Below are 288358 nucleotides of genomic sequence, written 5' to 3'. Positions count from 1 at the left end.
AGATATGGTTACAAGGAAATAATAGGAGAGGTTCCCTAGTGGGCTAAGCCGGTATGACGGCTTGGTGGACAATGGGAAGTGGGTGTGGACTGAGAAGCGCGGGAAAGACAAAAGTGAGTCACTACACAGTTGATAATTATATTATTTGAAATGCTAATCCTTTGCACATGAACGCTCACTCATTCGGGAACAATTGCAATCAATATATATTTACGCTCAGTGTGTCGTCGTGATCTCTGTTGGAATCGTCCGTCTTTCTGTTGCAAAGTTCATCCAAGCGTCTCTCTGCTTCCCAGGAGTCTTTCGTGGTTAGGATGGATACTTCAGAGTACCATTAGGAAATGTTCTTATAGAATAGACGTTTTCAGCGGTTGTCTGTCTTCGCATCTCAGGTTCACATAATTTCTAGCTGCAGACTAGTAATTAGTATCTAAGATTTGCTCTTATTCTGTCGGGATCGAACTTCTTACGGATCATTGGGATGCTACCGTCCCACCTGGCCAACATCCGGTGAAATTGCAGAGCGCCAAATTCAAATGACAGAAATCGTAATAATAAACATTCATGAAAATACAAGTGTCATACATCATTTAAAAGCTTAACTTCTTGTTAATCCAGCCACGTTGTCAAATTTCAAAAAGGCTTTATGGTGAAAGCACACCATGTGATTATCTGAGGACAGCGCCCCGCACACAAAAGCATTACATAAATTTTCCAACGAAGCAGATGCATCACGAAAGTCAGAAATAGCAAGAAAATAAATCACTTACCTTTGAAGATATTCATCTGGGCGCAATCACAAGGGTACCAGCTACATAACAAATGGTCCTTTTGTTCGATAAAGTCCTTCTTTATATCCCAAAAAAGTAAGTTTCAATGGCGCGCTTGACTCAGTAATCCACCGGTTCCCTCTTTCAAAATGCATACAAAATGAATCCCGTAGGTTACCAAGTCAAACAACGTTCCTAATCAATCCTCAGGTACCCTGTTATGTAAATAAACAATCAAATTTAAGACAGAGCGTACCGGAGACCATTATCGGAGATAAATAATGGGCCTGAGTAACAGGCAGTTTACTTTGGGCACCTCATTCATCCAAACTTCCGAATACTGCCCCCTAGCCCAAAGAAGTTAAACTTTAAAGGGAATACAAATCTCTCACATTAACGGTTTAAAATCACATTACATAATTTCACAAATAGTTTAATCTTTACTCATTCATTTTATACAATAATTAGACTCAAACCTCATAACAGAGGCTCCTGTATAAACAGAGTTATGGTAATGTGGCTGTATTGTCTTTCACAAACATGAAACAAAACGGACCCGGGTCGTAGCTGGCTTCTCCACCGACCGTTTACACATTCTCCAAAACATGGATATTGTTCAGTTCTCAAGTTCTATGATGTAGAAGAAGTTCCTTTGTTCTCTCTATGTGTCATTTTCTCCATGGCCAGGAGGAGAGAGTCTCTTCCAGGAATTTACAACCTGAGATAACAGAACCTGGGTGTAGGAGGGAGAGAGGGGAAAGCCACTCGCTATACCGAAAGAGGGCCACGTCGTGACACCTATGTAGATATTCCATAAAAGATCGGCAGTTTCCAGCTACAATACCAATGTCTACACTGTATTTCTGATCAATTTGATGTTATTTTAATGGACAAAAAAAAATGCTTTTCTTTCAAAAACATGGACATTTCTAAATGACCCCAAACTTTTGAACAGTAGTATATACATTTTATTTACGGAAATATCAAATTTTCATAAGTATTCAGACCCTTTACTCAGTACTTTGTTGAAGCACCTTTGGCAGTGATTACAACCTCGAGTCTTCTTGAGTTTGACGCTCGAGCTTGGCACACCTCTATTTGGAGAGTTTCTCCCATTCTTTTCTGTCACGAGAATTTCCAATCCCAATGATAATAACAATCAATCAATAGCTCTGACCAATTCCCGAGGTTTGTAAGACCATGGGTATAATAATAATTAGTCAAAGACTCAGTTTATACAAAAGGTCAGTTCAGTTTATTCAGAGAACGTTCTAAAGTCAAGAATACAAAACAATTAATTTCATACTGACTTCTCACGCTCACACATTCACACAACCATACGCACACACATACACTACCCAGCCGACAGAGATTAGTGACCTTGTCCTTGAGACGTACTCCCCGTTCTCTCCCAAATCTCTAGTCAGGTCGGCACCAAGCTCAGACAGTCTGTGTTTAAAATACCATAAAGACATATTGTCTTTACCCTAATTCTGACTAGGACTACACATTTATTGATTATGATTTTATACATTCTAATCAATTCCATACAATTATATGTTTCAGGGCGGAATATTCTAATCATTCAATTAACAGATAATTCTCAACTATCATTTTCTGAAGAGCCTCTCAAGCTCTGTCAGGTTGGATGGGGAGCGTTGCTGCATAGCTATTTTCAGGTCTCTCCAGAGATGATCGACTGGGTTCAAGTCCGGGCTCTGGCTGGGCCACTCAAGGACATTGACTTGTCCCGAAGCCACTCCTACGTTGTCTTGGCTGTGTGCTTAGGGTCGTTGTCCTGTTGGAAGGTGAACCTTCGCCCCAGTCTGACAGTCTGAGGTCCTGAGCACTGTGGAGCAGGTTTTCATCAAGGATCTCTCTTTACTGTGCTCCGTTCATCTTTGCCTTGATCCTGACTAGTCTCCCAGTCCCTGCCGCTGAAAAACATCCCCACAGCATGATGCTGCCACCACCTTGCTTCACCGTAGGGATGGTGCCAGGTTTGACGCTTGGCATTCAGGCCAAAGAGTTTAATTTTGGCTTCATCAGACCAGAGAATCTTGTTTCTCATAGTCTGAGAGTCTTTAGGTGCCTTTTGGAAAACTCCAAGAGGGCTGTAATCTGCCTTTTACTAAGGAGTGACTTCTGTATGGCCACTACCATAAAAGCCTGATTGGTGGAGTTCTGCAGAGATGGTTGTCCTTCTGGAAGGTTCTCCCATCTCCACAGAGGAACTCTAGAGCTCTGTCAGAGTGACCATGGGTTCTTGGTCACCTCCCTGACCAAGGCACTTCTCCACTGATTGCTCAGTTTGGCTGGGCAGTCTTGGTGGTTCCAAACTTATTCCTTTTAATAATTATAGCGGCCACTGTGTTCTTGGGGACCTTCAATGCTGCAGAAATGTTGATCTTACCCTTCCCCAGATCTGTGCTCCGACACAATCCTGTCTCGGAGCTCTACGGACAATTATTTCGACCTCATGGCTTGGTTTTTACTCTGACATGCACTGTCAACTATGTGACCTTATGTAGACAGGTGTGTGCCTTTCCAATCAATGTCCAATCAATTGAATATACCACAGTTGGACTCCAATCAAGTTGTAGAAACATCTCAAGGATGATCAATGCAAAAAGGATGCACCTGAGCACAATTTCGGGTCTCATATCAAAGGGTCGGAAAACTTATGTAAATAAGGTATTTCATTTTTTTGGTTTTAATACATTTACAAAAATGGCAAACCTGTTTTTGCTTTGTCATTATGTGGTATTGTGTGTAGATTGCTGAGAATATTTTTTATTTAATCCATTTTAGATTAAGGCTGTAACGTAACAAAATGTGGAAAAAGTCAAGGGGTCTGAATACTTTCCGAAGGCACTGTATAGTGTATTACAGGATGTTTTGTTTCCCTGGAAATAATCCGAATTAATGTAAACATTAGTTTTGAAAACATAGCTTGTCAAAAAAAGTTGTATCTTGGCACAACTTACCATTGGCTCTACTTACCCCATGGCCATTGGCTCAACTTACCAAGGCAAACATTTTGACAATATTAGCCCACACAGCTACAAGGATGCACTTTCATACTAGGTTTAGGATGAAGCTTATAGAGACACCTACTGATGTATAGAACAATCTTAAAATGATCTACTTTTGTTTATATACAAGTAAAACAATCTCTAAAGGCCTTTGCAGTCTGTACATCAGATTCAGTCTTTTACAATTATCATGTCACACTGTGCAAGGTTACCAAATTAAAATCTTGATATCAACCTGGCCAGATTGTACAATTTGCGTCAGTTCTGTCGTCACATTCTGTGATTGGCTTGATAGGCCACGTCAGCCGATGTAGGCCACGTCAACTGCAGCGGTGTATTTGATCTGCGCATGTGCCAGCACCAGCAGCGTAAGCCTCACTCTATGCTTATGCATGAGTGAAGTGAGTTTGGATAAACTGAAAGTATGCATCTTAGAAATAGTCTTCACATACAAACTTGATATATCCGAACTCAGAATCAAATAGGCTTCCACAAACATGATCGCTGTGGAAGAAAACATATTTAGATTGCTGATGTTGTGCATTTATCAAAATCCCATCCGGTAGACTGATTTCATATGTGTCATGTAAACAAGGTTATTATGGAAATCGTTCTTCTTGCACAGCAACGTTTAAATTGAACTGTTATATTAACCTGACTGTTCACAATAATCATGCTATTGTCTGCATACTCAGTGCTGGCCATCGCCTCGTAACACCAGCCACACACTACACAATAAAGGCAAAACAATTCTAACACTGCTAAAACTTTGTTAGAGCCAACGTCCACACGTAGCGGTACTTAATCGGCAGACCTAGGCCCTGTCACACTGAACAAGCCAAGACGTCCGACAATCGTTTACAACCTAAGAATTTGTATGGGACGGCAAAAACGTTGCATAAGACGGCTAAAATCGTACAGTCTGCAAAGACCTTAAAATAATTAATTAATCCGTTTTTTTACCCAACCTGTTTACCACTTATTCCATGTGGTTTCTTCCTTCTTAGATTCCATGAAATGATGACCTCTTCATAAATATTTTGTCAAATTATTAAGTTTGTGTATGGTTTCCTAGAAACAGGAGTGGTACAACTTACCCCTTTGGCTCAACTTACCCCACTCTCCCCTATGATTATTTTGTAGGCTACACACTATAGAGTGCTCAGCAGGTCAGAGTGAACTGATTGGTCAGATAGACTAGTCTAACAGTTGGCCTTAAAAAAAAAAAAATATGGGTAGATGGACAGAAATTCAAATCAAAGTCATGGCTATGCATACGGATTACTGAAATTCACTCCTCTGAGATGCATGTAAGATGAATCAATCATTATTACCAGCTTCACCTCGTTTTGATCAATGCAGTACATGTGGAATACCAACAGCTCAAAAAAAGTATTTTGGGAAGAGCTGGATGACAAAAGGAGGGATGAGAGAAACTTTTGCTAAATATAGTGGCATCACGCAATCTTAAGTCATTCCTGAATTCATATCCAGAAATGCACATGGATTTGTTTTCGGGGAAGATGTGATCATCAATGTAAAATCTGTGTCTTCTTTCCAGCTTGATTCAATTTCAGCCTGACATCACTCTTGACATCACTCGCACCCAATCAGGTGCGAGTTCAGCTTTGCATTTCTGACGGGATGGCTATAGGCATTTGAAATTGCGTTAACACAAACATGTATGTATGTACTGTATAATGAAGATAAAAGAGTTAGTATATGGCCTGGCCGCTAACTAACTTGTTTCCTCGCGCTCTCTTGGTCTGGTGTGCACACTGCATTACCTCTCCACTGAGAGCTGCTCCTGTTCCCTTTATCTTATCGGCTCAGAGCGCTTGGCGGCCTAGGGGGCTGCTGAGGCCCAGCGTCTGTTACACTGTGCACTCTTAGAAAAAAGAGTTACAAAAAGCTTCTTAGGCTATCCCCAAAGGAGAACCCTTTTTGGTTTCAGGTAGAACTCTTTTAATGCTATGGGGAAAGGGTTCTACATAGAACCCAATTGGGTTTTACCTGGAACCAAAATGGGTTCCTCAAAGGGTTCTCCTATGGGGACAGCCGGATACACTTTTTAGGTTCTAGTTATTGTTATTGTCAAGTTATTGTCACATACATCGGATAAGTGCAGTTTTACAGGGTCACCCATAGTAGTACAGCACCCCTGGAGCAAATTATACAGTTAAGGCCCTTGCTCAAGGGCACATCAACAGAATTTTCACCTTGTCAGCTCAGATATTTGAACCAGCAGCACTTTTAGTTACGGGCCCAACGCTCTAACCGCTAGGCTACCTGCCACCCTGTAATTTAGTAAGAGAATGGGAAAACAACCAATAACTGTTTATCAGTGGGAAAACATCCCCATTAATTCCTGCTAGTCATTAGCAACTCAATGCATTATATTTGTTAAACATCTAATACAGATCAAGATCAAGTTCCTGCTCCCCATCTTGTAGGAAAACAATAAAACATTTAAAAACGACTTCAAAAGGGTCTGAACAAAGCCAAAACTCCCAATGATAGGCAATTCCTCTGACATTAATTATATCTTGTGAAATTTTGATACAGCATGAGAAATAGCGTTTTTGCTTTCAACATTTCTGTCTAGTAGTTTGCATTCTCCATCAAACTGATACAGAACACAGCCTATCATAGAGGTATGTTGTGAAGCCAGATGTGGATATTGAGAACAAGCCACCTGGGTTAATTTTTCAATGCAAGATTCAGCCGAATTGGCCATAGGCTACGCCAAGTACTCAATTCACTGAGACGCATAGCCATGACAAATGATGCATGAGCAGTTGCATTTTGAGAGCTATGTGGACTGTCTCCATGTTCAATGAATCATTTTACACTCCTGTGTTTTCTTTCGCTCATTTCTGATGATTACTTTAAGCTGTTATTTGAGGATGAAAGGTCTCTGAGCATTTGTTTTTCTGTAATGTCATAGAAATTGGTTCATTACCCGCAGAGTCAGATATGTGGGCACTCTTTTAATCCTTCTTTTGCCATAGATTAAAAATACACTTTTAAAGTGGCAACAAACCAGGATGTCTGTTGACACTGCTTGTAGCTAGGAATGGTCCACCCACACAGTCAGTGTGGTGAAGAAGGCGCAACAGCCATTCTTCAACATCAGGAGGGTGAATAAATTTGGCTAGGCCCCTAAGACCCTCCGAAACTTTTACAGATGCACAATTGAGAGCCTCCTGTCGAGATGTATCACCGCCTGGTATGGCAACTGCACCACCTGCAACCGCAGAGCTCTCCAGAGGGTGGTACGATCTGCCCAGCACATCACTGGGGGCACACTGCCTGCCCTCCAGGACACCTACAGCACCCGATGTCACAGGAAGGCCAAAAAGATCATCAAGAACAACAACCACCCGAGCCACGGCCTGTTCACCCCGCTATCAGTACAGGTGCATCAAAGCTGGGACCGAGTGACTGAAAAACAGCTTCTAAATAGCCATCACTAGCCGGCTACCACCGACCACTCAACCCTGCACCTTGGAGGCTGCTGCCCTATATACATAGACATGGAATCACTAGCCACTTTAACAACGGAACACCGGTCAGTTTAGTAATGTTAATATACTGATTTACTCATCTCATACACCACCGGTCAAAAGTTTTATGACACCTACTCATTCAAGGGTTTTTCTTTATTTGTACTATTTTCTACATTGTAGAATAATAGTGAAGACAACCAAATTGAGATGGTTTGGGATGAGTCGGACCGCAGAGTGAAGGAAAATCAGCCAACAAGTGCTCAACATATGTGGGGACTCCTTCAAGACTGTTGGAAAAATATTCCAGGTGATGCTGGTTGAGAGAACGCCAAGTGTGCAAAGCTGTCATCAAGGCAAAGGGTGGCTATTTTTTTGGTTACTACATGATTTCATATGTGTTGTCTCATAGTTTTGATGAGGTCGGGGATTGTGGAGGCCAGGTCATCTGATGCAGCACTCCATCACTCTCCTTGGTAAAATATTTTTTCAAGTTTATTTATATTTATATAGCCCTTCTTACATCAGCTGATATATCAAATTGCTGTACAGAAACCCAGCCTAAAACCCCAAACAGCAAGCAATACAGGTGTAGAAGCACGGTGGCTAGGAAAAGCTCCCTAGAAAGGCCAAAACCTAGGAAGAAACCTAGAGAGGAACCAGGCTATGAGGGGTGGCCAGTCTACTTCTGGCTGTGCTGGGTGGAGATTATAACAGAACATGGCCAAGATGTTCAAATGTTCATAAATGACCAGCATGGTCAAATAATAATAATCACAGTAGCTGTCGAGGGTGCAACAAGTCAGCACCTCAGGAGTAAATGTCAGTTGGCTTTTCATAGCCGATCATTGAGAGTATCTCTACTACTCCTGCTGTCTCTAGAGTGTTGAAAACAGCAGGTCTGGGACAGGTAGCACGTCAGGTGAATAGGTCAGGGTTCCATAGCCGCAGGCAGAACAGTTGAAACTGGAGCAGCAGCACGGCCAAGTGGCCTGGGTACAGCAAGGAGTCATCATGCCAGGTAGTCCTGAGACATGGTCCTAGGGCTCAGGTCCTCCGAGAGAGAGAAAGAAAGAAAGAGAGAAAGAGAGAATTAGAGAGAGCATACTTAAATTCACACAGGACACCGGATAAGACAGGAGAAATACTCCAGATATAACAGACTGACCCTAGCCCCCAGACACATAAACTACTGCAGCATAAATACTGGAGGCTGAGACAGGAGGGGTCAGGAGACACTGTGGCCCCATCCGATGATACCCCCGAACAGGGCCAAACAGGCAGGATATAACCCCACCCACTTTGCCAAGGCACAGCCCCCACACCACTAGAGGGATATCTTCAACCACCAACTTACCATCCTGAGACAAGGCCGAGTATAGCCCACAAAGATCTCCGCCACGGCACAACCCAAAGGGGGGGTGCCAACCCAGACAGGAAGACCACGTCAGTGACTCAACCCACTCAAGTGACGCACCACTCCTAGGGACGGCATGGAAGAGCAGCAGTAAGCCAGTGAAAATAGCCCTTACACAGCCTGGAGGTGTGTTGGGTTATTGTCCTGTTGAAAAACAAATTGATAGTCTCACTAAGCCCAAATCAGATGGGATGGCGTATCGCTGCAGAATGCTGTGGTAGCCATGCTATTTAAGTGTGCCTTGAATTCTAAATAAATCACAGACAGTGTCACCAGCAAAGCACCCCCCATACCATAACACCTTCTCCTCCATGATTTACGGTGGGAAATACACATGCCGAGATCATCCGTTCACCCACACAGCGTTTCACAAAGACACGGCGGTTGGAACCAAAAATCTCCAATTTGGACTCCAGACCAAAGGACAAATTTCCACCGGTCTAATGTCCATTGCTCGTGTTTCTTGGCCCAAACAAGTCTCTTCTTCTTATTGGTGTACTTTAGTAGTCGTTTCTTTCCAGCAATTCGACCATGAAGGCCTGATTCACACAGTCTCACCTGAACAGTTGATGTTGAGATGTGTCTGTTACTTGAACTCTGTGAAGCATTTATTTGGGCTGCAATTTCTGAGGCTGGTAACTCCAACGAACTTATCCTCTGCAGCAGAGGTAACTCTGGGTCTTCCATTTCTGTGGCGATGGATTTTGCGACTGCACTTGAAGAAACATTCAAAGTTCTTGAATTTTTGTCTTAAAGTGTCTTAAAGTGATGATGGACTGTCGTTTCTCTCTGCTTATTTGAGCAGTTCTTGCCATAATATGGACTTGGTCTTTTACCAAATAGGGCTATCTTCTGTATACCCCCCTACCTTGTCACAACACAACTGATTTGCTCAAACGCATTAAGAGGGAAAGAAATTCCACAAATTAACTTTTAAGAAGACACACGTGTTAATTGAAATGCATTCTAGCTGACTATCTCATGAAGCTGATTGAGAGAATGACAAGAGTGTGCAAGTTGTCATCAAGGCAAAGGGTGGCTATTTGAAGAATCACAAATATAAAATATATTTTGATTTGTTTAACACTTTTTTGGTTACTACATGATTCCATATGTGTTATTTCATAGTTTTGATGTCTTCACTATTATTCTACAATGTAGAAAATAGTAAAAATAAAGAACAGCTCTTGAATGAGTAGGTGTTCTAAAACTTTTGACCTGGGTGTGTATGTATATACTGTATTCTATTCTACTGTGTTTTAGTCAATGTGTCACGCCCTGGCCATAGAGAGGCTTTTATTCTCTATTTTGGTTAGGCCAGGGTGTGACTAGGGTGGGTGTTCTAGTTTCTTTATTTCTATGTTTTCTGTTTCTATGTTTTGGCCGGGTATGGTTCTCAATCAGGGACAGCTGTCTATCGTTGTCTCTGATTGGGAAACATACTTAGGCAGCCTTTTTTCCTTTTGTATTTGGTGGGTAGTTGTCTGTGTTAGTGGCCTGTATAGCCCTAGTCAGCTTCACGTTTGTTTTGTTGTTTCTTGTTTTTGTTGGCGACATTCATAAATAAAAAGAAATGTACGCTCACCACGCTGCACCTTGGTCCGGTCATTTCCACCCTGACGACGATCGTGACACAATGTCACTCCAACATTGCTCGTCCTAATATTTATATATTTCTTTATTCCATTATTTAACTTTTAGATTTGTGTGTTGTGAATTGTTAGATACTTCTGAACTGTTGGAGCTAGGAACACAAGCATTTCGCTACACCCGCAATAACATCTGCTAAATATGTGTATGTAATTTGATTTGGAGACAGATCTGCTTTCCTTTCCCTTCCACCTTCATCTACCCCTAATTGGTATAGCACATGACATTTCAAAGGAGATAATTACTATCAAGGTTGGACAAGGTTATAGTTTAAGCATTTATCAGGCATGATCTGTGTGGTCACTTTGTGGACCTATGAATTTAAAGATGAAAGAATTTGCTCTGTAACTCTGCTTTTACTCCCTCAAAAGTAAGGACTACACTCTAACTGGGTAAGGCCTGGAAAACAATAGGTTCACCTCCCTTACATAAAACTACAGACCCAGCTTGTGTAACCTCACTGTGCTTGAACAATATCTACAGTGTCTTGATTCAAGTAATGCATTACCCAGAACAAATTGATTACAGCAGACAAACTTGGCCGGGAGAGAAAAAAACATAAAACACTGAGAAAAGGCATCAGATGTTTTCAACAAACAGGCCATTCCTGCTAGTCAGAAATGCACTGCTCTTCATATTTTAATTGAATTACCTCTCCTGTCATGTTTGGATCCAGGAAAGTGTTAAGTGTCTCATTGTATTCCCCAAGCACTGTGATTCATAAACGGCTGAGTGTGGGCTCGTTTGGATTGACAGCTCTCTGGTATTCGAAGGAAAAACATCCTGGCACTTCATCATCTTACCTCATACAATAAAGATCCCATACAATAAAACAAGATGGAGCTTTTTGATGAATAGAGGAATAGTGATAATAATTGTTTGCAGATGCAATGGAAGTCATTGGGAAAATGCACTCATGTTAAACTGTACTGTAAGAGAGACAGTGGAAGCTATTGACAAACTTCAAAGAGAGAGATGGGAGAATAGAAAGACAATGTCTTCAATGTTCCTCAATGTGTGCCATTTTTGGCCATCCATAAATTCTGTAAAGTCTAAAATAAGAGGTTATGAATTTGATGTCAACGTTGTACAATACCCAAGTCAGTGATGCATTGTAGTTTGTCAGGGTATCACTGTTCACCTAACACAACTGACTCACCTTTTGGCAAGTCTCTCTGTCAGCAATACCATCCAAGCAGACATATTAAGGGTAGAATGAATAACGTATGACTAGGCCACTAGTCATCCACCTGGACTTGCCTGAGCTCAATCCACAAGGTCTGTGTAATATTTCAAAAGGCTTTGACAGTGTGTAATTCAGGGAAAGTACAATTGGAGAACTACCGAAGTGGAACCCAGTGAACTGGTGCACTGCAAACTACCACAGAGCAACATATTGTGTTGCACATGATTAAACACATGAATATGCAAGAATGAACCACAGTTAGAGGTGTAGAGGCAGACATGTCTTTTTTACCAGAATAGAACAGTAATAATAGAGTTTTAACTAAAGAGTTGTTTGGAAAGCCAATCCTTTCTCTAAAGATACTTTGTCAACCCAAAGACCGCCTGCCAACACAGGTGTTAAATGATACCTGACATACACATTCATTAGAATTCACAAACATTCATTACTCATTATATAAGTATATAGAATAGAATGCCTTTTACATTAAAATCTCATAATGCTCTGTCATAATAGTTTATGTGATAAGAATGAAAGGTTTATGAGCACTAATGACTGCTGTGATTATGTGAACTGTAAGTACTGTATATCCATCAAAGTAAGGTGTTGGTGACCCTCAACAGTATTCCCTCGCAATGAAACTCACACATAGACCATGCCTGAAGAATATGCGTGATGGCTATTCCAAGCCAATCAAATGCCATTATTGTCCTTTAATGTGGTGATTGGCCAATACACTTTAAATCATGATTAAGTTGTACAGGGTGGGGCAAATGGTGATGCAACAAGGCAAGGCCCTGGGGCAGCACTGACACCTCAAGGTCCTTTTAAGACTTAAGGAGTGCACATGCACACCCTTGACAGGTCTTCCTCTTAAAGTGACACCCCCCTTGTACAAGCTGTCCTCCCTCCCTCTCTGATAAGGCCTCCACTTTGTCTTGCTCGTTGACATAATTATTTTGGCTTGGCCCGGCGCTGTGCTCTCCATGCCTTCTCCCTTACTCATGCTGTTATCGAGGCGCTTGAGGGCTGCTTTTAGTCTGGCCTAATCAGTGCCTTCAGCCTCTCTGGACTGATCTGCCAAGAGTGCTGAGCACCGACAGGGAGTGGCGGCCTGATACAAAGAGAAGGGCTGTTGGCTGACAGACGACTGCACACGGCTCAGGGTCAGAGACAAGACGGCTCAGTGCAGAACATTGTCTGTTAAAGTCTGTCCAAAGCAAACTAACTTTATGCACCGCAGCCGTTTCAGTCATTCTCTTACATTGCTCTGCTCAAGTTCCTTGGTCATGGTATCTCTGTAATTCAACGGCTACTCTCTGTTTGATGGGCTATGTGAAAGGGGTTTTGGGCATGTCTTATCTAATACACTAGATGAGTAGATATAGACATTGGAAATGTAACATACTCAGTCACAACATAAAAGATATGTCCCTGAACTTTTGCCCTGACTTATTTATCGTTCTTTCTCACCTCAAAGGTTTTCTAAATTAAAATGGCTACACTACACCTATAAAGAGAGGAGAATGTCAACTATAAAACAGTATGGTATATTTTCCTAAAAAGCAGACAGACATGCTTGACTTGTGGTGCCTATTTTTTCACTACTCATTCTCGACCACAGGGGGGCTCTACTTCACATCTGCTGATCCTCACACCTTCTGTCAAACTCAGACCATGTCCATCGCCCCATCTTTACAGACTGAGCGACAAAATTGCATGTCTACCATACATTTGACCAATTGTGTGGAAAGAAACTAAAATGGCAAGTTAAAAATCTCTATATAACATTATTATTTTTGAGTGACTGGCTAGACAAATGATTGATGTACAGTATGGAGTGGTTCTCTCATCAAGGGGTTTGGGGTGTGTGACTACCTATCAAACTATGTGTATTTGAGCTTATTTTTTAAGGAAATAGTAGGCATAGAGGAGCCTCCCTTTCAGGAGTGGTTATTCTACAGACCTGGCCGGGAAAACAACATAAAATCATTTCTGTGAAACAATGGCGTGGCAGGCACGTGTGTGTAGCCTTTGTGCTCAGACAGACGGAGATCAAACTGTTGGCGAGGAGGTGAAGGGTTTGATGGGCCTTGGCAAGCCTCCACGCCCTGTAGGCTTAGGATACCACGTCTGGGAGACTGCTCTTCCTCATGTGGTTTTGGAGTGTCCTTGTAAAATGTGGAGTATTTATTAATACAATCCAAAGACCTAAACCTTAAATATTGTAATTGCCTTGAGATGACGGAAGGGACTGTAAATTCTGAAATGCAGCTCCAGGGGTAAAGACTAATCCAGTCTGGTCTATAGTGGGCTGTGTATGGCAGTGGAGGCTGCTGAGGGGAGGATGGCTCATAGTAATGGCTGGAACGGAGCGAATGGAATGGCATCAAACACGTGGAAACCATGTGTTTGATGTTGTTGATACCTTTCCACTTATTCCGCTCCAGCCATTACCACGTGCCCGTCCTCCCCAATTAAGGTGCCACCAACCTCCTGGGTATGGTGATATTCTTCTAATTGTAACATTTACTGTATGGTGACCATCACTTACAGGGCACATTCTGAATGAATCATGGGGGTTAATACACCAGAATCTGTTAATTCGCTGATACAATCCTTGAGCTCAAATGCACCCCCAAAAGTGGACTAAAGGGACCCACTAAATGGACTTACCCACAAATTATCCATAGCATTAGAATTCTTTGTTACCCCCTCTGTCATGTTGCAATACTGTATTTACAGTACTATGACCCCAACTGAACCTTCACATTCAAAATGTGCAATCTAAGTGATAAGACAACATTTGAAAGTGAGATTGATTATTATAGCGTTGAAATAATTCAATTAAAGGTAATTAAATGTATTTTATGAGGACTTAACAATGTCTTACGAATGACAGACCTAATTGAACGGTAATTTCAGAGGCCTGATGAGGCTTGGTAATAACAGTCATCTGGATGTTATCCAGATCCTTAGTGTAAGTCATTGCCATTTTTAATCTCCCCATAAAGATTTGACTGCGGGGTAAAGGAGAAATAATTGTTTTGGAACAACTTCCGTATTCCACTTTTTGGAGAAATTAGCCTAGCTAAACCTCTACAGCAGAAAGATACAGCTAATTTTACCGTTAAAACATTACAGAATGTTTAAGAACTTTTCTTGTGCTGTAATTAATGTGGCTTGTGACAGCAGCCACACTTTAAATATTGTTAAAAATAAATCGGACTATAGTTATTATTATTCTTTACAATGCTACTCCTCTTACACCGTTTAAGCTAGAAATGCCATTTAAACTTTAAAATGTGTAGACTGGTCTGAAATGGTGTGCTTGCATACAACTTTTTGATCTATTTTATACTTTTTAACGATAAAACTTTTTGTCAACAACAGTAACTCTTGAACCGTTAAATCTAGAGACACCAAATCAACGTTCACAAGTTCAGGGTATCCTAACTGATAAAATGCAACTGTGTTCGTTGTCCATAGCTTATGTCTGCCCATACCATAACCCCACCGCTACCATGGGGCATTCCGTTCTGTTTGTTGACATCAGCAAACTGTTCACCCACACGACGCCATACACGTGGTCTGCAGTTGTGAGGCCAGTTGGACATGCTACCAAATTCTCTAAAATTATGTTGGTGGCAGCTTATGGAAAAGAAATGAACATAAAATGATCTGATAACAGCTCTGGTGGACATACCTGCAGGCAGCATGCAATTGCATGCTCCCTCAAAACTTGACACATCTGTGGCATTGTGTTGTGTGACAAAACTGCACATTTAGAGTGGCCTTTTGTTGTCCCCAGCACAAGGTGCACCTGTCCACTGCCACAAAAATATCTTTAAAGAGCTGAAGTCACACAATTTTTATTCATGGGCAATTACCATTTAGTTTTGTTTGTTGTGGGTATTGAGTTATTTTTCACAAGGATGTTAATTAGGAAAATCCTCCAGAATAGGCCTATGCAAGCAGAGAAACTGAAATTGGCCTATTTTCTGCCGTCAGCATTTATTTTCTGTTGATGGGACATTATTAGTGCATATTAACTGAATTATCAACGGTATGATTGTTAGTGTACCAGTAATTCAAAATACTCTATAAAGGGAAGGATCCAAAACCAAGCACTGTTCCCAAAACGCCAACAGCAAAACAGTGACCTAAATTTGAGGTTACCTAGTCAAATACTGTAATGCAAGGCTATCATAGTGACCCCTGATATATAAGCCCTAAAAGGAACGTTTAGGCCATGGGAATGGGTCCATGTCAAAAACATGTAAATTACTGTAATAATAGTGATATAAAAATGTGAAAAGCCAGTGAGAGAAAATGCCAGACATAAATGAAAGTATTTCCCAAGAGTTGGGAAACTTCCCCTGGCAGTAGGATTAAAAAATCTCCTGTTGTTGAGTGGCTATAAGGCAGACTAAGACTGGCATATGGTCTATGCTGCTGGAGTGGGGTAGTCTGGACTTGAAAAAGTGCTCTTTGCTTAGAAGCTGCAGTAAGGTACTTAATTCTTACCCAGAAATGATTTGATATTGAGATAGAAATGGCTCCATTGGTCTTTGGTAACCGGATGAGAGGCGCTCTTTGGAGATGGGGATGGATACTTGAACAAGCGAAATTAAGTATGCAGGTATGTGAATAGTGAAAAATGAAAAAGCATGCGGGCAAAGCACTCTCAGCAGACCTTTATTCATATGCTACTTGGCTAATGACCAGGATAAAAAGACACACCTATGCGATGCTGCTAAACCAGCCTTGATTAAGGGGAGGGTAGGCTATGCTTGGTTTTTAATCATAGGAGATTCATAGGAGATTCACCGGCACAAAAGGCACATCTCTCTTCCTTGGTCACTGTGGGTAATGGCTGGATAGGCTGAGCTTCCGCTCTCAAATTCCATGCCATTATCAACTGTGTTACCATTAAGACCTGCTTTTTGTGGGTCTTAAAACTTCCTTTTAGCGCTGCATTAAATTGTCACTTTTGCGCTTGTTTTTAAGGACACACCTCAAATATTGCCACAATTCCCACCTCAGCGGAAGTGAGCTGATGTTAGTCAGGTAAATTGCCGAACCTGGTGTTAGGGCCGGAAAATGCCAGTGCGCCACTTTTTACATGACGAAATTGCAAACTAATGTGCATTTGACACTTGCACTTCCTTAGTGCCAGCCAAAAATAGAGCCCCAAGACTTAAACACTTGATACCAGGGCCATTGGCCAATAATGGAATTAATGGCCGTCAGATCAGGCTGTGTGATAGAAGCTAAAGTAGGGATTTAGACATGAGACAAGAAGATTTACTACACTAAGCTCTATCAAACTAACACAAAACTACAAGCATGATAAAGCTTCAGTTTGTTGAACTGATGCCTCATTAATACAAAGGACGGAGATATCTTCTGAGATAAGAGAAGGAAGCAGAAATCACCCTTGATGCATATTTGGTCTCAAGATGGGATACTGTGGGATATTATTACTGTCCACTGAGGGAATGTAAGAAGAAATGCCAGAGACCTGATGAAATGTAAGATTGTATCAGAGCGTGACAGCATCATGTGCATTTCTCAGTGATTTTGGTAAGAAAATAACCCTAAAGCCGGCGTGTATTTACAATTTGCTTTGCGTTATAAAAGTATGATTTACTATATTAGAAGTGCAGATTGTCACACCAGTCTTATTGGCAGACAAGCGCAGGAATAATGATGTATAACCCTGATATGTTGGTGTTGGTTTTCAATAATAAAACTCTATGGCAACAAACATACAAATCCTCCACATCTTTTCCCATGAAACCATGTTGGAATTTATGGGTCTTTATGTGACCTACACATGGTGTTTTAAAAGTGTCCAAGCAAAATGCTTGTGGCCACACGTTGCAGCTCTTCAGTCTGGAGCAAAGGATTTGAGTGTGTTGGAGTACAGTACAGGGCAGCCGGTGCTCTGTACAGTCAGAAACCAGGGCTGTGTTTGTTAGGATTATGTTTCAGTAACATTTCACATTCAGAAGGGGACCTAACCCAAGAGACACCTAAATTAGAATGACTCTTTACTTTGGCACATGAGGGGTCTCCGCACTCTAAAAATTAGGGTTTCAACAAGGGTTCTTCTAAGATCCTCAAAGTTCTTTGAAGATCCTTAGGGTTCTTGGCACTGGAAATTGCCCACAAAAGGTTTTTCCAAGAACCCTTTAGGCGGTGGGGTTCATGGATGAACCTCCTTAGTTGGTGGGGGTTCTTGCAGGAACATAACATTTGGAATCGAATTTGAAAGGACAGCAGGTGCAGGCACTTAACTGAAAAATGTATGTAATCCTTAATTTAAGATAAGGTTTGTCCCTTGTATGATCTAAATTAATATTGTTTCATTATAATACCATCTATCTTTTCATATTTGTGCAAATCTTTCTAAAACAGAAAATGGACACAATTCAACGAATATCAATCAACAAAGAGGTAAGAATATGTATGCTATAAGAATATGTTGAAGGCTAGCTGTATTGCGTGCTGATAACTGAACTGCTCACTTTTGTGTCTGTGTCTGCAGGTATACAGATGAGGAGGCATACAAAGGTATGTCAATTGGTATTGGTATGTTATGCAGATCACATGTACCATCCTCCTCCCTTACATATTCAATGAAAATCCCATAGGCCTCTAAATTATGGAAGGTATGTGTATGAAAACCATTATCAAAACTGTTTTTTCATCCACATTTACCAGAAAAACCAAGGTATGAATACTGTCGTGTGCACGTTTTGTTAATCATCTGTATAACTACTATTTTTTGAGATTCACAGACTTTCCCCTCCCTACACCTCTGATGAATATAACAGGAAACCTGTTCAATCACCATGCTCTGCTAAATCATTCTGGCTATGGATACAGAGAACATCAACACATTAACATCAACACGTCAGAGGATATACCCAATGGACTTGAGGCTCTGCTGGGAGCTTACCTCATATTTGGATTTTTTATTCTGCTTTGCCCCATAAGTTTTTTCAAAAGGTTTTATCTGAGGATCAATTGAATGAATAACTTATAGGGGTTTCCCCACAGTTTCATTTTGAAGAACCCCTAAAGGATACTCCAGGGAACTTTTATTTTTAGAGTACTGTATACTAATATTAATTAGGAAATTAAGAGCCAGGCGCTCCAAAGAAAATGAAGAAAAAAGCATTGAAAACAAAGTTTATTAAATTGAATAAAAGTGGAGCACTGCTGTGGCAGTCCATAATCAATCTACAGGAGTCTGGAATGAAACGGGGTTCACCCCTAAATCAACTCTCTAAGGCTGTATCCCAAATGGTACCCTATTCCCTATGTAGTGCACTACTTTTGACCAAGGACCTATGGGGCCCTGGTCAAAAGTATTGCATTACATAGGGAACAGGGTGCAATTTGGCAATGCAACCTAAAGCTTCATGGTCTTGAGAACTGCGAGACGGAGTGATTTGGATGGTCTTTTGAGCCAAAAAGCCTGAATGATGTGAGACTGCATTACCACATTTTTTTTCTTCAGTTGAGCAGCTAAATTGCGCTATATACTACATGGAAAGATAAATGAGTCTGTAAACGTGATTTAAAACATGCCCAAGCTGTTTTTCAGTCTCTCGGTCCCAGCTTTGATGCACCTGAACTGACCTCACCTTCGGGATGGTAGCGGGGTGAACAGGCCGTGGCTCGGGTGGTTGATGTCCTTGATGATCTTTTTGGCCTTCTTGTGACATCGGGTGATGTATGTGTCCTGGAGGGCAGGCAGTGTGCCCCCGGTGATGCGTTGGGCAGAACGCTTCACCCTCTGGAGAGCCCTGCGGTTGCGGCAGTGCAGTTGCCGTACCAGGCGGTGATACAGCCGGCAGGATGCTCTCAATTGTGCACCTGTAAAAGTTTGAGGGTCTTAGGGGCCAAGCCCAATTTCTTCAGCATCCTGATGTTGAAGACGCACTGTTGCGCCTTCTTCACCACACTGTCTGTGTGGTTGGACCATTTCAGATCGTCAGTGATGTGTACGCCGAGGAACTTGAAGCTTTTCACCTTCTCCACTGTGGTCCCGTCGATGTGGATAGGGGCGTGCTCTCTCTGCTGTTTCCTGAAGTCCACGATCAGCTCCTTTGTTTTGTTGACCACTCCGCCAGAGCCCTCACCTCCTCCCTGTAGGCTCTCGTCATTGTTGGTAATCAGGCCTACAACTGTTGCGTCATCTGTAACTTTATGATTGAGTTGGAGGATCAGCGAAGTGGAGGTGTTGTTTCCTATCTTCACGACCTGGGGGCGGCCCATCAGGAAGTCTAGGACCCAGTGGCACAGGGCGGGGTTCAGACCCAGGGCCCCGAGCTTAATGATAAGCTTGGAGGGTACTATGGTGTTGAAGGCTCAGCTATAGTCAATAAACAGCATTCTTACATAGGTATTCCTCTTGTCCAGATGGGCAGTGTGCAGTGCGATGGCGAATGCATCGTCTTTGGATCTATTGGGCGGTATGCAAATTAAGTGGGTCAGGGTGTCAGATAAGGTAGAGGTGATATGATTCTTAACTAGCCTCTCGAAACACTTCATTATGACAGAAGTTATTGCTACGGACGATAGTCATTTACTTCAGTTACCTTTGCTTTCTTGGGTACAGGAACAATGGTGGACATCTTGAAGCAAGTGGGGACAGCAGACTGGGATAGGGAGAGATTGAATATGTCCGTAAACACTCCAACCAGCTGGTCTACGCATGCCCTGAGGACGCGGCTAGGGATGCCGTCTGGGCCGGCAGCCTTGCGAGGGTTAACACGTTTAAATGTCTTACTCACGAACGTGCAAAGATGTCATCAAGGCAAAGGGTGGCTATTTGAAGAATCTTCAAATATAAAATTCATTTGATTGTTTAACACTTTTTTGGTTAATACATGATTCCATATGTGTTATTTCATAGTTACGATGTCTTCACTAATATTCTACAATGTATAAAATGCTTAAATAAAGAAAAATGAGTAGGTGTTCTAAAACTTTTGACTGGTAGTATATATATATCTGTATATATATATACATACACACACACACGTGATAAGGCCACACAGAGGGCCAGAGATAATTACAGACAACTGATAAACTGATGTACTGTACTCAAAAAAGGCCTCTAGATGTAATCTGATAACAATTCCAGATATTCCTTGAAAGTTAGCAAAATGATGGTAGTTTAGTGGTAAACTTAGAAATCTTTGAGTAACATGCAACCCTACTGTAGCAAAGACATATTAATGAATAGTTTTCATTTCCCTCCTCTGTTTTCCCATGTGTCTCCTGATGGCCAGAGAATTCTTTAGATATTAAAAGATGACTGGGGCAGAAGATGTTTTCCCACAATTCATTTCTGTAATTGTGAGAGAATTATTTATTTTTGTATCAATTATTTAACCATGGAAGTCATATAGAGATTTACATCACCTTTTCAGTTGAGCCCTGGATGCAGTGCATTTGTACTGCATCCAACAAGCCATCTAAATTAAAGGAAATGATTTAACAAATCCTCAAAAGCGCATGGAGAACAACCATACAGAATTTCTATATTTTTCAGTAAAAACATGTCACAATGGACTCCCATTAGAGCACTATAACATTCAGGAGAGTAATGTTAAGTGAAAACGGATTGCCAAAACATGCCAAAGTTTTTCTCAGACAAACACGAATAGGCTGAGAATGTGAGGCTGTGCTGACACATTCCCGCTGACTCCGAGCATGAGGCAGCCACAGGGCGGACGTGATTTGTTTTCGATGTCATGCTTTCTTAACAACGACTAGACTTTTGATTTCAAGTGAAACTTAATCTTGGCAAAATCAAATCGTTTGGACCTTGACCGATGTCTTTCTACAGGGTGTGTGTGAATGTGTATGAGAGGTGCGTGAGAGTGTGTGTTGTCATAGAGATAGAGCTAAAAAAAAAGTGAACAGATATGAGAATTGATGTGCACAATGTTCTTCTGATCGGTGGTCCAAAATAGTAATGATGACTATGACCTTAGCATCCAACATGAAGTGAAACGAATGCATTTCATTGAAACATCCCTGGCTTCAGCATCTATAATGACAGTTATGACATCTTGCCTCTTTCCTTCCAACTTTCAAAAGTGGATGTGGAAATGTTTGTGTGCATTAGACATGCAAATGTATACACATTAGAACTACAGCTTCGTCTTCTGACGGACAGGTGAAGTACGGCCAGGAAAGTCATTATCATATCTTAGCAGGATGTCATCGATAGATGTAATTGATAATATTCAAGGTCTTCTTCAGTTGTTGATTATACCGTACATTTGGAAAGTATTCAGACCCTTTCACTTTTTCCACATTTTGTGAAGTTACAGTCTTATTCTAAAATGGATTAAATCGTTTTTTCCCCTCATCAATCTACACAGAATACCCCAAATCAAATCAAAACAAATTCTATTTGTCACTTGCGCCGAATACTACAGGTGTAGACGTTACAGTTAATTGCTTACTTACAAGCCCTTAACCAACAATGCTTTAAGAAGTTTTAAGTAAAAAATAGATAAGTAAATAATTGAAAATAAAAGTAACAAATAATTAAACAGCAGCAGTAAAATAACAATAGCAAGGCTATATACAGGGGGTACCGGTACAGAGTCAATGTCCGGGGGCACCGGTTAGTCGAGGTAATTGAGGGAATACGTACATGTAGGTAGAGTTAAAGTGATTATGCACAGATAATAAACAGAGAGTAGCAACAGCGTAAAAGAGGGGGTCTGGGTAGCGCTTTGATTAGCTGTTCAGGAGTATTATGGCTTGTGGGTAGAAGCTGTTTAGAAGCCTCTTGGACCTAGACTTGGTGCTCCGGTACCGCTTGCTGTTGCGGTAGCAGAGAGAACAATCCATGACTAGGGTGGCTGGAGTCTTCCTCTGACACCGCCTGGGATAGATGTCCTGGATGGCAGGAAGCTGGGCCCCAGTGATGTATTGGGCCATACGCACTACCCTCTGCAGTGCCTTGCGGTCGGAGGCCAAGCAGTTGCCATACCAGTGATGCAGCCAGTCAGGATGCTCTCGATGGTGCAACTGTAGAACCTTTTGAGGATCTGAGGACCCATGCCAAATCCTTTTTGCATGAAAAAAGCAAAAACGGTTTTTTGACATTTTTGCTAATGCAATTACAGCCTCGCATCTTCTTGGGTGTGACAATACAAGCTTGGCACACCTGTATTTGGGAAGTTTCTCCCATTGTTCTCTGCAGATCCTTTTAAACTGTGTCCGGTTGGATGGGGAGCGTCGCTGCACAGCTATTCTCTGGCCTCTTAATTCAGACCATTCCAACTCCTGCTGTTTTTCTCCCAAACGTGTAGCAAACTTTTCCACATTTCCAAGCCAGTTCTTAGAGGGCACTGGCTCGGTCCAGAGAACAATACGAAGGACCTCGTCTCCAGTTGTTTAAACTTAAAACACAGTGATCTCTGAAGGAGCAGAAACCCTGAGAACATCCAGCATCTGGAATGCATGTGAGATGTGTCAGTCACATCTACAGAGAAAATGGACTGAAGTAAATTTAAACAAAAATCTGAGAATTAAGTCAAAGTTGGAGGCAGAAAGGTAGCCAGAATGGGATGCCGAGACTTCATTAAAAGGAATGGATTAAGCTATAAAGATGTAGAAATGCCCCCTGCAACTTTTGTCCAATGTGTCATACTTGGTAAGCTCTGTTACTATCCTAATTTACCAGTGAATTGAACCTGGAGTGGGGTTTTATAGGCTACATCGATTCAAACAAGCCTAAGTGTGATCTAAATATAATTTCACCTGTATGACATAAGACTCAAAGCCACAGCTAGTCAGTGTACAATCATACCATACAAGTTACCCTACCATAACTTATCATCTCATCACTCATCATAATGTCATCACTATCTCTCAACAACCAGCCTCTGTTACATCTCATGAGGCTATTCCCACCAGTTCTTTCCAGTCTTCAATTGTTTTTGATCATGAATGGCCTGAATTACACAGGCCATCCTTACTCCAGATCCTAGGAGCTACTCGGATGCCAGAAACTCAAACACCCACTGTTCCTCTAACCTAATTAAGGCATTCAACATCTTAAGGAATACAACCTCCCAAGTCCTTACAATAGACATTTGACTATAAATATTTGGCTATAACGTGCTGTTATGCTCTAAAAACACCTGCACTAGGGTACACAGCTACACATGTCCACAGATGGAAGCCACAGCTGAGTCTGACGTTACCATGTCATACTTACTTAGGGGGTTTCCTGCTATATCTGTAGTCTGATACCTTTAGACCACAGATAGGCACAGGGAGGTTGAATTGTCTCTATAAACTGTACAGAGAGAACCATCTAAATTCCTCCAACATTCTGGAAACTAGCCATGCAGATTTTTGTCCAGATTTCCTTTTAGCTAGCTACGGTGCAGGCAATCTGGTTATTGTGTCTAGCAGGATATTATTTTCAATGTATCTGGTTCTTGTAATGGGTAAATGGGTAAATATATAAAAACATAATAAATTCATCATTCCCACCTGCATTATCCAATTCAATCTCATTTCTAGCATACCAAATTGTTGAGTAAGTAAGAAGTAAGTAAGAAGTAAGTAAGTAAGAAGTAAGACAGACTGACAATGCTGTAATGCTGGCCTACACAGTACATTAGAGACAAAGTTGTTTCTAGAGGGAGAAGTCAAGTGCATGTATGTAAAGCAAGTAATTTTATCCATGTTCGGTTCTGTGAAAACACAGGTTTTTTTCTGGATCACTAAGGGGCTTAGGTGGTGGGCGTGGCAGGGGGCTCGGTCAGCCCGCAGCTGAATTCTAGAGAACATTTTAGAGGCCCCAAGTTTGGCGTTGTTTTGGGATTTTTAAATTCTCCCTGACCGTCTAGCCTTTATTTTGGTAATTGTTAGTTCTAATAGATTATATTATTGAAAAATATAAAAGGTCCATTATCTTTTCTACATACAATATATATGGATTTAGCCATCTAAGTTGACACTGAAAGCGTTTTTTTACCATCCCGAAAATGTATTTAAAAATACAAAATACAAAAACTGTTTGAACTGTTGAAACCATTTAAAACCATGATGCTAAAGCAACCCTGCTTTCTAATTAAATGTGAACAAATGACATAGGATGCATAACACGACAGCCTGGGTATTTTCACATGACCTCTGGCATACCAGAAAATCTATCAATCCTCTCAAAACGATGAAAAGTTCCCATGAAAATCTCAAAGTCAAAGGCAACCAAAAAAGAAGCAGACAGAACAGCACAGCATTGCAGAGCCTGCGCAAAATTCAACAGCGCTGGAGTGTGTCATGTCTGTCTTGAAATTGGCATTCCGACAGGATCCATCATTGTCTTAATTACGTCGGAGACTAACATTCCCACAGAGGAGCTGTTACTATGACCCTTAAGACATGTTTTGCAGATAAGAACATATGAGTGACAGGATAACTCCCAGACTGGGATACAGAGCATCTTAAATGACAGTTCATAGACAGGTATACTGTTTCACTCACTCGGAGAAGGACTGAACGGACTACATGTTGAAGGAGGACAGTATAGTAACTCTGGGAGCAACACACCCACACCGCCAGAATGATGGCCTAGTTTAAAAAATATTAAAAGTTCACACATTTGACCACAGTAATAACCGGAAGTCCATTAAGATAGATCCAGAGTGATCCCACGGATATTACTTTGAATTGATAATAAAAATATGACCAGAAGATGAGAATATTCAGTTGAAACCTAGCCTACCCAGATATCTCAAATATCCTGTCAGACTATGGTGGCCCCAGAAAACCACTGCAGTTCTGATGGGATTCATTAAGACAACAGAGGAAGCATGTTTGTCAAACAGTGATATGTACAGAACATTTACATTTTAGTAATTTAGCAGACGCTCTTATCCAGAGCGACTTAAATGAGCAATTAGGGTTAGGTGCCTTGCTCAAGGGCACATCGACAGATATTTCTCCTAGTCAGCTCAGGGATTCGAAACCAGCGACTTCTCGATTACTGGCCAACGCTCTTAAGCGCTAGGCTACCTGCCACCCACAACACAGACACAATTGTTTATTTAATTATATAGGATCTGTGAACGCAATGTGATGTATGCTACCCAGGCCTGGCAGAGGGTAGGTAGGGTGCATCAGACTTCAGAGATCAGACCAAATAACATTTCAACCAACAGTAGGCCACATCTTTCCCTAATAAATTTTATTTTGCCATGATATAATGGAAAATGAGAGGCTTCATAAGAAATCAAGCATGCCGTTGTAGCTAAGATTAGTGATTTAAAGCACAAAGACTATAAATAGGATGCTACAGAACTGTGACTGTAGACACATTCTTTCATGATTGGCATCAACCCCTTTCTCTACCTCATCTTGACCAGATGTAGCTGATTATCAACATCCAGATGAGTGCAACTAGTTTGAAGCCTTGTGATTTAGACATCCTTTCTGTTTGTCAGTTTTTCAGTTGAATGAGTTCAAGGGAATTGTAAATGGCTTTTGACTCGATCACATTCATAGAACCTGTTCTCTCTCTCTTTGTGCATACATCAACACTGTTATTGTAGACCCATTCATACAACCAGGTACCTTAAAGCAGGGTTTCCCAAACTCGAACCTGGGCTCCCTAGGAGGTCAGACTGCCATAAATTAAGCTCTTATCTTACTTGCAACACATTCTGATAGACATACTGTGGGATTCGAAACCAGCGACCAGCGAATCATTGTGTTTCCCCTAAAAGAGTAATGATTCTTCCTTGCTCTGGCGACCTATGACTGTTGGTTCAGCTGTAGTATTGTAGTGAGAGGCTCTTTAGGGGTGTTGAGCTATGATAAATGACGAATATACATTTCAATTACAGAGTGTCAACATGTTGACCATCCATTCCACTCCTTAAATGTAGGCCTAACATTTGTGATGGGAATTTAGGGCTTGGTGGGTCACACTGTCTGACTCTGACCTGACCTCTCTTTAGACTATTCATTACGCCATTTGCCACAAGAGGGAAGAATAATCAGTTAATACTTGGTTAAATACATTTGAGAAACAATTTTAGGATGGAATGAAATGTTCCTTTTGGTGTTTAGTAGATACTTCCTTTCATCAAAGTGGTATGAGTAGTCTCACTCGAAAAAAAGTTTTTTGTTTGATAGCCTAATAATTGTACGTTTTGGTCCCTTAATGAGGTTAGAACATGTGTCGGAATGGGTCTTTTCTGGTCTGTGCACTGTTCTAATATAAAATAGCTTCTTTCAACATGGCCTCCTCATCAATGTGCTGTTCCATCTCGTCCTTAGGCCCTCGCCTGCGGCTTCTCAGAAGGATCCCCGATCTGCATCCCCTTTTCCGGCGTCTTTTCTTCATGCAAAAGACGTGGATCTGGGCCTGTTCCAGTGAAAGCAGGATATCCTTCTCGTCGGACTTGTTAAAGGAAAAAGTTTATTTCAGGCCGTGGTGAGTAATCGCTGTTCTGATGTCCAGAAGTTATTTTCGGTCATAAGAGACGGTAGCAGCAACATTATGTACACAATAAGTTGAAAAATAAGTTACACAAAACGCAAAAAAATAACAACATTTCACAATTGGTTGGGAGAATGTAAAACAACAGCCATGTTCTTCGGCGCCATCTTTATTTAGGTCATCAGCCTGATTATAAAAAATGTCCCATGAAATATCATCAATCAACATCTTAAAGAGCTCACAATTACTTTTGTTAAATACTCTACATTTAATGCTATTAACTATTCCCATCTATTATTTTCCAGCTGCCGAAGAGAAGCGGACAATTGGAAAGTGGTCACAAATGTCAGTATCCAGTATACATGTATTAACCACATTATTCAAAGAATTTGTCAAATATATTATCAATAAGGGTGTCAGATGAACTGGTCACTCTTGTAGGCTTATAGATGAGGGGAAACATAAAGCTGGAGTATAAAGGACTACAAAAATAAGATGTCAGTGAGTGGTTCTCACTTTTAAATAAATGTATGTTGTAATCACCCAATAGAAAACAAATGTTATCTTCATTATTAATCAAATCCAAGGTTGATGCAAGGATATCAATGAAACTACCAATGTCAGACTCGGGTGGCCGATAGATGCATCCAATTACCACTTTTTTTACAACCAAAAAATGAACAGGAGGGAATTTGTATGAAAAGAGAATCAACATCAATGTTATCAGATGTGAGTGCGAGGTCCTCTCTTACAAAGAATTTAAAACGTTTTTGAACAAAAATGGACACTCCCACTCTTGATGTTCTACAGTGGTGAACAACATTATAAGGAGACATCTTCAAATCAAATCAAATCAAGTTTATTTTATATAGCCCTTCGTACATCAGCTAATATCTCGAAGTGCTGTACAGAAACCCAGTCTAAAACCCCAAACAGCAAGCAATGCAGGTGTAGAAGCACGGTGGCTAGGAAAAACTCCCTAGAAACGCCAAAACCTAGGAAGAAACCTAGAGAGGAACCAGGCTATGAGGGGTGGCCAGTCCTCTTCTGGCTGTGCCGGGTGGAGATTATAACAGAACATGGCCAAGATGTTCAAATGTTCATAAATGACCAGCATGGTCAAATAATAATCAGGAGTAAATGTCAGTTGGCTTTTCATAGCCGATCATTAAGAGTATCTCTACCGCTCCTGCGGTCTCTAGAGAGTTGAAAACAGCAGGTCTGGGACAGGTAGCACGTCCGGTGGACAGGTCAGGGTTCCATAGCCGCAGGCAGAACAGTTGAAACTGGAACAGCAGCAAGGCCAGGTGGACTGGGGACAGCAAGGAGTCATCATGCCCGGTAGTCCTGATGCATGGTCCTAGGGCTCAGGTCCTCCGAGAGAGAGAAAGAAAGAGAGAAGGAGAGAATTAGAGAGAGCATACTTAAATTCACACAGGACACCGGATAAGACAGGAGAAGTACTCCAGATATAACCAACTGACCCTAGCCCCCCGACACATAAACTACTGCAGCATAAATACTGGAGGCTGAGACAGGAGAGGTCAGGAGACTATCACATAAGTGATAGACTTATCTTCAGTCAACCATGTTTCTGAAAAGGTAACAAATAAGCTTTTCTTGGGATTAGATAAACTGCTATATAGGTTGTTAAATTGCTCAACATTACAGTATTCACAAGTGATAGACTTATTTCTGGTCAATTTCAGAACAGTCGGAATCATCCAGAGAGTGGAACGGAAACATAGAAGTGCATGCCTCACATGTCCAATACAACCATACATTTGTGTTAGGTTGGTCAATAGTGGTGCACTTCCTATGGAATGCACATTGACACCGTCCACATAACATAACTGAAGACCTCAGAGGGTTATGACATTTAGAGCAATGTGTGTTTTTGGTCATGAGGTTAAGTGAAACACATGAACAAATTTTAGTAAATATGTGTGTGTATGTGTGGATGTGTGTCCGTGTGTGTCAAATCAGTGGACTATAGCGGAGTCACTTGCCATAGGCCTACGAGAAGGGGGGTGAACAACCAGGTGATCATACTTCAGGTATGCGATGTTGCCTTTTTCATTCTTCAATTAGTCGTGGCAGCAGTTCCTTTCTTTTGAAGCTTATCTTTTTGGAGAAGTCTTCATTGATGAAGATTTTGGTTTCCTTCAGACACTTGGCTGAATGTCCTCCTTGTTTTTGAGCGTGAGCAGTTTCACCACTATAGATCTGGGCCGTCCATCGCGGAAGAACGTGACATTCCTATGCGCCCTCTCCATCTCGATGAGTTTAGTATCCAATTTGAGTTGATCTGCCAGGAGTTTCTTGGCCCTCACTTCTGTGTCATGCCAAGTTTTAGTCTTTACGTCCTCGATTCCATCGATTAAAATGTTATTGTGTCTCAATTGGTTTTCGAGGTAGTCTCCTTTGCAAGTGTTGTTTGGAAATCCTCAGACATGGTTTTGAATTTGGTCTTGCTGGTGACATTTGCGCCCTTTAGCTCCTCCACCTCTGACTACGTAAACTCCAAACTGTGTATAAATTCTCTTACATCCTTAAACAAGATAAACAAGATAGAACTGCCAAAGGGGGCGGTGTTGCAATCTACTGCAGAGATAGCCTGCAGAGTTCTGTCTTACTATCCAGGTCTGTACCCAAACCATTCGAGCTTCTACTTTTAAAAATCCACTTTTCCAGAAACAAGTCTCTCACCGTTGCCGCCTGCTATAGACCACCCTCTGCCCCCAGCTGTGCCCTGGACACCATATGTGAACTGATTGCCCCCCATCTATCTTCAGAGCTAGTGCTGCTAGGTGACCTAAACGAGGACATGCTTAACACCCAGGCCATCCTACAATCTAAGCTTGATGCCCTCAATCTCTCACAAATTATCAACAAACCCACCAGGTACGACCCCAAATCCGTAAACACGGGCACCCTCATAGATATCATCCTAACCAACTTGCCCTCCAAATACACCTCTGCTGTTTTCAACCAAGATCTCAGCGATCACTGCATCATTGCCTGCATCGGTAACGGGTCTGCGGTCAAACGAACACCCCTCATCACTATCAAACGCTCCCTAAAACACTTCAGCGAGCAGGCCTTCCTAATCGACCTGGCCCGGGTATCCTGGAAGGATATTGACCTCATCCCGTCAGTAGAGGATGCCTGGTCATTCTTTAAAAGTGCCTTTCTCACCATCTTAAATAAGCATGCCCCTTTCAAAAAAAATGTAGAACCAGGAACAGATATAGCCCTTGGTTCTCTCCAGACCTGACTGCCCTTGACCAGCACAAAAACATCCTGTGGCGTTCTGCATTAGCATCGAATAGCCCCTGTGATATGCAACTTTTCAGCACAAACTCAAAAAAGTTCTGGGACACTGTAAAGTCCATGGAGAATAAGAGCACCTCCTCCCAGCTGCCCACTGCACTGAGGCTAGGAAACACTGTCACCACCGATAAATCCACTATAATTGAGATTTTCAATAAGCATTTTTCTACGGCTGGCCATGCTTTCCACCAGGCTACCCCTACCCCAGTCAACAGCCCTGCACTCCCCATTTCTCCTTCACCCAAATCCAGATAGCTGATGTTCTTAAAGAACTGCAAAACCTGGACCCCTACAAATCAGCCGGACTAAACAATCTGGACCCTCTCTTTTTTAAATTATCTGCCGAAATTGTTGCTACCCCTATTACTAGCCTGTTCAACCTCTCTTTCGTATCGTCTGAGATTCCCAAAGATTGGAAAGCTGCCGCAGTCATCCCCCTCTTCAAAGGAGGAGACACTCTTGACCCAAATTGCTACAGACCTATATCTATTCTACCCTGCCTTTCTAAAGTCTTCGAAAGCAAAGTCAACAAACAGATTACCGACCATTTCGAATCCCACCGTACCTTCTCCGCTATGCAATCTGCTTTCAGAGCTTGTCATGGGTGCACCTCAGCCATGCTCAAGATCCTAAACGATATCATAACCGCCATCGATAAGAGACATTACTGTGCAGCCGTATTCATCGACCTGGCCAAGGCTTTCGACTCTGTCAATCACCACATTCTTATCGGCAGACTCAACAGCCTTGGTTTATCAAATGACTGCCTCACCTGGTTAACCAACTACTTCTCTGATAGAGTTCAGTGTGTCAAATTGGAGGGCCTATTGTCCGGACCTCTTGCAGTCTCTATGGGGGTGCCACAGGGTTCAATTCTCGGGCCGACTATCTTCTCTGTATACATCAATGATGTCGCTCTCACTGCTGGTGATTCTCTGATCCACCTCTACGCAGACGACACCATTCTGTATACTTCTGGCCCTTCTTTGGACACTGTGTTGACTAACCTCCAGACAAGCTTCAATGCCAAACAACTCTCCTTCCGTGGTCTCCAACTGCTCTTAAATGCAAGTAAAACTAAGTGCATGCTCTTCAACCGATCACTGCCCGCACCTGCACCTGCCCAAGTTCTGACTTAGAATATGTGGACAACTACAAATACCTAGGTGTCTGGCTAGACTGTAAACTCTCCTTCCAGACTCACATTAAGCATCTCCAATCCAAAATTAAATCTAAAATCGGCTTCCTATTTCACAACAAAGCATCCTTCACTCATCCTGCCAAACATACCCTCGTAAAACTGACCATCCTACCGATCCTCGACTTCGGCCATGTCATCTATAAAATAGCCTCCAACACTCTACTCAACAAATTGGATGCAGTTTATCACAGTGCCATCCGTTTTGTCACCAAAGCCCCATATTTTACCCACCACTGCGACCTGTACGCTCTCGTTGGCTGGCCATCGCTTCATACTCGTCGCCAAACCCACTGGCTCCAGGTCATCTACAAGTCTCTGCTAGGTAAAGCCCCACCTTATCTCAGCTCATTGGTCACCATAGCAGCACCCACCCGTAGCACGCGCTCCAGCAGGTATATCTCACTGGTCACCCCCAAAGTCAATTCCTCCTTTGGCCGCCTTTCCTTCCAGTTCTCTGCTGCCAATGACTGGAACAAACTGCAAAAATCAATGAAGCTGGAGACCCATATCTCCCTCACTAGCTTTAAGCACCAGCTGTCAGAGCAGCTCACATATCACTGCACCTGTACATAGCCCATCTGTAAACAGCCCATCCAACTACCTCATCCCCATACTGTATTTATTTATTTATCTTGCTCCTTTGCACCCCAGTATCTCTACTTGCACATTAATCTTCTGCACATCTACCATTCCAGTGTCTAATTGCTATATTGTAATTACTTCGCCACCATGGCCTATTTATTGCCTTACCTCCCTTATCTTACCTCATTTGCACTCACTGTAAATAGATTTTTCTTTTTTCTACTGTATTATTGACTGTATGTTTGTTTATTCCATGTGTAACTCTGTGTTGTTGTATGCATCGAACTGCTGGGCTTTATCTTGGCCAGGTCGCAGTTGTAAATGAGAACTTGTTCTCAATTAGCCTAGCTGGTTAAATAAAGGTGAAATTAAAATAAAATTAAAATAAAATAAACAGATCATCAACCATTCTGTTGGTAGAATCCGTAAAGAGTTGCAGGAAGGACTTAAAGTTATTTTCCTGCAGATCTATTAGATCTTTATAGAACAATTTTGATTGATCCAGTAGTTCATGGAGTGTAGTGCTTGATACGTATTCCGCTTCCGCATTGAGCTTTGCAGTATTTTTCTGTCTAGTATTATCCATGGTACAAGCTTGTTGTGAGCTAAAATTAGTTTTCAAACACAACCCACACACCCCGACTCACCGAATACAAGCTCCGCCAGTGAAATGGCAAACACACACAAGCAACACAGACTTGATCACACATGCACCAGTACAATAAACAGAGAGAAGGCAGGCAATACTCACTGTATTGATCCTGGCTGCACTTTAATAAACGAGCGGGAGATCACCAACTTGCAAGATAGCGCTGTGGATACTGTCGTGGAAATATTGAATCAAATATTTCTCAGATACCGGAGCTTGCAATTCCATGGAAGAACTGATCTCTCCATTTTCAGTACTCTGCTTTTATACAGTTTTACTCTTACTCATTGTCACTCCACTTTTATGTAAATGATTAATACCTTCTAGCCTTGGCCACCCTAATCTTGCTGCCTTTCTTATTGGCTCAGACATTAGGGCATATATTCTATTGGTGGCGTGACACACAGACATGAACACTCCCACTGTCTAATGGTTCCTATAACTGATTAGCTAATGTTCCTCTCCAAAGGTCTTCACAAGTTCAGGCCGATGTTGTCTATGTATGATTAACCCATGTGCATGTCCAGTAGCCTTCACAAGATCAGATATAACCCAGACCAGTCACGTCTGTGTTGATCTACCTTGCCTCATCCACACGGATTCTGCTTACGTTCTGTTATTTACACGTCTAATGTTTAAGTCGATGTTGATCCAGCTTTGTACATTCACATGGGCTCCGCCTTCATTCTGCTTACACATGTCTAATATTTAACCTTATATCGATTCTACTTTCTACTTCAAAGAAAACAGTACGCGTACTGAAAATCACCAGATGACTGGAAATTCTCTAACAATACAAGCAACATGTGGGGCAGTAATCCAAAACACTGGTCGACGATGCTTGGGAGAGACAGTGGTAGGAGCATTCGCTTATCCACAGAATGAGCAGCGTGAACGATTTATCACTCTTATATGTGACCTGCTCAATTGTGATTGCATAATGATGGCATTTGTTATCAGAAATAATAAGGATCGTCTTATTATGGTTGTGTAGGTATGGTTGTGCTTTCACTCCCACAAGTGTACACGCAAAAGTAATGCAACAGTCATGCAAACCAGGCCCAAATTGTGTGTTGTAATGACATGGTTAATAATTTAGGTGGGGACTGGTGATGCTGATGTCAGCCTGTGGTATTAGTGCATGAACTCTGCAGTTAAAGTTCCTTTCACATAATCAGGGGACCACATTAGATTATTGGAGTACATGTTTATGTAGTTTAAATAGTTTACATGCCGAAGCTTAATGTTAAGGAGTGGTAGAGCTTTGGACCTGAAGTTAGTATGCTCCCAAGTGAGTGGATGTTATTTGACCTTGAATGTGGTAATCAAGAATTAGGGCTTATACATTTCTCAACAAACCATTTGTGTATGGACCTCATTTTCTGCACTGGGGGTTTTGTCATGCTGATACAGGAAAGGGCCTTCCACGAACTGTTGCCACTAGGTTAGAAGCACAGAATAGTCTAGAACTAAGGGGAACTAAGGGGCCTAGCTCGAAAACATGAAAAACAGCCCCAGACCATTATTCCCCCTCCACCAAACTTTACAGTTGGCACAATGCATCAACAATGCAGGTTTGTGTGTGGCAGGTAGTGTTCTCCTGGCATCCGCCAAACCCAGATTTGTCCGTCGGACTGCCAGACGGTGAAGCATGATTCATCACTCCAGAGAATGCGTTTCCACTGCTCCAGAGTCCAATGGCGGCGAGCTTTACACCACTCCAGCCAACATTTGGCATTGCGGATGGCGATCTCAGGTTTGTGTGTGGCTGCTCGGCCATGGAAACCCATTTCATGAAGCTCCAGACGAATAGTTATTGAGCTGACGTTGCTTCCAGAGGCAGTTTGGAACTCGGTAGTGAGTGTTGCAACTGAGGATAGATTATTTTTTTCAGCACTCGGTTGTCCCGTTCTGTGAGCTTCTGTGGCCATAACACTTCGCAGCTGAGCTGTTGTTGCTCCTAGACGTTTCCACTTCCCAATAACAGCACTTAGAGTTGACTGGGGCAGCTCTAGCAGGGCAGACATTTGACAAACTGACTTGTTGGAAAGGTAGCATCCTATGCCACATTGAAAGTCACTGAGCTCTTCAGCAAGGCCATTCTACTGCCAATGTGTGTCTATGGAGATTGCATGGCTGTGTGCTTGATTTTATACACCTGTCAGCAACGGGTTTGGCTGAAATAGCCGAATCCACTAATTTCAATGGGCGTCAACATACTTTTGTATATGTAGTGTATTAAAGTTACATATTTTGATCCGCCTGCTCGAGACAAATTCAGTAATTGCTTTGCAATGTCAGTGCCGTGAAGCAGTCAAGCTCAGTAAATGTTTTTTCTAATGACCGCCCCTTTGACGCAATGTTGCAGTGAAGTGATATAAATGCATGTAATGATGCAGCTGATCACCAGAGGGAGGCAAATGCATGTATATTTGACAGAGGACGTTGACATGGTCCTCGGAAAGTCTGGATGTTTGTCTTCTGACTTAAATAAATATGGGGAATCAACAAAATAAGTCACGTAAACATATATTTTTTTAAGTAATTCTACTGTCAGTTTAATTGTACACTCCCCTGTTTGATGCTACAGAGCCCTGTAAGGCTTATATAAATATCTTCTGTGAATCCATAAATGCAGACACATTTTGAAAATGTATCTAAAATATCCATATTTATTTTTGGGTCCTTTATGCAGCATAGGTACACTGGCAATGGTGGGCTGTGGAAGCAGAGTGCTTGTGGCGAATGGTCTTGTCCCGTTTGTGGTTTATGGCCAGCTCTGGTGTAGGGCTCGTAGACCTTAACCACCAACTGTTTGGACCTCTTGCAGAAGATTTACTGGTACTACACGTCTCCTGGAAAGACAAAGTTGTTGTGTTACCATTTTAAAAATGTTTGTGGAAGGGACGTAGCGCAACAGGCCTTTGTTGGTAAAGGTGTCAACCGATTGGGACTTGTGTGTTAAGAGACAGACTAATGTATTGTTTAGGGACAATGAGGGACATTGGGAGCTGCTTTTGAAGGAAAGATCATTCAACATCTGGGGGGCGGCAGAAGGTGTGAAAAGTCTTAGGAGGGCAGTTCTTACACAGTATGTATTGCTGTGTATGGGAGATTGAGGGAAAATTGGCACCTTTCAATCGTTCTCATACACAATACATTTACTGTCTCTAAGCACAACCCCCTTCCTCATCTCAAATATCTATCTGTAAACCTCCCGCAGCCCAATGACTTTGACAGATCATTCTTGTCAATAGTAGCAGGGGATTTTTGTAGATGTGTCTTTGTCTTGTGTTTTGGGAATCTGCAGAGAGAAGAATGAGGTGATCATGTCATTACTGTTGTCTTGATTTTATACCTTTCATACCTTATTCCACAACATTTTATACCTTGTCCCACAATCTTGTTGTGCTCCATAATCGAGAGATATGTCCCCTTCCTCGTGCCACCGCTTTGGGATATTTTTTAGCAGGGCCTGTGGAATGACTCCAGATACCTTTCTCTTTGTAAAACTCAGGTTAAGAAGGGGCATACTAAATTGATAACATGGTCTGGAAGGTACTCTGTCATCCTCACGCTACATCTAACCACCTGTAACCCCATAACACAAACACTACCCAATTGATGTTTATGCCATGCATACTGTAAATTGAACTATTTTAGCTTGTAAATATGTTTGCCAACTTACCTTCACCTTGTGCAGAGCTTGGGGATGGAAACACATGCTGGTGGAATCAGATTGTGTATCACCTACAACAAAAGTTGAAAAACATACGCACATCCAGGTATTTTTTATTTTTTTTTATTTTTTTTTACAAGTGCTGGAGTTGTAGGTAAATTCATGAAAAATGTAAATTAAAATGCTGCACACTGCTGCTCATTCTCCCAGGTGATTGTATTACAACAACATTTCGACCCTTCAGTCATCAGGCATCCATATCCCAGATGGAAGGTCCTATATATATGGAGTACTCAGTGACATCACTCCCTGAAACAGGAGGTAAAAATAACATAACTTCACAATATCAACATTCAATGTATCAAAATATATGACTATACGGAAGGAATGTGATCAATATTTACAGTAATATACAGTACCAGTCAAAAGTTTGGACACACCTACTCATTCAAGGGTTTTTCAATATTTTTTTATATTTTCTACATTGTAGAATAATAGTGAATACATCAAAACTATGAAATAACACATGTGGAATCATGTAGTAACCCAAAAAGTGTTAAACAAATCAAAATATATTTGAAATCTGAGATTCTTCAAAGTAGCCACCCTTTGCCTTGATGACAGCTTTGCACACACTTGGTGTTCTAAAACTTTTGACCGGTAGTGTACTGTACAGGTGAAGTCGGAAGTTTACATATACTTAGGTTGGAGTCATTAAAACTCGTTTTTCAACCAGTCCACAAATGTCTTGTTAACAAACTATAGTTTTGGCAAGTCGGTTAGGACATCTACTTTCTGCATGAAACAAGTAATTTTTCCAACAATTGTTAACAGACAGATTATTTCACTTATAATTCACTGTATCACAATTCCAGTGGGTCAGAAGGTTACATACACCAAGTCGACTGTGCCTTTAAAACAGCTTGGAAAATTCCAGAAAATTATGTGACGGCTTAAGAAGCTTCTGATAGGCTAATTGAGTCAATTGGAGGTGTACCTGTGGATGTATTTCAAGTCCTACCTTCAAACTCAGTGCCTCTTTTCTTGACATCATGGGAAAATCAAAAGAAATCAGCCAAGACCTCAGAAAACAATTGTAGACCTCCACAAGTATGGTTCATCCTTGGGAGCAATTTCCAAACGCCTGAAGGTACCACGTTCATCTGTACAAACAATAGTATGCAAGTATAAACACCATGGGACCACGCAGCCATCATACCGCTCAGGAAGGAGACGCGTTCTGTCTCCTAGAGATGAATGTACTGTGGTGCGAAAAGTGCAAAGCATTCACAGAACAACAGCAAAGGACCTTGTGAAGATGCTGGATGCTGGTACAAAAGTATCTATATCCACAGAAAAACGAGTCCTATATCGACATAACCTGAAAGGCCGCTCAGCAAGGAAGCAGCCACTGCTCCAAAACCGCCATAAAGCCAGACAACGGTTTGTAACTGCACATGAAAGATCGTACTTTTTGGAGAAATGTCCTCTGGTCTGTTGAAACAGAAATAGAACTGTTTGGCCATAATGACCATCGTTATGTTTGGAGGAAAAAGGGGGAGTCTTGCAAGCCGAAGAACACTATCCAATCCGTGAAGCACGGGGGTGGCAGCATCATGCTGTGGGGGTGCTTTGTTGCAGGAGGGACTGGTGCACTTCACAAAATAGATGGCATCATGAGGCAGGAAAATTACGTGGATATATTGAAGCAACATCTCAAGACATCAGTCAGGAAGTTAAAGCTTGGTCGCAAATGGATCTTCCAAACGAACAATGACCCAAAGCATACTTCCAAAGTTGTGGCAAATGGCTTAAGGACAATAAAGTCAAGGTATTGGAGTGGCCATCACAAAGCCCTGACCTCATGCCCATAGAAAATGTGTGGGCAGAACTGAAAAAGCGTGTGCGAGCAAGGAGGCCTACAAACCTGACTCAGTTACACCAGCTCTGTCAGAAGGAATGGGCCAAAATTCACCCAACGTATTGTGGGTAGCTTGTGGAAGGCTACCTGAAACATTTGACCCAAGTTAAACAATTTAAAGGAAATGCTACCAAATACTAATTGAGTGTATGTAAACTTCTGACCCACTGGGAATGTGATGAAGGAAATAAAAGCTGAAATAAATAATTCTCTGTACTATTATTCTGACATTTCACATTCTTAAAATATAGTGGTGATCCTAACTGACCAAAACAGAGAATTTTTACTTGGATTAAATGTCAGAAATTGTGAAAAACTGAGTTTAAATGTATTTGGCTAAGGTGTATGTAAACTTCCAACTTCAACTGTATTATGTGACACATATCAATGCTAAAATAACATGGGGCTAATAAGGTGGGGCTCTGCTGGGCTAAAGCAGGGAATTAGACATGAGACAAGATCAAGAAGATGTACTACACTAAGATCTATCAAACTAACACAACAAGCATGATAAAGCTTCAGTTTGTTATACTGAGGCCTTGTAAATACAAAGGAGGGAGGTATATTCTGAGATAAGAGAAGGAAGCTGAAAACATCTGATGAAATGTAAGATCGTATCAGCGAGTGACAATATCATGTGCATTTCTCAGTGATTTTTGTAAGAAAATACCAATTTACAATTTGTTTTGCGTTATAAAAGTATAATTTACTACAGTAGAAGTGCAGATTGTCACACCACAGTCTTTCCAGTGCTGGAACAATGATTTATAACCCTGATATGTTGGTTTTCAATAATAAAACTATGGCAGCGAACGTAAAAATTCTCCACATCTTTTTCCCATGAAACCGTGTTGGAATTTATGGGTCTTGGTGTTTTAAAGGTGTCCAAGCAAAATCCTTGTGGGCACAGGTCCCAGCTCTTACTGCAACTTGTCTTTAAGCGAAACTTGACTTTTCAACCCTGTTAACCTTGCTGCTATTAACTCTCAAGACAGCAGCTATACCACCATGCATCTTTCTGTTAACTTTATTCTGAAGCAAAGCTGGTTTTGACCTGATCAATCCCTGGATGGATTGCCTAGGCTAGCCTAAAAAGTTAGTTAATAATTAGTTAGTTCTCATCAGCCTCTTTTCCACAGAATACAGTAAGATCTTCTTATGCTCATCCTATGTCTTCTACTTCCAGGCTTTGTAGAGTTAACCCAAGCAGCTCTTCATGTGATAGTAATCCACTCTCTACTGGAAACCCCCAGTCCGTATCAAAGACCTCCTGGATACATCTTACTTCCCATGATGAATGAGTCGTTGATAATGCAAGATTCAATACAAAATATGGGATTTGTGTTTCTGCTCAATGGGAGCCACGCCACATAAGGTGAGGGATGGGGCCAGGCTGGAGATAATGAATCCCTCTTAAAATTCATAGACATAGCTATAGATGCAGGGACTGAGAAGCAGCCAAGACCTAGGTATTCTCACAACTCAACATTAGATTCTTCAGAAGAGCCTTGACACAAAGTTGGTGCCAGACTGACACAAGTGTCAACGTTTGACATGCTCCTCAGAGAGACAGTTGTGGACATTGTCCTGTGTTACAAAGATCTGTAAGATTATATAGGTATTGATCTGCCTCCGGAAACTGAGCTCCAGAGTGACCATTTCCCACAATTCAGAGTCCCAAGGTTACTGAAAGAGGAAATCCCACTCCAGCTGCTGTTTCCAAGTGTCAGTTGATTCATTTTGCAGACCCAACATGGTACTGCTATCACTGCATGCACTTTCTGCAGGTCACTACAGTCTCCTCAGATCAGTTCGTACTGAGCTGTTTGCCTTTCACTGAGCTGATTATTCAATGAACCAGATCAATCAGTTTGGTTTAAAATTATTATTTGGGTTCCTGAATGTTATTTCATTAATTGCAGATTAAATATAAGGGTTAAATGGTTTACAATATGATATCACCCTTTACTATTGTTCCAGTTAAGATTATATTATATTTGTTGGGAGCGAATGTAGGAAACATCTGCTGCCGACATAGCTTTAAGTTATTTAATCGCTGTAATTCTTATGAAATAGCATCCTCATGGCAGTACTGTACTCTGTTAGACAAGTTTGTCTTTAGAAAATTCACAATTAAATGTCAATACAATTTACAAAAGGAAATATATTAAGTGGAATTTTATTTAGGTGGGGTTTGAGCTACATTCTAAAATTGTATTTGTTATATATCACAAAAATAACAGTTTGTGAATGAAATGAATGACAATTAATTATGTAATGATTACCTAGACTCCTGTTGATTTTGTCAATGTGTAATAAAAAAAAGTATCCTATGAGTATTCCCAGCTGTCACGCCCTGACCTTAGAGAGCTTTTTATGTCTCTATTTTGGGTTTGGTCAGGGTGTGATTTGGGTGGGCATTCAATGTTCTATTTTCTATGTTTTTGTATTTCTTTGTTTTGGCCGGGTATGGTTCTCAATCAGGGACAGCTGTCTATCGTTGTCTCTGATTTGGAACCATACTTAGGTAGCCCTTTTCCCTCCTTTCTGTGTGGGAAGTTGTCTTTGTTTGTGGCACTATAGCCCTTAAGCTTCACGGTCGTTTTTTGTATTTATTGTTTTATTGGCGTCATTCTGCGCTTTGGTCTACTTCCTCCAGCATCGGCCGTGACAACAGCAAGGATCATACTGGTGTGTTCTAATCCATTTCCCTTGATTGTAAAACAAATGATGCCGAGCAATTTAAATAATCTGGAACTGAAAAAAATACCTAACATTTTTGGGCCATATTTCTACTACAGGCTACGATTACCGTAACCTTGGGCCTTTGCTGATGCACATCTAATTTCTTCCCAGACTATATATAGAATAAACAATTCTACAAATCAGACAGACTGTTGGACATGTCAACATATCACACTTTGTTGATTAGTCAGTGGTTAATAAAATAAGCATGACAAAGTATGCAATAAAATAAAACATCAGATTCCTCAAGATTTGATGAGTTATTCCCAAGAGTCTGATCCACTGCTCCGGTTTCGACACTTCAATCAATGTATTTATCTAAAATCATTAATGTCTGTCATCATTATTTGCAGTGGTGTTTAACAATAAAGTGCTTTCTAATGACCTTCAATAAATGGCTTGGAGCACTGTCTTAGAATCACATTTTAACATCACTGTTAGTTATTCCACTAATTAACTAATTAACTAACTTTCCCGGTGTTGTGCGAAAAACACTTAAATGGAGACATAATTGGATATTTCTCTGTCAGTGTTGACTATACAAAACAAATCAAATAATTTGATTCAATAATTATTTGAGGGTAAAACATATGTGACTGTTTTATATGTGACTGTTGACTTTGCACATGAGCAGCAAATTACTTTCATATGGACGCAATGTTTTGCCACATGCCGTCAGAGCGGAATTCCATGACAACGTCATAGTCATTCATCTGGGAAAGACTTCCCATAAACTCCACGGAAGACACTATCAGCCTGGAATGACCTGCATCTGCAAACAAACACTAACAACCATAAGAATGTTATCAAACATTTCAATCAAGTATAGAATTAGATAAGAGATTCTTAGAAGAAAGAGCATACTCTTTCAATCTCAAACCAACTATAAAATGTTCCTTTCTCCTTTTAATGAATGGATTCTCTAATAATCTCTGAAGTTGTAATGTTTCATTAACATTGGCTTTGCTCTCTTCCTCATTCAGGCTAATTCCCAATCACATCTAAATATGCTTCCCATGATAATGTGAGTCAGAAACCCTCTGTATATTTTAAAAACAGTCCGTGACATCCACAAACAAATAAATATAACGCAACATTGAAAAGATTTTTGGACAAGTGCAGGTAACATGATATCTCATAGTGTCTGCCCATATATCACATAAAGCGGACTTCAGGGAAGCAGGTCCACCTGAGTTCTTCAGTGATGCATGAATCACTAAGTGCCTGTTTAAATACCAGACAAGGGTTCAATAACTTACAATGATGAAGCTAGTAAAGTTAAAGTCATAGCTCATGAAGAGGACAGAGGGCAAGTCTCAGGAGGACTGAGCTACTGTTCCTATCCCCTTAAGTGTTGTGACCCATAGGCTTAAATCCTGTCAGCATATGAATAAGGTGGCTGTAGCCAAGGAGGGTGAAGTAAGGGGAAGTTACTAAAGTTGCCTCCCGTTCTTGTTTATTAGGCTCAAGTTCAGGAAAATGTGTTTCCAAGTGCACCAGGTCGGCCATTACACAAGACTAACAAATAGGAGTGCCGATATACGTTTCCCGTTAGAACTATGAGCTTGCAGAGGAAGGCTGTTCAGGGCTCAGGGAGCCAGGCCTAGGGGATCTCAGTCAGACACAATGTGCTTCCAAACAATAACTTACAATAAAACTCAAAACAACAACTGTCTCAATACTAAATCAGAGTGTTGCTCTGGGGACCAATAATACTAAAGCATTGTGCTAGCATGGCTGGAGTCTGAGGCAGACAAGCGTGTGAGAAATGATTCCCGACAAAGGATGATTGGCTAAGTCCAGGTCAAAGACACACTTCAGTCTTTTCAACAGCAGGATACAGTGTACTATGGTCCTGTAGATAAAGGCATTTTTTTAAATGAATGCTGTCTTTTCACTGCAATACATCATTTTGAAATCAACAACACTATCTCCCTCCAGTCACATACAACCACATTTGATATATAAGCACCAGGTGTAAAAGGTGTAGAACACTCTGGATTCTTCTGCATAATAGGCTGCCACTGTGATGCTCTCTAGACAGATATTCATTTATTTGTATCAACCTAATTCAGGGCAGATTGCTGAAAATGGTTTGCAGATAGAACATGACTCAAAAATTGACTTCATCATTTTTGAAGCTTTTTGTCTCTTCTGAAACACCAAATCAATAAAAGCCAGGAAGAGATGCTGGCACAACTGCTACCTAACTTTGTAACTGTTTGATGACACAGTATCAGGCAGCTAATATGTTTCTGTGATTATCTACAACATTTATTAAGTGATTAAAAGCAGAAAACTCTGAAAAATGTTATACCCAGATGAATCGCTGAAATGCCATGCTCTCATCCTTTTGAACTCAAATACACTTACACAAAAAGCTGAATATGTAGTCATCTGAGCCCTCAGCTAAAGTATAAATTCTTCATATTCCCACTCACAGTACACAGATTCAAAGTGTAAGCTTTGTCCATGTCAACTGTTATTCAGGACAAAAAGGCTATTCAAATGAAAATAATTCAATTTGTGGCTCAACCCCTTTGCTTGTTAGATCCAAGTTGCTTTGTTGATCAATTGCTTGTCCAGAAAACATGCACTTATTGAAATCTTGTTATTAACAAAACGGAATAACAATGTCTCCAACCACATAAGATATTATTCTCCGTAGACATTGAGACATTCTGCATTCACAAGCAAAATAACATTTTCGCAAGATGTTTCCCTCATGGCTAAGAGAACTGGGATGGCCTGATTTGGTTCATAACCTGCAACAACAAGTGACATCAGTGTCTGTCTTTTTGCTTAGAGAATGTTGGAGCTAGGGACACGTATGCAGTCATGGCTGAAACCAGACAGGGACAAATCGGAGAGGAAGGCAGAGGGGAACGGGGAGGAGGACAATTCCCCCCCCATAGAGGCCTTTTAATGTACCAACACATTACCTCGTCCAAACCACATTAAGTCTCTGGGTGGTGCACATTCCTGGGACATGCTTTTCTGGTGACAACACCGGCATCATGACAGCACATCCTGGGACACCCAAGTAGATCAGTAGACCAAGGTTCGCCAGTCTTGTGTCAACTGGCTTGATTCAATTAGGCAGTCTATATAACTTTTTGGGCCAGAAAATTATACTAACCTAACCTGATTCAATTGCTCTAGTCTGCAACCCTTACAACCCTCATATTATAACCCAGGCAGTGACACGACATGCAGATGAGGCAATGTGTTTGACCAATGTGTCACAGAGGAACCGTAAAAACTTATCTGGAGAGGAAAACAGCCTTTTATACGCATCGTTGCAGCCTTCCCCTGGCAAGAATGACTGAAACGATTCCCTAGAATTCCAGAACTCTGACCTCCTTTCTGGAGGCAGATTTATGAGACTTGAGAGGGCATGTTAGGGGATACTGTACCCCAACAGAACATGGAAAAATGAGGTCAAACAAGAATTTTCTCCACCCAAAAGTCAACACTAAGTACAACCTCAGAGTTCTAGGCTGACCGCCAACTGAATGAAAAGTATCAAACCAGAACCTTTATTAAATGCAAAAACAGATCTAAAAAGAATGAGTACCATATAAGAAGTGCAGGCCCTCTAATGCACACCCTTTATTGATCAATGTCATGTCCCACACTGTTGTCCTGGAAATGTCATGCACAAGACAGGTGAAATAGATCAGGGCTTGTCTCCACCCCCTACCAGGTGTCTCCCATTTGTCTCCTATCCCCTGTGTATTTATACCAGTGTTTTCTATTTGTCTGTTGCCAGTTCATCTTGTCCCGTCAAGTCTTACCAGTGCGATTTCCGTTTTTGAGTCTGTCTAGTTGTCACGGCTGTTGAAGGAAGTGGACCAAGGTGCAGCGTTGTGAGCGTACATTTTATTTTATTAGTAGATGATGACGCCGACAAAACAATAAACAATACAAACCGTGAAGCTTAAGGCTATGTGCCACAAACAAAGTCAACTTCCCACACTGAAAGAGGGAAAAAGGGCTACCTAAGTATGGTTCCCAATCAGAGACAACGATAGACAGCTGTCCCTGATTGAGAATCATACCCGGCCAAAACATAGAAATACAAAATCATAGAAAACAAAAACATAGAATGCCCACCCCAAATCACACCCTGACCAAACCAAATAGAGACATAAAAAGGCTCTCTAAGGTCAGGGCGTGACACTAGTTGCTGTTTTCTAGTCTTCTGACCATTCTGCCTTCCCTGAGCCTTCCTTCCGTTCTGTACCTCATTGATTCTGCCCTGGATTACTGACCTCTGCCTGCCCTCCCCTTGTATAATAAATATTATGAGAACTGTACTATCTGCCTCCTGTGTCTGCATCTGGGTCATATCCTGAGTCGTGATAGGAAATGCAATCTGCTGATAATCAGAGCTTGTTTAAGACAAATTGAGCACTCAATACAAAGAGTCTGTATCCAATCCACTACTGAGATGTGCATCCATGGGAAAACATCTGCCCTGAAATGACAGCAAAGAAGTGAGACTAAGAAAAATGAAAGAGATAAACTATGCACCATTCATCTGTCAAACCTCAGCATGTTCCCTGTCAAACCCACCAAGTGGAAGACAAGAGCCAGGTCGGGCTACACAACGTGTCTGCCATTTCATTGAGGAGTCAAAACACCATAGCCATTTCCTCATCAGCCAGGCCGCCTGTGATGCTTTGCTCACAGGCATTTCACTACACCCACAATAACATCTGCTAAATATGTGTATGTAACCAATAAAATTAGATTTGATTTTGATTTAAAAGAAAAACACTCCCCTGTCGATCTGTTGGATACCTGTCGGTATGCCACGAGACATGATCTACAGGAGAGATTGCTCCCAGGCAAAACAGACCCTGAGCAGGAGCTGGGCGTGAGGCCCTTTTTCATTCCTCCACATAATCTTATTTTTGGCCTTGGGACATCGACCGGTTAATTCTTCATTCACACATCTGACCTGTTGTCTGAGCGTTATGGAAAATGTGTGGAGCGTTTAATAAGCTCAGACAGAGACGGTAGACAGATTTGGACGCCATGAAAATCCTCAGCAGTTACAAAGGACCTTTAAATCTTTGTATGACTGTCACGCCCTGGCCTTAGTTATCTTTGTTTTCTTTATTATTTTAGTTGGGTCAGGATGTGACATGGGGAATGTATGTGTTTTTGGTTTGTCTAGGGGTTTTGTACGTTTAATGGGTCAGTGTCTTGTCTAGGTGTTTGTATGTCTATGGCTGCCTAGATTGGTTCTCAATTAGAGGCAGCTGTGGTTCATTGTCTCTGATTAAGAGCCATATTTAAGGCAGCCATAGGCATTTGGGTTTTGTGGGTAATTGTCTATGTAGAACGTTTGTAGTTTGTATTGCACTTACGTTTGTAGCTTCACGGTCGTTTGTTGTTTTGTTTTGTTATAGTGTTCGTTTCGTGTTTCTCTTGTCTCTAATAAAAAGAGCATGTATTTTTCACACGCTGCGCCTTGGTCCACTCAATATCCTCAAGATGATCGTGACAGAATTACCCACCGTAACGGGACCAAGCAGCGTGTTAAGCAGCAGCAGGAGCAGCGCATAAAGGATTCGTGGACTTGGGAGGAGATACTGGAAGGTAAGGGACCTTGGGCTCAACCGGGAGAATATCGCCTCCCTCGTGAAGAGCTGGAGGCAGCTAAAGCCGAGAGGAGGCGATATGAGGAGGCAGCACGGAAGCAAGGCTGGAAGCCCGAGAGTCAAACCCAAACATTTCTTGGGGGGGGCTACAAGGGAGTGTGGCGAAGTCAGGTAGGAGACCTGCGCCAAATCCCCGAGCTTACCGTGGAGCGCGAGAGTACGGGCAGACACCGTGTTACGCAGTAGAGCGCACGGTGTCTCCTGTACGTGTGCATAGCCCGGTGCGGGTTATTCCACCTCCCCGCACTGGCAGGGCTAGATTGGGCATTGAGCCAGGTGCCATGAAGCCGGCCCAACGCATCTGGCCTCCAGTGCGTCTCCTCGGGCCGGCATACATGGCACCAGCCTTACGCATGGTGTCCCCGGTTCGCCTACACAGCCCAGTGCGGGTTATTCCACCTCCCCGCACTGGTCGGGCTACGGGGAGCATACAACCAGGTAAGGTTGGGCAGGCTCAGTGCTCAAGGGAGCCAGTACCCCTGCACGGTCCGGTATTTCCGGCGCCACCTCCCCGCCCCAGCCCAGTACCACCAGTGCCTACACCACGCACCAGGCTTCCAGTGCGCCTCAGCAGGTCAGAGTCGGCCGTCTGCTCAACGCCGTCTGCACTGCTCGTCTGCCCAGCGCCGTCTGCACTGCCCGCCTGCCCAGCGCCATCTGAGCCATCCGCCTGCCCAGCGCCATCTGAGCCATCCGTCTGCCCAGCGCCATCTGAGCCATCCGTCTGCCCAGCGCCATCTGAGCCATCCGTCTGCCCAGCGCCATCTGAGCCATCCGTCTGCCCAGCGCCATCTGAGCCATCCGTCTGCCCAGCGCCATCTGAGCCATCCGTCTGCCCAGCGCCATCTGAGCCATCCGTCTGCCCAGCGCCATCTGAGCCATCCGTCTGCCCAGCGCCATCTGAGCCATCCGTCTGCCCAGCGCCATCTGAGCCATCCGTCTGCCCAGCGCCATTAGAGCCGCCCGTCTGTGCCGAGCCATTAGAGCCGCCCGTCTGTCCCGAGCCATTAGACTCGCCAGCCAGCCATGAGCAGCCAGAGTCGCCAGCCAGCCATGAGCAGCCAGAGTCGCCAGCCAGCCATGAGCAGCCAGAGTCGCCAGCCAGCCATGAGCAGCCAGAGTCGCCAGCCAGCCATGAGCAGCCAGAGTCGCCAGCCAGCCATGAGCAGCCAGAGTCGCCAGCCAGCCATGAGCAGCCAGAGTCGCCAGCCAGCCATGAGCAGCCAGAGTCGCCAGCCAGCCATGAGCAGCCAGAGTCGCCAGCCAGCCATGAGCAGCCAGCCATGAGCAGCCAGAGTCGCCAACCAGCCAGGATCTTCCAGAGTCGCCAGTCAGCCAGGATCTACCAGAGCCACCAAAGCGGGTATTGACAATGGTGGAGTGGGGGCCACGTCCCGCACCCGAGCCGCCGCCATAAGAAGGCCCACCCCGGACCCTCCCCTTCTGTGTCAGGTTTTGCGGCCGGAGTCCGCACCTTTGGGGGGGGGGGGGGGGGGTACTGTCACGCCCTGGCCTTAGTTATCTTTGTTTTCTTTATTATTTTAGTTAGGTCAGGATGTGACATGGGGAATGTATGTGTTTTTGGTTTGTCTAGGGGTTTTGTACGTTTAATGGGTCAGTGTCTTGTCTAGGTGTTTGTATGTCTATGGCTGCCTAGATTGGTTCTCAATTAGAGGCAGCTGTGGTTCATTGTCTCTGATTGAGAGCCATATTTAAGGCAGCCATAGGCATTTGGGTTTTGTGGGTAATTGTCTATGTAGAACGTTTGTAGTTTGTATTGCACTTACGTTTGTAGCTTCACGGTCGTTTGTTGTTTTGTTATAGTGTTCGTTTCGTGTTTCTCTTGTCTCTAATAAAAAGAGCATGTACTTTTCACACGCTGCGCCTTGGTCCACTCAATATCCTCAAGACGATCGTGACAATGACTTGCGTCATTCTGCATTCTCTCAAAGGAGAGAGAGATAATGTTCATGAAAAGAAATCAACACTGTTTAATAAACTAGTTTTATGGAAGCTTTTCATTGAACCTCTTGGTACAATTGCAAACTATGCTGCCTTTGTTTGAGGATAGGCCCGGATTGATTTATAACTGGTATTATGGCTGATATATTTACTTTTAGGGAGTGGTGCTGAAGATGTAGCCTATTCATTACATTAATAGATCACTACAGACTGTTGCTGATCCCCCATGACCAGACGTCATCTATGGTGATTACCAAGTTATTTATGCTCCTGTGCTTCTGGAAGGCTTGCCAAGTTGCAATGATGATGATGTCATTAGCTATAGCGCTAAAGAGTTGCAGACGTATCCCTGGGTAAATTTTCCTGCGAACGGACATAAAAGAACCCAGGAAAATGTTATAAATCTCTCCCTTTAGAAAAAAGTTAAAAGCAACTTGTAAACACAATGTTTGGAAATGTGTGAAACAAATAAGAGCTATAGTTACAACTGAAATGACATTATTTGGTACGTTATCAAAACTGTCCATGACTAAATTGAATAGGAGCATGGAATCATTACGGCACAATGTAACACAGAGTGATATATCACGGATATACAGTACAGTATATCAAAGAGACATATTTATGGAGTCTAATTAATTTTTGGGGTTGTGTAATAACACTAATAGGTCACAGGCCTATGTTCTGAGATTGATGTGATCAAATACTTGAACGTGTAGGCTAGGTCTCACAAAATCTGTTTCTTTGCCAGTTTCACTGACAAAGATAAAGCCTACTCCTGGACTCTGGTTGCTCCTGGACACTATGCTACTTTAAGTATCAGAAAGGGTCCTATGATGGATGTGTATGACCATGTAAACACCACAGGACTGCTTATGTGTTCATAAGTGAAAACATAGTGTGTAATAAAAGGTTTTGTTATAACTATGCAAATAATATTTTTTATAATATATGATTATTATCATGTAGATCTGATATGTATTGTTAAACTACAGTGAGCAGGCCAGATCAAGCCACCAGAGATACCTTTGAACTCCCTCTGCTAGTTCCACAGCCTTCAATGAGCGGATAGATTTGCCATTAGGTAATGATGTCTGCTTCCAGAGCTCTTTGTTAAAAAGTCATTAAAACTAAAACAGGAAATTCTGAATGTTACTTACTGCCAGCAGAGGAGAGAGAGAGAGAGAGAGAGAGAGAGAGAGAGAGAGAGAGCTTCCCACCTCCAATCCCAATAGCTTGAGCACTTCCAAAGCAAATCTCCTTCTGAAAACTTGAGGGTTTTGGAAATACTGAGACCACAAACACTCTTTGTGGTAAAAAAAATAAAAAAAATAAATACAAATATAAAACTGAACAGGCCAGAAGAGGAGGCGACTCTAGGAGGTTAGAGCATTGTTCTGACCTCACATTCAAAGAAATGCATCAGAAAAGTCAAAGCAGTCGTTTTGGAACAAAGCTCATCGTCATCTATCTCACTTTGTGGTTACTTTCATAATCGTAGTTATTATTTCTTCCACACACTTGTGCTGTGCATTCTGGAGTTGAAGAAATCTGAATTTGACTGTGCCTATATGAGTATCTGATCTAAAAGGGGGAAGACACTAAAGCATAATGTAATTCAAAGTAAATTCTCACTATAAATATATTACTACATAACATGAACCAATTTTTACACTTCAAAACTTGTCCCATGAGGTAAAGCATAGGACTTGTCTTATGCATCTCACTTGACTGGACCCAAACAGTTCAATGTTTATTTTTCATAACAGGTAATATCAATTTTCCAGGTGACATTCATTGGACAAACGTGAAGTCCAGTCAGTAATGAGGCGTAGAATACTTATTTTTCTGGAAAATTGGGAATTACATGGGGTTTATCCAATACATACACGAGGGCAGCTGCACGGCACTCCAGCTGCAATGCATCAGCAGACGACCACAGGCTATTGAGCAATTACCTCTCAATAGATGATCCTCACCTGTAGTTATGCTCTTAAAACTCCACAGCAGAGATGGGCATTGCCAAGCAGGTTGTGGAGGGATACATGGTCTGTTGGGCGTTCCTTGTAACTGGGAAATCCATGTGTGAATAAGTTGCTGCTGAAGGAACTGATTCATTGTTGGAACATGGGAGGTGAGAGGACTTTCATAGAAAATAATAATTTAAAGCATGTAAGGACTGAACTAAAATAAAAACCAGCAGACCAGGTAGCTAAGGAAGAGCAAGTTTGAAGCTGGTTAGGTTATTAGTAACAGAACTGTATCAATAAATATCAACACATTTTCTTAGCCTTATAATACATTTTGGAACTGGGAAAAAAACTTGTTTTGAGATCTTGATGCCAATCTCAACTCCTTTCAGTCATGTAATAAAATCTCCAAAAGCACTGTGTGGCAATGTCTGCAGTTAGTCGCCCTATCTGATGAAGACAAAAATACAGTCGTGAAATATTTTGTCACCAGCACTCTCGCAACTCTGACAGCCATTTCTTGGGGAGGTGATAACAGTCATCTTGCGAACCATGGCGCAAAGAAAACAGAAAGAAAGGATTGGGAAAGTGCAAAGACAGCCAAGAGACATTTGGACTCAGGACATGTGTGGGGGGGCAAGGGACTTCAGCAATGACCATTTTTTCACACCTCTTGATAGATAGTAGTCCAGATTTTCCTGTGCTCTTGTTGAGTACTTATTGTATCAGCAGTTTTCACAGCTGTCACTGTTTGTAGGCAAGATCTGGAGACATCCGTTGAGTGCAGAAACTTAAGATTGGAATGAAACTAATTATATCATTTCATGTAAATCCTGGTGCAGTATATATTTCTTATTTGAATTAATTCACTCTATTTATACCTCGTCCCCTCAATATATTGCTGCCAAATCCATAGAAATCGGTTTAGAAAATAAGCCAGAGAAAGGCTATTCAGAGGAATGATAGCATCTCTGCAAACGTCTATAAAATCAAGACAACATCCCTCAGGGAGTAGTCATTAGGCTTCATAATTTTTTTTTTACAAATAAATACTTGCAATGACTCACCCAATGTTACACTAATATATTTTTTCAACAATGGATTGTTTTCTCCATAGAGGCCTGGCCCATAAGCTTACCTCTGCTCCTTGCCTGCTTAGTCATTTCAACCACAAACCACAATCCCCACAAAAGGGAGAGAATGATGCATCTCTTCAGCTGCTTAGCAAACAACAAGAGTGATGGAGAAAACCAAGTTCAGCAAAGGACAGATCCGACTAGCCACCTGAAGTTTGGACACATGTTATCAGTAGACTACTTAGATTAAACTTAGAAATACACTCAGTGGTTTGTTTATTAGGTAGACCCATCTAGTACACCCTTTGTTTCCAGAACAGCCAGAATTATTTTGGGGTATGGATTCTATAAGGTGTTGGAAATGTTCATTGCTCAATTGGTATCAAGGGACCTAACGTGCACTGGGAAAATATTCACCACACCGGTACACCACCGCCACCAGCATGTAGCGTTAACACCAGGCAGGATGGGTCCATGGACTCAAACCACTTAAGCCAAATCCTGACTGCCATCAGCATGACGCAACAGGAACAGGGATTTGTTGGACCAGGCAATGTTTTTCCACTCCCCAATTGTCCAGTGTTGGTGATCGCGTGTCCGCTTCCTCTTGTTTTTAGCTGATAGAAGTGGAACCCGGTGTGGTCCGAGATGTCGTTCTGCACACCACTGTTGTACTGCACAATTACATGTCTGTTTGTGGCCCGCCTGTTAGCTTGCAAGATTCTTGCCGTTCTCCTTCGACCTCTCTCGTTAACGAGCTGTTTTCACCCGCAGGACTGCCGCTGTTTTGTTTTTCACATCATTCTCGGTAAACACTGTCATGTGTGAAAAGCCCAGGAGGGTGGACGTTTCTGAGATACTGGATCCAGCGCCCCTCTTACCAATGATCATACCATGCTGAAAGTCACTTAGGTCACTAGTATTTGTTGAATGGCGCCGACAGAGAGGGTTGCCGTGCATCTAGCTCTTAGGAAACTTTGCAGTATTTCATTTTTTAAGTGTTATTTCCTACATTATTAGCCCAGAAAATGTTTTGTGTTATTACATACAGCCGGGAAGAACTATTGGATATCAGAGCGGAGGTAACTCACCAGCATTACCAGCATTACGACCAGGAATATGACTTCCCCGAATCGGATCCTTAGTTCGTACCACCCAGGGCAATTGAACTGATTTCAGAGGCCGACCCAAAACACCACCGGCAGAGTAGAGGTACTCGGAGTGGTCTTTTAGTCCGACTCAGGAGGCGCGCACACCACCCACCCCTTCCAAATATTACTCACTAATGTTCAGTCTCTGGATAATAAAGTTGACGAGCTCAGGTCAAGGATTTCCTTCCAGAGAGACATCAGGGATTGTAACATACTCTGTTTCATGAAAACATGGCTCTCTCGGGATATATTGTCTGAGTCCGTACAGCCAGTTGGGTTCTCAGTTCATCACGCAGACAGGAATAAATGTCTCTCTGGGAAGAAGAAGGGCGGGGGTGTATGTTTCATGGTTAACTACTCATGGTGTGATTGTGATAACATACAGAAACTCAAGTCCTTTTGTTCACCTGACATAGAATACATCACAATAAAATGCCAACCGTATTACCTCCTAAGAGAATTCTCTTCGGTCATAGTCACAGCCGTGTATATTCCCCCTCAAGCCGATACCACGACGGCTCTCAAAGAATTTCATTGGACTTTATGCAAACTGAAAACACATATCCTGAGACCGCATTTATTGTTCTGGGGATTTTAACAAAGCAAATTTGAGGAAAATGCTGCCGAAGTTCTATCAACACATTGACTGTAGTCCTCACGCTGCTAAAACACTCGACCACTGTTACTCCAACTTCCGGGATGCCTACAAGGCCATCCCCCGCCCTCCCTTTGGCAAATCTGATCATGAATCCGTTTTGCTCCTCCCTTCCTATAGGCAGAAACTCTAACAGGAAGTACCCGTGCCAAGGACTATTCTATGCTGGTCTGACCGATCCAAATCCACGCTTGAAGATTGTTTTGATCACGCGGACTGGGATATGTTCCGCGTAGCCTTCGAGAATAATATCGACGAATACACTGATACGGTGACTGAGTTCATCAGGAAGTGTATAGGAGATGTTGTACCCACAGTGACTATTAAAACCTACCCAAACCAGAAACCGTGGATAGATGGCAGCATTTGTGCAAAACTGAAAGCGTGAAATATCGCATTTAACCATGCCAAGGTGACTGGGAATATGGCCGAACACAAACAGTGTAGTTATTCCCTCCGTAAGGCAATCAAACAGGCAAAACGTCAGTATAGAGACAAAGTGGAGTCACAATTCAACGGCTCAGACACGAGACATATGTGGCAGGGTCTACAGACAATCACATGGCAGGGTCTACAGACAAAGGGAAAACCAGCCACGTCGCGGACATGTCATGTCATGTCATGTCCACAGCCCCCGCTGGTCATCAGGTGCTGCCTGCTATAGAGATTGAGACCACACTAGGGCTTTGGCGGTCACAAAATGTTGTCAGATGGTGATTGTCTAGCAAATAACTGTCGGTCTCACGGTAATTGACCGTTAATTAACATAAACAAATGTAGCATCTCCTGGCTTCCACACAAAGCCTACAAGCCACTGATGTAGACTTTTGGAACAGCTACATTTTAAAAAGTCTAATAAATCCATGTAATATAGCCTACACCTTCACAATAAATCCAATATTTATTTTAGACAGGTCTAAAGAAGCATGATATGAAGAAAATGTAGTCTATTTCAGAAGAACAGAATAACATACTCTTTATGTTAGGTTTGGCTATGCCAAATGGCTGTGGGCTACACTAGTTAATTTAGCAGACAAGATTTGTTTAGAATTCCGTGCCATTATTTTATATTATTTCATAGTTTGAAGAATACAGTTGAACAAAGCTGAATAAAATAGAAAGGATATTTTCTCCAAACGATTTGAGGGAGTGCGCACATGCGGCTATTCTGTGTTGAGCGGTTCACAAAGAAATAGGTCCTCCTATATGCTTAATTTAGAGTTATTAATGTAACTCTAGTTGTTCTATAAACGTTGGGCTATATGTTTAGATTTTTAATACATTGTAAGGCTGCATGATCAAAAATCTAATCAAATCAAACTTATTTGCCACATACGCCAAATACAACAAGTGTAGACTTTACAGTGAAATGCTTACTTACAAGCCCTTAACCAACAGTGCAGTTCAAGAAGAAGAAAATATTTGCCAAGTAGGCTAAAATAAAAGTAATAATAAAAAGTAACACAATAAGAATGACAAAAACCACGCTATATACAGGGGGCACCGGTACCAAGTCAGTGTGCAGAGGTACAGGCGAGGTGAGGTAATCTGCACATGTAGGTGTGGGTGAAGTGACTATGCATAGGTAACAAACAAACAGTGAGTAGCAGCAGTGTAGAAGGGGGGGTCAATGTAAATTGTTCGGTGGCGATTTTTATGAATTGTTCAGCAGTCTTATGGCTTGGGGGTAGAAGCTGTTGAGGAGCCTTTTGGTCCTAGACTTGCTGCTCCGGTACCGCTTGCCGTGCAGTAGCAGAGAAAACAGTCTATAACTTGGGTGACTGGAGTCTCTGACAATTTTATGGCCTTTCCCCTGACACCGCCTATTATATAGGTCCTGGATGGCAGGAAGCTTGGCCCCAGTGATGTACAGGGTCGTTCACACTACCCTCTGCAGTTTCCATACCAGGCGGTGATGCATCCGGTCAGGATGCTCTCGATGGTGCTCTGTAGATCCTTTTGAGGATCTGGTGACCCATGCCAAATCTTTTCAGTCTCCTGAGGGGGAAAAGGTTTTGCTGTGCCCTCTTCACGACTGTCTTGGTATGTTTGGACCATAATAGTTTGTTGTGGACACCGAGGAACTTGAAACTCTCAACCCGCTCCACTACAGCCCTGTCGATGTTAATGGGGGCATGTTCGGCCCTCCTTTTCCTGTAGTCCACGATCAGCTCCTTTGTCTTGTTCACATTGAGGGAGAGGTTGTTGTCCTGGCACCACACTGCTTGTTCTCTGACCTCCTCCCTATAGGCCGTCACATCGTTGTAGGTGATCAGGCCTACCACTGTTGTGTCATCAGCAAACTTAATGATGGTGTTGGAGTCGTGTTTGGCCACGCAGTCGTGGGTGAACAGGGAATACAGGAGGGGGCTAAGTACACACCCTTGTGGGGCAGTGTTAAGGACCAGCATGTTGTTGGCAGATGTGTTGTTGCCTACTCTTACCACTTGGGGTCGGCCCGTCAGGAAGTGCAGGATCCAGTTGCAGAGGGAGGTGTTTAGTCCCAGGATCCTTAGCTTAGTGATGAGCTTCGTGGGCATTATGGTGTTGAACACTGAGCTGTAGTCAATGAACAGCATTCTCACAAAGGTGTTCCTTTTGTCCAGGTAAGATAGGTCAGTGTGGAGTGCGATTGAGATTGTGTCATCTGTGGATCTGTTGGGGCGGTATGCAAATTGGAGTGGGTCTAGGGTGTCCGGGAGGATGCTGTTGATGTGAGCCATGACCAGCCTTTCAAAACACTTCATGGCTACCGACGTGAGTGCCACGGGGCGGAAATCATTCAGGCAGGTTACCTTCGCTTCCTTGGGCACAGGGACAATGGTGGTCTGCTTGAAACATGTAGGTATTACAGACTTAGTCAGGGAGAGGTTGAAAATATCAGTGAAGACACTTGACAGTTGGTCCACGCATGCTTTGACTACACGTCCTGGTGATCCGTCTGGCCCAGCGGCTTTGTGAATGTTGACCTGTTTAAAGGTTTTGTTCACATTGGCTACCTAGAGCGTTATCACACAGTCATCCAGAACAGCTGGTGCTCTCGTGCATACTTCAGTGTTGCTTGCCTCGAAGTGAGCATAAAAGGCATTTAGCTCAAATGGTAGGCTCGAGTCACTGGGCAGCTCGTGTCTGGGTTTCCCTTTGTAGTCCGTAATAGTTTTCAAGCCCTGCCACATCTGACTAGCGTCAGAGCCGGTGTCATTTTTCAGCCTTGGGTGAATTTTGACTTGTTCTATTGTCCAGCCTATAGATAGCAGAGCGAATTTACGAAAGCACCCGAATGTCCATTGAGAAAGCACAACGACTATACCATTTAGCTAAGCTTAGAATGACGAGAATAATCAAGTCAATAAACGTTGGGTAGTTAGATAGACTTTAGTTAAAATACTGGCAAGTTTGATGTTTAAAACCTGTTGGGGCTACAGGTGCCGCTAGCGGCACTCCTCCCACATTCCATTGAAAAGGCAGAGTGGCAAATTCAAAAAAAAAAAAATGAAATATTTAACTTTCACACATTAACAAGTCCAATACAGCATTTGAAAGATAAACATCTTGTCAATCCAGCCAACATGTCCGATTTTTTAAATGTTTTACAGAGAAAACACCACATATATTTATGTTAGGTCACCACCAAATAAAAAAAGACAGAAAGACATTTTTCACAGCACAAGTAGGCTGCATTTAGCATGCACAAGCCAACCTAACTAACCTAGAACCAACCTAAATAACCTAGAAAAAACTACCTCAGATGACAGTCCTATAACATGTTACACAATAAATCTATGTTTTGTTCAAAAAAAGTGCATATTTTAGCTATAAATCAGTTTTACATTACTGCTACCATCATAGCTACAGTCAGAAATCGCACGGGAGTAGCCAGAGTAAATACAGACACCAACTACCTAATTACACATCATAAATCATTTCAGACAAATATATGGTGGATAGCTAATGAAAGACAAATATCTTGTGAATACAGACAATATTTCCGATTGTTGAAGTGTTTTACAGCGAAAACACCACATATATTTATGTTAGTTCACCACCAAATACAAAAGACAGACAGACAGTTTTTCACAGCAACGGTAGCATGCAAGTAGCTAACCTAACTAACCTAGAACCAACCTAAATAACCTAGAAAAAACTCCCTCAGATGACAGTCCTATAACATGTTACACAATAAATCTATGTTTTGTTCGAAAAATGTGCATATTTTAGCTATAAATCAGTTTTACATTACTGCTATCATCATAGCCACCATCACAGCTACAGTCAGAAATCGCACGGCAGTAGCCAGAGAAAATACAGACACCAACGTCAACTACTAATTACACATCATATAACATTTCAGAACAATATATGGTGGATAGCTAATGAAAGAATAAGATCTTGTGAACAGAGCCAATATTTCCGATTTTTGAAGTGTTTTACAGCGAAAACACAATATATCGTTATATTAGCTTACTACAATAGCTAGCACACAGCAGCATTGCTTCTAGTCAAACGGTAGCATAGCACAGTTCGACAGATATATATGAAAAAGCATCCCAAATTGGGTCCTTATCTTTGTGGATCTTCCATCGGAATGTTCTCCAAGGGGTCCTTTGTTCAGAACCGACTTTATTTGGATCCATAACGAACGATTTCCCTCAGAATTAGCAAGCAACATTAGCTAGCATTGCTAGCCTCTCGTTCTAGAACCAATTCTTGCGTCGCATCACGTCTAAAGTCCAGAATAAATTTCAATAATATAATTAAACTATATTGAAAAAACATACTTTAAGATGATATTGTGACATGTATCAAAGAAAATCGAAGCCAGAGATCATATTCACCTTTAAAAAGGTTCTTCAATGAGCCGAGTACAGGTCAGACTTCGCGCCCAGAAAATAAATAAAAGTGCGCACGTCTCAGTCAAAGACATTGTGTTCAGTCCCTGGTCGAGATAATCAACTGATTTTTTCTCTCACTTCCGCATTACACACAGGCGAAGGCGTATGACGTGTTTCTACAGTCATAAGTGACATGCCCTTTTATAGACAAGCTCCTGAAGAGAGAGTTCGATTTTGGAAATCTCAGTTCCGGTTAGGAAATGGTCTGTAAAAGGAGTTCTGTTTCACTTAGAGAAATAATTCAAACGTTTTTAGAAACTAGAGACTGTTTTCTATCCAATAGTAATATTAATATGCATATTGTACGAGCAAGAATTGAGTACGAGGCCGTTTAAAAATCTTACGATTTTCTCCAAAAGTGAAAACAGCACCCCCTTGTCCTTAACAGGATAACTACTAACGTTAGGTAGCTAGCTAACATACCAGTACATACTGCTGTAATGATATGCTATGTGGTTCGTAAGGACAGCGTAGCTAACAAATTGTCAGCCAACATAACGTGTAAGGTAACTTATTTGAAAAGTCATTACTTTGAGTAGCAAGCTACTCCTTGGTCGTTAGGGAAAATCTGGTCTGTGATAGGAGTTTTTTTTTTCACACCTAGCTCGGCTATTAGACAATTCTTCAGTAAAGGTTGAATAGTCTATTGTTCAGCTATTAGCCCTCCTCCCCAACTTGCAACAAATTGCTGTTCCCATCTCATTCCTTTCCCTCTTCCACACGTCATCATTCTGCTCCTGAGTGGTTCGCTTGTGGGCGTGCTGGCAGGATATGGCAGCATCTTCGGTTGTGCGTCAAGAATTCTGCGGACACCTACGAAGATGGCATCTCAAGTAAGCAGCACTGGGCTGTATTGACATGTCCTAAAAATGACATCTGCTGCTTTAGTTTGAACGGTCATATCTCAGTTATTGTTTTCATATCTATAAAAAATAAGCTGTTTTCTTAACTTTCAGAGAGTGAGCTGACCAAGGGGTCGAAAATGTAGATATTGCCAGATGTTCACTGTCCGAGGAACAGGCAGTGGAAGATTTATTGCTGGCAAAAGTGTCCATAACCAGAGGTAATTAAACTGTTCTGTGTTCTTTTTCTCCATCTCTGCCTGTCTTGTTGTACATGCAACCTGTCTCACATGCATTCATTAAAAAACCCTTAAGATGTCAGCTGCTAGTTTTCAGATTTACACCACATAAACACAGCCATTTTCACTGGACTATCTGTTGCTGCCAAGTCATGATTTCCCTGGGGGTTATCTTGCAATAACCAAGTGGTGAGACACATAGCCCTCTATATTTAAATGTTTCAGGTACACTCCGATAGGTGTCTGCGTCACATACAGTATCTTCTATTGACAGTATCTTCTATTGTTTGTCCTCGTGTGTCTGTTTTTCAGCATAAAGTACTCTGTAGACGTCACGCCCTGACCTTAGAGAGCTTTTTATGTCTCTATTTTGGTTTGGTCAGGGTGTGATTTGGGTGGGCATTCTATGTTCATTTTTCTATGTGCTGTATTTCTTTGCTTTGGCCGGGTATGGTTCTCAATCAGGGACAGCTGTCTATCGTTGTCTCTGATTGGGAACCATACTTAGGTAGCATTTTCCCACCTGTGTTTTGTAGGTAGTTATTTTCTGTTTAGTGTTTTCTGCACCTGACAGGACTGTTTCGGTTTCGTTTTGCACTTTGTTATTTTGTTCTAGTGTTCAGTTTAAATAAAAGTCATGAACACTTAGCACGCTGCGCTTTGGTCCGATCCTTCTTCATGCAACGATGACCGTGACAGAACTACCCACCACCAAAGGACCAAGCAGCGTGGTAAGAAGGAGGACTGGACATGGGAGGACATTTTAAATGGCAAGGGATCCTGGACGTGGGAGGAGATCCTGGCCGGGAAGGATCGCCTGCCCTGGGAGCTGGTAGAAGCAGAGAGGAAAGCGAAGGCAGCAGCTAAAGCGGAGCGGCAATGTTATGAGGGAACACGGCTGGCAAGGAAGCCCGAGAGGCAGCCCCCCCCAAAAAATGGGGGGGGCACACGGGGAGTGTGGCTGAGTCAGGTTGGAGACCTGAGCCAACTCCCCGTGTTTACCGTGGCGAGCATGTGACTGGTCAGGCCCCGTGCTATGGGGGGATGCACACTGTGTCTCGGCCGAGCATTCACAGGCCGGTGTGCTCGGTGCCAGTGTCCCGCATTTGCCAGGTGGAAGTGGGCATCCAGCCAGAACGGGTGGTGCCAGCTCTGCGCTCGAGACCGCCAGTGCGCCTCCACGGCCCAGTGTATCCGGTGCCACGGCCAAGGATGAGGCCTCCTGTATGTCTCCCCAGCCTAGTGAGTCCTGTGCCTGCTCCCAGAGCCAGGTCTCCTGTGTGTCTCCCCAGCCTGGTGAGTCCTGTACCTGCGCCCAGCCTCCAGAAACGGCCTCCAGCCCGGCGCCTCCAGAGTTGCCCTTCAGCTCGGAGCCTCCAGAGTCGCCCTCCAGTCCGGAGCCTCCAGAGTCGCCCTCCAGTCCGGAGCCTCCAGAGTCGCCCTCCATTCCGGAGCCTCCAGCGACGCCCTCCAGTCCGGAGACTCCAGCGACGCCCTCCAGTCCGGAGCCTCCAGCGACGCCCTCCAGTCCGGAGCCTCCAACGAGGGTGCCCAGTCCGGGGCCCGCAACGAGGATGCCCAGTACGGGGCCCGCAACGAGGGTCCCCAGTCCGGGGCCCGCTACGAAGGTCCCCGCACTAGAGGCGCCACCGAAGTGGGCCAGGCCAGAGGTGGAGTGGGGTCTACGTCCCGCACCGGAGCCTCCACCGAGAGTAGATGCCCACCCGGCCCCCCCCCAATAGGTTCAGGTTTTCGGCCGGAGTCCGCACCTTTGGGGGGGGGGGTACTGTCACGCCCTGACTTTAGAGATCCTTATTATTCTCTATGTTTGGTTAGGTCGGGGTGTGACTCGGGGGGGAAATTCTATGTTTTCTGTTTCTTTGTTTTTGGCCGAGTGTGGTTCCCAATCAGAGGCAGCTGTCTATCGTTGTCTCTGATTGGGGATCATACTTAGGCAGCCCTTTTTCCCACCATTAGGTTGTGGGATCTTGTTTTCTGTTTATTTACTGTTGCCTGACAGAACTGTGCGTTTTCGTTTTCTATTTTTTTATTTTGTTTGAGTGTTTTTTGGAATTAAAATCATGAACACTTTCCACACTGCGCCTTGGTCTACTCTTTATACCACCAACGAGAGCCGTTACAGTACCTGGCTAAAGGTTGAGCCACTTTCGTGTCACCGGTTATCCTGAGTTGAACTCTGAGTAGACCTATATATAGATTTGTAGTACACCACTCTGGTGCCCTTGTAACACGAAAGCTGCTGCAAGGTTACATATTTCTGTCTGGGTAGTGTCTTCAAATACACAACCAGATAACTGCAGTGACATTGTAAATGATTGATCCAACAGACATTTACTGTTTGCGAATGTTTGACAACAAAATGAACAACCACAAGGGATTAAAAGAACGCCTAAATTTAGGTCCCAGGCAAATGTTAGCAATATGTTAGCCAAGCGGCCAAATCTTCTGTTTATGTCCAGACATTTACATATTTTGCCTCAACTGAGACAGCTCTGGACAAAAAGTCTACCTTTGATGCATTCACTTATAATGCATATCTCTGGATTAAAAACAAATCCCTCTAAAGAGTCATGCTGAATTCCAGGAATGGTAAGCATTCTTCTAATTCAGAGAACACAATATCTTCTCCTTCTCCTCCTGGCCCTCCTTTTTCTGTCTTTCTTCATATGATGAATTAATCTGGGTCATCCGTCCATACTTTTCCACCACCCATGCCATACCCACTCCAATCTTTCTCCCTTAATTTACTCTTATCTACACAAATTGGAACAAGGCTTTTCAACCATCACCTCCAGAAAAGGATGTACTGTAGAAGCAGCTGATACCAAACAAACAAAAATATGGTTTCCCAGAATGCAGCATGTCTGACTGAATATACATCATCTCAGTGTAAGGTTCTCTCTGCATCTCCTCACAGAGGAAAGGAAACTCAACTGGATTGTGTATCTACTGCCAGGCCTGGGCTTTTCGTTCTGTTATAATCCAATAATGCAGTGGAATGGCCAGCTTTGGACTTAGTTTTGTGTGCTGCTGAATGCTGATGCCTAACCAAGATATAAGTCTATGTAATTTGTGAAAGCAATTTTGAAAAAAGGAGAAAGTGGGTTGACTTTCATTAACGCTTTTATAAAGATCATCTTCCAAACCAGTATTATTGGCTATGTTGCTGTCAGGGGCACTGTCAGATGAATTTTCCATAATGTTCTGTCACAGTTTTTCAAATGCAGACTCGAATTGGAGATAAGGGCTGCTTTGAGCAATTACAGTAGTTATTTACTCTGTTTACATTAAGATGAAGCAGTGTTTGGCTGTTCAGAGAGCATAATGGCTTTCAGCGTTTCAGCTTAAGCCCATAAGCTTGAGATGCTAACATTGGGATTCTCTATAGGGATAGGCCTAATGTACATATAGCAATAGGTTCTGGGAACATTTTAATTCACCTCCCTAGTCTAAATTTTGCAATGGACTCCTGTGGTGATATCCATATGACGTATTACTACAAGACCCCATCAACAAGAAAACATGGATTTAGGTCAGTTTATTTCAAGGCACATCCAGAAAGACGATGGCAGCAGTTTACAGAAACCAGTATTTTTTTTATGTACAGTACTGATTATTGTAATTCACCACATACACTATGTCTATACATCATGAGATTAATACAAAAAAACTGCCCTAAAACAAAACAATGGCATAATGATAAAATTGCTGCAGAAATTAGTTTTTTTAAACTAGCATAGGCCTACATGTAAAATAAAACTAAAGGAGTGAACTACTTTCACTCACACATTTTGAAAAATAACCAATGCCCTATAAATGCATCATGCATCATCATCAAATCAATTTGGCCAGTGTCTCAGCACCTTCCCCTTTTGATTTGTGCAGTGTACAGTTATTACTCCATTCTTTACAAGTCAACATTTGAACACAAGACATGCGACAAAGGGGAAAAACTGTTTCCCAACCAGGAAGTGAAGGCCAATATCTACTCACAAGACACTCCAAAAACCATCAAAGAACAGAATAACAGACATGCATTCTAGAATCCAGATCAAATCTCTGAGAGAGAAAGAAAACCATAAGCTGAAATGCTTCTAACACCCTCTACAGCTCCATTTTAAAGCTGTTTAGTGTTTTGGGAAGGTAAAATACTCTGAAACATTTTTTTAAATGTGTGCTGAATGTTTACATGACCATGACACCATCTCACTTTTCCGTTTTCTGTAAACAGTCTTAACAATTCATTACTAATTTCCTCTTGGCATTGTAAAGCTGAATCATACTGATAGAGTTCTCCATCATTTGCGGCGTACAGTCATGAGATTTGAAAACACAACCATCAGCTAAGATTTACTGCCAGTACCAAGGCTAGAGCGAACTTGAAAGTCCGTCACTGCAGTTCTTCAAAGTAACCACAACGTAGGAGAAGAAGTCATCTTCTGATCCAGTTTCCTAATAGAGTTCACAGTCAGACTACAGGGTCTGTTCTGCATTTCTCCCACAGCTGCCCAAAACAATAGATATTTAAAAAGGTGATATTAGATCATTACTATCCACCATAAAATGAATGGAAGAAGAAATACAAACTGGAATAATTTTTATTCAAATTAAATATTTTGTATTTTTGTGTTATTTTTTGTGTTACTTTTACTGCATTGAGAGCATGTCACTCTGGATACTGAAAACATATTCCACTCGGAGAAAGGGGTAGCCTAGGCCTAGCTGTTCCCAGGCTTGTTGAGAAACCATGATTGGTACTATGTGCCAAGAATTACAACCGCCAGAAAGCCTGGACTTGAACACCTCCCATTCCTTCAGTTAATTCCACACACCAACTGACCATAAAAAAGTGGAGACTCGTTCGAAAGAACCAAAATAAAGAATTATTACATATATTTTTTTAATGCTCAGGAGTCAAAACTGTTCACTACACAGTTGAAGAAGTGAAGGCATATTTCCTAAAAACTCAAATGGGACAAACTTAGTATCCCTAGGCAGACAGGTTGCCTCCCACATCAACAGTGTTCCAGCACACACGTCTGCACAGGTAAAAGTGTTGGTTGGGCTAGGCGGAAATGGACGCACAGAAAATACAACCAAAGCCTTATCCAGTGGCGGATTTAGCTATAGGCGACATCAATCAACAATCTACACACAATACCCCGCAATAACAAAACATATTTGCAAATGTATTACAAATAAAAAACTGAAATATCACATTTACATAAGTATTCAGACCCTTTACTCAGTGTTTAGTTGAAGCACCTTTGGCAGCGATTACAGCCTCAAGTCTTCTTGGGTATGACGCTACAAGCCTGGCACACCTGTATTTGCGGAGTTTTTCCCATTCTTCTCTGGATGGGGAGCGTTGCTGCACAGCTATTTTCAGGTCTCTCCAGAGATGTTAGATCGGGTTAAATTCCGGCTCTGGCTGGGCCACTCAAGGACATTCAGAGACTTGTCCCGAGGCTACTCCTGCATTATCTTGGCTGTGTGCTTAAGGTCGTTGTCCTGTTGGAAGGTGAACCTTCGCCCCAGACTGAGGTCCTGAGCACTCTGGAGCAGGTTTTCATCAAGGATCTCTCTGTACTTCGCTCCGTTCATCTTTCCCTCAATCCTGACTAGTTTCTAAGTCCCTGCCTCTGAAACACATTCTCACAGCATGATGCTGTGACCACCATGCTTCACCGTAGGGATGGTGCCAAGTTTCCTCCAGACGTGACGCTTGGCATTTTTTTTTGTGGGGGGGGGGGTAGGGTAGCCTAGTGGTTAGAGCGTTGGACTAGTAACCAAAAGGTTGCAAGTTCAAATCCCCGAGCAGACAAGGTAGAAATCTGTCGTTCTGCCCCTGAATAGGCAGTTAACCCACTATTCCTAGGCCGTCATTGAAAATAAGAATTTGTTCTTAACTGACTTGCCTAGTTAAATAAAGGTAAAATTTAAAAAAATTCAGGCCAAAGAGTTCAATCTTGGTTTCATCAGACCAGAGAATCTTATTTATCATGGTCTGAGAGTCTTTAGGTGCCATTTGTCAAAGTCCAAGTGGCCTGTCATGAGCCTTTTACTGAGGAGTGTCACGCCCTGACCTTAGAGAGCCTTTTATTCCCAAATTGGGTTAGGTCGGGGTGTGACTAGGGTGGGTACTCTAGTTTTGTTATTTCTATGTTGGCCTGGTATGGTTCCCAATCAGAGGCAGCTGTCTATCATTGTCTCTGATTGGGGATCATATTTAGGCAGCATTTTTCCACTGGGTTTTTGTGGGATCTTGTTTTTGTGTTGTTGCCTGTGAGCACTGCATTAGCTTCACGTATCGTTTGTTTGTTTATTGTTTTGCTGTGAGTTTCACATAGTAATAAAAAGATGTGGAACCCAGATCACGCTGCGCTTTGGTCCAGTTATTATGACAATTGTGACACCAACAGTGCAAAGAAGGTATTAGGTGAACAATAGGTAAGTAAAGAAATAAAAACAACAGTAAAAAGACAGTGAAAAATGATAGTAGCGAGGCTATATACAGTTGCGAGGCTATATACCGGTTAGTCGGGCTGATTGAGGTAGTATGTTCATGTAGATATGATTAAAGTGACTATGCATATATGATGAACAGAGAGTAGCAGTAGTGTAAAAGAGGGCTTGGTGGGTGGTGGGTGGCGGGACACAATGCAGATAGCCCGGTTAGCCATTTGATTAGTCGGGCTGATTGAGGTAGTATGTACATGAACGTATAGTTAAAGTGACTATGCATATATGATAAACAGAGAGTAGTAGCAGTGTAAAAGAGGGGTTGGGGGGGGGGGGGGGGGGGGGTCACACAATGCAAATAGTCCGGGTAGCCATTTGATTACCTGCTCAGGAGTCTTATCGCTTGGGGGTAAAAACTGTTGAGAAACCTTTTTGTCCTAGACTTGGCACTCCGGTACCGCTTACCATGCGGTAGCAGAGAGAACAGTCTATGACTGGTGTGGCTGGGGTCTTTGAGAATTTTTAGGGCCTTCCTCTGACACCGCCTGGTGTAGAGGTCCTGGATGGCAGGCAGCTTAGACCCAGTGATATACTGGGCAATACGCACTACCCTCTGTAGTGCCTTGCGGTCAGAGGCCGAGCAATTCCCGTTCCAGTCAGGATGCTTTCGATGTTGCAGCTGTAGAACCTTTTGAGGATCTGAGGACCCATGCCAAATCGTTTCCTGGGGGGGAATAGGCTTTGTCGTGCCATCTTCACGACTGTCTTGGTGTGTTTGGACCATTCTAGTTTGTTGGTGATGTGGACACCAAGGAACTTGAAGCTCTCAACCTGCTCCACTATTGATGAGGAAAAGGCTGTAACATAACAACATGTGGAAAAATTAAGGGGTCTGAATACTTTCCGAAGGCACTGTACACACTACATGTCCAGAAGTATGTGGACACCACTAAAAATTAGTGGATTTGGCTATTTCAGCCACACCCGTTGCTGACAGGTGTATAAAATAGAGCACACCGCCATGCAATCTCCATAGACAAACATTGGCAGTAGAATTACCCTTACTGAAGAGCTCAGTGATCCTATGACGTGGCACTGTCATAGAATGCCACCTTTCCAACAAGTCAGTTCGTCAAATTTCTGCCCTGCTATAGCTGCACCGATCAACTGTAAGTGCTCTCATTGTTAAGTGGAAACGTCTAGGAGCAACAACGGCTCAGCCGCCAAGTGGTAGGCCACACAATCTCACAGAACGGGACAGTGCGTAGTGCGTAAAAATCGTCTGTCCTCGGTTGCAGCACTCACTACCGAGTTTCAAACTACCTCTGCAGCACAAGAACTGGAGGTTCATGAAATGGGTTTCCATGGTCGAGCAGCCGCACGCACACAAGCCTGAGATCCCTATGCGCAATGCCAAGCGTCGGCTGGAATGGTGTGAAGCTTGCCGCCATTGGACTCTGGATATTAATGCCCATGATTTTGGAATTAGATGTTTGATGAGCAGGTAATATGGTCATGTAGTGTGTATATACAGTACCAGTCAAAAGTTTGGACACACCTACTCATTCAAGGGTTTTTCTTTATTTTTGCTATTTTCTACATTGTAGAATAATAGTGAAGACATCAAAACTATGAAATTACACATATGGAATCGTGTAGTAACCAAAAAAGTATTTGAGATTCTTCAAAGTAGCCACCCTTTGCCTTGATGACAGTTTTGCACACTCTTGGCATTCTCTCAACCAGCTTCATGAGGTAGTCACTTGGAATGAATTTCAATTAACAGGTGGGCCTTGTTAAAAGTACATTTGTGGAATTTCTTTCCTTCTTAATGCGTTTGAGTCGATCAGTTGTGTTGTGACAAGGTAGGGGTGGTATACAGAAGACAGCCCTATTTGGTAAAGACCAAGTCCATATTATGGCAAGAACAGCTCAAATAAAAGAGAAACGGCAGTCCATCATTACTTTAAGACACGAAGGTCTGTCAAGCGTCGGTTGGAAGAGTACATAAAAAAAGAGTATATCATTCCAGTCACCTGATGTAGACTGTCCTGGAGGCAGGGGAATTTCGAACAGGCACGTCATCAAAGATTTTTAGAATGCATTAATAAAGTCTTCCATTTATCCCCAATCATAGAAAATACAGTAGATATATTCAGTCAAGCAAAAAGTGAAGTCTACAAAGAAGAGGAACACACACCAGTCTCCTTTTTAAGTTTGTATGTAAAAACTGTAACATAGTACCGAGGACAGGTGGTTCTACCCTGGTCACACCATTCATTTGTTGGTGTTTTACTACCATCTGGTGGCTTCATTGTAGACAAAGTAATAATAGTGTTTTTGCATAAGACGGAGGTGTATTCATTACCGAAACCGTTTATCGTTTAAGAACCAAACGGAAGCAAACAGAACAAAACGAGAGCTTCTATTGGACAAGTCCCGCCCCGTTTGTTCCGTTTGCTTCCGTTTAAGAAACGTTTTGCAACCGATTCGGCGTAATGAACACGCTCCAGCGTGATCAATGGAAGATGGCGACGCGAGTCCTTCAGAGATTTGGCAATGGCCTGAATCAGGCAAAAAACACGGCCCAGTCAACAGGACAGACCGTCGTTTTATCCAGGTGTGACTATTATTACTTTGCACGTTTAGGATTTAAAGCGTTTGGGTTCTGACTTTTGTTCCATTGACGAGTTTGGAGAATAGAGGCTCCCACTGACTCGTCTATGCTATGCTGCAAGTGTTCAGGAGTGAACCTGAACAAATGACTGCTAGCAAGCTAGCATAAATAGCTAGCCAGTGAACTATTGGCCTGTAGTCTATTTGATAAGCTACAAATTAGTGCACCTTCTAATTTGAGCTATTCTAAAATGGTTACATTCTTGAAGTTAATGCACGGCATACCCAGTTACTAGTGTACGTGTCTGTCTAACAGTGAATTATTATTACACTTACTCAAGGTCATTATTATAAAGGTAGGGCTACTGTTGTGGATATACATTACATGCCCAAAAGTATGTGGACACCTGCTCATCGAAGATCTCATTCCAAAATCATAGGCATTAATATGGAGTTGGTCCCCCCTTTGCAGCTATAACAGCCTCCACTCGTCTGGGAAGGCTTTCCACTAGATGTTGGAACTTTGCTGCTGGGACTTGCTTTCATTCAGCCACAAGAGCATTAGTGAGGTCGAGCACTGATGTTTTAGTGAGGTCGAGCACTGATGTTTTAGGCCTGGCTCGCAGTCAGCGTTCCAATTCATCCCATAGGGGTTCGATGGGGTTGATATCAGGGCTCTGTGCAGGCCAGTCAAGTTCTTCCACACCGATCTTGACAAACAGTTTCTGTATGGACCTCGCTTTCTGCACAGGGGCATTGTCATGTTGAAACAGGAAAGGACCTTCCTCAAACTGTTACCACAAAGTTGGAAGCACAGAATTGTCTAGAATGTCAGTGTATGCTGTAGCATTAAGATTTCCCTTCACTGGAACTAAGGGGCCTAGCCGGAATCATGAAAAATTAGCCCCAGACCATTATTCCTCCTCTACCAAACTTTACAGTTGGCACTATGCATTGGGGCAGATAGCGTTCTCCTGGCATCTGCCAAACCCAGATTTGTCCGTTGGACTACCAGATGGTGAAGCGTGATTCATCACTCCATAGAACGCGTTTCCACTGCTCCAGAGTCCAGTGGCGGCGAAAACTTTACACGCTTGGCATTGTGCATGGTGATCTTAGGCTTGTGTGTGGCTGCTCGGCCATGGAAGCCCATTTCATGAATCTCCCGACGAACAGTTCTTGTACTGAAGTTGCTTCCAGAGGCAATTTGCAACTGAGCGCAGATGATTTTTACATGCTACACGCTTCAGCACTCAGCAGTCCCGTTCTGTGAGCTTATGTGGCGGCGTTGCTCATAGAAGTTTCCACTTCACAATAACAGCACTTAAAGTTGACCGGGGCAGGACATACATTTGACAAACTGACTTGTTGGAAAGGTGGCATCCTATGATGGTGCCAGGTTGAAAGTCACTGAGCTCTTCAGTAAGGCCATTCTACTGCCAATGTTTGTGTATGGAGATTGCATGGCTGTGTGCTAGATTTTATACACCTGTCAGCAACTGGTGTGGCTGAAAGAGCCGAATCCACTAATTTGAAGGGTTATCCACATTTGTGTATGTACAGTGGGGAGAACAAGTATTTGATACACTGCCGATTTTGCAGGTTTTCCTACTTACAAAGCATGTAGAGGTCTGTAATTTTTATCATAGGTACACTTCAACTGTGAGAGACGGAATCTAAAACAAAAATCCAGAAAATCACATTGTAGGATTTTTAAGTAATTAATTTGCATTTTATTGCATGACATAAGTATTTGATCACCTACCGACCAGGAAGAATTCCGGCTCTCACAGACCTGTTAGTTTTTCTTTAAGAAGCCCACCTGTTCTCCACTCATTACCTGTATTAACTGCACCTGTTTGAGCTCGTTACCTGTATAAAAGACACCTGTCCACACACTCAATCAAACAGACTCCAACCTCTCCACAATAGCCAAGACCAGAGAGATGTGTAAGGACATCAGGGGTAAATTGTAGACCTGCACAAGGCTGGGATGGGCTACAGGACAATAGGCAAGCAGCTTGGTGAGAAGGCAACAACTGTTGGCGCAATTATTCGAAAATGGAAGAAGTTCAAGATGACGGTCAATCACCCTCGGTCTGGGGCTCCATGCAAGATCTCACCTCGTGGGGCATCAATGATCATGAGGAAGGTGAGGGATCAGCCCAGAACTACACGGCAGGACCTGGTCAATGACCTGAAGAGAGCTGGGATCACAGTCTCAAAGAAAACCATTAGTAACACACTACGCCGTCATGGATTAAAATCCTGCAGCGCACGCAAGGTCCCCTTGCTCAAGCCAGCGCATGTCCAGGCCCGTCTGAAGTTTGCCAATGACCCTCTGGATGATCCAGAGGAGGAGTGGGAGAAGGTCATGTGGTCTGATGAGACAAAAATTGAGCTTTTTGGTCTAAACTCCACTCGCCGTGTTTGGAGGAAGAAGAAGGATGAGTACAACCCCAAGAACACCATCCCAACCGTGAAGCATGGAGGTGGAAACATCATTCTTTGGGGATGCTTTTCTGCAAAGGGGACAGGACGACTGCACCGTATTGAGGGGAGGATGTATGGGGCCATGTATCGCGAGATCTTGGCCAACAACCTCCTTCCCTCAGTAAGAGCATTGAAGATGGGTCGTGGCTGGGTCTTCCAGCATGACAACGACCCGAAACACACAGCCAGGGCAACTAAGGAGTGGCTCCGTAAGAAGCATCTCAAAGTCCTGGAGTGGCCTAGCCAGTCTCCAGACCTGAACCCAATAGAAAATCTTTGGAAGGAGCTGAAAGTCCGTATTGCCCAGCGACAGCCCCGAAACCTGAAGGATCTGGAGAAGGTCTGTATGGAGGAGTGGGCCAAAATCCCTGCTGCAGTGTGTGCAAACCTGGTCAAGAACTACAGGAAACGTATGATCTCTGTAATTGCAAACAAAGGTTTCTGTACCAAATATTAAGTTCTGCTTTTCTGATGTATCAAATACTTATGTCATGCAATAAAATTCAAATTAATTACTTAAAAATCATACAATGTGATTTTCTGGATTTTTGTTTTAGATTCCGTCTCCCACAGTTGAAGTGTACCTATGATAAAAATTACAGACCTCTACATGCTTTGTAAGTAGGAAAACTTGCAAAATCGGCAGTGTATCAAATACTTGTTCTCCCCACTGTATATATATATATATAGTGTAGCTTACTGTATTTTGCATGACATTAATTTACTATGTTACTACATCAGCATTTCTTTACCTTATGTCAACTATTCAATGATGCATCGTTTTTATTTGAATCATTTTTAGTTCATAAGCACCATGATTGCGCGTGTGTACTGTATGTGCAGCAGTGGTAGTCTGTGGCCAGCTGTAACTATCAATGCTTGTTGTTTACTTATGTCTCCGTTCACATGTGTATTAACACTACCATCTGTGTTTTTTTCTCCAGGGGGTTGTCAGCGTCAAACCATAGGAGTCGTGAAGACAGTTGGTTCAAGTCGCTATTTGTGCGTAAAGTTGATCCCAGAAAGGATGCCCACTCCCACTTGCTTACCAAGAATGAGGAAAGCAACCTCTACAAAATCCAGTGTAAGTTGTGCTTTACTGTAACTTGTTCACTTTAATCCAAATTACTTTTTATATTTCTGAGTTTTGAGTGCAGTGTAATAACCATAAGCATAGTGTAGAAATATGTCATTACAATACTTGTTTCACTGTACTTACGGACCTTGACTGTAATGTAAAGTGTGACCAATTTAACCCCTTCCAACACAGAGGGCACTATGTCTAATAGAGCTTGTTCTGTTACAGTCCATAATGTGAAACCAGAGTGCCTGGATGCCTACAACCAGCTTTGGTAAGTAAAATGGACCTTGTTCAGTCTAGACCTTTATACCTGAAGCCGCTCAAGTAGTAGCCATACTGAGGGTAGTACTGTCCCAAATGGTTGTTTAATTTGGTTGTTGAGTATGTGTGATATGTAAGGTAAACAGTAGTAGTAGCTGGGATATTATGACTGCACAGCTGGTGTCACCAGTGGGTTGTGCACCCTTACAGAAAAAACACATGCTTTCATGTGTGGAAAATCACATGATGTGAAAACATGTGTTCCAAAGACACGTTATCACATGTTGCCACATGTTATCAAATTAACGTCACATAAGAGCACGTGAAATTCATGTGGTTTTTCCGTAAGGGCAGAGTTTAGCCAAAATGTCTTCAGTTTTATTCCTGTGATGCAATTGACACACTGGCATGGCAACAGTGTGTCGAATAATTTATCTATGCTTATACTTAAGATGACTCAATCATAATAACCTTTTACTTATCGTAAAATCTGCACAACTGGTTTAGACACAGAAGACACAGCCAAAATGCATATTTTAAACATTTGGGATGGGGATTGTTATAGAGCATTCTATTTAGCTGGGAAGTGTATGTTGAAGTCCTAAGAGAAACCTGACAAGAAAGCTGCAGTGGTGTCTGTGCTAACATCAAATTATTGCATCCAGGCATCAATAATAACAGTTCATCTGTTATAGTCATAAGTCACATTTTTATATTATATATCAAACAATTATTATAAGGGGAATGGGGGTACCTAGTCAGTTGCACAACTGAAGGCATTCAACCAAAATCTGTCTTCGGCATTTTACCCAACCCCTCTGAATCAGAGGTGCGGGGGGCTGCCTTAATCGACTTACACGTCATCAGCACCCGGGGGGCAGTGGTTGTTGGGGGTTAACTGCCTTGGTCAAAGGCTGAACGGCAGATTTTTCCAGCTTGCTGACTCAGGGATTCGAACCACCGACCTTTCGGTTACTGGCCCAACGCTCTTAACCGCTAGGCTCCCTGGTAGAATGTGTTTGTTATTGTTTTCCCTTGACAGTGAGGAGACCCTGCCATCTATCCATAATGATAAGTACTATCCCTGTGAGCTGGTGGGTACCTGGAACACCTGGTATGGAGAGCAAGACCAGGCTGGTAAGAATGCTGGCAGCAGAGTACACACTCCTCCACTTTCTAGTCTAGTTGAACTGCACATTCTCTGGAATTGGCACACCTGTAGGGATATGCAACCTTAGTTCAGGAGAAATGGCCTTCATTGAACCAGTCTCGCACATTTTCGTAGTGATATGATGATTCAATTAAGTCGGCGTTACACCCACCTGGCAATAATAACAAAGCCTGCAAACAGTGCTGCGCGATTAACCAAAATGTTGGTTATTTTTTTACTTTTTAAAAACTAATCACAGGAGGTTGGTGGCACCTTAATTGGGGAGAACGGGCTCGTGTTAATGACTGGAGCGGAGTATGTGGAATGGTATCAAACACATGATGTACAGGTGTTTAATGCCATTCCATTTGCTCCTTTCCAGCCATTATTATGAGCAATTCTCCCCTCAGCAGCCTCCTGTGCAACTAATTGACGAATGTTGGTTCAATTATTTGAATACCATTTCATTAGCTTTTTTCTGTGAGCTCAATGCGCACATTGCACAGGTTCTCTAGAGTTAAATCAAATCCAGCCTGATCGGTGCAATGTAGTAGGGAGTTGTAGTTTCCAACAGGCCAATATTCTACATAGTTTAGCACATAAAACGTGGTAATTAGCTACAATGACCATAATCCATTGTGCATATACTTGGCCGGTCTGTGTTTCTTTTACGCCTGCTACAGAAGAGAGAAGAATGTGCAATCGTGAGGTGATATAGAGAGCAGCTGTTACCTCAAAATACATGATATAAGTGATTAATAGTTGGTATTCAGCAGTCATAAAAGTATGCCTTATTTACTTTGAAGAACTACAAAATAATGATTTTGTCAGAAAGCATAGGCAGCAGCTCTATAGAGATGAGATGTTGACTTGGAATTAAATAATAAAGTAATCAAATTAAACAAATGTAATATACACAACAACTGAAATAATGTATTCAAGGAAAATAATGGGCAGTCACTACCTGCTTATCACTTAATGGTTATTAAGTAATAAGAAGTCTTTGGGCAGTCACAACCATCATGGGACTTGTATTAATTGTTTTATTCTGTGTTACAGCAATCAACCTAAATAATCTAAAACTGTGATTTATAGTCAAACCGAAACCAAAGCGACCTTTAAAAGCACTAATTGCTCAGCACCTGCAGACATCTACCTTTCCAGGACCAGTGTTGCCTAACCCCAGCCTACCCATGTCATGTCTACACATGTTGTCCATAGTTACCTGGCTGTTGGTTTTGCATTGCTGAAATAATGCCCTTACACTTATCAGAAAGATTATGGATATGTCTCTGAATATGCTTATTATTTATTGCTTTGCAAAATAATTGCTGTTGTGTGTTTTTCCAGTACATATGTGGCGGTATAGAGGAGGATACCCAGCTCTGACTGAGGTTATGAGCAAACTTCGGCAGAACAAGGTAACAAACTGTTCCATGGCTGTCAATTCCTCCCCGGCACCATCTAGAAGCCTTCACTTTGAATATAGTATTCTAGAATATAGCTTCATATGCTAGTATTGTCTGAGGTTGCCTGTCACATTAACTCATATACTGAGCTACTGGGTGTGCTGGCTTTTGCTCCAGCCCTACTATAACCCCTGGCTTATAATCTACAGCTAAAGAACCCTTCTCTAGATAGACAGTGCGGTATCATATGTGCTTATTGATGTGAGGTTGACACCCAGATTGACGTTCATCCACAGGAGTTCATGAAGTACCGGGAGGAGAGAGGAAAGATGCTGTTGTCTCGTAGGAACCAACTGCTCCTGGAGTTCAGCTTCTGGAATGAGCCCATCCCCAGGAAGGGACCCAACATCTACGAGCTCAGGTCCTACCAGCTCAGAGTGAGTACTGAGTGACTAAACCTCATTAACCATAGTACTACTAGGGGTTTAGTTTAGGATGGTGCTATATTGCTGAACAAATATGAATCACCATGAGATAATGCAAAAGGTGGGCAATTGTTGACATAAACATTGGAGAGTTTGTGTATGCTCTATGGAAACATTATGTTCATAAATGTAGGCTTATATTGCAATCCATGTGAAAGGGACATTATGATTAATTTTGAATCTTGGAGGAAATTGTGTCACACTTTGATATTCCTGTAAAATACAAAACCTTTTTTCTCATGTTTCCTTTTTCCAGCCTGGCACCATGATTGAGTGGGGTAATTACTGGTAAGGCAATCTGATGACATTTGAATTACTCATCATCTTTACTTTCAGCATATAGTTTATTTTTCGGTTAACACTTTCTTCCCCACTTTCTCCTTAATAAAAGCTATTCCAGAGAGACGCTATTTTGATACTCTGTTAGATCCCAGAGTGCACAGGACTTAAAGGGAGATTATACTATTGTCCTTGCTATTTTCAGATTGAATTTAGTTGTTTACTTTCAACAGGAGCCTATGAGCCTGGATGACTCCATTCTCTCAGGTTTATGTTGAAAACATTTGTTTGTTTATGACAAATATTCTATATTTCAATGTTAATTAATTGTTCTGAATTCTTCAAACTTGTCTGCCAAAATATGTTTAATTTGTGACTGTGCGTACTCTCTCTGATTTTATTTAATTCAGTAATTGTTCAGAATTATCAATTCTAATTGGGGAAAATGTCATTTAAAAGAAAAAAGTCATGCCACATTGTTAAAACAACATGAGCAACATGAATTAAGTCAGTATGATTTGGCTAATCAAAATTACTGTACATGATTGGAATTGATATGATTGTATATACGATGACTAATGGGACTGGTTCAGAGCCAATAATGAAATATCTCCAACCCCACACCATACAATTAGCAGTCTCAATGCATGAGTACATCCAATCCAACTGTCTGTATAGCCAACCGGTTCTGCCAAACTGGAATGATAGTTTTCAAGCAAGTTCAATCAAACCGTATGAGTAGTCAAATGAGTGTCCAAACAGTCAACATTGGTTGAGACACCATATGCACAGTAGCCCATTATAATTGTATATGGCTGCTGTGCTCGCCTCTTTGACAGGTCATCATGACAAATAAGAATATGTTCTTAATTGAATACCTGTATAAAGTAAGGTTAAATAGATAGAAAAATTATAATCTGCATGGGGTGGCATTGAGAAAATGTGAAGATGAAGCATTGGTTGTGGGGAATTGTTGTGACTGATGCTGTGATTGGCCTTGTTGTTTTCCCAAGGGCCAGAGCTATTGGCTACCGCCAGCACAATAGTGAGGCTGTCGGAGGGTTCTTCTCCCAGATCGGAAACCTCTACATGGTGCACCACCTCTGGGGTGAGGCCAGACAGACCAGCTGTATCGCTCCTCTCCTTTCCTCTCGTTCATTCACACAGATCTAAAATTCTTGTAGCCTCTCGTACTAGGCTTTTAGGCTATCTTATATACAAAGCTGTTATTCTTTTTCTAAAAGGAGACTAACATTAATTTTATAATAGTGTTTCATTGTTAATTTCAGCTTACAAAGACCTTGAGGCCAGAGAAGCCACAAGGAACGCAGCTTGGCAACATGAGGGTTGGGATGAGGTTGTGTATTATACAGGTCAGCAAAATCAGTTATGCAGTGTACTTTCACATAGTTTTTTCATTTAAAAAGTGTGCACACTATGAATTACTTTGGACTCTCATCTGATCATGTATCTCTGTTTCAGTTCCTCTCATTCAGCATATGGACTCCAGAATCATGATCCCAATGAAGGCTTCCCCACTGCAGTAACCTAAGAGAGAACACAGAAGGCCGAATGCCAAACCTCACCTGTTTTAAATGTAACAAAAAGTAAAGAATCTCATTGCCGTGGTCTCAACCTCTAGTTAATGTTGCCAACCAACCCCCCTCTGATTTGGTTTGTCTTTTACTTTACCCATTTCTGACTTTGCACCAGCAAGCAATATTTGGTACTCAAAAAACATCACTGAGACACAGGAGGTTAAAATATCGTATCCCATCTTGAAACTGTTGGCTAAAATACTCTTTCCATAATTGGAAGAACTGTAAGGCGCTGGCACGAGAGCGTAACACTGCTTTTTTGTCCTTGGGAGACAGGATGGGCAAAATCAGCATATTGAAACCTCCTGATAGTGGTTGGGTGGAGAACTGATGTCCAACATACTGGGTCATATTAACACTGGTCACTTGGCCACAGCTGATCTAGTATATATTTTTTTAGAACCAACCAAAGTGCTGCTTTGGAAAGAAGGCTAGCCTAGCAGTGTGTTCTGTTTGCAGTGAATAAGAATTGGGCAACTGGGGCACGACTTGACAAAAAAAAAAATCACTATAGATGCACAATGTGTGATTTAGCGGTTATTTTGTTTATTTAATGTAAATATATGAATCACATTGTTGCATTGCAAAATTACAGTTTTGGATGAAATCTGATCTAAGAAATGCTGTTACTGATTAAAACAGAGTGCTAGAAAGACAGTCCGAATGGCAAAAAGTGCATTGTTACTGTATTTTGTCAACAGAGAATATCTACTTAATGGTCAATTATGTAACTTTTAAGTGAAGGCACTGAGCGGGATTATTTCTTCTTGGGATAATTTGTGTATTAGTATTGTACTGTTAGACATTTACTGCACTGCTGGAGCTAGAAACAAGCATTTCGCTGCACCTACATTAACATCTGCTGTTCTGTACGCGAAAAAATAAACTTGGGATTTATTTGAGAACTGGTATGATGAATACAGAGCTAAAGCCCATGCCTATTTTAACCCTAAATGTCTTCTGTGAATTTTTTCAAGTACATGTATTGATTGCAATCGTGGGCATCCTCCCTATTTCTTTCTCATCTGCAATTATCTTGACGTGTTGTACTGGTTTAGTGAACATGGCTTGTTTTAACCTTGTGGAGAAGATATTGCCTGGTTTGTCCTGTTTTATCAGATCTAACATGTTTTCGGTTAGGCATAATGAATAATCTGTTCTGTAAAGTGGTAAACCACAAGTCTAATATTATCATGGAATATTTCTGTGCCCAGGTACAACTACCAATGTACTGAAATGAAAGTCTAATTGTTGAGTCATGCTGCTACTCATTATGATTTTAAAAGATGTTTAAGGGTTGATAGTAGCATGCCTCATACTAGTTTTTATTCCCTGATTTACAGGGTATTTATGAAAGGTGGCAAGAATTGTCAGCACAAAGTTATTCAAAGAGAAACTCTGGTAACTGGAAACTGCTGCCCTTTGTTGCCGGACTATGTGCTAGCCAGTACAATATGGATGTGTTTGTCATTGTTTAGTGGATGGTACCATGAGTCTGACACAAGAAAACAAACAATTAAATGACCACGCACACTCAGAACTGCATATTACACTTTTACTATTATTAGTGTCAATAGCAAAATTAAAACATCTATACATGCACATTTGATGGCACATATTGTACAATGCAGTAGTTGTATTATCCTGACCACTAAAGTGTTGAAATGAGGACAAAACCACAAAAGTGCAGTTTAAAACATCCAGGATTGGGGTCAATTCAATTATTCCGGAATTAAAATTTATACTGAATTGAAATGGAATTGACTCCAACCCTGCTCAAATCCCTCCAAAAAGAATAACATTTGGTTAACCTGAATTTTTTAAAATTATATTCTCTAGTAGAAAAATCAACAAGGGTCAAACCCATGAAGACACTATTGTTGTGGAAACATTTTAATTAAAACATTTTTTTAAATAAAAAATTCTATTGACTGGAGGAAGAAAAAGTGTGCACTGGATAAAACCAAAAAAGGCACACCATTAGGTGAAAATAAAACACTGATGTTAGCAAAAATAAAACATGAAAATAAAACACTGATGTTAGCATTAGTAACAATAGTTGTAAGAGGTTTCAGGTTTGTGTGTTATGTCTTTGTTAAATCTTCTCCAGTTCTTTTAGCAGCTCTCCAAAACTTGTGACGTACCACAAACTTTTCTCCTTTACTTGCTGCCTGACCACATTTCCACCAAATCCAATGAATGCATTCTGAAAAACAAAACAATGTGCTGAGGAAAATTGCTTAAAAGGCAACCAGTGTCCATTATTCCAGTGTTACTTTACATTATAGCTGCCTTTAACACCTGACAATCTGGTACTGGGGTGTATTCAGTATTCATTAGTCGCAGACCGTAGCAAAACGTTTTGCAATGCAAACTTGAGTTGGACAAATTCAGGTAGGTTCCTCCCCGGTTTGTTCCATTTGCTTCTGTTTGGTTCCTAATGAAAAACCCCTGTAATTGTGTCTTTGAAAAAGGCACTTAATAATTAACTCCTCCACAGGCACTGCTCTGCTGTTAACACTGCTCTACCTAAAATGTGTTGTGTGTGTTTCTGTGGTGTCTGAGTGTTGGGAGCAGAGAAAAAATACAAATTTCCTTCACAAGATCGATAAAGTATTCTATGACAGAAAGCTGGAGATTACATAAATAACAGCTTTAAATACTAGCTTGTCACCTGTCTTAAAATGTATTGACAAAACACTTACTGCAGGGGGACAGGCCTCCAGATCTGTGGCTCCATCGCCAATCATCACCACGTTCTTGAAGCCGTGCTTCTCCTTGAGCATGCTGATCACCTTCCCCTTCCCATTACTCTCAGATGTGGGCTGGGTCTCGTCAAAGCCAGCATACTCACCTAGGAGGAAAATATTACGGTTTGAAATAGTAAAGAATTCCTCCCTGTAGAGGCCAATCTACTGCTTGCTTGGCTGAAACCAGCCCTCTGAAGTTAAGTTCAAGTTTTATTAAGTACAGTAAAATGCTTCACTTGCAAGCGCTACCCAACAGTGCAGTAATCAATATAAAAATAGTACACTGCTCAAAAAAATAAATGGAATACTAAAATAACACATCCTAGATCTGAATGAATGAAATATTCTTTTTAAATACTTTTTTCTTTACATAGTTGAATGTGCTGACAACAAAATCACACAAAAATTATCAATGGAAATCAAATGTATCAACCCATGGAGGTCTGGATTTGGAGTCACACTCAAAATTAAAGTGGAAAACCACACTACAGGCTGATCCAACTTTGATGTAATGTCCTTAAAACAAGTCAAAATGAGGCTCAGTAGTGTGTGTGGCCTCCACGTGCCTGTATGTCCTGCCTACAACGCCTGGGCATGCTCCTGATGGGGTAGCGGATGGTCTCCTGAGGGATCTCCTCCCAGACCTGGACTAAAGCATCCGCCAACTCCTGGACAGTCTGTGGTGCAACGTGGCGTTGGTGGATGGAGCGAGACATGATGTCCCAGATGTGCTCAATTGGATTCAGGTCTGGGGAACGGGCGGGCCAGTCCATAGCATCAATGCCTTCCTCTTGCAGGAACTGCTGACACACTCCAGCCACATGAGGTCTAGCAGTGTCTTGCATTAGGAGGAACCCAGGGCCAACCGCACCAGCATATGGTCTCACAAGGGGTCTGAGGATCTCATCTCGGTACCTAATGGCAGTCAGGCTACCTCTGGCGAGCACATGGAGGGCTGTGCGGCCCAATAAGAAATGCCACCCCACACCATGACTGACCCACCGCCAAACCGGTCATGCTGGAGGATGTTGCAGGCAGCAGAACGTTCTCCACGGCGTCTCCAGACTCTGTCACGTCTGTCACATGTGCTCAGTGTGAACCTGCTTTCATCGGTGAAGAGCACAGGGTGCCAGTGGCGAATTTGCCAATCTTGGTGTTCTCTGGCAAATGCCAAATGCCCTGCACGGTGTTGGGCTGTAAGCACAACCCCCACCTGTGGACGTCGGGCCCTCATACCACCCTCATGGAGTCTGTTTCTGACCGTTTGAGCACACACATGCACATTTGTGGCCTGCTGGAGGTCATTTTGCAGGGCTCTGGCAGTGCTCCTCCTGCTCCTCCTTGCACAAAGGCGGAGGTAGCGGTCCTGCTGCTGGGTTGTTGCCCTCCTACGGCCTCCTCCACGTCTCCTGATGTACTGGCCTGTCTCCTGGTAGCGCCTCCATGCTCTGGACACTACGCTGACAGACACAGCAAACCTTCTTGCCACAGCTCGCATTGATGTGCCATCCTGGATGAGCTGCACTACCTGAGGCACTTGTGTGGGTTGTAGACTCCGTCTCATGCTACCACTAGAGTGAAAGCACCGCCAGCATTCAAAAGTGACCAAAACATCAGCCAGGAAGCATAGGAACTGAGAAGTGGTCTGTGGTCACCACCTGCAGAACCACTCCTTTATTGGGGGTGTCTTGCTAATTGCCTATAATTTCCACCTGTTGTCTATTCCATTTGCACAACAGCATGTGACATTTATTGTCAATCCGTGTTGCTTCCTAAGTGGACAGTTTGATTTCACAGAAGTGTGATTAACTTGGAGTTACATTGTGTTGTTTAAGTGTTCCCTTTATTTTTTTGAGCAGTGTATAACTAATGCAAATAAAAAATATACAGTACCAGTTAAAATTTTGGACACATACTTATTCAAGGGTTTTTCTATATTTCTCCTATTTTCTACATTGTAGAATAATATTGAAGACATCAACACTGAAATAACACAACACATAACCCAAAAGGTGTTAAACATGAAAATATATTTTATAATTTTAGATTATTCAAAGTAGCTACCCTTTGCCTTGATGACAGTTTTGCACACTCTTGGCATTCTCTCAAACAGTTTCATGATGTAGTCACTTGGAATGAATTTCAATTAACAGGTGTGCCTTGCTAAAAGTTAATTTGTGGGATTTATTTCCTTCTTAATGCGTTTGAGCCAATCAGTTGTGTTGTGACAAGGTAGGGGTGGTATACAGAAGATAGCTCTATTTGGTAAAAGACAATTTTATGGCAAGAACAAATAAGCAAAGAGAAACAACAGTCCATAATTACTTTAAGACATGAAGGTCAGTCAATATGGAAAATGTCAAGAACTTTGAAAGTTTCTACAAGTGCAGTCACAAAAACCATCAAGCAACTGGCTCTCACGAGGACCGCCACAGGAAAGGAAGACCCAGAGTTACATCTGCTGCAGAGAATAAGTTCATTAGAGTTACCTGCCTCAGAAATTGCAGCCCAAATAAATGCTTCACAGAGTTCAAGTAATAGACATCTCAACATCAACTGTTCAGAGGAGACTGTGTGAATCAGGCCTTCATGGTCAAATTGTAAAGAAACCACTACTAAAGGACACCAAAAAAAGAAGAGACTTGCTTGGGCCAAAAACCACAAGCAATGGACATTAGACCGGTGGAAATCTGTCCTTTGGTCTGATGAGTCCAAATTTGAGATTTTTGGTTCCAACTGCGTGTCTTTGTGAGACGTAGAGTAGGTGAACGGATGATTTCTGCATGTGTGGTTCCCACCGTAAAGCATGGAGGAGGAGGTGTGACGGTGCGACGGTGTGGGGGTGCTTTGCTGGTGACACTGTCTGTGATTTATTTCGAATTCAAGGCACACTTAACCAGCATGGCTACCACAGCATTCTGCAGCGATACACCATCCCATCTGGTTTGCGCTTAGAGGAACTATCATTTGTTTTTCAACAGGACAATGACACAACACACCTCCAGGCTGTGTAAGGGCTATTTGACCAAGAAGGAGAGTGATGGAGTGCTGTATCAGATGACCTGGCCTCCACAATCACCCAACCTCAACCCAATTGAGATGGTTTGGGATTAGTTGGACTGCAGAGTGAAGGAAAAGCAGCCAACAAGTGCTCAGCATATGTGGGAATTCCTTTAAGACTGTTGGAAAAACATTCCAGGTGAAGCTGGTTGAGAGAACGCCAAGATTGTGCAAAGCTGTCATCAAGGCAAAGGGTGTCTACTTTGTAGAATCTCAAATATATTTTGATTTGTTTAACACTTTTTTGGTTACTACATAATTCCATATGTGTTATTTCATAGTTTTGATGTCTTCACTATTATTCTACAATGTAGAAAATATAAAAATAAAGAAAAACCCTTGAATGAGTAGGTGTGTCCAAACCTTTGACTGGTACTGTATATAATAAAGAAAACACAAGAATTATATATGCAGGGTCAGTGCCAATACCAAATGTACAATGTGCAGCGATACTGGAGTGAGAAGATAGCCACCCGTTTTTGCTTCCAGTCGTCAAACCAAAATAACCCATAATATTCAAACATTAATGATCATACAGTAATCAACTACAGTTCATCCCTGCAACAGTGTGAGGTGATTCTGATGCTGCTCTGATCTGCTCTTACCATTGAAGTAGAACTTGAGGCGGTTGGCATACACGTGATGGAGGGGAATGCTGAGTTGAGTGGCAACATGCTCCACGATACAGCGGAAACCGCCAGAGACCAAGAACACCTTCACGTTGCGCTGGTGCAGAGAATCAACAAGTTCCCTGGACAATGGATGGAATTGTGTCCATTTATTCTACAACATGCAGAAATTAGTACAGGTTTCATAAGCAATTGTGCAACTTGAGGTTAGACACCCAGCTTGAAGAGACTACTGGAAGTTATACAATTTTTATGTGCGAATGATGATAAAATTACAATAGCCTCTGCTAATAATGAAAGTGTTGAGTAGGAAAAAAATAGACCAATTGAAATCAGCAACCACTTACTTAATACCTGTCGTCAACTGGGGAGGGTGGTCAGTTATCAGTTTGTTCACTTGTTCCCTCGAGCATCGGATGATTGACAGGCGCTCTGTCAGAGCGGTTTTAAAAGTCACTGACCCCCCCATGGCCTTGCGAGTCCTGAAATGAGAGAAACTTCAATGTACTCAACAAATATGTTGAGAATGAAACATTTAGAACATAACATGTAGAAAATTATGGCACAGAGAAATTTACAGGGGAATGTAGATGGGCCTAGATAAACGAGAGAAGAAAGCACATGCTTTTCATCTTAAAATCATTATGAATTGCTACACAACATACATTTCTGTGACAGCATCTCCAACCCCGCAAAATTTGGCTAGCTCATCAATGCCTTCTTCTCTGATAATAGTGCTGTCAACATCAAAGCACACAGCGTCTGCTCTCCGGAAGATTTCCTTTGTCTGTGATAAAGTTGTCATTATGCTGAAACAAAAGCATGCAGGAGAGACAAAAACATAATTGATTGTTTAACTGACAGTGGTAAGTTCTATTTGAACAGGACAGTACATTGAAAGTGCATCAGATAACAAGTAATTCAATTTGTCACTAGTATACAGTTACAGAGGTCATGAGAAGGGAAAAGCAAAGCCTTAACTACTTGAGCATGCATGAAGCATGCATGAGAGCATCAGCTGTTCCGGGACGACTGTGTAATCACACTCTCCATAGCCGATGTGAGTAAGACCTTTAAACAGGTCAACATTCACAAGGCCACAGGGCCAGACGGATTACCAGGACGTGTACTCAGAGCATGCACTGACCAACCTGTCCCTGACCGAGTCTGTAATACCAACATGTTTCAAGCAGACCACCATAGTCCCTGTGCCCAAGAACACCAAGGTAACCTGCCTAAATGACTACCGACCCGTAGCACTCACGTCTGTAGCCATGAAGTGCTTTGAAAGGCTGGTCATGGCTCACATCAACACCATTATCCCAGAAACCCTAGACCCACTCCAATTTGCATACCACCCCAACAGAACCACAGATTATGCAATCTCTACTGCACTCCACACTGCCCTTTCCCACCTGGACAAAAGGAATACCTACGTGAGAATGCTATTCATTGACTACAGCTCAGCATTCAACACCATAGTGCCCTCAAAGCTCATCACTAAGCTAAGGACCCTGAGACTAAACACCTCCCTCTGCAACTGGATCCTCGACTTCCTGACAGGCCGCCCCCCAGGTGGTAAGGGTAGGTAACAACACATCTGCCACGCTGATCCTCAACACGGAGGCCCCTCAGGGGTGCGTGCTCAGTCCCTTCCTGTATTCCCTGTTGACCCATGACTGCATGGCAAAGCACGACTCCAACACCATCATTAAGTTTGCAGACGACACAACACCGTCAACGATGAGACAGCCTGTAGGGAGGAGGTCAGAGACCTGGCAGTGTGGTGCCAGGATAACAACCTCTCCCTCAACGTGATCAAGACAAAGGAGATGATTGTGGACTACAGGAAAAGGAGGACCAGGTTTAGTGGAGCAGGTTTAGAGCTTCAAGTTCCTTGGTGTCCATATCACCAACGAACTATCATGGTCCAAACATACCAAGACCGCTGTGAAGAGGGCACGACAATGCCTAGTCCCCTTCAAGAGACTGAAAAGATTTGTCATGGGTCCTCAGATCCTCAAAAAGTTATACAGTTGCACCATCGAGAGCATCCTGAATGGTTGCATCACCGCCTGGTATGGCAATTGCTCGGCCTCCGACCGCAGGGCACTCCAGAGAGTAGTGCGTACGGCCCAGTGCATCACTGGGGCCAAGCTTCCTGCCATCCAAGACCTCTATACCAGGCGGTGTCAGAGGAAGGCTCTAAAAATTGTCAAAGACTCCAGCCCACCTAGCCATAGACTGTTCTCTCTGTTACCACACGGCAAGCAGTACCAGAGCACCAAGTCTAGGTCCAAAAGGCTTCTTAACAGCTTCTACCCCCAAGCCATAAAATTCCTGAACAGCTAATCAAATGGCTACCCGGACTGTTTGCACTGTCCCCCCCAGCCCCTTTTTTTACACTGCTGCTACTCTCTATTTATTCTCTACCTACATGTACATATTACCTCAATTACCCCGACTAACTTCTGCCCCCGCACATTCACTCTGTACCAGTACCCCCTGTATATAGCCTCTCTGTTATTTTATTGTTGCTCTTTGTTAATTAGTTATTTTTCTATTTTCTTAATTTTCGCTTTTTTTTTTTACTTCAGTTTATTTTAGTAAATACTTTCTTACCACTTATTTTTCTTAAAACTGCATTGTTGGCTAAGGGCTTGTAAGTAAGCATTTCACTGTAAGGTCTACTACACCTGTAGTATTCGGCCCATGTGACAAATAAAATTTGATATCTTCTGAGAATCATTCCCCCGAAAACCAGATAACGGTTTTGATTGAATATGGTAATATCTGCAACTGCTATATGCATTGAGCGTTAATACTAATATGCATGCAATAACATTGGTTGATACTGAAAATATCTATATTTTTGAATGCCTAAATCACTTACTTTCTTTGACATTTAGCTAACATTTCAACCTGGACATAGTAAACGTAAATCTGTCTCCCTCCGTATGATATGTTGTTTTGTATGGTATGTATTAATTTGTGGATGTCCATCATCTATTTCGTATATCTTACGAATTACAATTCGTATAATGTGTTATGAATTGTAATTCATGCAATATGTTAAGAATTTGCAATAGGTATGATATGTTAAAAAACACCCAATTTGTTGTGGCTGACGTTAGCTAGGTGGCTAATGCTTAACGTTAGCTAGGTAGCTAATGTTAGCTAGGCTAGTGGTTAGGGTTAGGAGTTCGGTTAAAGTTAGCATGTTAGCTAACCCTTCCCCTATGTACACTGAACAAAAATATAAACACAACATACAACAATTCCAAATATTTTACTGAGTTACAGTTCATAAGGAAATCAGTCAATTATAATAAATTCATTAGGCCCTAATCTATGGATTTCACATGACTGGGAATACACATTTGCATTAGTTGGTCACAAATACCCATTAAAAAGAGGTAGGAGCGTGGATCAGAAAACCAGTCAGTATCTGGTGTGACCATCATTTGCCTCATGCAGCACGACACATCTCCTTCACATAGAGTTGATCAGACTGTTGATTGTGGCGTTTGTAATGTTGTCCGACTCCTCTTCAATGGCAGTGCAAAGTTTCTGGATATTGGCTGGAAGTGGAGCACACTGTCATACACATCGTTCCAGAGCATCCCAAACATGCTCAAAGGGTGATGTGTCTGGAGAATATGCAGGCAATGGAAGAACTGGGACATTTTCAGCTTCCAGGAATTGTGCAAAGATCCTTGCTACATGGGACAGTGAATTATCATAATGAAACATGAGGTGATGGTGGTGGATGAATGGCACGACAATGGGCCTCAGGATCTCGTCACGGTATCTCTGTGCATTCAAATTGCCATTGATTAAATTGAATTGTGTTTGTTGTCCGTAGCTTATGCCTGCCCATACCATAACTCCACCATGGGGCACTCTGTTCACAATGTTGACATCAGCAAACAACTTGCCCATGTAACAGTATAACTTTAGTCCGTCCCCTCGCCCCGACCCGGGCGTGAACCAGGGACCTTCTGCACACATCAACAACAGTCACCCACGAAGCATCGTTACCCATCGCTCCACAAAAGCCGCGGCCCTTGCAGAGCAAGGGGAACCACTACTTCAAGGTTTCAGAGCAAGTGACGTCACCGACTGAAAGGCTGCTAGCGCGCACCACCGCTACCTAGCTAGCCATTTCACATTGGTTACATTCACCCCCCTTTCGACCTCCTCCTTTTCCGCAGAGTACTAACCAGTGATCCGGGTCAACAGCATCAATGTAACAGTATAACTTTATGGCGTCCCCTCGCCCTGACCCGGGCCAGGGACTCTCTGCACACATCAACAACAGTTACCCACGAAGCGTCGTTACCCATCGCTCCACAAAGGCTGCGGCCCTTGCAGAGCAAGGGGAACCACTACTTCAAGGTTTCAGAGCAAGTGACATCACCGACTGAAAGGCTGCTAGCGCGCACCACCGCTACCTAGCTAGCCATTTCACATCGGTTACACCCACATGACACCATAAGATGCTTCTGCCATCTGCCAAGTAGTTGAAACCATGATTAATCCGTTAAGAGCACACTTCTCCAGCGTTTCAGTGGCCATCGAAGGTGAGCATTTTCCCACTGAAGTCAGTTACAACGCCAAACTGCAGTCAGGTCAAGACCCTGGTGAGGACGATGAGCATGCAGATGAGCTTCCCTGAGGCGGTTTCTGACAGTTTGTGCAGAAATACTTCAGTTGTACAAACCCCAGTTTCATCTGTTGAGCTGTCCGGGTGGCTGGTCTCAGATGATCCCTCCCGCAGGTGAAGAAGCCAGATGTGGAGGTCCTGGGCTGGCGTGGTTACACGTAGTCTGCGGTTGTGAGGCCGGTTGGACGTAGTGCCAAATTCTCTAAAACAACGTTGGAGGCGACTTATGGTAGAGAAATTAACATTCAATTCTCTGGCAACAGCGCTGGTGGACATTCCTGCAGTCAGCATGCCAATTACACACTCCCTCAAAACTTGAGTCCTCTGTAGCATTGTGTTGTGTGACAAAACACCACATTTGTGAATTATTTCAGGAAACTAGGCATATGTTGCACATCACTACTTCACAGGAGAGGCATTTTTTAAATCAAAATGCGTTTTTTGGCAAAAATGCCTTCTGGAACTTTCATGTGCCTTAATAACAAATGTGTATGCCATTTGTAAATACGAATACAAATTGTTAAATTATGAGCTTACTTGTTTTAGCCACTGAAAACAGCAGGAACCTTCCCACTAGCCATGATTGGATGAGATAATGGTAGGGCTGGACATGCCAAGAGATGAGTTTGGATTGGTCTGCCATGTATCACGCTTCTGTCTATAATGAGCTGCTCAGTGAGTAATCTTTACTAACACATATTTTTTTAAAGATAGCGCTCCACTTTCTGGAGGACTCAATACCCTATGGAAGCAGAGTGTTATAGCTAAGGAGATGGAGAAAATTCAGACGTTTGATTGCAAATGCGGAGGGAGTCGAAAAGAGAACACAGAAAGTTGTTGTACAATTAATTACATCTTCAAACTAAGGGCAACCATGGCATCCGTGACAGAAATGGAGAAGCGTTCATCCATGTATTCAGGTAAGAGAGTCTAGCTAGCTACATTTTCAGATATTCTACGTTTCTAATTTTGTCAGAAAAAAAATGCAATTGCAAGTTAAGGCGTACTGTTAGCTAGCTAGCTAACGTTACGTGTATGATCTGTGTAGTAATAGTATTCGTATCTCAGAGCCATTTGTGTTGCTAGTTATAGCCTAATGTTAGCTAACTTTGAACCTAGTTGGTTAATATTTAGCTACCTGTAGATTCATTTAAGCTAATGAAACATGGGACCAACACTTGGCGTTCATATTTTTGTTCAGTATAGTTGCAAAGTTGCTAATATTGTCTGTGATGAGATTCAAACACACAACTGTTGAGTTGCTAGACATTTGCATTAAAATGCCCACCCATCCCGACCAATCACCCTCCTTTCGTTTTTGCCTTAAGTAACCTTCTGTCTTTTGTAACCATACCAAACGTAACATACTGTATCGTACTGATTTCAGTGTCCAGAGTTTACATTTACCATGTTATGTCTAACTATGAGACCAGGCTGAACATTTGGCGACAACATGAAAAATTAGATAATGTGATCAGCTCAAGCATGCGATAGTATCTGTACCATACATGATTCATTGACAGATACAGTGCAACAATCTGATGATTTAACCAGTGGTGTAAAGTACTTATGTAAAAATACTTGAAAGTACTACTTAAGTCGTTTTTTGGGGGAGTATCTGTACATTACTTTACAATTTTTACTTCACTACATTCTGAAGAACAGTATGTACTTTTTACTACCTACATTTTTCCTGACACCCAAAAGTACTCGTTACATTTTGAATGCTTAGCAGGACAGGAAAATGGTCTAATTCACACATTTATCAAGAGAACATCCCTGGTCATCCCTACTGCTTCTAATCTGGCGGATTTACACATGCTTCGTTTGTAAACTATGAGCGTTGAAGCGTGCCCTTGGGCGTGCCCTTGGCTATCCGTAAATAAAAAATAATTTAAAAAATGGTGCCGTCTGGTTTGCTTAATATAAGGAATTTGAAATTATTTAAACTTTTAATTTTGATACTTAAGTATCAAAAGTAAATGTAATTGCTAAAATATACTTAAGTATATTTAAAACAAAATACGTTTAGACTTTTACTCAACTAGGATTTTACTGTGGGACATTTACTTGAGTCCTTTTCTATTAGGGTATCTTTACTTTTACTCAAGTATGACAATTGGGTACTTTTTCCACCACTGAATTTAACAACTTTACCTTTCATCATCTATTGTTAAAAATTACATCGAAATAACCAAGTCTGTTGGTGCAACGTTTAGTTCTAGGAGCTGGCAGTAGAAACAAAGAACACAACAGCACCCTGGCCTTGGAGAAAATCATCCCGCAATTGAACTGTTGCGTAACACTCTCCCCGAGAAAAAATGAATTGCATGCGCGCAAACGGTAATGAATGCCATTGCCAGATTGCGTTTTCACTGCAATACATTTGTGCTCGGTTGGCATCACATAGCAAAACAATAGAGTTCATTTGAAATCATGCAATGCGTTACATAATGTATCAATTTAAGGACAATTTATAAATCTGCATTACCTGTACAACGTGTCCTTGATGGTGTTAAATGGTACTCTTCATGTATTTTTTGGCATGTGCTGGACCTGCAAGCTAAGTCTAATTTATTCAATAAGAAAACAATTTTGTGCAAAATGTTCTTGGTTGCTAAAGTGTTGATATGGCACTGTCCCCGGTTTCAGCATTGTCCGACTTCCCAGATGCATTCAATAGGTTCACTGGTGAGGAAGAGAAAGCTGAGCGAATCAAATGAAAGCCGGTACGTGAGACCGCCCACTACTGTTTCCTTTTACGTAACGTTAGTTTACCCACTACGCAGTGGTGGCCTAATGCCACGATCAGTATAGCGACCCCAATTGCATTGTCTTTTTGACAGTGTGACCAATGACATCTCTTTTTACATCTACATTTGCTTTTTATGTTCATACTCATAACATTTCATTTTACACATGTGCAATACAAAGTTGTTGCTCATGACGGTAGAGCTTAGAAAGGCGCAGTGCACTTTTAAATTGATTTATACATCACATACATTGATAAACAGCTCAGTTTGAACAGATTAGCACTATGTCCCGTTCAGCGCCAAATTGAATATCGTGAACTAACAGGTTGACTCCTTCTTTCGATATTTGAGTGAACTGTTGTTCCACCAATCAGGGTAATTTGGACTTCCGTCTAACAGCTGGCCAATGAAATACAGTAAGGCGGGACCACTGTCAATTTCCGCACGTGAAGCCCAGAGAGTTCCAGAAACCGGCCTCTGTTAGTTTAGCCGTTACTGTAAATTATATAGCGTGGATTAACTGAATAGCTCATGTTTACACCATGACTGCAATAAAGGCATTAAACCCGAAAGCTGAGGTGGCCCGTGCTCAAGCCGCTCTTGCAGTAAATATCAGCGCTGCGCGTGGTCTTCAGGATGTGCTCAAAAGTAATTTGGGACCAAAAGGAACAATGAAAATGTGAGTGCGACTTGTCATGCTAGCTAGCATGCTACTACTACTGCTGCTAGCTTTAGCTAGCATCGTGGTAGCCTGGCAGCCAGTAGGCCATTTATGGTATTAAACATTTTTCTTTTGTCAGATCCATTGTAGACAGTCATTTCTAAGAAACTCATAACTTGCTAGATAGTGGATTTCCTAGCCAGCTCCAAAATACTTGTTTTAACTAACGTTACAGTTAGTTAGCTTTGATTTAGCTAGCCGAATATGTACATCATAGGAACCTACCGTTACTAGTACAGTAGTAACGTTACTCCTTAAAGGGATACTTCAGGATTTTGGTAATGAAGGCCTTTATCTAACGTTACTTCTCCAGAGTCGGGTAAGTCGTGGATACCATGTTTATGTCTCTGCGTGCAGTTTGAAGGAAGTTGCTAACTTACGTTAGCGCTAGCACAATTGAACAATGAACTAGCATTAGAACAATCACTAAAAGTCTGAGCATAGCCGCGGATATTTATATGTTTATATATATATATATATATTTATATCTCACACACACAGTACCAGTCAAAAGTTTGGGCACCTACTCATGCCAGTTTTTTTATATTCTTTTAAAAAAAAATTTTTTTATTACTGTCTACATTGTAGAATAAGAGTGAAGACATCAAAACTATGAAATGACACATGGAATCATGTAATAACCAAAAAAGTGTTAAACAAATCAAAATATATTTTGAGGTTCTTAAAAGTAGCCACCCTTTGCCTTTATGACAGCTTTGCAAACTCTATCACAGTGCTAAATCATACTGGCTGGATTTCTGCATGCTTGAACTCCAATAACTCAGATACACATGAAAACATGAAATGACCTTGGGAATCGATTGAACATCACTCAGATGCACAAAAACAATATAACATAAAAAATGGGTGAAGCTTATCTTTAACCATAATCTAACCCCTAGTAGGATGGACACATGACATTTTTAACAATGCTTTTTTCTAATAAAAACTAGTTCATTGCATCCGTGCTGGAGCCCAGTTTCATAATATTACCATATGTCCCAGTTGCCTGCCATAGTTTTAAAGTAATCATGAAAAAACAGGCCTTAATTTAGGGCGTTTTTCACCCTGCCAGCTCCTATTAGTTCTGTTGAGCACTATGGCACCAACTTGCCTTCCGAACGTTCTAATCTCAGTTTATTGTTCAACGTCACAATGCCTGCTTTGCTATTATTGGCAATGGAGACCTGCTCACATTGTTTATAGTTCTAATCTAAACAACAAAAAATTACTCATGGAACTCTGAGGTCGTCCCATTGTTTACTATAGGGAAATATACAGTTGAAGTCGGAAGTTTACATACACCTTAGCCAAATACATTTAAACTCAGTTTTTCACAATTTCTGACATTTAATCCAAGTAAAAATGCCCTGTTTTAGGTCAGTTAGGATCACCACTTTATTTTAAGAATGTGAAATGTCAGAATAATAGAGAGAATTATTTATTTCAGCTTTTATTTCTTTCATCACATTCCCAGTGGGTCAGAAGTTTACATAACCTCAATTATTATTTGGTAGCATTCGGGTAGCATTCCACAAGTTTCCCACAATAAGTTGGGTGAATTTTGGCCCATTATTCCTGACAGAGATGGTGTAACTGAGTCAGGTTTGTAGGCTTCCTTGCTCACACACACCTTTTCAGTTCTGCCCACACATTTTCTATGCGATTGAAGTCAGGGCTTTGTGATGGCCACTCCAATACCTTGACTTTGTTGTCCTTAAGCCATTTTGCCACAACTTTGGAAGTATGCTTTGGGTCATTGTCCATTTGGAAGACCCATTTGCGACCAAGCTTTAACTTCCTGACTGATGTCTTGAGATGTTGCTTCAATATATCCACATAATTTTCCATCCTCATGTTGCCATCTATTTTGTGAAGTGCACCAGTCCGTCATGCAGCAAAGCACCCCCATAACATGCTGTCACCCCCGTGCTTCACGGTTGGGATGGTGTTCTTCGGCTTGCAAGCGTCCCCCTTTTTCCTCCAAACATAACGATGGTCATTATGGCCAAACAGTTATATATTTGTTCCACCAGACCAGAGGACATTTCTCCAAAAAGTATGATCTTTGTCCCCATGTGCAGTTGCAAGCCGTAGTCTGGCTTTTTTATGGCAGTTTTGGCGCAGCGGCTTCCTTGCTGAGCGGCCTTTCAGGTTATGTCGATATAGGACTTGTTTTACTGTGGATACTTTTGGACCTGTTTCCACCAGCATCTTCACAAGGTCCTTTGCTGTTCTAGGATTGATTTGCACTTTTCGCACCACAGTACGTTTATCTCTAGGAGACAGAACGCGTCTCCTTCCTGAGGGGTATGATGGCTGCATTGTCCCATGGTGTTTATACTTGCATAAAATTGTTCGTACAGATGAACGTTGTACCTTCATCTTCCCAAAGATAAACCAGACTTGTGGAGGTCTACATTTTTTTATATTTTTTAATCTGAGGTCTTGGCTGATTTCTTTTGATTTTCCCATGATGTCAAGCAAAGAGGCACTGAGTTTGAAGTTAGGCCTTGAAATACATCCACAGGTACACCTCCAATTGACTCAAATGATGTCAATTAGCCAATCAGAAGCTTCTAAAGCCATGACATTTTCTGCAATTTTCCAAGCTGTTTAAATGCACAGTCGACTTAGTGTATGTGAACTTCTGACCCACTGGAATTGTGATACAGTGAATAATAATATAAGTGAAATAATCTGTCTGTAAACAATTGTTGGAAAAGTCACTTGTGTCATGCACAAAGTAGATGTCCTAACCGACTTGCGAAAACTATAGTTTGTTAACAAGAAATTTGTAGAGTGGTTGAAAAACGAGTTTTAATGACTCCAACCTAAGTGTATGTAAACTTCCGACTTCAACTGTAGGTATGTCTGTCTATTTTTCCAAATTTCTTGCAGTGTGTATGAATATATATATATTTTTTAAATTGGACACCATTTTAATCATGAGAATCTCTTTCTTATTATGTAAGGCTCGGCAGTGTATCTCATTGTCATCAAATGCTAGCCCTGAAATACCTTTCGCCCTTGGAACGCTGAGCTCCCCCCATTGTTTTCCTTTGGAGAAGCATGCTGGTATATTTCACCAAATATCTCGCAATGTGTATATTTAGATTTTTTCCAATTCTCATTTTAATCATGAGAATCTCCTCTTGAATTATGTAAGGCTGGGCAGTGTATCTCGTTGTCATTAAATGCTAGACCAGAAATAGTCAGAAGTTGCCATTTTTTTCCTACTTCCTCGTTATGCAGACATAAAGCACACTTGGCACCATCGAGGTTTCTACAAAAGTTGTTATTTTTCAGTTTTGTCCTAAGGACAGATTGTAGTGGTCAAATCATCGAGGTTTCTACAAAAGTTGTTATTTTTCAGTTTTGTCCTAAGGACAGATTGTAGTGGTCAAATAAAAAGGGATACATTTTCTTGGTGCCATTTAGGCGAAATGGAATTCTAAGCATCACTCCAGTCAAAACAGCCTCTGCGAACCTTCCAATCCCTTCATTTGCTATGGGCTCGCACAAGAGTTCCAGCTTAGCCAATGTTCTTTTGCTATTTTCAGCCTTGGGTGAATTTTGACTCGTTCTATTGTCCAGCCTACCCCTAGCCTAGGTAACGTTATCCAGCAAGCTAACGTTTGCCACAACTAATTGGAATTTGTAACATATCCTAACAATTTGCTAAACATATGGTATGTTTCGAATTCGTAACATATACAAAATGAATACCATACGAATCGTAACATACTAAATGTTGTGTCTCGGCTTTATGTAAAGAATCATACAAAATTCTCTGAGACCAGGTTGGGGAAGTAGATAAAGGACCTAATTGACAAAATCCCAAAGTATCCCTTTAAGGTCTAAGGACATCGCATGTTCTTTTTAGAGGTAGACTGGCTCTGACAGCCAAATGCTCCATCTAAATGTGAATTGACTCTCAATTGCTCTATGGTTCTAGAAACATGAAGCCCTTTACTTTCATATTACATCAAAAATAATTTCACAAATGCTAAATATACACTATTTTAACCGGCTTTATCACAGTTGCAGCCAGCAGCATTTTTCAGTGACAACACGTTTCTGGAGGCCTTCCGTTACACACAGGTGTTTGGTAGATGGCTAACGCTAGATGGCTAATTAGCACAGGTGGTCCCTCTGTCTTCCATAAACACACGCTGTAACATGGATATATGACCATATGGGAACACTAACCCAATAAAGGTGTTTACCAATGTAACCTTTTTTGTATTTTGAAAATGATTTCTCGCTGATATGAAAGATACGGTTTCCAAAACCGTATTGCAAGCAATTCGTGTTAACGTTCAGAACGAACGCTGGGCTCCTAACAAAACTCACCCATACAGAAGATGCCTTTGTCCAATGACTCTTATGTGTAATGGAACTGAGTTATGATCAAGGGCTATGATTTAGCTAGCTGGAATATCAGGGAGTGGTTTTACAATAGGCACTGGATTATCTGACCAATGGTATTAGTTAGAAAGGATAATCAGCAGACACCTAGGCCCTTTAGACACTAACTTAAAAGCTGACTTTATCATAGTTTATATACAACTAGTCTTATTGCCTTCTAGCTATACTCACATGATTAGAGACATAAGCCTACAATGCATCTAGTAATGTATTAAATATGCAAACATGACTAACAAATTATTTTTGTGTGCTTGCTTGCAGGCTTGTATCAGGGGCTGGTGACATAAAGCTGACCAAAGATGGTAATGTCTTGTTGCACGAAATGGTAAGAAAAATGTTCTCATGAGTTTGATGCACAGTGAACACCCATGTCTGCTTCTTTTGTATCTCCCCTGGATTTTACTCTGTGCTTGAGTAAAGTTTGGTCTGTGACCTCTGTATTGGAGGAGTTGCATTCTCCTCCACATGTATTCAACAAACCAGTACATTTCATCTAACAGCTGTAACCTTACTAAGTGTGAGATGGATTGCTTCATATTCTTGCTTTGACAGTTATGTATTTTCTTCAATCAGCAAATCCAGCATCCGACAGCATCCTTGATTGCCAAAGTGGCTACGGCACAGGATGACATCACAGGTGACGGTACAACATCCAATGTGCTCATCATTGGGGAGCTCCTGAAACAAGCAGACCTGTATGTGTCAGAGGTGAGATTTGGCTTGGGGGAAGCCTCCAACATGTCATTGAAATACCCTTTTCAACACTGGTAGTTTCCTTGTTGAAAGAAGGGATTTTGATAAAGAATTTCATTTTTAGCAAGGTTGTGTGATAGTTAATTGATAAATGTAGAATCAGTGCCACTAAAGCAGGTTGCAGAATCTGCATCCCAGTACCATTAGTTAACCCCCTATTCCTGTGGTTTTTCCCCCAACCGGTTTTGTGATTTTCCTCCACCAAAAAGGGTCTCCACCCACGGATAATAGCAGAAGGTTTTGAGGCAGCCAAGGAAAAGGCTCTGGAGGTGCTGGAGGAGATGAAGGTGACCAGAGAGATGGACAGAGAGACCCTCATCCACGTGGCCCGCACCTCCCTCAGAACCAAGGTCCATGCTGAGCTGGCTGATCTCCTCACAGAGGTAGGAGTGTGTGTTTGACTGTTTGTTGTGAGTGGTGGGTTGGAGAGTTCATGAATCTGGCTTACATTACTTTATTGCTCTTCAAGCAAGCACTTGTCCAAATCTGTGTTCAAACGATTTGACATCTTTCAAATACTTAGAGCAGGGATGGGTAACTCCAGTCCGTGGGGGACAGAGTGATGTCACACTTTTCACACTTCTCAAGCAAACAGCTGATTTTAAACTTATTGCATTCTAATCATGATATTCATTTTAGCTGATTTACTTCAGTCAGGTGCTGTTGCACTGTATACCAGTACCAAAACGTCATGATACTTATGATACCAACATTTTAGAATACCGTAGTAACGTTTCATATGATACTACTGACTTTTTTAGCCCTACCGTTCTAAAGAACCTGAGGGCACCTGTTGATAAAATGTTTTATAAAGTCAGTTTTGTTAAAAAATAGGTGAATCTAAGCAACAGTCACTAGTCTCTTGAATGTGCACGTCCAAAAATAGCCACTTCACTTTTATGCGCATATCACATGTGGCAGTTGTAATCTGCCAGCCGCATCCCCTACCAGCCACCCTTCTCACCTGCTTCTCTCCGTTCGCTCTTCACGCGTCTCTATTCCTCCGCCAGTTTAAAAAAATTATATAATTTAGCCGTGATGACGAGCGGGGATACAGACCCCGATGAGTCTTCTGTTAGATTTGTACATTTGAGCTCATCCAGTTTATTCTCCAATGATTGCACATTGGCCAATAGGAAGTATGGTTGAGGCGGGTTACCCACTCGCCCACAAAATCTCACAAGGCACCCTGACCTGTGTCCCCTGTACCTGCGTCTTCTCTTCATGCGAATGATGGAGATTTGGGCGTGGTTGGGTATAGAGTAAATCCTTCGCGTCCGACTCGTTAAAGAAAAAATCTTGGTCGAGGTGAGTAATCGCTGTTCTGATATCCAGAAGATCCTTTCGGTCATAAGAGACAGTGGCAGAAACATTATGTACAAAATAAGTTAAAAACAACGTGAAAAAAAAAAAATAAGCTAGCTAAATATACATGAACGTTTCATGTGTTTCGGCCTGTCCCCAATTAATATAGTTGGTTCAGAGTTCGTTTTGATATTTCAACCTGCATGTCTGGTCGCATCTGCTGTGGATGTACAAAATCAACATCCGCACGATGGTGATACGCGCGTGCCCGGTCTAGACGGCATGTAGTGTTTTAAAAGTTGGGAGTATGTGTGTTTGTGGGAGAGTGGTGTGTGTTTAAGAGTGCATGTTAACTGAATAGTGAAGGTTTCATGCAGTGTTTTCCCCTTACTGACACAATGACATGCAGATCATTATGCATGTGTATCACAGGCGGTTGGTGGCAGCTTTATTAGGGGAGGATGGGCTCGTGGTAATGGCTGGAGCGCATTTGGTGGATTGGTGTCAAACACATGGTTTCTATTAGTGATGCGCTGATTTTGCGGCCTTTTAAGCATTCTAGTACAGTTAAATAGTTATCACACACATGGACGCAGCGGTTTAAGGCACTGCAACTCAGTGCAAGAGGCGTCACTACAGTCCTTGGTTCGAATCCAGGCTGTATCACATCCGGCCTTGATTGGGAGTCCCATAGGGCGGCGCACAATTGGCCCAGCGTTGGCCGGGGTAGGCCGTCATTGTAAATACGATTTTGTTCTTAACTAACTTGCCTAGTTAAATAAAGGTTACACACACCACACTCACCAAAAAGTAATTTTGTTGGCATTTACATATGTCCCCATTACCAGTAAAACATAATCAAAACCGATTTCTTTCACTTACTTGCTGTGCTGTTTCGTTGTTAATTTGTTGTTTCATTCTCAACCAGGATTTCTATAAAATGCCGTTTGGGTCTTTGCGTGTCAAATAACAATATTTGACCAATCAGGACCTGAATATGACTGCACGTCACATAATAAATTAACACGTTCATACATTTTTTACGTAGTTATTACACATTGATTACGCTATCACTCGTATTTCATGTCACACCGATTCATTCATCGATACGTATGCTATGATGCTGGTTGTCTCACTCACCTACAGTGCTGGTCATAAAAATGTAATAAAAAAGCTAGCTAGCTCATGGATGCAAACCATGTTCTTCCCCAAAAACATAGCAAAACATCTGTTTCAGTAGCTATAGTTAGCTAGCTAACTATAAAGCTAGGTATCATCTAAAATAACCCTAATTTAGAAGACTGTTCTCATCTGATTAATGGTGGTGGGTAGGGTTGCACATTTTGGGGATTATTCAGACGTGGAAACTTTCCATGGGAATTAACAGAAATGTATGCAAACTAATATTAATTCCATTTAAATATAGATGTTTTTTGCATTGGATATATTTATCATATGGAGACAGAAACATAAACCTTTTTACCTTATCATAAGTAGACATACTTGCAAATGATTAAATCCTTCCAATAGAAATAAAAACAATTTAGTTAAGAATTGAACTTTAATTAAATGAGTTCACTCTTCACATGGGATGATTTCACGGAACAACAAAAAGGGTATATTGAATGATCCCCAATGATCCATCGCATCTCCCAAAAATGTTTCGAACATCTGTAAAATGATAGTCCAGAAACTAAAGCTTTGGTTGTCTTCCTCACAGGCTCCCATGTCTTCTCACTGGACCTCTTCAATGTCCACCTCTTGAACCTCAGATGCTGAGGCCTCATCTCCACTGTCACTTTCCAACCTTGTTGAGGATGGCTCGTTGTCAAGCTCAAAAAGCCTCAAATTTGCCCAGGTGGCCACCAACTTTTCAACCCTTGTATTGGTCAGCCTGTTGTGTGCTTTGGTGTGTGTGTTCCCAAACAAGGACCAGTTGCGCTCTGAGGCGGCTGATGTTGGTGGGATTTGGAGGATAATGGGGGCAACAGGGGAAAGAGCCTCAGATCCACAAAGTCCCTTCCACCAGGTGGATGTTGAGATATGTTGGCACGACTGCCATATTGCATCTCCATCCCAAAGCCCTTGATTTGAAGTGTACTTCACCAGACTGCTAAGAACCTTGCCCTCATCCAGGCCAAGGTGGTGAGACACAGCAGGGATGACACCATATAGACCATGTTCGATCTCTGCACCATACAGGCTTCTCTTGCCAGCATACTTGGGGTCCAACATGTACACTGCGGCATGTATGGGCTTCAGGCAGAAGTCTTCATGGTTTTTGATGTATTTCAGAACTGCAGTTTACTCTGCTTGGAGCAACAGTTAGTGGGCAGGGCAGTACGGATTTCTTCTCTTACATCTGCAAGCAGAGTCTGAACATCAGACAGGATGGCATTGTCTCCCTCAATCCATGCAATGTCTTCTGCTATAGGTTTCTGGCTGCTTACCACTCTCTCCCAAAATATACAATCCAGGAGGATCCTCTTGATGGGGCTGTCCATATCGGCAAACTGTGATATGGCCATTTCTTGAAGAGACTCCTTCCTCTCCAGGAGACTGTCAAACATGACAACACCACCCTAACGGGTGTTGCTGGGCAGCTTCAATGTGGTGTTCTTATTCTTCTCACTTTGCTTGGTGAGGTAGGTTGCTGCTATAACTTGATGACCATTCACATACCTAACCATTTCCTTGGCTCTCTTGTAGAGTGTATTCATTGTTTTCAGTGCCATGATGTCCTTGAGGAGCAGATTCAATGCATGAGCAGCACAGCCAATGGGTGTGATGTGAGGGTAGGACTCCTCCACTTTAGACCAAGCAGCCTTCATGTATGCAGCATTGTCTGTCACTAGTGCAAATGCCTTCTGTGGTCCAAGGTCATTGACTGCCTTCAACTCATCTGCAATGTAGAGACCGGTGTGTCTGTGCTGTTGTAGAATACTGGTTGAGGGGTGGAGATGATGTAGTTAATTATTCTTTGCACACAAACATTCGACCACCCATCAGAGATGATTGCAATAGTTTGCTTTCTCTGATTTGCTTGACCTTCACTTGAACTCTGTTGAACTCTGCATCCAGCAAATGAGTAGAGAAAGCAAAAACTATCTAGCAGAAATTGTTAACAAGTTAGAAATGATTTAAACACACTTTGCTGTAGGCTACTATTTACTAGTTAACAAAAAATCATGTATGTCATAAAATATTCACCCCACCCAGTATTGTAATCAAAACTTACCAGAAAGCATGTAGTCCTTGGCTCAGACAGTATAGTAGTGTGGGCTCAATAGCATCTCATTAGTGTGCAAGATCTTGAGAATCAGCTGTACATGTGATGGAAGAATGCATTGTGCATGCAGAGGGTTGCAATTCCATAGTTTAACCAAAATATGCCACAAGACCTTGTGTATCGGCAGTGCTACTGATAGTAGTGGTGGCGCTTGGCTTGCACGTGCAAATTCAGATCACACAACATTCTATAATAGAACTGTCATTTGACGTGTCAAATTAACCGCTTATTTAACGTGTCAAATAGTGTTTGACGTGTATAATTTTTGACACGCAGACCCAAACGGTGTTCCATAGTATGTTGTGAAGCTAATAGCAGTGACGCTATTACTGTGGTACTCCGATAGGGCAACATCTTAAAAATAGCGCACTTGATAATGTTAGTGTGTACCGGTGCTCGACCAGTCGCGAAAGCCAACATCACCCACGACAGAAAACGTTTGCTTGTTAAGGGCAATGAATTCCATTATCTTGCTGTTTTTATGGATTTCGCCATTTGAGTTGTCTCACGGAAATTTTCTTTCAAATGACTGCTCGATCCACACAGCAGACATTGTGGGTTAGGTTAGGAATTCTGTGTTGCACAACATTTTACATGGCGTCATTACGTCATTTACCTACATTATATAGGTATGCACATCAACTTTGACATCGGGCCGATACCGATGTTGGCATTTTTAGCTAATATCGTCCGATTTCGATATGTTCACCGATACATTGTGCATCTTTAGTTTCTATGTGTTTTATGCCTTTCCATTTGTGCCGTTCCAGCCATTATTATGAGTTGTCCTCCCTTCAGCAGCCTCCACTGATGTATATTCCTTCTTCCCATTCAATGTCTGTGTTGTATTGAGTAGAAGTGTGAATTTCAGTGACAGGTTTTTGGAGAACTAATAGCAAACGTGAACAAGCGTCCGGGGCGAGCATGACGCTAGGCAACTTTTTTGTTGTTGTTGACTCTGTGGACAAGCTCAATCAAGCAATACTATAATTGCTGTACTTGTCATCTGATTGTATGATAAGTACATCTAATAACTTCACCCCCTCACTTTGAGGATATTTTACAGGCTGTGGTGGATGCTGTGCTGGCTATCCACAGACCCAACGAGCCTATTGATCTGTTCATGGTGGAGATCATGGAGATGAAGCATAAGACTGACAGCGACACACAGTGAGTGTACATCTCTCTCATACACACTCACCTGACAGTCACTGACACGGAGTACATTCAAATTGTGTCCAACATTGTGACTTTTGTGTCCCCTCCCTAGGCTGATACGAGGCCTGGTGTTGGACCACGGTGCCCGTCATCCTGACATGAAGAAACGGGTGGAGGATGCCTTTGTGCTCACTTGCAACGCCTCTTTGGAATATGAGAAAACGTCAGTATAATGTTGGCGCAGCTAGCTTTGCCTTTTACGAGCTGGAATATATTTGTAAGCATGGACAAATTCTGTGTTAGTCAGTAGTAGATGCATTCAGACAACATGCAAAAGCATCCTTTCACTTCTTTACTAAGGTGAGTGCTGTCTTGTGCCTCACCTACTGCATGGAGAAGTTAATACAAGTACAGCAGTTGAGTTCATTTAAGAGATGAGGCAAAGCTCTTTTTAAGCAGCAATGAATTTTGGTCATTGGAAAGTCACTATTTTTAGGATGTAACTACTACAGTAAGGGGGCTTGTGGTGTGTTCGCCTATGTTGTATACTTTCCAAATGGAGTGTCCTCGGCAGTTTGTGAAAAGAGCATGGGTTTATAAACTGTCAGTTCGCATAAACCCCTGCTTTACTTTCAGCGAGGTGAACTCTGGCTTCTTCTACAAGAGTGCTGGCGAGAGGGAGAAGCTGGTGGCTGCTGAAAGGAAGTTCATTGAGGAGCGCGTGAAGAAGATCATCGAGCTCAAGAATGCAGTGTGTGCTGATAACAATAAAGGCTTTGTGGTCCTCAACCAGAAGGTATGACCAGGAAGTTGCTTTTTTCGCCAGTGAAGAAATTATTTTGGAAATGTGGACTGCTCTATCAATCTTTCAAAGGAAATTATTTGAATACTCATGCAATACTATGACGGTACAGTGAACACCCTTGTGTGCTTTCTTTGTAGCTCCACTGGAGCTAAAGTAGTGTGGTCTGTGACCTCTACATTGGCGGCGCTGCATTCTCCTCCACATGTATTCAGCAGACCAGTACATTCAGTGTTGCACCATATTAAAGTTGTATTGATTGGAACTATATTTTTGATATTTAATGAACCCAACTGTATTTTCCTCCTCACAGGGAATTGATCCATATTCCCTGGATGCTCTGGCCAAAGAGGGCATTGTAGCTCTGCGTAGGACCAAGAGGAGGAACATGGAAAGGTAAAATAAATATAGCCTGCCTCCATGTTTGTTTACAAGCTTGAACAGTGCATTTTGCTGAGGTACACTTCTTAGGCTTGGACCAATTATGTTACTCTTGTCAGTGGTAAAATCAGTCAGATACAATGCAAAAGCATATTTTCACTGCTACTTTACTAAATGTGAGTGCAGTCCTGTGCCTCACCTACTCAGTGGAGGAGTGAATACAATGTGTCTGTGTTACTACTTTCGAATGATTTACTTTGTCTTGTTGACCTGTCTGCCCCCGGTCTCTTCCCCTCACCCCAGACTCACCCTGGCTTGTGGAGGTATCGCCATGAACTCTTTTGAAGACCTCACTCCAGAATGCCTGGGCCAGGCTGGTCTTGTCTATGAACACACACTGGTGAGTTAACATGCTGGTTCTTTACTTCATGACCAGAACAAGCAATCATAAATGGTCTATATCAGTCTGCTTCCCAAACAGTTGGTACAGAATTCCTCCTGTTGTGTGTGGAATCACTGTCCAAATTCACCACACTGAGTAAGGATACTAAAGGGGCCTATCAGCTTGCCTTGTCCCTTCTTTCCAATACTATGAAAATCTATGATTTGGTAAAAATGTGTATAAGATATCATGATGGTGAAAGATGTAATGTTGTGGTTTATCATGAAGTTAAATATGTAATGTAGTGGTTTCTCCCCCATACAGGGTGAGGAGAAGTACACATTCATAGAGAAGTGTGGGAACCCCCGGTCAGTGACCCTGCTGGTGAAGGGACCCAACAAACACACCCTGACCCAGATCAAAGACGCAGTCAGGGACGGGCTCAGGGCCGTCAAGAACGCCATCGAGGACGGTACGTAACGCTGCAATGGAAGTTCAAACCCTGTTCATCTGGCACTCCAGGCAGGATAAATCAGAAACTATTTGAATCCTGCTCTGTTAGGCTTTACCATAAGATGATCGATTGAGTGGGGGAGTCTTTGTTTTTAACAAGATGTGGCTGAATCTGTAAATGCTGATTGCTGAAATAAATGTGTAGGCATGGATGAATTCTGTGTCACTCTGTCAGTAGTGGATGCAGTCAGACACCATGCAAAAGCATCCTTTCACTTCTTTACTAAGAGTGGGTGCTGTCCTGTGCCTCACCTACTCAATAGAGGAGTGAATACAAGTCAAGCTTGGGACTATAAGGTTCTATTTGCTTTTTTGTCTTATTTTATTGCCATATCCTTGTTCTGTTCAATGTTCTCTACTTATGTATATACTTTAAATACCTCAAATCATGTGGTTAAGTTCAAAAGAATACAATATAGGAATTGCTGACACCATTCAAACTAATGAGGGTTCAGAACTTTAAAGCCAATTATCTCAATCATATTTTTGCAGATAGAACCTTATAGTCCTAAGCTCTCGAAGTAGCTAGTTTTAGTGCATACACAAATTTCAGGTTACGTCTCACTGTCAAGTCCCTATAGAATGTTGATTAGCCTGGTCAGATAGCATTCATTCACATCTTCAAACTCCACTTTGCCTCAAATCACTTAATTTTGTTTGTCAATGTGTGCCTGACTGAGCTCTTCAGTACTGCTTATCAGCTGTTCAGAGACTGACCCCAGTGTTGACTTTGCAGGCTGCGTGGTGTCAGGGGCCGGGGCCTTTGAGGTGGCTGTGCATGATGCTCTAATAAAGCACAAACCGTTAGTGAAGGGCCGGGCTCAGCTGGGTGTGCAGGCTTTCGCTGATGCCCTCCTCATCATCCCTAAGGTATGTAATTAGTCTTAAAACAACGGTTTTAAGTGTTCTTATTTTTGTCAATGCCTTCCATGCTTTGACGTTCTATTGATATAACTCTGACAATGAAGGATATCTAGCTTTTAGATTAAGGGATGCTTTGGGATTTTGACAATTAGACCCTTTATCTACTTCCCAAGAGTCGGATGAACTTATGTCTCTGCGTGCAGTTTGAAGAAAGTTGCTAGCTAGTGCAATTGTTAAGTAGTGTTAGCAAGCATTCGATTGTGAAACTACCCCTTAACTTCCTTCATACTAGACACCGAGACACAAATAGTATCCACGAGTTCATCTGGCTCTGGGGAAGTACATAAGTGCCTCATTGACAAAATCCTGAAGGAACCCTTTAAGAGAAGTCTTCCTGTCTACTGTTAATTGACTTTGTTTCTTTCTCTCCAGGTACTAGCCCAGAACTCTGGGTATGATCCAATGGAGACCTTGGTCAAACTCCAGACTGAGTACAAAGAGAGTGGCCAGCTGGTTGGCGTGGACCTGAGCTCTGGTATGGAATGTTTTTTTTCCCTAAAAGCTCAAACTGGGTGTATATATGGCTTTATTTCACATCCAAATGCATCATACCCAATGTCAAATAAAAAAATCTATTAAAATTAACTTTAAATTGACGCATTTCCTTTCTTTAGGTGAACCAATGGTCGCTTCGGAAGCTGGGGTTTGGGATAACTACAGTGTTAAGAAACAACTCCTTCACTCATGGTAAGAAGAACACACCCTTTTAAAATCTCAAATCAGTATTACCCTGTAGATTTAAGAATCAATGACCCTTTGGATTAAACTGTTGTTGATTCGTTTTTTTTCTGTACACAGCACGGTAATAGCCAGCAACATCCTGTTGGTGGATGAGATCATGAGAGCAGGCATGTCATCCCTGAAGGGCTAAGGTCAGAACCGATGACCTCTTGTGGATGACTACCGCTTAAGATTCTAGTTGTTCGAGCAGCCTCATAGAATAACTAGGGGAATAAATGGACCAGTATTAGAAGGTTCTCATCATAGGTGATGAATGGAGAATGCTCTTGTTCCCCTGCTTGTTGATATGTCCCTTCTGTCATATGGACACTCCATTTCATCCCACACGTGTTCTTGTTTTGTTTTTTGCTATGGATCATACCAAGAATGTATAAACCTCACTCTTATCTTAGTATGTAATAAACCTGTAGCTTGGCTCTGTTGAGTTTGCAGCTCATTATAATCAGTCTATTGAGTCTTGTGAGTTAAACATTTGCACAATTTAGGATACACCAATCCAGGTTCAGATTTGTAATAAATAAAATTCATCGAAACATTAACATACATTTTAAGTGTTCTCACACTCTCCCTTAAACAGTTTGCAGTATAACCTACAGTCAAAAGTTTGGACACCTACCTATTCAAAGGTTTCTTTCTATTTTCTACATTATAGAATAGTGAAGACATCAAAACTATGAAATAACTTAAACAAATCAAAATATATTTTCCATTTGAGATTCTTCAAAGTAGCCACGGTTTGCACACTCTCAACCAGCTTCATGAGGTAGTTACCTGGAATGTCTTTATGCATTGGCGCCAATCAGTTGTGTTCTGACAAGGTAGGGGGGGTAAACAGAAGTTGGTCTTTTACCAAATAGGGCAAAGTCCATATGTCAAGAACAGCTCAAATAAGCAAAGAGAAACAACATTCCATCATTGACTGACCATGTCTTAAAGTAATCTGAGAATTTTCTTCAAGTGCAGTTGCAAAAACCATTAGGCGCTATGATGAAACTGGCTCTCATGAGGACCACCACAGGAAAGGAAGATCCAGAGTTACCTCTGCTACAGAGGATAAGTTTATTAGTTAACTGCACCAGAGTTCAAGTAACAGACAACTGTTTAGGAGACTGCATGAATCAGGCCTTCATGGTTGAATTGCTGGGGGCAAAAACCCACCAATAAGAAGAGACTTGCTTGGGCCAAGAAACACGACCAGTGGAAATCTGTCGAGTCCAAATGTGAGATTTTTGGTACCAACCGCTAGGTCTTTGTGAGAGACAGTAGGTGAACGGATGGTGTTCCCACCATGAAGCATGGAGGTGTTGTGATGGTGCTTTTTTGGTTACACAGATTTATTTAGAATTCAAGGTACACTTAACCAGCATTTTGCAGCGATACCCCATCTGGTTTGCGCTTAGTGGGACTATCATTTGTTTTTCAACAGGACAATGACCCAACACCTCCAGGCTGTGTTAGGTGCTATTTGAGCAAGGAGAGTGATGAAGTGCTGCATCAGATCACCTGACCTCAACCCAATTGAGATGGTTTGGACCGCAATGTGAAGGAAAAGCAGCCAACAAGTGCTCAGCATTTGTGGGAACTTCAAGACTGTTGGAAAAGCATTCCTCATGAAGCTGGTTGAGAGAATGCAACGCTGTCAAATGGGAACCTACTTAAAATATTTGTTTAACACTTTTTGGTTACTACATGATTCCATAGTTTTGATGTCTTCACTATTGTTCTACAATGTAGAACATAAAAACCCTTGAATGAGTAGGTGTCCAAACTTTTGACTGGTTCTGTATGTCAAAATAAAAAGAATGCACCTACTGAGCAAAGGGAAGAAAACCACTAGCTACATAGTACTAAGAAGCTTTGCAGGCAGAGCATAGTCTTTTACATAACACTGTATGCATATGGAATTTATGTGCTGTGTTGAAGCTCATACAGTTGAAATGACCTTTTTAACCATAATGTAACACTTCATATCTAGGAATAATTCAGTAGGGTGCAATATTTCAGAACACAGAAATCTATATAATAGAACGGACACCATTCTTTATCAATGTTGAGTTAAGGGTATAAGCTCTAGATAAGTGATTGTTATAAACAGATATTTCACCGTGGATGTCGTCTAGCTATTTGTTCCGTACTAAACACAGCGGACCAATATTCCTCAGTGCAGGTCATAGTTCTAGGACATTTCCCACGTCTTCGTTATAATTAATCTATTGTTTAAAACGGTGGTTCTCAAACCTCTCTGGTACACCCAGATGTTTAACAATTTTGTTGTAGCTCTAAACTAGCTCACCTGATTCACCCATATAAGGCATTGATGATTAGTGACGAATTGAATCAGGTGTGCAAGCCCCTCCAATACAAAGAACAATATATATCTCATCTCTAAAGTGTCCCACCCAAAGTTTTTTTTGTTATTGTGTCACTCCCGTGCTTCAATCAGCCCAATTAAATCCTGAGCTGAGCCCAACGACATACCAGCCCAATTCTGTTCTTTCTCCTGACGTGTGCAGCTGTACACTCCTCCCACATTCAAAACCATTTATTTAAAAATGATAGAGAATTGGGACAGATGGAATGCTTATGTAAAGTCCCACCTCCCTCCTCTCAGGACCTGGACTGAGAAACAAACAGCAGCAGCATCATCGTCATTACCAGGAGTGCATGGAGGAGTCCTCGGGCTCTGCTGCTATGGACAGCAGGATGGCCTTGGGAGTGTTCTCGAACAGGGCGGCTCTGTTCTGGGTCTGGCCCTTCTTGACCCAGTGGCCGTAGATCTTGAAGGCACAGGCGTCGATCAGCTTGCGGAGGGGCTTGATGGCGTACGGGTCGTTCTTGATCACCTCCTTGGTGATCGGCTTGGCGCGGCGGTAATTACAGTAGATGCGCATCACGGCCAGCACTGTCATGCAGACGACCTGGTGAAGAGAATGTGTTGGTTCAATGTACATCAGTAGACTGTTATGACTTATTTTACCTTATGACTCAGCTATTACGGTGTCATATATTGCTCAGTCATCGATCCCAGTCAGTTCCGATATTGAGATTCAGAAAACTAATTTTCTATGAGGATTTCTGAAATCATGAACATAAATCCCCAACCGTGGTGACATCACATGGCCCTCAAATGAGAATATTTGTATAGTGCTGCTGCTCTTACCTTGAACCTCCTCTTGGGGGTGAAGTGTCGTACTTCAGCCACCACATACTGCTGGAAGAAGGGGTGGCTCAGGCAGTCTTGGGCTGTGTAACGCTGATCTGGGTTTACCACCAACATCCTGGAGATCTGGAAACATGAGGCAACATTAAATGGTCAATCAAGGACCCCCCCCCCCAAAAAAAGAGGTAATTCCAACACTTGTTTTGGTAAACAGCTTAAGGATGGGGCTGGAGAAATGTAGGCACTCTCAAATTAGGGGGAGTAGGTAGCCTCGAGGTTAGAGAGGCGGGCCGGTAATGGAGGATTGGAACCCCCGAGCTGCCAGCGAGGAAATCTGCAGGGAGTGAGCCGGCAGCCGAAGGTTACTGGCTTCAATATCCCGTATACAACCTCCTGCCGTTCTTCCCTTGAGCAAGGCAATACCCCTTGTGCTCCAGCCTGTGATGTGTGTGTCAGATTTAGTACTGTGACAGCAAAAAAGAAAGAGTATCCATGCAAATGGACCAATAAAGTGTATTCATTGACAGAGCTATGGATGCATCTGACTATCCATGAGGTCAGAAGTATAGTTTTAACTATGTTTTGAAGCGACAGTGTTCATTTCAAACCCACTAGGTCTTTGATAGTGTCGGAGCGGTCGTCCCATTCAGGAGAGGTGAAGTCGTAGTTCCCAGCTAGGATCATACGAAGCATCATCATCTGTTTTCTGTGCCAGAAGGGAGGGGATCCAGCTAGCAGGGTGTACAAGATCACCCCTGAACTCCATCTGGAATCACAATAAATCATCAGGATTATAGTAATTTAAAAAAAAACTATGACTTTCTTTCACCATATAATATACAGGTGACTGCCAAAATAATGGAAACACGAGTACATTGAAAGCAGGTGTTTCCACACAGGTGTGGTTTCTGAGTTAATTAAGCAATTAACATCCCGTCATGCATAATAATGCTGGGCAAGACATTTTGGCTACCCATCAGATGACAAAGCCCCCATTCACAGGGCATGAATGATCACTGGATGGTTTGATTTGCATAAAACAATGTAAACCATATGCCATGGCTGTCTCGGTCACCAGATCTCAACCCAATCCAACACTTATGGGAGATTCTGGAGTAGTGCCTAAGACAATGTTTTCGACCACCATCAACAAAACATCAAATTATGAAATTTCTTGTGGAAGAATGGTGTCGCATCCCTCCAATAGAGTTCCAGACACTTGTAGAATCTATGCCAAGGTGCATTGAAGCTGTTCTGGCTCGTAGTGGCCCAACTCCCTAATAAGACACTTTATGTTGGTGTTTCCTTTATTTTGGCAGTCACCTATAGGTACCATTTAAAAACTAGGTACCATGTATTATTCAACTAAATGTATATGGAACAAGCTTAACTAAATGGATACTTTTAGAAATAAATGTTGCACTTCAAAGCTGATTAGCGATAATTTTCCAATTATATATCATTTGTATTAAAATAAATGAAGGGCTGGAGCAGTAGAAGGACAGATAAGCTTTATGTACAGTATTTAACCAAGATCTGGTATCCAGTGTGTAGATGGAAAAGTGAATGGGTAGTTGTGTGTAATCTGAGTACTCACATGTCGACTGCAGTCCCATATCCCCTGTGGTTGGGGTCCATGGAGCACTCAATGATCTCAGGAGCCAGGTATCCAGGGGTCCCACACACTTCTGGTGTAGAAAACAGGAGGGCATTGCTAGGTGAATATTAGTAATCATGTATATTCTTATAATTCTGAGTACAATAAATGTATGTAAAAACACATTCAATGTAGCATCAGTCTCAAGCTGATACAGGAAACACATCCTAGTCTGTTACAGTAATTGACTGTTCTTTGCATGTATATTATTCAACCTGAACCTATATAGTATTTGTTGACAAACGTATAAGTGCGGGATTGTATTTTTACACAAAATAATGACTGCAGTTCCTAGTTCTGTGCATGCAGATAAGTCACAGCATTGCCCTTTGAAAGGTCAACACACGCTCCTAATGATTGGGGAGCAGCAAATAGCTCAGCAAGTGTCCTGTTGCATCTTAACCTTTGCTTGAGCCAACAACAGGGACAGGAAGGGGAGGGGGTTGTGGAAGAGGACTTAGGGGCATTGACTAGCTAGAAAGAGTTCCTCTGCATAGCACTGACAGCTAGTGTTCAGACTTAGTGCCACAATGTTCAAAACATGAGGCTTCCTTCCACTGACTGAGCCTCCAGTATGTAGATCTCATTCCCTTCTGCTATAATGCTTCATTCTATGTGGTATGCCAGTATGGACATTGGAACAGAGCCAGCCATATTGGAGATCGGAGATTCCGACAAGTTTCTACAATGATTTCACAGCTCACTCAGTCAGAATCAGATTGTGTGGTTACAGTAACTAACTAGATTTGCTTTGCTAGTCGTAGACCCCACATCTGTCAATAAAAACGACTAACTAACCGTTGAGTGTCTGTCCGGGCTCAATCTGTAGGGAGAAGCCAAAGTCAGTGAGCTTAATATCCATGTTGTCGTCCAGCAGGATATTTTCAGGCTTCAGGTCTCTGTGGATGATGTTCTCGTCGTGGAGGAACTTAACCACCTCCAGCAGGGCACGCATGATCTTCCTACAGGGAAATATGGAAATGTTGTCCCTTCTGATCTAAATCTCTCACACTCCCTAAACATGCAAGACTCTTTTTTTGTAACTAGCCCCAAATCACTCCAAATCTAAAGCACACACAGCAAATCTCTCAATGTCCCTCAAATGTCTTAATGAACACCTCAACCCCAAACTGTCTTGTCCTGATATACATTTTTGAGGGGAGAGGATTTGGATCAAACCCAAATGTACGCCAATGAATGAATGTGTGGGAGTTAAGAGTTTCTGACCTGGTTTCCTTCTCACTCAGAGTTACTTTTTCTGTGAGGTAGTCAAACAGCTCTCCTCTCTTCATCCTGGGAGAGACACAGATTATAGTGTTATGCATACATCCTGAGGGCCAGTAAATGTACTCTGTATAATCACTGTAAAAAATAATCAGTGCATTAAAAATGTCACTCCTCCTTGTATCTTAATTGGAAAGTGTTTTTAAAATGTTAAATAAAGATTTATATGATTCATTTTTAGGAAATTGAAAGATTACGTGATTGTATGCTGGAGAGTCTGTCTGGATACTTACAGGTCAAACACCAGGAAGAAGAAGGCTTTAGACTCATAGCAGTCCTTCAGCTGTACTGCGGAGAGATAATAGACCTGTTATGAGGCACGTCTACAACCAGAAGAACAGGTAACCCAATTCTGATCTTTTTTTCCACTAATTGGTCTTTTGACCAGTCAGATCAGCTCTAAAAAAAGATATGTGAAAAGATCTGATGTGATTGGTCAAAAGACCAACTAGTGGGTAAAATGATCAGAATTGGGCTGCCTGTGTAAACAGCCATAGAGTTACACAAATGTTCTATTATACATTTGACCTTTTCTAACAAAACAAGTGATGTGCAGTCAATATGGTTATGGAGCAGTAGAGAGCAAAGGCTAAAGTTGTCCAACCCTCTAGGATGCATAGACATAATCGGGTAGCCTTTGAACAAAGTTATTGTTAAACAACTTTAGAAATCGAGAGATCCATGTCAATGTGCTCCACACTCCACATTAGACAAGATGTGTGAATGTTTTTATAGAGCCCATTTTCCAAACCCAGGTTAAGCCTACTCCAGGAATAAACTAGATGGATGTGTTTCTTCCTCAAGCGTTTTCAAGTAGTTTTGTTGTTATATACAGTTGAAGTCGGAAGTTTACATACACCTTAACCATTACATTTAAACTCCGTTTTTAATTACATTTAATATTAGTAAAAAATTCCGTCTTAGTTAGGATCACTACTTTATTTTAAGAATGTGAAATGTCAGAATAATAGAGAGAATTATTTATTTCAGCTTTTATTTCTTTCATCACATTCCCAGTGGGTCAGAAGTTTACATACACTCAATTAGTATTTGGTAGAATTGCCTTTCAATTGTTTAACTTGGGTCAAATGTTTCAGGTAGCCTTCCACAAGCTTCCCACAATAAGTTGGGTGAATTTTGGCCCATTCTTCCTGACAGAGATGGTGTAACTGAGTCAGGTTTGTAGGCCTGACATCCTTGCTCACACACACCTTTTCAGTTCTGCCCACAAATATTCTATAGCAGGGGTGTCAAACTCATTTCGCATCGTGGGCCACATACGGCCTAGGGAGATGTCAAGTGGGCCGGACCATTAAAATTATACCATACTCTGCTATAAATAACCAAAATATCATGTCTTTCCTTTGTTTTGGTGTAAAGAAGCACAAGAACATTAGGAAAATATTGAAATTTAATGAACTATCCTTTTACAAAACATTTCATGAAACACCTCATATTTCCTTAGACAAATGTGCAATTTACTTTTATCATTCACAAATATGCATTGCAACTGATCCCACTGATTGTACAAAGGCACAAAACTTTAATTGGTACTGAAAAATATAGTAATGCACTTTAAGATTAAATGAGACTTTTAAAGAAAGGAATTTTTAAACAACTTACACATACGCATATAAAATCTAAATGTAATCCCTGCGTACACCTTACAAACTAAGGAGAGTGATTTTAAATGTGTAATGAAGAAAGTGTTCGCCTGTCCTGTAAATCTGTAAACTTCATACATGAAACATACATACACATACAATACATACTGAAAATTTATGGAGTTGTATGAACAGTAGAATTCCATCACACAACTTTTGTTTTGAAGCTGCTGACTAACATTAAAGTGCACATTTTTTAAATCACCACAGTAAGGATTCATCTTCACAGAGCTGTATTCTTTCAATGCAAACAGTATCTAAGGCAGCATTTTAAAGGTACCGAAATACCGAAACTTGTTGCAAACACACCAAGCACGAAGGTTTTCCGTGCATCTCTGTAAATAAATAGGACGTGGTCCATTTTTCTTTGAAAATTCTACACTCCTTATCTACTTTTCTCCGTTTGGATAACGACATTTTGGCTAATGAGGGTGTAGCGGAGAGGTAGAGACCAAGGTATTAACAACGTCGTAACAAGCAGCAGATGGCGCATTGATACCGTCTGCTGTTTTCAGTCTGTCTCAGTGATGCGGCTTGTCTTCTACTCTGATGGAAAGAGTGCGCCCCTTAGCGGATAATCCATGAATTGCAGCGAATTAAAAATATTAATTCCATGTCTTTTATGCATTTTTTCCACTTTCAAATTATCCTGCGGGCCTGATCGAACCTCCTTGGGGGCCGGTTCCGGCCCGCGGGCCGTATGTTTGACACCCCTGTTCTATAGGATTGAGGTCAGGGCTTTGTGATGGCCACTCCAATAACTTAACTTTCTTGTCCTTAAGCCATTTTGCCACAACTTTGGAAGTATGCTTGGGGTCATTGTCCATTTGGAAGACCCATTTGCAACCAAGCTTTAACTTCCTGACTGATGTCTTGAGATGTTGCTTCAATATATCCACATAATTGTCATCCCTCATGATGTCATCTATTTTTGTGAAGGGCACCAGTCCCTCTTGCAGCAAAGCACCCCCACAACATGATGCTGCCACCCCCGTGCTTCACGGTTGGGCAGGATGTCCTTCTGCTTGCAAGCCTCCCCCTTTTTCCTCCAAACATAACGATGGTCATTATGGCCAAACAGTTCTATTTTTGTTTCATCAGACCAGTGGACATTTCTCCAAAAAGTACGATCTTTGTCCCCATGTGCAGTTGCAAACCGTAGTCTGGCTTTTTTATGACAGTTTTGGAGCAGTGTCTTCTTCCTTGCTGAGCGGACTTTCAGGTTATGTCAATATAGGATTCGTTTTACTGTGGATATAGATACTTTTGTACCGGTTTCCTCCAGCATCTTCACAAGGTTCTTTGCTGTTCTGGGATTGATTTGCACTTTCGTACCAAAGTACGTTCATCTCTAGGAGACAGAATGCGTATCATTCCTGAGCGGTATGACGGCTGTGTGGTCCCATGGTGTTTGTACTTGCGTACTATTGTTTGTACAGATTAACGTGGTACCTTCAGGCGTTTGGAAATTGCTCCCAAGGATGAACCAACCTTGTGGAGGTCTACAATTTTTTTTCTGAGGTCTTGGCTGATTTCTTTTGATTTTCCCATGATGCCAAGCAAAGAGGCACTGAGTTTGAAGTTAGGCCTTGAAATACATCCACGGGTACACCAACAATTGACTCAAATGATGTCAATTAGCCTATCAGAAGCTTCTAATGCCATGACATCATTTTCTGGAATTTTCTAAGCTGTTTAAAGGCACAGTCAATTTAGTGTATGTAAACTTCTGACCCACTGGAATTGTGATACAGTGAATAATAATATAAGTGAAATAATCTGTCTGTAAACAATTGTTGGGAAAATTATTTGTGTCATGCACAAAGAAGATGTCCTAACCAACTTGCCAAAACTATAGTTTGTGAACAAGAAATTTGTGGAGTGGTTTAAAAGCGAGTTTTAATAACTCCAACCTAAGTGTATGTAAACTTCCGACTTCAACTGTATCTTAAGTCCATTAAAGGGACAATAATGTATGTATTATGGTGTTATTTTGCTTACTGATGTTGTCCATTCCATAGACTTTTTTGAGAATATCAATCTCCTTCACTGTGGCCTCTTTGATCTCCTCGATCTCTGCAGCTGAGATCTTGTCAGAAGGAGTGACGTCGATGATTTTGACTGCGTAGTCCTGTTGGGTTTGTTTATGAATACAACGTCGCACCACGCTACTCACCCCCCTGAGGCACAAGGACAGAAAAACAAACGTCAACAAACAGCATCTTATTTAAAGGTAGTAAGTTACATCACACACATTTCACGTTTTGATTTGATTTGTACAGATGAATACTTAAGTGGAACTGCTCTTATTAGATGTGTTCCAGAACAAAGAAACAATGGCAATGTGCCCCACCAGGGATTTGAACCGACAACCCTCTGATCACCACTCTATTTACTTTATAGGATGTAATCTCAGACACCCAGAACTAAAATATTGTGTAATTGCGTCAGATAGTCACGATTAAATTCTGGGGGGAGCATGGAGGTACTATAATTAGAGGGTAAATGTGTTAGAAAATGTACAAACGAAACTAGCGAAGTCTCCATCTCTCTAAATGGAAACTCTCAGCCAGTTTCGGGCCAGTCTATGGGCAAAATTTCCCCTCCCCTTCCCAAATTTCAAAAATGCGAAATCATGATTTGTCCAAATGATAAGCGACAAATAATCTGCGTACCGGAACCAAGTTTCTCATTAGTCGTCGAATTCCAGTCTGTCGACAGATGCTACTACCATTTGTGTTATGTGCATGTGACCACAAGAGATTATATAGGACGTAATACAAACCTAAGTAAACCAATACAGGACACAATGTGTATCTAATGCAGAACATTTACTAGAGCTAAAATCTCACAGGGCTGAGACTGATTGTCTATCCCTATCAGATAAAGATATTGAAATATTTGAAGCACAGCTTTATATATTAAGGCAGCCTCAAAAACATGTTCATCCTTATCATTTTCTTTTTGAGAACCCTCTTTGAATGTAGGCCTACACTCCATAAAATGACATAAATCTGCATTAGGCCACAAAAGCAAGTACATGCTCCTCAGTATATTGACATGCAGGTGTTCTCTCCAAAAGCGTGTTGTCTCTCTCCACGTGTGCAGGAAACTGACACGATAATACAGGGGATGTGTATGTTATGCAATACTATACAGTGCGCTGTTTGTGTGACATGTCAAAGCCCACTGGCCCAATCAGAACAGTGGTATAGTGCGTCACCAGGAGTAATGGCTAACTTATTCACACACACCCCTGGTTAGGGGGTGTGTCCACTTCAAAACAACACTCCAGGGACATAAAGTGCACATACAATAGCTAGGTTGGAGTACTGTACATACTATAATACATTATCTCGTGGTGGGATCTTTATTTGAGGTTTATCATCAAGGTTTTCTTAAAGGCAAATGGTTAGCTTGTGCTGACATTGGTAGAATGGCTCGGTTAGTTGGAGTATGAAGTTGGGTTTTATTCCCATGTGGCCCACATACTGCATGTGTTTTTTTATGTACAAAACACTACGATGAATTGTCTCCTCTTTGATCTGTCCTGTCTTTGTTACATTTCTGTGAATTGTTGTGTGAATCCGAGTGGGATGACATAATGACTCTTCTAGCTGACCAATGACTGGTAGTGTTCAGTGCCAAAACCTTGGTCCTAAAACACGTTCAAATGAACACTGCCCGGCTCAACAATGCATAGTTTAGTTACGTAATGGCATACCGCTCGACTAACAAACTGCACAGTGACACAAAGGATGTCCCTGATGACAGGGTTTACTAGTGAGTTCACAGAACCCAAACTCCCTTCCATAACCAGTCTAGACTGAGGTGAGGTTGGTGTGTGTTTAGAGTTGGACATCTCATTGAATTGGTTCTTTTGTTTAGAGTTTCATTTCTGTGGAGATTATGTTCTAGTCTGGTCCCAGATAATATGGTCATTGTGATGCATTGCCAAACATTGTTGAGTTGGCATGCAAGCTTGTTACAGGTATGCAACACAAACAGATCTGGGGCCAGGCTATTTCTATGCAGTGAATGAATAGAAAAGGGGTTCATGCTCATTTTACCTCATGCGAGGTTCATGTCAACAATCCCATATGACATACAAATGATACCATACCTTCCCAGGATCTCCTTGGGGTCATATTTGCCATAGAACTCCTGAGCTCCCACCCAATCCGGGATCTCGTCCTCTTTGGTCATGTTGGCGTGACTGGTTATCTAAGGCTACTAGACTACTATACTGATGCTGCTACCCACAAGCTGAAGAAGAAGAAAAAACACAGCAGGTAATACACAGGGCAAACTCACTTTCTCATTGAACTGAGCTGCATTTGTGAAGTTGATTGCCCTTTTAACAAAACATGTAATACATTTATCAAATCTAACACAGTGAAATTTATAACATTTTAAGTAAAAATTCAATTCCCCCCAAATAATTACATTCTAAACTCCTCTAACAGCAATATAAGTAAGCACATAGGAGACAATTGATGTAGGTTTTTGGTGACAGTAGCCATATTGCTTTGAAAACAATGGTTGTATAAAATAAAAACAATAGGCACAGGAGGCATGTGCAAACGGCAAATGTGCCCTTTAATGGTAGGGGCTGGATATATACGTCTAATAAACAATAGCTAGGTTGAAGACCCGGGATAGAAATGCAGATGCCATGTTGAACTGGTGTAAATGCTGTCTATGTAATTACATTTCGAAGCCCCCCCCCGCAGGTAGCCATGACCAGAGGGAAAGAACATGTGACAGAATATAGACATATCTATGCTATTTCACACTAGGTAATTCATAAACCCATGACAATATAAAAAACTAACATTTAGTTTACGCGTTATGCCGCGTTCACATGCTTGTCGGAACTAGGATACTGGTAATGTTCGACTAGCTAACTGGTTGTAGTTATACACACCGAGGTAAAGACAGTTTTAAATTGGAACTTTGACGGATATTCGCGCTTTCAAACCTCAATAGCTTTCAAACCACTTGAGCCACAGACTCCAAATAAGTGTCACGATGATGGAAAAAATTGCGCACAACATTGCACAGGTCTTATTTTCATGATTTGGACATTAATTCACTTTCCAAAGCTAATAAACATGTGGAAATGTGAGCAGCATTTTGTATTCCAAGTTGAATTAGTTAGGGAGCAAAGTACAAACTTATTTTACATTCAAATTTCAATAGCTCCTTGGTCATGTGACCTACTGACTTCAAACAAGGTTCAGTATGTCCACTGACTACCCTTCTATATTGCACACCCTTTAGTTTGTCCATTTTCATCTCACATGATTTTAAATACATTTTTCAAAATGTAGAATTTCAATAGCTCCTTGGTCATGTGACCTACTGACTTCAAACAAGGTTCAGAATGTCCACTCAGTGTGCCTACACATTGCACACCCTTTAGTTTGTCCATTTATCTCAAATGGTTTTACATGCATATTTCAAAATGCTAAATTTTAATAGCTCCTTGATGGACAAACTAAAGGGTGTGCAATGTGTAGGCCCACGGAGTGGACATTCTGAACCTTGTTTGAAGTCATTAGGTCACATGACAAAGGAGCTATTGAAATTCTACATTTTGAAAAATTCATGTAAAACCATGTGAGATGAAAATGGACAAACTAAAGGGTGTGCAATGTGTGTCTATGCCATCGGGTTAGCTACAATTAGTTTTGAAAGTATTTGGAGTAATGGTTACAGAGCTATTGAAATTTAAAAAATGTTATTTGTCACTATGTTGACGGTCCCTAACTGCTGTTGGTGGACGTAAGGAAAACTACAGGCGAATATCCGTCGAATATGCAATCTGAAACTGTCTTTACCTCGGTGTTATACACGTGCCGCTTCAACCAGTTAGCAAGTCGGACATTTCTGAATTTCTTTGTTCCGACTAGCACGTGAATTAAATCGGCATTATATAATGATTACATTTTAGTTAAAAGTATTCCAAAACAGTGTCCAATATATTCCAGAAATTATATTTTTAATAGATTATATGGACTAATAATAAATGTAACCATTACAAGATAGAATTCATCTGTCGTCATCATGATGCAAGCGAGCGTTGCATTTTGTGGGATACACGACAAGAGACACTATTGTTCCGTTCTTAGTGAGCATCGTCAGCCTTTGTCACACATTGATATAAATTAGGCTAACCGATTGAATATCAAGTAATTTTGGAGAAGAAACAAATCTATTAGCCATAATTGCTGTCGTACATTTCGCTCCTATCAATATTTGCCCTTTTAAATAGCAATCTTGTCAAGTTGAACAAACACGAAATTCTTACGATCAACACTTACCGTATCAATCAATGCGTGTATAGTCCTTACAAAGCCGTTAAATCCATCATCCAAACACTTAATGGGATATAATATAACGAACAAACGAGCAACTGGCTCACTAACGATATCAACACATCTGGTCAGTCTTCATGGTGGACAGTGCTAACATAGGAAAAGGGCAAATGCTAATGTCAGATGCCAAAAATAAATCCGTACTAGTTGAAGAGCACAGGCACTCTACGCGTGTACACATATCTTCTTCATATTCATGAAATAACACACGGGTTAACATTCTCACCTGTGACAGTAACCCCCCTTCCCCCCCAATTCAAAACGATTCCTCCGCTAGATCACTCCAGGGATACCCCCCTTCAGTTTGCATGCAACAGATAATCAGCCTCGTATACAACTGGGCATAACAGGTGGCACATAAATAGACGTACTGTAGTACTAAACCTTCAATAAAAGAAACGGCATAAAAATAGCTACATGTTCTTCTTGCTGTAGTCTAGCGTTACTTAGACAAATGTTCCACAAGGATGATCCAATTTATGTAATACTGCATCACATTATCACGGCATGCAAGAGAGACATCAGGGATAGGAGAATGTGATTCAGAAGAGTCTTTAATGTGAAGAGCTTTATTAGATCCTATGCTTGTTACAAGCAAATTTCGACCGTACAACCCTAATCCAGATATGATGGAAATGGGTGGACCAAGGGAATATCTACCAACAATGAAGTTTACATTGTGATCTATGAGGGAGTTAGCCAGGCATCCGAACGGATTTCAACCACTACTTTCAGTCTGATTTAACCAGGCTATGAGGGAATATTACTGTTAAAATACATCAAGGTGGTTTACAACTAATCTTGTCCCCAGCCGGCTGAGACTAGGGACCAGGTTAATTTACAACAGGGGTGTATTCATTACGCCGATTCTGTAGCAAAACATTGTCGGTTAACAAACGTTTTGCAACCAAAAACGTTTACTCCCAACGGAAAACGTTTTGCAACGAAAACAAGTTTCTATTGGATAAATTCAGGTAGGTCCCTCCCCGTTACATTCCGTTTGCTCTGGTTGGTTCTTAAAAAGGTAAACCGCTTCCGTTGCAATACGCAATGAATACACCCCATGTTTAAGCATTAAAGACAAACGTGTAGTTTATTTTTTTTGCATGTTTTCATTTGAAATATGACTATTACAAGTTTCACAGCATCAACCTGAGGAAAATGTTTTTAATTGTCCATATATGATGATTAACAGTTATTTGATCAAGTGCCAAAACAAAGCCAAGTCTATCCAGTGTTTGTAAATTACTTCTTTAATAGTATTGTGTGTATGTTGAGTGTGTACGTTCAGCGTTGCTGGGGTTGTTTGTCTCTCAGGACATCCCTGTGGAGGAAAAATACAAAATTACATTAGGGAAATTGTACATATTTTGTAGTTTATGTTGATAGATGGAGATAGAGGACTCCAGGGGCAATGCATGGCAGCAGCACTACCCCTAGATCAACATTAAAGAAAACATTTTGTGAACTTTTTTAAACCAGCAACTCCCTAACCGGGAATGGAGGACAGTCCTTACTCAGTGAAATCAAATGTGTGAGAGCCTGGCATGAGTTCCTACACATTTCATGATTTAATGTCCCATAGTTCTGCATCACCCTATGGCCACTCAGTGTATTGCATACATTTGTGGTTAAAGATCTTGGGGGCCAAGAATATTAAGTGGGACCTTGTAACTATGAGGACATACATTAAAGTGGGCCTAGGTACAGTTTGAGTGGCGTTCAACAAATGAGCTCAGTTGACTCAAGTCAGTCTTAATTGAATGAATACCTGACATCTACAGAACACTAGTCTGGTTCCGTGATAAAGAACATTCGCTGCCATAAAACCTTATAAACTCAGCAAAAAAAGAAACGTCCTCACTGTCAACTGCGTTTATTTTCAGCAAACTTAACGTGTAAATATTTGTACGAACATAAGATTCAACAACAGACAAACTGAACAAGTTCCACAGACATGCAACTAACAGAAATGGAACAATTTGTCCCTGAACAAAGGGGGTGGTGGGTCAAAATCAAAAGTAACATTAAGTACTGCAGTGCATCTCCTCCTCATGGACAGCACCAGATTTGCCAGTTATTGCTGTGAGATGTTACCCCACTCTTCCACCAAGCCACCTGCAAGTTTCCGGACATTTCTGGGGGGGAATGGCCCTAGCCCTCACCCTCCGATCCAACAGGTCCCAGATGTGCTCAATGGGATTGAGATCCGAGCTCTTCGCTGGCCATGGCAGAACACTGACATTCCTGTCTTGCAGGAAATCATGCACAGAACGAGCAGTATGGCTGGTGGCATTGTCATGCTGGAGGGTCATGTCAGTATGAGCCTGCAGGAAGGGTACCACATGAGGGAGGAGGATGTTTTCCCTGTAACGCACAGCGTTGAGATTGCCTGCAATGACAACAAGCTCAGTCCGATGATGCTGTGACACCACCCCAGACCATGACGGACCCTCCACCTCCAAATCGATCCCACCCCAGAGTACAGGCCTCGGTGTAACGCTCATTCCTTTGACGATAAATGCAAATCCAACCATCACCCCTGGTTGGTGTGTTTACGGACATATTCAATCAATCCTTATCCCAGTCTGCTGTTCCCACATGCTTCAAGAGGGCCACCATTGTTCCTGTTCCCAAGAAAGCTAAGGTAACTGAGCTAAACGACTACCGCCCCGTAGCACTCACTTCCGTCATCATGAAGTGCTTTGAGAGACTAGTCAAGGACCATATCACCTCCACCCTACCTGACACCCTAGACCCACTCCAATTTGCTTACCGCCCCAATAGGTCCACACACGTCACAATCGCAACCACACTGCACACTGCCCTAACCCATCTGGACAAGAGGAATACCTATGTGAGAATGCTGTTCATCGACTACAGCTCAGCATTTAACACCATAGTACCCTCCAAACTCATCATCAAGCTCGAGACCCTGGGTCTCGACCCCGCCCCGTGCAACTGGGTACTGGACTTCCTGACGGGCCGCCCCCCCAGGTGGTGAGGGTAGGTAACAACATCTCCACCCCGCTGATCCTCAACACTGGGGCCCCACAAGGGTGCGTTCTGAGCCCTCTCCTGTACTCCCTGTTCACCCACGACTGCATGGCCATGCACGCCTCCAACTCAATCATCAAGTTTGCAGACGACACTACAGTGGTAGGCTTGATTACCAACAACGACGAGACGGCCTACAGGGAGGAGGTGAGGGCCCTCGGACTGTGGTGTCAGGAAAATAACCTCACACTCAACGTCAACAAAACAAAGGAGATGATCGTGGACTTCAGGAAACAGCAGAGGGAGCACCCCCCTATCCACATCGACAGGACAGTAGTGGAGAGGGTAGTAAGTTTTAAGTTCCTCGGCGTACACATCACGGACAAACTGAATGGGTCCACCCACACAGACAGCGTGGTGAAGAAGGCGCAGCAGCGCCTCTTCAACCTCAGGAGGCTGAAGAAATTCAGCTTGTCACCAAAAGCACTCACAAACTTCTACAGATGCACAATCGAGAGCATCCTGTCGGGCTGTATCACAGCCTGGTACAGCACCTGCTCCGCCCACAACCGTAAGGCTCTCCAGAGGGTAGTGAGGTCTGCACAACGCATCACCGGGGGCAAACTACCTGCCCTCCAGGACACCTACACCACCGATGACACAGGAAGGCCAAAAAGATTATCAAGGACAACAACCACCCGAGCCACTGCCTGTTCACCCCGCTATCATCCAGAAGGCGAGGTCAGTACAGGTGCATCAAAGCAGGGACAGAGAGACTGAAAAACAGCTTCTATCTCAAGGCCATCAGACTGTTAAACAGCCACCACTAACATTGAGTGGCTGCTGCCAACATACTGACTCAACTCCAGCCACTTTAAAATGGAAAAATGTATATAAAAATGTATCACTAGCCACTTTAAACAATGCCACTTAATATAATGTTTACATACCCTACATTACTCATCTCATATGTATATACTGTACCCTATAACATCTACTGCATCTTGCCATCTTTATGTAATACATGTATCACTAGCCACTTTAAACAATGCCACTTTTATGTTAACATACCCTACATTACTCATCTCATATGTATATACTGTACTCTATACCATCTACTGCATCTTGCCTATGCCGTACGATCACTCATTCATTTATTTTTATGTATATATTCTTCATCCCTTTACACTTGTGTGTATAAGGTAGTTGTTGTGGAATTGTTAGGTTAGATTACTCGTTGGTTATTACTGCATTGTAGGAACTAGAAGCACAAGCATTTCGCTACACTCGCATTAACATCTGCTAACCATGTGTATGTGACAAATAAAATTTGGTGAGACAAGACCGCAACTGGTCAGTGAAGAGCACTTTTTGCCAGTCCTGTCTGGTCCAGCGACGGTGGGTTTGTGCCCATAGGTGACGTTGTTGCCGGTGATGTCTGCTGAGGACCTGGCTTACAACAGGCCTACAAGCCCTCAGTCCAGCCTCTCTCAGCCTATTGCGGACAGTCTGAGCACTGATGGAGGGATTGTGCGTTCCTGGTGTAACTAGGGCAGTTGTTGTTGCCATCCTGTACCTGTCCCGCAGGTGTGATGTTCGGATGTACCCATCATGTGCAGGTGTTGTTACACGTGGTCTGCCACTGCGAGGACGATCAGCTGTCCGTCCTGTCTCCCTGTAGCGCTGTCTTAGGCGTCTCACAGTACGGACATTTCAGTTTATTGCCCTGGCCACATCTGCAGTCCTCATGCCCCCTTGTAGCATGCCTAAGGCACGTTCACGCAGATGAGCAGGGACCCTGGGCATCTATATTTTGGTGTTTTTCAGAGTCCGTAGAAAGGCCTCTTTAGTGTCCTAAGTTTTCATAACTGTGACCTTAATTGCCTACCGGCTGTAAGCTGTTCCACAGGTGCATGTTCATTAATTGTTTATGGTTCATTGAACAAGCATGGGAAACATTGTTTAAACCCTTTACAATGAAGATCTGTGAAGTTATTTGGAATTTTACCAATTATCTTTAAAAGACAGGGTCCTGAAAAAGGGACGTTTCTTTTTTTGCTGAATTTATTAATCCTATTCCAAAAGGTGACAGTGACACCAGGTAAGGCAAGGGATAGGCAACAAGTCAATTGATAAAATCTAATGAATGCATAAAATAGTCATGATACAACATCACTATTTAAAACTTTCAGGGATACATAAAAGCACCCTCTTTTTCACAAATATGTCCAGTAACAGCTAAGATTGTATTAACACACACTTTTAGACTCACCATTTGAAAACTTGCACTGCTTGAGCACCTCGCTGAAGCCCTCACAGAGTTTCAGGTCGCTCTGGGTCTGAGCACACTCAATAAACTGTTTGAGCTCGTATGAGCAGGATCCCTGCTGTGGTGCAGGCTCCTGCTGGAACATGGACTGGGGCTGCTGCTGATACTGGGCTGGCTGGTACATGGGAGGTGGCTGTTGGTACTGCTGCTGGTACTGCTGGGGCTGCTCCTGAGAAACATAAAGCATTTGAGGTTAGTGTTGATGTTATTCTCAACTATTTAGATGCTCTTTAAGGCCTGGCACAGGGTATAATCCTAAATGGCTTATCCTCTCTCTGACTCATTCATACGCATCACTACTAACTAGGCTACATGACACAAAGCCACTTCAATCCCATGGCCCTGTCACTCACTGTGACTAAGCAGTGATCACCTACCTGGTAGGTGACATCAGGCTTGGCAGCCTCTTGGCTTCCTCCGCCCCCACCCATTCCTCCAGTCATTGCGTGGCCAATCATGTGCCCTGCGGCTGAGCCAACGGCTACCCCAGCGGCTGTGGTGGCCATCTGCGCAAACATGCCTGGCTGCCGGGGGGCAACAGCGGCTGGGGCAGCCATGGCGGACGGAGGGGCATGGGCAGGCGCTGGGGCGTAGGATGGAGGGGGTGCAGCCCTGGCCATGGGGGGTGGCGGTGGAGCCATCCTGGTTTTTAAGAGAAAGTGCTGTCATTAGATGAGCAATCAAGTGACAACACTCAATCATGTGTCACTGAAGAACTTGAATTAGGTCCATGAACAGCATCAACCTCAGTAAGTTATTCTGGGCCAATTCAGTAACATATATCAACGTAAAATAGGGTAGTGTAAACATTAGCCTACCAGATATTTATTCAGTACATTTAGTTACTTGTCTTATTATTATCAGTTTCACCTAACGTCACCAGCAGTGTCTAGCAAGCTAGCTAGTAATTGTGCTAGCTGCCTAGCTAGCTAGCCCAAAAACCATATTTATAACTAACTAGCTACTATATTTGTTATCTGGCTAACGTTAGCTGACTATTATAACACCTTTGAAATACAGACACCACGTGAAATATAGACTAGGGAAATTATGCAAGCCCAGCGAGCAAGTAAAATCAGGCAACTAGCGTTAGTTAATTTAGCATCAAGTTAGCTAGCTAAGTTAACTAGCTAGCTGGCAATGCATTGCTAATGTCATGACTTTGTCAATTTTCATACCGGGCTGGAGGGGCCATCCTTGACGTCCGGCTTCTGCTTCCTCTTGGCATTTTTGATGAAGATAGCTAGCTAGTCAAATATAACAATTAAAGTCCTTCGTATTTGAAGAAAGCAACTCAGTACAGTAACTAATGTGTCTGTGTCTAATCGACCTTCGTAGGAATAAAAAGGACTGCTGTTCCGGAAGTTTCTACGTGTCACGTCATATTTGGTGCTTGTAACTTCCGGTGAGAAGACGACTTGTTATGAATCTTTTGTAATCTGTTGTAATAGCCTTTCATAATCATGACTCCGTGCCAAAAAAACGTTACGGTATGTAAAGCTAGCACATGACGCTAATTATTCTCTGATATATATTTTGTGGTTTTAGCATATTACATTTTCGAGTGCTGAAAAAATCTAATCTCCAGTGCCCAGTGAAGTTCTGTAAATGCAGTTCTGTAAATGCAGCATCTTTCCACTAGATGTTGCCCTTGGACTTTGAACTTCAGTTTATGCAAGTGTGAAACTTTTTGGTGGGGAGTTAACAGTGCATTTGTATTTTCAATGTCAAAAACTTGAAATGGAAGAAGTATTATTATTATTAGTATTAGCATATTCATTTATTTATTCTAGACTACATAGGCCAATATTTGTTTTAAAGTCAATTAAATAAAGCGTTGAACCCTAATGGTGGTGGAAGAGTTGGTGGTGGAGCAACCTGGAATGTAAATCTGAGATACTCAAACTAGTATGATATGTTATGTTTCTTATGGTATATTAATTAGTGGATGTTCATCATCCATTTTGTATGATATGTTATGAATTCCAGTTCGTGTGATATGTTACGAATTGCAATTGGTACAATATATTACTAATTTGGGAAACGTATGATATGTTACGAATTTCAATTTGTTGTGGCTAGGTGGCTAACGACAACTTTTTAACTAGGCTAGGGGTTCATGTTAGGAGGTTAAAGTTGCTAATAAGCTAAAATACGAAAGTTGTCCATGATGAGATTAGAACATACAACCGTTTACTATGTTACGTCTAGTGTATTAGACCAGGCTGGGTGGAGTTGACTGTGTAATTAGTTTCACATTTGAAATGGGAATGTTTACAGATGTTTTTTATGCTTATGGTTAACTGAGGCTATCAGGTAGGCTATTGGTAGGAAGTGAGTAATTGGTTCCACAATTACATTTCTATAATGTATTGATCTCGACCAGGGCTCTCCAACCCTGTCCTGGAGAGCTACCTTCCTGATGGTTTTCACTCCAATCCTAATCTAGCTCCCCTGATTCTAATAATTAGCTGGTTGATCAGCTGCATCAGGTTAGTTACAACTGAGGTTGGAGCAAAAACCTACAGAGGGGTAGCTCTCCAGGAACAGGGTTGGCGATCCCTGATCTGGACTAAAAAGAAGTTGAATTACCATTGAATTTGATCAGTCCTTTTGTCATAATCTTTCATACAGAAGGCTAGTGTCGCCTACCTAGTTAGACTGATCAGCAATCAAGGAAGGCTGATAGGACCAATTTGATCAAATACAACCTTCTACATCAGAGACCCCACAGAGATGCATTAGCTTTTAAATTAACGTTAAAGTTATGGATAAAAAAAACTATGTGATTGTGCTGTTTATTATAGAGACCATTGACTCTGAGTAGGCAAGGATAAGTGTGTCCTCGCTGACCTCATATTGTGATACCTCTCTGTATAGCCTAGTCCTTGAGTCCCCGTATTTAGTGCTTAGGGCCCATGTGTGGCATCCTGTCATGCTTTCGGCACACTCCCTTTAGGAGCCCTGCCATATATACAGATGCCCTGGAACAATGGCAGTGCCATGCGTCAGGATGCTGTGTCTTTTATTATGGTGCTGCTGGCCCCTGCTCCCTGAAGCCTTGTGGTAGCTGAGCTGTGACCCCAGGGTAGCGCCTATACAAAGGAGTGGGACACATTCCACATGCAGACACAGGCAGGGCTGCAATCCAGCCGAGGCTGGGACTCTGGATCTGTTCACACAGGGTGCCATTTGTTCAAGGACTGTCTCACTGGCATGAAAGAGAACATGACTGAGACAGAGGCATTATGAAGAAGTGGGAGAGGGAAGGTCAACAAATATCTAATAGGCTACTCTTCCACAGTTAGGCCAATTGAACAGCAATTTGATTTAGTCAGTCATTGAACAATAATAAACAATTTTCTAATTTGGAGGAAGATGTTAGGCTAGCGCACTTACTGCAAGGGGCAGTAACTGATTTGAATTGTCAAATGTATATGTTTAGGGTGGTACAAACAGACTTCGGGGAGGTAACTGTTGCACAGCGACGCATCAGACGCGCAGGTTTAAGTAGGTGTAATGGATTCTCTGCGGACCAGCCTACTTTCACTCGCATCATACTGGAGACCGCCTTGTCAAACCACAGGTTCATTCGCGCACAGGCTGCGCACGGGGGCATAGGCAACTGCTAAATAGTTATTGAAATGGACCTGAATGACTGAGTTGACAAATATGCCACCATTTGTGTTTTTTAGATTTGAAATGTAATATATTATTATGTGGCTATTTCCATTAAATCAGGAAATATGGATCGACTTGGTGAATGGAGTTTCAAACCGAAGAAGATGAAAGTGGAATTGGAGGATGGTTTTTATTTTGATTATGATGCGGAAGAAATATCTGATTATCAAGACCCCAATCAACTTTTAGCTGCTTTGAAACAAAAGGAGGAAGAAGTCCTTTTGGCGGCCCAGCTGGGAAATGCATTGCTTTTGGAAAATCGTCAGTTGAAAGAACAGAGCGACAAACTTAATGAACAGTATGCATACAAACTTGAGGTAAGAGAGAAGTGTTAAAAGCAGCCCCTTGTGTTGTACGAGATGATGAAGGTTGTTGTGGTCGTTCCAGTGAATGTGTAATATGCGCGCTTGTTCCTATCTTAAATTTAATGAAAACATGATTCACAAGCGCTTCTAATTTAGATCTTGAAAAGGAGGCCTATGCAATGAGTCAATTTATAAACTATTGTTAAATATTTATTTCGATAGGGTTTATTAAAAACAACATTTAGGGTAGGTTTTTTCCTAATTTTCTTTACATTTCTCATCGACTATGTGACAGCAAATGTAATTAATCACTGAGAGAAATATAACATAATAGTTAAGTAGGATACTGGTTTCTACTTACCTCACTACTCTGGCATGTTGATAATCATTCCAGACAGAGCAAGTCATAGTTTCAACCAATGTTTTGACTATGTTAACAGCCATTGATAGAATGTGCATTTCGCTGAACCTGCTACAACATCTGCAAAATATGTGTACATTCTTTGAAAAAAAGGCGCTATCTAGAACCTAAAAGGGTTCTTCGGCTGTCCCCACAGGAGAACCATTTGAAGAGGGGGTTCAAAGAGTTCTCCTCTCTGCTGCCAATGACTGGAACGACGTTAGACAATCACTGAAGTTGCAGACTTATATCTCCCTCACTAACTTTAAGCGTCAACTGTCAACGCAGTTTACTGGTCGCTGCAGCTGTACACAGCCCATCTGTAAATAGCCCATCCAACCAACTACCTACCTCATCCCCATATTTGTTTTTGTTTTTCTGCTCTTTTGCACACCAGTATATCTACTTGCTCATCTTCATCTGCACATATATCATTCCAGTGTAAATTGTAATTACTTCGCCACTATTGGCCTATTTATTGCCTTACCCCCTTACATAATTTGCACACACTGTATACAGATTTTTCCATTGTGTTGTTGACTGTACATTTGTTTATCCCATGTGTAAATCTGTGTTGTTGTTTTTGTGCACTGCTTTGCTTTATCTTGGCCAGGTCGCCATTGTAAATGAGAACTTGTTCTCAACTGGCCTACTTGGTTAAATAAAGGTGAAATGAAAAAATAAAATAAAAAACCTATGAAGAATCCTTTTTGGTTCCAGGTAGAACCCCTTTCTCACAGATGGTTCTACATGGAACCCAAAAGGGTTCTACCTGGAACCAAAAAGGGTTCTCCTATGGGGACAGCCGGAGAACAGTTTTGAAACCGTTTCTAAGAGTGTACACGACCAATAAAATTGTATTTTATTTGCTATGTGTTGACATATCATTCAAGGTAAACAACATCAAACAAATAGTTGTGGAAATTACCAGCAGGGACACCTGAAGTCAGTCTTAAATTAATAATTATTTATTATCAGCATTCTGGAGAGGTTCCAACAATCTTAATGCACCATAGTACACGTCGGTCAGGAGCTCTGCCGGGGAAGTCCAGTTAGTTCTCTTATATACTGCTTACACAGACAGACAAGTTATATTTGCGTAATTTACATTATTCATTATTCATCATTAATTCGTCATTAACGTTTGGTTCCTGTCTGTGACCGACCAATACCTCACGAGGCTTTTTCTCTCCAAGCTGAGACCTTGAAACTGAGATACCCCTTTCGTTTCTCAAAGCAATGTTCTGGGCGTACTGCCAAATTACTTTTACGATAGTGAGGATTCCTCCCAGGCACGATCAATCAGTCACTTGCATGAACCCAATCGAATTGGTTATTAGAAAAGCACAAACGTAACATTTTCCCTCACAGTCTTTACATCATGCAAGTCTTTATAATACAATGTATAAATAGGCAATTATAAAGCAGCGCAATTTCACCCAAATTATTAAACTTCAGGTTCACCTGTGGCTTGAGAAAGAATGAAAGGTTTTTAGGTAGGCCTTTGAAAATATTCACAAACATGTCATAGGTGGATGGATGGATCTAGTATTCTTAGGGGTCTACAGCCTATATGACCATCATCTAAGGAGGCTAGCACTTTCCTCTTCAAAGGAGATGTCATAAGAATGTACTGAGTCTGAGCTTCCCCGTAAAACAAAGACCAATGTTATAACACTGCACTTTTTCTCTGCTCTCTGAATAGCTCTTTTGTGTTTGTGTGATAAGCCTGAGTTCCACGCACCCTTTTCCCCTCACTGGGTTGCTAATTAATATGGACATCTCATTAAAACAGCACAGAGATGTATTCAATAAATTGCTCCCTCCATGTGAGGAAAAGCATATAACTTTAATCCAATATCAGGTAGGGAAGGGTGTTACACCTGCAGTCTGCATCTTCCTCAAATGTATGTCTTGCTTCTCAGGAACAAAACAAGCACATTCTGTTGTTTGTGCACCTTCTGTACTTGTTGAGTCCCTGACGGGTCTAGTTAGAGCCATCTGCAGTTTGTTGCACCCTCATTCCCATTAGGCCTGACCTTGTAGTAAACACCACCGGAAGCATATGATGCCCTGTCTGTATCTGGAGAGTATTAATTAATAAATAGCCGTGGGAAGTAGGGGTCCTGAGGGTGCTGCAGCACCCCCTGATAAATCAAAATAAAATAAGTAATAATAATCACAGAATGTGTGAACTAGGCCTTTATTGCTCCTGTATGAGTGGGGGGGAAAATGTATTGTCCCCCCCGCCCCATGAAGTAATGTAGTTACGGTTGTCACCCAGTCGCTCAGATTTACAATGTTTCTCTTACTGCTATGCTGTATGGAATTTTATAAGCTTCCCAGAGAGGGCTGTAGCTTTCCTAGATCCAATAAGTGTCTTTAACAGCTGGGGATGAATCCACATTAGGAGATGTTTCAGAGACAGTTTTACTGCTGTCTGTGTGGATGGATAGATCTAATGTAGGGCTGTCTAGGCATCAGAGGTGCAAAAACATGGAATATTAAATAGACCAGTCACCAAACTGATTTATTGGTTTACTATTATGAAATAATTATAGTTTCTATTACAGAAAGTATATTACACACTTGTCATTATGTCATAGTCTAACCATGTCTGGTCTTCGATGCTGTGTGCTCTGTAGAGTTTATAGTTACAATAAAAAGATAACTGAGGTGTACCAGACTTTTTAAATACCAATTATGCATCACCTAGCTTCAATAAGTACACAGTAATAACACAGCAACAGCTACTGTACAAATACTCTTAATGTTCTCTTTCAGTAATATAATGGATTAGAATGAAATAGCAGTGGCATCAGTCTCCTAATCACAGACCAAAGAGACCCCCATTGGCACGCATTCACTGTGCCCATCTGTTTGTTATGTGTTGCCCACAGGAGTTGGAGCAGGGCAGGCATGATCTGCGGTTGAAGCTGGAGGGGTGCCAGTCTGGGTGGATGAGCCAGGTTGGGGACCTGGAGAGAGACATGAGGGATTTGAGTGGCCAGGTGGCCAGGCTGACCCAGGCCCTGACCGACGCAGAGAGGGACAAGACCAGGGCCCAGGAGGAAGACACAGAACACACCCAGCGCCTCAGAGAACAGCTCAGCACCGTGAGTACATACCACCCCTTCACACCTGGGTCATGTTCATTAAGCACCAATGGAAGTAAACAGACATTTATTTAATTTGCTAGCAATAAGCCCAGCAAGGAAGGCTAACATTTTATCTCAATCTCTTAATTCAAAGACTCAATCATGGACACTCTTACTGACAGTTGTGGCTGCTTTGTGTGATGTATTGCTGTCTCTACCTTCTTGCCCTATATGCTGTTGTCTGTGCCCAATAATGTTTGTACCATGTTTTGTGCTACTACTATTTTGTGTTGCTACCATGTTGTTGTTGTGTTGCTGCCATGCTATGTTGTTGTCTTAGGTCCCTCTTTATGTAGTGTTGTCTCTCTTGTTGTGATGTGTGTTTTGTCCTAAATATATATATTTTTTATCCCAGCCCCAGTCCCCGCAGGAGGCCTTTTGCCTTTTGGTAGGCCGTCATTGTAAATAAGAATTTGTTCTTAACTGACATGCCTAGTTAAATAAAGGTTAAATAAAAGAAAAGAAAGAATGCTGTACATAAGACCCTTTGTTATTTTGGTCATATAAAGTGACATGTGAAAATATTTCTCTATTAAGGCAGAAGTAAATAAAAGCCCGTCATTGTAGTAACACATTAACCTTAGTGAAACCTAACCACTCTATGCCTGGGGTTAGCGCCAACAGCGATGAGGTGGGGTGTTACCCAATCTACCTACTGAAAATAAATGTACTGTACTAAGACTACCGCTGTAAAAAGCAAGGCCACAGATATTAGGTAATACATAGTAATAGTAGCTAAGTAATACACAGACAGTACATATAAGCAATAAAATGTAGATAAAAAACGAACCTGTGATTAAGTGAACCCACTTCAGCAGTTCAGGATCAGGTGAAAGGTCAGGATCTTATTACATGAATGTCATTAAGTTACATTGCCTAAAGGCAACCCATCTAGCTGGGAGGCTATAGGAGTGGATGCCAACATTTTGTAAAGAGGAGTAGGGAGTGGGACTGAAAGAATATCAACTCAATTTGAATGTGGTCTAGGTCTTCAGAGCAGGGAGACATCAGTGGACCTTGGGAAAATACTAATATCTGAAATTGGTCTATGAATTGTATCTGTCATCACTGGAATGAATTGTATACTGAGCCATGTAGCTCTGAGCTGTAGAAGACCTAGACCACGTGATTGGAAAACCACAGCTGTCAGGCTGTGTACTCATGCTTCAATGTGACTCATGTTTACTTTATTATAACTATATCCACAATGATACCTAATACTAACCCTACAACACTTTTTTGTTGTTAAGGTGAGGTCCTGGGTTATCCCTATAAATGCTGTGTAGGTGAAAACCATAATACCTAAGACTGGAAGCTTTCCGTTGCAGTCAATTAGGTATTTTATAGTCTCTTATCAGTTTTGTAAGTACAGTAGAAGAACTGATTGGCTAAATAACAGGCCATTGTGTACTAGGCTAGCAACCTTGATTGGGCCGCTAGACTAGTTCTCTGCCAACTAACAACAAGGGTGTTGTTTTGCATTGTTGAATTTTATGATTGTGACGTAAACTTACAGTTAGTGAAACACATGACTAACCACCTGGACTCTGTGCTTGTCTTAAGTGTGGAAGTTGAATATCTAACTTCATTCCAGTGCATGGACATAAGTCAATGGAAAAAAGCACAACCTCCCTTTGACTGCTCAGTATTCTTCAGTTCAGATAGAGGAACCATGATCGTCACCACCCTGTGGTCAGAGGATGTAGAGGAAATATTTTCTATTTATCACTCACAGTCTCCCAGAATTCCAAAAGGGGCAGAAAACTTTATATTTACAGGAGCTCTCTATCTGAGTTCTGGAGGAGGAGGAAGTGGAGAGAAGTGGGTTCATTCTGCTGACTGGCTTCCACCATGGATGACTCTGAGTTCTCTGGAAATGTAAACGTAAAAGAACAGCTAGAGAGTAGTACTTCAGACGCTGTTGTTGTGGAGAGGAAAGGTTTGAAGAGTGTTTCTCTCGGTCCGGTCACTGACGTCTTCTTACCGGACGTGGTAGTGAACGGTGGTGGTGGTACCCCTCTCTCCAGGTGTGCAGCACTGCCTGGCACGGTGAGTGTGTGTGTAAGAGAGAGAGGGGGGGGGGGGCATCGATGTGTTTAATATCTGAATGGTGGTTTGTATAACTATACAATCAGTGTACCTAAAGAGAGATTTCAATAGGGTATGTGTACAACAGTGTCTGAATGGGATTGTATGTGTGGTTGAAGTGGTTGAAGTGGTTCTATATTACCAGGGTCTGATGGGCCTAACTGTAGTGTGAGAAATTAGACAGAGCATGACAGGAATCAGGGGGAGGGAGGTTACCACTCAAAGAGCTTCGATATATCACCTTGACCACCAGGTATTAAACTAACATCCACAAAACAACCTATGATCACACTACTAGGAAAACAGAAATCCCTTTCAGCTAATAAATATCTCTGGAGACCACTAGATATGCTTACTGTTGCTGTTCACCTCAGTTGTAAAGGAAGTGTGAAAAGTATGTTGATCTTTGCCAGTCAGAAACTGGTTCGTTATCAGGTTTTGCTGCATCTATGAAGGTTATTCAAACATTTGAGTGTGAGAGGAAATTAGTATTTAGACATCTGTGACTAACTGGCAGTGTCATTGTTTTTTTTACATTCTCTATCCTGTCAGCAGTTTTGAATGTGAACATGGAGATGATACAAAAGAATTGATGGATCTTGGCCTCACTATTCTACAGAATACCTAATCCGCATTCCTCTGTGAACAATGCTTCACTCAGAGTCTAGCATTCACTTCTGTTGGTTCTAGTGTACTTCATACAGATGTTCTGTGGAAGCTCAAGTCAAACACTTGCATTGAAATAACATGATGTACACATACTTTTGGCGAAGGAACATGTTACTCTGAAGGGAGTACGGTTGCAGTTTGATAAGCTGGAAATGAGAACAACTCTTGGTTGATTAAACATCTCTCTGTTTGTTAGTACCTTTTCAGAAATGACGTAATTGTCCAATCTACCTTACAGGAAAAGGCAACATAAGGAAAGAAACAAGTGCACATGTCTCAAACAAGGAAGTTAATAATATTGCTTTTGATCACTGGTGTGATGAATCATGCCATTCTACAGGTGAAAAAGACATTCAACCTAAAAGGGTTTAGCTAAGGTTTTCAACTTTAGATTTAGACACCAATAAAATTACTCTGTAACCTGAAACACCCGCACTTTTCTTTGGCATTTGGCCAACAGGATATACTTTGATTTCCATAGTGATGGCACCTGTTATATCCCTCACTCCCGATTTACGTTTATGTAGAATTAGACACGCAATTTGAGGCCTCCTTTTTTGACCTTTGACTCAGACAGCGTCACGCCGTTTAGAGAGGGAAGCGCCAGGAAGATCTATCATTGGAGAAGATATACATCTATCACTCTTTCCATTGAGGGTTTTACTCCCATGATGCGTGTGCTAATGTTATCTACGAGTCCTCCCATCCCAGGGGAATGCTTTGTCCCACCACTCTGAGAGGGCCCTTGGGGTCTACTACTGCGGTAGGAATCAGCTTCTATGTGCATCATAGTTTAGACAAAGGAAGGCCAAGTCTTGTAGCTCAGTAGGGGGGTATTGTATTTGATTTTGTGTCCCTAACAAATGGAGCGTGCCTCTGTGGATTCCTAGTGGGCCGCTTGCTCCATTGTCCGTATTCGTTCCAAGATAAGCCGTGGACGGGACTCTGGGGCTGACTGACACAAGCATGCATCCTTGCCACTCCCCCTACTGTGTGTGTCTACATGCCCCCTGTTTTTGTTTCTGTCCGTCAGTGCTCATTCAACTACACAAAATTAGTTCTACATTGGAACCTATGGCACATAACCTTTTAAGTAAGGGAGAAAACTTTTACTTTCCTCAACTCTCTTGGTACACTCTTAGAAAAAAAGGCTCTAAAAGGGTTTTTCGGCTGTCCCCAAAGGAGAACCCTTTTTGGTTCCAGGTAGAACTATTTTGGGTTCCATTTTGAACCATCTATGGTAAGGGTTCTGCATGGAACTCAAAAGGGTTCTACCTGAATCCAAAAATGGTTCTTCAAAGGGTTCCCCTATGTGGACAACCAAAGAACACTTTTAGGTTCTAGATATCACCTTTTGTGTAGACATATGTCAATAATAGCTTAGTAAGCCATCTGGTAGTTAATGGAACAATGGTCACACAGAGAGATGTTTCTCCTTATTTTGTTATGACGAAAACATAAGCACATGTGCTGGAGGCAAGAACCATTCCTTTGACTGTATTATGTGATCTTAGTTTTCCATTTGCAGCGTAGCTAACAGCAACCAATAATACAGATTCACTTATTTAATATTACACTTCCTCGTATTTTGTCTATATTTTAGATATTTATCTCTGGATCTAATATCTAGTGACTTAAATGTCTCTACTATTTTAGTCTCAGGTATCTCATGTCTCCTAAACCTGGTGCCTCTTTCTCTTGCCTCCCCTGTCTCTCTATGTATATCTAATACCTGTCTCTGGTGTCTGTCTGTGCTGCGGTCTAGGCGATGGAGGTGGAGAGGGCAATGGCCAGTCAACTGCAGACCCTGAAACTCGAGCTCCGTCAGAGAGGCCACCATAACAGACCACAGGATGAGGAGCTGCTCAGTGCCATGAGTGAGCAGGTAGGCTACGCACACGCACACACGTACACACACAGTTTTGCATTGCTATCCTTGTGGGGACCAAATAATTGATTCCCATCCAAAATCCTATTTTCTCTAACCCCTAACCCTATATCTAACCATAACCCTAACCTTAATTCTAATCCTAACTCTACTTGTAACCCTAAACCTAACCCCTAAGACCAGAAGACTTCTGGTCTCCACAAGGATTGTTAAACAAAAAAACACACACACACATACACTTTGTCTCGCTCCCTGTGTGTGCCCAGGTGGTGCGTCTGTCCCAGAGGGAGCAGGCTCTGGAGGAGCGGCTGGAGAGTGTGTGTCAGGAGAACGCAGACCTACGGGACAGACTGGCCTCCCTACACACACGCTCAGCTCTACAGGACCAACACAACCAGCAGCAGAGCCAACAGGTATACACACATAATTTAGTTTTGGTATCTTTCTCCTTGTTTACTCACTAATATCACGTCAATAGTGCACACTTGTCTAAGTGACTGTGACCCTCGGATACACTGTTGGTAATTGGGGTGATGTGCACTATTGGGGTGATTTTGGGGTGATTTTACACAGAGTGATGTGTAAAAGATGTGTAAAATTGCAAGAAGATTTGCTTTAAAACGGCAACATTTTCTTTGCACCCCATGACAAAATGTGTAGAATTGCAGGAAATATGCTTTAAACCTGCAAAATGTTCTCTCTGCCAACAAGAGGGGTGTGAACAGTTTGTGTCATGAACAGTGCTTGTGCACATAGAAATAGACGTGGTGCGCGCAAGGGGGGCCGGGGATAAAATGTTTGGGAACCCCTGATCTTTGCTTTACAATAGACTCATCCCTCCCATTGTCACATGTCATTTCAACGTGCATTGCTGGATTCCACACTGGCCGTAGTGGAGTTTCTGCACCAGGCTGGACTCTGGCATGTCAGTTTACATTTTTGACCTAACTTTACAATAGCACTGTATGTTGATATTGTGCACATGTTGTCTAATATGTGATTTATGGATGACATTTGCATGTTATGTATACTTGTGTGTTTCTAGAGCTAGAGCTAGATTTGCAATACTCAGACTGATTGGGTCTGAATCGCATTGTGTTTGAATAATGTGGTTGATTTTAGATAACACTGACCAGACCTTATGTATCTCTCTTTGTGTGTGTTTCCCTCTGTATGTTTTTCTGTGTGTGTGTGTGTGCCCCTCTCTGTGTGTGGGTAGCTGACGGAGGCATGGCAGGAGGCTGCGGCTGCGAGGGGGCGTTCACAGCAGCTTCAGGTCCAGGTGGAGGAGCTGCAGGAGGAGGTCTCCCTGCAGTACAGGAGTAGCCATGGAAACACATCCCTACTGTCTGAGCTGGAGACCAGTCTGGACACCATGGGCTTGGGCCATGACAGAGAACAGGTAACACTATAGAAACTAGGAGACATGGGACAGAGGACCTAGGACATAAGAGACAGGGGGCATAGGACATAAGAGACATAAGACAAAGGCAATGGTTAGCACACTTATACTGGGTTAATACCCTTTGGTGCATGCATAGTCTTAGTACGTATCAGAGTTAGATGCCTAGATTATTGTGATATTTATCTTTACACTCTTAGAAAAAAAGGTGCAATCTAGAACCTAAAAGAGTTCTTCGGACATAAGAGACGGGGTGCCTAGGACAAAGGCAAGATTTAGCACACTTATCCTGGGTTAATACTCTTGGTACGTACATAGTCTTAGTACATATAGGAGAACCCTTTTTGGTTCCAGGTTAAACCCTTTTAGGTTCCATGTGGAACCCTTTCCACAGAGGGTTTACATGGAACCCCAAAAAATGGTTCTACATGGAACCAAAAAGGGTTCTACCTGGAGCCAAAAAGGGTTCTCCTATGGGGACAGCCAAAGAACCCCTTTGGAACCCTTTTTTCTAAAAGGTGAATACAGTATGAGGTATTAGAAAGATAAAGAGAGATATGCATTCAAAGTCCATTCCCGGTATGTAAAAGGAATTTCCAGGTGCACAAAAAGGATAGTAGTCTTTCTGGTTGATTACAAGTTGCAACAGAAGGACACCAACCAGCACAGAAGCAGAGAACATGTCTAACTGGCCTTGATATCCTAATCAGACGGCACCAAATGTTCTTTAAACACCAGCCTCTTGGACACAGGCCCTTTATATCCTAATTGTAGGAAGTCAAAACAAAAAGGCAGTAACTTTGCCAGCTTCTACAGAATCGCACAGTGTCCATAGAATGTCATCAATACAATAGTGAATAATCAGTGTCCTCTGCCCTTGTACCTCCAGTCTGGCGTCAATCACTATCAACAGATATGAGAATAATCCATAACATTCAGCGTCAAGTCTAGTGACCGTCAGTCTGCACCTTGAGTGTCACAAATTGAACACTGGAAATTATGTGTATTACAGAAACTCCAAATATGCTAAACATTGTGTTGATCACTTAAGTATTCCCACTACACTGTAATGGAAGAATGATTCATAGCAACATAACATTCTGGATATGTTCTTGGTGACTCTGTGTGATGGTACAGTACCTACCTCTGTAAAGGAACATGTCTTACCTCGTGTGTCCTGTCTTCAAAGAGAAAGAAACAACAAGGGGAACATTATTTGCAAGAGCTTTGCCACTAGCTACTGAGGTGTGAACGTATTACAGCTCCTGAGTACAGGGTACAATTATTATTATACCACATTTTGACTGTCTGATTCTGTCATTATTTCAGTTTGTTTTGTTCCATACCAGGAAACTGATGTTTTAGTGCACCCATGAGTCATTCGCTAGCCTACATTTCCTGTTTGGTTGAACCACATAAGCTAGATGGATCTTTCCACCGCTCACTGTCAGAGAGCACACACATTCAGTCAGGTTTTGTGTTAAAGTGGTTATACCTATGGAAGGTTTTTTCCTATAGAACTCAGTAGTCTCAAAGAAAGAAACTGTGATCTTTGACTCATAAAAGCTCTAGGGAAAGACCGATTAGGTAGTGAGGTGAGGTACAGTGCCTTCGGAAAGTACTCAGACCCCTTTAACTTTTCCACATTTTGTTATGTTACAGCCTTTTTCTAAAATTGATTAAATAGTTTTTTCCCCCAACTCATCAATCTACACACAATAACCCATAATGACGAAGCAAAAAACGTTTTTTATTTATTTTTGCTAATTTATAAACAATAAAAACCGGAAATATTAAATTTACTAAAGTATTCATACCCTTTACTAAGTACTTTGTTGAAGCACCTTTGGCAGTGATTACAGCATCGATACTTGTTGTGTACAAGACTACAAGCTTGGCACACTTGTATTTGGGGAATTTCTCCCATTCTTCTCTGCACATCCTCTCAGGCGCTGTCAAGTTGGATGGGGAGCATCTCTGAACAGCTATTTTCAGGTCTCTCCAGAGATGTTCAGGTTCAAGTCCGATCAGGTTCAAGTCCGGGCTCTGGCTGGGCCACTCAAGGACATTCACAGACTTGTCCCGAAGCCACTCTAGCATTGACTTGGCTGTGTGCTTAGGGTTGTTGTCCTGTTGGAAGGTGAACCTTCGCCCCAGTCTGAGGACCTGAGCGCTCTGGAACAGGTTTTCATCAAGGATCTCTCTGTACTTTGCTCTGTTCATCTTTGCCTCGATCCTGACTAGTCTCCCAGTCCCTAACGCTTAAGAACATCCCCACAGCATGATGCTGCCACCACCATGCTTCCCCATAGGGATGGTGCAAGGTTTCCTCCTGAGGTGATGCTTGACATTCAGGCCAAAGAGTTGGTTTCATTAGAACAGAGAATCTTATTTCTCATGTTCTGAAAGTCTTTAGGTGCCTTTTGGCAAAGTCCAAGCGGGCTGTCATGTGCCTTTTACTGAGGAGTGGTTGGTGGAGTGCTGTAGAGATTGTTGTCCTTCTGGAAGGTTTACTTTGACAGAGAGCTCTCTACAAAAAAAAAACGTAACATTTTTACAAATTAATACAAATTAAATTAAATTAATTAAAACTTAAATATAGTCATTGCATTCACCTCCTTTTGTTTAGGCATGCTTAAATTTGTTCAGGAGTAAAATTTGGTTAAACAAATCTCATAATAAGTTACATGCAAATAATAGGGGTTGACTTTATTTTTGAATAACTACTCCTTCCTCTGTCCCCCATACATACAACATCTGTCAGGTCCCCCAGTCAAGTATAGAATTTTAAGCACAGATTCAACTGCAAAGGCCAGGTAGCTTTTCAAATGCCTCATAAAAAAAGGCAGTAATTGGTAGATGGGTAACAATAACAAATCAGACATTGAATATCTCTTTAAGCATGGTCAAGTTAATAATTATGCTCTGGATGATGTATTAAACCACCCAGACACATCAACGTTGGTCATCTTTCTGAACTGAGCTGCAGGAAAATAAGGAAACTGCTCAGTGATGTCAACATGATGTCATTGGTGATTTTAAAACAGAGTCCAATGGCTGTGATGGGAGAACAATGTTGTTGATCCATCCTCAGTTTAGTGACTTTGCAATAATGACCTAAATAACAGAGTGAAAAGAAGAATACAAATAAACAGAATACAAATATTCCAAAACATGCATCCTGTATGCAACAAGGCACTGCAAAAAACACGGCAAAGAAATACACTTTCTGGCCTAAATGCAAAGCCTTTATTCAATTCCCCCATTTAATTAATATATGCTCTGTTGTTAGAGGTTGAAAGACAGAAACACCACAGTCTACCTTACCTGTAAAGGTGCTATTGTGTTTGTGTCATACAATACCATGGACCGGTATAAGGACAGATGACGTTGGAGTTATGTCAGTGCTGTGGTTTTTGGTTTGCGTCTCTGTTGAGACATTGTTGTTTGAAGCCTGTGGCTGCAATCTGGGAGAGGAGTGGTTGGGAATGTTGAATGCTTCACAGATCACAGCAGGTAAGGTTTATTATTCCCACTAGGAAACCCACTTTTCCAGGAAAGTGCCGGTCAAAACAATGCAAGTGTTGTTTCCCCTAGTTTTAGTGCCTACACTGGTCATAGAGAGGGAAAGGGAAACGAGACTGGTGAAATCATGATGTTATCAGACAAAAAATGAAAATAACCAAAGGATGAAACGAGAAGCACGAACAGAAGATGAAAATGAACATAGTCTACAGGAGAACCGACCTGAATATGAGATGGACAACAGGTACAGCAACAAGGTCAACACTGATACATAGATAATACTAAATCACCTCCACCTCTTACAGTCGGCTCAGCCCAGCACACGAGGGCTCATTGTTCAGAGTCCTCAGTACAGTGCCCGGGTTCTCACATGGATTGCCGGCCCTGACAACAAAGCCCTGATTCATCCCCTAGGAGACAGAGACATTAACACAGCGATCAGGTGTCAGTCAAGCCTGCGTTCCATGGAGATTTAGATTTAGACACAATAAATGCAGTGGTGTAAAGTACTTAAGTAAAAATACTTGAAAGGACTACTTAAGTAGTTTTTTTGTGGTATCTGTACTGTACTTTATTTATATTTTTGACAACTTTTACTTTTACTTTACTACTTTCATAAAGAAAATAATGTACTTTTTACGCCATACGTTTTCCCTGACACCCAAAAGTGCTCGTTACATTTTGAATGCTTAGCAGGACAGGAAAATGGTCCAATTCACGCACTTATCAAGAGAACATCCCTGGTCTTCCCTACTGCCTCTGATCTGGCGGACTCACTAAACACAAATGCTTGTTTTTAAATGATGTCTGAGTGTTGGAGTGTCCTGCTGGCTATCGATAAATTAAAAAAAACAAGAAATTGTGCCACCTGTTTTGCTTAATATAAGGAATTAATTCATTTATAATTTACGTTTACTTTTGATACTTAAGTATATTTGAGCAATTACATTTACTTTTGATACTTAAGTATATTTTTAACCAAATACTTTTAGACTTTTACTCAAGTAGTATTTTACTGGGTGACTCAGAATCATTTTCTATTAAGGTATCTTTACTTAAGTATGACAATTAGGAACTTTTTCCACCACTGAATAAAATGAGTTTATGTGTTGCTGGCCTATTTGTGTGGGGCTCTAGGGGCTGGGGACTGGGCTGGAGAGAGAGCGAGAGGGTTTTTTCGGTACAATGACAGTCAGTTTACAGCTCTGAATGTCCAGTAAATACCATGAGCTACTGTTTTATAACACAACACCCACCTGTCCTGTGTGTTCACTCATAGAGTGGCAGGTCAATAGAACACCCCAGGCTAGAAACTATGCCATCTAATGTAATTTGAACCTAATTTGTACATAACTAAGTACCACAGACACTGAATAGTCTGCTTTAGTCGTGGTTACATTGGCTCATCTCAGTGTGTGTGGTTTGTGCACCACCTAGTGGTCATTTTGGTTATGAGTTCTTGATACAACAGGAGTTGAATCCAAGACATTGGAGTTGCTTATATTGGACTCTGGTTTCAGTTCACTATATTCTCTCTTGTCCTCTCCCCTCCTTTAAAATCTCCCAGCTCCAGGAGGAGAATGCTGAGCTGAGGCTGAGGCTCGGAAATAGACAGGATGAAGAAGAGTTGGCCCAACAGGCCATCAGAGACAGAGATGAAGCCATAGCTAAGTAGGTGTGGTTTTGCCTTTATCGTTTAGTTATTTTCTGTCTTTATCGTTTAATTATTTTTACTCTTTGTAATTTCCGTCAATGTAATTTTCACACAGCATTTATCATTCTTAAAATGACATGTTGCATTTATACGTAGTTCATGCCATTTTATGTGTAAGTGTAAGATATGTCCGTGTGCTGGGTTGTTGTTGGAAAATTGCCACATTTGTTTGCTATGAATCTATGATGATGTCACTGTGACCTAACATGTGTTTGTCCCGCTGTTACATCATGGCAGGAAGAACCTGATGGAGGCGGAGCTGGTGAGGAGTAAGAATGACATGATGTGTCTGAACAATCAGCTGCTGGAGGCTATACAACGCAAGTTGGAGCTGTCTCAGGAGCTAGAGGCCTGGCAGGTGGGTTTCCACGGTCTCTCTGTCTGTCTCTGTTTCTGTCACCCCCCTCACTCTTTCTCTGTCTCTCTTTCGCTCTCTCTCCGTCTCTGAATCTCTCTTTATCTATCTCTGTCTCTCCCTTCCTCTGCTCCTCTCTTGCACTCTCGTAACATATTAGGGCACTTTCATAAGCTCTGTGAAAATATTATTAAGCCTATTATCTTTAGGGCACCTCCTATAGTCAAAATGTAATCGAATCGCTGGTCACAGAGTCAGAACTCTAGTGTTCCATAGAGACTGCTCTTTAACTGTAGTATCCTCACTGGTGTTAGGCACACAGCAACCTTTAAACAGCCCTCTAAGTTTGGAGTGAAGGGATCTGAACATAACGACAGGTGGCCAAGACTAGAAGTCTCTCTACTACTCTAGTCTACTGCTGAGTCACGGTGCTAGTGCCAGGCCATCTGCTTGGTGACTACTTCCCTCTAGTGGTCATATGAAGACATGGCAACATATTCACTGTAACTGACCAGTTCAATGGAGTTTTGCTTAATATAAGGAATTAATTAATTTATACTTTTACGTTTACTTTTGATACTTAAGTATATTTGAGCAATTACATTTACTTTTGATACTTAAGTATATTTTTAACCAAATACTTTTAGACTTTTACTCAAGTAGTATTTTACTGGGTGACTCAGAATCATTTTCTATTAAGGTATCTTTACTTAAGTATGACAATTAGGAACTTTTTCCACCACTGAATAAAATGAGTTTGTGTTGCTGGCCTATTTGTGTGGGGCTCTAGGGGCTGGGGACTGGGCTGGAGAGAGAGCGAGAGAGTTTTTTCGGTACAATGACAGTCAGTTTACAGCTCTGAATGTCCAGTAAATACCATGAGCTACTGTTTTATAACACAACACCCACCTGTCCTGTGTGTTCACTCATAGAGTGGCAGGTCAATAGAACACCCCAGGCTAGAAACTATGCCATCTAATGTAATTTTAACCTAATTTGTACATAACTAAGTACCACAGACACTGAATAGTCTGCTTTAGTCGTGGTTACGATTGAAACTTTCCCACAATTTCAACCTCATGCTATTAGAAGCGTATTTAATCTCTCGTTATATCCAGCTTTTGCATTTAAAATGTATGTAAAGTGTAATCAGCCTCATTATCAACAGAGGTGTAATGTTCTTACTTATTTTCTACAGGATGATATCCAGATCATCATCAACCAGCAGCTGAGGACCCAGCAGCAGTTGGAGCAGGTCGAGAAGAAGCCTGCCTCTAACCCCATGTCCTTCTGGAGGAGACCCAGCACAGCTTCCTCCACCAGGCCCCGCCGGCCCTCCTCCTACCCCGCTTCCTGGACCTCAGAAGCTGGGCAAGAGAAGCCCCAGTCCCCCTGGAGAGACTGGCTTCGACGGGGCAAGGTGACACAGCCAGGCAAATAGTAAGCTGGAATGTCTGTTGCTTCACCTTGGAGGACTGGCACATAGCACAGAAATGTCTTGACCAGCTGGCCATTGAAGAAGGCGAGTCGAGTCATCAAGGCAAGAACAAGCTGGTGGAAATAACACTACTGAGTGGAACTATCAGTCTTGGTAGATAGAGTACCAAGCAGAACAGGACAGGCCGAACACTCAGTAATGTTATATAGTAGACTTCAGTAGAGTATTAGAATTCAAGACCATGGTGTGACAAGAGCCCTAATGGACAAAGAGTTATCAATAAGTAGACAGTAGTTTCCCCACTGTCACTGAGAATAACCTAAGAACATAAAAAGCATGTTAGAGCAGGTTAAAAAGCCTCTACCATGGTAAATACTAGAATGGCCAGGGAGTCACACACTAGGATAGTAACTACTAGCATGGCCAGGGAGTCACACACTAGGATGGTGAGAGTCACAACAACGAAAGATGCTTAGAAGTTGTGCCGTCTTCTGCCTTATAATGAAGTCATTGATGCCCGAGATTGTAAATGTATGAGTGAATGTCAATGTTTGAAAGAATACTGACAGTATTTGGTCAGACGAATTATTTCATCCAACCTTTATTTAGGTAATGTGCAGACAGACTGAAGGGACATGAAGTTGATAGAGTGACTGGACTCATAATAACACATAATGAATGTTGTAAATATTTCGGTTTTTAGAAACACAGAGGATCCAGATCTAAGTGGTATTCCACTCACTACAGTCTTTTCAAAATATGTAATAAGATTAAATGTTGCCTGCTGTCGATGCAAAATGTTTTCCATTATGTATTATATATTCAATATTCATAGAAAACAGGCCTTAGTAGAACATAACCAAATACAAGATTGGTGCTCATAAATAAACCAATCATCTACAGAATGTCATGAGTCCTCATGTGAAATGTTGTGGGAACTAGATACATTATGAAATATGTCCAAAATGCATTTCATGCATTGTATTCTTACATTATGTGCCTTAGTTTTTGCCACACTACTGAAGCGGACATTTTGGGGGAAGGGTGCAATATAGATCAACTCTAACTAGGATGGTCATATAAGGTATTTTGATCCAAGTACCAGAATAATCTAATGGACCGAATGCATGTAATATTTTGTCAATACATGATGTAAGTTTGTCCTGTTGTTCATCAACATTTGCTAATTGTTTATTTTCATTTAGGTTTTTATTGACAAAATCAGAATGTCCTCAGATTATTTGATTTAGTAAAAAACACAGAACAATGTTGATTGAATGACTGAAAACTTCTATTACTTCCACCTGTTATTACAAAAGAAATATAGCAAAAATCTAGATTCATATTACTTACTGTTGTAATATATGAATGTTATCAAAGTCCATGCATGTTGTTGTGTATCATGATGTATGTAGTTTATGTATTCTGTATGTAGATGGTGTTTATGTAAATAGTAAGTGACTTGCCTAGTTAAATAAACAAAAAATCTATACTTAAAAAAAATAATATTAGTGAACACAGAATGTCCTTTACACTGAAAATAAAGTCATTTTTCATACAGTACTTAATATGCTATTGCCTTTGATTGATAGTTTGCATGGACTGCATAAAATACTTTGTTGCATACATCACGTAGGCCTACAAGATACAGCTGGTTATCCACATTAACTCCATATAGAAGCATCTTCACCTTGAAAAAACATTAAATCATTTCAGGTCAAACTTGAAAGGTCAAGAATACATTTTAAAACATAATATTGTAACAAATTAGATTTTCTCAAAACTATATCTGCTATATGTAAGAAATGTACTGTAGAAGTATTCATATTTGGAAGTATTTATTTCATCGGCACTGCATACCGGTAAGGCCCATCTGCTAAATATTCTGAAATAACTTAGTTGTCACGACTTCGACCGAGGCAGGCTCTCCTTCCCGTTCGGGTGGCGCTCGGCGGTCGTCGTCACCGGCCTATTAGCTGCCACTGATCCTTTTCTCCCCTCCCTATGTGTTTATTGGGTTCACCTGTTTTGTATTAGGGTGTAATTAGTTGGGCTTATTAGTCAGCCGGCCCGCACGTTTCTTTGTGCGGGATTGTTTGTTAGTAAGAGTGGTGTTTGTTTCGTTCAACGTGTTTACTGGACTGTGTTCGTTTCCCCCGTGTCTGGGGTTGTTTGAGGAGTACACCCAGTGTGTTAGTAGGGTGGCCTAGTTTCTCCGTGTTCATTAAAGAACAGTTGTTATTGCACCTGCTGTTTCCCTGCGCTTGACTTCGCACTCCGACACCCAGGCCTTACAGAATCCCGCACCGGCCAAATGGAGTCAGCAGGAGCAGCGGCCAACCCTCTCCCATCGATGGAGGAACGGGTGCTCCATCATAACACCGTTCTCCACCGTATTGGATCAGCGATGGATTCGATGATGGAGCGAATGGACCGATGGGAGAGGAGTGGTCTCCTCTCTCCACCTTCGGCTCCTCCAGCTCAGGACTCTCCATCCCTCGGCTCCAGCGCTCTCCGTCTGACACTCCCGAGGGATTATGATGGAGCGGCGGCGGGGTGCCAGGGGTTCCTACTCCAACTGGAGCTGTACCTTGCCACCGTAAGACCCACTCCCTCGGGAGCGGAGAGGGTGAGTGTCCTCGTCTCCTGCCTCACGGGTCGTGCTCTGGAGTGGGCGAACGCAGTCTGGAATGGCCCAGACTCCGCGAAGGGGCATTACCCAGAGTTCACCCGCCGTTTTCGTGCCGTATTTGACCATCCTCCAAAGGGCCGAGCGGCGGGAGAACGACTGTTCCACCTTAGGCAGGAGAAGAGGAGCGCCCAGGATTACGCGCTGGAGTTCCGGACCCTGGCTGCAGGATCTGGGTGGAACGACAGGGCCCTTATTGATCACTACCGGTGTAGTCTCCGGGAGGACGTCCGCAGGGAGCTAGCATGTCGGGACACCGCTCTTTCCCTGGATGAGCTGATTGACATGTCCATCCGTCTGGACAATCTGCTGGCTGCCCGCGGGCGTTCTGAGAGGGTCCTGTACGTTCCACCACCCAGCACCTCCACTCCTATTCCGATGGAGTTGGGAGGGGCTGTGCCGAGGGGTACCGGAGGAGGAGGCTTTCCCTGCACCAGCTGTGGTCGGAGAGGACACACGGCCGATCGGTGCTGGGGGGGTCCGTCTGGGAGTCGAGATGGCAGGCGGAACGCTTCTCGATCACCCCAGGTGAGTCAGCACCAAACTCACCCAGAACCCCCTGTTAGTCACATGTTTGTCTTGATTTTTTTCCTTAAATTTTTTCCCTCTTCCCAGCATAGGGCGCTAGTTGATTCAGGCGCAGCTGGGAACTTTATGGATCGCGGACTCGCTCTTAGGTTAAGGGTTCCGCTTGTGCCGATAGATTCTGCCTTTCCCGTGCACTCCCTAGATAGCCGGCCATTAGGGTCAGGGGTGGTCAGGGAGACCACGGTCCCCCTGGACATGGTGACGCAGGGGAAGCATAAGGAGCGTATCAGCTTTTATATTATTGATTCGCCTGCGTTTCCAGTGGTGCTAGGGATTCCCTGGCTGGCCCGGCACAATCCAAAAATTTCGTGGAGACAGGGGGTTCTCCAGGGGTGGTCAAAGGAGTGTTCTGGAAGGTGTTTGGGAGTTTCCATCGGTGCCACGTCGGTGGAAAGTCCAGACCAGGGTTCCACGGTGTGCATTCCCCCCGAGTATGCCGATTTGGCAATCGCTTTCAGTAAAAAGAAAGCGACTAAATTACCACCTCATCAACCGGGAAGGGATTGTGCGATAGATCTCCAGGTAGACGCTGCGCTTCCCAAGAGTCACGTGTACCCATTGTCCCAAGAGGAGACGGTGGCTATGGAGACATATGTCACTGAGTCTCTGGGACAGGGGTACATTCGGTCCTCCATCTCACCCGCCTCCTCGAGTTTCTTTTTTGTGAAGAAAAAGGAGGGAGGTTTGCGTCCGTGTATTGATTATAGAGGTCTAAATGCCATCACCGTGGGGTTTAGTTACCCACTACCTCTCATTGCTACGGCAATGGAATCATTTCACGGAGCGCAGTTCTTCACAAAATTGGATCTCAGGAGCGCGTATAGTCTGGTGCGTATTCGGAAAGGAGACGAGTGGAAAACCGCATTTAGTACCACATCGGGCCATTATGAGTACTGCGTCATGCCGTATGGGTTAAAGAATGCTCCAGCCGTTTTCCAATCCTTTGTAGACGATATTCTCAGGGACCTGCACGGGCAGGGAGTGGTTGTTTATATCGATGACATTCTGATCTACTCAGCCACTCACGCCGCGCATGTGTCTCTGGTACGCAAGGTGCTTGGTAGACTGCTGGAGCATGACCTATATGTCAAGGCTGAGAAGTGTGTGTTCTCCAAACGAGCCGTCTCTTTTCTGGGTTATCGCATTTCCACCTCGGGGGTGGTGGTAGGGAGTGACCGCATTAAGGCCGTGCGTAATTGGCCGACTCCGACCACGGTAAAAGAGGTGCAGCGGTTTTTGGGTTTTGCCAACTACTACCGGAGGTTTATCCGGGGTTTTGGCCAGGTAGCAGCTCCCATTACCTCACTGCTGAAGGGGGGTCCGGTGCGGTTGCAGTGGTCAGCAAAAGCGGACGGAGCTTTCAACAGGTTGAAGGCGCTGTTCACGGATGCGCCCGTGTTGGCGCATCCGGATCCCTCTCTAGCATTCATAGTGGAGGTGGACGCGTCCGAGGCTGGGGTAGGTGCCGTGCTATCACAGCGCTCTGGTACGCCACCAAAACTCCACCCCTGTGCTTTTTTCTCGAAGAAACTCAGCCCAGCGGAGCGTAACTATGATGTGGGGGACCGGGAGTTGTTAGCAGTGGTCAGTGCCCTGAAGGTGTGGAGACACTGGCTTGAGGGGGCTAAGCACCCTTTTCTCATCTGGACCGACCACCAGAATCTGGAGTATATTCGGGCAGCTAGGAGACTGAACCCACATCAGGCAAGGTGGGCCATGTTCTTTACCCGATTCCAGTTTACGTTAACGTATAGACCGGGCTCCCAGAACGTAAAGGCGGATGCACTGTCCCGTTTTTACGACTCGGACGATCGGCCCACCGAACCCACTCCCATCCTTCCCGCCTCAAGGCTGATAGCACCAGTGGTGTGGGAAGTGGACTCGGACATCGAGCGGGCGTTACGGGCGGAACCCGCTCCTCCTCAGTGTCCGGTGGGTCGGAAGTACGTGCCGCTTGGTGTTCGGGACAAATTGATTCGGTGGGCTCACGTTCTACCCTCCTCGGGTCACCCTGGGGTGAAGAGGACAGTGGGGAGCCTTCGGGGGAGGTATTGGTGGCCTACCTTGGCGAGAGACGTTAGGGTTTATGTTTCCTCCTGTTCGGTATGCGCCCAGAGTAAGGCTCCTAGGCACCTTCCTAGAGGGAAGTTACAACCCCTCCCCGTTCCACAACGGCCTTGGTCGCATCTGTCCATAGATTTTCTGACCGATCTTCCCCCGTCTCAGGGGAACACTACTGTACTGGTGATTGTGGATCGGTTCTCGAAGTCCTGTCGTCTCCTCCCGTTGCCCGGTATTCCTACAGCCCTACAGACTGCGGAGGCATTATTCACCCACGTCTTCCGGCACTACGGGGTGCCGGAGGACATCGTTTCTGATCGGGGCCCCCAGTTCACGTCTCGAGTATGGAGGGCGTTCATGGAGCGTCTGGGGGTCTCGGTCAGCCTGACCTCCGGTTATCACCCTGAGAGTAATGGGCAGGTGGAGAGAATGAACCAGGAGGTGGGTAGGTTTCTGCGGTCGTATTGCCAGGACCGGCCAGGGGAGTGGGCGAGATACATTCCCTGGGCCGAAATGGCCCAGAACTCACTACGCCACTCCTCTACTAACGTGTCCCCCTTTCAGTGTGTATTGGGGTACCAGCCGGTCCTGGCACCATGGCATCCGAGCCATACCGAGGCTCCTGCGGTGGAGGAATGGGTGCAGCGTTCCAAGGAGACATGGAGGGCCGTCCAGGAATCTCTCCAACAAGCTAGTGGACGGCAGAAGAGGAGCGCTGACCGCCACCGCAGTGAGGCCCCCGTGTTTGTACCGGGGGACAGGGTCTGGCTCTCGACCCGAAACCTGCCCCTCCGCTTGCCCTGCCGGAAGCTGGGTCCGCAGTGTGTAGGGCCCTTCAAAGTCCTGAGGAGAATAAACGAGGTGTGTTATCGATTACAACTCCCTTCCTATTATCGCATTAACCCCTCGTTTCATGTGTCTCTCCTCAGGCCGGTGGTAGCTGGTCCCCTGCAGGACGGTGAGGTGCCGGAGGTCCCTCCTCCCCCTCTAGACATCGAGGGGTCCCCGGCGTACACGATACGGGCCATTCTGGACTCGAGACGCCGGGTGAGGGGCCTGCAGTACCTCGTGGACTGGGAGGGGTACGGTCCGGAGGAGAGGTGCTGGGTACCGGTGGGGGACATTTTGGATCCGTCTATGCTGAGGGATTTCCATCGCCTCCATCCGGATCGCCCTGCACCTCGTCCTCCGGGTCGACCTCGAGGCCGGTGTCGGCGCGCTGCGGGAGCCGCGCGTCAGAGGGGGGGTACTGCCACGACTTCGACCGAGGCAGGCTCTCCTTCCCGTTCGGGTGGCGCTCGGCGGTCGTCGTCACCGGCCTATTAGCTGCCACTGATCCTTTTCTCCCCCTCCCTATGTGTTTATTGGGTTCACCTGTTTTGTATTAGGGTGTAATTAGTTGGGCTTATTAGTCAGCCGGCCCGCACGTTTCTTTGTGCGGGATTGTTTGTTAGTAAGAGTGGTGTTTGTTTCGTTCTACGTGTTTACTGGACTGTGTTCGTTTCCCCCGTGTCTGGGGATGTTTGAGGAGTACACCCAGTGTGTTAGTAGGGTGGCCTAGTTTCTCCGTGTTCATTAAAGAACAGTTGTTATTGCACCTGCTGTTTCCCTGCGCTTGACTTCGCACTCCGACACCCAGGCCTTACATTAGTACTTTTTTGGAAAGATAAACTTGAAATGAGCATGGTTTATTGACTCGACAACCAAAAACATATATCTAAGTTTAACTTTCTTAATGACCCAGAAAATCAATAGTTATTTCTGGTTGCTTATAAAAGTTGGCTGGCTAATTCTTCATCCTGCTTTGAAGTATACACTTCTGGCCTGGCCAGGCTCATAATAAGGGTGTGTATTACGCTTGGTTTACGTCCATCTGGCAGTGCCAAACAACCTGGATCTATACGTCTTGTTCTATTCTGTTCTGACACCATCACTGATCCTTAAAACAGATTTCATATTGTTCACAGTTTCACCTGAAATAGTCTGGGATCTGGGAATCTGTTCAATGGTAATTTCAATTCTTGATATTTACCTATTGATTCTTGAAGAAAATAACTTAGGAATGCCTTATGAGGTTAGCACACCTGTCTTTATCACAACCTAAATAATTTGAGAGGCGTTAAACATTTCCCCAGCACCATCCCTCAGCTGAATACCAAAACATGTCGCAGGGATGTTGTTGGGTTGTTTTTCGAATCGCAGACTATACATTCAAAGAATGTGGGGTTCAACAAGTGTTCTGCTAAGATCCTCAAGGTTCTTTGAAGAACCTTAAGGCTCTAGGCTCTGAAAATTGCCCTCAAAATGTTATTCGAGGAACCTCCTTAGTTGGTGGGGGTTCTTGCAGGAACCTAGCTAACCAACTGAAACATTTGGATTTGAATTTGAAAGGACAGCAGGTGCAGGCACTTAACTAAAAAATGTAAAGGTCTCAATTTAAGGTAAGGGTTGTCTTGTATGATCTAAATTGATAGTTTTTTTTAATGATGATACGATCTATCTTTTCATATTTGTGCAAATCTTTCTAAAACAGAAAATTAACTAAATTCAATGGGTATCAATCAACAAAGAGGTAAGAATATGTACGCTATAAGAATATGTTGAAGGCTATCTGTATTGGGTGAAGATGACTAAGCTGCTCACTTTTGTGTCTGTGTCTGCAGGTGTACAGACGAGTAGGCATACAAATGCAGTTCCCATTTATGCAGATCACATTCACCATCCTCCTCCCTTACCTCGTCAATGAATATCCCATAGGCCTCTACATTATGGACAAGGTATGTGTATGAAAACCATTGTCAAAAGAGTTTTTTTCATTCACATTCACCACAGAAAACAAGGCATGAATACTGTCATGTGCATGTTTTGTTAATCATCTGTATAAGTACAATTTTTTGGATTCACAGACTTCCCCCTCCCTACACCTCTGATGAATATAACAGGAAACCTGTTCGATCACCATGCTCTGCTAAATCATTCTGGCTATGGATACAGAGAACATCAACACATTAACATCAACACGCCAGAGGATATACCCAATGGACTTGGGGCTCTGCTGGGAGTTTACCTCATATTTGGATTTTTTATTCTGCTTTGTCACTAAAATCATAAACACTGACAACTAAAACATTTATAATAATAGTGGAGTGGGCGTAGTTCAAAAATGAACCCCAAAAGGTTCTTCAAAAGGTTCTACAAGGATCCATTAAAAACCATTTGAATGGGTTCTTCAAAGAACTTATAGGGGTTCCCTCACAGTTTCAATTTGAAGAACCCTTAAAGAATACTCCAGGAACTTTTTATTTTTAGAGTGTAGCTTCAATGTTCTGGTATGCAGCTAATGGGGCATCTCTCTCACAATAACGAGGTGTTTAGACAGGAACATGATAGGCAGTAAACTTCTGGCTGTGTTTTGGAGTGGGATAAAAGAATGAAAGCATACATGGCCTGTGTGGTTGGGCTTCAATCTCAGGCCTTGTTTGCTATTCATAGATTAAGTCAGTTGGAAGACAGAACACAGGAATGTAGGGAGGTTAATAGCAACAAGAAAAACACTGATATGAGGCTACTGTTGTTTATTAAAGATGGGTGTCAGGTACAGGCCGTGCTCTCTGTCTCTGATCATCCTTAGGTGAGGCTATTGGCAGAGGGTCTGCTTGGATATCAACCCCCAGCAGTTTCTACATCTATTTTTGGACATATTATTTAATTATATGTACCCATTGATTCTTGAAGAATATAACTTATAAATGCCTCGTGAGCTTAGTTTAACTGTCGTACCCCATCAGAACCCAAAATTTAAGCTTGTTTCACTCCAATGTTTGTAAACAAAGTAAATATTAACAAACACTTTATGGCCTCAAAACATGGTTAAAACTATCATTTTCATATCATGGATGGTCAGTCCTTGCATCCATAGCTCTGTCTATGAATTTGAGAGTGGACCATCCCTCAGCTTTTTACCGAAACAATGGCAGGGAGTACTCTTTAGTATTGTTTCAACTGCTGATTGGACCTTTAAGACAGTTGTGAAACCGCCACAAGATAGATCTAGAATGATTGGCTGTGTGTGGACGGACCTAGATATAGATGTTATGCTCACCTGCTTCATGATATCATTATCTGTTGGCTGTTAGCTGTTAGCTGTTTGTTTATCTTCCATTTATTGATGAAGATAGAGGAAGAAGATAGACCAACATATTGAGAAATGGCTGGAAGTAGCTTCCGCAGAATAGTCACTTTGTTAGCCACACTTGGTTTATTGCACCAAAAATATTGTGCCTCATCTGCAAAGCAACATGCCATTGGAACCATACTGTAGATCTTAGCATATTTTTTATTTTGGGAGCATGTGAGCCAACGGTAGTGTCGGTAGTATGGTAGTATGGTAGTATGTTTTTGTTCCGACAGAGTAGCCAGGACAGGACCCACAAAGGGGCTGTGTTGTTCCTTTCATGGTGGATGAATAAAGGAAGTCCTTTTCCCTGGCAACTCCAGCAGACTAGCAACTTCTCTCTCTGTTCCGTCCTTCACATAGCTCAGTATCGGTCATGTGATCAGCCAGGGTTTCGCTGTCCAGAGCCAGCAGAGAGAGAGAGACATCTAAACTGCATATGTAACACAGCAGGTACCACTAAACGTGATCAGTCTAATAATAGTCTCTCGCCACCTCTGAACTTCAATTTTATGACTCATGTCATAGAATGCTTTGTTTACTATGTCAACATTACTTTCCTTAGTCCTTTCAATTGAACATGTTGCACTGACTGCTGTACCCCCAAACCAAATATACTTTATGAGGCATAGAGATCTCCATTCCTCCATGGCAATACTGCTGAAATAACCCTGAGGTGGGATCAACGATTAACACCCTTCAAACACACTATACTGCCCGTCTTATATAGGAAAAGCCATCTGAACTTCATATGTAGCAGGTACCACTGAACATGGTCAGTCTAATAATAGTCTCTCGCCGGCTCTATATATGTTGAAACTGAAGCTTTTGGACATCACACTTCCAAGATATCCAACCCTCTTAGAAATATAAATTATATCCCATTATCCTGACTTTCATTTAGTAGGACCATCAGTCAGCACAACCAAAACAACGCAAATTACAAATACAGTGGTTTTGTTTTTCAACTGTAATGTTGAACACTTTCAAAGGGCTGCATTTGACTCAGTTGAAAAAGTAATTTGAATAATCAACTGAAAAATGTATGAACACCATGCATCAATAACCATAGAGACGCTTATTCTATTCATATGCATATCTTAGCTTTTTAATGTACATTTTATCCCCCTTTTTGGAGGAAATAATCTGAACAATGGACTGTGTACTAGCTGAAACTGTACAGTAGTTAATATCAATGGATCCATTCATGGTGGCTACATGTCAAATTATTTGATAGATCTTTTGTTAGAGTGACATTGATATGTGGAGGAAGAGACACCAGTTGGCTGGTAAGGTGCAGGTAAGGTGAGACTCCAGTCTCCAGGGACTTTTCTCTCCCATATTTACTATGAGATCCCAATCAATATTTCAAATAGAGGCTTTTGTAAGGTGCTACAAGATGTGTTTTAAACATGAGACTGGAAGTCTTGAAGTCACAGCCAGCATGCAGGAAACAGACTTGAAATTACTTATAGAAACAATTGCAAATTTGATTTCTGTGTATTTCTATTTCCTTAATTGAAGATGACATATACTCTAGGCCTGCTGCTACTGACTATAATTCTACCTTTTCATTATTTCTTTCAGTCTTCTTTGTCCTTCTCTGCTGACATAACATTTGTCACCTGCACCTATGCGGTGATCTCTTGTTGTTAATTGTTTAGAGCTGTTGTGGTGAAGTTGCTGATTGGTGGCCGGTAACATGGCCTCTTGGATTGCATATCAGGCTACCTTTACACTGGCACATGTACTGATCCCTATCCAAGCATCCATTACCTTCTCATTAGGTAAAAAAAATACATTACAAAACTGCTGAAGTCCAACAAATATATTGTTGATAGTGTGAACCTCTGTGTGCAGATGGTAATTCCATAAAACAAGAGGAAAATATACAAAATGGATTATTGCTTTCTGAATTAAATCAGTAGAGATGCAAACCTTTATAAAACAACAACTATCTTTATTAAAAAACAGGTGATGTGCAGTTAACACTGCAGGACTAACACAAACATTAGCACTGTTCTGGCTGGACACAGGTGCACAATGCCCCCATTTCTCCTCATTGGCCCAAAACACTGAGGCCTTCAGTTTGTCTGCTCCCAACCTGTTCCCCATTCCCTCTGTGCACTGCTATCCACCCTCTGTTTAATACATCTGTCATCTGCCTGGAGTTCAGGTGACAGCATTCAGTACAGATACAGTACTCTGTATGTTAGTAGTATTTAGTATTTTAGTTGGATTCCAATTAGCTGTTGCCAAGGCAGCCACTACTCTTGCTGGGGTCCAAACAGATGAGTACATCACACAATCACACCCTTAACACTGATGATAGAACATCACCATCAAACAAATGCATCTCTCTCACAAATGATCTGGGAAAAAATATACAACATTTCCCAACATAAAAAAAATCCTACATAAAAAGAAACATAGTTCCTTAAAAAACGATGTGTACATACTGGATTTGTACTCTACTGTATTCTTGCAGTAAAATAAAAACCTTTCCACCTCTATCTTTTTGTGAAAGCATCAGTCAAATGTTGTCTTTTTAACAGTGTTCCTTAGTTTGTGAAGCCTAAGCAATGCCTCAGAGCCAATAACATAGAGATGTCAATGAGAAGATAATGATTGAATATTCTACAAGATATCATTTGATGTAGCGTAGTTGCCTGAAGCTAGGAAAATAATTAAATGTTAGTGATTTAATATATTAATGGACTCAATGACTAACATCTTAGAGAGGAATATTCATAAAAGTACAAACATTATGTAAATAATTATATGAGGCTTGTGAATGTTTTTAAATGAGCTTGATATAGTTTCAATGAATATGCATAGCTCACCAATAATCCAACCCTTAAAACTTTTTAATAATTCATACATTTAATAACTACTGATCTTATTCTTCATTTCCTTTGTTCTCACTAAACTCAAATGGAAAGTACATGATCCTTCTAAAATGTTTTTCTTACACAGCCAGAACTTCTATGCTTTCCTTTCAGAATAGATATTACAGAGACAAATAATGTACACACATAGACAAATCCAACAAAACAATGGTAAAAAAAAGCCTAAACAAACACATCCCTTCATCACGGAGTCTCCTTGGGATTCATGAAGCCCTTTCTTAGACACACCATTAGAAACAGGTGTAGAATAACGTTTTTGGCTGTTACATAAATAGTCCTTGTCCCATCCATCGTCCCATCACACATAGTCTTTTCTCTGGAACCCGTGCCCACCTGGGGCAGAGTATGCCATCTGTGAGGGGTTGTACTCCCGAGGGGGACAGGAGGAGGAGGCTTCCTCCGAGGATCATGAGGGCTGAGGCCCCCCAGCCAATGTAGAGCGCTGCCCCTAGCTCTCTGCGCTGTGCATCAGTCAGCAGCGGGTTGTAAAAGTCCCTGATGATAGTGTTGGCCGACCAGGACACTGGGATCAGCTGCATGACTCCTGACACAATGAAGAACACCCCAGAGATTATCATGACTTTAGCTTTGGATGCCTCGTCCTCGATGCAGTTGGTGCACTTGGCACCGGCGATGGCGATGAGCACTGCCAGGATGGCCAGGAGGATGGAGATGACCGTGAGGGCCCTGGCGGCCTGGAGGTCCTGGGAGAGAGCCAGCATGGAGTCGTATACCTTACACTGCATCTGGCCTGTGCTCTGGACAACACAGGTCATCCACAGGCCCTCCCAGATGATCTGAGCCGTGACGATGTTGCTGCCGATGAAGGCCGTTACTCGCCACATGGGCAGGGTACAGGACACGATGGCAATGATCCATCCTAATACGCATAGAGCAATCCCCACTAACTCCAACCCTGCAGACATGGTGGTAATCCTGATGTTACTGGAGCTCCTTCTGTGTTCCGTTCAGTGCTCCGTGTTCCGTCACACCTGAGAGACCTGAGAGGATCTGACAGAGGATCTGTGAGAAAGAAAGAGACCAGACAGAGCCAGAGACAATGACACCAACTAATTTAATTTAGCCTGAGTACCTGTGAGTGTGTGATGTGTAATGTGTGATGTTCTGGTATCCTTTATATCCCAGATCAGCTGACGGGAGGAGCCCTGGAAGGTCCAAAAAAATGCTTATCTGTGACATCACAGTGTGGGATTAAAAGTAAAAAACAATAATAATTTTCAAAATCTGCAAGGAGTTACTACCCAGAGGGAGGGTATTATCTTGCTCCCCATATCACTGCGAATCTCATAGTGTTTGAAAATCACTGTTTTTAAAATGTTTAAACTTTTGATGATGTCATTGGGTAGAACCGTTTAACCTTTTGAATAAATGCGCAGTTTTTACATAATGTGCTGGACATAAGGAAAATGAGTGGTGGAATTGCCCTTTACTCATTAATAGATTAGCCCTAATCTTGTCTCCTCAGAGCAATCACTCTCTCACAAAATTATTTGAAGCAGCTTGTAAAAGAAGAATCCCTGACCTCAGTTCCTTTGCAATAAGCTATCTTGTTCATTCTATTTGATGTGGTCTAACGGCCATGTCTGTCTGTCACTGACTCCAGTGCCCTTGAATTCCTTACAACTGGAGTGTCTCCCCTAATTATGCCCCAGAAACTGGGATAATAGTCTTTCCCCCCAACATTTCATGACCCAGTGTTGATAACTCACTCTGACCTCCATCGTGCTATGAAACGGACCCATTGTTCTGGGGGCCATTTTGAAATGGCTGAATAGTGGGGGGCTGACAAAGCAAGGCTTCTTGTTATCTAAGGGTCAACAGATATGAGAGTCAGCCAGGTAGATAGCAGCTATGAAAGACAATCCAACTCAACACATCATTACCATAGATACCCAAGGATCAGTGAAGGAAAATGCCTGTTATATCCTGATCTGGGCAGAATGAATGACACAGAGGCAGTTAGCCTTAGCCTACGTCTTTTTTTGGCAGTAGATTCAAACATATTTTTCTTAGAAACTGCATAGCTAGTACCACAGGACTAAGTGGCACTTCTTATGTAGCAAAGCACTTACTAATGTTAATGAAATATACTGTATAAAGTAACATACAGCAACAATGTATTTTTCTGTCATCGTATTAAAATATTTGAAGAAAAAATGCAAGTATTATGAACCAGTTTTTATTGTGAAATTGACACACTTTAAACATCAAAATACTTTATATTTTCACACTTAACGAAAGATGCTAAACTGTCAGTATTTGGCATATTGTTATCCAACATATGCACAACATAAGCTGTTATTAATTCACTCTATAGAATATAAAATCTAACAATGCAGATGGTTTTAATTAAACTCCTTTCAAATGTTAAGATTCTAAAACAAAAACAAACCTATGTATGTTTTAAATAGGCATACAGTATGAAATACAAATACATCAAGTCCAGTTTGGTGTTGTTCCTCTTCAACAGAGCACCATCAAAAATGATCCACTAAAAAGCAGTATTTTCTTCATGTCAAAACATATAACAAAATAGTTTCAGTAGAAATCACCCCCATTTGATATGTTCTGGAATTCAAAGTTAGTATCAGATGTCCTTCATCCACTGTCGGAAAAACGTGAGCAGAAAGTAGCTGCTGCCAGATATCCAGGTCAGTTCAAACATAGTCTCTTTTGTCATAGCCGCTGGGGGCCACAGACCTGGTTGGGGAGTACACCATCCGCGAGGGCGGCCCTGCATACCTCTTCTCAGGCTGTGGGGGGCAACTACAGCACAGGATGCACCCCCCGATGAGGAGAAATGCGGCTGCTGCCCAGCCCAGGTAGAGAGCCCCACCAATCTCCCTTTTCTGAGCCTCAGGAGTGATGGGACTATAGAAATCCATGATGATGCTGTTGGCTGACCAGGACACAGGGATCAGCTGGGTCAGGGATGCTACGATGAAGGCCACCCCCGCTGCGATCATCACCTGGGCCTTGGCCGTCTCGTCCTCAACACAGTTGGTACACTTAGCCCCCACCACGGCCACCAGCACCCCCATGATGCCCACAACTATAGAGACGATTGTGAGGGCTCGGGCTGCCTGCAGGTCGGAGCTGAGGGCTAGCATGGAGTCGTAGACCTTACACTGCATCTGGCCCGTGCTCTGCACCACACAGGTCATCCAGATGCCCTCCCAGATGGTCTGAGCCGTGATGATGTTGACCCCGATGAAAGCGGACACCCTCCACATGGGCAGGGCGCAGGACACGATGCTCAATATCCAACCCAGGGCAGCCAGGATCACCCCCAAGATCTCTAGTCCCAACACAGCCATTTTGTTGTTTTACCTTCGTTTGTAAGCAAGTCTACATGTGTCTTCACTCTCTTAACTGTCTCAACTTCACACACAAAAGGGTTTCACTGTCTGCGTTCTGCTTTGGAATTCTCAGAGCTATCTTTATAGCACTCCACCAACATAAGGTAGAGTCTCATGGGGATTGGCCAAGAAGGTTTTCAACTGTTTTTTCTTTTCTTTCTTCTCAACAACCCCCAGAAAACGCTTTGGCATGTGAACGGTTTGGCTGCACAGATTAATGATTGAACGGTTGGGCCATGGTTGTTCCCCCACTGTTTGGGCTGAGGGGGAAGGTCAATAAATGGCCAAAGTACCGATGCTAAATAGTTAAAGGATAACGAACAGGTTAAGAATAGACAAGTTAATAATTACAAGTGGAGGAATTGGGAATAACATTAACTCATGTGTTCGTTCAACAGGTGTCTACCAGTGTACAATTATTTTCAGGTCAACAGAAATATTTAGCTCTCTATGGAGCGTTAACCTCTGTGTCTTACTGCTAACCCTGAGAGAGAGCTGCCTAGGAACAATGTGGTAGCCTACTGTATACAAGCACTATTGGCTAGTTTCCAACCCAAATACCCTGATGAAGGCATAAGCAATATATTTTTAAACAAACTTCCATTGACCTATAGAAAAAGTCGCTTAATATTGTTTCATCTGGTTTCCAACACCAGCAGCAGGGCTCTGAAGTTCATAGTAAATTATATCTTGTTTCTGTCTGCCATTGAAGATTGATGACAAAAAGTGAGAATCCGTTATCTTTTGTCTTTGATTGGCTGACAGATTTAGGGATCAAAGTTAGACAAGTTTCTATCAGCACAGGAAGTTCCACACACAGGCACTTGACTTGGTTATAGACGAGTGCACAAGTGAACAGATTGACTATCACAATACAGCTATTGGAGGCTATGTTTGTTTGTACGACACTCAAACTTCCCTGGGAAGTACTTTAAGTCTATGCTATAAGACTGTCTTAAAAGTATTTTCCCTTATCTTGTTCTTAGACTAGAATGTAAATAAAGCCATTGTCTTATCTTTAATAAATGGGAGCATTGTGAAAGAAATTGGTTCACCCTATGATTACAGTGTGGGTTTACTTCCCCTCCTTATCAAAATGGCTGCTTTTTGTCGGGCTCAGTTTCACTCTCCCAAATGGAACAAAAGGGACAATGTTGCTGCTCACATTTGCATTGAAATCATAAACCGTATTGTGCGGGGTAGAGGGGCTGAGTTTTCTAGATTTCAGGTGATATGGACCTGCAGGCATTCCTGCCCAATATTTTGGTCTATTTCTTTAGACCCTGTGTCTTCGATGGGATGTCCTGTCCTGTCCTGTCTCAGTGCTCTGTTGGTAGACTGACCTTATAAAGCCAGATTTGTCCTTAAACGTAGGCAAGACAACCTCTCCTCAATCACATAACATTCCTGTGGTGACATCCTCTGCGATAAGACCTTACTTTCAGATGGGAATGGCCCTGCTATAAGCCAATTAAGCAAAGAAAAAGAAGTTGCTTGTATACAAACATTAGTTAGCGCAATGAATGATTTCCTCACATTATGAAATCAAGAGTGAACTTATCTAAATTTTGTATCACCATTTGCAGTCATGTGCAAGAAAAGTCTGAGTGGGCAAAAATAACTTAAGGTTAAATGGAAATGTTATTTCATTTTTTTATAAACTAAATTAACATTTTCATGATCTACATCGTCATCATTGAGTAACATTCATGTTAAATTTAGTACAAAAACTATTTCCGAACAGCAAAACATGAATAAGATATTTCTCTAATCCTACCATCTACATTTACTTGAATCGTCTATAAATGCATGTCTCAAACTCTACAGAAATCATATATATAAAACACAATCTAGCATTAATCGGCAATCGTTCATACTGTATTTATTCTTCGCTAACCCTATAGTGTGCAGTCAGGAAAGGGGGTTCGCTAACACTAGTTATCCCCTTAGTCCCATCAGTCTCAAGGTGCTGTCTCTACTAAAGCCATTGGACACACTCTCTCTCACACATAGTCCCTCCTCACATATCCATTGACAGACATGGGGTATTTGACCGCAGAGTAGTTCACCACCCTGTTGGGTCCATACCCAGCCTCGCTAACACCCTGGGGTGCTTTCAGGGGGCAGGAGCAGCAGAGCAAAGCTCCCCCTAGGAGAAGCAGACAGGAGGCAGCCCATCCAAAATACAGTGAGTTCCCAAACTCCCTCTTCCCCGTCTCCTCCATCATCGGGTCATAGAAATCCAAGACGATGGTGTTAGCCGTCCACGATACGGCCGTCAGCAGCAACAGCCCCGCCATGATGAAGGTCACCCCGGCCCCCAGCACCATGCGAGGCTTGCTGCCTGTGTCTGAGCTGCAGTTGGTGCACTTGGCCCCGGCTACAGACAGGCTGATGCCCATGATGCACAGCACCATAGAGACGATGACCAGGGCACGGGCCGCCTGTAGGTCCACAGGGAGTCCAAGCATGGAGTCGTGGACTTTGCAGTGCATCTGGCCCGTGCTCTGGACAGAACAGTTCATCCACAGGCCCTCCCAGATCACTTGAGAGATGACGATGTTCTGGCCAATGTAGGCGGCTACTCTCCACATTGGCAGGCCACAGGCCACCATGACCCCTAGCCAGCCTGACACACAAAGGATCATACCCAGGATCTCCAGGCCGGCAGAGGCCATCTCTGGAACTAGTCTCTCCCTGTCCCTAGGTGCTCTGGTCCTGGTCTGTGGCTGTCGTCTCTCTTTGTCCTTGGTGCTTTGATCTGGGGCAGTGGTCTGTCCCTGATTCTGGGCTGTCGTAGTCTCCCCTTGTCCCCTGGTGCTGGGCTGTTGTCTCTCTCGGTCCCTTGGTTCTCTGGGCTGGTGTTGGGCTGCAGCAGTCACTCCCTAACCCTAGGTCTCTCAGTTCTGGTCTGGATAGAAGGTGCTCTGTGTCTCAGAGCACAGCCCTCTAAAGACGATATCAGATCTCCTTGGCTCAGAACACCCTGGATAATACTTTAGTCAGTTATGGAGAGAGGGGGAAAGAGAAGAAGAGTGGGATAAACCGATTATTCCTTTCTTTATACTGCTAAGAAAACTGTAAGGTGGAGTCAGTTTACATTCAAATAACACCAAACGCTGAATCACCGTCTCTGCAAACGAGAGAAAACGACAGGCTTTGTTCAGTCAGTTAGACAGACACATTATACCTCTTGGGAAAAACTGCTCTGTTCAGAACAGGCCTGGCACTGAACATGGGTCTCTCTCTGCCTGTTTTGTTCAATAAAGTTTGTCTTAAACCATAAAAAAACATGTGACCCGAACAGGAAAAACTCTAGTATCCCTATCACCATTTGCCCTTGTTTGTTAGTGTGCTCACTCAAGTTGTAATGGATGTTCTCTGGATGTAAATAAAATTATAAAGGGTGGCTCTGTACACTACACTTATCAGACAAACAACTCTCCTGTCCTGGTAGGGTTGTTAGCATTGGCTGGGCAGCTCTATGTGATCTATAGCCCATTATAGGCCCTTGTCTCACTAACAAGGGTCATCATTGGGGTCATAGGTCAAAACAGGGGTCACTGCTTTCTCATACCTGATAGTGAAATCCACACCTAAGAACACATACCATCTCACTTGGATGATCTCCACTACAGGTTGTTGGAAGGCTAGAAAATTATCATCACTGAATCATCACCGAAAGTCCCTGGATTACCAAATACCTTATGAAATCTCTGTTTTTTGTGAGATGCAGAATGTCCTTTTCAGATCAGAATGGGGAGGTTGCAGCCAGAGTTGTTTATGGGTGTGTATAATGTTTTTGCAGCCAGAGGGAGCAATGTGAAGTACTGGTACAGTTAAACTGTACTGAACATTATCATCCTGTGAGTGTCTTACTGAATAGCTGTCTGTCTGTCTGTCGAAATGGTCCAGAGGATCTGGTTTACACCGGATCTCAGGTTGACCCTATTGCTGTTTTGCCTCCAGCACGTTGTATAAAGCTCATTAAATGTGGTGTTAAATGCAAACTACAAAAATAACTTAAAAAGTGTCAAATAAACATTCAAAGATCTCAGTGGTTACTTCCTAATACGAAGGGGAACTGAGGAGTAAAACGAGACAATTGATCTCTGTTTACTGAAGACTTCAGTGCTGTGTGAGGATAAGCATCAATAACACAAGCTTTGTCATGAAAACTGAAGCTACGATTAAGTTCAACATAATTATGTTGTATATATTAGCTCCGGTTACTGTAGTTACTATAATATTCGCAAACAAAATATGTGTGAGCAGCTTTGTAACTCAAAATGAATCAGAAATGCATAGTTTCGTTGTTGCAAAATGCCTATTTTCCTAACAATTGGCAGCAGCCTTGTACCAGTCTGTGGTAGTGTTAGGGAGACTGGCTATAATCCTAGACTCATATTACAATACAAAAAAACTTGTCCAGGAACACCTAGAGAAGGCTCCCCACAGACAGAACACCTCCTGGAAACTGGTCTAACCTGCTCCCGTTCCCATGGCAGGTGAACAGCTGGGAAGTGTTTGTGCTTGTTCCCTTTCCAGGGAGAACTCTTACCAAATACCTGCTTCAAATATGATGACTCCCTAAATTATACCAATAGTAAACATTTAATTTCCACATAAATAAATGTGTTGGTCAGTCGCACCTAAATGGTCAGAAAATAACTTGTATCCTAGAGTCCTTCATAGTCAACACTTAACTTCCTCCACCACATGATGTCTCCTTCAGTTGCAGTCTGTTAGGGTGGGTTGCACCAACATGGATTAACTCCTAAACTGGGTTAAATCATGTTTGAAGCAGGTATTTGGTAAGAGTTCTCCCTGGAAAGGGAACAAGCACAAACACTTTCCCAGTTGTTCACTTGCCATGGGAACGGGAGCAGGTTAGACCAGTTTCCAGGGTTACAGGTGCCTGGTTAGCTCGTCACTACCTCCTGCTCATGTATAGATACACTACACTATACACACCAGGCAGCTGCCTGCCTTACATTAATAACTAACAATTATAAACTGGATGGTTCGAGCCCTGAATGCTGATTGGCTGACAGCCGTGGTATATCAGACTGTATACCATGTGTATGACAAAACATTTATTTTTACTGTTCTAATTACGTTGGTGACCAGTTCATAATAGCAATAAGGCACCTAGGGGGTTTGTGATATATGGCCAATATACCACAGCTAAGGGCTGTGTCCAGGCACTCTGCGTTGAGTCATGCTTAAGAACAGCTCTTAGCCGTGATATATAGGCCGTGTACCACACCTCCTCTGGCTTTATTGCTTAAGTAGAGACTCGCCTTCTGGAAACAGGTAACTACGAGGGGGAGGGAGGGAGAGTGGAAGGTACACTGAAGGACAAAAGGGTTCCAAAAGGGTTCTTTGGCTGTCCTTATAGGAGAATCATTTTTGGTTCCAGGTAGAACTCTTTTGAGTTCCAAGTAGAGCCCTCTGTGTAAAGGGTTCTTCAAAGGATTGTCCTATTGGGACAGCCGAAGAGTGTAGGGAGTGTAGGAAGGGAAAATCTTCAATTTTTTTGGTGACTCTTTTTCTTCTAGTATCTGAAATAATGAAACAACATAGATGAAAAACTATAAGTAACCAAAAGTAAACAGAGAGAGAACTTTGGGAGAAATGTTTTTCTCTGACATTCCTGTACTCTAGTACATTCACAGTTAAGGTAAGGTTCCAGAAAATAAATAACAGAAAATCCCTGGAGGCAGAAATCCTCTCTCTCCCTGTCACTCCCTACCTATTGCACAACCCAGGCTGTAACTGTTGGTGTCTCTGATGCCACAACACACTATGGCACATCTCTCAGCATTAAAAAAAATGAAAAAAGTGATCACTGCCTCTAAATTGATCCCTTATAAAAAAAATATGAAATTACAGGGGGATACATTCAGCATGTGAGTTTAAAGGAACTTATTAGTTGAGTGTGTCTGGAGGATAGTCACCTAAATCTTCTGAGAATGGTAAAGATTCTCTTGATAAGAAATAAAGTATTATATCAACTCTTATTACACCTGAATCCCCTTTGATTTAATTTACATGTCATGATGCATGTTATGCTCTGTCAATCTAGAACCACATGAGTCATTGAATGTCCCGTGCTTCTAATGGTTTCTAGGTAACGTGAGATCTTTGTTGCATGCTTGGATAACCCACTGAAACTGTGACTCTGTCCCCTTGAGCAAGACTCTTGGTCACAGAATAATACATCACAGATCACGCACAACAACCTACCCCTAACTCCTGCCCAACCACCCACACAGATACACACACAGATATCCGTATTTGTAGGAGAAAATCACACATTCCAGTTTCATCAACCATTATACTGATACCAAATACAACTTCTCCCATAGTAGCATCAGGGGGGTGCAACATGCCTTCTAACCTTAAGTTCACACCCACAACAATGACAATATCTGAAAATAGTACTATTGAGCCTCTATATAAGCTAATTCACACTTTTAAGAATTATAAAATGTGTGGTTGGGTGATACCAGCTAGTATTATATAAAAGAAGCCTTGATCTCTGAATCACTCATTCAAAAAGGTACAGTAACGATGTTTGACTATCCAACCCCAGGAGTTATAGTTCTATGAGCACTACACATAGGTTGTGTTTACACAGGCAGCCGAAGTCTGATCTTTTTATAATTGGTCTTTTGACCAATCAGATCAGTTCTGAAAAATATCTGATGTGAAAAGATCTGATGTGATTGGTCAAAATAACAACTGGTGGAAAAAAATATCTGAATTGGGCTGCCTGTGTAAACACAGCCATAGTGACCCAGCCAGTTTACTCGGTTGTACTTTTATAATCCAAAGCCAGCATCCTTTAGAGTGTGTGAGGCCCAGGTATGAGGCCCCAGCCTGCCCTCTGTTCCTGTTGAAACTTGTAATGTATTAGCCCCCCCCCAAGACTTACTCACAGGTGGATTGAACTACATGTAATGTTAAATAACTTAGCATTAGTTCCAAACTGTTTCATTCACAGTGGCAATTTTCTACTTAATCTGCACCATCACTGTAGAATCAGCTGGAATTTAGCTCAAAAACTATTTTCACATGCCAAAATGAGTTTAATTTCGAGCACATTTTTGGCACTTTCTGTGGTCTGAAATGTACTAAAGGTACAGGTTAGACCAGGGCTGTTAAATTCTGGTTCTGGAGGGCCGAAATAGTTATGTTTTGGTAGTTAATTGCTCTCACCTGGTGTCCCAGGTCTTAACTAGTCTCTTATTAGAAGGAGAGGATGAAAACCAGAAGTGTTTTGGCCATCCGGGACCGACATTGAACAACCCTGGTTTAGAGAAGAGTAGTAGTTGTTTTTGTGTCTTTGTGACCAATTGTCACGTTCTGACCATAGTTCTTTTGTATTTTCTTTGTTTTAGTATGGTCAGGGCGTGAGTTGGGTAGGTTATCTATGTTTTGTGTTTCTATGTTGGGTTTGTCGTTTGGCCTGATATGGTTCTCAATCAGAGGCAGGTGTTAGTCATTGTCTCTGAGTGGGAACCATATTTAGGTAGCCTGTTTTTGTATTGTGGTTTGTGGGTGATTGTTCCTGTTTGTGTGTTCCTGTGTTCACATTTTCGGGACTGTAGCGTCTTTGGTTGTTTTTGTCAGTTTATTGTTTTTGTTCGTTCTTAAAAGTATTCAATTAAATATGAATACACACCACGCTGCATCTTGGTCTGACATTTCTTACTCCTCAGACGAGGAGAATGAAGACTATCGTTACACCAATGTCATGTGATCCTGGGAGTAGTGTGGGCCCTTTATTTTAACTGCATGTGTCTCAACAAGCCTTTTACTTGTCACACCCAGAACAACAATAACAATCTCTGGAAATACTACTATTCGGTTTCAGCTGCCTCTTTATTAGGAGTTCCACAAGAATGAGATCAACATTACACCATAGAGCCAGATGTATGCTGTTTGAAGCAGCACAGCTGATGTTTGAGTGTTTGACTACATGTTTACTACATGATCTGGTGTAGGACTCCTGATCCTAAAATAGTGGACCCTCTGAGGCCTATCTGATCCCCAGTGCTGGGAGTATAATCTCAGTTTGAAGGCGATACGCTCAAAAACAATCTCTCCTCCTCAATGCGTAGTACCTGAGTGTGGTACTAAATCTCCTTGGGTTGCTCCATGCCAGGGTATCTTTAACGTGCTACCTGCCTGGGTAAAACAGAGGCATTGTTCCTAAAGGTAATTTTAGCTCGCTAACAGTGGCCTCTTTCATATATGGAAACAATCTGTATCTCTCTCTCTCTTTCTCCCCCCATTCTCTTTACAGTCCGACAACTGTGATCACCTTGGTGTTGTTTGTGGCAGGTTGAAGACAGACCCGTCCACAGATCTAACCAGTCAAACTCCTCGTCCGTCAAAGCAGACACGTCCTCCAGGCGAATGGAAGAACGACAGTCTATAGCCCTCCAACCCCCAAGGACTGACATCACCTTGTAAGGTCAGCTTTCAAGTATTCTTTTTTTCTCTTGGCTCTTTACAAAATGGTGGATGAACTGAATGACTTGTCAGCTGTGAATCTATCGACTGCTCAGGTGACATAAAGAAAGATTTGATTGATTGGTTGGTTGATTGATACTTTAACAGACATGGCTGGAGGGGAGTTCACTTTTTCTTTCTTGAAAATGAGTAGAGTAACAGGACAATCGTTCACTGACTCAATACGTTAGTCTTTATCAGACTGTACATTTATGTGCAATTGTAAGGTTCAAATTTGTGAAATAGCTTTAATGTAATGCAGTGGTGTAGTGCTATTTTTTGGGGGCGGGATCGCCCCCAAAATGTTTAATTACGTCATAATTTCTAAATCAAAGTTTGTACCGACAGATGTAGCCTATTGAATATTATTATAGAATATGCTAAAATGCATCCTCAAAATGCAACGTTTGCCTATGCCCACACGCATATTGTCTCAAGAAAAGTTGTATTTTTTATACCCTCAAACACCAAGTTACCCTTACCTAATTTCAAAATAGGCCATCATCACTATCAATCATGAATGATCATTTTTCACATTTTACCGGTGAAATGTCCAAGCTGCATCTGCAAGGTCTCAATCAGTTTCATGGGAATATGCATTTACATTTTCTTGAATTACTGTTTTGTGAGTGAATTAGAACAGAGGGTGTTAACAAACAATTAGCCTTTCTTGCATTTTGTTTCAATCAAAGCATACTTTAAATCCTGCCTAGTGGTATCCACTGTTGAGTTTTGGCTGCATGAGAAAAGAAATGCGATTATTCAGCTTCAGCTAACCATCCTAAAATCTCACTACAAATGAGGTGTTATAGGCCTACAATGCTATGCTATTATATTTGGTTATGTTATTTAAAATACTAATTCATTATTATGTGATCTTGCTAGTAATTGATTCAACTTAATAATTTTCAATAAATACTTTTACCAGCTCCGTGTATTCTCAAATTGAAAAAAGTGAGGGAGCGCTGTTTCCTTGTGGTCCTGCAACCCTACACCCCTGATGAAATGAAACTTTAGTTTAAATAGTTGTACTGTTTCTGTAAGGGAAAATAGATTATCTCTTGGAAAGGGAACAGGTCTTTGTCAAAAGAATAATGTCACAAGCCTGGAAAACCAAAGACCACCTTACATATTTGCTGTTGTTGCAGTCTTCTAACATATTCTATGTGAGGGATTGTAAAGTCAAGCAGGAAAATAATAAGTTACAGTAGGCCTATGTATTCAAGGGGATCTGTAGGATGATACATTGGTTTTTCACATAACTAAATAAGTGAATATCTTGGTGTATTCTGGCATTATTTCAAGTCAATATGATCTGATGGGAGTCCCAGAGCTGCAAAGGTTAGCCATGGGGTCAAAGGTGAAGAGTGAATGTCAAGTAATAGATAGCCAAAGTAAAATAACATTTTGTTAAAACTCTATAATCTAAAGTGTTGGCTCTATATAGAGCCAACCCTTTCATTTGAGAAATTAAAGGGCTCTGTTCATATTAAGAGGAAAGAGGTTGGAACTCATTTCAATATAATTGTGTAAATGTCAGATTCTAATTTTGATATCTGAGTTTGATGTAAAAGTAGAAAATCCTTATTTTCTCAGACATGAACAGATGCTTTTCTATTAGTTTCATTCCACAGAATGTAGTGGCAGCATGAAACAGGCAAAAGAGAGAGAAGAATACTGAAACCCTGATACTGAGTTGATATTTTAAGGGTGTTGGCACACACGGTTCCTCTTTAGTTTGGCTAAAACTATTTGAACAATGGTGAGTCACAATGAGACTGTTCCACTTGTACCATTTAATTGACAAGAGAAGACAAAAACAGAGTTACGACACATGCCTTGAGGGAGAAGCGGCAAGTCATGTCAAAGGTGTGTTGGAGCGTTTGTGTGCCAAGCCCCTCCCAAGTCAGGTGTATAAAAGCACCTGCTGCCACTATGGCTTAAACATTGACACTTGGATATTTTTCAAGCAAGACATACCAAGCAACTGATTTCTAAGAAGACACTCATTTTCGGCAAATTTCCTTCATCGACTCCTCCAGGACTTAAAGAAGAAGAAAAGATGGTCTCTGCTGGGTTTCAGATGTTGGGCACAGCCCTGGGCATCATTGGCTGGATCGGGGCCATCGTGGTCTGTGCTCTTCCTCAATGGAAGGTCACAGCCTTCATCGGCGAGAACATAATCACAGCCCAAACCACTTGGCAAGGCATCTGGATGAACTGTGTGGTCCAGAGTACAGGTCAGATGCAGTGTAAGGTATACGACTCCATGCTGGCACTACCCCAGGACCTCCAGGCCGCTCGTGCTCTCATCATCATCTCTATCATGATGGGCCTGGTGGGCATCCTGCTCGCCGTGGCCGGGGGAAAGTGCACCAACTGTGTGGAAGATGAGAGGGCCAAATCCAGAATAGGCGTGGGCTCGGGTGTAGTCTTCATCATCGCTGGCGTCCTGTGTCTCATCCCCGTCTGCTGGTCGGCCAACACCATCATCAGGGACTTTTACAACCCCATGCTGACCAGCTCTCAGAAGATGGAGCTGGGGGCTGCGCTCTACATTGGATGGGGGGCCGCGGCCCTTATGATCATGGGAGGAGGGTTCCTCTGTGCCAACTGTCCCCCTAAAGAGGAAAATTACCCCACTAAGTACTCAGCTGCCAGGTCCACAGCACCCAAGGACTATGTTTGAGGAGTGGGAGAAACGTCAGAGAGAGAAAGAAAAGCAAGAGAGATTATTAAAGACAGAGCGAGACTATGTATATTTATACAGGTGCTGTGCAGTGTGATCCTTACGGTCTCACATTGTGATTTTGTGATTGTTCGATCATGTTTGTATGATATCACAGCTTGGTTCCACTGCTAAATGAAAAAATTCCAATGTATTTCATTAAAGATAGACTTCCAGACATTGGCACTTGTATAAGTAAGAAATGACATGATGGCATGCAACGCACCCAGAAAAGGGAGTGGATGGACAATGTCAGCTAATACTCCTTCTGACGTATATTCACAATACATAGAATGAATGGGAACTAGCCAAAGCTATTATTTGAAAACATGTATAAAATATTTCAAAATGATCTGAATGGGTTTCCCCTAACGTTTGCATTGAAAGTGTACATTTCATTCATCATTTTGACTAAATATATTTTTTAAATGTGTGTGTGATTCAGAAAATGTGAATTTCAATGGTGATAATACTGTAAATAAATATTTTTATTCAACTTCAAATGCACTGTCTCATGTTTTCTTTGACTGTACATGAGCAACAACCTTTGATCATATATCAAATGAATGAATCTCTATCCCTCAGCCTAGTTTGATAACACGCACCAAAATTGGTACATTTAACATAAGGGGAAGAAAAAAAACGGATTGATGGCTAGATAAGACCTGAGGTTGAGAAATGCTTTGCCTTTGGAATGGGACTGTTACTTGAGAATCCTTCATTGTCCAATGCCTCCCCCTATAGGAATAGAAACATAGAACATTCTCATAAGAAGTAAAAACAACATTCTGTTACATGGTCCCCATCGCTGCTAACTACACCCCACTTCATTTTGTATTTTGGCAGTCTCAGTGAAAACATTGTGTGTCCTGATAGAAGTGTACATCAGTGTGCAGTCATAAAAAAACGATACTTTTAAACACCTCCAAATAACACATTTCCTAATAACCCAACTCTTTCTTCACAGCCTTCTTGTTAAAACTCAATAGTCAGTTTCCAAGTCATTCTTTGATATCAGTCCCATAGTAGTGAGTCAGAAGGAATAGCTGTTTTGTTTCTGCGTCAAGTGGCTATATGACCGTGAAGCTGCTCTTTTCTCTTAGGTCAGCACTGCTAGAGGTTATTGGGCTTCTGTCTGTTTGTGTATAAACATCTCTCAGCAAATGGGAGCAGAGCAGGGAATTTTAGTAACACATACCTGCATCATATCTCTGTTTTTAACCCATTACAAAATCTACCTTCTACAACACAACTCTAAAAATACTGGTCTCTTTTGTGTGAACCATCTTTGAACACTTTGGGAATAGCTGGACTCCTCGGGATCTGTCCGTACTCAGGTTGGAGTGTGTGATACTCAGGTTTGCGTGTGTGAGACTCAGGTTGGAGTGTGTGAGGTCAGGAACAATCAGTTGACAGTGTGTGTGTGAGGAACTATTTAGTCAAGATGGTTTCCCAGGGGATCCAGATCATGGGAATTGTCATGTTGTTGATCGGCTGTTTGAGTCATCATAGTGTGTGCCCTGCCTATGTGGAAGGTCACAGCCTTCATTGGAGCCAACATTTTCACAGCACAAACCATCTGGGAGGGAATGTGGATGACCTGTATGGTGCAGAGCACGGGCCAGATGCAGTGTAAGGTCTACGACTCCATTCTGGCACTACCCCACGACCTCCAGGCCGCCAGAGCCATGATCATCATCTCCATCCTGACCGGTATCGTCGGTATCTGCCTGTCGATCGCTGGAGGGAAATGCACCAACTGCACAGCAGAGGAGGGATCTCAACGTCAACAGTGAAGAGGCGATTCCGGGATGCTGGCCTTCTAGGCAGAGTTCCTCTGTCCAGTGTCTGTGTTCTTTTGCCCATCTTAATCTTTTATTTTTATTGGCCAGTCTGAGATACGGCTTTTTCTTTGCAACTCTGCCTAGAAGGCCAGCATCCCGGAGTTGCCTCTTCACTGTTGACGTTGAGACTGGTGTTTTGCGGGTACTATTTAATGAAGCTGACAGTTGAGGACTTGTGAGGCGTCTGTTTCTCAAACTAGACCTCCCACTCCTCTTTCTATTCTGGTTAGAGACAGTTTGCGCTGTTCTGTGAAGGGTGTAGTACACAGCGTTGTACGAGATCTTCACTTTCTTGGCAATTTCTCACATGGAATAGCCTTCATTTCTCAGAACAAGAACAGACTGAGGAGTTTCAGAAGAAAGTTATTTGTTTCTGGCCATTTTGAGCCTGTAATTGAACCCACAAATGCTGATGCTCCAGGATACTCAACTAGTCTGAAGAAGGCCAGTTTTATTGCTTATTTAATCAGAACAACAGTTTTCAGCTGTGTTAACATGATTGCAAAAGGGTTTTCTAATGACCAATTAGCCTTTTAAAATGATAAACTTGGATTAGCTAACACAACGTGCCATTGGAACACAGGAGTGATGGTTGCTGATAATGGGCCTCTGTACGCCTATGTAGATATTCCATAAAAAATCTGCAGTTTCCAGCTACAATAGTAATTTACAACATTAATAATGTTACTGTATTTCTGATCAATTTGATCAGAAAGAATGTGCTTTTCTTCCAAAAACAAGGACTTTTCTAAGTTCTTGGCATTCTCTCAACCAGCTTCACCAAGAATGCTTTTCCAACAGTCTTGAAAGAGTTCAAACACATGCTGAGCACTTGTTGGCTGCTTTTCCTTCACTCTGCAGTCCAACTCATCCCAAACCATCTCAATTGGGTTGAGGTCGGGTGATTGTGGAGGCCAGGTCATCTGATGCAGCACTCCATCACTCTCCTTCTTGGTCAAATAGACCTTACACAGCCTGGAGGTGTGTTGGGTCATTGTCCTGTTGAAAAACAAATTATAGTACCACTAAGCGCAAACCAGATGGGATGGCGTATCGCTGCAGAATGCTGTGGTAGACATGCTGGTTAAGTGTACCTTGAATTCTAAATAAATCACCAATAGTGTCACCAGTAAAGCACCGCCACACCATCACACCTCCTCCTCCATGCTTCACGGTGGGAAACACACATGCGGAGATCAACCGTTCACCTACTCTGCGTCTCACAAAGACAGTTGGAACAGTTGGAACCAAAAATCTAAAATTTGGACTCATCAGACCAAAAGACAGATTTCCACTGGCCATTGCTCGTCTTTCTTGGCCTAAGCAAGTATCTTCTATGAAGCATTTATTTGGTATTTATATATATTTATATATATATATAATATATTTAAATATATTTTGATTTGTTTAAAACAATGGTTTACTACATGATTCCATATAGGTTTGATGTCTTCACTATAATTCTACAATGTAGAAAAACCCTTGAATGAGTAGGTGTGTCCAAACTTTTGACTGGTACTGTATATAAAATATACATATATTTTTATATATTTTCCTTTATTATTTTCCCCTAACCCTACCAGCCCTCCCCTAATTGTAGTATACTAATGGACAACAACACCTAAGCTCCCACTTCCAGCTTATACATACTATATACATTTCACAGACACAGTATATTTTACAATAGTTATCTTTTGTTTGTTTTTAAGTCTCATCCTTCAGCTCTACTCAACACCTCCCATCTATCTCTGAACACCATCCAGTTTTGATTCGTATTTGCCATATATTTTTCAACTGTGCTGTGATGTTTCACAAAAGTTCTGAACCTTTCTATTCTCATAGACTCTGCATATTGTAAATGAAAGATAATCATGAAGCTAAGAGTATTATTATACTATTGATCAATTGACTATGACTTTTTTTTAAATCACCCAGCAGTGCTATTTGCAGAGTTTGCTCCAGGTAAATGTTGCAATTCTTCAGCCATCCCTGAACCTGCGACCAAAAACTACATATGGACAGTACCAAGACAAATGATCTAATGATTCTGTCTCTTCGCAAACAAAATCTGCACAGCTGGGATGGTTGTATCCCAAATATATATAACATTCTATTGGTTGCAAGACTTTTGTATAATAATTTAAATAGAAAAACTCAAAGTTTTGAATCCAGCATAGTTTTGTGTATCAGTTCATAAGCCACGTGTCTACTATTTCCAATCCATATGGCACAGCTTAAATGAAACTGGTATACTTTTTTGTTCATCACAATTTTCTTTAAACATTTTTTGTCTATAATGCAGGGCCGACAGACATGTTCCTTACTTCCTCCCCCTTCCACTTGCCTCTTCCAGTTTTGTGATAATGCTGTAACTAGTTGGTTGTAATTTTGAGTAGAGCAGACATTTCCATATATTTTTGTTAACTGCATGTGTGCCATAATGTCTGAGATGTTGTTCATGTCAGTGCAATGTTAAAGATCCACCTAATTCAATTAAATTTAAATTAGGACACTGTGCTCAAAGGACTTGTCTGACAGTTCTTATAGCGAAAACAGTGAGTGTTGTAATCACAAAGAACTTGAATGGGTTTGTTGAGTTAAAAGTAATAATGTTGTGAGTTATTTTATAAGTGTAATATTGTTGTTTTTTAAACACCTGTTTTCTCAACCACTAAAGTACCCTGTTTATATCCATCAATGTAAACTGAAATCCATTAGGTTAGGAATATATCAATGGAGTTATGTCTCCATTTTGGCACTGTTTTAACATTGTTCATGTGATTTAAAACAATTGTATGATCATTGTAAATAAACAGTACAATATAATCCGTCTGTATTATCCATTTATTTATGAAAGTGCAACAATTAATCCCTCAAATGTGTACTTTGACTGGAGTTTTAGTGAGGAGAATTATCTCTCTGTTGAGGTAAAACATTTGAGCCAGTACCAGTACATACACCACTATATGCCCTGCTCTGCTTGGTGGGTAAACCTTGACCTATTTAGAATGACTTGTGAGATGCTCGATAACAATCAGAGATGCAAGTTGACTTGGCAATAAAACAGTAAGCGATTTACACAGGCAGCCCAATTCTGATATTTTTTTCACTAATTGCCCAATCACATCAGATCTTTTCACATCAGATATTTTCAGAGCTGATCAGATTGACCAAAATACCAATTTGTGAAAAAAGATCAGAAATGGGCTGCCTGTGTAAATGCTGCCTCTAAAACATCTGTAGCCTACTGTCATTGTTAGGCCTATTACATTAGGTTTCAGTCAGACCTACTGATTCGTCTATCACATCAACGGGCCAATCCGCACAGCACCAGACAATTGTTATCAAGTGCGGTTAATCTAGACCCCACAGGTGCATACAAACCGCTTTGCCATGGCATGGTCGACAGGTACAATCATAGGCTACACGCTTTTATAAAGGTAACCACTGTTGGCATTGTAGCACCATTTAGAAGTAGCCTACTATGCCTTCAGCTTGTTGGCAAATTCTGGGCATTAGCTTCGGGGTGACCGGATAGTTTGGATACATTATTATCTGTGCACTTCCCTTTGGAAAGTGATCGCGTTTATTGGCAACAACATTGTCACAGCACATATAATGTGATTGGCCTTTGGGTTAACTGCGTGGTAGAGAGTACGGGGCAAATGCAGTGTAAAGTCTTCGACTCCATGCTGGCACTACCTTAGGACCTACAGGCACCCCGTGCCCTGGTGGTCATCTCCATCATGGTCGCACTCATCGCCATCCGGCTGTCTATGGCTGTGGGGAAATGCACCAATTGCATCGAGAACGAGCGGTCAAAGTCCACAGTCGCCACAGCAGATTTTTCATTGTCGCTGGCACCCGGGTCTGCTTGCAGTACCTGTGCGTGGGTAAAATCACTGGGGAAGCCAAAAAAATGTAGTCCAATCAATGTAAGCTAAATATGATGTGGCTGTCCATGGTTCTGATTTCTATCTGTGGGGTTCAGGTAGAAAACATGTTGACTCACCCTACTTGTAGAGAAACGCCAATGCCATCCTCATCTCTTTCATGTTGACAAAAATGTATATGATTCTGTCATACAGTACACACTTGTATTTTTTGTTATATTAGGCTACCTGGCAAATATCTTAGGCTAAAATGCTTGGCTAAAATGCTTGCTAATTTCCATTCATGAGCAATGTTAGCTAGTTAACATTAGCCTTCTACATCTAGCTACATATTGAACTTCCATCTCAGGCCAGGGGGACAACAATGTATGAATTAATGGTTGGATCAGAATTATAATCATTCGCCGTTATAATCATTGGCCAGTATGGAGAATTAAGTAAAACCACAGGTCCAAATCCCCATCTCCATCCATAGCTAATTTAGGAAAGGTTTTAGCTAGTTGGCAAGCTAGCCACCGGAGGACAAAACAACAAGATGCATCAATTCATGTTTTTCTGTCAATGACGTATGCTCTCAATGGGATTTGATAGGGGCTCGCTGGCTTCGCTTGCCTTCAATTCTACGTGCGGCAACAATGTCATACTTGTTTAGACCAGACAGCATCAGATATATAAATGGCCTACACGTAGAGAGATAGGGGCACTGTTTCTCTCGTTCGTATGCTTTCTCCTGTGAGATACATTCAGCCTCTTGCGAATTGAAGGAAAATTATGAAACACAGACACAATTATTTGGTTAGTTAAAAAACAACAACACCTGTCTTCCCTTGGAATCCGTGAATACACTCCACTGTATGGATATAGACTTGCTACAGTATGTTCTGTATACACATTTCTCCTCTAGCCACTCCCAGTTACCACACATTTAGATATTGTTCTGACATGCTTTGTTTTGCTTCTCACTTCGCTGCTAAAAATACATTGAATATTTAATAAACCAGAATAGTTTTACTAGTGAATTCCAATAATTGATTATGCAACAGTGAGCCTGCAATGGAAGGTCAGTGATTCAGTCACTCAGTCACAACATTGAGATGTGATATATCTCGTTAACTTGACATGAGTATGACTTTACTAAATAAAATGAGATACAAATGAAATGTATTCATTTCCGTGACTGAGTAGCTTTTCCCATCAATGTTCCTATTAGATAAATATCACGGGATGTTTACAATGGTAGGTAGCATTGTTAGGAGCTTTGTCATAGTTTTTGTCATGTGGGTGGCAGACAGTTCCTTCATCATTTGTCATAATAGAACTATGCTGAGAGAGGGCATAAGTATATACCACTAGATAGCAGTAGTGTGTCATCAGTGTATTTGATGGAGGGACATGACTGAGGTGTTGCAGGTTTCTTTGAATAGAAAGAGAACAAACCGTGAAACAGTCATTCAGAGTGAAACAAGTATGCTAAAGTTGATACTGGGCGGAATATTAGGATCATTTGATCATTCAATCATACTGAATATTAATGAACTGTCTCTTTAACTCTACTGAATATAACGTTACAATCAATGATTTAGATATTAGACTTTATCTTAACACAATAACAAAGCACCTAAGGCTAAGATAATTTACTGGTGAGACAAATTAGAAAAATCACTAAAGGAAGGGATGTCATTTTAAGCTCTTTCAACATTTTCTGCATGAGAACGGCATAACTCGAACCCCTCTCTCTCCCTGATCGACAGATCTGATAGCATGGGAACATAATACTGCTTTCTCACAGCTTAGTGTGAACCAACTCAACTCACTCCAGTCTTTTCATAAACTTAACCATCATTTATTATTTAATTGATTTAGATGCTATGAGAGTGGATTGATTTAATTTCAAAGTTTTTACATTTCAAATAGAATTTGAATCGAATTTTTAAAATGTATGATATGTTTCGAATTCTAGCTAGGTGGCTAACATTAGTTAAGCTAGGGTTTAGGGTTAAGTTTAGGAGTTAGGTTAAAGGGTTAAGGATAGCTAAAAGGGTTAGGGGAAGGATAGCTAATATGCTAAGTAGTTGCAAAGTAAAATGCTAAAGTTGTCTGTGATGTGATTCGAACTCGCAACCTTAGGGTTGCTAGACGTTTGCGTTATAAGTCCACTTACCCTACTTTTGTTTTTGCTTTAAGTAACCATCTGTCTCATGTAACCATACCAAACGTAACATATCATACTAATATCAGTGTCTTGGATTTACATTTACTATGTTACGTTTAGTCTATGAGACCAGGCTGCTTAATTATATCTATCTCACATGTGCCCTCCTCCTCTCCTTCACCCCTCCTAGGTAGGCTAGGTCAAAGCCTGACATAAATATTTCTAAATACTGTAGTGGTTTGGGGTCTCCATGTTTGAACCATTTTCCCAACACCATGTGCTCAATGTATCTTAAGCATAATCTAAATGGCTCTTGTGATTAGATGGGGGCTTTTGGGGTGAAGACATGTTCTTATGTGTTTTGAACATGTCACCAATACCATTTTCCCTAAATTGCAAGTTGTTGACAGTTTATTGTAACCTGCAGATGATGAAATGCAACATGATCAGACTGCAGTGAGTCACTTGTGGAAACAAATAACACATTGACTAACTGGGAGTGGAATGTTACTTTCATCATAACACATCCTATCCTAGCATTTTTGAAGTATAGTATTTCCCAATGTTGATACACTGTGTCAGTAAAACCAATTTTCTTATTTGTAAAATAAATAGGCCTGCCCATACGTGTATTCACATTTTCAAAGTCACAATGAAGGTTTGGGATTGAGCATTTTGACAGATGGTCATGCCTTCATGGAAGTGCCAGTTTCAGTGTCCATTGATGGTATTCGGTGGAAAGAAGTGTGACCATCTGAACTCCAGGTTGTTTTGAACCTGTCGCATATGAAAGAGAGCTTTCTGAAGATGACAGTATTGAGTTAAAGATTGTCACCACTCCTTCAGCTCTGTTTGAGTGTCACACAGTATCTACAGCGTGACAGTCTGAGAAATCTGGTCTGTCCAGAACAACTCACCTCGTGACAGGAAACCACTCCTCATGCACATTCGTCCTCCTCAGCAGGCTCCAGTTGTTTCTGACCTAGGCAGCCAGACTTCTCTTTCTCCCACTCCAGACACAGACTCTTGCCATGGGGAGAATTGGCAAGGAGGTGTTGGGCCAACTGCTCAGCTTAATCGGCTTCGTGGGGGTGGCAGTGACCAGGGTGGAGGGTGACCACGTACATCGGTGTTAACATTGTGACAGGCCAGATCGTGTGGGACGGCCTGTGGATGAACTGCATGATGCAGAGCACGGGACAGATGCCATGTAAGATAAATGACTCAGTGATGAGGCAGCAAGGGCCTTGGTCATCATCTCCATCATCTTCAACTTTGTTGGCCTGATTGTCACCTCCAGTGCACCAGCTGCCTGAAGTCTGATTCCTCCAAGAGTAAAGTGACGATCCTTGGAGGCATCCTGCTGCTCATAGGTGCTCTTCTGGTCCTCTTCCCTGTTTGCTGGTCAGCGGCGTTCACTATCTCAGACTTTAATAACCCTCTGACCATCGAGACCCAGAGGAGGGAGATAGGAGCCTCCATCTACATCGGCTGGGGCTCCACAGCGCTGCTCCTCATCGGGGGGTTCATCCTCTGCACCTCCTGCCCGCCCCAGAAGATGTATGGGTAACCCAGCTATTCTCAAGGAGCGCCCATGTACCCCTATCCATGCCAACCAATGGTCCAGGCAGGGCCCTATGGGAGAGTTTACACCCCAACCAGCAGACCCTACTCAGGGACAGTGTCGTATGCACCAAGCAAGCCGTATGCAGCACCAATAGCATACGCTTTACCTGGATGGCCTGGACAGTATCTGTAACAAAGTGAAATGGAAAGAGGAAAGTTCTCCCTGAATATTGACTGGTATTCTCGACCTTGATGTTGTCAAGCTATTGTTTCGCTTAGCTTTGCCTCTGCAGAGTGTGATTGCGCCACCAATATGTACTTATATCATGTACTTTTGTCCACAATGATATGTAGATATTGTTAATGATGAGAATAACATGCAATTTATAGACATGAAAGTGTTTCAGAGTGAATAAAATTCATTTTGTTTACAAGTTTTTGCACCTGCACACAAGAGGAATAATCTGTTCTTTCAAATGTTGACAATGTAAATCCTTAAGTATTGACTTCTAGTATGCAAGCTATGAGAAATTGTTTGATAATGAAAATGGATGTAGCGTAAATGTTAATTTTAGCAGCAGCCTGTGTTTTTCTCCCACTGTGCAATTGATGCTGTTGTTTTGTAAACAGCTGGTTGGTCTATGAATTGTGATGTATCGGAACACAAAAACAACACATTTTTCTGTAAATATTTTTACCAAAAATAAACACACTTTATGATATAATGTGAAGTCTTAATGTGTCTTTGTGGAAAAGTTGGGAAACAACAGCTGAAATTTCAAATGTTCATGAACTATGAGCAATAATCATACCAATAATCAAAGCCTATGCATTTTCTAACTTACAATTCATGTTTTAAAAGTTGATTTTGAATTAAATTCTCCCTTAAATCATGAATCTAAAAGTCTAAGCCAATGGGGGCAGTGGCGGAAAAAGTACCCAATTGTCATACTTGAGTAAAAGTAATGATACCTTAATAGAAAATGACTCAAGTAAAAGTGAAAGTCACCCAGTAAAATACTACTTGAGTAAAAGTCAAAGTATTTGGTTTGAAATATACTTAAGTATCAAAAGTAAATGCAATTGCTCAAATATACTTAAGTATCAAAGTAAAAATATAAACAATTTAAAGCTAGAGGGCAGAATTGTTATGTTTGGAAAAAATAACGTTCCCAATGTAAGCTGCCTATTTCTCAGGCCCAGATGCTAGAATATGCATATAATTGACAGATTAGGATAGAAAACACTCTAAAGTTTCCAAAACGGTCAAAATATTGTCTGTGAGTATAACAGAACTGATTTTTCAGGCGAAAACCTGAGGAAATCCAACCCGGAAGTGCCTCTTATTTTGAAAAATCCCTGTTCCATTGCCTGCCTTTCCTTCATTTAAAGGGATATCAACCAGATTCCCTTTCCTATGGCTTCCTCAGGGTGTGAACAGTCTTTAGACATAGTTTCAAGCTTTTATTCTGAAAAATGAGCGAGATTTATCAAAACGCGTCAGTGGATAGCTGAATGTCCTTCGATTAGTTCATGCGCGCGAAAGTTGTAGCTTGACATTTTCTTTATCTCTTTTATTGAATAGTTTACCGTCCAGTTGAAATATTATCGATTATTTATGTTAAAAACAACCTGAGGATTGATTATAAAAAACGTTTGACATGTTTCTACGAACTTCACGGATACTATTTGGAATTTTCGTCTGCCCTTCATGACCGCTCGAGCCTGTTGATTTCTGAACATAACGCACCAACCAAATGGAGGTTTTTGGATATAAAAATAATATTTATCAAACAAAAGGAACATTTATTGTGTAACTGGGAGTCTCGTGAGTGCAACATCCGAAGATCATCAAAGGTAAGCGATTAATTTGATTGCTTTTCTGACTTTCGTGACCAATCTACATTGCTGCTAGCTGTTCGTAATGTTTTGTCTAGTGATCGATAAACTCACAAACGCTTGGATTGCTTTCGCTGTAAAGCATATTTTCAAAATCTGACACGATAGGTGGATTAACAACAAGCTAAGCTGTGTTTTGGTATATTTCACTTGTGATTTCATGAAAATAAATATTTGTAGTAATTTCTTTTGAATTTGGCGCTCTGCAATTCAGCGGTTGTTTATGAAAATGATCCCGTTAAAGGGATCCGTGCGCCAAGAGGTTATTAAGCAAACCAGACGGAAAAATTATCTTGTTTTTTACTTAAGTACTTTACACTCCTGATTGGGGTGGAGTGGGTACTAAGCTAACATATGAAATACACTGCTCAAAAAAATAAAGGGAACACTTAAACAACACAATGTAACTCCAAGTCAATCACACTTCTGTGAAATCAAACTGTACACTTATAAAGCAACACTGATTGACAATAAATTTCACATGCTGTTGTGCAAATGGAATAGACAAAAGGTGGAAATTATAGGCAATTAGCAAGACACCCCCAATAAAGGAGTGATTCTGCAGGTGGTGACCACAGACCACTTCTCAGTTCCTATGCTTCCTGGCTGATGTTTTGGTCACTTTTGAATGCTGGCGGTGCTGCTGCTGCTGTAGGTCATTTGCAGGGCTCTGGCAGTGCTCCTCCTTGCACAAAGGCGGAGGTAGCGGTCCTGCTGCTGGGTTGTTGCCCTCCTACGGCCTCCTCCACATCTCCTGATGTACTGGCCTGTCTCCTGGTAGCGCCTCCATGCTCTGGACACTGCGCTGACAGACACAGCACACCTTCTTGCCACAGCTCGCATTGATGTGCCATCCTGGATGAGCTGCACTACCTGAGCCACTTGTGTGGGTTGTAGACTCCGTCTCATGCTACCACTAGAGTGAGAGCACCGCCAGCATTCAAAAGTGACCAAAACATCAGCCAGGAAGCATAGGAACTGAGAAGTGGTCTGTGGTCACCACCTGCAGAATCACTCCTTTATTGGGGGTGTCTTGCTAATTGCCTATAATTTCCACCTTTTGTCTATTCCATTTGCACAACAGCATGTGAAATTTATTGTCAATCAGTGTTGCTTCCTAAGTGGACAGTTTGATTTCACAGAAGTGTGATTGACTTGGAGTTACATTGTGTTGTTTAAGTGTTCCCTTTATTTTTTTGAGCTGTGTATTTTTAAGATGTTCATACCATGGATCATGTAGTTATTTGATTTGGAATTTTAGGAACCCTTCAGGCATCAAAAAAAAATATTAGAAAATATTGCATTAGGCCTTTTTAACTATAGCCCATAGAAGCATATAGAATAACACATTCATAAATGGCAAAAAAGACAGTAAAAAAGAAATCATGAATAATAAAGTGTTGAAGTGTCTGTGCTATATCTAGAAGATATAAGAAAGCTCAGGAAATATATATATATATTTTTTACACATATTTAACCTCTTTATTTTTGTTGCCACAAAACTACCTCCATACTTCTTCTACTCTTTTGTATGGGTTACCTTTAGATGAGTCCCGTGACACACAGTTTGAAGCCCAAACAGTTTGGACTCCCAAACAAAATGGCACATCAGCGTTACTGACATCAGACGAGTCCCGTGGGGCTTGTAGGGGTTGTAGAGCAAAACGGAGAAGTCTCATCTTTCCATATTAGTTTTGTAGGCCAAACCGTTCGGACGCTACTGACATTTTCGTGAGAAGCCCAATTTTAGGGATGTCTCATGGGCTGACAAACACCGCTGTAACTCGGCCACCTTCCACCGCAGATGCGGAAGGTCGACAAAATATATCTCTAGCTTAAACTGATGGATTTTGATGGGGTGGGATGTTTGTATATTTGGAGAGAGGAGATATGAGGTAGCTTTTGAGTAACCATGCTATCGCCAAAATCAACAGAAATGACCAGATACGTCATTATGTAACTAAAATAGACTCTTAAGGATTTTAAGGGATCAACATCTTTTAGTTACATGATGACGTATCTGGTCATTTCTGTTTATTTTGGCGATAGCATGGTTACTCAAAAGCTACCTCATATCTCCTCTCTCCAAATATACAAACATCCCACTGGGCACACACTGGTTGAATCTACGTTGTTTCCATGTAATTTCAATAAAATTAGGTCCGTTGAGCCAACGTGGAATAGATGTTGAATTGATGTTCGTGCTCAGAGGGATAGTTTTGAGATTCTAAATTGTAACTCAAATAGGTTGTTTAATTAGATTACCAACAGCTTTCTTTAAAATCAAGGTCTCTTAGATCTGTATCAGCTTAAAGGCAATGTTCTGTAATGTGTTTATTTAATGTATTGGTTTATTACATGAAAGAAATGGGTTCAGGATCAAAACCAAGAAAACAGAAAGTGAATATAGGCCTAAACTTACTTCTGACTATGACAAATCACAATTCTGGTGGTATTAGCAACTTGACTAGAGGAAAACATTTTTGCAATAAACAATGTCATTGTGAAAACGTGGAACAAAATTAGTAGCGTCGAACTTCCAGCCATGACTAATTCAAGTGGCATTGTTGACAGCTTATGTCTCTACCATAACCTGTGGGCAGACAGGCCTAACCTCCCAGCTATCCAGCGTTCACTACAGAGGCATTGGTTTCGTTAGCGTGTCCAAAGAGATTGATTGCGCATCTCATCGAAACCGGTCGTCAACCACACATACCGACCGGTGAAGTGAAAGAATCTGGTCCGGCTTGAAAATTACCATGTCAACTGGTTTCAGGTCTGGGGGAAAGAAGTTGACTCCACCCTTTCAGGAGCAGAGAGATCCATATAACTTCAGGGGATGTGACTGAGCCATTAGTTAACAACGATTACAAGCAAGCTGAGCTGACCTGCGTTGACTCTCCTCTACAACCTCTGCCTGAGCTTCATTGATTTTACAACAAAAACAAGAAGTCTTCCAAATGGTGTCGATGGGAAGTCAGATGCTGGGCTTCGCCCTGGCTATCATCGGGTTCCTGGGGACCATCATTGTGTGTGCCCTGCCTATGTGGAAAGTCACAGCTTTCATCGGAGCCAACATTGTGACTGCTCAGGTCATCTGGGAGGGCCTGTGGATGAACTGTGTAACCCAGAGCACGGGACAGATGCAGTGCAAGATCTACGACTCCCTTCTGGCTTTACCCCAGGACCTGCAGGCTGCCAGAGCTCTGAGCGTCATTGCCATCATCGCGTCATGCTTCGGCATCCTCCTGGGAATTGCTGGAGGAAAGTGCACCAACTTCGTGGAGGATGAGGCTTCCAAAGCTAAAGTAGCCATTGCCAGCGGGATCATTTTCATAGTGGCTGGCGTCCTCATCCTCGTCCCTGTCTGCTGGTCCGCCAACACCATCGTCAGGGATTTCTACAACCCCCTGCTGGTCGAGGCCCAGAGGAGGGAGCTGGGGGCCTCGCTATACATCGGCTGGGGCACCGCAGGGCTCCTGATCCTGGGAGGGGGGCTCCTCTGCAGCTCCTGCCCACCCAAGGAGGGGCGTGACGACTACCCAGTGAAGTACTCACAGGCAAGATCCATAGCTACCAGCAGAGCTTATGTTTGAGCAGCAAACTGTTGCAAGAGAGACTATAAATTATTTGATTATCTTTGGTAATCCTCTGTGATTTGAAAATACCCTGCAAATTACTGGCATTTTCAAGTCTTGTTCTTCTGCATTTTACATTTTGAAAGTGATGTGAAATCAAAACAGAATGAATCTATGAAAACAAATGTACTGAGTACTTCAGGACTTTGCAAGAAAAAGACAAGACAGAACTCTTGCCCATAAGAGAAGTAGTGCTACTGTATATGCTGCCTGTAGGGATCATCTCATGAGTCATGAGGTGATGACTGAAGTGAATTGAAGCCATTCCCATAACCCCAACTTCTCTTTTGCTTTATTTGGACACTGTACCAGAATGATAATATTGATATTCATGCAAGAACATGGGCAATATGATTTGAGAGTTAAACCATAGGTACAGTATATATGTATGATTCACTTGTCATAACTTTGTACTGTAGATCACAGTATGTTTTGCAAACATACAATATACGTTCATTGATTATGTCTAAAGAACTTATTCAATTATTTTTTTAATAAAAAGTTTCCTACAAAGTTTATACATTGGTCTTAACTGTCTTTTTTTAATAAATAGACTCCAAGTTACTGTGATTTCCTTTTTCTCAGCTGAAATCTTAGATGTCTAATAGCATAGTATTTAGGTGAAATGACCTGCTGATGATCCTTCCTCACTGCCTTCTGTTTGAATGACACCAAAAGTGGTTTTGGAAAGTGGGACTTTACATCCCATTGATTCGAGTAAGAAAGTGAGGAAAATATTTAGTCCTGTCACACAATCCTGAGAACACTGATTTCTTCTAAGGATTTGAAATAAATGTACCCCATTATACCCTCTGAGACATTTACGTAAGACTGGCAGTGACAGATTGACACCATTTTGTTTTCTAAATCTTTAAGGTGGGGCAAGAATGCACAGATGAACCAGTTACCCAACTTACGTCCAGGGAGATAAGAAAACAGTTCTGCTATTTAAACTGGCTTCCTCTCAGAACCATGTAGAATTTAGGTCTGCCAGACAACATTAGAAAAACTGGTAGAACCTGGTTTGTTTTCATTGTTGAATAGACAATAGTCCCTACTTTCTTTAACTGTGAAGCATTAAGAACAGTATTACCTTATCACCCCTGAAACTACATCGTAATTCCTTGTGACATGTTTTGGTATACTTGGCACATCTACTTCTTGTGAAATTGACACACTTTTTACATACTGTACATTACATAATGCTTTAGTTAACAGTGCACATGGAGAAATATGTTGTATGACTTTAAACAGATTAGAATATCTCTCGCTCTCTCCCCCCCTCTCTCTCTTCTGTCCATTGGTGTGCCAATGCAATGTGAATGTCTCCAAACCTGTTGGGGCATACTGCATGCTCTGGATACACTCTAAGCCAGTGAGAGTGAAGCTTGGAATAGGTGTGTCAGCAAAGTAAAACACATCACTGTTGTTTTTTAAGTTGAGAATGTGTAAACTAAGAAGGTATGATGAGTTATAAAATCCTCTCTTTTATTTTCTGCCCTCCCACAACTATCTATAAACTTAATTCAGCACTATTTGCCATCTATTGCTGATAATGTCAAATCCCATTGAAAGTTTATTTTGCAGTTTGAGCTTTTAAGCTGGTGAATTTTCTGGCACATACCTACATCCTCGTTCCTCATCGTGTGTTTGAACCATAACAGCTTTTGTAAACCGATCTACCATCTCCAAAAAGGAGAATAAAATGAAACACTCACCTTTATTGTCCACAGACAACAAAAAATCCTGTAAGGTTGGTATTCTTTGGCTGGCTCTCTGTTTCTTATAACAGCCAGTAACACTCTTCTTTCTCGTTTTCAAATGTACATAAACACTTGATCACCTTCCAATATTAACTTGGAGACACAAAGAGTGAGTCGACGAGTAGAGCGAGACAGAGAGTCACTGCATTCAGAATGGGTTCCATGGGCATGCAGATGCTGGGCAGTGCCCTGGCCTTGCTCGGCTGGGTGTGGACGATCATTGTCTGCGGCGTGCCCATGTGGAGGGTCACAGCCTTCAACGGAAACAACATTGTCACCTCGCAAACCATATGGGAGGGCATCTGGATGAGCTGTGTGGTCCAGAGCACGGGCCAGATGCAGTGTAAGGTAAATGACTGCTAGCCCTCAGCTCCGACCTGCAGGCTGCCAGAGCGCTGGTCGTGGTGGACATCGTGGTAGGAATCGCCAGCCTCCTCATGGCGTTCGCCGGGGGGAAATGCACCAACTTTGTGGTGGAGGAGGTAGGCTAGGCACAGGTGACAGTGGGGGCAGGGGGGGTGCTCATCATCAGTAGGTTCCTGTGTCTCATCCCTGTATCCTGTATCCTATATCTTCATCCAGGACATCTACAACCCACTCCTGGTAGATGCCCAGCAAAGGGAGCTGGGTGCCGCGCTCTACATCGGCTGGTGGGCTGGGATCCCTGGTTACTGCTCCCATAGGAGGATGAGAGGGGGCTTAGTCTTCAGGGGGCTTAGTCATCAGGTTACATCAAAGCAGCAGGTTCTGTGGTAAGCCCCTCCACCCCAACAAAGACCTACATTTAACATGACAGTTCATGGGACAAACTGGTCGGCATGAACATTTCAAAAGGTATTGGTGGTATAAGGTACAGTGGGGCAAAAAAGTATTTAGTCAGCCACCAATTGTGCAAGTTCTCCCACTTAAAAAGATGAGAGAGGCCTGTAATTTTCATCATAGGTACACTTCAACTATGACAGACAAAATGAGAAAAAAAATCCAGAAAATCACATTGTAGGATTTTTTATGAATTTATTTGCAAATTATGGTGGAAAATAAGTATTTGGTCACCTACAAACAAGCAAGATTTCTGGCTCTCACAGACCTGTAACTTCTTATTTAAGAGGCTCCTCTGTCCTCCACTCGTTACCTGTATTAATGGCACCTGTTTGAACTTGTTATCAGTATAAAAGACACCTGTCCACAACCTCAAACAGTCACACTCCAAACTCCACTATGGCCAAGACCAAAGAGCTGTCAAAGGACACCAGAAACAAAATTGTAGACCTGCACCAGGCTGGGAAGACTGAATCTGCAATAGGTAAGCAGCTTGGTTTGAAGAAATCAACTGTGGGAGCAATTATTAGGAAATGGAAGACATACAAGACCACTGATAATCTCCCTCGATCTGGGGCTCCACGCAAGATCTCACCCCGTGGGGTCAAAATGATCACAAGAACGGTGAGCAAAAATCCCAGAACAACACGGGGGGACCTAGTGAATGACCTGCAGAGAGCTGGGACCAAAGTAACAAAGCCTACCATCAGTAACACACTACGCCGCCAGGGACTCAAATCCTGCAGTGCCAGACGTGTCCCCCTGCTTAAGCCAGTACATGTCCAGGCCCGTCTGAAGTTTGCTAGAGAGCATTTGGATGATCCAGAAGAAGATTGGGACAATGTCATATGGTCAGATGAAACCAAAATAGAACTTTTTTGGTAAAAACTCAACTCGTCGTGTTTGGAGGACAAAGAATGCTGAGTTGCATCCAAAGAACACCATACCTACTGTGAAGCATGGGGGTGGAAACATCATGCTTTGGGGCTGTTTTTCTGCAACGGGACCAGGACGACTGATCCGTGTAAAGGAAAGAATGAATGGGGCCATCTATCGTGAGATTTTGAGTGAAAACCTCCTTCCATCAGCAAGGGCATTGAAGATGAAACGTGGCTGGGTCTTTCAGCATGACAATGATCCCAAACACACCGCCCGGGCAATGAAGGAGTGGCTTCGTAAGAAGCATTTCAAGGTCTTGGAGTGGCCTAGCCAGTCTCCAGATCTCAACCCCATAGAAAATCTTTGGAGGGAGTTGAAAGTCTGTGTTGCCCAGCAACAGCCCCAAAACATCACTGCTCTAGAGGAGATCTGCATGGAGGAATGGGCCAAAATACCAGCAACAGTGTGTGAAAACCTTGTGAAGACTTACAGAAAACGTTTGACCTCTGTCATTGCCAACAAAGGGTATATAACAAAGTATTGAGATAAACTTTTGTTATTGACCAAATACTTATTTTCCACCATAATTTGCAAATAAATTCATTAAAAATCCTACAATGTGATTTTCTGGGAAAAAAAATCTCATTTTGTCTGTCATAGTTGAAGTGTACCTATGATGAAAATTACAGGCCTCTCTCATCTTTTTATGTAGGAGAACTTGCACAATTGGTGGCTGACTAAATACTTTTTTGCCCCACTGTATATGGACAGACAGTGGAATATGAAGGAAAAGGTTCCAGTGGAAGGATGTTGTATGCACAGACAGTATACTATGAAGGAAAATATGCACAACTTTGCTTAGCCAGGGAAACACTACACTCTTAGAAAAAAGGGTTCCAAAACAGTTATTCAGCTGTCCCCAAATCAAATCAAATTGTATTGGTCACATACACATGGTTAGCAGATGTTATTGCGAGTGTAGCGAAATGCTTGTGCTTCTAGTTCCGACAGTGCAGTAATATCTAACAAATACCTAATACACACAAATATAAGTAGAGGAATGGAATAGGAATATATAAATATATGGATGAGCGATGACGGAGCGGCATAGGCAAGATGCAATTGATGGTATAAAATACAGTATATACATATGAGATGAGTAATGCAAGATATGTAAACATTATTAAAGTGGCATTATTAAAGTGACTAGTGATCCATTTATTAAAGTGGCCAATGATTTCAAGTCTGTATGTAGGCAGCAGCTTCTCTGTGTTAGTAATGGCTGTTTAACAGTCTGATGTCCTTGAGATAAAAGCTATTTTTCAGTCTCTCAGTCCCAGCTTTGACGCACCTGTACTGACCTTGCCTTCTGGATGGTAGCGGGGTGAACATGCAGTGGTTCTGGTGGTTGTTGTCCTTGATTATCTTTTTGGCCTTCCTGTAACATCAGGTGCTGTAGGTGTCCTGGAGGGCAGGTAGTTTGCCCCCGGTGATGCATTGTGCAGACGCAACACCCTCTGGAGAACCTTGTGATTGTGCGTGGTGCAGTTCCGTACCAGGAGGTGATACAGCCCGACAGAATGCTTTCAATTGTGCATCTGTAAAAATTTGTGAGGGTTTTAGGTGACAAGCCAAATTTCATCAGCCTCCTGAGGTTGAATAGGCGCTGTTTGACCATTTCAGTTTGGAATGGTTCCCTCTGTTGAAAGGGTTCTACATAGAACTCAAAAGGATTCTACCTGCAACCAAAAGGGTTATTCAAAGGGTTTTCCTATGGGGACAGCCAAAGAACCCTTTTAGGTTTTGGTTGGCAATTTTTTCTAAGTGTATGAGTGTATTAATATGCCACTATTTTGATATATGTAAATGTTATTTGTTTCTTGAAGTATTGCATGGCAATGTAATTTTCAACCATTGAAAGGAAGTTGATTATACAGTACACTGTTGCAAATTATATTAGTCAGCACGTTTATACTGTTGTATGTCCTCTTTTAGTACATAATCAATTTTTCCATATTTCAGGTGTGTGTGTTGATTCAGTACCCCCACTGATGTCCTTGTTTTCCCTACGCATTCATCATCATCATAAAACGCTCTCTGTGAGATAAAAAACAGTACACTGAGAAAACCTGTTTGACAGGATCTGGTGTCAAATAACTACACCCAGGCTTCAAATCCAATGACTACATCACAGCCTGTAGGGAGGAGGTCAGAGAACTGGCAGTGTTGTTCCAGGACAACAACCTCTCCCTCAATGTGAGCAAGACAAAGGAGCTGATCGTGAACTACAGGAAAAGGCCGAACAGGCCCCGATTAACATCGACGGGACTGTAGTGGAGCGGGTCGAGAGTTTCAAGTTCCTTGGTGTTCACATCACCAATGAACTATCATGGTCCAAACACACCAAGACAGTCATTAAGAGGGCACGACAACACCTTTTCCCCCTCAGGAGACTGAAAAGATTAGGCATGGGTCCCCAGATACTCAAAAATTCTACAGCTGCACCATCGATAGCATCCTGACCGGTTGCATCACCGCCTGGTATGGCAACTGCTCGGCATCTGACCATAAGGCGCTACAGAGGGTAGTGTGTACGGCCCAGTACATCACTGGGGCCAAGCTTCCTGCCATCCAGGACCTACAGTTGAAGTCGGAAGTTTACCTACACCTTAGCCAAATACATTTAAACTCAGTTTTTCACAATTCCTGACATTTAATCCTAGCAAAAAATTCACTGTCTTAGGTCAGTTAGGATCACTACTTCATTTAAAGAATGTTAAATGTCAGAATAATAGTAGAGAGAATGATTTATTTCAATTAGTATTTGGTAGCATTGCCTTTAAATTGTTTAACTTGGGTCAAACGTTTCAGGTTGCCTTCCACAAGCTTCCCACAATAAGTTGGGTGAATTTTGTCCCATTCCTCCTGACAGAGCTAGTGTAACTGAGTCAGGTTTGTAGTCCTCCTTGCTTGCACACGCTTTTTCAGTTCTGCTCACATATTTTCTATAGGATTGAGGTCAGGGCTTTGTAATACCTTGACTTTGTTGTCCTTTAGCCATTTTGCCACAACTTTGGAAGTATACTTGGGGTCATTGTCCATTTGGAAGACCCATTTGCGACCAAGTTTTAACTTCCTGACTGATGTCTTGAGATATTGCTTCAATATATCCACATAATTTTCCTACCTCATGATGCCATCTATTTTGTGAAGTGCACCAGTCCCTCCTGCAGCAAAGCACCTCCACAACATGATGCTGCCACCCCCGAGCTTCACGGTTGGGATGGTGTTCTTCAGCTTGCAAGCCTCCCTCCTTTTCCCTCCAAACATAACGATGGTCATTATGGCCAAACAGTTATATTTTTGTTTCATCAGACCAGAGGACATTTCTCCAAAAAGTACGATCTTTGTCCCCATGTACAGTTGCAAACCATAGTCTGGCTTTTTTAATGGCGGTTTTGGAGCAGTGGTTTCTTCCTTGCTGAGCGGCCTTTCAGGTTATGTCGATATAGGACTCGTTTTACTGTGGATATAGATACTTTTGTACCTGTTTCATCCAGCATCTTCACAAGGTCCTTTGCTGTTGTTCTGGGATTGATTTGCACTTTTCGCACCAACGTACATTCATCTCAAGGAGACAGAACGCGTCTCCTTCCTGAGCGGTATGACGGCTGCGTGGTCCCATGGTGTTTATACTTGCGTACTATTGTTTGTACAGATGAACGTGGTACCTTCAGGCGTTTGGAAATTGCTCCCAAGGATGAATCAGACTTGTGGAGGTCTACAATTTTTTTCCTGATGTTTTGGCTGATTTCTTTTGATTTTCCCATGATGTCAAGCAAAGAGGCACTGAGTTTGAAGGTAGGCCTTGAATACATCCACAGGTACACCTCCAATTGACTCAAATGATGTCAATTAGCCTATCAGAAGCTTCTAAAGCCATGACATCGTTTTCTGGAATTTTCCAAGCTGTTTAAATGCACAGTCAACTTAGTGTATGTAATCTTCTGACCCACTGGAATTGTGATACAGTGAATTTTAAGTGAAATAATCAGTTTGTAAACAATTGTTGGAAAAATTAGAGTAGATGTCCTAACCGACTTGTCAAAACTATAGTTTGTTAACAAGAAATTTGTGGAGTGGTAGTTTTAATGACTCCAACCTAAGTGTATGTAAACTTCCGACTTCAACTGTATATAATAGGCAGTGTCAGAGGAAAGCTCAAAAAACTGTCAGAGACTCCAGTCACCCAAGTCATAGACTGTTTCCTCAGCTACCGCACGGCAAGTGGTACCGGTGCGCCAAGTCAGACAGCTTCTACCCCCAAGCCATAAGACTGCTGAACAATTAATCAATTGACCACCGGACTATTTACATTGACCCCCCCCATTTGTTTTGTACACTGCTGCTACTCGCTGTTTATTATCTATGCATAGTCATTTCACCCCTACCTCCATGTACAAATTACATCGACTAGCCTGTACCTCCGCACATTGACTAGGTACCGGTACCCCTGTATATAGCCTCGTTATTGTTATTTTATTGTGTTACCTTTTGTAATTTTTTTACTTTAGTTTATTTGGTAAATATTTTCTTAACTCTTTCTTGAACTGCACTGTTGGTTAAGGGCTTGTAAGCATTTTACGGTAAGGTCTACACTAGCTGTATTCGGCGCATGTGAGAAATAAAGTTTGATTTGATTCAATGTGTTTTTCGACCAACATATACAATTGAAGGCATCCAGACATTGGGTTTACTGTATGTTTATTGTGACAGTTATTATTGTAAAGGGGCAATCAATCCACTCTTAAAATCTAAACCAATAAAATAAACAATTATGGTTGAGTTTATAAAAAGACTGGAGTGAGTTGAGTCGGTTCACACTAAGCTGTGAGAAAAAAGTTCCCATGTTCCCATGCTATCAGATCTGTCGATCGGGGAGAGAGAGGGGTTCGAGTTATGCCGTTCTCATGCAGAACATGTCTCACCATTAAATTCTCTTAGCCTTAGGTGTTTTGTTATCGAGTTAAGATAAAGTTTAATATCAAATCATTGATTGTCACGTTATATTCAGTTGTGTTACAAAGACAGTTCATTTATATTCAGTAAGATTGAATGATCAAATGATCCTAATATTCCGCCCAGTATCAACTTTAGCATAATTGTTTCACTCTGAATGACTGTTTCACGGTTTGTTCTCTTTCTATTCAAAGAAACCTGCAACACCTCAGTCATGTCCCTCCATCAAATACACTGATGACACACTACTGCTATCTAGTGGTATATACTTATGCCCTCTCTCAGCATAGTTCTATTATGACAAATGATGAAGGAACTGTCTGCCACCCACATGACAAAAACTATGACAAAGCTCCTAACAATGCTACCTACCTCCCTCACTAACTTTAAGCATCAGTTGTCAGAGCAGCTTACCGATCAATGCACCTGTACATAGCCCATCTGTAAATAGCCCACCCAACTACCTCATCCCCATATTGTTATTTATTTTTTTGCTCCTTTGCACCCCAGTATCTCTACTTGTACATTCATCTTCTGCACATCTATCACTCCAGTGTTTATTTGCTAAATTGTAATTATTTCGCCACTATGGTCTATTTATTGCCCTACCTCCCTAATCTTACTACATTTGCACACACTGTATATAGACTTTTCTATTGTGTTATTGACTGTACACTTGTTTATCCCATGTGTAACTCTGTGTTGTTTGTATCGCACTGCTTTGCTTTATCTTGGCCAGGTCGCAGTTGTAAATGAGAACTTGTTCTCAACTGGCCTACCTGGTTAAATAAAGGTGAAATAAAATTTGAAAATACCATTGTAAAAATCCTGTGATGTTTATCTAATAGGAACACTGATGTAAAAATCTGCTCAGTCATGGAAATTTATACATTTAATTTGTTTTGTATATCACTTTATTTAGTAAAGTCGCGCTCATGTCAAGTTAACGAGATATATCACATCTCAATGTTGTGCTGACTGAATCACTGACCTTCCATTGCAGGCTCACTGTTGAATAATCAATTCTGGGAATTCACTAGTAAAACTATTCTGGTTTAGTAGATTTTCAATGTATTTTTAGCAGCGAAGTGAGAAGCAAAACAAAGCATGTCAGAACAATATCTAAATGTGTGGTAACTGGGAGTGGCTAGAGGAGAAATTTGTAAACAGAACATATTGTATCAAGTCTATCTCCAATAATCATTATGGTAGTACCCCAAGTTCCACTGTAAAATAGATTATCCACTACTGGAGTTTTCATGTGAAGTGGCAAAGATACTTCATAAAAGGTTATCTATCAATGGACCATCCCCCCCTTCATGTCCAATAGGGAACAACCCCTTGTTTACTGCAGTTGGCAAGACATTGGCTAATGGAACCGGGCAAAGCCAAAACATAATTCAGACAGGGCATGTTGTAAGTGTCAGAGATACATCATTATTCCAATTAAAGAGTTTATTCATTTTAAAAGGAATTTCCTAAAAGGGTATTGATGTGGGATCTAAAAGTGTGATAGGCAACAAACTGAGGGGTAAAATGAACGATTTCTGCCTTATACAAGCTGATTGGCCTCTACTCCCCAAACAGCAACATCCCTACTCATCTCTGTCCTGTAGTGTGCCTGTTAGGAAGAACTGTAGGGTGGACAATGTCCAACCTAGAACCACACAATGCATCATTGCATTGGCGTTCCTTTCAGTCAAACAGACAAAGTGCATAAACCACAGTGCTTCAGCATGGACAATTGGGAATTCATGGACTTATTGACTATGGAACAAGCGGTATCTTGTATTGCAGCCTGTATTGCCAAGGTTTTGGGTTCGATTCCCATGGTAGAGCAGTACGAAAATGTAGGGAATCAGTACTGTAAGTAGATCTAGATAAGAGCGTCTGCTAAATGACCAAAACATTTTTCGTTGTTGTCTTTGTAAAAAAAAAAGGTGTGGTAATTTCTAGGTTGTAATCACAGCGATAAAAGAGCAAACAGCCATGTTGAGCATATTTTTCCCTTTCTTTTATCCCCAGTTCTGTGCAAGCTGTAGCCCCACCCCCCATGGCTGTGGAGGAGCTGGGCATCACCTTGTCCATGGTGGGCCTGGCAGGCACCATCCTGATCTGCGCCCTGCCCATGTGGAAGGTCACAGCGTTCATCGGCACCCACCTGGTGGTCATGCAGGTGTTCTGGGAGGGCCTGTGGATGACCTGTGTGTCTGAAACCACGGGACAGATGCAGTGTAAGATCTACGACGCTCTTCTAGACCTGTCCCCTGACCTCCAGGCGGCCCGGGGCCTCATTGTCATCAGCATGGTACTGGGCTGCCTGGCATTCCTCGTCTTCCTTCTGGGGGCTAGGTGTACCAACTGCCTGAGCCATCCCAGGGTCAAAGCCTGCATGGTGCAGGCCGCAGGGGTCACCTTCGCCCTGGCTGGGTTAAGCACCATAGTGGCTGTGTCCTGGACAGCCCAGTCTATCATTAGGGACTTCTATAACCCGCGGGTCCCTGAGGTGCTGAAGAAGGAGATGGGGGCGGCCATCTATGTGGGCTGGGTGACCTCTGGGTTCCTGTTCTGTGGAGGAGGGGTGCTGTGTACCAGATGTCCTCCAGGGGGGAGAGAGGGCAGGCATGGTTCCAGCAATAGGTACACCCTGGCTAGGATGCCCACTCACACTCACAGCAGCTACGCCATAAAGAACTATGTGTGAGAGGGGAGTGCTTTATTTGCCTGTTAACTTCAGGTAAATCATGTTGGCAGGTGTTGGCACTCTGAAGAGACATGTCACAGCAAGTCTTTCCATCAGAACATTGTAATTTTGAACATTGCATGTGCATGTCTGGTCGTTCAGTGTATTGTCTGACTTTGATGCATTTAGAATTGCCCTGGAACTATTTGATACAGTAGCTTTGGTGGAAGTTATTAAAAATAAGATAATATTAGTTAATTATTGTTACAAAATAAGTCTGGCTTAGGTAATTGTAGATATTCAAATGTTCACTATCACCATGAAAGATGTTTGTTGAGGAAATATCTGTTATTGAAATATAATGACTGAAAATCAACAGGTTACTGTTATTGACAGTACAAGTATGTCCACTGAATGAACCTGATTGTTTTTACATCATTTCATTTTTTACATCCTATTAAACTGTGGTTATTACTTGTAATGTGTTTTTGTAACAATGTTTTTCACATTTAATTTTGTGACTAGAATCTGCGTTAAAAGAAAATAGATGCAGCATGTTCTTTGAATGATTTGCGATATAATATATATAAATAAACATTTTGATTCTAAATTACTTTTGTTGCATCTTTTTTATTTATCTTATTGGAAAAAGGTGTATCAAAACTGATTAGAAGGGAGATCATTGAACATTCAGAATTAAGTGTGAAAGACTAGATGCTGTACACGGTGAGGCACACAAGGCTTATTTCCTACAAGATCACAAAGTCAGAGGCTGAAGTCAACAGAAGACACAGTGGCATCTTTGTTATAGTGGCTGTGGTGAAACTGAAAAAGAGGGATTGTTGTGAAACCAGGGCACAGTAAACAGAAGGAATCCCCTTTATTCCCCAGCTGTAGAGCTGCACTGCTGCCCCACGCCCTTTTCAGGAATTCGGGAGGAGTGGTTTCAAATCACACAGGCTAGACACACACACAAGCACACATTCACACAGACACCCCACCCTGCTGTGCCTGCAGCTGGTTAAACCCTGCTGTTAGGCCTCTTCCTGTGAGGAGCTAAGCTCAGCTCAGTCATGAAGCGGCAGTTGGAGCTAGCTGCATTGGGCCTGGGCATTACAGGCTGGCTGTGCGCCATCCTCACCCGCTGCCTGCCCCTGTGGAAAGTCAGCGGCACTCTGGACAACTCCACAGCCACGCTGCCAGCATACTGGGATGGGGTGTGGCTGGAATGGAACCACTGGGACCTCAACCATGACGGTAGCCTCCACTGCTCCTTCTACCAGTCTTTGTTATCACTCTCTGGAAACTTCCAAACATGGAGAAGCTTGATCATGGCTTCTATAGGTGCTGGAGCTTTTGCTGTGGTCATCAGTATCATTGGAGAGGTGTGGTTTCCGAAGAGGAATCAGGTGAAAGTTGTCTCCGGTGTGGTGTTTGTGCTGTCTGGAATACTGCTGCTTGTCCCTGTCGCTTGGACCTGCCACCACACTAATAAGCCACTGGAGGGCGCTGTGGTTCTGAGGAGAGACTGGGGAGCTGCTCTGTACATAGGATGGATCTCCTTCTCTCTGATGGTAGTAGGGGGAGGGTTTCTCAGTACTAGATGCCTCATGTTCCAGCAGCAGGATGAGTCAGAAAGAGGGAGTTACCCTCCAGGTTATCCTGGGGCAGAGCAGGAGCCAACCAACCCCCTGGATACTATCCACAGGACTGCTTTTAGACACAGCCAGTATGCTCGGGCAACAACACGGCCTTCATGAGAAGATGCAATCACTCTGAGGGCCTTGAGTGAGGAACCTTCCACCTTTGAATTATTCTTCTGTGAAATTCTACCTAAATTGCATGTGTACTAGGTATGAATGGATTTCTAGGTACTATAGACAATGTTAGAAGTCATTCTTCTACTGTAATGAAGCACTTTGAAAGATGTTGAAGAATTTATAATAGGGGTAAAGGAATAGCACTACCCATGGAGAGTGAATTGCGCTTTCAACTGTAATAATTGGGTCTGAAATGTCAAGTTGCTTAATTTTTGTATTGGTGGTAAGGGTTAAGCATCTAAGTGTTACATTGCCTTCAGAAAGTATTCACACCCCTGGACTTTTTCCACATTTTGTTGTGTTACAATAACCCATAATGTCAAAGTGGAATTCTGTTTTTTACAAATTAATAAGAAATGAAAAGCTGAAATGTTTTGAGTCAATACGTATTCAACCCGTGTTACAGCAAGCCTTTCCTTCTTAATGCGTTCGAGCCAATCACTTGTGTTGTGACAAGGTAGGATTGGTATACAGAAGATAGCCCTATTTGGCAAAAGACCAAGTCCATGATATGGCAAGAGCAACTCAAATAAGCAAAGAGAAATAAGTCTATCATTACTTTAAGACATGAAGGTCAGTCAATCCGGAATGTTTCTTGAACGTTTCTTCCAAGTGCAGTCGCAAAAACCATCAAGTGCTATGATGAAACTGTCTCTCATCAGGACCGCCACAGGAAAGGAAGACCCAGAGTTACATCTGCTGCAGAGGATAAGTTCATTAGAGTTACCAGCCTACCGAAATCTGCAATTAACTGCACCTCAGATTGCAGCCCAAATAAATACTTCACAGAGTTCAAGTAACAGACACATCTCAACATCAACGGTTCAGAGGAGACTGCGTGAATCAGGCCTTCATGGTCGAATTGCTGCAAAGAAACCACCACTAAAGGACACCAATAAGAAGACGAGACTTGCGTGGGCCAAGAAACATGAGCAATGGACATTAGACCCGTGGAAATCTGTCCTTTGGTCTGATGAGTCCAAATTGGAGATTTTTGGTTCCAACCGCTGTGTCATTGTGAGACGTAGAGTAGGTGAACAGATGATCTCCGCATGTGTGGTTCCCATCGTGAAGCATGGAGGAGGTGTGGGGGTGCTTTGCTGGTGACACTGTCTGTGATTTATTTAGAATTCAAGGCACACTTAACCAGCATGGCTACCACAGCATTTTGCAGCAATACGCCATCCCATCTGGTTTGCGCTTAGTGGGACTATCATTTGTTTTTCAACAGGACAATGACCCAAAACACACCTCCAGGCTGTGTAAGGGCCATTTGACCGAGAAGGAGAGTGACGGAGTGATGCATCAGATGACCTGGCCTCCACAATCACCCGACCTCAACCCAATTGAGATGGTTTGGGATGAGTTGGACCGCAGTGAAAGAAAAGTAGCCAATAAGTGCTCAGCATATGTGGGAACTCCTTCAAGACTGTTGGAAAAGCAGTTCTCATGAAGCTGGTTGAGAGAATTCCAAGAGTGTTCAAAGCTGTCATCAAGTCAAAGTGTGGCTACTTTGAAGAATCTCAAATATAAAATATATTTTGGTTTAACACTTTTTGGCTTACTACATGATTCCATGTGTTATTTCATAGTTTTGATGTTTTCACTGTTATTCTACAATGTAGAAAATAGTACAAATAAAGTTAAACTCTTGAATGAGTGTCCAAACTTGAATGAGTGTCCAAACTCCAAACAAAGGTGTCCAAACTTTTGACCGGTACTGTAAATCAGCTTGAAAATCTATGGCAAGACTTGAAAATGGCTGTCTAGCAATGATTAACAACCAACTTGACAGAGCTTGTAGAACTTTTTCAATAATAAATGTGCAAATATTGTATAATCCAGATGTGCAAAGCTCTTAGACTTACCCAGAAAGACTCACAGCTGTAATCGCTCCCAAAGGTGATTCTAACATGTATTGACTCAGGGGTGTGAATACTTACATAAATGAGATATTTCTGTATTTAATTTTCAATAAATTTGCTAACAATTATAAAAACATGTCTTCACTTTGTCATTATGGGGTAATGTGTGTAGATGGGTGAGAAAAACAATCTACAAAATGTGGAATAAGTCAAAGCGTATGAATACTTTCTGAAGGCACTGTACAATTTCTGCTCGAGTAATGTCAGTAACAAATTCTTGATATTGCCCCTTTACCTGCATAAACTTGGCATAGGGCTATTGATTCAGTTTTTGGAGACTATACCATAGTAATCACAAAAATGAATAAAACAATGAAACTATTACATTTTTATTTGCACTTGTTTATAAGGAAAGACTCATTATGAAAAAAATATATCAATTAAGGGGTTATTATTATTAACTATTAATTATAAAATATGACTTCATAAATATGGTGAAATGGCACACTGGGTAAAATGAAAGGCAGGGTCAAAACCATATTAATTACCTGAGTAGAAGTTACCTCACAAAAATAACTTAATTCAATTATATAGAGCCATTTTTTGTTCATAAGCAAACGTCACATTCAAGTGGTGCACGCGCATGATCGCAGCAAAAAGCCCTGTCAAGATAGCTATACACTTATGTCAGGTCCTTGACAAACTTAGCAGTGAGTGATGACCATGAAAAAACACAAGAGTGATGGCTATAGCTATGTTCAACAAGTATATTATTCTTCTGGCTTTATCTAGCTCCATTTGTGATATTTTACCTTGCCTCGATGGCTTGCTAGGTAATCAACCCTCCGATGTTGTAGACGTTAACCATCTGATTACGTGTTTATTAACTTGCACAAGCTGCATTAGATGTTGCATGGGTCAATATAATGATTGAAAATGGTTTGTCAGTGTTTGCCAAAACTCATAATATGAAGTGAAATACTGGTGAAATATACAATACCCGACAAGTCTCAAACTTGTTTTGTAAACTAAAGAAATACAGAGCATCTCAATGTTTGAGTTCAGGTTTCCATCAACTTTCAGCTAAAGCGTCATGCAACTTGCAAGAGGTCACACATCCAGCAATCGACACCCAGAAGCAAATCAGCTGTCACGAGAGACTATACATCCAGTACTTTTACGTAGGGCAGGAAAAAATATATTCTGTTCAGTTAAATAATTATCTTCAAATAAACAGAGGCTGGAAATAAGAAGGGATCCATTGGTATTAGAAATAGCGGTCTCTTTAATGAAGGGTTTGCAGTTTGTGTGGCAACGGTGGTGGTAAGATAGTGTATGTATGTAGTCCTATAGTGCTCTGTGTGAAGGTTATTCCAGCCTCTCGTCTCCCTCTTCCACATCCTTCAGACTGAGCACCTCCAGGGAACCTTTACCTTTCGTCTCACAGCGGATCAACTCATCTATCTCCCTGAAGCAGCCTGGGTCCACCAGACATACCTGGAGGATGGAGGCAGGGGGAGAGAAATATATATAGAAAGAGGGGGGAGGGAGAGAGTGGTTGTTGTTGCATTACTTGAACTATTTACTACTCATAGCGTATACAATGTATTACATATTCGTTTGTATACGTCTAGATAAGACATAACCATTTTAGTTAAGAGCAGGGGTGTCAAACTCATTCCATGGAGGACCTAGTGTCTACATGTTTTTGTTTTTTCCTTTCAATTAAGACCTAAACAACCAGGCGAGGGGAGCTCTTCACTAATTAGTGACCTCAATTCATCAATCATGTCCAAGGGAAGAGAGAAAACCCGCAGACACTCAGCCCAGCGTGGAATGAGATTGACACATGCGCTTTAGAGACACACGGTGTAGGACAGTATACACCAGAGGGATCTGTCTCTCACCATCTCTAGCTGGTCGTCAAAGTCTTCACTTTCCACCACCTTGAGGAGAGGTTTGAGTTTCTCCTTCAGCCTCTTGCCCTCCTTGGCCGGCAGCACCAGCCTCAGCCTCATGTGGGCCCTCTGGATCTCTATGGAATCCTTCAGCTGCCTGATCACCTCCAAAGCCTAGGAACAAACAAACAGCTGTTAGATTCATTTGCATTAGCATACCAAAGACTGTAATTTGTTGGTACGTACTAAAAGCCATCCAAGTAAGTATTCTGGTTTATGTAGCTAAACAACATACAGGTTCAGAATGTTTGATATGAGAGATCAAACTCTTCACATTTGAAGGGAATAATTTATGGCTAAATCTTGCCACTGCTTGTACACACAGTATGCACAGTGAGTGAGCATTAAAAACAAAGCCGTTCATTAATGTTTCATTGCCAATATTAAAATGTCTAGACTCCAGTGTACTGTAGCAACAACACTGTGTCCCAGCCCTACCTGCTGCTTGGTGCTCTTGTTGGCCTTGACAGAGTAGTGGATATCCTTCATGGCCCTCTCTATGAGGTTGACTGTGTATGGTCGCTTGGTCTCTGGGTTCACACACTTCTCCGCCACGATGGTTGCAATGTCTCTGAAACTCGTCTCTAACTGGCTCTGCCTCTCCTTGTCTGAAACCTGGAGTTCTCCTTTAGCTAAAATCTGACCGACAAAGAAAAAGACAAATACAGAATAGGCAAATATCACAGCAATACATAATGTTGAATGAATGTGTGTAATATTAGTTACTGGTGTTTGTATTTGTCAATGTATTTACTTGTTTGCATATCTCTGTCAGGTCATCTGTTCCAAAGGCTTTTGACAGATCATCTTTCTTGGCAACCTGACCCTTGGAAACATTATTGAAAACAGAACTGGTCTGCAACACTTCATCCAGGTCCTTCTCTCTGTGTAATTGGCAAATGGAAATGGCATGGAGATGCATTAAGTGTTTAAATTAAGTTTTGCTATCACTGTCTCTTAATCCTGGTCTTGGGGACCCAAAGGGGTGCACATTTTTGCCCTAGCACTACACACCCGATTCCACTAATTAAAAGGTGTGACAATGAGTTGGTTAGTGGAATCAGATTAATAGTGCTAGGGCAAAAATGTGCACCCCTTTGGGTCCCAGGACCTGGATAGAAGCACTGTGCTAAATGCTTTCAATACCTAAAACCAAATACTGTATGAACTCTGACCAGCTACTGGATTTGGTTCTGGGGGAGGTCGATGGGGTGTCCCATTTTTTTTATTCAAAAGATGCCAGGTGTAGGCGCTTCAAAAGTCCAATGAATCAGTGAAGCAAAACACATGGCACATAAGACTGTTCGTCAGATCCTCATTATTCCACAGCCTCTCGACACTGGGTAAGAATGATGCACGATACAAGGCCAGTGATAGGTCATGACTCCTCCGAAACAGCACAATTTGTTTATATACATATTTAGTTACATTCGGAGCTCATTATAAATACATCAAAGATGAAAACATACTACCATTAGTCTGACATACTCGTAGTGTTTGATATGTGCCTCGGTGGGTATCAAACAGATCTAGCTAGCTAGCCAAATTCCTTAAAAACACTTACGCTCCAGATCTCCAGCTCATCACTTTATTTTTGTAGCAGGCGATTTCAAATCGTTTTCCTCCCTTTTTCATCCTCACCACCGCCACATTTGTGAGTCGGATCTGGTTTGTTGGTGTAAATATAGACATATTTCTGCTTTACAAAACAGAGTAATCTATCAGTAAAGCGATAAATGTCTTGCGGCGTTGGTGTGATATGAGTTTCACAACAATTCCGCCGGGCTGAAACACATACTAGGTACAAAGGTTCCGACTTTTTGTTGATCTTTTTCGATGAGGTTTAATATGTTGCATTGCCGTCACCTACTACACTGGAGTACAACTCCTTTATACTTCACTTGAAAAATAAATAAACAAATACCCTACCATCTAACTTTACCCTCACAAAAAATACAAAAATAACAGCACCCTACTCCACTATTTAAATCTATTTAGTCCTACCTCATGCCAACAACCTGAAAGGATGGGACATCACCACTTAACACACCCTGTAACTCTTCTGATGTCAAGTCTCGCACACTCAAATACTTCTCTGCAGCTGCCACCACAGCTTCAATTTTCTGCGACTTACGTTCTCTCCCTGCAGTACAGTTGATAACCATTGCTATAAATGCTAAACATCTAATTTTACTGAAACATATCACTTGTTGGCCTATCCCTCTGTACTGGTACAGGTCTACTACTCATACCACTCCTCTCAGGATTTCTCCCCCTTGACCCATATTCCTCTACTTCCTTCACTGCCTCAGCATATGACAACTTCTGCACTACTCTAACCCTGAAAACCTCAACCTGCCTCTCTCGCACGGGACATTTCTGATCCCCAGCCCCATGGGCACCCCTACAATTAACACATACAGTACCACTACTTTCCCCAATGCTACACATTCCTTTGTCTCATGCCCTTCTGCACACTTCTCACACCTAGAAACCTCCCTCCTACACACTGCTGCCACATGCCCATAAGCTTGACACCTGCAACAACGTAATGTATTCGGTACAAAAGCTCGTACAGGAAAACTTATATCCTAACATCACTTTGTCAGGCAAATACTCAACATCAAAACTCAAAAGAACAGACAATGACTCTTCTGTTTCACCACTCTCGCCACCCTGTTTGCGTCGCACCAAACGACAAGCATCACAAACAGGGGAATCTTCCCCTTCAGCTCATCAACTTTAACATTTACTGCTACCCCAGTAATCACGCATTTCAATGGCGCCCTTTTCTTGAGAGCGAAACAATTCACATTTCTTGCGCCCATTTGTTTAAAGCCGAGCTCCTTCTCCCTCTGATCAGCAGAAACAAATAATTATCACAAGACCACTTCTGGTTACCCTCACCGATTCCACAGTACCCAACTCTGTTTTCATCCACCCTGAAACTACAAATGGATCAGCCAAAATGCAAGGGTCCACTTTTTCAAAAAACTTAACTCCTACTGTCACAGACTTTATTCTGACCCTCGAAGCAAGCCTCGGGCTCTGAAAACTTCACCACACCTACCACCTCCGATACTTCGCACTCATTCACTTCCATTTCTCCTCCTGTCTTCAGCTCACTCTGCTTACACTGTCTACCATTCTTCTTTAACATACCATCTGCTGTTTTCCCGCCATTTTTAAGACTCAAACTCACCATCTTCCTCCCTTTCTCTCTTAGACCTCCTCTGCCTCTCGTTTTCCCTCCATTCCACCTCCATATTCCAAGTGCACGTCTCCTAATGATAATACTGCACTTCTCCTGACATATATCTTGTTCTTGGTAACTGTGCTATTTCACAAAATTTCTGAACCTGTATACATTTTACAGACCCTGTATGTTTTACATTGGTTATCTTGTTATTAGTCCCACCCTTCAGCTCCATTCAACCCTTCCCATCTATCTCTCAACACCATCCATTTAGGATTTCTTGTTACGAATCCCGCCGAAGATGGTGCCTCTTCCCGTTCGGGCGGCGCTCGGCGGTCGTCGTCTCCGGCCTACTAGGTGCCACCGATCCCCTTTTCTGTTTCATTTAGTTTTGTCTGATTTGTTGCACCTGTTTTGTGTTTAGGTTCATTGTGGGCTATTTAAACTCAGTTGGCCCGCCGACTTTTGTGCGGGCTTGTTTTTCTGTTTGTGGTGTCGTATTTTCTTGTGGTGTCTGTTCCGAGTGGATTTTGTCCTGTTTGTTTTGGACTGTTACTTGACGCGCCCTTGTATGTGTGGCGTAGCCGTCTCGCTGTATTCTTTTGGAATATTAAATCCACTTGCTTCTCACTACCCTGCTCTCTGCGCCTGACTCCATCACCACTTTTGGAATTGTGAAATTTCTATTTGCCATATAGTTTTCAACTGTGCTGTGATGCTTGACAAAAGTACTGAACCTTTCTATTCTCATAGCTTCTACAGATTGTAAATTAAAAATAAACATTTTTGCTAAAATAATGATTATATTATTGATTGATTGACTATGGCTTTTCAAATCCCCCAGTATTGCTATCTGCAGTGTTAGTTCTAGGCAAATGTTGCAATTCTTCAGCCATTCCTGGACCTGTGACCAAAAACGAGCTACACATGGACAATACCAAAATAAATGATCTAATGACTCTGCCTCCTCACAGCAAAATCTGCAGAGCTGGGAAGATTGTACCCCCATATGTATAACATTCTATTGGTTGCAAGAATTTTGTATGGTAATTTAAATTGAAAAATTTGAAGTTTTGAATCCGGCGTTGTTTTGCTTGTCTATTCATAAACCATGTGCAATGGAATGGGTACATCAAAAATCTCTTCCCAACTATTTTGCAATTTATATGGCACAGCTGTCAGTTCTTTGGTCCTTAAATGAAATTGGTACATGTTTTTATTTATCACACTTTTCTTTAACCATTTATGTTCTTTAATACAGGGCCGACATACAAGTTCCTTCCTTTTTCCCCTTCTACTTGCCTCTTCCATTTTTGTGGTAATGCTGCAATTAGTTGGTTGTAATTTTGGGGAGAGCAGACATTTCCACATGTCTGTGTTAACTGCATGTGTGACATAACTCCACCAGTCCTATTTATGATATCATTCACAAAAACTATACCTTTAAAAAAAAAATGATTTCTTCGAAAAATACGTTTTCTTTAATCAATTAGTATATTTGAGTTTAACCACAATATTTGTTGTATTATTTGTTCTGCAGGTGGATTAAACTGAAATTGCAACCAACTTTCTAAGGCTTGTTAAAAAAATAAAGATATTTTGGAGATGATTTCCTTTTCAAACAACCGAAAGTGAGCAGGTGTAATCTGAATAAAGGGGAAAAGGGCCATTCTTGAACATAGGATGAGCCATTCCTACCAATTTACTAGAGAACCAGTTTGGATTTAAGTATAACTTTTGTATGACTGATGCCTTTAGTGAGAGGCCTAATGCTTTAATTTTTAATAATTTATGCCCTCCGAATTCATATTCCTTATATAAATAGGCCCTTTTAATTTTGTCTGGCTTGCCATTCCAAATCAAATTTAATATTTTTTTTTCATATAATTTAAAAAGCAGGTCACTATGTGTAGGCAAAACCATAAGCAAATAGGTAAACTCTGATATGACCAAAGAGTTAATCAGGGTGATTTTTTTCCACAAATAGACAGCTATTTTCCTTTCCATGGTAGCAAGATCTTATCTATGTTTGCTAACTTTCTATAAACATTTATTGGAGTGAGATAATTTCTTTCTTTTGGTATTTGTATACCGAGTATGTCCACATCTCCGTCAGACAATTTAATTGGTAAACTACACGGTAATGTAAAATTAGAATTTTTTTGTGATACAATACATGATATAGTGCATTTATCATAATTTGGTTTTCATCCAGAGAGGTTAGCAAAATTATCTAGATCCTCTATGATGCTATGGAGGGATTCTAATTGTGTTTTTAAAAGAAAACCTGACTCATCAGCATACAATGACACCTTAGTTTTTAAGCCACCGATTTCTAGTCCCTTAATATTATTGTTTGATTGTTCTAATTTTAACAGCTAACATTTCGATGGCAATAATAAATAGATATGCTGATAGTGGAAAACCTTGTTTTATTCCTCTAGATAGTTTAAAACTGTCTGACATGTAGCCATTATTTATTATTTTACACCTAGGGTTGCTATACATAATTTTAACCCATTTTATAAGAGATTCCCCAAAATTGAAATATTCTAGGCATTTATATATAAACTCCAGTCGTACTTTATCAATAGCCTTTTCAAAATCAGCTATGAAAACCAGGCCTGGTGTCTCCAATATTTCATAGTATTCTATTGTTTCCAGTACTTGTCTTATATTATCTCCAATGTATCGTCCATGTAAAAAACTTGTCTGATTAGGATGAATAATATCTGACAAAACTTTTTTAATTCTATGCGCCAAGCATTTTGCTAGGATTTTTGCATCACAACACTGAAGTGTAAGAGGTCTCCAATTTTTTTAAATGGACTGGATCTTTATATATACCACTTGGGTCCTGTTTCAGTAATAATGATATCAGACCTTCTTATTGCGTGTCCGATAATCTACCATTTATATAGGAATGGTTGAAACATGCTAATAATGGTCCTCTGAGTATATCAAAAAAAGTTTTGTGTACTTCAACTGGTATGTCATTCAGCCCTAGAGTTTTCCCAGCCTTAAAGGCTTTAATTGCATCAAGAAGTTCCTCCACTGTAATTTGGCCTTCACATGAGTCTTTCTGTACAGATATTAATTTGACATTATTATTAGGGGGAAAAAACATACAATTAGTTTCAGTTATTGGAGATGGAGGAGAATGAAACGAAAACATATTCTTAAAGTACTTTACTTCCTCTTTCAAAATATAATTTGGTGAATCATGCGTGACTCCATCATTTGTAACAAGTTTCAACACATTTATTTTGGTAGCATTTCTATATTGATGATTGAAAAAGAATTTGGTGCATTTTTCCCAATATTCCATCCAGTTCGCTTTATTTTTTATAATATATTACACTGGATCTTTCTTGAATAAGTTCCTCAATTTATTTTTGTTTTTCCTCTAACTTATTCTGTGCCTCTATGGTACAGTTTCTATTGCTATCTAACTGTACTGTTAGTCCTTCAATTTCCTTTGTTAATATGGACTCTTTTGATCTGAATTGCTTTTGTTTTATAGATGAGTACTGAATTGCATGGCCTCTAAAGGCACATTTAAAAGTGTCCCATACAATAAAGGGATCTGCTGTACCTGCTGCTAGCCCCTGCTAACTGCTTGCTAACCCGGTCTGCTAACTGCTAGCTTGTTAGCATCGGCCTACTAACTGTCTGAATCGCCAGGTCCCCAGTCAGCCCAACCACTCACTGGACCCATATGTTCACTTGGCTACGCATGCCTCTCTCTAATATCAATATGCCTCATCCATTACTGTCCTGGTTAGTGATTACTGTCTTATTTCACTGTAGAGCCTCTAGCCCTGCTCAATATGCCTTAACCAACCATGTTGTTCCACCTCCTACATATGCGATGACATCACCTGGTTTAAACGTCTCTAGAGACTATATCTCTCTCATCATTACTCAATGCCTAGGTTTACCTCCAATGTACTCACATCCTACCTTACCTTTGTCTGTACACTATGCCTTGACTCTATGCTATCGAGCCCAGAAACCTGCTCCTTTTACTCTCTGTTCCGAACGTGCTAGATGGCCAGTTCGTATAGCATTTAGCCGTACCCTTATCCTACTTCTCCTCAGTTCCTCTGGTGATCTAGAGGTTAATCCAGGTCCTGCAGTGCCTAGCCCCACTCCCACTCCCCAGGTGCTCTCATTTGTTGACTTCTGTACCCGTAAAAGCCTTGGTTTCATGCATGCATGTTAACATATTATATGTATATACTGTACTCTATACCATCTACTGCATCTTGCCTATGCCGTTCTGTACCATGACTCATTCATATATCTTTACGTACATATTCTTTATCCCTTTACACTTGTGTGTATAAGTTGTGGAATTGTTAGGTTAGATTACTCGTTGGTTACTACTGCATTGTCGGAACTAGAAGCACAAGCAATTCGCTACACTCGCATTAACATCTGCTAACCATGTGTATGTGACAAATAAAATTTGATTTGATTTAGAAGCCTACTCCCTAAGTTTGTTTTATTCACTGCTTTAGCACACTCTGCCAACCCGGATGTCTTAGCCGTGTCTGAATCCTGGCTTAGGAAAACCACCAAAAACCCTGAAATCTCCATCGCTAACTATAACATTTTCCGCCAAGATAGAACTGCCAAAGGGGGCGGTGTTGCAATCTACTGCAAAGATAGCCTGCAGAGTTCTGTATTACTATCTAAGTCTGTACCCAAACAATTCGAGCTTCTAATTCTAAAAATTCACCTTTCCAGAAACAAGTCTCTCACTGTTGCCGCTTGCTATAGACTTCCCTCTGCCCCCAGCTGTGCCCTCGATACCATATGTGAATTGATTGCCCCCCATCTATCTTCTGAGCTCGTGCTACTAGGTAACCTAAACTGGGACATGCTTAACACCCCGGCCATCCTACAATCTAAGCTTGATGCCCTCAATCTCACACAAATTATCAATGAACCTACCAGGTACAACTCCAAATCCGTAAACACGGGCACCCTCATAGATGTCATCCTAACTAACTAACTAACCCTCCAAATACACCTCTGCTGTTTTCAATCAAGATCTCAGTGATCATTGCTTGCATCCGTAATGGGTCTGCGACCAAACAACCACCTCTCATCACCGTCAAACGCTCCCTAAAACACTTCTGCAAGCAGGCCTTTCTAATCGACCTGGCCAGGGTATCCTGGAATGACATTGACCTCATCCCGTCAGTAGATGATGCCTGGTTATTCTTTAAAAGTGCCTTCCTCACCATCTTAAATAAGCATGCCCCATTCAAAAAATGTAGAACTAGGAATAGATATAGTCCTTGGTTCACTCCAGACCTGTCTGCACTTGACCAGCACAAAAACATCCTGTGGCGTTCTGCATTAGCATCGAATAGCCCCCGTGATATGCAACTTTTCAGGGAAGTTAGGAACAAATATACACAGGCAGTTAGGAAAGCTAAGGCTAGCTTTTTCAAACAGAAATTTGCATCCTGTTGTACTAACTCAAAAAAGTTCTGGAACATTGTAAAGTCCATGGAGAATAAGAGCACCTCCTCCCAGCTGCCCACTGCTCTGAGGCTAGGAAACACTGTCACCACCGATAAATCCACTATAATTGAGAATTTCAATAACATTTCTCTACGGCTGGCCATGCTTTCCACCTGGCTACCCCTACCCTGGTCAACTGCCCAGCACCCTCCACAGCCACCAGCCAAAGCCCCCACCATTTCTCCTTCACCCAAATCCAGATAGCTGATGTTCTGAAAGAGCTGCAAAATCTGGATCCCTACAAATCAGCCGGGCTAGACAATCTGGACCCTCTCTTTCTAAAATTATCTGCCGAAATTGTTGCAACCCCTATTACTAGCTTGTTCAACCTCTCTTTCGTATCGTCTGAGATTCCCAAAGATTGGAAAGCTGCCGCAGTCATCCCCTCTTCAAAGGGGGTGACACTCTAGACCCAAACAGCTACAGACCTATATCTATCCTACCCTGTCTTTCTAAGGTCTTCGAAAGCCAAGTTAACAAACAGATTACCGACCATTTCAAATCCCACCGTACCTTCTCCACTATGCAATCTGGTTTCAGAGCTGGTCATGGGTGCACCTCAGCCACGCTCAAGGTCCTAAATGACATCATAACCGCCATCGATAATGTCATGTTTGCTCCCGCTCTTCCCTTCCCCTGGCGCTTGAGGGCGCCAGATTACCCTGCATCACACGCTCCTGCCATCCATCACCCACACCTGCCTTCTCTCGTCACTCGCATCAGCGTTAATGGACTCACCTGGACTCACTTATTACATGTTAATTTCCTCCCCTATATTTGTCTGTTCCCTTGCTCTGTTCCCTGCTGCTGCATTGATTGTTTCTTGTCTAAGTTTTTGTTTGCTGACGCTGTGCTTGTCTCGTTATATGTCCGTCATTTATTAAATGTTACTCCCCGTACCTGCTTCGTCTCTCCAGCGTCATTTTGCGTGACAGAATGCAGCAGCCATCATACGAAGCATCGGGGAGTACTGGCGTTCTGGTTGGAATGGTGGCAGCGGTTCGGGGTCGCCACCAATGGAACCGGGGATGCCTAGCCAGCTTATCGGGCTTTCGCGCCCTAGCTGGCTCGAGAGGTTTCCTTGCCCCGGTTGACTCGGATGGCGCTCATCCCACTTCGGGCCTCAGCTGGATCGTCAGTTTTTGCTTGCCCAGCCGGTCCAGGAGTTTCTTTTTTGTTTGTCTTGTGTTTTGTTGGTGACGTTGGTGGATTCCGCTGCCGATGGAACCGGGGTGCCTAAGCTAGCCCTTCAGGCTTTCACGCCCTGGCTGGCTCGAGAGGTTTTCCTGGCTCGGCGGTTTCCCATCCCACGTCACACTCCACTGGATCATCGGGCTCCCCTTCAGCGGGATCGACAGGCGTTTTGCCTCAGCCGGATCGTCAGGCTCCTATGCCTGAGCCAGCTCGCCAGGCTCCCACGCTCCTGCCGGTTCGTCGGGCTTTCACGCCCCAACTGGCTTGCCCTGCGCCCATGTCTCGGCCGGTTTGCCCAGGTGGGACGCCGGGTGGCGTCCCAAGAGGGAGGGGTACTGTCATGTTTGCTCCCGCTCTTCCCTTCCCCTGGCGCTTGAGGGCGCCAGATTACCCTGCATCACACGCTCCTGCCATCCATCACCCACACCTGCCTTCTCTCGTCACTCGCATCAGCGTTAATGGACTCACCTGGACTCACTTATTACATGTTAATTTCCTCTCCTATATTTGTCTGTTCCCTTGCTCTGTTCCCTGCTGCTGCATTGATTGTTTCTTGTCTAAGTTTTTGTTTGCTGACGCTGTGCTTGTCTCGTTATATGTCCGTCATTTATTAAATGTTACTCCCCGTACCTGCTTCGTCTCTCCAGCGTCATTTTGCGTGACAGATAAGAGACATTACTGCGCAGCCGTATTCATCGACCTGGCCAAGGCTTTCGACTCTGTCAATCACCACATTCTTATTGGCAGACTCGACAGCCTTGGTTTCTCAAATGATTGCCTCGCCTGGTTTACCAACTACTTCTCTGATAGAGTTCAGTGTGTCAAATCGGAGGGCCTGTTGTCCGGACCTCTGGCAGTCTCTATGGGGGTACCACAGGGTTCAATCCTCGGGCCGACTCTCTTCTCTGTATACATCAATGATGTTGCTCTTGCTGCTGGGGATTCTCTGATACACCTCTACGCAGACGGCACCATTCTGTATACTTCTGGCCCCTCTTTGGACACTGTGTTAATAACTAACCTCCAGACGAGCTTCAATGCCATACAACTCTCCTTCCGTGGCCTCCAACTGCTCTTAAACGCAAGTAAAACTAAATGCATGCTATTCAACCGATCACTGCCCGCACCTGCTCGCCCGTCCAGCATCACTACTCTGGACGGCTCTAACTTAGAATACGTGGACAACTACAAATACCTAGGTGTCTGGTTAGACTGTAAACTCTCCTTCCAGACTCACATTAAGCATCTCCAATCCAAACTTAAATCTAGAATCGGCTTCCTATATCGCAACAAAGCATCCTTCACTCATGCTGCCAAACATACCCTCGTAAAACTGACCATCCTACCGATCCTCGACTTCGGTGATGTCATCTATAAAATAGCCTCCAACACTCTACTCAACAACCTGGATGCAGTCTATCACAGTGCCATCCGTTTTGTCACCAAAGCCCCATACACTACCCACCATTGCGACCTATACGCTCTCGTTGGTTGGCCCTCGCTTCATACTCGTCGCCAAACCCACTGGCTACAGGTTATCTACAAGTCTCTGCTAGGTAAAGCCCCGCCTTATCTCAGCTCACTGGTCACCATAGCAGCACCTACTCATAGCATGCGCTCCAGCAGGTATATCTCACTGGTCACCCCCAAAGCCAATTCCTCATTTGGTCGTCTTTCCTTCCAGTTCTCTGCTGCCAATGACTGGAACGAACTGCAAAAATCTCTGAAGCTGGAAACACTTATCTCCCTCACTAGCTTTAAGCACCAGCTGTCAGAGCAGCTCACAGATTACTGCACCTGTACATAGCCCATCTATAATTTAGCCCAAACAACTACCTCTTCCCCTACTGTATTTATGTATTTTGCTCCTTTGCAACCCATTATTTTTATTTCTACTTTGCACATTCTTCCACTGCAAATCTACCATTCCAGTGTTTTACTTGCTATATTGTATTTACCTCGCCACCATGGCCTTTTTTTTTGCCTTTACCTCCCTTATCATTTGCTCACATAGTATATAGACTTATTTTTCTACTGTATTATTGACTGTATGTTTTGTTTATTCCATGTGTAACTCTGTGTTGTTGTATGTGTCGAATTGCTATGCTTTATCTTGGCCAGGTCGCAGTTGCAAATGAGATCTTGTTCTCAACTAGCCTACCTGGTTAAATAAAGGTGAAATAAAATAAAAACCTATGTTATGTCTGAAAAAGTCAGTTATAAATTCTTCTGTCCTAGTTCTAAACAATATATCATCTAGTAGGCTTTGATTAAATTTCCAATATCCTCGCCCACGTGGAAATTCTGTAAGAGTAATATATATGCCAATTATGTGATGAGCCGACCGCATTCTGTCCCCTATCAACACTTTTAAAACTTTTGGTGCCAGAGAGAATGGCATAAGAAAGTAGTCAAGACGACTTGATTAAGCCTCCGCCATGTATATCTCACTAGGTCAGGGTATTTTAGTCTCCATATATCCACTAATTCCAATATATCCATGACATTCATGATTTCCTTAAGTGCCTGAGGGTGATAGTTTGTAGTGTGATTTCCTTTCTGGTCCATATAGGTATTTTAAGACCGTATTAAAATCTCCCACCATAATAATAGAGTCTAGTGTTGCTTGTAGAGTTGATAAATTCTTATATATATTTTCAAAGAAGCTTGGATCATCATTATTTGGACCGTATAGGTTAATAAGCCATATCTGTTTATTGCCCATTAACATATTTAAAATAATCCATCTACATTGATGATCTGTTTGGACAATTTGCACATTTGGATCAAAATTACTGTTAATTAAAACCATCACCCCTTTTGAATTTCTTTGCCCATGGGAGAAATACATTTTGCCCCCCTCCAGTCCTTTTTCCACAAAACTTCATCTAAAAATGTTGAATGAGTTTCCTGTAAACACTAGATATTATATTCCTTCTTTTTTAGCTAGTTAAATACTGATCGTCTTTTCTTATTATCTGCTAAGTCATTACAGTTGTAACTGGCTATGCTTATTTCACCACTTACCATAATGAGACACAACTTTCATTTCTATTTATCAAAATATATGTTTGTAAATGTACCATTAAAAAGTAACATGATGATTGAGTGTCTATATACTGTAGCTGTTCCATGATATTTACATTGCTACTAAGTAAACCTCCAATTGGTCCCCACTATTCCACACACTAAAAGCACTGTTCATCCCGAGATGGGTTGTCATCCCAATGTCCGGCAGACCAACCCCGACCCCCCGTATCCCATAGCCCTGAAAAGACTGGGATCCATCCTTCGAAAAGAGCACACAGTGCCATTTACAGAACAGAATGCCAAATGCATTTCCATCACCCTCACCTTGATTTGTATTATATATATATAGCAATAAAAAAAATAGAATAAAAAAAATATATATTTTAAAAATCCTGTATCTTAATTTCCATAATTAGCTATTAATATTTGTAGTGATGTAGGCAATTTAAGCAAAACATTTGACCTCTCACCAGTCTCGTCATTACCAAATCTACATTATTGCAAGCAATTATTATATTATCAAACGATTATTGTGAATCATCCTATATTGTCCCTAACATCTTTTACTCCTTCGCAACAGTTGTGGGATACGCACACACACTCATACACACTCAACCCCTTTCCCCCACAACAACCATAGACTCAGATTCTCAACAGTTGCACCATCCCAGAGCCCAACTCAAGAAAGGTCTTGATTTACGAATGCATATACAGTTGCAGCTGTATGAGACGACCTGCAAGACTGGGCAGAAAGAATGGGCAGAAATGGACAGATTTTATTCAACATTGCCACGTCCTAGATGATGGAGGTCAAATGTACACCTTTTCCCTGAAAACACCCACAACACGGTCCCCCGTATTGACCATATTCCCAAGCATCTCCATGTAGTCAGACTTTTGGTTTTGTGCCACCAGGGCCACATCCCAAAGCAGATTACCTTCTTGTACAGAGTGGACTTGATATCGTTGAATGTGGCCCGTTTCTTCGCCAGGCTAGAACTGAAATCCTGGTAGAACTTGAACTTGTGGCCTTGGGAAGTGATGTCGCCATGTTCCCTTGCCAGGAAGAGCTCCTTCTCCTTATATCGATGGAACCGCATTATGATGGGACGCAGTTGGCTGCCTGGGCGAGGTTTCGGTGCAGGGAGATTGGGAAAAACCTCATGGCACAAAACTTACTTGAACAGCTCAGCAATGAACTGGGTTGGAGATCCTGTCTCAGAATCCTCATGCAGTCCAATCACGCGGATATTCTGGCATTTTGAACGTGAAATCAAATCTTCCACTCGTAGCTGCAGAGTCTTGTTGGCGGCGGCCACATCGTCAAGTCTGGTTTCCAGCTTAGTAAGTTGATCGCTGTGGCCCGGCCTCGAATTCAGCCAGTGTGGTAGTGTGACTTGCTACAGAAGCCCGGATGGTTTCCATGGTTGCCTGAATTGTAGCCAGTGCAGCCGCCAGTGAGTTATTCAGCAATTCGGTGAGTTCTGCTGCCAAACATTCACACAATTTCGCCAGCTCTCTGACAAGGATCTCCAGTGTTATCGGGTTAGCCGTATGTCCGGAGTGGCTATTGAAGCTGTCAATGAAGGTGGGATGGTAGCCATTTTAGCTGAAGTTGATTTGGTGGAGTGTGAAGTTTTTCCGCCGATTTTCCAAAGCGTGTGACTGGTTTGCTCATGCTAACTTAGGTATACTCTATTACTGGGTAATTAGAATGACTTTGAGGTCATGAGAAGTATGAATTTAGGCGAAATTTAGGATTATTTACAAAAGTTGTTGGAGAAGAGACTTCTTTCTACATTGTTCAACCGGAAGCCCTGAGCGTTCGTAAATTCATCAGTTATTCTGCGCTCTTGCACACTCAGACGAGAGTGCTATGAAATCAGACTAGATAGCCAGAGTGAATTTACGAATGCACCCCAAGAGTAAAATCGAGCGCTTGGGACTATAAGGTTCTATCTGCATTTTTGTCAAAATTGAGTTCTACCTAATATAGTTATCTAGATACCCCAATTCATGTTGTTAAGTTCAAAAGAATACAATATAAAGATAGCTGAAACCGTTCAAATCAATGAGGGTTTGGAATTATCAAACCAATTATCTCAGAATCATATTTCTGCAGATGTTCAGGTCTTGCCAAGCTCTCCAAATGAATGACTATCACTGGGACTGAATCTATGTGCCTCACACATGTTATTTTTTATCTGTACCCCATTAGAATACTCTTACCAATCCAGTGAGCCCCTGGCTCTACAATGCTGTGAAGAAGAATGGTTACAGTGTTGAGAAGGAGAAAGTGGTACATGTATCTGAAATAAAATTCTATGAAAAACAGACTGGGATTGCAAAGGTAAGAGGTTGATTCTGCAACTATGGACTTTTTGTTGTGGTACAGGGGCCGATTTTTAAGAGAAACAATAGTTTTAGGGATACATGGTTTTTATTAGTGCTCAAGAACCCAAGGGGTCATACCCAGCTCTTGGGTTCTTATTGGAACTTAAGAACCACAGCATGGCCAATGTGTACTACAGTCCCAATGCTTAGAAATGTTAATAATCTTCCCTTGAAATAAGGTTTTGGAAACCTTTAAGCCTAACTTTCATATTACTGAGAAATAATTGTACAAATGCAAAAGATAAACTTACTGTATGCAGTTTTAGCACAGATGCACATGGCTGTGTTTTGAATAATACATGCTTCCAGCCAACATAGAACACTTCCCACTTATCCTGACATTTCCATTGGAGCGCAAATGGGAAGGAAGTGTCATACATTGGCTGGAAGCGTGTTATTAAAAACAGTCGTGTGCATCTGTGCTAAAACTGCGTACAGTAAGTATATTGTTTATATTTTAAAAATGATTTCTCGATGATATGAAAGTAAAGTTCCAAAGGTTTCCAAAACCGTATCACAAGGGAGGATTATTAACATTAGACAGAGCGTCGGGGCGCTTATCATATTCCCCCCGCACGGCAGGTGCAGTGCCTTCACAAAGTATCTATACCCCTTGACCTATCCCACAATTTGTTGTGTTACAGCCTGAATTCAGAATGGATTAAATATTAAAAAAATTCACCCATCTACACACAATACCCCATAATGACAAAGTGAAAGCATGTTTTTATATATTGTATCACATTTTATTGAAAATGAAATACAACAAATATCTAATTTACATAACTATTCACACCTCTGAGTCAATACTTTGTAGAAGCACCTTTGACAGCGATTACAGCTGTGAGTCTTTTTGGGTAAGTCTCTAAGATCTTTCCACACCTGGATTGTACAATATTTGCACATTATTCTTTTCAAAATTGTTCAAGCTCTGTCAAATTGGTTGTTGATCATTGCTAGACAACCATGTTCAGGTCTTGCCATAGATTTTCAAGCAGATTTAAGTCAAACTCGGCCACTCAGGAATATTCACTGTCTTCTTGGTAAGCAACTTCAGTGTAGATTAGGCCTTGTGCTTTAGGTCGGTTATTGTCCTGTTGAATGGTGAATTCATCTCCCAGTGTCTGGCGTAAAGCAGTCTAAACCAGGGTTTCCTCTAGGATTTTGCCTGTACTTAGCTCCAATCCATATATTTTTTATCCTGAAAAACTCCCCAGTCCTTAATGATTGCAAGCATACCCATACATGCTGCAGCAACCACCATGCATGAAAATATGGGGAGTGGTACTCTAATGTGTTGTATTTGATTTGCCCCAAAAATAACACACACATAACACAGGACAAAAAGTAAACTGCTTTGCCAATTTCTTTGCAGTATTACTTTAGTGGCTTGTTGCAAAAAGGATGCATGTTTTGGAATATATTTCTCTACATGACTTCCTTTTCACTGTCAATTAGGTTAGTATTGTGGAGTAACTACAATGTTGTTGATCCATCCTCAGTTTTCTCCTATCACAGACATTAAACTCTGTAATTGTTTTAAAGTCAACATTGGCCTCATGGTGAAATCCCTGAGAGGTTTCCTTCCTCTACGGCATCTGAGTTAGGAAGGACGCCTGTATCTTTGTAGTGACTCAGTGTATTGATACACCATCCAAAGTATAATTAATAACTTCACCATTCTCAAAAAGTTATTCAATGTCTCTTTTTTTTACCCATCTACCAATCAGTGCCCTTCTTTGCTAGGCATTGGAAAACCTCCCTGGTCTTGGTGGTTGAATCTGTGTTTGAAATTCACTGCTCGACTGAGGGACCTTACACATAACATAAGGGACCTTACACATAACAGAGATGAGGTAGTCATTCAAAAATCATGTTGAACACTATTTTGCACAGAGTGAGTTCTTGCAACTTATGTGACTTGTTAAGCAAATGTGTACTCCTGAACTTATTTAAATCAAATTGTATTTGTCACATACACATGGTTAGCAGATGTTATTGCAAGTGTAGCGAAATGCTTGTGCTTCTAGTTCCGACAGTGCAGTAAATTCGAACAACTAATCTAACAATTCCACGACAACTAACTAATACACACAAATCTAAGTAAAGGAATGGAATAAGAATATATCCATATAAATATATGGATGCGCAATGACCAAGCGGCATGGGCAAGATGCAATAGATGGTATAAAATACAGTATATGTACATATGTGATGAGTAATGCAAGAAATGTAAACATTATTAAGTGGCATTATTAAAGTGACTAGTGTCGTGGAAAATTCAGTACTGAGAGAGACTTGGTCATTCCTTCAAACAATCATCTTTATTTAATATTGATTAATTATTGCAATAATGAGGCTGGTCGACCACACACCCTTGAGTGTTGGACAGAGTAACCTAACCTTTACACAAATGCAGAGTACTATATATAGCTGACACTAAAAATGTTTAGTCCTGATTGGTTTTACCCATCCCATGCAGATTGGGGCATCATAAGCCACTCTGGGTTCATCCTGTCATTATCTGCACGTGGGTTGTTGTCTTAACCCCACCCTGGCTTAGTTTCCCAGATGCAAGGATGATTTTGAGACAACAACGGATTGTTCTACTCCTAAGCTATCCCTAGTAAAACATATTCTTGTCTTTAACTAATTTGTCAACTCAAGCCATCTCTGGTGACCATAAACCCAGATTAGCTGCAGGGAACTAGAGTGGAGACCATAACAACACAGACAGAAATGTCCTACTATTAGTTACATATTCATTGTTAACCATTAATATTAAATAAATCACGTAAATATGTAATTTTCCCCTCACACTAGTGATCCATTTATTAAAGTGGCCAATGATTTCAAGTCTGTATGTAGGCAGAAGCCTCACTGTTCTTCACCACACCATTTCAGTTTGTCCGTGATGTGTACGCCGAGGAACTTGAAACTTTCCACCTTCTCCACTGCTGTCCATAACACGGGTTGAATAAGTATTTACTCAAAGCATTTCAGCTTTTTATTAATTTGTAAAAAATAAATGAAAATCATAATTCCACTTTATATTTTCTGAAGGCACTATAGGTTCGTGAATGGAGTGATAGTTGCTAGCGTTACAGTACATGAATGGGCTAGGTTTTTATGAGCAGAATTTCACACTGGATTTAACTTTAATTGATAATGAATTTGTCCCAAGGCTTTTCTACAGAGCTAGAAGAGGAGGTGAAGGCTTTGGGCTTTCCAGCTGAAGTGATCGACATGAAAGATTATGACCCAGATCAGTGGTGGACAAAATACTCAATTGTCATACTTTAGTAAAAGTGAAGATACCTTAATAGAAAATGACTCAAGTAAAAGTGTAAGTCACCCAGTAAAATACTACTTGAGTAAAAGTCTAAAAGTATTTGGTTTTACATGTACTTAAGTATCAAAAGTAAATGAAATTGCTAAAATATACTCAAAAGTAAAAATAATTTCAAATTTCTTATATTAAGCAAACCAGACGGCACAATTGTTTATTTTTTATTTACAGATAGCCAGGGGCACAGTGCAACACTCAGACATCATTTACAAACAAAGCATTTGTGTTGAGTGAGTCTGCCAGATCAGAGATGACCAGGGATGTTCTCTTGATAAGTGCCTGAATGGGACCATTTTTGGACCATTTTCCTATAAAAATGTAACGAGTACTTTTGGGTGTCAGGAAAAATGTATGTAGTAAAAAGTTTATTATTTTCTTTAGAAATGTAGTGAAATAAAAGTAAAAGTTGTCAAAAATATAAATAGTAAAGTACAGATACCCCCAAAAAACGTATTAAGTGGTACTTTAAAGTATTTTTATGTAAGTACTTTTCACCACTGACCCAGATGACAGACTAGCTGATGAGGTATATGATGTTTCCTTTAACCTGTAAGAAAATTATTCTATAATTATGCTTACCTTAATTGGTATCTATCTGGGCAGTCCTGTTTAAATTTGTGACCAACTATAACATATAATAAATAGTATGGTAACAAGTTATCATTCACATACAGTGCCTTCGGAAAGTATTCAGACCCCTTACTTTGTTACGTTATAGCCTTATTCTAAAATTGATAAAATAAAATAATCCTCAGCAATCTACACACAATACCCCATAATGACAAAGTGAAAACAGGTTTTTAGAAATGTTTGTACATTGTCCCACAGTTTACAGTGCATGTCAGAGCAAAAACCAAGCCATGAGGTCGAAAGAATTGTCCACAGAGCTCAGAGACAGGATTGTGTCAAGGCACAGGTCTATAGAAGGGTAGCAAAACATTTCTGCAGCATTGAAGATCCCCAAGAACACAGTGGCCTCCATCATTCTTAAATGGAAGAAGTTTGGAACCACCAAGACTCTTCCTAGAGCTGACCACCTGGCCAAACTGAGCAATCGGGGGAGAAGGCCCATGGTCAGGGAGGTGACCAAGAACCCGATGGGTGACCAAGAACCCGATGCGCTCCACAGAGGAAGTCTGGAGCGCATCGGGTTCTTGGTCACCCATCGGGTTCTTGGTCACCTCCCTGACCAAGGGCCTTCTCCCCCGATTGCTCAGTTTGGCCAGGTGGTGGGAGATGGGATGGGAGACACTTCCAGAAGGACAACCATTTCTGCAGCATCACCCATCAGGCCTTTATGGTAGAGTAGCCAGGCGGAAGCCATTTCCCAGTAAAAGGCACATGACATCCCGCTTGGAGTTTGCCGAAAGGCACCTAAAGACTCTCAGACCATGAGAAACAAGATTCTCTGCTCTGATGGAACCAAGATTTAACTCTTTGGCCTGAATGCCAAGCATCACGTCTGGAGGAATCAATTTGTAAGTCGCTCTGGATAAGAGCGTCTGCTAAATGACTTAAATGTAAATGTAAATGAGGAAACCTGGCACCATCCTTACGGTGAAGCCTGGTGGTGGCACCGCCGTGCTGTGTGGATGTTTTTCTGCGGCAGGGACTGAGAGACTAGTCAGGATCAAGGCAAAGATGAACGGAGCAAAGTAGAAAGAGATCCTTGATAAAAACCTGCTCCAGCGTGTTTAGGACCTCGGACTGGGGCTAAGGTTCACCTTCCAACAGGACAACGACCCAAAGCACACAACCAACGCAGGAGTAGCTTCGGAACAAGTCTCTGAATGTCCTTGAGTGGCCCAGCCAGAGCCCAGACTTGAACCCAATCGAACATCTCTGGAGAGACCTGAAAATAGCTGTACAGCAACGCTCCCCATCCAACCTGACAGAGCTTGAGAGGATCTGCAGAGAAGAATGGGAGAAACTCCCCAAATGCAGGTGTGCCAAGCTTGTAGCTTTATACCCAAGACGACTCAATGCTGTAATCGCTGCCAAAGGTGCTTCAACAAAGTACTGAGTAAAGCGTCTGAATACTTATTGAAATGTGATATTTCATTTTTGTTGTTATTATGGGGTATTGTGTGTAGATTCATGAGGGGGAAAAAAGCTATTTAATCAAGCACTACTTGATTTTGTGCAGTAATGAGGTGCAACTATCGTAGTTTCTTGGGAATTCGTCTTGTATTCGCTGACAGATAAACAGATGAAATAGCAAAACTATACAGTCTTAAAGCTTTGCACTTGCATAATTTACCATCCCCAAGTTTTTTTATTATAACTTTTTTTTTCTCAACAAACCAATGGCTGGCGCAGGTAAACATACAGTATGTTAAATAACATCCTGTTCCACCAGGAAAATGTTATTATTTTCATCAATATTCCATTTTGTTGGACAATAATCCACTCCATCTGAGTGGATTGGTCGCCTGGCGCAGCAACCTGATAGGAAATTGCCATTTATTCAACAGGGCTACTTTAAAGTTTGGAGATAAAAAATCCCTTTTCCCAAAGATAAATTACCACGGGTGCTCGGCCTCAGTGCATTGACTCTCTCTACCCAGTGATCAGTCATGATGCTTTCTCCCTTGAGCAGCATAGATTGCTGCAGGCAGCTCTTTGCCGTAGGAAACCATGGGGCTAAGGGCACCATACACTGGCTGCCCTGTAGGGCTTAAATCATTTACAATGTTGCTTTGCATTGGAGATTTGTTCTGCATTCAAAATGTTGTCCTCATACTTTATCATAGTGCTCCCAATGCAGCTGATCTTTTATTGATTCCTACTTTCACTCTGGTTGCATGCAATGCAGTAGGTTGTCCATAGCTGCATCCTGTTTCCTATGAAGTGCACTTAATTTGCCTCTGCGCAAATGTATTACACTTTATAAGGAAATGGGGGCCATTTCTGTCTCTCACTGGAAATATATACCAGAGATATCCTTTATCCTTATTCTATATGTCTATGCTACATAATCAGCATTTGTTTACCTTGTCATCACAAAATGCGGAAAGTGGCACATCTTTCTCTCCAGTGCTCCAACAAGTCGGTCTGTGTGTTCCTATTGGCTACGTACAGTGACGGACAGCCCACAGAGAATGCTGAATGGTTCTGTAAGTGGCTGGAGGAGGCATCCACTGACTTCAGATATGGGAACACCTACCTGAAAGGACTGAGATGTGCAATGTTTGGCCTGGGCAACTCTGTGTATGGCAGCCACTACAATATGGTAAGAGATCTGACTAAAAATGTCTCCTATCGATATGTTTCCACTATCTGTGGTGCTGCTACTTACACTTATGAAATACAATCTGCTTCTTTGCTTGTCTGATACTTTTATGGATTTTTTTTGCACATTATACATTCCTCTTTTTGTACATACTAGAATACTAAGCTCATTTAGTGGATTATCATTACCACTATGACTGTTATCTCCTATCCAATAGCTAACCATCCATTTTCTCTAGACTCACTGAAAACACATGAAAACACTTCCCTCTCCTTTTGGTGAGTAAGAATGTGGACAAGTGGCTGTGGATGCTGAGCGGCATCTGTGTTCTGTCCAGAGGAGATGGCAACTGCAAAGTTGTGAAGACCCATAATGGCAGCGTGCAAGCTGACTTCCTGGTCTGGAAGACCAAGTTCCTGAACTACATGCAGGCCCTGGCTGCAGGACAGAAGAAGGCCTGTAGTGGACGGGCGGCTCCTGTAAGACCAGGAACAGGAAGAAACCACAGGAGAAGACTGAGGATGACCAGGCATATCCAGAACAGCTCAGCTCTGAGGTAACACTGAACTTAACTACTCTTAACATACACACCTCCCATTACTAATGCTATCTCATAGAGCTGATTCATGGTTCACGGAGCTCAATGTAGGTTTATTCTGTCCACAATAGGGTATTTCTTATTACACTTTTATCTGGAGTGGATTCCTTGACACTACTGCTATACTGAAAACACATGCATGCACATACCCTCTTTCTCATATTGTCATGATAATGTGAGTTCCCTGCGCTACTTTCTCCTCCTGCTGTCTCCGGCACTCTATGCAGCAGGGGTGAGAGTGTAGAAATAAACTAGTGTGAAGGCTAATCATTATGATTTATCTACCGTGCATCCAGTTAGGCTTTATTTAAACTTGCCAACGCCGATGAACATGTGGTTGGCAACATCATTTTAATCATCCACGTACCCCGAGGAGTTCCCAAACTCCATGCATATGCTTATCTTTATTTAATCAAGCAGCTCCAACAAAATATAACGACTTTTAATCAAATGTATCCCATATTGGATCCTGGATGTGTTTAATCATTGATGTATTTAAGATTAGTTGTGGATTTATGCCTTCATAAATCTGAAGGACGTTCAACCTATTTAGGAGATGCTTGAAGTAAGTGATGCAGGTCTCTCGTGTACAAAGTGTGAGTGATCTCTCCCTATTTTTCTCCCACTTACTCTCTCTGTTCTCACCTACCTTTCTTATTCTGTCCATCTCTCTCTTTATGCCATCACCTTTCACTATCTACTCCTCTCCCTCTCACCTGCTGCCTCCCCTCCTCCTCTTTCTCCTTCTTCTCTTTCCCTCTCCCCTCTCCCTCTCTCTGCAGGAGGTGCTGGTAGAGTCCAGTAGGGATGAGGAGACAACTGGATCAGAGGAGAAAGACCCAGGCTCGGTCATCGATGTGGAAAATCTAGGATACATGAATGGCATCAAGAAAGCCAAGGCCATTCAGACACAAACCACACTCTGGGTTTTACACTAGCATACTACTTAGAATTATGCAATGTAATGGGCATGTGTTATACGAGGTTTGCTAGTATGGACACTTGATTGGAACATAGCCATGGTTTCAGTTTCAACATAGTTCATGGTACTGTATCTGTGAGGCTGAAGGGTAACCATAGCATTTTCTAACCTCATACCATTGCTCCATAAGCCATTATGTTTTATTTGTTTTAAAGCTGCTTTACAACTTCTCCTGGCTGTTTTTGACATAGTATTGTAGCACAACGCAGTCAAAGGCCTCCCATCCTCTGATTTGCCGACAAGCACATGCTCTATTTGTCTTCTGTGAACTCAGGCGCCATGGGGATACCAGAGTGAATGGTGTGAAGCCTCCCTGCCTTGCTTTAGCAGCTAACACATAAGCTGAACATGTGACTGTGGAGTAAACGTGGTTTCATTGAAGGAAAAGCAGAGCGAGTGGCAGATGGTTTGGTAGACACCAGCCTGGGCAGGCGAAGTGGGGACTTGTGTAAAAGTGAGCTGTGGACGCCCACTCCCCAGACTTCTGGGGACGAGTGACTCAAGATGAGAAGAGGGAGAGGAGACATTTATCTCCTCATCTCTTTTTAGTCACACTCACTGGCGGAGAAAGAAGGGATGGAGAGAAAAAGTAAGAGCTGCAAGTATCCATCTCCTCTGTCTACCTGCCCATTTGATTGGCATGTCCTTTACATCTGAACCAGAATGGGAACGTTTTCAACATTATTTAGCGAGGTTGGATTCCTCAAAGTTGACTACAGATAATTATTTATGTACACAAAATAATGTACAATGTGGTGCAAAATGTTTTTAAGGGGGTGTTTTTGTATTGTGTGATTATGAGGTGAAATCTGCATGCTGTATAGTATAAAGGCTTTGAGACATTTCGGCCATCAGGAACTGATACTGGTGTGTTGTGCAGTGCAAACAGAATGAACACATTTAACAGGACTTTGCCGCTAATGATGAAGGATGTGTGTGTATGTATTGCAAAGTTAGTATCTTTACTACAGTACTAAACTTTAAAAAGTCAGCACAGCAGTGTTTTAGTTTTCTGGCATCCTTCTTGTTTAGGCACCATGGGATTGATATCTCCCCTGCTCCAGACCGATGTTGTTGGACAGGAAAGGACAGCAATGTCATTGTCATCTCTGTTTGGGACAGCCGGCAGTCAAGCAGAGTTTTCTGCTCTGTTCTGTCTCTGTGATGTCACTTTCCCTCAGAGTCACCCCCCTGCTCTGACCCCATCCTGACCTCGATAACCAGGAAGGAGCACTTCTGTCCCAACTGTCAGTCTTTGTGTTTGCCCGCAGGGGAAAGTGTGTGTGTGTATGTGTTTGATCAAGACGCGGTGTGAATTAAAGTTTTGTGTGTTTTCAGCATCTCAGGATGGCTGAAGGGCAGTAAAGGCCATGGCTTGAGATTCTCTTTGTTCACAATGTGTTCAGTTGAATGTATGACGTCTCTAGGTGTCAGTGATGGATTTGAGGAGAAAGATATACATGAAAACGAGTGCAATGTGGTCAGACAGATTGAGAGCCTGCATCAATCTATTCAGTGTATCTAGGGAGATATGTGAGGAGGAATGTAGAGCGTATGGGAGAGATTAAAATAGACAGCAGAGTTCTGAATAATCTTTTTTTTCTCCTTACAACCTTTCCATGCTTGTCAATGTTCATCCACATTCAAAGAGAAGAGTTTATTTTGTATCAATAATTAAGACCTATATGAGCATTTAGTCCAGGAGAGATCTTTTCAATTCATGACTGTTTGCTTCCTCATTGTCAAGAGATATGTCTTGAGTTTTGTTCTATTTTAAGTTTGAGTTCCCTCAGGCCCCTAGACGGACATATAAAAAATAAATCCGGCAATTTACCACAATGCTACAGTCTACATTCACTTAAATACCGGAAGATTAATTTCAGAACATTGACCCAGAGGGAACTATACATATGGAATATAGAACACTGAGCTGAAGAAGTTCCAGAATTCTAAAGAGAGTTTTTAATTGGTCTCAACACAATGCAGTCATTGCTACTCATTAAAATTCATCACCCATTTTGTGAGCTGGGTAGAGAAAAAATACAAACACTTTCAGGTACATTGGCTGGCTGTGAGTGAGCAGGATGTTTTGGGTCAGGATGTCACACATTAGATTTAGAAGCTGAGTAGTTTGGAATTAGCTGGTTCTATCCAGAGCCATATACAGTGGATTCGGAAAGTATTCAGACCCCTTGACTACACATTTTGTTAGGTTACAGACTTATTCTAAAATGAATTAAATTGTTTTATTCCCCCTCATCAATCTACACACAATACCCCATAATTACAGTAAAAACTGATTTTTAACAAAGAAATAACAGAAAAATTACATTTACATTACTCAGTACTTAGTTGAAGCACCTTTGGCAGCGATTACAGCCTTGAATCTTTTTGGGTATGACGCTACAAGCTTGGCACACCTGTATTTGGCGAGCTTCTCCAATTCTTCTCTGCAGATCCTCTCAAGCTCTGTCAGGTTGGATGGGGAGCGTTTCTGCACAGCTATTTTCAGGTCTCTCCAGAGATGTTCGATTGGGTTCCATTCCAGGCTCTGGCTGGACCACTCAAAGGAATCCAAGATGGCGTAGCAGTCGGACGTGTCTTTGTCATGTCCTGTCCCGTGTAAATAGTCTTCGTATTTTTCGTGTACATTTCGTATATATTTTAATTTCACTTTCCATCTAGGAACTGAATATACATTCCTACATTCCGCCTCACCCAATGTGGTACGGACCTGCTATTTTTTTATACTTTAGAACCGTAACCCCAATCAGAAGCTAGCCAGATAACTAGCTACTAGCTAGTAGTCAGTTAGCCACTGCTGCGGTCTTCACCCTCAACTCGGACACAGCCAGCTTCAATACCGGGCCAATACCTGCCAGTCTGCAAGCGCGATATCAACCCAGAGCATATAGGACTGCTTTTTCTCTACCACATCACCGGATTCCTGACGCAAGCTCTGGACAATTACACCGTATCATCACAGCTAGCTAGCTGCAACCGAGTGGCTACTACTGGCTAACACCTCTGTCCCGAAGCAAGCACCAGTTAGCCTTGAGCTAGCCTCGAGCTAGGCCCATCTGCCGGCTAGCTGAAGAGGTCTACCAGCGAATTCTTGGGCTACAATACCAGCTACAAGCTAATTTAGCCATTTTTTTGCCGCTGCTAGTAGCTTTTACCTTCTGCACAGACACCAGCCCTGTTATTAGCCTGGATATTACTCACCAATTTACCAGCATCGGACTGTCTCTCGACAACAACGCCGGATTCCTGCCGTAATCCCTGAGCCACTACTTCTGATCCTCACAGCTAGCTTGCAGCTAGCGCTGCTAGCGCCACTGCCACGAAGCTAGCACCAGTTAGCAAACACAATTCTACAATTCACAACCTCTCTTTCGCCATCGCCATCTGGCTTGGATTCTCTGTCGACACGACCACGTCTGAGCAGACCCCCTCCGTCTGAGCAGACCACCCCCCGGGCTACTAACTTTAAACGCCGCGTGCTAGCTTAGTGGAGGCCTCCCTGCTCCATCTACGGCTGCCCCCTGGACACTATGATCACTTGGCTACATAGCTGATGCATGCTTGACTGTCCATTAATTCACGGTACTCCATTCTGTTTATTTGTGTTTTATCTGTCGGCTCTGTGCTTTAACTCAGGATCTGTGTGTAGTTAATCCGACCCTCTCTGCCTAGTCATCGCCATTTTTACCTGTTGTTGCTGTGTTAGACTAGCACCCTGTTATTGCTGCTGTTATCTTACCTGTTGTTTTAGCTAGCTCTCCCAATCAAGACCTGCAATCACTTTATGCCTTATTGTATGTCTCTCTCAAATATCAATATGCCTTGCATACTGTTGTTCAGGCTAGTTATCATTATCATTGTTTTGGTTTGCAATGGACCCTGTAGTTCCACTCTCCGTACCTCTGATACCTCCTTGGTCCCACCCCCCACACATGCGGTGACCTCACCCATTGAGACCAGCATGTCCAGAGATACAACCTCTCTTATCATCACCCAGTGCCTGGGCTTGCCTCCGCTGTACCCACGCCCCACCATACCCCTGTCTGCACATTATGCCCAGAATCTATTCTACCACGCCCATAAATCTGCTCCTTTTATTCTTTGTCCCCAACGCTCTAGGCGACCAGTTTTGATAGCCTTTAGCCGCACCCTCATCCTACTACTCCTCTGTTCCTCGGGTGATGTGGAGGTAAACCCAGGCCCTGCATGTCCCCAGTCACCCTCATTTGTTGACTTCTGTGATCGAAAAAGCCTTGGCCTCATGCATGTCAACATCAGAAGCCTCCTCCCTAAGTTTGCCTTACTCACCGCTTTAGCACACTCTGCCAACCCTGATGTCCTTGCCGTGTCCGAATCCTGGCTTAGGAAGGCCACCAAAAATTCTGAGATTTCCATACCCAACTATAACACTTTCCGTCAAGATAGAACTGCCAAAGGGGGAGGAGTTGCAATCTACTGCAGAGATAGCCTGCAAAGTTCTGTCATACTTTCCAGGTCTATGCCCAAACAGTTCGAACTTCTAATTTTAAAAATTAATCTCTCCAGAAATAAGTCTCTCACTGTTGCCGCCTGCTACCGACCCCCCTCAGCTCCCAGCTGTGCCCTGGACACCATCTGTGAATTGATCGCTCCCCATCTAGCTTCAGAGTTTGTTCTGTTAGGTGACCTAAACTGGGATATGCTTAACACCCCGGCAGTCCTACAATCCAAGCTTGATGCCCTCAATCTCACACAAATCATCAAGGAACCCACCAGGTACAACCCTAAATCCGTAAACATGGGCACCCTAATAGACATTATCCTGACCAACCTGCCCTCCAAATACACCTCTGCTGTCTTCAATCAAGATCTCAGCGATCACTGCCTCATTGCCTGTATCCGCCACGGGTCCGCGGTCAAACGACCACCCCTCATCACTGTCAAACGCTCCCTAAAACACTTCTGCGAGCAGGCCTTTCTAATCGACCTGGCCCGGGTACCCTGGAAGGATATTGACCTCATCCCGTCAGTTGAGGATGCCTGGTCATTCTTTAAATGTTAATTCCTCACCATATTAGACAAGCATGCTCCGTTCAAAAAATGCAGAACCAAGAACAGATATAGCCCTTGGTTCACTCCAGACCTGACTGCCCTCGACCAGCACAAAAACATCCTGTGGCGAACTGCAATAGCATCGAAGAGCCCCCGCGATATGCTACTGTTCAGGGAAGTCAGGAACCAATACACGCAGTCAGTCAGGAAAGCAAAGGCCAGCTTTTTCAAGCAGAAATTTGCATCCTGTAGCTCTAACTCCAAAAAGTTCTGGGATACTGTAAAGTCCATGGAGAACAAGAGCACCTCCTCCCAGCTGCCCACTGCACTGAGGCTAGGTAACACGGTCACCACCGATAAATCCGTGATAATCGAAGACTTCAACAAGCATTTCTCAATGGCTGGCCATGCCTTCCTCCTGGCGACTCCAACCTTGGCCAACAGCCCCGCCCCCTCCGCTGCTACTCGCCCAAGCCTCCCCAGCTTCTCCTTTACCCAAATCCAGATAGCAGATGTTCTGAAAGAGCTGGAAAACCTGGACCCATACAAATCAGCTGGGCTTGACAATCTGGACCCCCTATTTCTGAAACTGTCCGCCGCCATTGTCGCACCCCCTATCACCAGCCTGTTCAACCTCTCCTTCGTATCATCTGAGATCCCCAAGGATTGGAAAGCTGCCGCGGTCATCCCCCTCTTCAAGGGGGAGACACCCTGGACCCAAACTGTTACAGACCTATATCCATCCTGCCCTGCCTATCTAAGGTCTTCGAAAGCCAAGTCAACAAACAGATCACTGACCATCTCGAATCCCACCGTACCTTCTCCGCTGTGCAATCCGGTTTCCGAGCCGGTCATGGGTGCACCTCAGCCACGCTCAAGGTACTAAACGATATCATAACCGCCATCGATAAAAGACATTACTGTGCAGCCGTCTTCATCGACCTGGCCAAGGCTTTCGACTCTGTCAATCACCATATTCTTATCGGCAGACTCAGTAGCCTCGGTTTTTCTAATGACTGCCTTGCCTGGTTCACCAACTACTTTGCAGACAGAGTTCAGTGTGTCAAATCGGAGGGCATGTTGTCCGGTCCTCTGGCAGTCTCTATGGGGGTACCACAGGGTTCAATTCTCGGGCCGACTCTTTTCTCTGTATACATCAATGATGTTGCTCTTGCTGCGGGCGATTCCCTGATCCACCTCTACGCAGACGACACCATTCTATATACTTCCGGCCCTTCCTTGGACACTGTGCTATCTAACCTCCAAACGAGCTTCAATGCCATACAACACTCCTTCCGTGGCCTCCAACTGCTCTTCAACGCTAGTAAAACCAAATGCATGCTTTTCAACCGTTCGCTGCCTGCACCCGCACGCCCGACTAGCATCACCACCCTGGACGGTTCCGACCTAGAATATGTGGACATCTATAAGTACCTAGGTGTCTGGCTAGACTGCAAACTCTCCTTCCAGACTCATATCAAACATCTCCAGTCCAAAATCAAAGCAAGAATCGGCTTTCTATTCCGCAACAAAGCCTCCTTCACTCACGCCGCCAAACTTACCCTAGTAAAACTGACTATCCTACCGATCCTCGACTTCGGCGATGTCATCTACAAAATAGCTTCCAATACTCTACTCAGCAAACTGATGCAGTTTATCACAGTGCCATTCGTTTTGTTACTAAAGCACCTTGTACGACCCACCACTGCGACCTGTATGCCCTAGTCGGCTGGCCCTCGCTACATGTTCGTCGTCAGACCCACTGGCTCCAGGTCATCTACAAGGCTATGCTAGGTAAAGTGCCGCCTTATCTCAGTTCACTGGTCACGATGGCTACACCCACCCGCAACACGCGCTCCAGCAGGTGTATCTCACTGATCATCCCTAAAGCCAAAACCTCATTTGGACGCCTTTCCTTCCAGTTCTCTGCTGCCTGCGACTGGAACGAATTGCAAAAATCTCTGAAGTTGGAGACTTTTATCTCCCTCAACAACTTTAAAAATCTGCTATCCGAGCAGCTAACCGATCGCTGCAGCTGTACATAGTCCATCTGTAAACTACCCACCCAATTTACCTACCTCACCCCCCATACTGCTTTTATTTATTTACTTTTCTGCTCTTTTGCACACCAGTATCTCTTCTTGCACATGATCATCTGATGATTTATCACTCCAGTGTTAATCTGCTAAATTGTAATTATTCGATTTATTGCCTACCTCATGCCTTTTGCACACATTGTATATAGATTCTCTTTTTTTTCTACCATGTTATTGACTTGTTTATTGTTTACTCCATGTGTAACTCTGTGTTGTCTGTTCACACTGCTATGCTTTATCTTGGCCAGGTCGCAGTTGCAAATGAGAACTTGTTCTCAACTAGCCTACCTGGTTAAATAAAGGTGAAATAAAAAATAAAAAAAGACATTCAGAGACCTGTCCTGAAGCCACTCCTGCGTTGTATTTGCTGTGTGCTTAAGGTCATTTTCCTTTTGGAAGGTGAACCTTCGCCCCAGTCTGAGGTCCTGAGCACTCTGGAGCAGGTTTTCATCAAGGATCTTTCTGTACTTTGCTCCGCTGAAAAACATCCTTACAGAATGATGCTGCCATCACCATGCTTCATCGTAGGGATGGTGCCAGGTTTCTTCTAGATGTGGCGCTTTGCTTTCAGGCCAAAGAGTTCAATCTTGGTATCATCAGACCAGAGAATGCTTCTCATGGTCTGAGAGTGCTTTAGGTGCCTTTTGGCAAACTCCAAGCAGGCTGTCATGCGCCTTTACTGAGTAGTGGCTTCCGTCTGGCCACTCTACCATAAAGCCATGATTGTTGAAGTGCTGCAGAGATAGTTGTCCATCTGGAAGGTTCTCCTATCTCCACAGAGGAACTCTGGAGCTCTGTCAGTGACCGTCGGGTTCTTGGTCACCTCCCTGACCAAGGCCCTTCTCCCCCAATCGCTCAGTTTGGCCGGGCGGCCAGCTCTAAAATCAAATACATTTCAATTGTCACATACACATGTTTAGCAGATGTTATTCAGGTGTAGCAAAATGCTTGTGTTTCTAGCTCCCAACAGTGCGGTAATATCTAACAATTCACAAAAATACACACAACCTAAGAGTAAAAGAATGGAATCAAGAAATAAATAAATATTAGGATGAGCAATGTTGGAGTGGCATAGACTAAATACAGTAGAATAGAATACAGTATATACATATGAGATGAGTAAAGCAAAAATATGTAAACATTATTAAAGTGGCCAGTAATTTCAAGTCTATGTATATGGGGCAGCAGCCTCTAAGGTGCAGGGTTACTTAACCGGGTGGAAGCCGCCTAGTGATGGCTATTTAACAGTTTGATGGCCTTGAGATAGAAGCTGTTTTTCAGTCTCTTGGTTGTCCTTGATTATCTTTTTGGCCTTCCTGTGACATCGGGTGCTGTAGGTGTCCTAGAGGGCAGGTAGTTTGCCCCCGATGATGCGTTGGGTAGACCGCACCACCCTCTGGAGAGCCCTGCGTTTGCGGGCGGTGTAGTTGCTGTACCAGGCGGTGATACAGCCGGATAGGATGCTCTCAATTGTGCTGTAAAAGTTTGTGAGGGTTTTAGGTGCCAAGACAAATTTCTTCAGCCTCCTGAGGTTGAAGAGGCGCTGTATGTGTGGGTGGACCATTTCAGATCGTCAGTGATGTGTATGCAGAGGAACTTGAAGCTTTCCACCTGCTCCACTGCGGTCCCGTCGATGTGGATAGGGGTGTGCTTCCTCTGCTGTTTCCTGAAGTCGACAATCAGCTCCTTTGTTTTGTCGACATTGATTGGTTGGTTATTTCCCTGGCACCACGCTCCCAGGGCCCTCCTCTCTGTACGCCGTCTCGTCATTGTTGGTAATCATGGCTTCTACTGTTGTGTCATCTGCAAACTTGAGGATTGAGTTGGAGGAGTGCATGGCCACGCAGTCATGGGTGAACAGGGGGTACAGGAGGGCGTTGAGCATGCATTCTTGTGGGGCCCCGGTGTTGACGATCAGCGGAATGAGGTGTTGTTTCCTTCCTTCACCACATGGGGGCGGCCCATCAGGACAAAGTTGCACAGGGCGGGGTTCAGACCCAGGGCCCCGAGCTTAATGATGAGCTTGGAAGGTAATATGGTGTTGAATGCTGAGCGATCAATCAATCAAATGCATTTATAAAGCCCTTTTTTACATCAGCCGATGTCACAAAGTGCTATACAGAAACTCAGCCTAAAACCCCGAACAGCAAGCAATGCAGATGTAGAAGCACAGTGGCTAGGAAAAACTCCATAGAAAGGCAGGAACCTAGGAAGAAACCTAGAGAGGAACCAGGCTCTGAGGGGTGGCCAGTCCTCTTCTGGCTGTGCCGGGTTGATATTATAACAGTACATGGCCAAGATGTTCAAACATTCATAGATGACCAGCAGGGTCAAATAATAATAATAATCACAGTGTTTGTAGGTCAGCACCTCAGGAGTAAATGTCAGTTGGCTTTTTGTAGCCGAGCATTCAGAGTTAGAGACAGCAGGTGCAGTAGAGAGAGAGTCAAAAACAGCAGGTCCGGGACAAGTTAGCACGTCCGGTGAATAGGTCATGGTTCCATAGCAGCAGGCAGAACAGTTGAAACTGGAGCAGTAGTCAACGAACAGCATTCTTACATAGGTATCCCTCTTGTCCAGATGGGATTGTGCAGTGTGCAGTGTGCAGTGCGATGGCAATTGCATTGTCTGTGGATCTATTGGGTCGGTAAGCAAATTTAAGTGGGTCTAGGGCAGTGTTACTCACAATGTTTTGTAAGGGGGGCACTTTGGGTTGAGACAATCATTCAAAGGGCCGCACATATCTTTAATTTTTTGTACTTTTTCTTCCAATATTATCAATTATAAATTGAGAGAAAATTCAGAGCAGTAGAGCACATGCAATTTATTTAATGTACAGCACATCAGAAATCTATACATACACACATAAAATAGGCTACATCACATGTATAAGACCCATATTAAGGGTTACCTCAGTAGTTGGATGAGCGAACATGTCCCTTCTGCTCCTTGACTGAATTAATTCTAAATGTATAGTCTGTTGTTGCTATCATTGTGAGGCAATCCAGGTGTGCATTGGTCAGTCTGTTTCTCTGTTTTTGTTTCACAATGTTCATTGTTGAAGATGTTGCTTCACATGAATAGGTGCTGACACCTTTTGCACACACTGCTTCAGAAGTGGATCCTCTGTGTCTGACAGAAGTCTCCAGAAATGGGTAACACCTGATCTTAGTTTACACACCTTGCAATGTGTAATTTGCCTGCAGCTCCACTATCTTACTCTTTATTCCAGCACGGCCAGGCGGAGGGCTGTGATGACTGGGGTCAGAGATGAAACTGGCACATGAAAGGGGTTCTCAATGAAGTTGAAAAACTCCTTCTACTCCATGATACAGTGCCTTGCAAAAGTATTCATCCCCCTTGGCTTTTTCCTATTTTGTTGCATTACAACCTGTAATTTAAATAGATTTTTATTTGGATTTCATGTAATAGACACACAAAATAGTCAAAATTAGTTTGTTTCAAAAAATTCAAAAAAATGGGAAAGTGGTGCGTGCATATGTATTCACCCCTTTGCTATGAAATCCATAAATAAGATCTGGTGCAATCAATTACCTTCAGAAGAGCACCATTTAAATCCATTATTAATAAATTGAAATAATATGGCACCACAACAAACCTGCCAAGAGAGGGCCGCCCACCAAAACTCGCGGAGCAGGCAAGGAGGGAATTAATCAGAGAGGCAACAAAGAGACCAAAGATAACCCTGAAGGAGCTGCAAAGCTCCACAGCAGAGATCTCCGCTATCTGTCCATAGGACAACTTTAAGCCGTACTCTCCACAGAGCTGGACTTTACGGAAGAGTGGCCAGAAAAAAGCCATTGCTTAAAGAAAAAAATAAGCAAACATGTTTGGTGTTCGCTAAAAGGCATGTGGAAGACTCCCCAAACATATGGAAGAAGGTACTCTGGTCAGATGAGCTTTTTGGCCGTCAAGGAAAACGCTATGTCTGGCGAAAACCCAACACCTCTCATCACCCTGAGGACACCATCCATGTTTTTCATCGGCAGGGATTGGGAGACTGGTCAGAATTGAAGGAATGATGGATGGCGCTAAATACAGGGAAATTCTTGAGGGAAATCTGTTTTAGTCATCCAGAGATTTGAGACTGGGACAGAGGTTCTCCTTCCAGCAGGACAATGACCCTAAGCATACTGCTAAAGCAACACTCGAGTGGTTTAAGGGGAAACATTTAAATGTCTTGAAATGGCCTAGTCAAAGCCCAGACCTCAATCCAATTGAGAATCTGTGGTATGACTTAATGCTTGCTGTACACCAGCGGAACCCATCCAACTTGAAGAAGTTGGAGCAGTTTTGCCTTGAAGAATGGGCAAAAAACTTAATGGTTAGATGTGCCAAGCTTATAGAGACATACCCCAAGAGACTTGCAGATGTAATTGCTGCAAAAGGTAGCTCTACAAAGTATTGACTTTGGGAGGGTGAATAGTTATGCACACTCAAGTTTTCAGTTTCTTTTGTCTTATTTGTTATTTGTTTCACAATAAAAATATATTTTGCATCTTCAAAGTGGTAGGCATGTTGTGTAAATCAAATGATACAAAAATACATTTTTATTCCAGGTTGAAAGGCAACAAAATAGGAAAAATGCCAAGCGGAGTGAATACTTTCGCAAGCCACTGTATCCTTGAATCTTGACTCAAACTCCAACTTCAACTCTTCCATCACACGCACAAATGCAACATAGCTAAAATGTTGCAGTATGTCTGGGTTGGATGTGGTGACTGCTCTAAGTTTTGGGAAATTAACAAACAGTCTGTCAGGTATGAACAGTGTGGTGATTTTATTTTGAAATGCTGTGACCACACGCAGATTTTGCCTGGAATTTTAGCTTTCCCTTGGAGGTGGAGATTCACTGTGTTCAGGTGGCAGGTGACGTCAGTTAAAAAAGCCAGCTTTAATATCCACTGTGGATCATTCAGCTCTGGCTCCTCTTTCCCCTTGCAACAAATTCACGGATTTGAGGTAGGAGAGAGAGAAATCTTTCCAAAACTCTGCCACGAGACAGTCATCTCACCTCATTGTGAAATATCAAGTTGCTGTATTCTGTCTGGTATACCTCCAGCAATTCACGGAATTGTCGGTGATTCAGTGCCCTCACAATAATAATGTTCACCACAAGCATGACTTGCTGCATCACATTCTGTAAGTCACAGTTTTGAGTTTATCCACAAGTGCTTCCTGATGAATGATACAATTAAACGTTTCAAATTCGGGAAAATCCTCTCTCTTTCTCATCAGGTATATGAGTCCCTTCTCCTTCCCCCGCTTGTTTAGGGCTCTGTCAGTGCACACAGATGCCAGATTTGACCAGTCAATATTATTATTAAAGGCTTTCAAAATATTCTCTCCTCGTGTTTGTCCCTGAAGGGGCAGTAAACATAAAAGTTCCTTTCTGAACAACTCGTTTTGAGGGAAACGGACCCAAACACATAATTGGGCAATGTCACTTACATCAGTGCTTTCATCAAGCACAACACTAAAACACAGCTCCAAGGATATGTCAGTAATCAGTTGCTTACTGATGTCCTCGCCGATGTCTTCTATGCATCTTGTTATGGTCAAGTCTGAGAGTTGCAGTTGCTGTTTAGCTTCCTTGTTTGTGAAATCAGCATACAATATTTTGGCTGAGGCCCAAAAACTTTATTTGACAATCTCCGCGTCTGTGAAGGCCTTCTTGTTTCTCGTGAGTATCCAAGCAATCTTGTATATTGCCTCTGTCGTTTTCTCTGCAACAGTGCTAGATCTGTCCCTCATTTGTTGTTGTCCTTTGAGCTGTCCTTTGAGTTGGAAAACGTTGTTGTTTCTGAGGTTGCTTTGTGCGGATATGTTTTGTCAAAGCGGGCATGATGTGATGAGAAATGTCGCTCTAAATTTGCTCGTTTAAAACAAATAAGTAGTACACAGCATTGTACGAGATCTTCAGTTTCTTGACAATTTCTTGCATGGAATAGCCTTCATTTCTCAGAACAAGAATAGACTGACGAGTTTCAGAAGAAAGGTCTTTGTTTCTGGCCATTTTGTGCCTGTAATCGAACCCACAAATGCTGATGCTCCAGATACTCAACTAGTCTAAAGGCCAGTTTTATTGCTTATTTAATCAAAACAAAAGTTTTCAGCTGTGCTATAATAATTGCAAAAGGGTTTTCTAAGGATCAATTAGCTGTTGAAAATGATAAACTTGGATTAGCTAACACAACGTGCCATTGGAACACAGGAGTGATGGTTGCTGATAATGGGCCTCTGTACACCTATGTAGATATTCCATAAAAAATCTGCCATTTTCAGCTACAATAGTCATTTACAACATTAACAATGTCTACACTGTATTTCTGATCAATTTTATGTTATTTTAATGGACAAAAATATGCTTTTCTTTCAAAAACAAGGACATTTCTAAGTGACCCCAGACTTTTGAATGGTAGTGTATGTCCGTAAACACTCCAGCCAGCTGGTCTGTGCATGCTCTGAGGACGTGGCCAGGGATGCTGTTTGGGACGGCAGCCTAGTGAGAGTTAATATGCTTAAATGTCTAACTCACATTGGCCACGAAGAAGGAGAGCCCACAGTCCTTGGTAGTAGACAGCGTCGGTGGCACTGTGTTATCCTCAAAGCGGAAAAATAAGGTGTTTAGCTTGTCTGGAAGCAAGACGTTGGTGTCCAGGACGTGGCTAGTTTTCTCTTTGTAGTCCATGATTGTCTGTTGACCCTGCCACTGTAGGGGTTATTGTTACATATTGAGCCAGATATCACACTATTAAACAATAGACAAGTGGACATTAGAAAATAGTAGAAAAAGGCAGACATGAGTGCATTTGCCATTCTGGTAAATACAGGAAACCAAAGATTAACAGATGGCCCAAGTCATACGTGCTTTACAGTGCATTTATGGAAAGACCAGGACACCATTATGGAGATAAAATGGAGGGTAAAGGCCATAAGTGCTTAGGGTAAGATAGACATATATTAATTTTAGGAGACAAGAGGGTTCTGCCTCCATTATAATCTAATCAAGAGCGGATACAGGCGTTATTGGGCGTAGACAAGCAGCAAGCCTGAAATGAAGGATAATGGTGGCAGATGACCATAGGAGAAGTAATTTAATTAATGTATGTAATGATCTAATGTGTGTGGATGTGTATAAAGAGAGAGCGAGTGCTCTGGGAAGGTGTGGGATCCGCGGATCGTTCCGGCTTGTGATACATTGTATTAAAAGTCTATTTGAATTTACAAGTTCTTGTAAGTGTTATGGTTTGAACCGATTTTCCACGACACCACATACGTCACATGTCTGAGTCGTTGAATTGCGACTCCACTTTGTCTCTATACTGACTTTTTGCCTGTTTGATTGGCTTACAGAGAGAATAACTACACTGTTTGTATTCAGCCATATTCCCAGTCATCTTGCCATGGTTAAATGTGGTGGTTCGCGCTTTCAGTTTTGCTTTCAGTTTTTACTCAGTCACCGTATCCGTGTATTCGCCAGTGTTATTCTTAGAGGCTACCCGGGAACATATCCCAGTATGTGTGATCAAAACAATCTTGTAGCATTCCGATTGGTCAGACCAGCATTGAATAGTCCTTAGCACTGGTACTTCCTGTTTGAGTTTTTGTCTATAGGAAGGGAGGAGCAAAATGGAGTCGTGACCAGATTTGCTGAAGGGAGGGCGGGCTTTGTAGGCATTTCAAAAAGCTAAGTAGCAGAGGTTGAATGTTTTCTCAGAGCGAGTGCTATAGTCAATGTGTTGGTAGAACCTCAGTAGCATTCTCCTCAAATTTGCTTTGTTAAAATCACCAGCTACAATAAATGCGGCCTCAGGATATGTGGTTTCCAGTTTGCATAAAGTACAGTGAAGATCTTTGAGGGCAGTCGTGGTATTGGCTTGAGGGGGAATATACACGGCTGTGACTATAACCGAAGATAATTTTCTTGGGAGGTAATACGGTCGGCATTTGATTGTGAGGTATTCTAGGTCGAGTGAACAATAGGACTTGAGTTTCTGTATGTTATCACAACCATACCATGAGTGGTTAATCATTAAACATACACGCCCACTTTTATTCTTCCCAGAGAGTTCTTTATTCCTGTCAGCGTGATATACTGACGACCCAGCTGGCTGTATGGACAAAGACAGTATTTCACGAGAGAGCCATGTTTCCGTGAAACAGAGTATGTTACAATTCCTGATGGAACATAGACTGCGAGCCAGGCCTAATCGCCCAACATCAGGGCCTGACCTCACTGATGCTTTTATTGCTGAATGGAAGCAAGTCCCCGCAGCAATGTTCCAACATCTTGTGGAAAGTCTTCCCAGAAGAGTGGAGGCTGTTATAGCAGCAAAGAGGGACCAACTCCATATTAATGCCCATGATTTTGGAATGAGATGTTTGACTAGCAGGTGTCCACATACTTTTGGTCATGTAGTATATATGGCTCTACCACTAGAGGATGTCAATGACAGGTAGCCTAATACTGACTGTACCTCAATACATCAGACTTCCTCTCAAAACACCATTGAGACAGCAGGTCATCAATCGCTGTGCTAAGCTTATAATTAATTCACACAGTCTGCCAAGTGGGTGAAAACGCATTTGGTTGATGACATTTCACTTCCTTATGTTATAAAATAGATTTTACCAAGACATATGATTCTTCATGTTCTCAATCGTTCAGTGGGGTTTTCTCTAACATATCTTTATCATATAAAAAAAGTTGGATTTCATAACCTAATACATCTGAAAATAAGCACCGAGCTTTGTTGACATGAGTGGTGACGCTTTCTTGCAATAACTTTTTAGGATTTTACATATTGCGGTGGTCATCAGCAAAAAAAAATCCGCGGGTCGCAAAAAGCTAAATTAGCATGACACGAGCTAAATTAAATGTAATGATTTGAAAATAAAAAGCTTGCGGTACGCTCAGTGCTCCGTTGACATTTCACATAAATATACTTGTTTTTGTGAGAAATAATCAAAAAGAACAGGAATTTTGCATTAGTATGAAATAATATGAAAAAACTACACCACGTCTCAAAATGTATATCTATCTTACCTCTATATTGTTTGATGTCCTCCGGATTCGAGAAGAAAGATGACGAGTTCAACAGTGATTCTGTCAGTTTATCCTTAATTCTCGCACAGCATCCAGCATAGCTGACGCAATTCTATTTTCCAGATTTTTGCACACTTTTTTCTCTGGCCTCCATCAATTTAGTCACCCGAATGTTGCCCTTACAGAAGTGCAGTAACTGCAGTCAACTGGGATATTTTGGATGCTGTAACTGCAGTTACACTGCAAAATTACTGCAGTAAAATGTTCAACATACTGCAGTTATACTGCAAAATTACTGCAATGTTTTTTTGTAAGGGTGGCAATCCTACAAGGGGTAAAAACTCCAATAACTTTTGAATGGATTATGACATGAGGTTTGGACCAGAGGTTTTCTTAGAGTAGTATCTACACAATTAACATTGGTCAAAATATGCATTAATGATTGGACACCCTACTGGCAGTGAATATAGTAATTATAATAAATACCTTAAATGTCTGTCCATCTCTTGATAATTTATATAAATAAAAATAATTTACTGTTGTTAATATTAGTGTGAAAGGCACTGCTCTGGTATACAGTATCTTTGTCCCAATATGCAGGAGGGCTGACTTGTCTCTACGTCATTGTACACATTTGACCAGTTGACATCAGAAACGAAGTCCGCTACTATGGACTGTAGGTGTCAAACTCTGTTTCTGTGTATCAACCCCTCTCTGGCTCTTGACTTTGTGTTGTTGACTCTGCCAGTTGGAAATACAGTATGATGCTTCACTATTGTTCCTCATATTGATTATCTTTGACTAATCACCTTGGAGAATAGCTTGGTCAAAATCTATTCATAACTTTACTGCCACATTAAGTCCAGGGAGCTTTTCTGATACTGATGGCCGTGCATTAAAAATGTTGATATTTGCTAGCCTCTATCTGGGAACAATGCCAGACAGTGAGTGTTAAATGGATCTTTGGCCTTGCTGCTAGGCTGCTTGCTGGGTTGGGTCTGTTATGTTGTGTGAGTACCACTGTCATTAGTGGGTGAAGGAGTGGTCAGTGAGTACAGATATGACCTGTTTCATTGTTGATTCTCCTCAATGAGTATCTGGACCAGGTCTGAGTGGAGGGGAATAAGGTAGAAAAGCAGTTACAGCCAGAGTCGCTCAGCTTGGCTGTGTCTGTCTAACCATCAGCCTAAATAAAAGTAATATGCCATTTAGCAGATGCTTTTATCCAAAGTGACATGTGTCTGAGCCCTTCCCAGTTCTCTGTTTCTTCTCTGTGTCTGTGAGCATCACACAGGGACATGCAGAGCAGTGGGCAAATGTTTGGACCATACAGAACTACAGGGATATATAGTGCTCACACTGACACTCCAGTTGCAGTACTCTCAGACTTATGTTGTATATCTACTGAAAAATCGAATCAAAGTTTATTGCTCGCATAAACAGTTTAGCAGCTATTATAGCTGGTGCAGCGAAATACTTATGTTACTTGCTCTTAACAATGCAAAACAAATTACAATAAAAAACATTAGTCATCTCAGATCTGATGTCCAGAAGCGCTTGTCAGTCATAGGAAATAATACTAGAAACTTTCTGAGCAAATAAAGTTAAAACACAAAAATAAACAAAAGACTGATTGCTAGCTATCTCCCAGACAACTTTGCAATCAATCAAATGTATTTATAAAGCCCTTTTTACATCAGCAGCACAAAGTGCTATACAGGAACCCAGCCTAAAACCCCAAACAGCAAGCAATGCAGATGTGGAAGCACGGTGGCTAGGAAATACTCCCTAGAAAGGCAGGAACCTAGGAAGAAACCTAGAGGAACCAGGCTCTGAGGGATGGTCCTCTTCTGGCCGTGCCGGGTGGAGACTATAAGAGTGCATGGCAATTTAAGGTCACATTGAACATCTAGAATAACAAACGTTCATAGATGACCAGCATGGCAACATGTCAGTACCTCAGGAGTAAATGTCAGTTGGCTTTTCATAGGAGAGAGGGAGAGAGAGAGAACTTACATTCACACAGGACACCAGATAACAACACCCCCCCCCCCCCCCCCTAGACTATTGCAGCATAGATCCTCCAGACTGAGTGTCAAGTTGACCTCTTTCTTGTGCAATTCCCCACTTGAAAAGGACAGTCCCTCCACATGAAGATTTTAACTGGATTTCACTCAATAAACAGCCATGGAATCAGTTGTTTGTCTTTTATTTACCATTCTTTGGTTGGCAGTAAACAGGTGAAAAACTTCAAAAAAGAGATGACAAATACAAGTTACTATTTGAGTTGACAGCCCAATCAAATACACAAACTTATCCACATTCACCCCAGATAAACACATTTCTGCCACCATAAAACACAAGGTTTTCACTTTTAAGCAAATGTTTCCCAAAATAGAAACCCACCATTCCTAATCAAATGAGCAGAATCAGTATATTCTCTAAATTTGCATTTTAGCCAAATACATTCAAAATATTTTTAGTAGTAAAAAATTACATTTATTTTCTAATCAGTAGTTTTAAGCAGACAAATCTCACATTTTTTAGCCAAAGATTTTTTAGACTATACATTTGTTACTTGGTTTACTAAGATATCTACAAAGTTTAAATTACTTTTAACCATTTCAAACAAGTTCTTTGTCAACAATGAATTTGGCTCTTCTTACTTTTCCTTTATACCCCACAAACAACATTTGAAGTTATAAATACCACTGCAAAAGTCCTATCAAAGTTAAGAGTTAAGAGTCTGTGTTTTCCAGAGTATCATTAGCAGTCTAGCCAAGCATGGCTAATATGGCGCTTACCGGCTGTCTTTCACAGTTTTGTGGAGGGCTTGGACTTGCACAGTCACTTTGATCACAAAAATGAAGTTTCCTTGGTCTTGTGGTGTTATAAATGCTCCTTTCACTGCGGTCTAAAGACAACAGCAGAGCCAGGTGCTGGCACGCCCAGATTGCCTGGAAGATTTGTTCCACCTGGTTCACCACTGATTGAAGGAGGAGGAGTTTCACCACTGAGGAGCTCCCAGGCAGTTTGTCAGCACACTGAGACAGAGGTGGGTCGGAGGACACTGTGGCCCTGTCCAACGATACACCTGGACAGGGCCAACCAGTCAGGATATAACCCCACCCACTTTGCCAAAGCACAGCCCCCACACCACTAGAGGGATATTAATAGACCACCAACTTACTACCCTGAGACAAGGCTGAGCATAGTCCACGAATATCTCCTCCACCGTAACGAGCCTGAGGGGGCGCAAAACCGGACAGGAAGATCACGTATGTGACTCAACCCACTCAAGTGACACACCTCTCCTAGGGACGGCATGGAAGAACAATAGTAAGCCAGTGACTCAGCCCCCGTAATAGGGTTAGAGGTAGAGAATCCCAGTGGAGAGATGGGAGCTGGCCAGACAGAGACAGCAAGGGCGGTTCATCGCTCCAGTGCCTTGCTGTTCACCTTCGGACCCCTGGGCCAGACTACACTCAATCATAGGACCTACTGAAGAGATGAGTCTTCAGTAATGACTTAAAGGTTGAGACCGAGTCTACGTCTCTCACATGGGTGGGCAGGAGAAAGGATATAGGAGAAAGCCCTGCCTCCAGCTGTTTGCCTAGAAATTCTAGGTCTTGTGGTCTCTGCGTCTTGTGACTGTAGCGTACATGTAGGTATGTACGGCAGGACCAAATCGGAGAGAGGTACGTAGGAGCAAGCCCATGTAATGCTTTGTAGGTTAGCAGTAAAACCTTGAAATCAGCCCTAGCCTTAACAGGAAGCCAATGTAGAGAGGCTAGCACTGGAGTAATATGATCAAATTCTCTGGTTCTAGTCAGGATTTTAGCAGCCGTGTTAAACACATACTGAAATTTAATTTTGTGCTTTATCGGGGTAGCCGGAGAGTAGAGCATTGCAGTAGTCTAATTTAGAAGTGACAAAAGCATGGAATAGCTTTTCTGCATCGTTTTTTGACAAAGTTTCTGATTTTTGCAATCTTATAAAGATGGGGGGAAAAGCTGTCCGTGAAATATTCTTGATATGTTCGTCAAAAGAGATCAGGGTCCAGAAGAACGCAGAGGATCTTCACAGTTTTATTTGAGGTGATTGTACAACCATCAAGATTAATTGTCAGATCCAACAGCAGATATCTTTGTTTCTTGGGACCTAGAACTAGCATCTCTGTCACGCCCTGACCATAGTAAGCTGTTTTTCTCTGTGTTGGTTGGGGCGTGATAGTGACTAGGGTGGGTCATCTAGGTGTATTACATTTCTATGGTGGCCTGATATGGTTCCCAATCAGAGGCAGCTATTTATCGTTGTCTCTGATTGGGGATCATATTTAGGTAGCCATTTTCCAATTGTTAGTTGTGGGATCTTGTCTACAGTAAGTTGCCTTTGTGCACTCCAGTAGCTTCACGTTTCGTTTGTTCTTTATTGTTTTGTTTAGTGAGTTTCTCTTTATTAAATTATGTGGAACTCTATGCACGCTGCGCCTTGGTCTCATCATTACGACGAACATGACGATCTCTGTTTGTTTTGTCCAAGATTAAAAGTAAAACATTTGCCTCCATCCACTTCCACGTAGAACCAGGAACAGATATAGCCTGTGGTTCACTCCAGACCTGACTGCTCTTATCCAGCACAAAAACATCTTGTGGTATGTTGCATTACCATCGAAAAGCCCCCGCGATATGCAACTTTTCAGGGAAGTTATGAACCAATATACACAGTTAGGAAAGCAAAGGCTAGCTTTTTCAAACAAATGTGCATCCTGCAGCACAAACTCCAAAAAGTTCTGGGACACTGTCCATGGAGAATAAGAGCACCTCCTCCCAGCTGCCCACTGCACTGAGGCTAGTAAACACTGTCACCACCGATAAATCCACGATAATTGAGAATTTCAATAAGCATTTTTCTACGGCTGGCCATGCTTTCCACCTGGCCACCCCTACCCTGGTCAACAACCCTGCACCCCCACAGCAACTTGCCCAAGCCTCCCCCATTTCTCCTTCATCCAACATCGGATGTTCTGAAAGAGCTGCAAAATCTGGATCCCTACAAATCAGCAGGACTAGACAATCTGGACCCTCTCGTTCTAAAAATGATCAGCCAAAATTCTTGCAACTCCTATTACTAGCCTGTTCAACCTCTCTTTCGTATCGTCTGAGATCCCCAAAGATTGGAAAGCTGCCGCGGTCATCCTGCTCTTCAAAGGGGGAGACACTCTAGACCCAAACTGCTATAGACCTATATCTATCCTACCCTGCCTTTCTAAGGTCTTCGAAAGCCAAGTTAACAAACAGATCACCAACCATTTCGAATCTCACCGTACCTTCTCCACTATGCAATCTGGTTTCCGAGCTGGTCATGGGTGCACATCAGCCACGCTCAAGGTCCTAAACGATATCATAACCTACATCGATGAGACAATACTGTGCAGCTGTATTCATAGATGTGGCCAAGGCTTTCAACTCTGTCAATCACCACATTCTTATCGGCAGACTAAACAGCCTTGGTTTCTCAAATTACTGCCTCGCCTGGTTCACCAACTACTTCTCAGATAGAGTTCAGTGTGTCAAATCGGAGGGCCTGTTGTCCGGACCTCTGACAGTCTCTATGGGGGTGCCGACTCTTTTCTCAGTTTACATCATCGATGTCACTCTTGCTGCTGGTGATTCTCCGATCCACCTCTATGCAGACGATACCCTTCTGTATACTTCTGTCCCTTCTTTGGACACTGTGTTAACTAACCTCCAGACAAGCTTCAATGCCATACAACTCTCCTTCCGTGGCCTCCAACTGCTCTTAAATGCAAGTAAAACTAAATGCATGCTCTTCAACCGATCGCTACCAGCACCTGCCCGACCGTCCAGCATCACTACTCTGGACGGTTCTGACTTAGAATATGTGGACATCTACAAATATCTAGGTGTCTGGTTAGACTGTAAACTCTCCTTCCAGACTCACATTAAGCATCTCCAATCCAAAATTAAATCTAGAATCGGTTTCCTATTTCGCATCAAAGCATCCTTCACTCATGCTGCCAAACACCCTCGTAAAACTGACTATCCTACCGATCCTTGACTTCGGCGATGTCATTTACAAAATAGCCTCCAACACTCTACTCGGCAAATTGGATGCAGTCTATCACAGTGCCATCTGTTTTGTCACCAAAGCCCCATATACTACCCACCACTGCGACCTGTATGCTCTCGTTGGCTGGCCCTCACTTCATATTAGTTGCCAAACCCACTGGCTCCAGGTCATCTATACGTCTTTGCTAGGTAAAGCCCCGCCTTATCTCAGCTCACTGGTCACCATAGCAACACCCACCTATAGCACGCGCTCCAGCAGGTATATTTCACTGGTCATCCCCCAAAGCCATTTCCTCGTTTGGCTGCCTTTCCTTCCAGTTCTCTGCTGTCAATGACTGGAACGAATTGCTAAAATCACTGAAGCTGGAGACTCATATCTCCCTCACCAACTTTAAGCACCAGCTGTCAGAGCAGCTCACAGATCACTGCACCTGTACATAGCCCATCTGTAAATAGCCCATCCAGCTACCTCATCCCCATACTGTTATATACTTTTTTGCACCCCAGTATCTCTACTTGCACATTCATCTTCTGCACATCTTCTATCACTCCAGTGTTTAATTGGTATATTGTAATTACTTCGCTGCTATGGCCTATTTATTAACTTACCTCCCTTATCTTACCTCATTTGCACACACTGTATATATATTTTTTTTTATTGTGTTATTGACTGTATGTTTGTTTATTCCATGTGTAACTCTGTGTTGTTGTTTGTGTCGCACTGCTTTGCTTTATCTTGGCCAGGTTGCAGTTGTTCAGTAAATGAGAACTTGTTCTCAACTAGCCTACCTGGTTAAATAAAGGTGAAATAAAATAAATAAATAAATAAATATCTGATACACAGGCTTCCAGGGTAGGAAATTATGTGGCTTCACCATGTTTCATCGAAATGTGTCGTCTGCATAGCAGTGAAATTCTGTTTCCTAATGACATCACCAAGAGGTAGACTATATTGTGAAAACAATAGTGGTCCTAGAACAGAACCTTGAGGGACGCCGAAACATATAATTGATTTGTCAGAGGACAAACTATCCACAGAGACAAACTGATATCTTTCCGACAGATAAGATCTAAACCAGGCAAGAACTTGTCTGTGAAGACCAATTAGGGTGTCTAATTTCTCCAAACGAATGTGGTGAACAATGGTGTCAAAAGCAGCACTAAGGTCTAGGAGCATGAGGACTGATGCAGAGCCTCGGTCTGACGCTATTTAAAGGTAATTTACCACCTTCACGAGTGTGGTCTCAGTGCTACGATGGGGACTTAAACCAGACTGAATTGTTTTGTATTTATTATTTGTCTTCAGGAAGGCAGTGAGTTGCTGCGCAATATCTTTTTCAAAAATGTTTGAGAGGAATGGGAGATTCGATATAGGCCGAGTTTTTCACATTTTCAGGGTCAAGGTTAGTTTTTTTCAAGAGAGGCTTTATTACTGCCACTTTTAGTGAGTTTGGTACACATCCGGTGGATAGGGAGACATTTATTATGTTCAACATAGGATGGCCAAGCACAGGAAGCAGCTCTTTCAGTAGTTTAGTTGGAATAGGGTCCAGTATGCAGCTTGACGGTGTAGAGGCCATGACTATTTTCATGAATGTGTCAAGAGATACAGGATTTTAAAATCTTGAGTGTCTCCATTGATCCTAGACTCAGGACAACTGAGCTTTGGAGAAATACGCAGATTCAAAGAGGAGTCCGTAATTTGCTTTCTAATGGTCATGATCTTTTCATCAAAGAAGTTCATGAATGTATCACTGCTGAAGTGAAAGCTATCCTCTCTTGTTGAATGCTGCTTTTCAGTTAGTTTTGCGACAGTATCACATTTTTTTGTGGGGATTGTTCTTCTCAATTAGGTTGGAAAAATAGGATGATCGAGCAGGTAATTGCACGGTAATGTATTTCCAAGCTAGTTGGAAGACTTCCAGTTTGGTGGGGCGCCATTTCCGTTCCAATTTTCTGGAAACTTGCTTCAGGGATGTGTATGAGGGAGCACATTCTTTGTTACAAATGTTTTTTGGGGTGAAACTGCATCTAGGGTATTACACAAGGTTAAATTTAGATTCTCAGTTATGCGGTTAACCGATTTGTTGTACTCCAACGTCCTTGGGTAGGTGGAGGTAGTCTGAAAGGGCATCTAAGAATCTTTGGGTTGTCCGAGAATTTATAGCACAGCTTTTGATCATCTTTGGTTGGGGTCTGAGCAGATTATTTGTTGCGATTGCAAACGTAATAAGATGGTGGTCCGATAGTCCAGGATTATCCACAATATTTATTCCACGGGACAATACCAGATCCAGAGTATGACTGTGGCAATGAGTAGGTCCGGTGACATGTTGGACAAAACCCATTGAGTCTGATGGCTCCGAAAGCCTTTTGGAGTGGGTCTGTGGGGGGGCGGGATTTATACTACTGTTTGTACTTACTGGTGGCACAGACGCTGTTTCATCCTTTCCTACACTTATTAAATGGCCCTTACCTAACAATTGCATCTGAAGCTGTGCTTGCAACATGGCTATCCTCACCATAAGGTGATAGTTATCCTGTATATTATGAGTACAGCGACTGCAATTAGATGGCATAGTGTTAATGTTACTCCTTACCTTTTTTCGGCTGGTGGAGGTCCTGTAGAACCATGTCCAGATAAAGCGTCAGGGGTGAAAAAGTTTTTAATTAAAAAAGTTGAGCGTGGAAAAAAACGAAGACGTTGGTAAATAAACAGCACAACAGCACTGAGACAAGTCCGGAAGTTGAGTGCCGAGGTGCGACTATCGTCGGCGCCATACTAATAGGCATAGTCAGGTCTATTAAGTCAAGGGATGAGGTGTTGATTGTGACATCATGTTGTAATGTTTCTCACAGTGTGAAAATGTTCCCAGTTCAGTATTTGCTCTGGGATGGCTGAGCTTGTGCGGATGTCTCTCTCTCAAACCCTCTCTCGCCCTTGATTTAGCTAGCTAGCATAATTATCAGTCAGCTGGTTGAGATGGCTTGTTCTCAGAGGTGTGCAGTTTCAGCTTGTTTGTACAGCTAAATTAACAAATATGAAAGATAGGTTTTAGCCAAAGTATACACAACTGTTTTACATTGAGCTATGTTTACATGACACGGGGCACAGTACAGTAATCCATTTACACGGTGGAGGAGGATGTGGGAGGACTGTCTGACACGGAGTGATGGGTTACTTATTAAGTCTATCCTACGAAAAAGCTCCCCTCTACCAGGGATGCCATGGCTGTCAGGGATGCCACGGCTCGCTAAGCAGGGCTGAACATGGCTTGTCTGACTGCAGACATGCTTCACGTACGCACACTCACACACACAAACACATGCATCTCTACCCCTCACTCTGCAGCATAAACCCAGCTGTAGAGAGCAGATAGAGCTGACCGATAGCTGCTGGCTGGGCCCAGTTCCTCAAACTTTAACCAGCTAGCCCAGCAGTAAGCTAAAGTACTGCACAGCAGTATCTGTCTAGGAGGCAATATGCAGACAGAGACAGACAGACAGTCTTCTCTGGACAGCCCCTCAGACAGATGCCAGCCAGAGCTAGACTGTTGATACGTTCGGATGCACAGGCATTGTTTGAGACACAACACCACTGAGGCTGTGCTGAACCGGCTGTTGTGTTGTTGGCCCCCGCTTCAGAAAGAACATGGACTTGGCCTGCTTTAGAGTTACTATGGGATGTTTGGGTCACTAGCTCTAGTCAATTCGTGAGTAAGTGCACTGTCCAGTCGCCTGAATTACAAAGAAGTGGAAAAAAAGCATGAGTTTTGTTATTTCTCTATATAGTACACAGTATCTTCTAGGCTCCGGTTCTGAAACATGAATAATTTAAATTTTAACACTAAAACAAATTGTTTAGTAGGCATCTTTAAATAATGATACTACGGTACTGTGATTAAAAACAGTTGTGATGCTTGATAATACAATAATTAAGATATGCTTTTTTTCTGGTTAGAATTTGTTTTTTCTCATGTTATTGTTTGGCTTAACAAAGTTGATTTACTTTCCCAAAATTCAGATCTTTTCCAGAAATCCTGGTTGAAAAATTCCAAGAATAAGCAGGAAAACCAGGCCATCCTACCAGGATTTCTGGAAAACCTGTGGTCCCTGTGACTGTCATTCCTAAAACATTATATCAAAAGACAAACATCTCTTGAAAGGTCACTACTTGTATTTTTTCATATCTTTTATTGTTATTTGCTCGCTCACCACAATTATTTTACTGTTAAACAGGAAATCAACTTTCTAACTTCATATTTTATTCATAATTTGTGTACAGTCTCGTTTGTGTACAGCTGTGCTTTTTATAAAGTTTTCAAAAGGTCGAAGGTCAGCTAATAATCAGGACCAGTGGTTGGAGCTGTCGTGTGAACCTGCTGCAAGCAGACAGTCCCTGGTGTGAGACGTCACCTGTCTAAGAACAGCATTAGTCCCGAGCCGAATGTACAGTGCATTCAGAAAATAATTCAGACCCCTTGACTTATTCCACATTTGGTTACGTTACAGCCTTATTCTAAAATGGATGAAATCATTTTTTTCCTAATCAATCTCCACACAATACCCCATAATGACAAAGCAAAAACAGATTTCTGACATTTTTACAAATAAATAAAATCTGAATACTTATGTAAATGTGATATTTCAGACACTTTACTCAGTACTTTGTTGAAGAACCTTTGGCAGCGATTACAGCCTCGAGTCTTCTTAGGTAGGATGCTACAAGCTTGGCACACCTGTATTTGGGGAGTTTCTCCCATTCTTCTCTGCAGATCCTCTCAAGCTCTGTCAGGTTGGATGGGGAGCGTTGCTGGATAGCTATTTTCAGGTCTCTCCAGAGATGTTTGATCGGGTTCAAGTCCAGGCTCTGGCTGGGCCACTCAAGGACATTCAGAGACGTGTCCTGAAGCCACTCCTGTGTTGTTTTGGCTGTGTGCTTAGGGCCGTTGTCCTGTTGGAAGGTAAACATTCTCCCCAGTCTGAGGTCCTGAGCGCTCTGGAGCAGGTTTTCATCAAGGATCTCTCTGTACTTTGCTCTGTTCATCTTTGCCTTGATCCTGACTAGTCTCCCAGTCCCTGCCGCTGAAAAATATCCCCACAGCATGATGCTGCCACCACCATGCTTCATCGTAGGGATGATGCCAGGTTTCCTCCAGACGTGACGCTTGGCATTCAGGCCAAAGTGTTCAATCTTGGTTTCATCAGACCAGAGAATCTTGTTTCTCATGGTCTGAGAGTTATTTGGTACCTTTGGCAAACTTTACTGAGGAGTGGCTTCCGTCTGGCCACTACCATGGTTGTCCTTCCGGAAGGTTCTCCCATCTCCACAGAGGAACTCTGGAGCTCTGTCAGAGGGACCATCAGGTTCTTTTGACCAAGGCTCTTTTCCCCGATCCCTCAGTTTGGCCGGGCGGTCAGCTCTAGGAAGAGTCTTGATGGTTACAAACTTCTTCCATTTAAGAATGATGGAGGCCACTGTGTTCTTGGGCACCTTCAATACTGCAGAAATGCTTTGGTACCCTTCCCCAGATCTGTGCCTCGACATAATCCTGTCTCGGAGCTCTACGGACAATTCCTTTGACCTCATGGCTTGGTTGTTGCTCTGACATGCACTGTCAAGTGTGGGACCTTATATAGACAGGTGTGCCTTTCCAAATGATGTCCAATCAATTGAATTTACCACAGGTATACTCCAATCAAGTTGTAAAAACATCTCAAGGATGATCAATGGAAACAGGATGCACCTGAGCTCAATTTCAAGTCTCATAGCAAAGGGTCTGAATACTTATGTAAATAAGGTACTTCTGTTTTTATTTTTAATACATTTGCAAAAATGTCTAAACCTGTTTTCACTTTGTCATTATGGGGTATTCTTTTTTAAACTTTTGATTTAATACATTTTAGAACAAGGCTGTAACGTAACAAAATGTGTGAAAAGGGACGGGGTCTGAAATCTTTCCGAATGCACTGTATGCACGCTTGCATGAAACACTCTCCACTTTCACATACACAAACACATCCACAACTGGACAGAGTATATCAGCCCAGAGATAACTAGCTCCTGAAGAGCCCTTCTACTCTGCTACTCTGAGAAGATGACATATAGTTCCCTGTAGTCAGGTTTGAGCAGTGTCAGCAGTACCCAATACAAGTAATTGGGTTGGACCGATGGCGGTGCGGGTGCTGTCACTAAACATGGTTAATATCTAAGGCCAGTCGTCCATCATCATGGCGTCTGAGAACATGACTCTGTAATACCTATTCATACATTCCGGGAAACTTTCCGTCAGGACTCCATTTATCTTGCGTCTGTGTTGTCGTTAAACAGCGAGTCCCTGGAAGCATGGTGTATTTACATGGTGTACTGTATGGTGTGCCTCTCTCCCATGCAGTGTAATTTACTGCACCAGTCTGGCAGATTGGCTGGAGGGAGGGATTGTACCTGTCTTAAAGAGCCCAGAGCGGTAGCACTGGGTTGGGTACTGGAGAGGACTTCTACCCCTGGTCCCTGGAGCCCACGTTGTTGTGCTTGTGCTTGATGGCTATTTAACTAAGTTAAGTTTTGATTGATGAGCTCTGTTTAATTGATTGATTGACTGAAGGGATGTCCTATTGAAAGCCAGACTTCTTCATATGGCTTGGCTACAGTAAGGAGTAGCTAATCTGTCAATCAAGAAGATGAGTGTCAACACCATTGATTTCCGCAATTTGCTTTGCTGTTAGAAAGCTCTTTGAAGATGTTGCAGCTTGGTTGACCAAGGTGGGAATCTGTCTGTTCCTATCTGTCAGGAATTGCTTAGTAGCTGCAAGGCGAGGCTTGGGAAAAGTCACTGCTCCATGGGCATCCAGTCATATAGAGATCTACAGTATATTGCTGTGTGGGTGTCCATTGTCATCCATGAAGTTGTGACACTTCAGATAGAATCACTTAACCCATGATTTTCACAGTCCGGTCAAACATCAAAGACTGAACTTGGGAGTTATTTAATTTAAGAGGAAGTGCTTTCAACTTTGCTTGAAATACTCTAGCAATTATCAAATGTCTTAATTTGCTGCCCCCCCCCCCCCCGTCGTCGTCGTCCTTTGAAGAGTTATCCATCTGTTAGATTATAAATATTACATCACAAAAATTCAACAGGTGTTTGAAGTAATTGTCTGCCCTACTGTTGTTTGGAATCAATCTACCCTTTTGATTTGACGTTGTAGTACTTTTTGTTCTATTGACCTTTCCCTGTAGCAGCAGACAATGTAACAGCCCTGAAGACCTTCTATTCTGTACCGCACATTAATTGAATCACTATCGCCACTCTCAGCATTGCAGTGTATTACTGAGGGGCATGATTCATGTCTGTGATTGGTAGAGCAATGTCCTAAAGCAGGTCCCCTTTTGTCAGCATTGTTCTGGTAGTGAAATTTACAGCTGTAATATCAGTGGTGCTCATAACTTCATGGACAACCCTGTTGGGCATAGAGCAGTTAGCAAGGCCAAGAGGGTTGATGATGCCTCAGATTGGCAAATGTGATGATGCCCAACCTAATCTCACCCCATCCTGTGCACAGATCTGTTTAGTGCTGTAAAGACTATGGTGGTTGTCACACACAAACTGATCAGGGACCATTCTAATCCTAGCCTATTAAGAGATGATGCCCATAGGGTCACACACAATGTCTTGTGTATTATTTATAAAGACCGGTTTAAAAGGCATCATGTTCTCACTGTCACTGTCCGTGATTTGCCCTGAGACAATTGACCCATTGGAATACATGTCTCACTGGTGTCTGTGATATTGGAATTTGCCTATCGTGATTGTCACCCAAACTACAAAAGTACGTATTGGATTCCTTACCATGTAAGCAGTCTATGGACAAGGTATGACAGTAATCCATGCTTTGGTTTAGTTTGGTAGTTTTGGTTTAGTCTGGCACTGTTTCCAAATACTAACATTTTAGCATTTTTGGCAAAAATCCCAATCAAGTCTTGGCACCGATATTAGCATTTTACTTGTGACATGTTCAAATCATCGACGAGTGACTTTGTTGAGCTTCACAATACATTTTTGATACTTTCAGATGATTTGGACATAATGCGTGAAAATGCTAATATTGGTACCATGACTTGAATGGAATTTGTGCCACAAATGCAAGCAATTTGGAAACCGTGACAGGGAAATAAAACTAAATCATAGATGAATGTCATAACTTGTCCATTGACTGCTTACAGGGTAAGGAACCAATGTGTCATTTAGTAATTTGGGTGAACTATCCCTTTAATGATCCAAGAGTGTTGTTTTTACAAGCCATTATCAAATCACTGTCCTGGGTGAAAGAAAGGATATTGTTGGCAAATTGTTATTAAACTTTCTGTCTACAGAGACACTGAGGTAAAAAAAGTTATAATTTACTTGGAGAAAATTAAAGGGGTATTATGGTGGGAAGGGAGTCTGTGTGTTGCCTAACGGGGCGAGGAACGGGGCCGGGGTGGAGTGTGTGTGTGGGGAGAGTGTGTGTTGCCTAACGGGGCCGGGATGGAGTGTGTGTAGTGAGAGTGTATGCGTGTTACTATGCAGAGAGGAGTGGGCTAGCGCCGGGAGTGTGTGTTGCCTAACGCAGCTTAATGATGCAGCCCTGTCCAATTACCCTCTCTTCCTCCTCTCCACTGCTGCTCCTGCCGGCGGCGTCCCAGGAGACTTTACTCTCTTCTCCTCTCCCCAACACAGGTGGTGTCTCTTTCTCCCCTATGGCTATAGCCTTGAATAGTGGTCCTCAACATAATGTGAGCATCAATATGGCAGGTGTAATAGATTTATATAAATTTCCTTCTTGCATTTGTAAGAAAGCTCTCATGCCAAGAACATGCTAATCAATACACTGGTTGGTTGAGTCTGCTCAGCAAAAAAATACTTTTGTACCATCAGAAGTCTTAGTTAGGAATACTTTTTCACCTGCATTTGGTTTGCAGTACAGTATTTATGATGGCAATATCATTCTATGGTCATGTAGAATATGGTAATATGAAGGTATTGTAGATTGACATACAGTACCAGTCAAAAGTTTGGACACACCTACTCATTCCAGAGTTTTTCTTTATTTTTTTAACTATTTTCTACATTGTAGAATAATATTGAAGACATCAAAACTATGAAATAACACATATGGAATCATGTAGTAAGCAAAAAAGTGCTCAACAAATCAACATATATTTTATATTTGAGATTCTTCAAAGTAGCCACCCTTTGCCTTAATGATAGCTTTGCACACTCTTGGCATTCTCTCAACCAGCTTCATGAGGAATGCTTTTCCAACAGTCTTGAAGGATTTCCCACATATCCTGAGACCTTGTTGACTGCATTTCCTTCACTCTGCGGTCCAACTCATCCCAAACCATCTCAGTAGTTTATCCCCTCTTGCACCTTACTAGCTTACTGCTTGTCAACATGCTGCCTGAGCATGAGTAATGAACATTATAAACAATACAAATTAAAATACTGAGCTATATTGTATTTAAAAAAGGGGGGAAATTATCTTATTTTATACTAATACAATTGCTCAGAGAAATATATATTTTTTCAAAAGTAGTTGTTTTTTCCTCTCGCAAAGGTAGTGATCAAAATAATGAACACTTAGACCATTCCTCGTCCATTCCTCCCATGATTCACCCCAGAAAAGGTCCACTTTTTGTGCACAAATTAGTTTACATCCTTGTTAGTGAGCATTTCTCCTTTGCCAAGATAATCCATCCACCTGACAGGTGTGGCATATCAAGTAGCTGATTATACAACATGATCATTGCACATGTGCACCTTGTGCAGGGGACAATAAAAGGCCACTCTGAAATGTGCAGTTTTGTCACACAGCACAGATGTCTCAAGTTTTGAGGCAGCATGTAATTGGCATGCGGACTGCAGGAAAGTCCACCAGAGCTGTTGCTAAAGAATTGAATGTTCATTTCTCTATCATAAGCTGCCTCCAACGTCGCTTTAGAGAATTTCTAAGTACATCCAACCGGCCTCACAACCCGCAGACCACATGTATGGTTAAATAAATAGAAAATGGCATTGTGTGGCATTGTGTGGCATTTGCTGGTGTCAACGTTGTGAACAGAGTGCCCCATGATGGCGGTGGTGTTACGGTATAGGCAGGCAAAAGCTTCAGACAATGAACACAATTGCATTTTATCGATGGCAATTTGAATGCAGAGAGATACCGTGACGAGATTCTGAGGCCATCACTGAGGCCATCACATCATGTTTCATCATGATAATGCATGGCCCCATGTCACAAGGATCTGTACACAATTCCTAGAAGCTGAAAATGTCCCAGTTCTTCCATGGCCTGCATACTCACCAGACATGTCACCCATTAAGCATGTTTGGGATACTCTGGATCGACGTGTACGTCAGCGTGTTCCAGTTTCCGCCAAAATCCAGAAACTTCGCACAGCCATTGAATAGGAGTGGGACAATATTCCACAGGCCACAATCAACAGCCTGATCAACTCTATGCGAAGGAGATGTGTCAAGCTGCATGAGGCGGTCACACCAGATACAGATGAATATCTGTATTCCCAATAATGTGAAATCCATAGATTAGGGTCTAATTTATTTATTTATTTAAATTGACTGATTTCCTTATATGAACTGTAACTCAGTAAAATCTTTGAAATTGTTGCATTTTGTGCTTATATTTTTGGTCAATATATATCTATATCCATACACTGAGTGCACAAAACATTAGGAACTCCTGCTCTTTCCATCACTTGGACTGACCAGGTGAAAGCTATGATCCTTTATTGATGTCACTTGTTAAATCCACTTCAATTGGTGTAGATGAAGGGGAGGAGACCGATTTATAGAAGGATTTTTAAGACTTGAGACAATTGAGACATGAATTGTGTATGTGTGCCATTGAGGGGAAGGTGCAAGACAAAGGATTTAAGGGCCTTTGAGCAGGGTATGGTAGTAGGTGCCAGGCGCACCGGTTTGAGTTTGTCAAGAACTGCAACGCTGTTTCCCGTGTGTATCAAGAATAGTCCACCACTCAAAGGACATCCAGCCAACTTGACACAACTGTGGGAAGCATTGTAGTCAACATGGGTCAGCATCCCTGTGGAATGCTTTCGACACCTTGTAGTCAATGCCCCGACAAATTGAGGCTGTTCTGAGGGCAAAAGGGGGTGCAACCCAATATTAGGGAAGGCTTTCCTAATATTGTTTTGGACACTCAGTGTATATATTTCTGTCTGGATGTGGATGTTAGCTAGAGTCCTACCTCTTTTGAAAGGGAAACTTCTCTGCCTCTAGTTAAGAACATAATGTAGTGAATGCTTAATGTGTCCTAGCACATCAAGATAAACTAATTGAAGTGTTGTATCAACAGAAATATAATTTGGGCTCTATTCTCTACAGATTTCATCAATATTTAATCAGTATTAGCGTAAAACTTGAGCCGCAATGAGTGAAAAGTTTGGTATTTGTCGATGTTAAATGTATTATTCATTCCAGTTGGGGAATGAACAGGTCTGTAGAGGAGCTCTTCGACAGGACTGAGAAGGGGATAGATTGAGAAACTCAGCTCAGTTCATATCCTGTCCTGTGTATTGAGTGTATTGATAGTGTAGCACTGTATTTTGGCCTTCAGGGTTTTCTAGAGAACCCAGCGTTATTGATAAGGGATGAAGATCTTTGTGGAAAGTCGAAAACATATGTTTTATTCTTGGTTTACGAGTAGACTGGTGACTGTCTGATTACTTTCATGTAGCCGTGGGAGATTAATAGTGTGGATGACTGCAGTTGGTGTGGGTGGCTATAAGCCCTACAGCAGCCCATGTTTGGAGGTCATCTCTCTCTGTGTCTAACCTTGGTCTTCACATGAGCCTCTCCACATATACAGGTACAGTTAATCAGATCCACTGAGAGAGAGAGGAGCAAAGCCTAGTCCCATCTACCTCCCCCTCGCTCGTTCTCTTTCTGTGCAGAGACATAAAAGGCAGTTTACCTAATGAACACCGGAAGGGAAAGGCCCCTCAGATTAGACTCAACACTAACTCCCACTAGGCCTTGTTCTCTTCTCTGTGCTGCATCCAGCACTTGCCAGTCTTGAACACGAATTGAAATAAATCTGAGTCGGATCAACAGCCCCAGCTCCCGGCACCTCAGAATTTGCCCCACATGGGTCGACAAACAAGTCATTAACAATAGTTAGCCTTTCCTCAGGGGAATGTGGGTAAGAAAATTATTTTGTGTGTGTGTGCGTGCGTGCGTGATACAACTGATTTCCTGATGGTGTAAAACAGGCATCCTGGATCGATAGCCAGCCCCCAGTGTTTGGGTAAATGGTAAGTGCATCTTAATCCCCCATCGTGCATCACACCATTGGGCCTTTGGTAGCAGTGCAATAGACTAATGTACAATTGATTTACTTTATTTTACAGCATAGCTCAATTACACCAGGCTTTAACCTATCCAATAACAGGAGGACACCAATAATAACTCACTTTTGAAGAACATAAATTCTGACACAAGATGGCTGACATGTACAGTATCTCCAAGGTGGGCAAGGCTATAGTTAGTGCATTTGGAAAGTATTCAGACCCCTTCACTTTTTCCATATTTTGTTACATTACAGCCTTATTCTAAAAGGGATTAAATAGTTTTGTCACCCTCATTAATCTACACATAATACCCCATAATGACAAAGCAAAAACAGGTTTTTAGAATTTGCTGGTAATTTATTAAAAATAAAATTTAAATATTAAATTTACTTAAGTATTCAGACACTTTGTGGAAGCATCTTTGGCAGCGATTACAGTCTCGAGTCTTCTTCGGTAGGATGCTATAAGCTTGGCACATCTGTATTTTGGGAGTTTCTCCCATTCTTCTCTGCATATCCTCTCAAGCTCTGTCAGGTTGGAAGGGGAGCATCGCTGCACAGCTATTTTCAGGTCTCTCCAGAAATTTTAGATCGGGTTCAAGTCTGGGATCTGGCTGGGAGACTCATGGACATTCAGAGACTTGTCCCGAAACCACTCCTGTGTTGTCTTGGCTGTGTGCTTAAGGTTGTTGTCCTGTTGGAAGGCGAACCTTCACCCCAGTCTGAGGTCCTGAGCGCTCTGGAGCAGGTTTTCATAAAGGATCTCTCTGTACTTTGTTCTGTTCAACTTTCCCTCGATCCTGACCAGTCCCTGATGCTGAAAAACATGCTGCCACCACCATGTTTCCATGTTTCCTCCAGACGTGACACTTGGCATTCAGGCCAAAGAGCTCAATCTTGCTTTCATCAGACCAACTCCAAGTGGGCTGTCGTGTGTTTTACAGAGGAGTGGCCACTCTACCATAAAGGCCTGATTGGTGGAGTGCTGCAGAGATGGTTGTCCTTCTGGAAGTTTCTCCCATCTCCACAGAGGAACTCTTGAACTCTGTCAGAGTGACCATCGGGTTCTTGGTCACTTCCCGGACCAAGGCCTTTCTACCACGATTGCTCAGTTTGTCCGCGCGTTCAGCTCTCGAAGAGTCTTGATGGTTCCAAACTTCTTCCATTTAAGAATGATGGAGGCCACTGTGTTCTTGGGCACCTTCAATGCTGCAGAAATGTTTTGGTACCCTTCCCCAGATCTGTGCCTCGACATAATCCTGTCTCGGAGCTCTATGGACAATTCCTTTGACCTCATTGCTTGGTTGTTGCTCTGACATGCAATGTTAACTGTGGGACCTTATATAGACAGGTGTGTGCCTTTCCAAATCCTGTCCAATCAACTGAATTTACCACAGGTGGACTCCAATCAAATTGTAGGAACATCTCAAGGATGATCAATGAAAACAGGATGCACATTAGCTCAATTTCGGGTCTCATAGCAAAGGGTCTGAATACTTATGTAAATTAGGCATTTCTGTTTTTTATTTGTAATACATTTCTAAACATTAATAAAAACCTGTTGTTGCTTTGTCATTGTGTGTAGATTGATGAGAAAAAAGTGAAATTTAATCAATTTTAGAATAAGGCTGTAACGTTACTGTGGGAAAAGTATAGGGGTTTGAATACTTTCCGAATGTGCTGTAGCTGGTCAGTAACCAAAGCACACTGGGTATCCTACTAGGATGAAAGATGACCGGTCAATGCAGCCATTATGAGCACTCAACATTTCAACACCTGAACTGTCATGTCTTCTTTTTCTCTCTCATGGCATCTATATCATGCTGTCCTACAGTACCTCACACATAGGACTGAAATAGAACTTCCTAGAAATGCAGTGTCTTTTGAAATGCATAGATGGGAAGGCCCCCCTCGAATCCCTACGGAGAACCCTTGATACTGCACTGGTATGTAATCTGGATGATTAAAAGAGACAAATATAATTATTCTGTTTGATGGGGCTGACTTCAGAGCAGAGGCTGTCAGATGTTTAAAAAGTGTAAAGGAGTAGTCCAATCCACAGCTAGTATGGACAACCCTTCATCATCATGTACACTTATATCTCACTCAGTTTCAACGCCGAATATGTCGATAATTTGAATGTGTGTGCTATGCTATTGGGAAATCACACTAATTGTCACGCCTGCTCCTGCTACCCGTCATCATACGTGCCTGTTACCATCATTACATGCAGCTGCGCTCATTGGACTCACCTGGACTCCATCACTTTGTTGATTGTCCCTGCATATATGTCTGCTCCTCTGTGTTGTTCCCTGTAGTAGCACTGTTTGTTGTGTCGTGTTTATGTCCATGTAACATTACACAAGTTGCAATCTACTCATTTATGTGTTTGTTGGGACAATACATTTTTTTTTTCTCTCTACAGAACTGCTTGAATTCCGCGATCCAGTTGCCTTTTTCAGGGCAATGTGAACGCAAAGCTCCCCAGATCCGCTTGTCATTATTCCCGCACCACACACAACTACTGCAACACTGTTTTCCCTGCCATAACCCCTTCACATTGGAGAGAAGATGTGCAGGTTAGCGGGAAAAACGTGTGCTGTTTTTGGGATATTGATTAGTGATTGTCAAGGATGCACAGAAATTCCAAAGTGTGGAGTTGGTTGGTCTATATGTTGGTCTATAGGCTAAGAGCTTCATAAACTGTTTATTCTATTGTGGGGTTTGAATAGTGTGGTAAGGCAACAACATTGGTGAGAATCACAACCTAAGTACAAAACCATTATAGCTCTTAAAGGGGCAGTAGCGTACATTAGATGTACAATTTTCAGTTAGGTCTACAGCATTATTTAATCTGCAGTTATTCTACTGGTATTTAATCTGTTACCAATAATATTTACATGTTAATGTTATGATTATTATGTCTAATCTTTTAACAAAATGCAGTCTATTAGCTTCCAAAATGTAAGTAGGATGGAATGGCTTGTCTTGTACTTTTACCCATGTGCACTGGGGGGGGGGGGGGGGGGTTATCCCAGAGTTCACTTTAAAGAGGACTGAGATTGGTTATTTTAAAGAGGACTATATGTGAGAACACCCTAATTCTGTCAAATATGTCTGGTGTTTGATTTTAGAACAAATAGAGTCTAGTGGGATGTAGCTAGATAGTTCAGTCCACCAGTTAGTTTTTGCGGGTGGATATGAGGCTTTCTAATTGATGGCTATGCAATTAGACCTAGATTATAAAACTCTATTGATCACCAATATTTACATTTCCCAACAGACATAATTGTGAAGATAGATGGATATAAATTCCTAGACACAATGAAATGAGAGCACATACATTATCCCAAAATGTTGTCAGTTTGTCACAGGACCATGGCTGTGGCAGGGCCTGCAGACCATTATAGACTACAAAGGGAAGCACAGCCGAGAGCTGCCCAGTGACACGTGCCTACCGGATGAGCTAAACTACTTCTATGCTCGCTTCGAGGCAAATAACACTGAAACATGCATGAGAGCACCAGCTGTACCAGAAGACTGATCACGCTTTCCGCAGCCGATGTGAGTAAGACCGTTAGACAGGTCAACATTCACAAGGCCACAGGGCCAGACAGATTAGCAGGACGTGTACTTCGAGCATGCGCTGACCAACTGGCAAGTGTCTTCACTGACATTTTCAACCTCTCCCTGTCCGAGTCTTTAATACCAACATGTTTTAAGCAGACCACCATAGTGCCTGTGCCCAAGAACACTAAGGTAACCTGCCTAAATGACTACCGACCCGTAGCACTCACGTCTGTAGTGTGTTAAACCGTGGGGTGTTGGGTTGAGCGTGCAGAGATTGACACAGAGACAGGGAGGCTTTAGTCCGCAAAAACAACTTTACTAAGACAGAAAATAAACATAACAACGAAAATCACTTATGTTTGGCTCGGTCCTTCTTCTCTACTGTGGCTTGGTGTCGGTCTCTCCCCGTTCTCTCTCGCGGTGTGCCACCGTGCTCCTTTTATTTGGCCTCTATGGCTGGTTGGCACTTTCCTTTAATTACCTCCACTTGTCCAAGTCGGGGTGCCCAGCTCCCGTATTCCCAGCAGAGGGAGCCAACGTCGCCTCAAGTACCTCCCCTCTATTGCCATTCCCCGGGGTAGACCTCCTGGGATACCACAGTAGCCATGAAGTGCTTTGAAAGGCTGGTCATGGCTCACATCAACATCATCATCCCAGAAACCCTAGACCCACTTCAATTTGGATACCGCCCCAACAGATCCACAGATGATGCAGTCTTTTTTGCACTCAATACTGCCCTTTCCCACCTGGACAAAAGGAACACCTATGTGAGAATGCTATTCATTGACTACAGCTCAGCGTTCAACAGCATAGAGCCCTCAAAGCTCATCACTAAGCTAAGGACTCTGGAACTAAACACCTCCCTCTGCAACTGATCCTCCACACAGGGGCCCATCAAGGGTGCGTGCTCAGCCGCCTCCTTTACTCCCTGTTCACTCATGACTGCACGGCCAGGCATGACTCCAACAACATCATTAAATTTGCCAATGACACAACAGTGGTAGGCCTGATCACCGACAACAACGAGACAGCCTATAGGGAGGAGGTCAGAGACCTGGCCGTGTGGTGCCAGGACAAACAACCTTTCCCTCAACGTGATCAAGACAAAGGAGATGATTGTGGACTACAGGAAAAAGAGGACTGAGCACTCCCCCATTCTCATCAACGGGGTTGCAGTGGAGCAGGTTGAGAGCTTCAAGTTCCTTGGTGTCCACATCACCAACAAACTAACATGGTCCAAGCACACCATGACAGTACATCCCTGGGGCCAAGCTTCCTGCCATCCAGGACCTCTATACCAGGCGGTGTCAGAAGAAGCCCATATAAATTGTCAAAGACTCCAGCCACCCTAGTCATAGACTGTTCTCTCTGCTACCACATGGCAAGCAGTACCGGAGTGCCAAGTCTAGGTCCAAGAGGCTTCCTAAACAGCTTCTACCCCCAAGCAATAAGATTCCTGAACATCTAGTCAAATGGCTACCCAGACTATTCGCATTGCCCCCTCCCCTCTCCACACCACTGCTACTCTCTGTTGTCATCTATGCATAGTCACTTTAATTAACTCTACCTACATGTACATAGTACCTCAACTAACCGGTGCTCCCACACATTGAGTCTGTACCGGCACCCCCCTGTATATATTGTTATTTTTTACTGCTGCTCTTTAATTACTTGTTACTTTTATCTCTTATTCTTATCCAAGCTTATCCAATGCATTTCACTGTATCTTAACTCTACACCTGTTGTATTCAGCGCATGTGACTAATAACATTTAATTTAATTTATTTAACAGGGTTCCTTTGTGCTTTTTGCATCTCCAACAGAGATCTACTCATTCATAATGCTTGCTACTCGTTTAGACAGGTTATGATGGGGAGTAAAATGTGACTATTTGATATCTTTTCTCTTCTACAGGATAAATACTCATAGGATATCACCCAGGAGTCAAGATTTGTCGTTGGACCAAGGTAAGGTAGATAAGATGATTTCTTTCTTATATGGGTAATCTCACTTTCATAAACATGTACCTTCGAATAACTAAATGACATGTATTTCTCTTTCTGCCAGTCCGTTCTAAGAGAAAGAGGAGGTTGTTACAAGCACTCCTTTTATGGCATTGAGTCCCACAGGTGTATGGAGACTACCTCTAGCATCGCCTGTGCCAACAAGTGTGTCTTCTGCTGGAGGTGGGCGCAACTGAACTATGATTGTTGGTGTGATGGATTTAGAGATTTTAGAATAATTCATGCACCAGTTTATTACAGTATATTACATTATTCTCATACGCTCAGTGCAGTCATACTGTATCCTCATCTTAACCAATAACCAGAGCTGCATTTCACAATATGGTTAAGAGTGCCTAGACCCTTTTTGTGAATTGCTGCAAGTTCCAGAAGACCATAGTATGGAGGAAACCTGTCAGTGCTCACCCCGTCATTGACTGATGGCCATGCAATTTCTTAGCTAACCAAAAGCTAACGAGGCAGCTAATGATTAACGTGTGGTTGATTAATGATCGTGCTAATTAAAGGGAGAGAGGTTAGAAGTTGAATCACATAACGTGATATTGGTTGGGACTAGAGAGGCCAGATATTTCCCCTCAAGTTACCTTCGAAATAGCCTGGCCCCTGATCTGTTTGTGCTGTCTTCCTAACTCCTTATTTCTCCCATGGTAAGACTGCACAAACAGATCTGGAACCAGGCTAACCTTTGCAAAAATGAGGATAATAAAACTCCTTTCTGAAAGGCTCCTGTCAGTCCAGGCCTCTGCTGAATGGAGTGCTGTCAGTGTAGAGTCCCGTCTGAGTTGAGGTCCCTCTCCGGGGCGATGGGTAACAGCTGAACATTGTCAGACACAGAGGTATTGTCTTAGCTGTCCTTCAGCAGCAGGGGGCACCATAACTGATGGGTAAAGTTAATGTTCCTAGAGCCCCTGATGTGTGTGGATTTCCTCACTTTATAGTTTTCCATATTTTATGTCACCTGTTGCAGTTCAGAGGTAACACACACAGTAAAAACATGATCCGACCGTTCAGAGGTAACTGTAAGAACACATTTGCTTTGTTTACACTGATGACAGAACAATTTGAACTCAAATGAAGTGAAAATTTTTCCTTCTGGAATAGGTTGGCCAAACAGCTCACCACAATACCTAATCTAGATTCAAGAGACTAAACTTCACCATCAAGTTGAGAGTCGTTCAAGAGTCACAACACATGCTACAATGGAGCAGAGCTATATGAAAGCTCGAACTGTGTTACAGACCTGGTCAGGCTAACAGACAGACAGACGCTGGGCCTGGGGGATATTTGGCTGACACTTCGGTCCCCACACTGCAGTGACATCATAGTGGCTGTGTCCAAAATGGCACCGGGACCAGAGTGTGACGCACTTGTCACTGGACTTGTCACTGGGCCTGTCTCTGATTTTGTCTCTGGTTTGTAAAGCAACAGCTTAGTTGGCCATGATAGTTTCAGCAGTCAGTAAAGAGAAAAACACATGGCATCTGTCTTCATTGGTAATCAATGGGTCATGGGCACACTCAGCTTGACTGCAACATCCTCTCGTTATGATATTATTCAGCAGTTTATTAGGTGGCCTTTGACTGTAGCAGTTGATGAATTATTCTAAGATAACCCAAACACATCAAACATGACCCATCACAAAACACTCTTAAAAATGCTGCCTTACCCACCCTATTGGGATCAAGGGAGTTCTCTCTCCCTGCTCTCTGTCATGACTGCACTGATTCAGTCAATTTAGCCTGGAAGTACTCAAGTGTCACTTTTTCTCTCTTCATTAAGTGCCAATTACATCCAGTCAAAGGAACATGTCATTCCAATTCCTTTCCCATACTCAACCCTTTGATGGACATCTGGATTGGAGTAGTTAGCGACATGTCTACTGGGACTGAAATGAACCCGGTGTTGGTAGGGAGTGGTGGTGGTGTGTGTGTGTGTGTGTGTACGAATGACTCAATTCTCTCTAATGATCCTGATTTGCTCAGTGCTGCTTGTCACTTTCTTCAATCGTGGTGATGTCTGTTTTCATTTGACCACTTAGTTTACTGGAGTTGTGTCGACACAGAATAAAGCCATTTGGAGTGGGTTTGGGTTTTTGATGTTTCTTAAATTAAACGTTCAGGGTTAATGCTTGCCATTAGGTTAAGTCAATCTTAGGACTTCTGAGGACTTCTGATGGAAATGTTATCAGGCTAGTCTGGTCGGACCCGATCACTAAACCAATTTGGCCAGAGTCCGGTCCCCACTACAGATCTTCCTTAGGATAATGGTCTTGGAGTTTAAACATTTCTATTGTAGAGATCTTTAGAGGACAATGTAATGATGTGGATGTGTTCCTGCCAGACACTAATACCCAGATTCATAACCATCTCCATCCCTCCTCCCACGCTCTCATTAGAATAGATACTTCTAATGGAGTACCATGTCTGCGTTGATACAGTACTGTATGAACAATCCATTTTAGAGTGAACGAGTGCCCCTCGAGAAGACAGCCAGCCACCCATGTGGGAGTGTAATGTGATTCCACATCACATAATATCAATAAAATGGACACATAATGAGGTCTGAGGGATGTGCGTGTGCTGTGTGGTATGTGGTGCGTGATTGCATGCGTGCGTGCATGCGTGCATGCGTGTATGGTCATGCGTGTGTGTGTTAGCCTGGGCTGGTGAAATGACTGAATTAAAGTGTGATTTCTCCAAGGGCCCTGTGTGAGAGCTTGGGGAATGTACAATAATGTTTTTCAGCTTGATGTCTCTCAGTGTAAAGCTGTTCTGTGATGCGATTCACCATTCAAATGTATCAGAGACACCAGCCGTTTGCCTGGCTTCATCAAAATAAATTATTTTATGGATTCATTGTTGATTGCTGCCATTCTTCAGGTTAATGTTGTTTCATACTGCATTGATCCACAGTATATCACTTTTTGGGGTAATGCAATGATCTTCAGTGCATCAAATCAATCTTTCAACTCTTGAAAACGTGATCTATACAGTCAAGAAAAGTCAGTGAATCAATTTTGGGTTTGCATCTGTTTGTGTGCGCATCTGTGTGTTTGTGTGTGCATGCAAGGAGAAATACACTGAGTGAGTGGGGCGTGTGTTGATTCTAGGCAAGTTCAGCAGCATCTAGGCTCTGCCAGGAGAACCATAGTGATCAGTGGGAGCTGGAGAGACTGAGACCTCACAGTGGGGAGAGGAGAGGGACTGGGCCTGGATCCAACCTACCATCTTTCTCCCTCTCCCTGTCACTCTCTCTTCCTCTTCATGTTTGTACACCTCTCTCCTTGGCTTCTCTCTGATTTCTCCTACTCCATATTTTCTTCACACCAGCCCATTCCTTTTAAATGGTAATGGAAACACTACCCTAAATATCCCTTTCTTGCTTTTATTATTCATAATAAGGTATAAAGTTCCCCTTTAAATCCTTGAGGGAGAGTGAACGAGTGTACAACAAAGGCAGAAGAGGTTTGCATCGTCATTAGGCTCTCTGGCTCTCTCTTACCCTGATCTCTGACCTCTCTCGCTGTCTGTCTTATCACAAGTGCTCCTGGGGTGCATCCAGAGTGGGATGCACTGTACCCTGTCCCTGGTGGGAGAGCCAATCATGTACCCCAAAATGAATGCCTTCCTGTACCTCCTCCACACACACCGCGTCTCCAGCTTCATAGTCACTGATGCACAGTTCCCCCAGGAGATCAGGTGGGGGCGTCACTGAAGGTCTTGGAGGTGAAGGTCTTTATTTTCTTACTGTAACCTTTCTTTTCTCTAGGGTGTCTTCACAAACACAACCACGTTGAGGCTTTCTTTTCTCTAGGGTGTCTTCACAAACACAACCACGTTGAGGCTTTCTTTTCTCTAGGGTGTCTTCACAAACACAACCACGTTGAGGCTTTCTTTTCTCTAGGGTGTCTTCACAAACACAACCACGTTGAGGCTTTCTTTTCTCTAGGGTGTCTTCACAAACACAACCACGTTGAGGCTTTCTTTTCTCTAGGGTGTCTTCACAAACACATAACCACATTGAGGCTTCTGGCTAAGGCAGGGCCGAGCCAGGTCAGATAAGAGCATTACTCTGGAACAAAATTGAAAATCACAGTTTCCACTGTGTCTGTCAGCCTGGCATTGTCCCCCCCCCCCTGCGCTCCTGGCCTCATTAAAAATAAATCTTCACCTTGCATGTCCTTGAGTACACACAGTCACACACTGAGTGTACAAAACATAAGAACACCTTCTCTTTCCATGACTTAGACTGACCAGGTGAATCCAGGTGAAAGCTATGATCCCTTTTTTTATGTCAATTGTTAAATCCACTTCAATCAGTATAGATAAAGGGGAGGAGACAGATTGAAGATTGTTAAACCTTGAGACAATTGAGACATGGATTGTGTATGTGGGCCATTCAGAGGTTGAATGGGCAAGACAAAATATGTAAGTGCCTTTGGACAGGGTATGGTAGTAGGTGCCAGGCGCATCGGTTCTTGTCAAGAACTGCAACGCTGCTGGGTTTTTCATGCACCAGTCCACCACCCAAAGGACATCCAGCCAACTTGATACAACTGTGGGAAGCATTGGAGTCAACGTGGGCCAGCATCCCGGGGGAATGCTTTCGACACCTTGCAGAGTCCATGCCCCGACGAATTGATGCTGTTCTGAGGGCAAAAGGGGGGGTGCAACTCAATATTAGGTAGGTGTTCTTTATGTTTTGTACACTCAGTGTATATGCACAGTGGTAAACGACTAGTACACACACACAAAGTTTCTTGAAACACACACACACACACACACACACACATACACATACAGCCCTTATCAACAGGAAGGAGCGTTGAGCACAATGAGAGAAGCAGATTAAGTGTTTGAGTCGGGGGAACAAGAGAATACGACAGCACACTGATGTCAGTTCAGAATGTCTCTCTCTCCCCTGTAGAAGACACTGTTCTGCTCTGCAAAGCATTCTGAGGACAGAACAGAACAATGTGGCAACACACAATTAAAACCTCTTTGGAACCGACTGCTGAATAGAGCAGAGCAGTCTTGGAGAGGCACTGACTGCTCCACTTGCCTGTGTCACTGACTCAACGTCCACCCAACCTTCCTACCATGCCCCCCCTAACTTTTCTACAACATCCCCCCTAATGTTCCTACAGTACTACGTTTCTCTTCCTTTCCTATGAAAGTTGAAATGGCATTTGATTGAACATGTTAAAATCAGGCTTCACAGCACTATAAGTGCATTATTCATTGCTACAGCCAACTACCTGTACAATACTAGGGTTCCTCAGTTGCCATGTTATTGCCAAAGCGTTGACCTCCAGTCACGTATCAGTTTTAGAGGTAAATATCGACCCTCATACCCACATATTTACCTTGCTGGTCCCTGATCCAAAGCACCCCTCCGACCTTTGAACCATATCCAAACAGATAATTCTTCCTAGGCAGAAGCCCAACCAGATGGCTTGTTCCTGCCAGGTCATCCTATCGTGTCATTGGCTGTGGCCCTGCCTTGTCTGTCATCCTATTTTGTCATTAGCTGTGGCCCTGCCTTGTCTGTCTGACTTACAGTATGGTCCCTGCTCCCTGGTCTGTCAGAGCAGGGAATGGGGTTATTACTATGGTTGTACTGGGGGATAGTTATTGGAGTGAATAGTGTTTTTTGTTTTGTTCCAACCTCTACCAAACCTCTTTGACATTGTCTGTTCCCTTTGTTACTCATGTAGCTACATCCTACATGGGGCGGCAGGTAGCCTAGTGGTTAGAGCGTTGGAAGCTGACAAGGTAAAAATATGTTCTGCCCCTGAACAAGGCAGTTATCCCACTGTTCCTAGGCCGTCATTGAAAAGAAGAATTTGTTAACTGACTTGTCTAGTTAAATAAAGGTCAAATTAAAAATAAAGTACTCCTGCTGCTGTACTGGCAGTTTACAGCCATGAGCAATCAAGCCGCCTCTCTCAAAAAAGACTTGAATACTAGTAACGACTTTGCGCTCTCTCCTTTTCTACATCCTTCACACTCTCACTCTCTCATTCACACACTCACTCCTCCTGAAATGGCAGAAAGATATATATCAGTGTACAGCTAAATGTTTTTGATCGCTACTGAAATACCTACTTCCTGTGCTTGGTCCTCCTTTGTTTAACATAATAAATGTCTCCCTATCCTCCAGATGTGTAACAAACTCACTAAAAGTGGCAGTAATAAAGTCTCTCTTGAAAAAGCCAAACCTTGACCCCCCCAAAACAACTATCGGCCTATATTGAATCTCCCATTCCTCTCAATGAAAAAAGAAAAAGAAAACTGTTGCAACTCACTATCAGAACTCAGGATAAGACCCAGATGCAGATAGCTAGAGTCACAGATGTTTGTTGACCCAAACAGGGGCCAGGCAAAAGACAGGTCAAAGACAGGCAGAGTTCCGTAATCCAGGGCAGAGTCAATAAGGTACAGAACAGCAGGCAGACTCAGGGTCAAGACAGGCAGAGGTTTGTAAACGGGAACGAGTCAGGCAGGTACAGAATGGCAGGCAGGCTCAGGGTCAGGGCAGGCAGAATGGTCAGAACCGGGGAAACTAGGAAACAGAACTTGAGAAAGCAGGGAGACGGGAAAACATGCTGGTAAGACCTGACATGACAAGACAAACTGGCAACAGACAAACAGAACACAGGTATAAATACACTGGGGATAATGAGGAAGATGGGCGACACCTGGAGGGGGTGGAAACAAGCACAGGGACAGGTGAAACAGATCAGGGTGTGACACTCACTGCCTTCCTGAAGACACACAATATATACAAAACCCTTCAGTCTGGTTTTAGACTCCATCATATTACTGAGACCACACTCGTGAAGGTGGTAAATTACCTTTTAATGGCGTCAGACCAAGGCTCTGCGTCTATCCTCGTGCTCCTAGACCGTATTGCCGCGTTCTCCACCATCGATCACCACTTTCTTTTGGAGAGATTGGAAACTGTAATTGGTCTACTCTGTCAAGTTCTTGCCTAGTTTAGATCTTATCTGTTGGAAATATATTTGTTTGTCTCCCTGGATGGTTTGTCCTCTGACAAATCAATGGTACGTTTTGGTGGTCCTCAAAGTTCCGTTCTAGGACCACTATTGTTTTCACTATATATGCTACCTCTTGGTGATGTCATTCGGAAACACAATGTCAACTTTCACTGCTATGCAGACAACACAGCTGTACACTTCATTAAAAGATGGTGAAGCCCCAATATGGCCTACTCTGGACGCCTGTGTTTCATACATAAGGAAGTGGATGGCATCAAATGTTTTACTTTTAAACTTGGACATAAAAGAGATGGTAGTTCTAAGTCCCAAGAAACAAAAAGATCTAATGTCGGATCTGACAATGAATCTCGATGTACAGTGGTCTCAAATAAAACTGTGAAGGGCCTCGTCGTTAGTCTGGACCCTGATCTCTCTATTGAAGAACATATCAACAATATTTCAAGAGCAGCCTTTTCCCATCTTTGTAACATTGCAAAAATCTGCAACTTTTTGTCCAAAAATTATACAGTAAAGCTAATCCATGCTTTTGGTCCTGCCATACATACCTACACTTACACTGCGGTCACAAGACGCCAGCCTCATTATTGTTCCTAGAATTTCTAAGCAAACAGCTGGAGGCAGGGCTTTCTCCTAAGAGCTACATTTTTAAGGAATGGTCTGCCGATCCACTCATCTCTTCAGTAGGTCCTATGATTATGGTACCATTCTGATTTGCTTCTAACAGTACCAAAAATTAGAACAGGACATGGTAGAAATAGTTTTAGTTACTTAGCTCCGTGGTCCTGGAATTCTGTCATGAACATTTAAAAATGTGATCTAGTTTCGTTGGTGGAGTTTAAACACTTGATCGATGTATATATCATAGTGTAATTGTTTTTAGGCCAGCTGTTTTTAGTCAAGACGTTTGTGTTTTTAATGTACAATGTAATTGTTGTACTGTATGTGTGTTTATAGTTTTGTTTAATGTTGTGTTAGTGTATGTAAATTGTTTTGTCTGAAACGTTGTTCCCTCTGCTGCTATTGGACCAGGTCTCTCTTGGAAAAGAGATGTTATCTCAATGAGAAAAAACCTGTATAAATAAAGGTCAAATAAATAAAATAAATAAATAAATAGTCTGGGCCAGGGGTGTGAAGGTGAATGGCAAGGCACTGGAGTGACGAACACCCTTGCTTTCTCTGCCTAGCCGGCTGCCCTCTCTGCACTGGGATTCTCTACCTCTGACCCTATTATGGGGGCTGAGTCACTGGCTTGCTTGCGCTCTCCCATCCTTCTTATCCTCGGGCTTGTGTGGTGGGGGAGATCTTCGTGGGCTATACTCGGCCTTGTCTCAGAGTAGTAAGTTAGTGGTCTGTTGATATCCCTATGGTGGTATGGGTGCTGTGCTTTTGCAAAGTGTGTGGGGTTAATTCCAGCTTGGTTGGCCCTGTCCGGGGGTAACTTTGGATGGGGCCACAGTGGCTTTATAAATTTGTATTTGTATTTATTATGGATCCCCATTAGTTGCTGTCAAAGCAGCAGCTACTCTTCCTGGGTTCCAGCAAAATTAAGGCAGTTTATACCATTTTAAACACATTACAATACATTCACAGATTTCACAACACATGTGTGCCCTCAGGCCCCTACTCCACCACTACCACATCTGCAGTACTAAATCCATGTGTGTATAGTGCGTATGTTATCGTCATGTGTGTGTGTGTGTGCATGTGTCTGTGCCAATGTTTGTGTTGCTTCACAGTCCCCGCTGTTCCATAAGGTGTTCTTATATCTGTTTTTTAAATCGAATTTTACTGCTTGTGTCAGTTATTTGATTGATTGAATTTGATTGATCTCTCCGGAAAGAGGACCCAATCCTGTGGCATTATTACAGTCGACTGTAGTCCAGTAACATTCACTGGTTAACATGTTGAGGTGCAAAATCGTCTTGGCAGCCTGCCAAACTCGAGGAACAGAGAACCGCAAACTAAAATGTTTCTCACCTGCTGTGTCACACTGGTCACACTGATCTCTCTCTCTCTCTCTCTCTCTCTCTCTCTCTCTCTCTCTCTCTCTCTCTCTCTCTCTCTCTCTCTCTCTCTCTCTCTCTCTCTCTCTCTCTCTCTCTCTCTCTCTCTCTCTCTCTCTCTCTCTCTCTCTCTCTCTCTCTCTCTCTCTCTCTCTCTCTCTCTCTCTCTCTCTCTCTCTCTCTCTCTCTCTCTCTCTCTCTCTCTCTCTCTCTCTCTCTCTCTCTCTCTCTCTCTCTCTCTCTCTCTCTAGGATCCCCTAACTCTCTTTCTCTCCCTATCTCTCCCTCCCCCTCTATCTCATTCCTGTTTCGTATTCCTCTCTGGCCTCTTCCCCTCCAAGAGTCTAGTACCGTTGACCCATCTCTATGAATATATATATTTTTTTAAATCTGTCCAAATGCATGATCGTTATCCATAGAAAGTGTCCTAATTTGAAGAGGCAACAGTAGAGAATCTTCATCATCTCCACGATTGAAAATTAAAAGGCAGGAGAGTTAAAAAAGAAACTCCAAACAGTTAAGAGTGGTTGCCGTGGCAATGATGTGCGCATTCTGACGTCTTATCTTTTCACTCTCCAGGAGCCCAGTGCTTCCTGGGAGTTTTCCTTTACCAGTCAATGTGGATAGAGACTACAGTAGCACTCTCCCTGAAGTATTACTAGCTTTACATACTGGCTGGCATAATAGGAATATGCTATACTGTGTTTCTATCATATACTGTACATGTAAATGCTGAAATTCACATGCACAGACATCGCAATGTCACCTGCTGGATGGTTGAAGAGGTATGGTACAGTGTGATGATAATATATGTTCATACATCAGTATGCTGGTCCTTTATTGTGGCCGAGATTAGTGGAAATGTCTATTTCTTCTTGATTATAATGATATACAGTACCAGGAGCACTGTAGTGCAATGTGCTTCCATTCAATATCATACAATTCTCTGTGGTTGAAATGAGAGAAATATGAATACGAAAATAGGAAAGGTCTGTTTATGCCATTGGGGAGTTTTGACTGACAAATAATGGCAATAATCTCTGCAGCTTTCTACTCCAGCTTTTTTAGATCATCAACAACATGTCAGTGGAATGGGAATCTCAGTGTTTCTTTGTAATCCATTCCAAGCCTGCATTTAATGGTATGTTATTGCCAGACAGCTTCTCAGCTTCGTGAGGAAACTCAACTCAACTCTGGAACTGATTAGTGAACAGTAACCCCCAAACACATTTCTGAAATATGCAAGTCACTGCCGAAGTCTGGGTTTGAACCTGTCTTCATTAAGGAACTACAGATGTAGACTATTTTATGAGTCGAGTTTTACAGCAACCCTCTCTTATTCTCCTAAGGCTTATGGCAGCAAATGATAGCGAACAGAACTTTCACCAACTATTAAGTCTCTCTCTCTCTCTGAAACATTTCACAGGGAATATATCACACCTCTGAGCGGAAGAGAAACACTGTCTGCCATCTGCCTTGGAAACAGTTCATGAAGTTCACTGTGCTCTGCCATGCACTGGAGAAATATAGAAGAGGGGGCATTTTGGTTCTAACTTCTAAGAAGAGGACCTTGACTCTGCTTGCAACACATGTTTTCCATCTGAATAGAATAGTTGGAACTCCAATGCCTTTGGTGACGTTCCGCAGAATAACTATATTTTATTATTCCTTTTATTACATACTCACTCACCGTCTGACAGACACAGCCATTCAACACAACATTCTCTCCTTCTCCACATACACACACACACACACACACACACACACACACACACACACACACACACACACACAGTGGCAAGAAAAAGTATGTGAACCCTTTGGAATTACCTTGATTTCTGCATAAATTAGTCATAAAATTTGATCTGATCTTCATCTAAGTCACAATAATAGACAAACACAGTCTGCTTAAACTAATATCACACAAGCAATTATAATTTTTCATGTCTTTATTGAACACACCGTGTAAACATTCACAGTGTAGTGTGGGAAAAGTATGTGAACCCTTGGATTTAATAACTGGTTGACCCTCCTTTGACCCTCTACCAAATGTTTTCTGTAGTTGCGGATCAGACCTGCACAACACTCAGGAGGAATATTGGACCATTCATCTTTACAAAACTGTTTCGGTTCAGCAATATTCTTAGGATGTTTGGAGTGAACCACTCTCGAGGTCATGCCACAGCATTTTAAATCCGGTTGAGGTCAGGACTCTGACTTGGCCACTCCAGAAGGTGTATTGTCTTCTGTTGAAGCCATTCTGTTGTTGATTTATTACTGTGTTTTGGGTCGTTGTCCTGTTGCATCACCCAACTTCTGTTGAGCTTCAATTGGTGGACAGATAGCCTTACATTGTCCTGCAAAATGTCTTGATAAACTTGGGAATTCATTTTTTCGTCGATGATAGCAAGCTGTCCAGGCCCTGAGGCAGGAAAGCAGCCCCAAACCATGATGCTCCCTCCACCATACTTTACAGTTTGGTTGAGGTTTTGATGTTGGTGTGCCTTTTTTTCTCCACACATAGTGGTGTGTGTTCCTTCCAAACAACTCAACTTTAGTTTAATCTGTCCACAGAATATTTTGCCAGAAGCGCTGTGGAACATCCACGTGCTCTTTTGCGAACTTCTGATGTGCAGCAATGTTTTTTTTGGACAGCATTTGCTTCTTCCGTGGTGTCCTCCCATGAACACCATTCTTGTTTAGTAATTTACATATCGTAGACTCGTCAACAGATGTTAACATGTTCCAGAGATTTCTGTAAGTCTTTAGCTGACACTCGAGGATTCTTCTTAACCTTATTGAGCATTCTGCACTGTGCTCTTGCAGTCATCTTTGCAGGACGTCCACTCCTATGGAGAGTAGCAACACTGCTGAACTTTCTCCATTTATAGACAACTTGTCTTACCGTGGACTGATGAACATCAAGGCTTTTAGAGATACTTGTGTAACCCTTTCCAGGTTCATGCAAGTCAACAATTCTTAATCTTAGATCTTCTGAGATCTCTTTTGTTCGAGGCATGGTTCACATCAGGCAAGGAATAGCAAACTAACATTTCGTGACTGTTTTTATAGGGCAGGGCAGCTCTAACCAACATCTCCAATCTCGTCTCATTGATTGGACTCCAGGTTAGCTGACTCCTGACTCCAATTAGCTTTTGGAAAAGTCATTAGCCTAGGGGTTCACATATTTTTTCCAACCTACACTGGGAATGTTTAAAAATACAATAATGTGTGTGTTATTAGTATAAGCACACTGCGTTTGTCTATTGTTGTGACTAAGATGAAGATCAGATCAAATTGTATGATTCATTTATGCATTATTTTTCTTTCCACTGTACACATACACACTCATTCCCCCCATGTTTTTGTGTTGCTCTGACTGTGAGTGAATGCATTTCAAGAAGTGACCTGAGGAACAGTAGGAAATGTACACTCCTATAACCCTGAGCCTTTTCAGACACTGCATGTGTTCTTTCTTTGGAGAATTTATATGGTGACATGAAGTTACTACATATAAGGTGTTAACTGGGACAACGGGACAGAGATGTTAAATATCTTGCCTGATAAGAAGATGCTGTTGTAGTGTTGTTAATCTATGTATGTAATCTATGGAGTGGGGTTCTGTTTCTTTACAGTGGTTATCTATTAGAGGTCTCTAGAAGATGAGTTACAACTCTCCTCCCCAACTCTCCCCTCCTATCCTTTCAGGGTATCCTGATTTACCCAGTATTATAAGAATACCCAATGCATCTGTGTTTCTCTCAAAGCTTGTAACAGTGTGTGAGTGCAGGCACACACATGCACACACACACACTCCCTATGACAGTGTATCTAATTCAATCGCCTTCAGTAGCCCTTTTCTAGAAAGCAGCTGAAGAAAAACTGCACTCAGTGGCCTCGTAGCATAACAACCTTGAAAATAGATATGGGCTGTAAAATGTTTTATTGTGATGTCTTCACTTCCTGGCTACAATCAGCCTGCCAGCTTCCCCCCTCTGAGGCTGCAGTCTATTCTACTCTAGATAATGGACAGGCTTATTACAGCTTCATGTGTGAACATCTTTTCACTGTACATCTTGTGGTAAATGCAGTCTAATGGATTGCTGTAATTGCGCCTGTATCAGGCGTTTCACCAGATATCAAAGTGATTTACTCTGCATTCGGGTAGTCATCCTCATCACCTACCAATGAATGTTTTTAGCACTTAATAAAACACATTTCATGGCAGAAAAACGTTCACTACGCATCAAGAATAGTCGTGGTTAGCAAAGTGAGCAAATTACTGGTAGAATGTATAAACTGCTGTCTGCTTATAATGGACCCCATTATCAATTAGTGTTAGTACCTGTACCCAGTGGTGTTTATTCGGTTCTGCAGGGTTCGGTCTCTCTCTCTCTCTAGCTCTCTCTCTCTCGCCTTCCCTTCTCCCTGGCCCAGTGACTCGTGATGATGTAGCTCTGTACATTATGGTGATAGATGGTGCAATATTGGTGGACATACTGTACATGATATACAGTTGAAGTCGGAAGTTTACCTAAAACTTAGCCAAATACATTTAAACTCAGTTTTTTTTACAATTCCTGGAATTGAATCCCAGTAAAAATTCCCTTCAGTTAGGATCACTACTTTATTTTAAGAATGTGAAATGTCAGAATAATACTAGAGAGAATGATTTATTTAAGATTTTACTACTTTCATCATATTCCCAGTGGGTCAGAGGTTTACATACACTCAATTAGTATTTGGTAGCATTGCCTTTAAGTTGTTTAACTTGGGTCAAACATTTCGGGTAGCCTATCACAAGCTTCCCACAATAAGTTGGGTGAATTTTGTCCCATTCCTCCTGACAGAGCTGGTGTATCTGAGTCAAGTTTGTAGGCCTCCTTGCTCGCACACGCTTTTTCAGTTCTGCCCACAAATCTTCTATAGGATTGAGGTCAGGGCTTTGTGATGGCCAATCCAATACCTTGACTTTGTTGTCCTTAAGCCATTTTGCCACAACTTTGGGAGTATGCTTGGGGTCATTGTCTATTTGGAAGACCCATTTGCGACCGAGCTTTAACTTCCTGACTGATGTCTTGAGATGTTGCTTCAATATATCCACATAATTTTCCATCCTCATGTTGCCATCTATTTTGTGAAGTGCACCAGTCCCTCCTGCAGCAAAGCACCCCCACACCATGATGCTGCCACCCCCGTGCTTCACGGTTGGGATGGTGTTCTTCGGCTTGCAAGCATCCCCCTTTTTCCTCCAAACATAACGATGGTCATTATGGCCTAACAGTAAAAAATTTGTTTCATCAGAGCAGAGGACATTTCTCCAAAAAGTACGATCTTTGTCCCCACGTGCAGTTGCAAATCGTAGTATGGCTTTTTTATGGCAGTGGTGTAACGGCTGTCTAATTCCTCCTCCTCTTCGGATGAGGAGAAGGAGTAGGGATCGGACCAATACGCAGCGTTGTATGATGACATGATGAAGATTTATTAAAGACAAGACGAACACGAAAAATACTTGGAAAATTACAAAACAACAAACGACGTAGACCGACCTGAACATAAGAACTTACATAGACACGAAGAACGCACGAACAGGTAAGACTAGCCAAACGAACGAAAACACGAAACAGTCCCGTGTGGTGCAACAGACACAGACACAGGAACAATCACCCACAAAAAGAAATGTGAGAACAGCCTACCTTAATATGGTTCTCAATCAGAGGAAACGTCAAACACCTGCCCCTAATTGAGAACCATATCAGGCAACACATTTAACCCCACATAGAAACACATAACATAGACTACCCACCCAGCTCACGTCCTGACCAACTAAACAAAGTTAAACAAAGGAAAATAGGGTCAGGAACGTGACAAGTGGCTTATTCCTTGCTGAGCAGCCTTTCATTTTATGTCCATATAGGACTTGTTTTACTGTGGATATAGATACTTTTGTACCTGTTTCCTCCAGCATCTTCACAAGGTCCTTTGCTGTTGTTCTGGGATTGATTTGCACTTTTCGCACCAAAGTACGTTCATCTCTAGGAGACAGAACGCGTCTCCTTCCTGAGCAGTATGGCGGCTGCGTGGTCTCATGGTGTTTATACTTGCGTACTACTGTTTGTACAGATGAACGTGGTACCTTCAGGCGTTTGGAAATTGCTCCCAAGGATGAACCAGACTTGTGGAGGTCTACAATTATTTTTTTCTGAGGTCTTGACTGATTTCTTTTGATTTTCCCATGATGTCAAGCAAAGAGGCACTGAGTTTGAAGGTAGGCCTTGAAATACATCCACATGTACACCTCCAATTTGCTCAAATGATGTCAATTAGGCTATAAGCTTCTAAAGCCATGACATAATTTTCTGGATTTTTACAAGCTGTTTAAAGGCACAATCAACTTAGTGTATGTAAACGCTTGACCCACTGGAATTGTGATACAGTGAGTTATAAATGAAATAATCTGTTTGTAAACAATTGTTGGAAAAATTACTTGTGTCATGCACCAAGTAGATAACCTAACCGACTTGCCAACAAGAAATCCGTGGAGTGGTTTAAAAACGAGTTTTAATGACTCCAACCTAAGTCTATGTAAACTTCGACTTCAACTGTATATGAGATGGCTGAAGAAGAGGTTGTTGGTCAATGTATCCTTGTACATGGTGAATGGGATGCATACAAGAAGGTTGCTTCTGAAGGACAAGGGAGTTGCATACATATTTTTGTGTGCACGTAAATTGGTTTAAAACCATGCCTACGATTCTATATAAAGTATATCTACATTTTATACGATATATACAAACTATCAATAATTGATAAAACACCTGTGCCAGGCAAGTAATGCCGGGCAGACTCAAAATATTTTTTTAAAACTGTCTGCTTGCCAGTCAGAGGCAGTGAGTTGGTCCATAATGATCCCTTCTCTCAGTGTGGCTCACAGCTCCCTCTCATGGTGGGCTCCACCCCATCCCTTGTTCAGAAGCGCTCCTCTCCTCCCCTGATCCTCTCTTCTCTCATTCTGACCGTTCAATCTTTCTCTCTGCTCTGCTCTCCAACCTCATTTCATCTCTATGCTGAGGGATTGATGGAGCTGTGCTGTAGCTGCTGTAGCTGCTCTGTTGGCTTTGTAGGGGAGGTGGCTATAAATACCTCACCTCCCTGTCTTCCTCCATGGCCAATTATCCATACCCCACTGAGCTGAAGGGGCCAGAGCCACCTCTAATTCTCTTCGTAGAGAGAGAGAAGGGTAGAGAGAGAGCGAGAGGGAAAGGGAGTGAGCTAGACGGAGAGAGAGAAATGTAGGAACAGGGGAGGAGTGTGTACCCAGGTCCCCTTCTCTCCCATCGCCATTCACTTGCTGTCTTTCTGCTAGCGCCAACCTCTTCTCTCACCTATTTACTTTGAGAAAAAAGGCACTGTGAAGTATACTGTACATACTGCAGATGTGAAATAAGAGGCAGTTAGTCAGGGGAGAACCATTTCTTTGCCAGGGAATGGGGGTTAGCCTATTTATTTTGACCCCCATTCCATTTCCTGATGGTGTGTTCCTGACAGTCACAGGTTAATAGATTGCCAGGGGACCTCAGCAGGTAGTGTCTCGCTCAAGCGTTATGGGCGATGACAGTGATGGAGGTTGACCAATCTTGATTGAGAATGATAGAAGGGGCCTCTTACAGACAGTTCCAGAGGTGGTTTTTCATGTCATTCTACCCTACAGACATGGGGTAACAGTCTGGGAAACACCCATTGGAAAATACAATTGATGACCTACTATTAACACATTATCTACCAAGAGAGTTCTCATCTATATTATTCGTTGCCGTCTATTTACCACCACAAAACGAAGCTCGCACTAAGACCACACTCAACCAACTCTATGGCCATAAGCAAAGCATTCACCCTCCAGACATTGTTTCCAAAAGGACTTAATGATGAAATGCCTTTGTATGTTATGCTGTGAATTGGAACATGAAATGTGTGTCTCTTGTAGATTATTCTGACGTTTTTCATATGATGTACCCAATGACTAATGAACTTGCTATGTCCTCATTGAGATTATACAGAAGTGTTCAATACGCCTTATTTATACACTTTTGTAATATTTATGAAATGCACATTGTTATATTTGGTAGCACTTATTTATTTTCCTTTGCCTCCAACCCCCTTCGATGTGTAGAACGGATGTGGGTGGAGCCAGGTCTACATAAGGGTGCAACTTTCAAAAAATCCCAAAAGCTCTGACGAAGGCCGTGTGGCCGATACGTAAGCTTATTAAATATCGGTGATACTATCAAGAGCAGTGTGCGGTTTCCTTTTCCTTCATAAGCAAAGCATAAAATGCTCACCCAGAAGCGGCGCTCCTGGTGGCCGGGGACGTTAATGCAGGCAAACTTAAATCAGTTTTACCAAATTTATACCAGCATGTCGCATGTGCAACCAGGGGGGAAAAATCCTAGACCACCTGTACTCCACACACAGAGACGCATACAAACTCTCCCCCGCCGTCCATTTGGCAAATCTGACCATAATTCTATCCTCCTGATTCCTGCTTACAAGCAAAACTAAACCAGGGAGTACCAGTGACTCGCTCAATACGGAAGTGGTCAGATGATGCGGATGCTACACTACAAGACTGTTTTGCTAGCACAGACTGGAATATGTTCCGGGATTCATCCAATGGCATTGAGGAATACACCACCTCAGTCATCGGCTTCATCAATAAGTCCATCGACGACGTCGTCCCCACAGTGACTGTATGTACATATCCCAACCAGAAGCCATGGATTACAGGCAACATCCGCATCGAGCTAAAGGCTAGAGCTGCCACTTTCAAGGTGCGGGAGACTAATCCGGACACTTATAAGAAATCACGCTATACCCTCAGACGAACCATCAAACAAGCAAAGCGTCAATACATGATTAAGATTGAATCCTACTACACGGGCTCTGACGCTTGTCGGATGTGGCAGGGCTTAAACTATTATGAACTACAAAGGGAAACCCAGAAGCAAGCTGCCTAGTGACGCAAGCCTACCTGACGAGCTAATTGCATTTTATGCTCGCTTCGAGGCAAGCAACACTGAAGCACGCACAAGAGCACCAGCTGTTCTGGATGACTGTATGATAACGCTCTCGGTATTCGAAGTGACCAAAACCTTTAAACAGGTCAACATTCACAAAGTCGATGGGCCAGACGGATTACGAGGACGTGTACTCAAAGCTGTGCGGAACAACTGTCAAGTGTCTTCACTGACATTTTCAACCTCTCCCTGACCGAGTCTGTAATACCTACATGTTTCAAGCAGACCCCCATAGTCCCTGTGCCCAAGGAAGCGAAGGTAACCTGCCTAAATGATTACTGCCCTGTGGCACTCACGTCAGTAGCCATGAAGTGCTTTGAAAGGCTGGTCATGGCTCACATCAACAGCATCCTCCCGGACACCCTAGACCCACTCCAATTTGCATACTGCCCCAACAGAACCACAGATGACGCAATCTCAATCGCACTCCACACGGCCCTTTCTCACCTGGACAAGAGGGACACCTTTAGTGAGAATGCTGTTCATTGACTACAGCTCAGCGTTCAACACCATAGTGCTCACAAAGCTCATCACTAAGCAAAGGACTCTTGGACTTAACACCTCTCTCTGCAACTGGATCCTGGACTTCCTGACGGGCCGCCCCCAGGTGGTAAGAGTAGGCAACAACACGTCTGCCACGCTGATCCTTAACACTGGGGCCCCTCAGGGGTGTGTGCTTAGTCCCCTCCTATATTTCCTGTTCACCCACGACTGCGTGGGCAAACACGACTCCAACACCATCATTAAGTTTGCTGACGACACAACAGTGGTAGGCC

General features: G+C 42.3%; 11 protein-coding genes, 3 non-coding genes and 2 pseudogenes across 16 annotated transcripts; 10 read left to right on the top strand and 6 right to left on the bottom strand.

Annotated features, from left to right (window-relative positions):
- The first annotated feature begins 68567 nt into the window (after window positions 1-68567).
- Window positions 68568-79412, top strand: LOC139548828 (protein NipSnap homolog 2-like). Its single transcript, XM_071358694.1, has 10 exons — window positions 68568-68738; window positions 72172-72311; window positions 72534-72579; window positions 73612-73706; window positions 75070-75140; window positions 75425-75565; window positions 75870-75901; window positions 76906-77000; window positions 77182-77265; window positions 77375-79412. The coding sequence occupies exons 1-10, from the start codon at window positions 68617-68619 to the stop codon at window positions 77437-77439; spliced, it is 891 nt and encodes a 296-aa protein (XP_071214795.1). The 5' UTR covers window positions 68568-68616; the 3' UTR covers window positions 77440-79412.
- Window positions 79032-91328, bottom strand: LOC139548829 (phosphoserine phosphatase-like). Of its 2 annotated transcripts, none has more exons than XM_071358696.1 (6): window positions 91087-91328; window positions 84595-84738; window positions 84277-84411; window positions 83906-84051; window positions 80196-80344; window positions 79032-79696 (listed from the first exon to the last, which is right to left on the bottom strand). In XM_071358696.1, the coding sequence occupies exons 2-6, from the start codon at window positions 84732-84734 to the stop codon at window positions 79586-79588; spliced, it is 681 nt and encodes a 226-aa protein (XP_071214797.1). In that variant the 5' UTR covers window positions 84735-84738; window positions 91087-91328; the 3' UTR covers window positions 79032-79585. The 2 variants fall into 2 exon arrangements, with proteins under 2 accessions (XP_071214797.1, XP_071214796.1); XM_071358695.1 differs by lacking the exon at window positions 91087-91328 and adding an exon at window positions 88653-88797.
- A 449-nt stretch (window positions 91329-91777) lies between these two features.
- Window positions 91778-107196, top strand: LOC139548826 (T-complex protein 1 subunit zeta). The gene is made up of 14 exons (XM_071358690.1): window positions 91778-92027; window positions 96762-96825; window positions 97074-97208; window positions 97463-97636; window positions 102914-103017; window positions 103118-103228; window positions 103642-103801; window positions 104121-104203; window positions 104492-104588; window positions 104895-105042; window positions 105820-105953; window positions 106380-106482; window positions 106622-106694; window positions 106806-107196. The coding sequence occupies exons 1-14, from the start codon at window positions 91891-91893 to the stop codon at window positions 106876-106878; spliced, it is 1596 nt and encodes a 531-aa protein (XP_071214791.1). The 5' UTR covers window positions 91778-91890; the 3' UTR covers window positions 106879-107196.
- LOC139549861 (small nucleolar RNA SNORA22) lies at window positions 96852-96990 on the top strand. Its single transcript, XR_011669952.1, has one exon. It is a non-coding gene; the product is annotated as a small nucleolar RNA SNORA22 (small nucleolar RNA).
- LOC139549860 (small nucleolar RNA SNORA15) lies at window positions 103287-103415 on the top strand. Its single transcript, XR_011669951.1, has one exon. It is a non-coding gene; the product is annotated as a small nucleolar RNA SNORA15 (small nucleolar RNA).
- Window positions 105229-105362, top strand: LOC139549859 (small nucleolar RNA SNORA15). The gene has a single exon (XR_011669950.1). It is a non-coding gene; the product is annotated as a small nucleolar RNA SNORA15 (small nucleolar RNA).
- Window positions 107197-108768: 1572 nt separating the features above from the next.
- Window positions 108769-121209, bottom strand: LOC139548827 (phosphorylase b kinase gamma catalytic chain, skeletal muscle/heart isoform-like). 2 transcript variants are annotated; one of them, XM_071358692.1, is made up of 10 exons: window positions 120840-120985; window positions 118637-118779; window positions 116515-116693; window positions 113083-113137; window positions 112793-112858; window positions 112364-112527; window positions 111506-111596; window positions 110521-110674; window positions 109909-110034; window positions 108769-109666 (listed from the first exon to the last, which is right to left on the bottom strand). In XM_071358692.1, exons 2-10 carry the CDS (start codon window positions 118717-118719, stop codon window positions 109400-109402), a joined length of 1185 nt encoding a protein of 394 aa, XP_071214793.1. In that variant the 5' UTR covers window positions 118720-118779; window positions 120840-120985; the 3' UTR covers window positions 108769-109399. The 2 variants fall into 2 exon arrangements, with proteins under 2 accessions (XP_071214793.1, XP_071214794.1); XM_071358693.1 differs by lacking the exon at window positions 120840-120985 and adding an exon at window positions 121120-121209 and having other exon boundaries at window positions 109263-109666.
- Window positions 121210-121429: 220 nt separating this feature from the next.
- Window positions 121430-127637, bottom strand: LOC139548830 (coiled-coil-helix-coiled-coil-helix domain-containing protein 2-like). Its single transcript, XM_071358697.1, has 4 exons — window positions 127398-127637; window positions 126597-126861; window positions 126163-126388; window positions 121430-122217 (listed from the first exon to the last, which is right to left on the bottom strand). The coding sequence occupies exons 1-4, from the start codon at window positions 127445-127447 to the stop codon at window positions 122207-122209; spliced, it is 552 nt and encodes a 183-aa protein (XP_071214798.1). The 5' UTR covers window positions 127448-127637; the 3' UTR covers window positions 121430-122206.
- Window positions 127638-129765: 2128 nt separating this feature from the next.
- Window positions 129766-148405, top strand: LOC139548825 (BICD family-like cargo adapter 1). Its single transcript, XM_071358689.1, has 8 exons — window positions 129766-130217; window positions 133506-133721; window positions 138286-138405; window positions 138675-138821; window positions 139628-139810; window positions 144903-145006; window positions 145287-145407; window positions 146603-148405. Exons 1-8 carry the CDS (start codon window positions 129966-129968, stop codon window positions 146843-146845), a joined length of 1386 nt encoding a protein of 461 aa, XP_071214790.1. The 5' UTR covers window positions 129766-129965; the 3' UTR covers window positions 146846-148405.
- A 9888-nt stretch (window positions 148406-158293) lies between these two features.
- On the bottom strand, window positions 158294-162601 carry LOC139548824 (uncharacterized). Its single transcript, XM_071358688.1, has 2 exons — window positions 162121-162601; window positions 158294-160179 (listed from the first exon to the last, which is right to left on the bottom strand). The coding sequence occupies exons 1-2, from the start codon at window positions 162599-162601 to the stop codon at window positions 159527-159529; spliced, it is 1134 nt and encodes a 377-aa protein (XP_071214789.1). The 3' UTR covers window positions 158294-159526.
- Window positions 162568-165701, bottom strand: LOC139548822 (claudin-4-like). Its single transcript, XM_071358687.1, has one exon. It carries the CDS (start codon window positions 165319-165321, stop codon window positions 164647-164649), a length of 675 nt encoding a protein of 224 aa, XP_071214788.1. The 5' UTR covers window positions 165322-165701; the 3' UTR covers window positions 162568-164646.
- Window positions 165702-170971: 5270 nt separating this feature from the next.
- On the top strand, window positions 170972-200595 carry LOC139548821 (claudin-4-like). The gene is made up of 2 exons (XM_071358686.1): window positions 170972-171128; window positions 199392-200595. Exon 2 carries the CDS (start codon window positions 199420-199422, stop codon window positions 200068-200070), a length of 651 nt encoding a protein of 216 aa, XP_071214787.1. The 5' UTR covers window positions 170972-171128; window positions 199392-199419; the 3' UTR covers window positions 200071-200595.
- LOC139549843 (uncharacterized) lies at window positions 173101-189404 on the top strand (annotated as a pseudogene).
- On the top strand, window positions 190803-191405 carry LOC139549842 (claudin-4-like; annotated as a pseudogene).
- Window positions 200596-201044: 449 nt separating the features above from the next.
- On the top strand, window positions 201045-201947 carry LOC139548819 (claudin-4-like). Its single transcript, XM_071358684.1, has one exon. It carries the CDS (start codon window positions 201123-201125, stop codon window positions 201807-201809), a length of 687 nt encoding a protein of 228 aa, XP_071214785.1. The 5' UTR covers window positions 201045-201122; the 3' UTR covers window positions 201810-201947.
- A 3052-nt stretch (window positions 201948-204999) lies between these two features.
- Window positions 205000-207693, bottom strand: LOC139548820 (ribosome maturation protein SBDS-like). The gene is made up of 5 exons (XM_071358685.1): window positions 207257-207693; window positions 206447-206576; window positions 206131-206331; window positions 205642-205806; window positions 205000-205231 (listed from the first exon to the last, which is right to left on the bottom strand). The coding sequence occupies exons 1-5, from the start codon at window positions 207382-207384 to the stop codon at window positions 205103-205105; spliced, it is 753 nt and encodes a 250-aa protein (XP_071214786.1). The 5' UTR covers window positions 207385-207693; the 3' UTR covers window positions 205000-205102.
- Between the last annotated feature and the right edge of the window lie 80665 nt (window positions 207694-288358).

Source organism: Salvelinus alpinus, chromosome 22 (genome assembly GCF_045679555.1).
Source record: "Salvelinus alpinus chromosome 22, SLU_Salpinus.1, whole genome shotgun sequence".
NCBI lineage: Eukaryota > Metazoa > Chordata > Actinopteri > Salmoniformes > Salmonidae > Salvelinus > Salvelinus alpinus.
This window is presented reverse-complemented; position numbering and strand designations above follow the sequence as displayed.

Bases quoted from the DNA above. Each gene is read 5' to 3' on its own strand.
- LOC139548828 (XM_071358694.1), top strand. From the start codon at position 68,617: ATGAACACGCTCCAGCGTGATCAATGGAAGATGGCGACGCGAGTCCTT. The intron at 72,580-73,611 runs GTAAGTAAAATG...TTCCCTTGACAG, and splicing joins GATGCCTACAACCAGCTTTG to TGAGGAGACCCTGCCATCTA. The intron at 77,266-77,374 runs GTCAGCAAAATC...TCTCTGTTTCAG, and splicing joins TGAGGTTGTGTATTATACAG to TTCCTCTCATTCAGCATATG.
- LOC139548829 (XM_071358695.1), bottom strand. The intron at 84,052-84,276 runs GTAAGTGGTTGC...TCCATTGTCCAG, and splicing joins CAGTTGACGACAGGTATTAA to GGAACTTGTTGATTCTCTGC. The intron at 79,697-80,195 runs GTAAGTGTTTTG...TTTGTTTTTCAG, and splicing joins TGGAGGCCTGTCCCCCTGCA to AATGCATTCATTGGATTTGG.
- LOC139548826 (XM_071358690.1), top strand. From the start codon at position 91,891: ATGACTGCAATAAAGGCATTAAACCCGAAAGCTGAGGTGGCCCGTGCT. The intron at 104,589-104,894 runs GTGAGTTAACAT...TCCCCCATACAG, and splicing joins TTGTCTATGAACACACACTG to GGTGAGGAGAAGTACACATT. The intron at 106,483-106,621 runs GTATGGAATGTT...TCCTTTCTTTAG, and splicing joins TGGCGTGGACCTGAGCTCTG to GTGAACCAATGGTCGCTTCG.
- LOC139548827 (XM_071358693.1), bottom strand. From the start codon at position 118,719: ATGACCAAAGAGGACGAGATCCCGGATTGGGTGGGAGCTCAGGAGTTC. The intron at 110,035-110,520 runs GTGGGTTTGAAA...TCATGTTTCCAG, and splicing joins CCGACACTATCAAAGACCTA to ATCTCCAGGATGTTGGTGGT. The intron at 109,667-109,908 runs GTAAGAGCAGCA...TCTCTTCACCAG, and splicing joins CCCCCAAGAGGAGGTTCAAG to GTCGTCTGCATGACAGTGCT.
- LOC139548830 (XM_071358697.1), bottom strand. From the start codon at position 127,447: ATGCCAAGAGGAAGCAGAAGCCGGACGTCAAGGATGGCCCCTCCAGCC. The intron at 126,862-127,397 runs GTATGAAAATTG...CTTAAAAACCAG, and splicing joins AGGATGGCCCCTCCAGCCCG to GATGGCTCCACCGCCACCCC. The intron at 126,389-126,596 runs GTAGGTGATCAC...TATGTTTCTCAG, and splicing joins AGCCTGATGTCACCTACCAG to GAGCAGCCCCAGCAGTACCA.
- LOC139548825 (XM_071358689.1), top strand. From the start codon at position 129,966: ATGGATCGACTTGGTGAATGGAGTTTCAAACCGAAGAAGATGAAAGTG. The intron at 145,007-145,286 runs GTAGGTGTGGTT...ACATCATGGCAG, and splicing joins AGAGATGAAGCCATAGCTAA to GAAGAACCTGATGGAGGCGG. The intron at 145,408-146,602 runs GTGGGTTTCCAC...TATTTTCTACAG, and splicing joins AGGAGCTAGAGGCCTGGCAG to GATGATATCCAGATCATCAT.
- LOC139548824 (XM_071358688.1), bottom strand. From the start codon at position 162,601: ATGGCTGTGTTGGGACTAGAGATCTTGGGGGTGATCCTGGCTGCCCTG. The intron at 160,180-162,120 runs GTGGGGCTCTCT...CCATGTCTGCAG, and splicing joins GGCTCAGAAAAGGGAGATTG to GGTTGGAGTTAGTGGGGATT.
- LOC139548822 (XM_071358687.1), bottom strand. From the start codon at position 165,321: ATGGCCTCTGCCGGCCTGGAGATCCTGGGTATGATCCTTTGTGTGTCA.
- LOC139548821 (XM_071358686.1), top strand. From the start codon at position 199,420: ATGGCTGTGGAGGAGCTGGGCATCACCTTGTCCATGGTGGGCCTGGCA.
- LOC139548819 (XM_071358684.1), top strand. From the start codon at position 201,123: ATGAAGCGGCAGTTGGAGCTAGCTGCATTGGGCCTGGGCATTACAGGC.
- LOC139548820 (XM_071358685.1), bottom strand. From the start codon at position 207,384: ATGTCTATATTTACACCAACAAACCAGATCCGACTCACAAATGTGGCG. The intron at 205,807-206,130 runs GTAGGGCTGGGA...GTTTGTTCCTAG, and splicing joins ACAAGAGCACCAAGCAGCAG to GCTTTGGAGGTGATCAGGCA. The intron at 205,232-205,641 runs GTGAGAGACAGA...TCCATCCTCCAG, and splicing joins TTGACGACCAGCTAGAGATG to GTATGTCTGGTGGACCCAGG.